At 44.2% G+C, this 288,358-nt stretch overlaps 3 protein-coding genes across 8 annotated transcripts; 2 read left to right on the top strand and 1 right to left on the bottom strand.

The window, feature by feature from the left end:
- Window positions 1–22,905: 22,905 nt before the first annotated feature.
- On the top strand, window positions 22,906–58,675 carry RP2 (RP2 activator of ARL3 GTPase). Its single transcript, XM_073541452.1, has 5 exons — window positions 22,906–23,253; window positions 36,046–36,711; window positions 37,859–37,973; window positions 39,145–39,230; window positions 56,536–58,675. Exons 1-5 carry the CDS (start codon window positions 23,128–23,130, stop codon window positions 56,617–56,619), a joined length of 1,077 nt encoding a protein of 358 aa, XP_073397553.1. The 5' UTR covers window positions 22,906–23,127; the 3' UTR covers window positions 56,620–58,675.
- An 18,023-nt stretch (window positions 58,676–76,698) lies between these two features.
- Window positions 76,699–265,485, top strand: LOC141046821 (regucalcin). 6 transcript variants are annotated; one of them, XM_073541448.1, is made up of 18 exons: window positions 76,848–77,142; window positions 83,708–83,782; window positions 126,021–126,082; window positions 126,719–126,801; window positions 136,864–137,021; window positions 151,473–151,663; window positions 152,158–152,369; window positions 152,794–152,961; window positions 154,210–154,326; window positions 154,822–155,292; window positions 158,467–158,584; window positions 171,605–172,469; window positions 238,333–238,499; window positions 241,186–241,368; window positions 246,163–246,378; window positions 248,315–248,446; window positions 249,945–250,099; window positions 265,322–265,485. In XM_073541448.1, the coding sequence occupies exons 3-18, from the start codon at window positions 126,034–126,036 to the stop codon at window positions 265,370–265,372; spliced, it is 3,336 nt and encodes a 1,111-aa protein (XP_073397549.1). In that variant the 5' UTR covers window positions 76,848–77,142; window positions 83,708–83,782; window positions 126,021–126,033; the 3' UTR covers window positions 265,373–265,485. The 6 variants fall into 6 exon arrangements, with proteins under 6 accessions (XP_073397548.1, XP_073397549.1, XP_073397546.1 ...); XM_073541447.1 differs by lacking the exons at window positions 76,848–77,142; window positions 83,708–83,782 and adding an exon at window positions 76,699–76,810; XM_073541445.1 differs by lacking the exon at window positions 83,708–83,782.
- On the bottom strand, window positions 210,059–213,681 carry LOC141046820 (uncharacterized). Its single transcript, XM_073541444.1, has 2 exons — window positions 213,581–213,681; window positions 210,059–212,338 (listed from the first exon to the last, which is right to left on the bottom strand). Exons 1-2 carry the CDS (start codon window positions 213,647–213,649, stop codon window positions 211,397–211,399), a joined length of 1,011 nt encoding a protein of 336 aa, XP_073397545.1. The 5' UTR covers window positions 213,650–213,681; the 3' UTR covers window positions 210,059–211,396.
- Window positions 265,486–288,358: the final 22,873 nt, after the last annotated feature.

The following is a 288,358-nucleotide window of genomic DNA, read 5'->3' as shown; positions in this document are numbered from 1 at the left end:
TCTACGTGTGCACATAGCCTTAAGGGCCCATCACACTAAGAGATATCGCTAGCAATATCGCTATAACGTCACTGATTTTGTGATGCAGCAACGATATTGCTAGCGATATCGCTATGTGTGATACTTACCTCCTACCGGCTCCCCCGCTGGTTATTGCTGATCACGCGAGAACGTCCTGGGCCGTTTCTCGTCGGTGACTTCCTGCTGGGCTTCCTGCTGTGGCGACGAGCGACGCGTGGACGCGGGCGGGAGGACGTCTTCATCGCCGCGTCTGACAGGTAAGTAACGACCGCCGACCGCTGCAAAGTTGCTGGTGACATCTGCCTGTTTGACAGCTCACTAGCGACCACTTAGCGATGCCCCAGCGATCCTGACCGGGTCATATCGTTGTCGGGATCGCTGGTGCATCGCTAAGTGTGACGGTACCCTTAGTTTACTGGGTGCAGTCGTTCTGACACAACCAGAGCTTTTATGTCTGAATGCAGCACACCTAAAATGTCTATAGACAGAAAGGTGCTCATCACAAGGGGAGGGGCGTTGCAGGACTAGTGTAGACAAGGATCAGAAGATTGTGATAGTAGATAAGGATCAGGATGATAAGGACAAGAATCAGAAGACAGCAATGATAATAGATGTTGCAGTGCCAAGTGACAGCAACATCAGAAAAAAGGAATATGAGAAGCTGGAGAAATACCAGGGCCTCAAAGGAGAACTGGAGAAGATGTGGAAGGTGAAGGAAACAGTGATTCCAGTGGTGATAGGAGCACTTGGAGCAGTGACCCCTAAGTTGGAAAAATCTGAGTTCTCTATCCAGAAAAGTGCAATGCTTGGAACAACTAAGATCCTGCGCCGAACCCTCAAACTTCCAGGCCTCTGGTAGTGGACCCAAGAATGAGAAATGACTACAAAGACCGCCCCAATTGGGGGGGTGAGAAGGTGAGAAGGAAGGTTTTGTTTTGGTTCACATAATAAAGGTTTATGCCCCCTTGGATGAAGCTATTCAACGAAACAGTGCTCACGACCGGGGTAGGAACACACACCGCTCAGAGAACATGCACATGTCACTTTGTAAATATTTATCCTGAATTCTGGTCATAGTGTTTACATATGCCTTCATTGCACAATTGCAAAAAAAACCTTCACGAGTCACTTGGGATTTTTTGTTATATTGTTGAGTATTAATTCAATTGCATAAGTTAATCATTAAAATTTTCCAGACCTCAAACACAAAACAGATTCCCTCTCGAGTGAGCGGAGAGAAATCAATGGCCACCACCTTGACTGGAGATTCAAGCCTAACTGTCCCTATCTTATAAAGAGCCACAATACGTGAGTCAATTGAATTGATGGTAGATCCACAACAAACGCGGTAGTCAAAACGGGACCACCATCAACCTCCAACTTCACCTGGAGAAGGATTTTAGCAAATGAGGAAAATTGTACCTGGGAGTCTGGGCAACCACCTCGATCGTTACCCAGACTTAGGTGTTTCCCGACATCATAGATGAGGAGGGACAAGAATTACAGTCTTTTTTTCCAGTCTCCACAGTAGCAGCACAGCTGGTTATCTCTGCGGCGTCTTCCCTCTCTCCCTTTGACCGAGATGGCTCCCACCTCTATGGGTTCTGAAGAGGTGTCCCCTGAACTGGAGTATAAAGGGGTTTCCTGCTGCATCAACCCTCTGGCACGGAGCCTACGGTCCATACGGGCAGCCTGGGTCATGACGTCCTCCAGGGTATCTGGAGGAGGATGTGGGTCGCCCGCCAGGGCAGTGGGGTACTCGGTGCCAGGCCGGTATCTCAGAGGGAAGTGTCACAGTAGCAGTGACCCGGTCCGTGGCCCTGGGCGCCCATGTAAAAGGGATTAAGTGATGGAATAAAGTTTATGAGTGAATGATTCGTGACGCCACCTGTGGTGTTCGGCAATGAAGATGTTAAGCTGACGCTGCGGACAAATCCTCTGGGACATTTGGTGGGGTGCAGCAATGATGGTGTAGCCCTCCACAGGCAGGGCTGTAATCCCAGGGCAGAGTAGATGAAGAGGGTAGGTGTTGAGGAAGAGGATGTAGTGTTTGGCACAGAGATATAGCAGTGCTGGAGAGTTTGCAGGAAGAAGGCAAGGACACAACAGGGTGCAGTTTCTTTACCTTTACTTTGCTTGGCAAATGCAGTCCAGGGTCCAGATTACAGATGGCACAGGAGCTAGCTAGCCTGGAAGCAACTTAGGAATCTCTCTAGGCAGATGGGTTGTGTAGCCTCCTTCCTAGCGCTTAGTTTTAGGTACTTGCAGTACTGTGTTACACTGAAGTTCCACTTGCTTATTCTCTTTAGAACTCCCTCGTATGGCAGACAGCTGTAGCCTTTCTCTTCTAGCTCACACGTCGCTGTTGTGCCTCCGAGTCTTATGTGGGAATAGAGCATTTACAGCTTCCCATTCCTCCGATTTCTGTTGCAGGAATATCAGTATCCATACAACCTTGGAGATCGGGCTCCAGATCATGCGCTATAGCTGGGAATGAGCCTGAACTCTCTGCTCAATCTCCCAGCTCTTCTCCTCCACGTCCACACACATTGTACTCCTCACACGAACTCCTCCTTTCCCCTTCCTGGCCCCCAGAGAGCAGCTCTTCCCCCAGTTTTAGGTTCAGAGCTCCCTCTGCTGGCCTGGAGTGGGAGCTGTGTTGTGTGCTGTGGTTAACTGCCAGAGACATCCCCTATTGCTTCCAAGCATGACATCACACTCCCTAGGAGGAAGGTAATGCCATTGTGGCGACCATACTCCTGGGGGCGCCACATTCCCCCCTAGTGCAATTCAGTACCCCGGGACTGAAGATAAAACATGTAAACATATAAACAAATGAACAATTATAAATGTAACAGGATTTCAAAAATGAAAAATTACAAAAACCAAAGCTCCAAAAATAGTCCTGATGACGATCAGTCCATGCTTCAATGTCCATGGGCCAATTCGTGAGCAAGTTGGTAACTATTTACAAGTAGAGTTTTGACCGCACATAGTCCTGTGGTCCAACTGTCCATTGAAACAAAAGAAAATATCCAAAAAGTCTTACAGAGTCTCTGTAGGCACAAAACTTGAAACGTTGCATATTTACAGATTAACAATTAAAAAACTTATCTAGATGCGGAACCTTAGGGGTGGAATACCTTGGGTACTACGGACAGACCTACGTAGCACTGGTGTGGGTAAACTAGGTAGTAACCATCTGTGAACTCTTAGACTCACTGTGGGCATGACAGATTCACCACTGGCAGGGCAAAGGTTCTCTGGCTCCACTGCTGGTGTAACATCCGCTGCCTGAACTTCCTAATTTTCAGAGTTCTCTTGAGTCTCTGCTACTTCTGTTGCAGTAGGCTGGGGAAAGATTAGGACAGGAACTACGATGGCCTGATCCATTCTTGTCCAGTTTGCAGGAAATTCTCCAAGTACAGTGCTGATCTTTTCTTCTTCCTCTATGGGTTGAAGGTTGTTTTGTTCTTCCATCCTTTCCTTTAGCTGGTCAGGGCACAGTTTCAGATGATCTCTCGACACTGCTGATGAGGTTTCTCCTCCATCCTTACTGATAAGGCACACTTTGGTGTTGTCAAAGTTTGATGGTAAGACGGTGTAGGGTTCAGCTTCCCATTGGTCATCCAATTTATGCATCCTTCTTTTCCTCTTTAGGACTTGTTCGCCTGGTGACAAGGGAACTGCAGGTGCATGTTGATTGTAGCTCTTTTCTTGGTTTTGTCTTGCTTGAGCTAGACTCTTTTCTACACACTCTTGTACTCTACGGTACTGTTGCTGCCTCTCTTTGTCCCAGTCAGCATCTGGTGACGTTACTTCAGGTGTCAGGACTCCCATATCCAAATCAATAGGCAGCTTGCCAGGCCTCGCTCTCATTAGGTAGGCTGGAGTGCAGTTGGTGGAATTCACAGGAATGTGATTGTAGAGGTCTACCAGATCTGGCAACTTTTCTGGCCACAGATTCCTCTCTTCCAAAGGCAAGGTCTTCAGTAGATCGATCACCACCTGATTCATCTTTTCACACATGCCACTGGTCTGTGGATGGTACGGTGTTGTCCTGATCTTATTGCAACCGTACAAGTTACAGAATTCCTGGAACACTTCCGCCTCAAAGGCTGGACCTTGATCTGTAAGCACTCGCTCGGGATATTCGTGTGGTCGACAAAAGTGCTGTTGGAATGCTCTGGCTGCTGTCCTGGCTGTTTGATCCTTGACAGGCACGACTACCAGGAATCTCAAGTAGTGGTCAACGATGGTAAGAGCATAAATGTAGCCTGAACGACTTGGAACCAGCTTCACATGGTCCAGGGCAACCAACTCAAGGGGTTGTTTGGTTATTATTGGCTGCAAAGGAGCTCGTTGGCTGTTACGGTCCTTCCTGCGCAGGTTGCATTGTCCACACTCCCAGCACCAATTTTCAATGGCCTTCCCCATACCAGCCCAGTAGAATCTCTCCCGGAGCAAGTCTCCAACTTCTTCCATCCGAAGTGTCCAGCTCCATTGTGGTATGCTTCCAAGACCATTGATGCCTCCCTCTTTGGGACTACGACCTGCCAGACCAGCTCATGAGTGCGGGCATTGATACTCCTCCGACACAGCTTTCCCTCATAGATGAACAGCCTGCCTCTTTCCTTCCACAACTGCTGGGTTTCTTCAGGAGCATCTGGACTTGGGCGTGAGTCAGCTTGTGACAGTAGCTCCTTTACCAAGCGTACTGTGGGGTCGCTATCTTGTGTTTCCGCCCAGTCATGATGAGGCAATGGATTTAGAGTGGCCTCTTTCACGACAGACCGTCGGTTTCTCACTCCTTGGGCACGTTGGGCCGCAATTGGCCGGTGGAAGGCAAGTAACTCTATTTCTTCGAGTGCCTCAGGGTCTTCTCCTGCATCTGGCAGATGGGGCATTCTGGACAGCGCATCAGCATTGGCATTCTTGTGCCCCGCTCGGTACTTGATGGTGAATTCATAGTTAGACAGCCGGGCCATCCATCGCTGCTCCAGTGCACCTAGTTTTGCAGCTTCCAGGTGAGTCAACGGGTTGTTGTCCGTGAAGATGGTAAACTTGGCTGAAACTAGGTAATGTTTGAATCGTTCAGTCACAGCCCAGACTATGGCGAGGAACTCCAGTTTGAAGGAACTGTAGTTGCCAGGGTTCCTTTCAGTGGGACGAAGCTTCCTGCTGGCGTAGGAGATCACTCTTTCTTTGCCATTCTGTACCTGTGACAGTACTGCTCCCAGTCCCACGGTGCTGGCATCAGTATACAGAACAAATGGTTGGTCATAATCTGGGTAGGCCAGAACTTCATCTCCTGTGAGAGCCATCTCCATTGAGTGAAGGACCTCTCCAGTTCCTCATTCCATTCAAATGTAGGACTCTTCTTTCTGGCTTTCTTGGGCTGGCCCACCAGAAGATTTTGCATAGGCGTGGCTATCTCAGTGAAGCCTTTGATGAACCTTCGGTAGTAGCCTACTAACCCGAGGAACTGACGTACCTCATGGAGGTTGCTTGGCTTCTGCCAGTCCCGGATGACTGTGACTTTGTCAGGATGTGGTTCCACACCTTCTGCACTCACTACATGACCGAGGTACTGTACCTTGGGCTTCAGGAGGTGGCATTTGGAAGGCTTCACTTTCAGGCCAAAGTTGGACAAGGCTTCAAACATCTCAGCCAGGTGCTTCAGATGGTCTTCATAAGTCTTGGAGAAAACAATGACATCATCAAGGTATAACAGAACTGTCTCGAAGTTCTTGTGTCCAAGACAGCACTCCATTAGCCGTTGAAATGTCCCTGGGGCGGTGCAGAGCACGAACGGCATGTAGTTGAACTCGCAGAGACCCATTGGTGTGGTAAACGCTGTTTTCTCCTTGTCTGCCTCTGCCACGGGAACCTTCCAATACCCACTAGTGAGATCTAAGGTGGAAAAATAGTTAGCAGTTTTAAGTGCGGCTAATGACTCCTCAATTCCTGGTAATGGGTAGGCATCCTTATGTGTAATGCTGTTAATTTTTCTGTAATCAACACACATTCTCATGGTACCATCTTTCTTTTTCATAAAGACTGTTGGAGCTGCCCCAGCCTCCTTCATTTCCCGCAACATACTTTTGGCACATTGATATTGTGTTGGGGGTATAGGCCGGTACCTTTCTTTAATGGGGGGGGATGATCTCCAGTGGGGATATGGTGTTGAACCCCTTTTGCCTTCCCAAAGTCTAGAGGGTGTTGACTGAATACCCGCTCATACTCCTGAGTCACTCGGTAAATCCCATTCTGTTGGTATGAAGGGGTGGAGTCAGTTCCCACCTGTAGCTGCTGACACCACTCCTCCAGCTGCTTTACAGAGCCATTGTCCTCCACCTGGTCAGATGATACCAAGGGCTCTGCTGCCTGTATTGCGTTGTTACTGACAGTAAGCAGCTTAGCAACTGTGGCATACCGAGGTATTGTGGCCTCCTCCTCCCCACAATTCAAGAGGCGTACAGGTACTCTCCCTTTGCGAACATCAACTACCCCTCTGGCTGTCAGGACAGTGGGCCGGCTATCAGAGTACACTGGTTCTACCAATGCTTGGTAATCTTTTCCTCTGAGGCCTATGGCTGCCCGACACCAAATTAACATTTCACATCTGGGGGGTATCGCAATGGGGAAAGGATCACTCACTCTGACGCTGCCTATTTCTCCGCCAGACAGTTCTTCCTGCTGTCTTTGCATCAGGGCCTTGATCTCCTGCAGGACTCGTTGTTCACTGGAACCAGCAGTCTCGGCTACCTGTTGCAACAAAACAATAACCTCGGCAAGACAATTTTCAATCACATTAGTACCAAGGGTCATCATTGGGTTACATTCTCATCGATCAATGTCTACAACTATCAGACCTTGAGATTTTAACTCTACTCGCCCCACTTTAATATTAATCTCTTTACATCCTACTTGCGGCAAAGACTGACCATTGCTGGCAACTACTGTCAGTTCATCACTTGGGCCGCGAGTGAGTTCAGAGTCAACCCAATACCGCTTGTAAAGGATATATGGCATAGTTGTCACCTGAGAGCCAGTGTCCAGCAAAGCGTTCATGGGGATGCTGTCAATCACCACTGGGAGGACCGGTCGCCCTCCAACATACTTGGCTCGCCAGTTCTTTGAGCCTTGTGGTTCTACTCCTGGGGGTTGGCCCTCTGCCCCAGGGGTTGCTCGTTTAAATAACAGAACCTTGCAATGATCCACTCCCGCCTGGACTACTGTAATGCTCTATTAATTGGCCTCCCTCTCACTCGACTCTCCCCTCTCCAGTCTATCCTTAATGCAGCAGCCAGGGTTGTCCATCTGGCTAATCGTTACTCAGACGCGTCCGCTCTTCGCCAGTCGTTACACTGGCTGCCAATTCATTACAGGGTACAATTCAAAGTACTTGTTCTCACCCACAAAGCTCTCCACAGTGCGGCACCCCCTTACATCTCCTCCCTCATTTCTGTCTATCGGCCTAACCGACCGCTGCGCTCTGCAAATGACTTTCAACTAACCTCTGCCCTAATCCGTACCTCCCACTCCCGACTCCAAGACTTCTCCCGTGCTGCGCCAATCCTCTGGAATGCTCTACCCCAAGATATTAGGATCATCCACAATTTGCATAGTTTTAGGCGCTCGCTCAAAACACATTTGTTCAGAGCGGCCTATCACATTCAGTAATCAAAGTCATGTTATGTTTGTGTGTGTGTAGCCCATTCACTATCTCCATCTAACCCCCACCCCCTGAAGATGGCTGGACCGTCATTGTAAATACATCATTGTAAATACAAACCTATGCTTTGTATCTCCCCCACCTCATTGTAGATTGTAAGCTCCACAAGCAGGGTCGTCTTATTTCGCTTTAATTATTGTATTGTTAACGTTGTTACTTATGACTGTTGTGTTTGAAACTGTTCAACTGTAAAGCGCTGCGGAATATGTTGGCGCTATATAAATAAAGATTATTATTATTATTATTAATGTGTCCTGCCTTGTGGCAGTGACGACAGATGGGACGTCCGTCCGGGTCATAGCGATCGTTGTCTCTCCCTCGGCGTGGCGGGATCCTCTTCTTCCGTAGCCATGGGACATCCTCTGGACTGGAGGCCAACTGGATCTTCTCCTTGGATGACACCTGCATGGAATGCACAGTTTTGGCAAGTGCAGCCATATTTTTGGTCAGCTCCTGGACCTGAAGACGCAGTTCGGCAGAAGGGTCTTTGTCCAGAGTCTGTGCATCAGCCTCCACAGGGCTGATAGGGAAAGAAGCTGCTTCTTGATGGTATGTGATCGCTGGGCGCCTAGGGGGCACTGGACGGCTGACATTTGGGTCATGCAGCACTCGAATAGCCCTGTCTTTGAAATCTGCAAAGTCTAGGTCAGGGTTTTGTAGGGCTATGATGCGCAGCTGTGCTCTGTGGGTACTGGATAGGAGTCCCTTAATACATTTCTCCTTTAACAGTCTGTCTCCATCTTTCACACTGTCTGGGTCAATCTGCTTTATGGCTCGCAGCGGCTCCTGCACTAGAACTACTGATGGAGTCATTTTGACTCCTTTCGTTTTTTATTTCTCTTCTGTGACTACATTTTTCAGAATTCCGGCTTGAAACTCGGTGACTTTTCCTCAAATATGATGTGAAAAAAGATTTTGTGAGAATAAATAATTTTGGTGAAAAATTTGTGCGTTTTTTTCAAAATTTACCAAGAACTACTGAAGGGAGTCATTTTGACTCCCTACTATATTTTGAGGTCCTTTTGTCACTAAATGTTGCTATAAAGTTTTGTGCATAATTTTTTCACTCTGTCTTATTTACCCTGATGTTCATATAGATGTAGTTCAATTTACATGTCAACTTTTCACATTTTCCTTGTGTTTTACCTGCTTGTATTACTGTGTAATACTGAACAAAATAGCTTGTTTACTCTAGGCTCTTATCTTATCAGATTTGATGAGAAATCTACTCGATCGGAGAGACTGCAAACGGACAAGTTTGCTCTATTTTCTACTGTGTGGGACAGGTTTATTGAAAATTGTATTGCGTGTTACAAACCTGGCCCATACATAACGGTGGATGAGCAACTTTTCCCAAGCAAAACTAGGTGTCCATTCACGCAGTACATGCCTTCCAAACCAGATAAATATGGCCACAAATATTGGCTAGCTGTTGATAAGGAGAGCAAATATCTGGCAAATGGCTTCCCTTATCTAGGCAAAAGATGACACACGCCGTGCTGAGGACCGTTTAGCTGACCATGTGGTAATGAAGTTATTGGACCCGTTTTTGAAAAAAGGTCGCAATGTTACAACCGATAATTATTTTACTTCAGTAAAATTAGCTAAACAGCTAAAAAGCAAAGGAAAAACCATCGTGGGAACACTGAACAAGATAAGGCGAGAAGTGCCTAAAGAAATAAAATCCATGAAAGAGGAATTGTACAACACTAAAGTGTTTAGAAATGAAGACAATTTTACACTTACAGTATATCAAGGAAAGGCCAACAAAAATGTTGTCATTTTGAGTTCCGTCCATCCAGATGTTGTTGTTGCGTCTGATTCCGCTAAAAAAACTCCAGAAACGGTAAAGTTTTACAATGAAACAAAATATGGAGTAGATGTAGTGGATCAGATGGCACGAAAATATACCACACGAACATGCACAAGGAGATGGCCTGTTCATGCATTTGAAAATGCCTTAGACTTTGCGGGTATAAATGCATGGATAATATTCAAGGAGATTACCCACCAAAAAATGTCACGCAAGGCATTTTTGCAAACGCTTGTGAGAGAGTTGAGTGGTCCTTATGTCACAGATAGGGAAAAGGGTTCCACGTCCCAAGTTTCTACATGCTCAGAAGTGATGGTTCAAACAAAATTTTGCCAGATCAAAGAAAAGTGCAAGAAAAATAGATCTGTCGGCAATTGTAAGACTTGTGGTAAGTCTTTGTGTGGGCAATGTACTGCCATAAATCAAAGGCAATGCCTAAAATGCGAAACACCAAATGTTTAGAAGGTGAATTCTGCGCCATATTTTCATTTTTATGCTCCTCCACCTACATTTTCTCTGCTTTTTGTTCTTCAGTTGTTGTTTATATGTGTGCACTTGAATAAAAAAAATGTTTGAAAAACGTCTATTATAATTATTGTTATTTTCTGTAGAAAAATAAGAAAAGCAAAAAAAAACAATCAAAGCATTACTGTTGGATCTCACAATAATAATACATTACAAAAAATATAATTATTAATAAATAACCACAAATGAAACTCTAAAAATAAACGAAAACAAGCAAGGAGTCAAAATGACTCCTTTCAGTAGTTCTAGGCGGGGTCACGAGTCCAGTAGTCCTAGTGTTAAGAGCATAGTCCCGTATACTGTCCTGCACTCTTTGATTACACCCAAAGAATCTCATTTTTATTTCAGCTGCAGTACTGGTGTCAAAGGTGCTTCTTAGCTTAGCCAGGATCTTTTTAACAGTCTCTTTATCAGTGTCCTGCCAGGCTTTTACTTCCCTTTGTGCTGCACCAGTTAGCTGCCCAATAAGGATGTTCACTTTCTGGCTTTCAGACAGAGGATACACCTCAAACAAACTGAACAGTCTCTCTTTAAATTCACTCAGGGTATGTGACTCCCCTGAGTACTGCTGTAGCCAGGCCTCTCCCGGGATATAGGGCATGGACAGCAGCATTATGGGGACCGCTGCGGTGGGTGCTGATTCTTGCGGCGCTGTGGAGGCAGCGCTGGCTGCTGGAGGCAGCGGCGCTATGGAAGCTGCAGCTGCGCTGGGCCCTGCAGCTTGTGGCACTGTGGGGTTTGCAGTGGCGTCCGCCGCTGCGTCTGTTCTGGCTTCAGACATTCTCTTCCCCCCTAGTTAACTTTGGCCAGGCCCTGGGTTGCGCTGGCTTATTGGATGATCGGGGGACGCCGGGACTGCAGGCCTCAGCTTCTCACTTCTCGCGCGCTGGCCTCTTCCCGCGCAGCACTTCACTTCTTCGCGCTTTTCAGCTGGCTCCGCCCTCGACGGCCTAGCCCTTTTGTTTCCCGCACGCGCCAAGCAGCGGGGTAATGGCGGCAATTTGCACAAATAGTCTATGGCACAAAACACAGTCTCTGGCACACAGGACCCGGGGGTACCGGGCTCCGTAAATCCTGTTCGTGACGCCAAAATGGGTTGCCCACCAGGGCAGTGGGGTACTCGGTACCGGGCCGGTATCTCAGAGGGAAGTGTCAAAGTAGCGGTGACCCGGTCCGTGGCCCTGGGCGCCCATGTAAAAGGGATTAAGTGATGGAATAAAGTTTATGAGTGAATTATTTGTGACGCCACCTGTGGTGTTCGGCAATGAAGATGTTAAGCCGACGCTGCGGACAGATCCTCTGGGACAGATGGTGGGGTGCAGCAATGATGGTGTAGCCCTCCACAGGCAGGGCTGTAATCCTAGGGCAGAGTAGATGAAGAGGGTAGGTGTTGTGGAAGAGGGTGTAGTGTTTGGCACAGAGATGTAGCAGTGCTGGAGAGTTTGCAGGAAGAAGGCAAGGACACAACAGGGTGCAGTTTCATTACCTTTATTTTGATTGGCAAATGCAGTTCAGGGTCCAGATTACAGATGGCACAGGAGCTAGCTAGCCTGGAAGCAACTTAGGAATCTCTCTAGGCAGATGGGTTGTGTAGTCTCCTTCCTATCGCTTAGTTTAAGGTACTTGCAGTATTGTGTTACACTGAAGTTCCACTTGCTTATTCTCTTTAGAACTCCCTCGTATAGCAGACAGCTGTAGCCTTTCTCTTCTGGCTCACACGTCACTGTTGTGCCTCCGAGTCTTATGTGGGAATAGAGCATTTACAGCTTCCTATTCCTCCGATTTCTGTTGCAGGAACATCAGTATCCATACAACCTTGGAGATCGGGCTCCAGATCATGCGCTATAGCTGGGAATGAGCCTGAACTCTCTGCTCAATCTCCCAGCTCTTCTCCTCCACGTCCACACACATTGCCCTCCTCACACGAACTCGTCCTTTCCCCTTCCTGGCCCCCAGAGAGAAGCTCTTCCCCCAGTTTTTGGTTCAGAGCTCCCGCTGCTGGCCTGGAGTGGGAGCTGTGTTGTGTGCTGTGGTTAACTGCCAGAGAGATCCTCTATTGCTTCCAAGCATGACATCACACTCCCTAGGAGGAAGGTAATGCCATTGTGGCGACCATACTCCTGGGGGCGCCACAGATGCAACGCCACTGCGTCCTGCAAACGGTTGGATGGGCCTCTGCGGAACAACCATCTTAAGGCGGCATCATTCCAGGATATCTCAGCTGCCCAGCATCTGAACTCAGGAAAAAACCATTCCGCTGAGTGCTTCCCCTGTGTCAAACTCATCACCATATCCTCAGCCAGACGCACTCTATCAGGCTTATCATAAATATGTCCAAGAGACTCAAAAAACAGATTCACAGACATATGTTCAGGAGCGAAGGGAGAGATAGAAAAAGCCCAAGCCTGTGGAGCCCCCCTTAATAAAGAAAAAATTCCCACCCTCTCGGTTTCATTCCCAGAGGCGCGTGGACGCAGAGAGAAAAACAGTTTACACCCCTCTTTGAACACTCTGAATAATTTTTTGTACCCAGAAAAGGTGTTAGGTAACAGGTGGTTCATGGGAAACTAAGGAAACATCTGTGGCACCTTCATCTCGAGCCCCAGAAGAAAAAGAACCCCGCACTGCATCAGTAACCTCCCACTGACCCTGTTGGTGTGACTGAGCCAGAGTCGCTGCTCCACAGATAGTTTTTGCATCATTTGAGTGAGGCTATTCACTTGCTCAGAGAGAGCATGCAGCGGATCCATGACCAAAGGAAAAAAAAGTGCAAAACCTCGTTTAAATGTTCAGGTTAGTGATAATATCAAGAACCCTGCTGCAGACTTACAGCAGGAGTCTGTGCACAGGATACAGAAGGACAGGGGATGAGAGGGGAGCGCTGCGGTGATCTTACCTGCCGAAGCACAGGACCTGAAACACGTGACCACTGGGGGAGTGGCCGGAGGCAGAGCCAGACACCGAATAGCAGCGATGACCGGAGAAATCGGAGAGTAGTCTGAACGTAGCAGAAGGTCAGGTAGCCGAAGATAGCGGTGCAGTACAAACAGGGCAGACAGGAGATTAGTAAGAGTACCAAGCCGAAGGTCAGAGCCTGAAACAGACAGTAAGCACAGAATCACAAAGCAATGCACGGAACAAGAAAACGGACCGGATCATACACGAGGACACAAATGGACTACACAGTATGCAAGCACACCAGGGGGTCAGAGACACAGCCAGAACAGATGGGGGCAGCGCATGCTCAGATTCAGGTCTCATCGTTGCCGAGATTTGAATCTAAGCGTGCGAAACCCCCAACCCGGCGGCCATCTTCCCGGAGGCCATCGCAACATGGCAGCAATAGATTATTTAGATCACCAGTATATATACAATCAAAAATATTAAAAAATACAGACTCAGGAAATCAGTGATACGGCTCAGTTGTCCTTTAGCACCAGCACAGAATGGATTTATTACACAGCGCTTATTCATACCTGTGGATGGTCGGTTACTGCAGGGGATAACAGCCATCTGGAGGTAAGAGCAAGACATGTAACCACACTGACCACGAGGGTCACGGACAGAGGACCACCCTATATTCCTTAGTATTCTTCAAGTAGCTATCTCAAAATATTTTGTTGCTTTTTGTTTTTTCTTTTTTTTATCTGGAGAACCCTCCATAATTCAGACCCCAAATTCTCTCCCATTGGCAGCAGACTTGTCTGTAATCCTCCCCCCACCCCCATCTCTTAATCAGCAGAATTACCCCCTAAGGCCATGTTTCCACAGTGATTATTCGGCGAGTTTTTGACGCTGTAGATTTTCTGTATTTCATGCTTCTATTAGCTCCATTAGGTACCTGTGGGGTTTTGTTGCACTTTTTTATTGTTTATTTTATGTGTTTGTATGCCATTTTTTTTTCATCTTCACTTTTGTTTCTTTTTGTATATCGTGTTATAAATAAAACTGCTTTGTTTTGTAAGCTTCCTGTCCGCTGAGCGATGATTCAGCTTTATTGAGAATGTCGTGGATTACAGCCGATTTTGCTGCAGAAACGCGATAGAAACATATTTTTTATTTGCTGATTTTCTGCATCTCATTAAAATCTATGGAGAAAACCCGCAAATAAAACACATATTAACGGCAAGAGAAAGTGATGGGTGCGGATTACATAAACTCAATGCATTTCACATTCTTTAGTGTTAAAGGCCGAGGAGTGTGAGACTCCTATACATGTATGAATCCAATGAGAGAAAAGAATAGCATAGCTTTATTTAGCAATCCACATTAAAACTTCATGGCCGGGAGGCTGGAGGGAGGAGTGAGCAATGTCTGACGACGGCCGTTTCGTTTGGGTCGAAGTGCTAGTAAGCACGAAACGGCCGTCGTCAGACATTGTTCACTCCTCCCTCCAGCCTCCCCGCCATGAAGTTATAATGTGGATTGCTAAATAAAGCGGGCTTTTTCACCTGGATCGGTGAGTGCTATGCTATTCTTTTCTCTCATTGGATTCATACATTGTGTTTTCTGCACCAGCACCCGTGATGATGATAATAATAATATATTTTATTTCTATAGCACTGACATATTCCGCAGCACTTTACATTTCAGAAGGGATTTGTACAGACAATAGACATTACAGCATAACAATAATCACATAGAACATAACAGATGCCAAGAGGAATGAGGGCCCTGTTCGCAAGCTTACAGTCTATGAGGAAAGAGGTAGACACAAAAGGTGGGTGGTAACAGTTGCCCTGATTGTATGGACCAGCCATAATGTTAAGTGTGTAACAGTACAGACACAGAGGGCTAATGGATGCATAAAGCATGTGGGAACATGATGCGGGGGACCTGGTTATGATAAAACTTTTGGCTGTGCCACACAGGGATAGATTAGGTTAATGTGTTGAGGCGATAGGCCAGTCTGAATAAATGCGTTTTCAGGGCACGCTTAAAATTGTGGGGATTGGGGATTAATCGTATTGACCTGGGAAGTGCATTCCAAAGAATTGGCGCAGCATGTGTAAAGTCTTGGAGATGGGAGTGGGAGGTTCTGATTATTGAGGATGATAACCGGGTAGGGTGGTAGGCTGAGATGAGGGAGGAGATGTAGGGTGGTGCTGAGCCATGAAGAGCTTTGTGGGTGAGGGTAATAAGTTTGTAGTGGATTCCAGAGTGGATGGGTAGCCAGTGTAATGACTGGCACAAGGCAGAGGCTTCGGTGTAACGATTGGTGAGGAATATGATCCTGGCTGCAGCATTCAAGACAGATTGGAGAGGGGAGAGTTTGGTGATCTCGGGGTTCAGCCTCCATGAGCAGTATGGACATGACAGCCTCACATCGTCAGTAGTATTGGCAGTGCCGACCGGCTTTTTCTTTACACACTTATATACATGTGAGAAGCAACAACATGAAGTAAGACAGTCGTCTGAAACACATTTGCATAATTTTTTTATGGTTTTTAGAGCTGAAGTTGCGATTTACTTTCTCTATTTTTGCATAATAAAGTTTGGCTTTTAATAGAAGATTCTGATACTGATCATTGTTCTTTGCTTCCGCCGACCTCTCGCCCATTACAAGTCTCCGTGTGTGGATTGTCTTATGGGTGAGTTGACTTTTTTTGCCTTTTTGATTATATACATGTCATCCACTTGGCTGGAAATGTAATATGCTGTAATATATATATATATATATATATATATATATATATAGATATATTTTTGCATGAAATTATTCAGCAGAACTGATCCTAAATGAGAGCGTCTCACACTCAGATGCCGCAGATGGAGGTGACGACATGGAGGCAACTATTGCAGAGGTGTCTGTCCTGGGGAGGCTGGTGAAAGGTCAGTGTGGCGGTTATCATAGAGATGACCATATGTCTGTCCTGGGGAGGGTGAGGAGAGGACAGGGAGGAAATTATCATAGAAGTGACCATATGTCTGTCCTGGGGAGGGTGAGAAGAGGACAGAGAAGCGGTTATGATAGAGGTGACCATATGTCTGTCCTGGAGAGGGTGAGTAGAGGACAGGGAGGTGGTTATCATAGAGGTGATCATATGTCTGTCCTGGAGAGGGTGAGGAGAGGACAGAGAGGCGGTTATCATAGAGATGATCATATGTCTATCCAGGGGAGGGTGAGGACAGGGAGGCGATTATCATTGCGGTGACCATATGTCTGTCCTCAGGAGGGTGAGGAGAGGACAGGGAGGCAATTATTATAGAAGTGACCATATGTCTGTCCTGGGGAGGGTGAGGAGGACAGGGAGGCGATTATCATAGAAGTGACCATATGTCTGTCGTGGGGAGGGTGAGGACAGGGAGGCGGTTATCATAGAGGTGATCATTTCTTTCCTGGGGAGAGTGAGGAAAGGGCAGTTTGTTTTTAAAATCACAACCGAGGGACCGGGGGGTTTTAAAACCTCCTTAAAGGGAATCTGTCACCCTTTTTTTCGACTATTTGCTGCCGGCACCGCCATCAGGGGCTTATCTACAGCATTCTGTAATGCTGTAGATAAGCCCCTGATGTAACCTGAAAGATAAGAAAAACACGTTAGATTATACTCACCCGGGGGGGGCGGTCTGGTCCGATGGGTGTCGCGGTCCGGTCCGGCGCTTCCCATCTTCATACGAGGCCGTCCTCTTCTTTTCTTCCTGTCATGGCTCCTGCGCAGGGGCAGAGCAGAATACTGCAGTGCGCAGGTGTCGGGAGAGGTCAGAGAGGTCTGGGGCACAGCACGTGGAGTGGTCAAGCTCAAGGTCCTCAGGCGCATCAGTAAGGCCGGTTTCACATTAGCGCATTTTCAGCGCGCGCACGGCCGGGGGTAGCTCCGCCCCCGAGCCGGCTCTCTGCCCGGCGTGCCCGCCCCTTGCTTGTAGCGCCGCCTACTAGCGGACAGCGGCGCCTGCGATCGGCGCACCCTATCTTTAGCATAGGGTGCGCAGATCGTGCGCAGGCCGTGCGCTAGTTGCGCTTTGACCTGTGCTGCGCACTTTTGACGGTGCGCCGTGCGCGCCAAAATCAAACTTTTCGGATTTTGGCGCGCACGGCGCACCATCAAAAGTGCGCAGCGCAGGTCAAAGCGCAACTAGCGCACGGCCTGCGCACGATCGGCGCACCCTATGCTAAAGATAGGGTGCGCTGATTGCAGGCGCCGCTGTCCGCTAGGAGGCGGCGCTACAAGGAAGGGGCGGGCACGCCGGGCAGAGAGCCGGATCGGGGGCGGAGCTACCCCCGGCCGTGCGCGCGCTGAAAATGCGCTAATGTGAAACCAGCCTAATGGCGCTGATCCTGGCAGCGTGCCCTTCTGTTATGGAATCTCTTCTTTATGACACTTGTTTATGATCCCATAACAGTTGTCATAATTATTACAGGGGCCATTACTGATGCCGGGCCAAGTATTAACCCTTTCATCATTGCTAATTCGCTTTCATTATAAACAAATAACTGCACTTGTTACCAGCAGGCGCCTATCATTATGGCTTCCCTTAGGCACCACAAGGGGTACTTCACACTAAGCAAGATCGCTGATGCGATTTTGTGACACATCGGCGACTTCGCCAGCGATCTCGTTACGTGTGATACTTAGCAGCGACCAGGCCCCTGTTGCGATGTCGCTGATCGTGCTCAAATGTCCTGGGCCATTTTTTGATCGCTGGTGTCCCGCTGGCCAGCATGCATCGCTGTGTTTGAAACCGAAGAGCGACCTTATTAGCGACTCAGAAATCATGGACGCAGGCGGGAGTCATCAGAATCGCTGCTGTGTGACACTAAGCAACGCACCAGCGATCCGCCGAGATCGTTGCTGCGTCGTTGGGTAAATTTGACTGTTTGGCAGCTTACTAGCGACCTCTTAGCGACGCATTAGCGATCCTTACCAGGTCGTATCATTGTAGGGATCGCTGGTGCGTCGCTTAGTGTAACAGTACCCTAAAACATACAGATTACAGATTAAACGTGCGAGTGATTCAGGAGGGTCTGCAATTTTTAGATGCATAGATTGGAGAGATAACTAGCACTTTACAAAGGAAAAAATAAGAGGAAATTACTTGTAAAATATTAGCAATCAGGGGCTTGATGTCACCTGACAATACAAAGGTGCTTTTTTTTTTGCTTGTTTGTTGCACATGTTCCCCCTTTCTCCCGGTTCTGTCAGCATTCCCTAATAAAGGAGATATTTTGCTAACTTTGGATCTATTGATCGTATATTTATGTAGCTTCCACACTCCCGCTTCATGTTTTGTAGCGACTGTTCCTTTAACTGTCCAGGATTAACAGCACTAGTTCTATCCACTGTCACGTACAGGATGCTTTTATACACCACTGCTGTTATATTATGTACTAGCTGAAGAGCCCGGTGCTGCCCGGGCATAGTAACTAACTGTGGTTAGTTATAGCAAATTCTAATTACCCTCCATCCCGTAGTCCCGTGCCCATATACCCATCATACATATGCACGATCCCATAGTTGAGTGCCCATATACCCATCACACATCCTCCATCCCATAGTCGAGTGCCCATATACCCATCACACATCCTCCATCCCATAGTCCCATGCCCATATACCCATCACACATCCTCCATCCCATAGTCCCGTTCCCATACACCCATCACACATCCTCCATCCCATAGTCCCGTGCCCATATACCCATCATATACCCATGCCCATATACCCATCATACATATTCGCCATCCCATAGTCGAGTGCCCATATACCCATCATACATCCTCCATCCCATAGTCCCATGCCCATATACCCATCACACATCCTCCATCCCATAGTCGAGCGCCCATATACCCATCACACATCCTCCATCCCATAGTCCCATGCCCATATACCCATCACACATCCTCCATCCCATAGTCCCGTGCCCATACACCCATCACACATCCTCCATCCCATAGTCCTGTGCCCATATACCCATCATATACCCATGCCCATATACCCATCATACATATTCGCCATCCCATAGTCGAGTGCCCATATACCCATCACACATCCTTCATCTCATAGTCCCATGTCCATATACCCATCACACATATCCTCCATCCCATAGTCCAGTGCCCATATACCCATCACACATCCTCCATCCCATAGTCCCGTGCCCATATACCCATCATACATATCCGCCATCCCATAGTCCAGTGCCCATATATCCATCACACATCCTCCATCCCATAGTGAACCATTATGACATCATAGTGAGCGGCCGCGCTTGCAATCTATGATGACATCAGCATCGCCATTGCAACCATTATGACATCATAATGAGGGGCGGGGCTTGATACACACTTTTTCCCCATTATGTAGATAGGGGCAAAATTGTTTGGTGAATTGGAACACGCGGGGTTAAAATTTCGCCTCACAACATAGCCTAGGACACTCTCGGGGTCCAGACGTTTAACTGTGCCAAATTTTGTGGCTGTAGCTGTGACGGTGCGGATGCCTATCCCGGACATACATACATACATACATACACACTTGAGCTTTATATATTAGATATAGTGTGTGTAAACCATCTACTCTATCCTGTCGGCTCCTGCTGTGATTTTACACTATGCGCCAGATGATTTGCCGGCTTTTCTTATATATATAAATCAAGAAAAAAGGGCAGCACTACCAAAATAATACAGCAGGTGCAAAACCTATTCAACAGTGTCCAAACAGCCAAAATGACAAAAGGAAAAAAAATAGGCAGCACTCAAATGCCCCTGAGGAAGAAGTATTATGGACTTCAAAACACGTTGGGAATTAAAAGGTTAATTCATCTACATGATTTGGATCTGATATTTTGTCTGGCAGCGCACTTTAAGTCCAAGAATTTTATTCCAAAGAGTTTCATGTGGCGGTCCCTGTGTGGATCGTTGGACGTGCAGCAGGCTGACAAACTGATCTTATATGCTTGATTCTCTCCAGGAAAGGGTGAGTATATTTCTTTGTTATCCCTTATAAATCACCCGGATAAGACCCTATTGCCCTCTTGTTTTACCTATAGTTTGGACAAATCTTGGCAGAGAGACTCAGACTGATTTTTCATACGTTTAGTGTGACTTTGGCCTTAATTCCTAAAAGAAGTCCATAGGGATGCTAAGATGTGGACTGAAAAATCCGTTACACTCTACTCTCTGGCTGTGGCCAAATAGCGGGACCTTATTGCTGTTCTCTGAGACTAAAGCTTTGTAAAGGGGGATTTGAATTGGGTTAATCCTTGTTTTGGACCCCATATGCAGTCAGCCTAGAATTCCGGTGGATTTAATCTGACATGTGAACGTAACCAGGTCAGAGAGGTCTGATTCATGGATGTGCGCTAGCAGGATTTTGCCGTGCGCTGCGCACTTTTGAAGGTGCGCCGTGCGCGCCAAAATGCAACATGCTGCGTTCGGCGCACCTTCAAAAGTGCGCAGCGCACGCCAAAATCCTGTTAGCGCACAGCCAGCGCACGATCTGCGCACCCTATGCTAAAGTTAGGGTGCGCAGATCGCAAGCGTCCATGTGCGCTAGTAGGAGGCGATGACCGGATGGGGCGGGCAGGGACCCGGGAGGGGGCGGGGCTTAGCGGCGGCCGTGCGCAGGCCGTCGCTGCACTATAAAGCGCAAATGTGAAACTAGCCTAAGAGGAGCGGGTTTCCTAATGAAACAGGTTCGTCTGAAAACAGCAATGTGGCTCCATGTGCCACACCACAAACCTTCCTCCAGTCTCTCTGACAGGGCCAGACGTAATATCTGTGGCGTATGGCGCGCTGTATCTCGGCATCAATTTGACAAGTCCGGTCGTGCCCCAGCACCACTAATTTTGGAGGAGCTGGCCGATACTCGTGTGAAAATGCTATAAATTGCAAAGCCAAGATTCTGGCATAAGCGCTTTGATGAATCAAGGCCAAAAACTATGGATAATTACATTTCTATTGTGTGATAATGAAGCCTAATTTACTTAGGGACCTTTTGTTTTGCTTTATATCCCTATAAATGCAAAGCAAATATTGTGTTCATTGTTACACACCTTTATGCTCTAAAAAAAATCGACAAAAACGAACCACAATGTTGCTCACCTTGCAGTGAGCAGGAAATGTATAAGATGTCCTTTCTTACGGTATGAGCAGACGGTCAGTAATTGACAGGTCCTGCATCCAAAGCGCTGCCGGCTATTGAGCTCAGGTGAGACGCTCGCGGTTTGTCTGCAGAATTGATGTGGATTCCATTACTTTTTGCTAATAATAATCTTTATTTTTATATAGCGCTAACATATTCCGCAGCGCTTTACAGTTTGCACACATCATCATCACTGTCCCCGATGGGGCTCAGAATCTAGATTCTCTATCAGTATGTCTTTGGAGTGTGGGAGGAAACCCACGCAAACACGGGGAAAACATACAAACTCCTTGCAGATGTTGTCCTTGGTGGGATATGAACCCAGGAACCGCTAACCACTGAGCCACCGTGCTGCCCTGTGCTGTGCGGATTTGGTTCTTGAACTTTCTGGTTATGGAGGGGGGAGAGAGAGATTAGTTTCTTTTCCCATTCATTACCATTATGTGCACAACGCACCAGACTCCTCCCTGATGGTATTACATGATGTATAGCATCTGACTTTATGTCTCCTAATTGAGGACACCACTGATCCAGACCAAATCCCCAGCACCATTTTCTGAAATGCAGCCCCAAACTTACAAGGAGCCTTCACCATGCTCCATTGTTCCCTGCACTCATTATGGTACAAACTGCCAACTTCTACAGCCAGATATTTCCCATTTTGACTCATCAGGACAGAACACCTGCCGCCAATTATCTCCACCCCAGTTCCTATTTTTGTGCATACTTGCATTACTTGACCTTGTTTCCATGTCAAAGATTTGGTTTCTTGGCCTCAATTCTTCCATGAGGACCACTGTAGACCAGATGTCTCCAACCAGTAGATTGCTTTAGCCGGGCCCCACTAGTTCCGATCTGATGTCACTGGCCGATCACTGTGTCTCTGGCCCTCAACACTGTCCACTGCGCACAACACACGTCGTCACACAGCTCCAGGGCCCAAAAATTAAAACCTCTGCAGCTCTTTTCCTATAATTTCTCCATTGTCTGTCAGGCTGCACTCATATGACATCCGAGTGCAGTCCGATGTTTCACACGCACTCACAGATCTATATTGTTGTGCGTGACCCGATTATCGGATGCACCCGCAGCATGGTGCCATCGTTTTCTCATGATAAAGCATCGGCTGTGCTATACGCCAGTGTGAGTGCGCCCTAAAGTTTACACTACAGACTTTGGCTGTGACGCATGGGCAAATCCATTGGGTTTTTCTATCATCCATCTTTCTGCACATTGGAAGTTTGCTGTGCGATGGCATTGTGACCAGCACATCTACAGGGATGAGCGCATGATTGGAAGACATCATGCAAGTGTCCGTTCATTACAATACCTGATGAGGCAGGTGTATTTACTTTGGAAGTCCACACCAGAAGAGCTGATTATTACAGCAGCTTTCCTGCCTGATATTAAAATGAACAGTACAGCACTAAATATTAATATCGGTATTACACAGGCATTCGGACATGGATTTACACCAGCCTCATCAGGTCCAATAGATCTCTTTAGCAATGTCTGCAGTTAGTGTTGAGCACCCGGTGACAGATGAATAGACTATGAATAGACTACACCGGGATATAACGGTGCAGCTCACTGAGCGCCGCATGCAGCAAGGCCGTCTGTAGGACGACTGAGGACGGGGCTTGCTCTCTGTGACTACTTGACACGACCTGAGCAGCTTCTCGTCCTCCTGCTGTTATTGTTAATAAAGCTGATTATAAAAAACAATCACGAATCCCAGTGGTGACAGCAGGAAGTGACGCTCGGCCAATCAGTGCGTGCGGCCGTGTTGCCGGGCAGCGCTCTAGGCGTGGAACGTGCGCGCTCACGCTTACAATCTGGCGGGGTCGCGCTGCTCGTCCGTGGTGTGGGCACAGCACTGAGCACTCGCTGCAAGCGGAGAGTGATCCCCCGAATCTGCCGACCCCCCACAGTCACCGCTTCCCCGGGGCTCGGAGATGGGGTGTTGTTTCTCCAAACAAGCAAAGAGGAAGGAAAGCTCCAAGGAGTCTGCGGGAGGAGAGCAGCTGCAGCAGGTGGATGGTGGGGAGAGCAAGCAGTACAGCTGGGACAAGAGGGAGAAGGTGAGCGCTGTCTCCGGGTGGGGGGCTGTCAGCCTTATCCAGGGGGCTGTGGGGTGTCCCGTGTGTGACGGTGCTGGGCTATTAGCCCTCATGGCCACTAATACCCCAGAGCATTAGAGGGGTGTTTGTCATGGGCCCCGTGTGTGTGATGGTGCTGGGCTATTAGTGGGGTACTCTGTACCGGGCCGGTGTCAGCGGGATGTGTCACAGCAGCGGTGACCTGGTCCGTGGCCCTGGGCGCCCAATTAATAGGGGAAGTTCGGTGGAATGTAGTTAATGGAATAGTTTGTGACGCCACCTGTGGTGTTCGGCAAGTGAGATTTAAGCCGACACTGCATGCAGATCCTCTGGGACTGATGATGTGGTGAAGCTCCCCACAGGTGGAGCTGTAGCCCCAGGGCAGTGTAGATGTAGGAGTAGAGGAGAGGCACAGCCGGTGTAGAAGCTGGTACCCCGATGTAGCGGTACAGGGTGTGTTAGCGCAGGAATAATTGGAGGACACCAGGGCATATAGTTCCAAAGCTTTACTCAGTCTGTAGTACACACAGGTGCCTGCCTCCGTGCTGTGTCCTCTGGGTCAGGGACTCAGTCAACCTCCAGGTCAGATGGAATGCTCCCTTCCAACACTCCGCCAACATGTGCCTTTCTGAACGTCTCCTCTTATAGCGCCTTTCAGTGTGAAGATCTCCTAGTACTGAGTTACACTGGAGTTCCTCCTGACAGATGTTCCCAAGAACCATACTTGTACGGCAGACAGCTGTAGCCTGCTTCGGGGACTCCTTACTCCTGAGTCCTGGCTCACTATCCAAGTTGCTGTTGTGCCCCCAAGTCTTAGATGGGATTAGTGCATTTACAGCTCACTACTCCACCGGTTTCTGCTGTGGGACCATTAGTATCCATACAACCTCGGTGACCGGACCCCGGCCTTGCGCTTAGAACTTCTAGGCAGGGTTCTCTCCTAACCCATGATCTCTGTTCCCTTTTACTCCTTCGTTCTGTACTAGTCTCTCCTTCTTATGGAAGATCAGGTTTCTGTTCAATGTCTTTCTCCTTCTTTCCTTTCCCGTGCCAGCAGACCCAGGTCACTGAGGTCTGCTGCAGCACCTCCATCCCTCTCCCAGGTATCTTCTCTCCTCACTCTCCACTACTGACCTGAAATCCTAAGCCTTCCCGCTCTTTTATGTATTCTAACTCCACCCACCTCCCAGCATGTTTCGTGTTCCAAGCAGAGAGCCACCAAAAGTGCTCTGCTACACTCCAAGCAGGAAGCCGCAATGTGGCTTTGCTGAACTACTGTGTTGTGTGAAATGCAGGTGTTGGAGAATGGTCAGGAGCCTCCAACCTACCTGGATGGTGGGGTACCACACCTCAGGAGGAGGTGCAGTACCTCTGTGGCAACTGAATCCTCAGGGGCACCACATTTCCCCCCCCCCCGTTAAACACAGCACGTCCGCGGAGGAGCATACAAATACAGGAGCATACAAATTTTTATATTGCTAAATAAACATTTCTTATACTAATCTTCTCAATATGAGAGGCACTCATCCTTGAACGTTGCAAACAATTCTTAGTCAACTATCTAAAGTTCTTCATTCAAAAGTGCAAGTTTCATTATCAACCTATTTCCTTTTTCACATTTTCTACCCTTCTGTCATTAGCTTAAAGTGATAACCACTGATACCTGGTTCATCACCTACATTTCACTCTTTATTCGAATCATCTCTTTATTAAAACATTCCTACATCTTTTCACAGACAACGGCAAGCACTAGAGTTTGAGATGGGCCCGAATACCGTGAGTGGAGGCTGCATCTACCCTACATCTCTAAGGTGTCTGGCGCATATGTCCTTAATGTGCGGTATGAGGATACCCCTTTAGTATGATGACTTGAACCATTATGTCTGTTGTCAGCAGCATGACCTGCTGTCACCTGAAATCTACAGGGAAACTGTCAGGCCCAGGTCCCGGTGGATGGTGCAGACACGTACAGGATCAGTGAGCCCAGCTCTATGCAGTCCGCCTAATGGACAGGACTTGTGCTCCTACATATCTTTTTTTTTCTTTCCCACTCAGACCGCAGACTGTGGCAGAAATTCCCTTGCATGCAGCAGCAGATTGTCACACGTTGTCAGTGTGCATTGCACTGTGCCGACAGCACCCTGACCCAAAGATATCTGTGTGAATGTAGCTTTAGGCCCCAATTCATCATTCTTCCTCCAGCTCTGCTATCCCCTTCAGAAGTGGGTGGCTCTTAATGGGGAGGTGGTGTGGCAGAGCAGGGCAGACCAGTTCATCATTTACACCACAAATGGGTAAATTACATTGGAAACATATTGAGTGGAATGTGTATGTTGTGGTAGCGCACAGCAGCTGAAAGATGTGATTCATTAAAGGGTTTATCCAGGACTATTTTTATTACTCTGTGCCTACAAATTAACACACAAAGGGGGAGACACCAAGCGCAATAGGGTCTTATCTAATGGAGAAATTGGTCTAGGTGAGAGGTAAAGGAATCGCTTATCTTCTAGGATTTAACCCACAACTGTGAAATCAAGGTGTGACAGCTGCTGCAGTGCTCTCAGGTTGGGAAATCCCACCGTGTTGACCACATTCTGGTTCTCCTGATGAAGTTGGTTCAACTTTGAAATGCACTGAGAATAAACTGCACGATCTACTGTATTTTTCGGACTATAAGACGCACTTTTTTACCCAAAAATTTTTGGGGAAAAAGGGGGTGCGTCTTATCATGGGAATATACTTACAACTAGTGTTGCGGCAGTAGGAGTGGGGCGATTCTGCAGGGGTCCGACGCTGCAGGGCTATTATCACACTCCCTTCCCAGGCTGGAGCGGCAGGTTCGGCAGTGATCTGTTGTGTGCGGGCTCCGCCGGCATCTTGTGAAAGCCCCGCACATCCATTGCTGCAATGCAGTGGCCTCTGGGAAAATAGCCGCCACATGTTCAGATTGAGATCTTCGCCGGACCTCCAAACACCCCCGGTAAGCTGAATTCGGAGTGTAAGACGGACCCCCCATTTGACACATTAATTTTTTTTTCCCTATTTCCCTTCTGAAAATTTGTGGTGCGTCTTATGGTCCAGTGCATCTTACAGTCCGAACAATACAGTAATCCCTCATCATTTTCTTGAATCTAGCACAGCAGCGCAGACTGCTTCTATCCTCCACCAATTTTTCTGCAAATTAACAGGCAGGTAGTTGCTAACTGCTTTCCTGTTCTGTTGGCACAGATCGGTCAGCAAATGCTCCTGCTGGTAATTCGGCTACTCAATGTCAATAGAGCTGCTCTTCCTGGCTGCTGTAGATGAGGCGTGACTGCGGACAACATGCTGATTGACAGCCTGCTCTCTGCAGTAAGGCAGTGGTGATCCGCCTGTCAATCAGCATGACATTGGCAGTCATGTCCTGTCAACAGAATAGAGTGGAAGAGAAGCTGCTGTATTGCCAGCAGGAGCAGTCTGAGCCCTTTATTGGCGCCTGACACAAAAGGCAAGTAGGCAGAAATTACCTGCCTGTTAGTTTTTTGGCACTTAGTAAAAAAAGTCATGGAGATACCCTTTAAAGGGAACCTGTCCCCCCCCCCCCCCCCCCCAGGCGTATTTAAGTAAAAGAGCCACCTTGTGCAGCACTAATGCTGCATTCTGTCAAGGTGGCTTTTATTTAGCGTCCCTTCCACCGCAGAAATAATCGTTTATAAAATTGGTCAGACATGCCTGATATTTGACAGGGGGGCAGGTCAACCCCCCCCCCCCCCCGGACACAGACGCCTCACATCCATCATTCATTTCTTTCTGGAGTCTTTGCTCCGCCTCCTCTGTGTTCAATTTCAAATCCTGGTGCCTGCGCTGTACTGTATTTTCTTGGGCATGCGCAGTTAGCGCTGCCCGTTCTCACATCACTTCATGGCCTGAAGTGAGAGCCGCAGAGAACTACTTCGCATGCCCAAGATTTTTGCCCAGTGTGAATAAATCCTAAGCGACTGCGGGGCCAGATCTCTGGCAGCACATCCACGCAGGCGCGATAGCCAGGCCATGAAGTGATGTGAAAACGGGCAGCGCTAACTGCACATGCCCAAGAAAATATAGTACCGGGCAGGCGCCAGCATTTGATATTGAACATAGAGGAGGCGGAGCAAAGACTCCAGGAAGAAATAAATGATGGATGCGAGGCGTCGGTGTCAGAGGGGGAAAGACCTGCCCTCCGGTCAAAATTCTGGTGTGTCTGACCAATTTTATAAACGATTATTTCTGCGGTGGAAGGGACGCTAAATAAGAGCCACCTTGACAGAATGCAGCATTAGTGCTGCACAAGGTGGCTCTTTTACTTAAAAACGCATGGGGGGGGGGGGGTGACAGGTTCCCTTTAAGAGTCACCCACACGTTTTACTCCAACATACTCTTCAGGCCTTCATGTTCAATTTCGGCACCCTTACTGGGCACACTAATCATTACACAGTGACCAATAGATTGTCTAATACAGGACAGGTCCTTCAGTGCAAAATACAGTATTTGTGACCACTGTGCCAGGATTAAAGGGCTGTGTGTTTTATAAAACCCATTTGTTGTGTTCCTTGTCAGGGTCATAAAAGGCTGATCACAGCAGGGGAGACTTTGTGATCATTTTCAAGGGTTTCTTCTAACCACTATGGGTGGACTGCCACTTTCCTGTGCTTCCATTTACTTTGAATTCTCTAATGGGGTAGATGAAAATGGGTTTACTAAGCTAGACAACTGTTTACGATTATGGGCACAAGATGTTTTCCTGAGTTTTTGGAGCAGAAACTCCCCCAAGTTTTTGAGGAGCATTTAAATGCCCTGAAACTCTGCTAAAAGACTTCATGTGTATACAGCCTAAGGGGTGAGGAACATAACCTCTGTCAGGCTAAAGGGAGATTTGGAGTCCACTTCCTGGGTTGTACTGCCACAGAGGGGATTTTTGCTCCATGTGTTACATGTTTTGTGTTCGATACAATATGGAAATTGCTAAATCTGTTTGTGTTTAATAAATCACAAAACGTGATTTAGAAAAACAGCATATACCATGAAAGGCTGCTCATTTTGTCAAAGCAAATTTAAGACTACTAAAGGGTTGCACCAAATAATCAGACGTTCAAGTGTTCAATTACCCATAGGGAGGCTTAACTGCCTGAAGAAGACCTCACATGAGCCCACTTTGATAAATTACAAACCTAGGGAAGAGCTCACATTAGCATACAGTACAAGTAATCTGCCATATTCCCACCGTAAATCTTTTAGCATAAGGAGCCCTGGGAAGTACTGACCAGTGACCACTCGTTTACTCAGTCCCATGACTGTTGAGGCCACTAATTGACTGCAGGGTCAGGAGACGAATGGACGGGATGTCTAGTCCGGGTGTGGCCCTCTAGACTGATGGTTTGGTAAGTAACCTGTATCTCTTTCTTTTATAACGATCCTCTCCCTCTGGTCAGTTAGGAAAGTTGTGGAAATCCCCTGTAAACATTATTTTTCTGTAAACTGTGATTTGTTCAGTGACTAAGCTTTGCGTAATTTCTCCTTTGAGAAAAGCAGAAGTTACTCAGAGACTTTGGATCAAGGTGTGTCCACATGACTAAGATGGGTGAAGTGTGGGGGCTTTTCGCTTATCACAGCTTCTGTAATTTTGTTGATGCTGTTAATTCCTACTCCACATTTCTGCCTTTTTTTTTTTTTTTTTTTTTTGTTAATACTCTCACTAAATATATTATAAATTATAATGGGGGTTCTCCCATATGTTATGCATCTATTTCCTGCATAGGCTTCTTCTCAACTCGGGTCGCATTGCATTTCAGGCTGGTTCCTTTGCTTGCACCATTTTTTTAGTAGCTACTGCAGTACCATGTACAGTAGATAAAAAAGACTCAGCGGGTGCTATTGTACATACCAACCTGTCAGGTCCCCCAATGCATTTAACTAGCCTCATTATGTTTTATATCATTATTTTGCCCGTAAAATTTATTTTATACAAATGCACGTATCTGTGTAATATAAAGATATGTAATAACTAGCATTGCTGCGTCTTCTACTTGGTGTGAATGATACACCCCTATCTCTAGGCTGGCGCTAGTCAGGGAGAACTAGATTATTAACCTTGTGTCCATAATGGTTATTCCCTTTGCACCACTCCACAGAATCCGTGCTTTCTCTGGGCAACTTTCCACCAAACTAACAGCTAATCCAGAGGAAAGAGTATTTTCAAGGCACCAGAGTTGTAGTGTCATTCCATTATTATCCAAAATGCATCATGGTAGTTACTTGTGCTACAATGATGCATTTTAGATGATGAACCCTGGTAGATACAGGTGCTGTATACATAAGGGACTGTAAGTGTGCCTGTGACAAGACTCAGTTATTCAGATGCATGTGCAATTGTGAGAAAAACGGTACATTTTATTTTGGGTTCAATGGTTTTTATGTATGGGGTCATAATAATAATAATAATAATAATAATTATTAAAAATAAAACACGTTGCCTTTATAAGGTCTTAAAATTTGGTAAATGCAATCTCAGGTGAACAATGCATGGAAAAATTGCACCATGTCATTATTTATTCACCAGTGTTTAAAAAAATCAAGTACACCCTTACCGCTTCCGAGGGAACAAAGAGGTATGATACTTCTCAGACAGATGCAGAAAATCAAATGCCCCTTGATTAACTGAAAGCAAGTATGATTACCTCTGTAAAAGCAGAAGTTTGGGCATTTTGCTGGTCTGGAGCATTCCGGAATGTGTTTACACGATGCCAAGCAGGAAAGACATCAGCAGTGATATAAGAGAAGCATCTGCTGCTGTCCATCAATATAGGAAGCTTTATAAGGCTATTTCAAAACAATTTGAAGTCCATTGTTCTACACTGAGAGATTATTCACAAAATTCTAGACAATTGACAATCATCCCAGGAGTGGACATCCCAGCAAATGCACACCAAAGTTTGAACGTGCATTGCTAAGAGAAATTGGGGAAAAAATTGAGGGTTTGGGTTTAATTTGAAGACATAGTACTTGGGCATCATATAGTCATTGGGTAGACCATGAACTCCGCTATATACAAAAGTATTGTGAGGACGTTTATCCAAAAGATATCGCTTAGGTGAAATTGTGTAATGCGGTAGGGCAATGATCTCAAGCATAAATCTACATCTGAATAGTTGAAAAAGAAAAGAATAAAGTAGGTGCAGTGGACCAGTCTGGACCACAACCCAACTGAAATGCTGTGCATAAAGCAATGTCCATAGACTTCCGGGAACTTTAGCACGCTTGTAAAGTGTAAATTAATATAGAATTATTTAAGATGTAAAATGATTACAGAAAGTTATTTCTCCTAACGTTGGTCCTACAAACCATTCATGGGGTGTTTGTAATTTTTCAGACTGCTTCTGCTTTTTGGCCTCGTTTTGTTAATGACACTGTAATGTTTCTTGTGTTGATGTTCACCTGAGGTGGCTTTCATTATATATTTTTCCTGATGCATAAAAACCATAGAATTGAAAGAGGGTAGTTATTTTTTTTCTATGACTTTATGCAAAATGGTGTACGTGCAATGTGAACGGAAATAGAATCGTAGAGTTGGAAGGGACCTCCTGGGCCATCTGGTCCAACCCCCAGTTTTTGCTCGACTGATATTTTTGATAATTCTCAGTTACAAAATCTCCAGGAAAGTTCTTCGTCTAGTCATCGAGCTGGTGAATGTTGTCTTTGTCTAAGTGAATCTGGGAGGTTACAGCAACGCGCGGCACAGGATAAGGCTTCTGGGACAACTGAGTATGTATGGAGGATGGCAGCCAAACGAGATCAATCGGAGCATTCTCACAGCAAAACCTCGAGTTAATACTGTTTGTATGTTGTCTTGTTTCTGAATGAGGCTTATTTAGTAAGACTTGTTAAAGCTTGGAAATTTCCTTCCTGATTTACATGCTTACTGGCAAATTGTTCCTTGTACTGTACATCCTTGAGAAAGCATATAAAAAACCCTACAAATCTAAAGTAAGAAACTGCAAACGAGCTATGGTTTTCTTGTTTTCATTAACGTATTTTCCTGCAATGTTTGGTGCAGTATTTAATCAAGTCTTTTGTGCTAAAACCAAACCCACCAAGAAGCAGAAATATAAACCTTGTGTATTTCCAATTCCTTCAATTTGTGTTTCGCCTTAGAAAACTGCATCTAAACCAAATGTGTGACAAAAATGATGCAATGTACTACCTATAACATCCCCAGGGCCCTTTTCTGAATTGAAGACTGCTGCCACGTCATTCGCTAGCCTACTAATCAAACGAGGCTCCAGGGATGTCGCGGGTAGAAGGATGTTTGCAGTGCTCTGGTACAGCAGTAACTGTCTACCAATGTAACTACTGGTCAAAGGTCCTGTGAATCTATTTGCTCAACTCTAGTCATTTTCAATGTGTCCATCTTAACTTTACTTTCCCCACCTCACTGTATTTATTTGAATTGCCTCTGGTATACTACACCCGCCATCACTGATTCACCAGCAGGTCCCCTTCTAGTGATTAAACTGGTCTCTACTCCCTGGTCTCCCCTACATCAGGGTTCCCCAACTCCAGTCCTCAAGGCCCACCAACAGATAATGTTTTCAGGATTTCCTTAGTATTGCTCAGGTGATAATTGCTTCACCTGTGCAATACAAAGGAAATCCTGAAAACATGATCTGTTGGTGGGCCTTGAGGACTGGAGTTGGGGAACCCTGCCCTACATGACACACCATAAATGAACTCTTGACCAGTCGATGGCAGAGACTGAACAGTACTTCCAAAGATTGTCAGACTGGATGTTTTTTATCAATCCCGGTTTGAGCACAAGAGCAGGAACATGGGAATGGATAAATGCAGAAATGGGATCATTAAGGGGAATCCTAGAATCGTAGAGTTGGAAGGGACCTCCTGGGCCATCTGGTCCAACCCCCTGCTCAAGGCAGGATTCGCTAAATCATCCCAGACAGATATCTGTCCAGCCTCTGTTTGAAGACTTCTATTGAAGGAGAACTCACCACCTCTCGTGGCAGCCTGTTCCCACTCACTGGTGATCACTCTCACTGTCAAAAAGTTTTTTCTGATATCTAATCTGTGTCTCCTCCCTTTCAGTTTCATCCCATTGCTTGTAGTCTTTCCTTATGCAAATGAGAATAAAGATGATCCTTCTGCAATGTGACAGCCCTTGAGATATTTGTAGACAGTTATTAAGTCTCCTCTCAGTCTTCTCTTTTGCAGGCTAAACATTCCCAAATCCTGCAACCTTTCATCATAAGACAGGGTTTGCAGACCGGTCACCATTCTGGTCGCTCTTTTCTGAACTTGCTCCAGTTTGTTGATGTCTTTTTTAAAATGTGGCACCCATAACTGGACACAGTATTCCAGATGAGGTCTGACCAAAGAGGAGTAGAGGGCAATAATGACTTCACGTGATCTAAACTGTATGCTTCTGTTAATACATCCTAGAATTGCATTTGCCTTTTTTGCTGCTGCATCACACTGTTGACTCATATTCAGTCTGTGATCTATTAGTATACCCAAGTCTTTTTCACATGTGCTGTTGCTTAGCCCTATTCCTCCCATTCTGTATGTTTTTTTTTTCATTTTTATTGCCCAGATGTAGTACTTTGCATTTTTCCCTGTTAAAAACCATTCTGTTAGTTGCTGCCCACTGCTCCAGTTTATTTATATCTTTTTGAATCTTCTTCTCTCTCTTCTCTAGTATTAGCTATCCCTCCTAGCTTTGTGTCATCAGCAAATTTAATCAGTTTACCCTCAATTCCTTCGTCTAAATCGTTGATAAAGATGTTGAACAATACAGGGCCCAGGACAGAGCCCTGTGGTACCCCACTTGAGACATTCTTCCAACTGGATTTGCAGCAATTTACGACCACTCTTTGGGTCCGATCACTAAGCCAGTTATGAATCCACCTAACAGTTGCCTTTTCCATTCCATACTTAGTCATTTTTTCAATAAGGATTGTGTGAGATACTTTGTCAAATGCTTTGCTGAAGTCAAGATATACTATATCTACAGCATTTCCCTGATCCACCCAGTCAGTGATTCTGTCATAGAAGGAAATTAAGTTAGTCTGACAACTTATCAGTTACAAACCCATGCTGACTCTGTTTAATCACTTCATTCTTATCCAGGTACTGATATTCATGTTTAATAATTTGTTCAAAGATCTTTAGTGGTATAGATGTCACTCACCGGCCTATAGTTGTCTGGGTCCACCTTCTTCCCCTTTTTGAAGATAGGAACAACATTTGCTCTTTTCCAATCTTCTGGGACTTCTTCTGTTCTCCACAAATTTTCAAAGATTATGGAGAGCGGTTCAAAAATTTCTTCTGCTATCTCCTTCAGTACTCTGGGGTGTAATTCATCTGGACCTGGAGACTTGAATTCATTTAGGTTAGCTAAGTGTTTCCTCACTATTTCTGTTTATAGTTATCCTGGATTCTTCTATTCCCTTAATAGGAAGTATACAGTAAATTTTTTTTTATAAGCCCTTTTAGCAATGAACTTCATTGGCTGAAAAGCCCTATTTTTAGTTGAGTACAGTGTCTAAAGAACATTATTTTGACCTAAGCTCTAAATTAAACATTAAGGGTAGTGGTCATTTCAGCATCTCAGGTGACTTCCAGAATAAGCCATCATATGTGTAGGTGAGTTAGGCCGGGGTCACACTTATGAGTGTGATGTGAGAATCTCGCCTTCATTACCCGGCACATGGACCGGAGCATTCAGCTGCATAGAAATACTTGTAGCCGCACACTCCGGTCCCGAGTGCTGGCGGCAGTGCCAGTTATTGATGTGAGAGACTCGTATCACACTGGCAAATGTGACCCCAGCCTTATAATGCCCTTTTGGCCATTATATGATTTACAACCTTCATTTCTCCCGTTTTCTCCTTCAGTTCTCTGAATTAGTGGGAAGAAAGAAGCTGCAACCTTGTCCCCTATACACAGTACAGACATGCTTCATTCCTGGTGCCTTCTCTGTTTAGCTCATGTTCAGAAGTAGCAATAGCAGAATGTTTGGAGATTATACAGCAGTACTGACTTGTGTGACTGTGAATAAGAAGTTGTTCGCTAATGTCAGCATATCTGCTCATAATCTCCCCCCATCCCTCCTGTCATTTCAGTGTGTTGGCAGTCTGTCTTTCACCAACACTGATATCCCACCTACCCTAGCTTATTGTTGTTGGTCAAGGTGGTTATCGCCCCTATACGTTCAGCTGAATTACTGGAAGGAGGAAACACATTTCTAATGAAGACCTTGTGATTTAATGGGCTTCCCCAGGACCACTGTACAGTGTTACTGCATATTACTATTACAGTGTGCACTCTTTACAATATATTGCATATTTATTTTAGTCCTTTTTTAATGTAAAAGATGTGGACATCATTAAAATGGGGATAAAATGAGTGTTCTTATGTTAGTGATGACCTTTTTGCTAATAAGTTTGTCTGCCATCTTCATTCATTTACAGACCTGCTATAGTCTTATCCGTGTTTCAGATGTTTCCTTTGTGGGGTGTGCCTCCCATTAACATAGGCTGGATGTTGGGTCTGTGTCTATCCAAGGTGCTACTGTCTTCATTAATGTATGTGTCAGAACAACTTCTATTCTGAACTTTCTTCCTTTCTTTTTGTACATCCTTTTCTCTGCTATACCTCAGTCTGTACAAGCCCCCCACCATTGTTGTCTACTGCATTCTCTAACCACCAAAGAAGGGTGTAGAAACTCCAACAGATTTGCTTGATAAGACTTATACTTACACACATGTCAAACTCTGGTCCTCGGGCCAAATCTGGCCCCCAGGGTAAGTATATTTGCCCCCCCCCATGCCAGACGGGTCCCACGTCTGGCATCCCACTTTCACCTATCCTAGATGTTGATACAGTTGAAAGTAATGATGGAAGAGGGAGCCCACTGTACCAAAATGTCAAGAGAATCTGAAGACTCCATGAAGGAACCGGAGCAGCAAGGGAACGTGCAGTAGTGAGTGTTTTTTTTTTTTTTTTTTTTTTTTTTTTTTTTAATTTGGGGCTCATTTTACTGTACGAAGCACTAAATGGGGACCATTATACTGTGTGAAGTGCTGTGTGGGGATTTCATTTGGAGAATCATACTGTGATGGGGTCACCATTCTTTGTTGAGAGGAATTGAGGGGGTACAGTAGGGTCATCATACCGTGTGTGTGTGTGGAGGAAATCGTTGTGGGCGTTTTATACTGTTTGGGGGCACTTTTGTTGGCATCATACTTCATTACCTGTATTATTCAAGTTTTTTTATCCTTGGTTATTACATATTTAAATTAGACCATTTGGTCTTATGCTTTTTACTGCTCTTGCATAACATTGTATTCCAATATTTTATTCTAAGATCTATTGGTGGTACAACTCCTTTACGTTTGTTTCAGTATGGAAAAAGTTAATCGTTATATTTGATAAGGAACAACTTCCTCAATTTTAGACACTTTTTTTTTCTTTTTAATAAATATCAAGGTTCTCCCGCGACTTTGTGCAAGCTTTTAATTTTGTCCCGCTGTGTATTTCAGTTTGACATCCCTGTCTTAGACACTCTGCAGAAGGAAAGTGGTAGAAAGTTTTTAATGGAGACTATTGCATGTTGGAAGCAAGTGAACAATAAAAAAAAAAAAATTCTATACAAAGTTATACCTGATTTGAGTGTGCGCATTGTTACCTTTTTGTGTAACAAAAAAAAGAGATCATGATTAACTATATATATCTATTGTGTATTTACAGGTGGACCCAAAGGACTACATGTTTAGTGGCCTGAAAGACCAAACCATAGGAAAGTTGCCAGATAAAGTTGCAGGCCAACAATTTGTCATACAGGAATGTGAGAACTGTAACATCTATATTTTTGACCACTCTGCTACCATCACCATTGATGACTGTACAAACTGTCGCATCTTCTTGGGACCTGTCAAAGGCAGCGTGTTCTTCCGTGACTGTAAGGACTGTAAATGTATTGTGGCATGCCAGCAGTTTCGCACTAGGGACTGCAGGAAAATGGACATATTTCTGTGCTGTTCTACACAACCCATCATAGAATCCTCCACCGGCATGAAATTTGGATGTTTCCAGTTCTATTACCCAGAGCTAGGTGCACAGTTTAAGGATGCTGGCCTGAGTATCTTCAACAACACCTGGAGCAACATCCATGACTTCACTCCAGTGTCCGGAGAGACAAATTGGAGTCTTCTTCCCAGTGACTGTAGAATCCAAGATTTGGTTCCTTTACCTGACAGTGATGAACTAAAAGCTGTGCGCGTTTCTATGGATGTTAACAGGAGCATCATTCCGGTTACTTGGGGGCAGAGACAGAAGAAAAGTGATGAGTCCTGTTTGGTGGTTTTCTTTGCTGGAGATTATACAATAGCAAATGCCAGAAAAATGATCGATGAGGTAAGTGGCTTAATGTGCATCCTACAAGACCTTTTAAAATGACTTCTGCTGCTATTCGTAGTGTTATGATATTCATCTTGGTCTCTCATTTACGGTAAAGAATCACTCCTGTTAAGTGTTTTTTTTGTTTTTTTTTTTTGTTTTTCATTAAATGTGTATACACATTCAATGAATGAAAAACTTACGGGAGTGATTTTTTTTTTTTTTTTTTTTTTTTTGGTCAAGTAAAGCTTAGGCTAAGTGCACACGTACCGGAACTCTCGCGGAAATTACCGCGAGAATTCCGGAATCCCAGTCCGCGGAAAAACTAGCATTTTGCAAGCGTATTTAGCTTGCAAAATGCTAGCGTTTTCCAAGCGATCTGTAGCATCGCTTGGAGAACTGATTGACAGGTTGGTCACACTCGTCAAACATAGTGTTTGACGAGTGTGACCAACTTTTTACTACTGAGGCCGCCTATGCAGCATCAGTAGTAAAAGAAAAAATGCAAAAAAAAATAAAAAATGGTGTTATTCTTACCCTCCGACGTCCCGCGCATCCGTTCCCAGTAATCCTTTGCGAAAATGCCCGTGATGACGTCCGTTCTCGCGGGATCGCGATGTCTCGCGATGACCGCGAGACTTCGCGATCCCGTGAGAACGGACGCCATCGCGGGTATTTTCGCAAAGGATTACTGGGAGCGTGGAGAGAAGCGGGAAGGCTGCGCGGGACGTCGGAGGGTGAGAATAACAATATTTTTTTTATTTTTAAATTCTTTTTTTTTTTTTACAGGGATATGGTACCCAGAGCCCGGAGGACAGTCTCCTCTCCTCCGGACCGTGGGTACCATCCGCAATTGTTCTGCTTACTTTCCGCATGGTGTGCACAGCCACATGCGGAAAGTAAGCGGAACAATGCATTCCTATGGGTGCGGGATCGCCGCGATTCCGCAAATTAATGAGCATGCTGCGGTTTTTACAGCGAAGCGATTCCGCCGCGGTAAAAACCGCAGCATTAGCACAGCATTGCGGAATCCCATAGGAATGCATGGGATGCTTATTTTTCGCGGCAAAACCGCCGCGGAAACGCGAAAAAAACGCCACGTGTGAACTCAGCCTTAAAGTAATTTCTACATATGTGTTTCTAACCATTATGCCATAATTTACAGATGATCGGAAAGGGGTTATCGCTTGTTCAGACTAAAGAGGTTGCAATGAAACCGGAAGATGCAAACAGAGTTTTTAAAGAACGAGCCCCTGAGTTTTTACCCTTTTTGGAGCATGGTATGGCATATATTGTCTTCAATGTTAGAGTGTGTGTATGTATATATCAGTCTGGAGAATGAAACTGCTGCCTTGCTAAAGCACCACTGTGGCCTCTATTAATCTCTGGATTGATGCTGGTACCTGAGGTCAGATCCCCTACTGTTCATGAATTGTTGTCATAGCTATAAGATAAAATAACTCTTCCAATCACAGTACAGGTTAAGGAAAGTCTGTTGGCGCAAAATGTGCATGCCCAGCATACGCACTCGAGACACCGTTGGTGTAGTGAAACCGTTCAGTGCACCTTGGCAAACAATCATTTTGCATCTATCTGCGCCCTTCTTCCTTGACTTGACAACTCTGGATTTATAGGGGTTGGGATAGATGGAAAATAAGTAGGTGGGAGAGTGCACTAAACTGCTCATCTATGCCAAGTGCAGAGACCGCCTGTGCTTTGTTAGAACAGTCATTCCTTGCTGACAGACTTTCGTTAACGGTGGCAGAATTCATTCAGTGTGTGTCACGATGTGACTCAAGCCAACGGGTGGTCGATCAGTGAACGGCGCAACACACACAACAGGATGGTATTGGGGAGAGGAACTGACATTAACCGCCGATGGCCTGAAAGGAAAGAAGTGTTAACTGAAAGAAACCAGAGCTGCCACAAATCCAAAAATGGATTGTGACAGTGTGGCTGTATTGTGTGCCATATACAAATCTGAGGTGGCTTTCCCTGAAACATCCAGTGGTCCGACCAAAAAAATCTCCAGTCTTGGATGCTCTAATTGATGAATTCATAATCTCAGACTTCTCTTTTCCGTCATTGTATTAGTTCTACAGACCTAATTTGTCCGATAAGGTTTTAAAATGATGCTTGACTATAGTCCCCTGAGTGGCCAGAAATCTGATGGAATGTTTTCACGTGTTACATACTTTTTCTCAATGCATACTAATGCTAATAGGTTTTTTATTAAATGCCATTCTCATTCATTGCTGTGTACTTTAGTTGTGGTTTTGTACTCCAAAAATCACCTCTGTTGCGCACAGTTTACGAAGGCCAAAATGCTAATGCAATCTTATAGCTAAATTACCCTTTTTGCAGTAAGATTTTAGGCATGGCGTTATTTAATGTATTGACACATAGCCATCCACCAAAATCAACATATTTCTTTACTTTTTCTTCATCAAGGGTCAGTTGTTGCTTTGGAGTTTAATGGAGAAGGAGCAGTGCAAACCTGCCAGGAGGCTTCTGCTGGCATCTTTAGTGGTACAAAGGTGAGTTCTTCATAACTGAGCCGTGAATAACAGTGTGCAAGCGGCAGCCACAAGAAGTGGGGCTATGGAAACGGCCAAGTGCAACTGAACTACCTGGGAGTTACAGAAACCATGCAGCCCGCTGTGCAATACTTTCCTGAGTACCTGCGACTTCAATGGGACTTACTGGCTAATTCTATTACTCCGGTGTCAGCCATGAACGGCTGATATGGGGTTGACCCTACTAAACTTCTTTTTTTTTTTTTTTTCTCTTTTTAAATGTTGTGCATTATAACTGTCAATCCAGCATTCTTCCACATGACATTAATCATGTCGCACACAACCGTCAGAGCAGCGGACCTGGTGAATGTGATTGTAGGTAATCTTTTCTTTATCGCTTCATTGGGGGACACAGATTACCATGGAGTGTATGCTGCTGCTGCTAGGAGGCTGACACTATGCAAAAAAGGAAACTTAGCTCCTCCCCGGCAGTATATACCCACCGACGGGCACCAAGTACCTCAGTTTGTGCTTAATGTCTGTAGGAGGCGGACCGGGATCTCCCCAGATCCGCATTTAACGATTCCTTTTTTCTCTTCTAGGTTTTGTGTGTGTGTGTGTGTGTGTGTGTGTGTATTAATCTTTTCCCATTTATTTTTCAGATTCAACTCCGGGAAACAGGGGGTAAATGTTCACCCTGCTTTCCCATATCACGCGGCTGAGCGAGCAATGTGATATTATCCACATCGCAACTCTCAGGACCACGGGCAGGACCTTTTCCCTATCGCCCTCGGGTGCTACGGACTGACTACAGGTGGCGGGTCCTAGCCGATTCCCCTCCTCACCCCTCTCCCGGGACCGGGCTGAGAGGAAGTTGGCGGTGACTCTCCCCTGCTGGCAAAGCGTTGGCGCCGTCTTCTGCACTATTCGGACATAGTGCGGGGCAGAGGACCTTCATTACCAGCGGGCCCCTGTGGTCATCCTCTTGAGGGAGCATGTGGGCGCCAGGTAAGCAGCCTGAAGGCTACCATCAGTCCCATGCTCGCCCCACATAGAAGTCAGTGAGGTTGGTGCCGCTGATAGCAGACATTGTCAGTCTCCATTTGAATTTCCCGCCCATTCGTTTGCAAGCGCGCACCTCTCAGCTCCCCCACGCCCGGTGCTCTTCTCTAAAGCAGCAGTCAGCGGGTCACCTTCCTCATACCTCCCTCTCCTCCGCGACGTCACTAGTCCCGTGATGAGTGCACTCCCCCTCCCCCAGAGTGGGCTGTTGCAATGTTGCAGTCGGTCTCTGACCTGACTAAAGTTTCTCAGTCCCTGGTCCAGGTCTTAGAACGACTACCTCAGCTATCTTCTGCCACCTGTGCTCCGACCACCTCTCACGGTGAGTCGTCTGCACTTGACCGTGACCTCCACAGGGACAGGCCTGGTAGGATTTCTAGGAAGCGCGTTCTTTCTAGCTCGTCTTCCAGCTCGCACGGTCCGTCCGTTCCACCCAGGCTGCGTTCCTCGTCTCCCTCATCAGAAGACAACCTTAGGTCAGACAATGATTCTCAATCGGTATCTGACTCAGAGGTAGACAACATGTCTAAAACACAGGACATGGTCGATAGTCTCATATCGGCTATTTTTCAGACGCTCAAAATAAAACAAGATAAGGCTCCCCTTCAGGATGGCTCTGTCCCTTTTTAAACGAGCAAAACCTCCCTCCCGAACCTTTCCTAATCACAAAGAGTTCGAGACTACTTTAACCAAACACTGGGAACACCCTGACAAGCGTTTCTCAGGCCGCAGGTACTTAGACATTCTGTATCCATTTGATGCGGACCTTCTTACAAAATGGACTAAAGCCCCCGAAGTGGACCCACCAGTTTCCCGTCTCTCCTCTAAGATGGTTCTATCCCTTCTGGACGGGGAATCCCTTAAAGATCCAACAGACAGGCAAATAGAATCGCTGGCTAAATCCATTTTTGAAGCATCCGGCGCCTCTCTGCCCTATTTTCGCTTCTGCCTGAGTGGCGAAGGTCATTTCAGCTTCTTCGCAGGGGCATCCTATTGTCTGCCCCTCAGGACGAGCTGGCAGATCTAAAGACCAAATTAATCATGCGGGTAAATACCTTTTGGCCGCCTCCTTTGATGCGGCTGGGTGCGTAGCAAGAGCTAACAGCAACATAGTAGCTATACGCCGTATCCTTTGGTTGAAGTCATGGAGTGCGGACACCACCTCCAAGAAGTCGCTCACCAACCTGGCATTTCACGGCTCTAGACTCAAGCTGGATCAGATAATTTCCGATGCCACTGGTGGTAAAAGTACCTCTCTTCCTCAGTCTCAGCCTAGACGATTTTTCAGCAGAAAGGCTCCTCGACCGTTTAGGTCCTTTCGCCCCTTTTCTTCTGCAGAAGGATCATCCCAGCAGAACCAGCCCACGGCCTCCAGAGATCGCAGAAAACTATCGTATAAACCCGCTCCCCGCTGGAAATCAAGAGGCCAACCCTCCAGGTCCTCAGGCTCCCGCTCCGGTAGATTCTCCTCAAAGTGACGGGTTACCACCTCCTGGAATTTCTTCCAGGGTGGGAGGCAGGCTCTCTTCTTTCATGGACGCTTGGCTGTCCGTGGTCGACGCTTGGGTCAGGGAAACCATCATATCTGGATACAAAATCGAATTTTCTCCCCCCCCCGTCCCAGACCCCAGGGTTCCTTCAGGCAGTCTCCTCCCTTCTTTCCGCCGGAGTTATTGTTCCCGTTCCTTCAAACGAACAGTTTTCAGGGTTTTACTCGAACCTCCTCTTAGTCATGAAAAAAGACGGTTCCCTTTGCCTAATCTTGGACCTCAAGTTGCTCAATCGCCACGTGAGGATCCTCCACTTCAAGATGGAGTCCCTGCGCTCGGTGATAGCCTCGACGGAACCCGGAGAGTTCCTCTGCTCTGTGGACATACAGGATGCCTATCTTCACATCCCTTTTTGTTTGCAACATCAGAGATATCTCCGCTTTGCGATTCAAGAAAATCACTATCAGTTCACGGCCCTCCCCTTCGGCCTAGCCTCCACTCCCCGTGTCTTTACGAAGGTGATGGCAACAGTCATAGCCATTCTTCGCTCTAGGGGGATTCTCATTATCCCTTATCTGGACGATCTGCTGATCAAGGGCTCGTCCCGTCAGAACTGTCTCCAAAGTCTTCAGATACCTCTGGATACTCTCGCCCGTCTCGGATGGATAGTCAACAAAGAGAAGTCCATCTTGCACCCTACTCAGCGACCTTTTTGGGCATGGAATTCGACACAAATCTAGCCCGAGTGTTTCTTCCGATGGAAAAATTTTCAGCCCTTTGCAAGGGGATCCGATCCCTGAAGCTGTCAAGGCCCATTCCCCTTCGGTCTTGCATGAGGGTCCTAGGGAAGAAGATAGCTTCCATGGAAACAGTGCCTTTCGCACAATTTCACACTCGTCCGCTCCAGCTGTCCCTCCTTTCTACTTGGGACAAGACTTCGGTTTCTTTGACCCGTCTCATACTCCTTCCTCTGAGTAAGGCAATCTCTGACTTGGTGGACAATACCGGCGTCAGTTCTACAGGGAAGGTCCTTTCTCCCACCTCAGTGGCAAGTCATCACCACCGACGCCAGTCTTCTAGGATGGGGGGCGGTTTTCCATCGGAAGACAGCCCAAGGGCGCTGGAACGCCCAGGAGACTCTTCTTCCCATCAACCTCCTGGTAATCAGAGCGATATTCCTTGCCCTCCTCTGCTGGCAGCCTCTCCTCGTAAGCAAACCAGTCCGCATTCAATCGGACAACGCCACGGCCGTGGCGTACATAAACCACCAGGGTGGTACTCACAGCAGGCAGGTAATGTCAGAAGTGGCAAAGATACTGCTTTGGGCAGAGCGTTACGTTCCGGCGATCTCCGCCGTTCACATTCCAGGGGTAGAAAATTGAGCAGCCGACTTCCTAAGTCGCTAGGGCCTGGCGTCAGGCGAATGGTCCCTTCACTCCACAGTCTTTAACCAGATATGCCAGTGTTGGGGCACCCCGGACGTTGATCTCATGGCATCTCGGATGAAACACAAAGTTCCTCGCTTCGTAGTCGGGTCCAGGGACCCTCTAGCCGTCGGTTGCGACGCCCTGGTAATTCTGTGGTCCCAGTTCCAATTTCCTTACCTGTTATCTCCCCTTGCCCTGATCCGAAGGGTGGTCAAGAAAATAAAATCAGAAGGTATCCCAGTAATTCTGGTGGCCCCGGACTGGCCAAGACGACCTTGGTACGCGGAGCTGGTGAACATGCTCGCGGACGTCCCCTGGAGACTTCCAGATCTTCTCTCACAAGGTCCCCTTTACCACCAGAACTCTCGGTCTCTCAGTTTAACGGCATAGCCGTTGAGGCCGCGATTCTAAGACAGGTTTTTCCAGCCAGGTCATTCAGACCATGATCAGAGCTAGAAAACCAGCCTCCTCCCGCATTTACCATAGGTACTGGAAGGCTTTTTTCCGTTTGTGCGACGATAACAATGTTTTTCCATTGTCGTTCTCCATTCCATCCATACTTGGCTTCTTCCAGTCCGGCTTAGATGCGGGCCTGTCCCTCAGTACCCTCAAAGGCCAGGTATCGGCTCTGTCGATTCTTTTCCAAAGAGATCTGGCCCCATTACCGCAAGTTAAGACCTTTCTCCAGGGGGTCGCCCATGTGGCTCCTCATCATTCTCTGATAGATCCATGGGACCTCAATCTCGTTCTTGGTGCTCTCCAGAAGGTGGCGTTCGAGTCTATCCAGGACATTCCTCTTTCCCTTCTTTCCACATTAATGAGGATATCGTCCTTCCCTCTTTTTGCCCTGCGCCTGTTCACCTGCTGGAAAAGTCGCTCCACAAACTGGATGTAGTGAGAGCCTTGCGAGTTTATCTTGCCAGGACCGCTTCTCTTCGTCAATCCGATTCCCTGCTTGTCATCTCTGAAGGTCGCCGGAAAGGGCTTCCGGCATCCAAATCCACAATCGCTCGTTGGATTCGTTCTACCATTCTGGAAGCCTACTGACTTCAGGAGAAACGGCCCCCTCCGGGAGTGAGAGCCCACTCCACCCGGGTTGTAGGGGCTTCGTGGGCTGTGCGACACCAGGCTTCGGCCTTACAACTTTGCAGAGCCGCGACCTGGTCGTCTTTGCACACCTTTTGCGAGGTTCTACAGGGTTCATACCCAGGCCTCGTCTGATGCAGCTTTTAGTAGGAAGGTTCTGCAGGCGGCGGTAGCACGTCGACCGACCTAAGCCCTTCCTTCTTTCGTTCCTTTGTTGCTGTTCCCACCCTCGGGACTGCTTTGAAACGTCCCATGGTAATCTGTGTCCCCCAATGAAGCGATAAGAAAGAGGGATTTTTGGGTTCTTACCGTAAAATCTCTTTCTTGGAGCCTTCATTGGGGGACACAGCAACCCTCCCTGTTTAAGTTATACCGTATTGGGTTTTCAAGTCCCTTGTTGGGTTGGTACATATATTGAGAGTTTTTGGTTGCTTCCCCTACTGCTTTCTCACCAACTGAGGTACTTGGTGCCTGTCGGTGGGTGTATACTGCCGGGGAGGAGCTAAGTTTCCTTTTTTGCATAGTGTCAGCCTCCTAGCAGCAGCAGCATACACCCCATGGTAATCTGGGTCCCCCAATGAAGGCTCCAAGAAAGATTTTACGGTAAGAACCCAAAAATCACCAGAAATGCTGAAGTAGGGGCGTGGCCTGGACCTCATGTAGGGAGGACGTGGAGTGAGAGAGCTCCTGCCCGGATCCGACAATAAATCCTGATTACCGGCACTGCTGACGGGTCCCACTGACCTGGAGGGCTGCAGTATCTCCCTGGGCGTCTAGACAGCGGAGGATCCTTGGGCCATGTCGAACCGCAGCAGTAAAAAAGATAAGGAGACGCCGGGGCGTGCCTCTGCTACATCCAGGATGGCGCCAGCAAACAACAAGTCGGCCGGTAGTGGAGCGATGGGAGCTGCTGGCAGGCTGGAACGATATGCAAGGGTGCCTCCTGCTGCTGCTCGATCGCCCAGTGCACAGACTGAGGCAGACGCTGGCTGCAGCATGGAGCTGGAGGATCATCTCTCCAGGGAGGGAACAGTGAGTAAACTGGGCCCCCCTTCAGCCCGACACGTGCAGACACAGGGGCCTGTGCTGGAGGAGGAAGGAGTGGGGGATGGGGAGCAGCCGGAGTCTGTGACTGCTGAGCCCACGCTAGGAGAAATCCTCCCAGCAATTAACTCCTGCAATACCACACTGGCCACTCTAAGTAATCAAATGGAGATTGTCACCAAGGACATGGCCTGTATTAAACAAGAGCTGCGGGGGGTGACTGCCAGGGTGGGGGAACTGGAGGAGCGTGTTGGTGGGACGGAGGATAAATTGCCACCAATAACACGGGAGCTGGGAAAAGCCACGCAAAATATTACAATACTGCTGAACAAGGTGGATGATTTAGAGAACCGCTCCCGTAGAAGTAATCTGCGACTGGTGGGGGTTCCGGAGAGGACGGAGGGGACTGACTCACTGGGCTTTTTTGAAAAATGGCTAATGGACACCTTTTGGTAATGATGTTTTGTCCCCATTCTTTACTATTGAGAGAGCACACAGGGTCCCTACGCGTGCCCCCCCGCCTGGAGCACCCCCGCGTCCCATCTTGCTCAAGCTCCTACACTTTAAAGATAGAGATGCTATCCTGCGCAGATCCAGAGACATTAAGGAACTTGCTATTAATGGGAGGAAAGTCTCCATTTTCCCTGATTTTTCCCTGGAGGTGCAGCGTAAAAGGGCGCAATTTATTGAGATTAAAAAACGCCTACGTGACTTACAGGTGACATATTCCATGATGTACCCTGCTAGACTGCGGATTGATGTGAATGGAGAAACGCACTTTTTTGATACGGCGGGAATGGCGCTGTCCTGGCTGGATATTAATGAGAGGTCCATGAGGAGGAAGAATACTTGAAGTTCTCCCTTTTTTCGCCACCAGGTGTTGTTACTCCTTTTTGTCTAGGACGCTATGCTGGTATAATTACTACTGTTCATTCCATTTCGGATTCAGGGCGGGAGCTGACCGGATTGCTGTGGACACTCGTTACAGTGACAAGCTGTGGACCCTTCTCCCTGCATGGACTCTGGGCGAGTTTTCTAGCCCTGATTCTCTCTATTTGAGAGAAATGTGCAAGTTACACTTGTGTTTGGGGGTAGGGGTGCTGTACACTGGTGTGCAGTGCTCCCTCTCCCTCCTTTGTTTTTTTCGTTTGTTGTTGTATTCCCTAATTGTTCTGTGGGATGTGATGTGCGTCAGCCGTGTCACCCAATTCATTGTACTGAGGGATGGTGGAGATTGCCTCTCTCCCTCGGGAGTGGAGTATGCTCCGATTTCTCATTTTTTAGTCTGCTCTTATGGCGATATCGCTTAATATTGTAGCGTGGAATGTTAGGGGGCTCGGGGATGCAAATAAGAGATGTGCTATATTTACTAATATGCAGAAATTTCTCCCGGCTATCCTGTGTATGTCTGAGACCCACATGGTGAAAGATAATATTCATTGGATAAGAAAGGGATGGGTTTCACATGAATATCATTCCACGTACTCGACCCATGCGCGGGGTGTCAGTGTGCTGGTGCACAGGTCCATCCCCTTCTCATGTACTAAATCAGTGGTTGACCCTGGGGGCAGATTTGTATGTTTGCTTTGCACGTTATACGGTATACAATTTATTTTGGTTGCCATGTACATCCCCCCGCCCTATTCAGTCGAACCAGTAAAAAGAATCTTGTCTATTTTGGGTTCCTTTCCCCCTGCACCGACTCTTCTAATAGGAGATTTTAATACATATTTGCATCCCTATTTGGATAAGTTGCATTCGGGAAACATATCAGAAGATGCAGCCTCAACCTCATTTGCTAGAACGTTAGTGGAGCTGGGTATGGTAGATCTTTGGCGTGTCCGAAACCCCACAGCCAGACAGTTTTCCTGCTACTCTAGCTCCCACCACGCTATGTCACGGATAGACCTGGCCATTGGGAATACACTCATGACCCCATATGTACGAGGGGTGGCCTACCTGCCTAGAAGTGTATCTGATCACTCGCCGCTACATGTCACACTTTCATGGGGACACCCCCTCACCCTATCTAGACCTATCTGGAAGCTTAATCCCTTCTGGATCCAGCTTATAGGGGAATCTTTGCATGATGCCATTCTAGAATATTTTCAACTTAATGAGTACTCTGCATCATCACACATAGTCTGGGATTCCATGAAGGCCTATGTCAGGGGCTTATATATTAGAGAAATATGCACACGGAAAAGCCAAAATAGACGCTACACCCAGAGTCTGATCCAGGAGGTGTCTGTTGCGGAGGCTGCGTTGATACTCAACCCGACAGAGGAAACTAAAAAAGCTTTGGAGAAGGCACAGGGGTCGCTCAGGGAAAGCCTCATGTCGGCGGCAGCAAATAAACGTTATTTCCTCAAACAAAAATATTTTATAGAGGGGGAGGGAGTAGGACATTTATTGGCCACGGTCATTAGAGCACAGGACGGATCTTCATATATCAATAGGCTAAAAACGGACTCGGGTGGTCTTGTGACAGACAGTGCGGACATAGTGAGTGAGATAAGGAGGTATTATATGCGACTATACACATCAGATTGCAGTCTCACGGAGACTGAGATTGAGCAGTACCTGGATGCTCTCTCTCTCCCTGCATTGGCTGATAGCGATAGGGATTCATTGGATCGGGACATCCTGTTGGAGGAGTTGGAGGAGGCGCTTGGTCAGATGCAAAATGAAAAGGCTCCAGGAATGGATGGCCTGCCTGGCGAGTTTTACAAAACCTATGCACCCTTACTGCAACCTAAGCTACTTAAGGTATTTGAAGAGGCTGAAAGGCAGAGGGTCCTCCCGCCATCTATGAGGGAAGCTTTGATAGTTTTAATATTAAAGCCCGGAAAGGATCCAGAGGTTCCGGATTCATATCGCCCGATTTCCCTATTATCAACAGATGTTAAATTATTGGCCAAGGTACTCGCCAATAGGATGTCCCGAGTTATCTCATCTGTTATACAGAAGGATCAGACGGGATTTATCCCAGGCAGAGCCACATCTATGAACCTTAGGAAACTATACTTGGGGATTCAACATAGTTCTGGGGAGTTGGGGGGGGGGGGGGAAGAGCAATTTTGTCCTTAGACGCCGCTAAGGCGTTCGATAGTCTGGAGTGGGGGTTTTTGTGGGCGGTACTTCGGAAAATGGGCTTTGGACACAGATTTATAAATTGGGTGAGGCTGTTATATGGCTCGCCGGTGGCGAAGGTTGGGGCTAATGGCAGGGTCTCTGAGTCTTTTCCTCTTGGGAGAGGTACTAGACAGGGGTGCCCGCTCTCGCCCTTGCTATTTGCTACTGCGGTGGAGCCATTGGCAGTTGCAATTCGGAAGTCCAGAGAAATAATGGGATTCAGATGTGGAACTGTGGAGTTGAGGATATCATTGTACGCGGATGATTTACTTCTATATTTAGATAAGGTACATTCCTCGATTTTTGCCGGCAATGGAGGTCATTCGAGAATTTGGGCTGAGGTCTGGTCTTCGGATTAATTGGTCCAAATCAGCTTTAATGCCGATAGACCCTCTCCCGGCGGATTTCTCAGATTTGCAGATACCGGTCCCTGTAGTTCGGAGGTTTAAGTATCTGGGTATAATTGTTAGTCCTGCCCCGAAGGATTTTCGGGCTCTGAATCTGGAGCCCCTGTTGCAGCGATTTTGAGCAAAAGTACATACTTGGTGTCGCCTGCCGTTGTCGAATATTGGTAGATCTAACTTAAAATGGTAATGATGCCACAATTATTATATTTCATAGAATCATAGAATCGTAGAGTTGGAAGGGACCTCCTGGGCCATCTGGTCCAACCCCCTGCTCAAAGCAGGATTCGCTAAATCATCCCAGTCAGATGTCTGTCCAGCCTCTGTTTGAAGACTTCCATTGAAGGAGAACTCACCACTTCTCGTGGCAGCCTGTTCCACTCATTGATCACTCTAACTGTCAAAAAGTTTTTTCTAATATCTAATCTGTGTCTCCTCCCATTCAGTTTCATCCCATTGCTTCTAGTCTTTCCTTGTGCAAATGAGAATAAAGTTGATCCTTCTACAATGTGACAGCCCTTTAGATATTTGTAGACAGCTATTAAGTCTCCTCTCAGTCTTCTCTTTTGCAAACTAAACATTCCCAAATCCTGCAACCTTTCCTCATAAGACAGGGTTTGCAGACCGGTCACCATTCTGGTCGCTCTTTTCTGAACTTGCTCCAGTTTGTTGATGTCTTTTTTAAAATGTGGTGCCCAAAACTGGACACAATATTCCAGATGAGGTCTGACCAAAGAGGAGTAGAGGGAAATAATGACTTCACGTGATCTAGACTGTATGCTTCTGTTAATACATCCTAGAATTGCATTTGCCTTTTTTGCTGCTGCATCACACTGTTGACTCATATTCAGTCTGTGATCTATTAGTATACCCAAGTCTTTTTCACATGTGCTGTCACTTAGCCCTATTCCTCCCATTCTATATATGCTTTTTCCATTTTTATTGCCCAGATGTAGTACTTTGCATTTCTCCCTGTTAAAAACCATTCTGTTAGTTGCTGCCCACTTCTCCAGTTTATTTAAATCTTTTTGAATCCTCTCTCTCTCTTCTCTAGTATTAGCTATCCCTCCTAGCTTTGTGTCATCAGCAAATTTAATCAGTTTACCCTCAATTCCTTCATCTAAATCGTTGATAAAGATGTTGAACAATACAGGGCCCAGGACAGAGCCCTGTGGTACCCCACTTGAGACATTCTTCCAACTGGATGTGCAGCCATTTACGACCACTCTTTGGGTCCGATCACTAAGCCAGTTATGAATCCACCTAACAGTTGCCTTGTCCATTCCATACTTAATCATTTTTTCAATAAGGATTGTATGAGAGACTTTGTCAAATGCTTTGCTGAAGTCAAGATATACTATATCTACAGCATTTCCTTGATCTACCCAATCAGTGATACCGTCATAGAAGGAAATTAAGTTAGTCTGACATGACTTATTAGTTACAAACCCATGCTGACTCTGTTTAATCACTTCATTCTTATCCAGGTATTGACATACATGTTGTTTAATAATTTGTTCAAAGATCTTTCCTGGTATAGAAGTCAGACTCACCGGCCTATAGTTACCTGGGTCCACCTTCTTCCCCTTTTTGAAGATAGGAACAACATTTGCTCTTCTCCAGTCTTCTGGCACTTCTCCTGTTCTCCAAGAATTTTCAAAGATTATAGAGAGGGGTTCAAAAATTTCTTCTGCTATCTCCTTCAGTACTCTGGGGTGTAATTCATCTGGACCTGGAGACTTGAATTCATTTAGGCTAGCTAAGTGTTTCCTCACTATCTTTCTGTTTATAGATATCCTGGATTCTTCTATTCCCTTAATAGGACAGTGAATAACAGTTGATGTTACATTTCCTTTCTGAGAGAAAACAGATGCAAAATAGGAATTTAAAAGTTCAACCTTCTCAACATCCTGTCTTACCATTTCATCATTTTCATCCTGTAAAAATCCTATAGCATCTTTGACTTTTCTTTTACTTTTGACATATCCCCAAAATCCTTTATTATTGCTTTTGACATCTCTTGCAAGCCTCAATTCATTTTCAGCTTTAGCTAATCTGATTTGTGCCCTGCAGGTTCTGCAGACAGCATTATATTCTTCTTTAGATATGCCTCCCTCTTTCCATTTTATAAACATTTTTTTCTTCCTTTTTAGCATGTGCTTAAGTTCTGTGTTCATCCATCCTGGTTTCCTTAACTGCTTCCTATTCTTCCCTCTTTTCGGAATTGTTAACAACTGTGCTTTGAGAATTTCATTTTTCAAGATTTCCCATCCTTCCTGGACATTTTTGTCTTTAAGGATATCCAGCCATTGGATCCCTCCAATTCTCTTTCTGAATCCCTTAAAATCTGCCTTTCTGAAATCTAACCTTGATGTCTGAGTCTTCACAGGTCTTCCGCCTCTAGTTATCCAAAATTCTAAAATAGCATGGTCGCTACCTCCTAGGGTCCCAGCCACTTTTACCTCCTCAACCATTTCCTCCCTGTTTATAAGGATTAGATCCAAGGTAGCAGTTCCCCTTGTTTTCTCCCTTACCTTTTGGAAGATAAAGTTGTCAGCAAGAGAGGATAAGAATTTCCTTGACCTGTTAGTTTTGCCTGAGAGAGATTCCCAACAAATGTCTGGATAGTTGAAATCTCCCATGACAACTATGTCATATTTTTTGGAGAACTTGGCCATTTGATGCATAAAGAGTTCATCCATAGCTTCAGCTTGCACAGGCGGCCTGTAGTAAATGCCTACAATGGTGTCCTTTCCATTGTTCTGTCCTTGTATTCTTACCCAAACAGTTTCCACAGAACTCCCAGTCTCTGAAGCTTCAATCTCTGTGCAGATATACGCGTTTCTAACATACAATGCGACACCCCCTCCTCGTTTATCAAGTCTGTTTCTTGCAAATAAATTGTATCCTTCTAGTCTTGTATTCCAATCATGTGTATTGTCCCACCAAGTTTCAGTGATTCCAATGACATCATATTTATTTTCCTGTGTTAGTAGTTCCAATTCTCCTTGTTTGTTGCCCATGCTTTGTGCATTAGTATAGAAACATTTTAGTTTGTGATTGGTTTCTCTTTCTCCAATATTTTTATTAATTAGATTCTTTCGTCTTTGTTCTTCCTTTCCACTTCTAATAGCAGAGTTCTCAATAGCATTTGTCAGGTGTATGGCTTTTTCTGGTCTTTTGCTTCCCTTCCCATGTTGTTCTAGTTTAAAGCTCTCCTTACAAGTGTAGCAAGGCGACTTCCAAATACATGCTTACCAGTCTTCGTAAGGTGCACCCCATCTCTAGCAAGTAGTCCATCGTATAAGTAGTTCACTCCGTGATCCAGAAATCCAAATCGTTGCTGACGGCACCATCGACGTAGCCAGTTGTTCACCTGCAGAATCTTATTCCACCTCCTTGTTCCATGGCCATCCACTGGGAGGATGGAAGAGAAGACCACCTGCGCTCCCAGTTCTTTCACTTTCTTGCCTAAGTCTTCAAAGTCTCTGCAGATGGTTTCCAGGTCGTTTCTTGCAGTGTCATTTGTCCCCACATGTAGTAGCAGGAATGGGTAGTCATCTGTAGGTCTGAAGAGTCCTGATATCCTGTCAGACACATCTTTAATTTTTGCACCTGGAAGACAACACATTTCTCTTGAAGTTATATCCGGTCTGCAGATAGCGGCCTCAGTTCCTCTCAACAGGGAATCCCCCATGACCACCACTCTCCGTTTCTTCTTCACAACATTTTTCTTTCTCCATCCAGGAGGACTCTGAAGGCATACAAGGTTGCTGCTTGTTGGCAAAGTCTTATCCTGATGTATTTCTTCATTGTTTTCCTGCGTGAGAGCCTGGTATTGGTTTCTGAGCAGTATGGGTGCTGACTGCCTCCTGATCCTCCTGCTTCTCTGGGTCACATGTCTCCATTCCTCTGTTTCTTCAGGTGCACTTCGAATTTCTTCTCTTTCTGTAACATGAAGAGATAATTCTGTTCTGTCCAAGAACTCTTCACCTTCCTTAATGATCTTCAACGTAGCTAACCTCTCTTCGAGATTTTGCAACTTTTCCTCCAACAGGGACACAAGCTTGCATTTGTGGCATGTAAAGTTTGGCTTTTCCACTGGTAAATCTGTGAACATGTAGCAAGAAATGCAGCTCACCAAATGGCTCCTGGCCTCTTCCATCTTGAGATTTCTTAAAAACGATGAAAGATGAGCCCAAATTCGCGCGCCGATAGGCGCGCGGTTTTTCCGATTTCCTCTTTTCAGCTGCAACGGCCAAAACCCAGTGATCGTTGAGCTCGCGGAGACTCTTCACTTATCCCAGAAGGCACTGGGAATATGCAAATGATCTCCTCAAGACTCTTCCCCTGGTTTTCCGATTTCCTCTTTTCAGCTGCAACGGCCAAAACCCAGTGATCGTTGAGCTCGCGGAGACTCTTCACTTATCCCAGAAGGCACTGGGAATATGCAAATGATCTCCTCAAGACTCTTCCCCTGGTTTTGATACATAATTCTCCGGTGTGGATCTGTAGGGACTTTTTTTGCAAAAATAAATACATTATTCCGGGAATTAATTTGGAAGAAAAAACAGGCTAGGATTCGCTTGGAGATACTGCAGCGAGGGAAGGAGGAGGGAGGATTGGCGGTGCCAAACCCATTCATATACTTTATGGCCTCCCAGATGCAACATCTTAAGGGTTGGGGTAGAGACGGGGCGTGTGACAATGGTGGTGATATTGTGAGGGAAGGATCGGTATGGAAATATCCAGGGTGCCGGTTGGAGGTGGGAAGACGGCAGATAAATGGGGCACGATACCCCACGTTGGCTATGATTTTCAGGGTGTGGGATAGGGGTAAGTCTCTTTTGAAGATAAATGGGCCTACGGAATTGTGGCCATTGTGGCGAAATCCGGATTTGCAAGAGGTCAAAAAGCTGGTGGGGTTCGTAAGATGGGAAGATAAAGGGAGTTATCTGGTGTCACAAATTTTGCAAAATAATACTCTTAAGAGTTTTGAACAATTGAGAACAGAATTTCACCTCCCGCACGTCTTCTTTTATCAGTACTTACAGCTAAGGCATGCATTGGAAAAACAGAGAAGGACAAATCCGGTGATAGTGACACATAATCAAACACTACATATGCTGCTTACATCTGAGTCTTCTAGGGGACTTATCTCTGAATTATATAAAAGATTATTGCCTGCCCATCTGGAGACATATCCACTGACTGCTGCTAAGAATAAGTGGGAACGGGACGTTGGCCCCCTGACGGAGGACCAGTGGTCCGATATTCTAGAACAGGTCCCTAAAATGGCGGTTTCTGAGTGCCAGCGGCTTTTGCAAATGTATCTCATTCACAGGGTATATAAAACACCCAGCTTATTATTTAAAATGGGACTTAGGCCCAATACACAATGTGTTAGGTGTGGGCAGGATGATGCCCACTTGATGCATGTTATGTGGGAGTGCGGGCACATTGGGGATTTCTGGAGGCAGACCCTGGGACTCATAGCCCAAGTATACCATATCACAATACGACCGTCACCTCGTCTATGTTTGTTGAATTTGTGGGAGGAGGGGGTTGACCCGGACTCTGCAGTGGCCCTGGGAATAGCACGCATCCTGTATCAGGCAAGAAAGATACTTGCATATCATTGGTTGGATCCTATGCCACCAACATTGTCAGAGCTTAAAAATAAACTAAATAATGTCATCAGATTGGAAAGGGGGGCTTATTTAAAAAGAAATGCATTAAGAAAGTTTTACAAAATTTGGCAGCCATGGATGGAGTCACCGGGTCTCCCCTCGGGCGCACTGGTACGGGATGCGATGTTGGACCAGTTGCTGTTGTGCTTGCGATGAGGGGATGCTTGGGGGGTGAAAATAAAGTCTAGTGCCCTTTGTGGCGAAGTAGATTTTGAGTGGCGCGGTGGGAGGGGGCTGGGGTGGATTGGACCTGATATGCGGGGGGGGCGAAATATGATGCGGAGTGGCGCGGCTGGCAGGGATGGTTTTCCCGCTGAAATGAGGCACTGATGTATAATTTTGATTTTTGTTTATTTGTGGAGCCATGTTGTTTATAGGCTCAATTTTATGCAAATATCTGTGTTTTGAGATTTCTTCTTTTTATTTATTCTTACACAGGAAGAGTTTTACCCTTTAAATAATATCTGCTCTCAATGTAATTTTTACTAGCTATATAAGATGTCATATTCTTTCTGTATTGATTCCTGAATGTTTAATAAAAAAGATCTGATTTAAAAAAAGAACCCAAAAATCCCTCTTTTCCACTCGGGTTGCAAATTGAGCATAAATTACAGTCCACATATACCTCCACTACGTACTAAACTTTGGGTCACTATGTACCCAGACCCCTACATCGGATTACCAGCTTGCACTATAAAACTCATTACAGGTTGTCCACTTTTTGTTACTTCCCACTTTCACAAATAGACTCTGCCGATGAAAAGCCTTACATTTTGGTCATTGTTTGGGTGAGTTCATGTGTTTTGTATTTGCTGCTGTTCCTGCTAAATTGATAAGATTTCGGCAAATTCCTCTACAGGCTGTGTGGTCAATTTCCGCATGGTAATTGACTTGAGGTGTGGATTTTAAAAATTTCCGCATTTTAAAGCGGACTGTCATCAGTCCAAAATGCTTATTTTTTGTATTTATTAAATTCGCCCCTTTCTCCTGATAATCACCTTATTTTTTTTAAATAAAAACCTAACCTGCATTTACAGAGATATAGCCCCATAAATAAAAAGTTCTCTACCACTGGGGCGGTCCCCACAACTTGCGCCATGGCCATGTCTTTAGGTTGCTCTGTGACACTGAGAATGATTTAGTTCAGAGGCACATGAGCTTTTTCCTGTTGGTTCATTACATTAACTACCTATAGACATTATGATGTATATTTGTAATGTACAGTAAAAAAGTTCAGGAGTTCACCAGGAAACCCTGAACCCATGCTGCTTGGTGTCTCTGCTGGACGTCAGGCTGTATGGTCACATCATGGAACCATGCAGCGTGCCATCTAGCTGTAACAGACTGTGAGGTCACATCCTGCTATCTTTGACTTTTCTGCAGCAAAAACGCTGCAAAAAATGATACCTGCGTTTTTGCAGCGCTTTTTTTTTCACCATCCATTCAAGTCAATGGGTGAAAAATGCTGAAAGAAGTGACGTAGTATGTCCACAAAATACTGATGATAAAAACACCAAGCTGTGTGCATGAGATTTCTGAAATCTCATAGAAATAGCTGGTACTGTCAAATGCAGCTAAAAATTAGCATTAAAAAAAAACCTCCCAGTGTGAACATAGCGTACAGATTTTGTTTTTTTTCATTTCACCTATGAGGGGGATCCCAGCAATACTGTAATTTCTTAATACAGTTGCAAGGAATACTGGTAAACAGAAGCCATTGAGCATTCATAGGGTTTATTGAGCCAGATGATAAAGAGGGATTTACTAAGAAACCTTTAAGTGTATGACTTAAAACGCACACACTGTAGGTGTATACCTTTAAAGCAAAATAGACAGGAGGTTACTAGGTTACTTCATACAAACTTTTAACTCCAGCTTTATTTTAATCTGAGATTTATAACGTTGGTCATAAATCATGGGTTTTTTTGTTGTGGTTGTCAATCTTTGAAACTAACACATGCATATTTTATCTCCTTTTCACCCAATAGATATTTGTTTCAGAGAGCAAGACCACCTCTTCTCATGATGTGGACAACTTCTACAACTTTGCTGATATGCAGATGGGAGTGTAGAGCTTAGCTTTAATTGTTGCTAATGTTCACCAAAATGGATTACTGTGACTCTCCATTATTCATCTAAAACTGAATTATGTGTACACCTTGATTTAAGCAGTGTATAGATGAAGAGATGCTCCGTTTATGGAGGTATAGGGTTCTTTCAACCACACTATGAAGCATAGTTTTCTAAGTGTATCATTAAAAAAATAAATCCAAGAAAAACTAAATTTCACACAACAGCTGTTATCGAAGACATAGAAGTCCTTTAAATCTGGAAACCGAGCATTGGATTTTCTTTTAACATTTGCTAATCATCAAGTAATGAATGTTTTCATTAGGGAAGACCTGACATTATTAGTATAGTGAATTTCCACAAAGCTAAGCTCGTATCATCTCTGATTTCTATTGAACTGGAAATGAATGAATCTTTTTTTATTCAGGACTAATTTCAATCAAAATGATAAATGTGCATTCCAAATACTTGTATCCCGTCAAAGTGGGGACAATGGCAGAATTACTTGTAATGTAAGCGGTTTGTAATTTATTAATTGTACACAAATACAATACATTTTAATACTGTTTGTAAAAGGCACAAATTGATTTTATACTGTGAAAGCAAAAGGTTTTGTAGGCAAAACTGTTTTTTTTTTTTTTTTTTTTTTTTGTTTTGCATGTGAATAACAGTAAATACTACTCAAAATCATGTGCATTTGTATAAAATGGCAGTGAAATTTATAAAAAAAAAAAAAAAAAAAAAGCTGCCTTATATATTTTTTTTAAGATCTGTTTTCCCTACTATTGGGGATGAACAACACTAGAATAATGTGGCTGTCGGACGCAGCACCTCACATGTCTACAGGTCATGTGTGGTATTGCAGTTGTTACCCATTCATATCGGATGAGTGGAGCTAAAACACCAGACTCAACCCCAGAACAACTATGAAAGAAAGTGGTCGCACGTCCCCATTAAATCATATAATCATTTTTGGGGAGGATATTTGCCAGCAATCTATAATTTGTGTATACACAAACATTTGGGATCAGGTCTAATAAGAAAGAATCCATGTCCGTTCAAAGCAAGGTAGAGTGAGCATTTGAAGAAAATCTGAAGCTTATGTACAGCTCTGGCAAAAATTGAGACCACTTCCAAATGTTCAGTTTGTCTGATTTTTCTCTTTACAGGTATATTTTTGAGTAAAATGTAAATTGTTCTTTTAGTCTACAAACTTCTGACAACATATCTCCGAATTTCCAAGCAATAACTTTTTTTTTTTTCTGAAAAGAAATGGTCAAAATTAAAAAAAAAAAAAAAAGTGCTTTCAGACCTCAAATAATGCAAATAAAACAAGTTCATAATCATTTAGAAACAACAATACTAATGTTTTAACTCAGGAAGAGTTCAGAAATCAATATTTTGTGGAATAACCATTTTTATAAACCACTTTCATGCGTATTGGCATGCTTGCCACCAGTCTTTCACACTGCTTCTGGCACAAAAATGTAAGCAGTTCTTCTTTGATGGCTTTTGACTATCCATCATCCTCTTGATAACATTCCAGAGGTTTTCAATGGGGTTTAGGTCTGGAGAATGGGCTGCTCATGACAGGGTTTTGATGTGGTCGTCTCTTAATTTTTGCCAGAGCTGTATACAGTAATTCTTTGAGCCACCCACTCCCAGGAATATCCACAGCCAGCACATCTGTGGGCACATAAGCCGTTTATGATCTATGTAAAAGCGCTATGGAATATGATAGCACTATATAGGCAAAGCATAATAATAATCTTCAATGCTGCACTGCATTCCAAAGACTCCATTAAGCCTCACTGACACTGTGGTGGAGCTCTGCTGCATCCACAACACAAATGGTAAGAGGCTTCTAAAGTGATTGCAAGTACTGCCTCGCTGTATACATTTTTATAGGCATTGTTATTAGAACCTGTAAATGTCAGTGCTTGATAACTGTTTATTTTAATGCTGTTTGTATTTTTTGTAATAGTTTAAAACTGGATAAGTCATGCTTTTATATCAAAATCAGATATGCATTCATTTAAAATAAACATTGAATTCTCACTGTAGTGTAGTTGCTCTTTCTGCTCAGAAATGTACACAGGTGCTGCCTTTTCCTCATTATAACCATTCATGTATAAACTTGTGCACCATATTTACTTTTTTTGCCTTTGTTCTGATGTGGTGAATGTATTTTCAGGTCCCCGGCGGCTTCTCCCTACCTGCCCCCTCTCCCTGCATCCATGTACAGCTCTGGCAAAAATTAAGAGACCATTTTCAAATGTTTAGTTTGCCTGATTGGATGAGTGAGAGGCGCAAAAACAACGCATTGCACTCGGACCAATGTTTCTTTATGGGGCAATTCCCATCAGCCGTATATTTCTCGGCCGTATTTTACGGGCTGAGAAAATCGCAGCATGCTGCGATTGTCAGCGTATTCCTCCAAAAATATGCCAATGCAAATCTATGGGGGCAAGAAAAATACGGATTAAACCCGGACCAGACGTGTGACTTGCGAGAAATACGCACCAGTGTCCTTTAACAAAAGCCGGCAATTCATTTTGCGATACAGTAAAATCAGACTGACATGTTTAATAAAGAATAGATATATACACATAGAATACATACATAGAGTACATATTATATATATATATATATATATATCTCATTGAGGCACACATACCGTATATATTTATATTTCATAGAGTCCTACATAGCAGAATAGCCGCTAAATCAATTGCCAGCTTCTGTAAAATCATTACAAAACCCGTCATGAAATGACAGATGGTTTACATACAGTAAATCATTTCATTTATTTTTTTTATGTCTTTGACTAATAGATTAGGGTATGTGTGTAAAATTTGGGACATGTAGGTGTTAAAATAAGGGGTTAATTTGTTGAAAAAAATTGCGTGGGCTTCCGTGGTAATTTCTCTGCCAGAGAGGGAAAGCCAGTAGGTGAGGGCAGATATTAATAGACTAGAGAGGGAGAATTGTTTTTGGGGCCCCCCAGCTAAAAAAAAATCTACCCCCAGCCACCCCAGAAAAGGCGCATCTATAAGATGCGCCTTTTCTGGCACTTAGCCTCTCTCATCCCACTGCCGTGTAAGGCCGGGGTCACACTGGCGAGGAATACGGGAGAGTGAGAGGCGCAAAAAGCACTCATTAGACACGGACAAATGATTCGCTATGAGGCAGCTCCCATCAGCCGTATATTTCTCCTCAGTATCCTACTCTCCGTGCCACTCGCAGCATGCTGCGATTGTCAGCGTACTACGCCCGTAGTACGCCAATGCAAGTCTATGGGTGCGCAAAAAATACGGATTACACACGGACCACACATGTGACTTGCGAGAAATACGCACCAGGTGTCTTTTAGAAACCCTGTCATAGGGCTCCATTATGTGTCCATTTTGCAAGCCTGCGAGAAAATCTCGCCATACGGATTGCATACGGATGCTGACATGCGCAAAATACGCGACCACACCTTGATTACGGATGACATACGGAGCACTATTTAGGGGTCTGTCATCCGTATTACGCATGTAAAATACTGACCGTATTTTGCGCAGGTTAGTGTGACTCCAGCCAAACAGTGGCATATGGGTTAATGTCACCTTGCTATTGGAAGGTGACATTAAGCTGAGTTAATAATGGAGAGGTGTCAATAAGACACCTATCCATTATTAATCCTATAGTAGTAAAGGGTTAAAAAAGACAAACACATTAAAGTCTTTTAATGAAATAATCACACCAAGTTTTTGACATTAATCTGCTAATCCAAAAAAAAGTCATGGTTATGTAAAAAAAAAATAAAGTATCAATATACATACCTCTCCGCTGTTCAGTCAGGTCCCCCGCTGCAATCTATCAGAAGGGGTTAACTGGTTTAAAACTGGGACCGGTGCTAATGCGACCGGCCCCGCTGTAAACCACTGCAGAATGAACGAGTTCATCTCTGTGCAGCCTTCCCGGCTGACCGGAGAAGAACTAATAAGCGTGGGAAAGTTTCTGAATTTTTCCCACGCTCATTAGTTCACCTCAGGTCAGCCAGGGACTCCATGTAGCCTCACTGACTACCGCTGACGAATAAAGCGATGCAAAATCCATCTTTTTTTTTTTTTATATAAAACTGTTTATTGTATAAAAGCGCCAAAACACAAAAAAATATAAATGAGGTAGCGCTGTAATTGTAATGACACGAAGAATAAAACTACTTCATCAATTTTACCACAAGCGGAACACCAAGCCCCCCCCCCCCCAAAGAAATTCATGAAATGCTGGTTTTTGTTCATTCTGCATCCCAAAAATCGGAATAAAAAGCGATCAAAAAACGTCACGTGCCCGAAAATAGTACCAATAAAAAAGTCAACTCGTCCCGCAGAAAATAAGACCTCACATGACTCTGTGGGTCAAAATACGGAAAAATTATAGCTCCCAAAATGTGGTGATGCAAAAACTATTTTTACAATAAAAAGCGTCTTTTAGCGTATGACAGCTGCCAAACATAAAAACCCGCCATAAAAAGTAGATCAAACCCCCCTTTATCACCCCCTTAGTTAGGGAAAAATAACAAAATTACAAAAATGTATTTATTTCCATTTTCCCATTAGGGATAGGGCTGAGGTTAGGGGTGGAGTTAGAATTGGGGGGTTTCCACTGTTTAGGCACGCAACATGGCGTCTGATCTCAATTCCAGCCAATTTTGCGTTGAAAAAGTCAAACGGTGCTCCTTCCCTTTCAAGCTCTGCCATGCGCCCAAACAGTGGTTTACCCCCACATATGGGGTATCAGCCTACTCAGGACAAATTGCACAACAACTTTTGACATCCAATTTCTCCTGTTACCCTTGGGGAAAATAAAAAAAAAATTGAGGACTAAAAGATCATGTTTGTGGAAAAATGATTTTTTTTATTTTCATGCCCGAGCGTTATAAACTTCTGTGAAGCACTTGGGGGTTCAAAGTGCTCACCACACATCTAGATAAGTTCTTTGTGGGGGTCGAGTTTTCAAAATGGGGTCATTTGTGGGGGTTTCCACTGTTTAGGCACATCAGGGTTTCTCCAAACATGACATGGCATCCGATCTCAATACCAGCCAATTTTGCGTTGAAAAAGTCAAACGGCGCTCCTTCCCCTTCGAGCTCTGGGGGGTTTCTACTGTTTAGGCACATCAGGGGCTCTGCAAACGCAACATGACGACCGCAGAACATTCCATCAAAGTCTGCATTCCAAAATGGCGCTCCTTCCCTTCTGAGCTTTCCCATGCGCCGAAACAGTGGTTCCCCCCACATATCAGGTATCAGCGTACTCAGGACAAATTGCACAATAACTTTTGCAGTTCAATTTCTCCTGTTACCCTTGGTAAAGCAGAAAAAATTGGACTTGAAGTAATTTTTTTGCGTGGAAAAAGTTAAATGTTCATTTTTTTTTTTTTTAAACATTCAAAAAAATTCCTGTGAAGCACCTGAAGGGTCAATGAACTTCTTGAATGTGGTTTTGAGCACCTTGATGGGTGCAGTTTTTAGAATGGTGTCACTTTTGGGTATTTTCTATCATATAGACCCCTCAAAGTGACTTCAAATGTGATGTGGTCCCTAAAAAAAAAAAAAATGGTGTTGTAAAAATGAGAAATCGCTGGCCAAATTTTAACCCTTAGAAAGTTATAACAAAAAAAAAAATTTGGTTTCAAGATTGTGCTGATGTAAAGTAAACATGTGGGAAATGTTACTTATTTAGTATTTTGTGTGACATATCTCTGTGATTTAAAGGCATGAAGATTCAAAGTTGGAAAATTGCAAAATTTCCAAAATTTTCGACAAACTTCCATTTTTTTCACGAATAAACGCAAGTCATATCAAAGAAATTTTACCACTAACGTGAAGTAAAATGTCACGAGAAAACATTGTCAGAATGACCGGGATCCATGGAAGCGTTCCAGAGTTATTACCTCATAAAGAAACAGTGGTCAGAATTGTAGAAATAGGTGCGGTCATTAACATGCAAACCACCCTTGGGCGTAAAGGGGTTAAACCAGGTATTGGTACTTTTGGCAGTGTGAACAGGTGCCATGTCCTTCTGGAGAATTAAATTTCCATCTCCCAAAAGCTTGTCGGCAGAGGGAAGCATGAAGTGCTCTAACATTTCCTGGTAGAAGGCTGTGCTGACTTTGATCTTGATAAAACACAGTGGATCTACACCAGCAGATGACATGGAAATCAAGGTCTCAGAGTCTGAAGGAAGAGTGGAGAGGCACACAATTTAAGCTGCTTGAGGTCTAGTGTGAAGCCTGCCTGAATGTCTATGTGAATTTGTATTTACTTTCTCTGGTATGCTGTGCTTACACATCATTTTGTATCCATAATGTATTTCATTCCTCTTGTCTTTTCCATGCATATCTCTGAGTGGTCAGTCTAAGGCTATGTGCCTATGTTGCGTTTTTTTATGAGTTTCCGCCGTGTTTTTGCTGCAGTGGAAATGCATAAAAAAACGCTAATAAAACACCCCCATGCCTTCCTATGGGATTCTTCAGTTGCTGCAGAATCGCATAGCGGTAAAATCCACAGTATGTTCATTATTTCTGCGGAATCGCGGTGATTCCACCGCCATAGGATTGCATTGAAATGCTCACTTTACACATGTGGCTATGCCCACCATGCGTAAAGTGAGCACTTTATGTGCAGATGGTGCCCAGTGTCTGGAGGAGAGGAGACTCTCCTCCATGCCCTGGGTACCATATACTTGTAAAAAATAGAATTAAAATAAAAAATAGTTATTTACTCACCCTCTGATGGCCCCCGGAATCCTCCCGCCTCTCAGCCACGCTGCCAACATCTTCCGTTCCCAGTGATCCTTTGCATTGCGCGAATCACTGAGATGACGTCGCGGTCTCGCGAGCATGACATCACAAAGGTCCTTCGCACAAAGCATCCCTGGGAATGGAACGTACCGGGAGCGCCGCTAAGGACATCGGGGGCCGTCAGAAGGTGAGGATAACCATTTTTTTTTTTACATTCTATCTTTTACTATCGATGCCGCATAGGCAGCATCAATAGTAAAAAGTTGGTCACACTTGTCAAGCACTATGCTTGACAAATGTGACCAACCTGTCAATCACCTTTCCAAGCGCTGCTAAAAACGCTGGTGTTTTGTGTGAAAACGCATGCGAATTCCGCATGCGTTTTACCCACAGAAGGGAGTGGCGGAAATGCTGTGAACATTTCCGCAGCATTTCTGCAATGTGGGCATTTGGACTAACCCCTCCCCCCTTTTTATGACCTTGCTTAACTCTGATCATGTGGTCTGGCCACACAAACCCACATCTCACACAGCTGAATGCTCTTAGTTGCAAAATGCTTAGCTACTTACCGATAGCGGTGTTTTTCAGGAGCACACGAGAGAGGGGATCCGCCCTTCGGGGACAGGAAACCTACAGATACAAAAAGGGCGGCCCTCTCCCTCGCTTCAGTTGGATTACAAAGCATGAGAGGACCTCCCTGGTTAGTAGCAACTTAAATATATATACATCCAATTAAATACTCTTCACACCCGTGACTAAGGTCTAACTCCCGAGAAAAAAGGTGCTGATCTATACATGAGAAAACGAAGAAAGGGAGGGAATGGAAAGGTGCTGTCGTGTGCTCCTGAAAAACACCGCTACCGGTAAGTAGCTAAGCATTTATTCAGTCGCCACGACAGCACCACGAGAGAATTACAGAGATGTAAAGAGCCTAGGGAGGGACAGCTGTCTTAAGCACCTTTCTCCCAAATGTGAGATCGGAGGAGTCACCCAAGTCTAACCTATAGTGTTTAAAGAACATAGATGGAGAGGACCACGTAGCTGCCTTACAAATGTCCTCGATGGATACCTCCAAGCATTCTGCCCATGATGTTGCCACAGCTTGGGTGGAGTGTGCTCTTACGCCTTCTGGAGCTTCTGCGCCACCTGCTGTATAAGCCAGAGAAATTGCCTCCCTAATCCACCTGGCTAAAGTGTTTTTGGACACCCTAAGCCCTTTCCTAACTCCCTGAAAGGAAGCGAATAGGGATTTGTCCCTCTTCCAAGGGTCTGTGGCCCTAATGTAAGTAAGGAAACATCTTCTTATGTCTAGTGAGTGAAGTTTTTCCTCTGACTGGCTAACAGGGTTCGGGCAGAAGGAGGGAAGGACTATCTCTTATAATCTATGAAACTTTGAAGCAACCTTGGGCAGATACAAGGGGTGGCCTGCCCGGTACTATGATGCATGTTGGGGACACACCCCTTGGACCGCGCCCCCGCAAGGCGACACCCATCCGTGGGCATCCGGTACCCCCCCTCCCGCCCACGCCTACCTGGCCAAGCGCGGCATCCCGGAAGAGGCCCACGCTGCCGCTCCCACCGCGCATGCCCGGTCGCGTCATCGGACTGTGCCGCCTGCCGCATCATCAGGGACCGCCCTCTTCCGACGCATCACAGCGACCGTGCCCCGACGGTGGCAGGCACACGCCGAGACTGCACCACCAGACGGAGGAGCACCTGCCCCGGACGCCACCAGCAGACCCCGGCCCAAAGGAGGGAGGCCCCCGCGTGTGTACTTACATGGCAATGGGCCCAGTCAGCCCTCCCCCTGGAGGGTGCTTTGCACTGCTGCTGCCTCACCAACAGTTCCCCTGCTGTGAGCTCTTCCAGGATACCGGGCAAACCACGGCAGGGGCCCTCCCGCTGCCAGAACCGACCAGCCGGCCCTAGGAATCTTCTGACGCAGGTATGCCTGAAAAGGTTCGCCTGTCAGGGACAGGAAACCAAACTGAAGCGAGGGAGAGGGCCGCCCTTTTTGTGTCTGTAGATTTCCTGTCCCCAAAGGGCGGATCCCCTCTCTCGTGGTGCTGTCGTGGCGACTGAATAATATATTCATAGCCATGCGTCTGATCCAGACATAGTCTGATTCAGGCATTTTTCAAATTCCATATTTTAAATTACTGATTTCTAATTACACTACTCTGAATTAGATTAGAATTGGCCTGGAATTAACGGAATAGAACACCACTACAATGTTTCGGTTTCTTTTCACTTTCACCCCCATACTTCTCTATTTTTTGCAATCTCCTGTAATCCCCACACCTATTAAGGAATTAGTCATTTCCCTCTCCATCCTCCCCAGCCATCTCACCTCCTCCACACAACTGTTCCTCCACATACAATCCTTTTTCGCCAGACACACACAGCCGCATCATGTCCTATCCTGCTCCCACCTTCTAACGCTCTGTCTGCTACTCATTGCTGGCGACGTATCCCCAAATCTTGGCCCTCCTCAACACATCCCCACACTCATTTCTAACACCCTGCCATGATCCTCTATACATTTTCGCAATGATGATAACCTCATACCCATTCATCCAGTCCCCACTCCCCATACCTGGAGCACTATGGAACGCTCTCTGTCTGCAATAAACTGTCGTTTATCCATGACCTCTTTAACACCAACAAACTCTCCTTCCTCTGCATCACTGAAACCTGACTCGGCCTCTCCAGCTGCACTTTCTTATGGCGGATTCAATCTCTCTCACACCTCTCGCCCCAGCAACAAACGTGGTGTAGGAGTTGGCTTGCTCCTCTCCGATACCTGCTCGTTTACCCCAATTCCACTACCACCCTCCGCTACGCTTCCCTTGTTTGAGGTGCACTCTGTCCGCATCTATTCCCCCTCCAACCTCCATCTGGCTGTCATCTACCGCCCCCAGAACTAGTCATCTCCACCTTTCTCGACCACTTCACAACCTGGCTACTTCATTTCCTCTCTGCTGACATCCCCATTATCATCATGGGTGACTTCAACATCCCCATTGATGCTTCCAACACAGCTGCCTCTAAAGTTTTATCGCTCACTGCCTCCTTTGGCCTCACTCAATGGTCATACGCGGCCACTCACAAAGATGGTTACATGATGGACCTTATTTTCACCCGCCTCTGTTCCCTTACTAATCTCACTAACTCACCCCTCCCCCTATCTGACCACAACCTACTGACATTCTCTCTCCTCTCCTAGTGCTCAGCCCCCACTCCACAAACTCACTGACCCTTGCAGAAATCTCAAAAACCTCAATTTACAATCACTCTCTGAGCACCTTCTCCCTCTTACAGACATAGCTTCCTTACATGATACAGATGCTGTTACCACTTTTTGTAACACAGCAATAACAGCAACACTTGATTCGGCCGCCCCCTTACGCATAGCAAAACTCATACAATCAAAGGCAGCCCTGGCTGACCAGCCTGACCAAACAGCTGAGACGGGCTTCCAGGGTCGCTGAGCAGAGATAGAAGAGATCCCGCTCTACCGGGCATTTCATCGCATACAAGCAGTCCTTCGCCAGCTTCAAGTATACGCTCACTGCCGCAAACCAAACTTACTTCTCATCTCTCATATCCTCCCTGTCTCACAACCCTAAACAGCTTTTCAACACTTTCAATTCTCGACTACGTCCTCCAGCACCTCCTCCCTCTACTCTCATTACTGCTGAAGACTTTGCCTCCTTCTTAAAGCAGATCAATACGATCAGAGAAAGCATTGGACCGCAGCCCCCAATGCCCCTCTTAGCTGCTCAGCCCTGTTCCTCTAAAACCAATTTCTCCACCATGACATAAGATCAGCTCTCCACCCTCCCGTCAAGATCACATCTCACCACTTACACGCTTGACCTGCTCCTGTCCCACCTCATCCCTGACCTCGTCACAGTCTTCATGCCAACCCTAATACACCTCTTCAACCTCTCACTTAGGAATGGTGTCTTCCACTCATCTTTCAAACATGCCTCGCTCACACCCATCCTCAAAAAATCCTCCTCGACCCATCCTTTGTGTCTAGCTATGGCCCTTTATCTCTTCTCCCTTATGCCTCAAAACTGCTGGAACAACATGGCCATCCTGAACTGTCCTCCCACCTCTCCTCCTGCTCCCTCTTTGACCAGTTACAATCTGGCTTCCAAATGCATCACTCAACTGAAACTGCCCTAACTAAAGTCACTAATGACCTACTAATCGCCTGGAGCAAGCAACACTACTCTGTCATCCTTCTCCTGGACTTGTCTTCTGCCTTCGACACTGTGGACCATTCCCTCCTGCTATAGATTCTCTCATCTCTTGGCATCACAGACTTGGCCCTATCCTGGATCTCATATCTAACAGACCGAACATTCAGTGTCTCCCTCTCCCACACCACCTCCTCACCTTACCCCTGTCTGTCGGTGTTCCCCAAGGCTCAGTTCTAGGACCCCTACTCTTCTCTATCTACACCTTCGGCCTGGGACAGCTCATAGAATCCCACGGTTTGCAGTATCATCTCTACCTCAATGTCACTCAAATCTAACTATCTGGACCTGACCTCACCTCCTTACTGACCAAAATCCCACAATGTCTGTCTGCTATTTCAGCTTTCTTTTCTGCTCGCTTTCTAAAACTGAACATGGACCAAACAGAATTCATCATCTTTCCCCCATCTCACTCTACACCTCCACCAGACCTATCCATCAATGTCAAAGGCTGATCACTTTCCCCAGTGCCGCATGCTCTGTGCCTCGGGGTGATCCTCGACTCTGCCTTCTCTTTCAAGCCACATATCCAAGCCCTTGCCTTCTCCTGCCGTCTCAAACTCAAAAATATTTCCTGGATCCGTACATTCCTTGACCATGAATCCACAAAAACACTAGTGCATGCCCTTATCATCTCCTGCCTCGAATACTGCAACCTCGTACTCTCTAGTTTCCCCTCTAACATCACTCCAATCCATCCTACACTCTGCTGCCTGACTAATCCACCTGTCTCCCCGTTATTCCCCAGCCTCTCCCCTATGCCAAGCCCTTCACTGGCTTCCTATCATCCAGAAGCTCCAGTTCAAAACCCTATGACATACAAAGCCATCCACAACCTGTCTGCTCCATACATCTGTGACATGGTCTCCTGGTACTTACCTACACTCAATCTTCGGTCCCCTCAAGATCGCCTTCTCTACTCCCCTCTTATCTCCTCTTGCGGATACAAGACTTCTCCGTGCTTCCCCCATGCTTTGGAATTGTCTACTCCAACACATCAGACTCTCGCCTGCCACGGAAACCTTCAAAAAGAACCTGAAGACCCACCTCTTTCGACAAGCCTACAACCTGCAGTGATCCTCAGTCTACTGAACCGCCGCACAACCAGCTCTACCCTCTCCTAGTGTATCCTCACCCATCCCTTGTAGACTGTGAGTTCTCGTGGGCAGGGTCCTCTCTCTTTCTGTACTTGTGTGTGCTTTGTTGTGCTCATGTTTACTGTACTAGTCTATATTTGCCCCTTTTCACATGTAAAGCGCCATGGAATAAATGGTGCTATAAAAATGTATAATAATAATAAAGCTTCCACAATCAGTGATGGTACCTGGTATAAAAACAATTGTATCACTGTGCTTGATTGGCCAGCAAACTCGCCTGACCTTAACCCCTTAGAGAATCTATGGGGTATTGTCAAGAGGAAGATGACACCAGACCCAACAATGTAGACAAGCTGAAGGCTACTATCAAAGCAACATGGGCTTCCATAACACCTCAGCAGTGCCACAGGCTGATCGCCTCCATGCCATGCGTCATTGATGCAGTAAGGAGCCCCGACCAAGTATTGAGTGCATTTATTGAACATACATTTTAGTAGGCCAGCATTTTGGAGTTTAAAATCATTTTCAAGCTGAATACTCATTTAAGTATGTGTAGATATAATATAGATATAATTTAGCAGAATTACCTGGCTTCACCCAGGTCTATTTGGTTTATCCATAGGTTTCTTGTGTGTATTTGGGTAAAAACTTTGCTACTAAATTGAAGCCAACGTATCTGAATATTGCTATACGCAGAAATTGTACATCTCTTTTGTGATGAGATCTAAATTAATATTTACTTTGGTATTAAGTTTTTTTTAAAATATGTAGTGAACAGTAGATAAATCAGGCACTTCGGAAAGGGTTTCAGCTCTCTAGGAACTTTGTCAAATTTGGAACATCAATTTGCAGTCAACAGGAAAAAGGTTCTAAATGAATAAATGCACCAATGATCAACATGTACTGTATGATGGGTGTAAAAATATATCCGACAAAAAAAGATGCATATAGCTAAGTACTGTTCTAATCACGCAGTTAAATTTACATGTGTTCCTTGAACCAAGTGGATTTACCACATCTAGGTGAATAACTATGGGTGAAACTATGTAGTGGAGACTAGCGTCTCTGCTGCAGATAATTGACATGCTGCGACTCGTATACCCACACCACAGGTGAGTTTACACATCAGTAAATAGAAGCACAGTGGGCATAAGATTTATAGAAACGCAGCATTTTGGACGCAGCGCAAGTGAACTCTGTCCAAAACGCTGCTCTTGCAGATCATGGGCTTGTATCCTTGATGACTTTAGTATTTGCTCCTTATTTTCTATAAGTTCTCTGTCATTTATTAACCCCTTAGCGACAGAGCCAGTTTGCATCTTAATGACCAGGCCAATTTTTACAATTCTGACCACTGTCCCTTTATGAGGTTATAACTCTGGAACGCTTTAATGGATCCCGCTGATTCTGAGACTGTTTTTTCGTGACATATTGTACTTCATGTTAATGGTAAAATTTCGTCGATAAGTCTTGTGTTTATTTATGAAAAAAACAGAAATATGGCGAAAATTTTGCAATTTTAAATCTTTAAATTTTTATGCCCTTAAATCAGAGAGATGTGTCACACAAATTTCTTAATAAATAACATTTCCCACAATTCTTCTTTACAACAGCACAATTTTGGAAGCAAAATTTTTTATTTTTAGGAAGTTATAAGGGTTAAAAGTTGACCAGCGATTTCTCATTTTTACAACAAAATTTACAAACCAATTTTTTAGGGACCACATCATATTTAAAGTCATTTTGAGGGGTGTACATGACAGAAAATACCCAAAAGTGGCACCATTCTAAAAGCTAGACCCCTCAAGGTGCTCAAAACCACATTCAAGAAGTTTATTAACACTTTAAGTGCTTCACAGGAACTGAAGCAATGTGTAAGAAAAAAATTAACACTTAACTTTTTTTTTGCAAAAAATTTACTTCAGAACCAATTTTTTTTTATTTTCACAAGTGTTAAAAGAGAAAATCAACCACAAAATTAGTTGTACAATTTCTCCTGAATACGCCAATACCCCATATGTGGGGGAAAACCACTTTTTCAGCACATGGCAGAGCTCGCAAGGGATGGAGCGCCGTTTGACTTTTTCAACTCAGAATTGGCTGGAATTTAGATCGGATGCCATGTTGCGTTCGGAGAGCCCTTAATGTGCCTAAACAGTGGAAAACTCCAACAAGTGACCCCATTTTGGAAACTAGACCCATTAAGGAACTTATCTAGATGTGTATGATCCCAATATATAACAAATTTTATTGCACCATGATTAAAAAGTATATATCATACAACACCATAATTTAATAGTATAATACAGAGTATAGAAGGGGAGAAAAATACCTCACCCTAATATCAGCAAACTTGTGGTTAATGGATAAGAGACAAACTGTATAACGGTACCCAGCACCTAAATAGGGCGCAGCATTGGTCTATTATATATTGTTGTGCTGAATATGCAGCCTAAAGATGACCAGCAAGATACAGCGAATTTCTATAGCAAAAAGGCACACACAAGAATCGCCATGTGAAAAAATACCAGTGTACCTGCTGTCATGCTGCCACCCAGGTGGAGGGGACCTATAACACACCCCGACGCGTGTTTCACCGCCTCTGCAGTTTCATCAGGAGGTAAGTAAGCAACATATCTGGTTCCTAAATATAGCCCCTGCATGGATCTCTGACCGCCCACAGCTGTGGGCGGCGCATCACCGCCATGTTGTGAGGCGGCAAGGGAGGCGGCGCTCAACACGCGCGTCACAGTCACATGGTCCGGTCATGTGACCGGGCATGTTGCCATGCGACGCGACTCCCCTAAGAGCACCAGCCGCCCCGCCACATCACAGCGCATGCGCGGTGCGCGCTCAAGCCTGTGGGAACATAGGATATCTATGTTTCTTCTACATGGACATTGCAATGAAAATAGGCTATACCTGAAATGCACCCCCATATAGAGCCGACATTACATAGATAAATGGGAGAGACAAATAGAATTACATACCATGCCCATATAGTCAAAAAAATTCTCAAAATCCATTTACTATGGTTATTATAAACGAGGTGAATTGAACCTCAAGACGCCCCCATATAATAAATAAAGAAAGGGGGAAAAATAGGGGGAAAATAACAATGTAGGTGGCCACATCACTACATCGATCATAGAGCCAGTAGTAGATCCAAACATTAAGGAACAAACTCCCTTGTGTGATACGAAAATCAGAACTTCAGTGTGTTGATATGTACTAAAAGAAATTATTAAAACAACATAAAATTAACACTGAACACACTCAAAGGACAAAAGACAATAAAATTTGCGCCTACTATAAAAAGGACTTCACCTTAAGCCATTTGGGGTCACTTTTATGACATGCATGAAAGTGTCTAGGTATAGTTTTCAAGATTGTTGGACAATTAGGGCCGGATACAGGAGAGCTCAATTTACTCCCAGAAATCAGCTATTAGTACATAAACGTAAGGTGAAGACAGCAGAACAACCAGTACGTCTTAGAACTACCTTTAATTCAAAGTGGACGGATGTTATGGACATACTCCGGAAACATTGGCCTATTCTAAGAGCCGATGAAGACTTATGTAAAGTTTTACCTACCCATCCAAGTGTAACTTGGAGACGATCAAAAAATCTGAAGGACCTCCTTACAAGGAGCCACTACGTGGCTCCACAAAAATCATTTTTTTCAGAACGAACTGGCCCTAGGTGGGGAAGTTTTCAATGCGGCAACTGCTCAGCCTGCAAATATGTTGAGAGGGCATTTACTTTTAACAACAGTGAGGCCACGAGGACATATAACATCACATATCACGTTACATGTACTACAGATATGGTTGTATACTATGCATCTTGCCCTTGTGGGCTTATATATATTGGGATGACAACTCGACAATTGAGAATTAGGATTCTCGAACATGTGAGAGATATTAAAAATGCAGTGGCGGTGCAAGATCCAACAATCTTGAAAACTATACCTAGACACTTTCATGCATGTCATAAAAGTGACCCCAAATGGCTTAAGGTGAAGGGAATAGATAGGGTACAATTGGGTACTCGGGGGGGTGATTATAAGAGGGAATTGCTTAAAAAAAGAAACTAAATGGATGGTTGTGCTCGATACATGTGCCCCGAAGGGCCTCAATGAAACATTGAGCTTCAAGTCCTTTTTATAGTAGGCGCGAATTTTATTGTCTTTTGTCCTTTGAGTGTGTTCAGTGTTAATTTTATGTTGATTTAATAATTTCTTTTAGTACATATCAACACACTGAAGTTCTGATTTTCGTATCACACAAGGGAGTTTGTTCCTTAATGTTTGGATCTACTACTGGCTCTATGGACCTAGATGGAGTGATATGGTTCTGGATCAAAAGAAAACAATATCAAGCAAATTTTTAAACTGCATATTTTTTCTCCATATTGGTTATGATAATCTGATGATTCTATGCTAATTATATATATATTTTGTACAATTGTATTTGTATTCAGTCAAAGATTGTATGATATTCTGTATGTATTGGCATATGGAGATTCATGTAGCCAAAATTATGTTTGATTCTGATCCTACTACAGGTTATCGATGTAGTGATGTGGCCACCTACATTGTTATTTTCCCCCTATTTTTCCCCCTTTCTTTATATATTATATGGGGGCGTCTTCAAGTCACCTCGTTTATAATAACCATAGTAAATGGATTTTGAGAATTTTTTTGACTATATGGGCATGGTATGTAATTCTCTTTGTCTCTCCCATTTATCTATGTAATGTCGGCTCTATATGGGGGTGCATTTCAGGTATAGCCTATTTTCATTGCAATGTCCATGTAGAAGAAACATAGATATCCTCCGTTCCCACAGGCTTGAGCGCGCACCGCGCATGCGCTGTGATGCGGCGGGGCGGCTGGTGCTTAGGGGCGTCGCATGGCAACATGCCCGGTCACATGACCGGACCATGTGACTGTGTGACGCGCATGTTGAGCGCCGCCTCCCAACATGGCGGTGACGCGCCGCACACAGCTGTGGGCGGTCAGAGATCCATGCAGGGGCTATATTTAGGAACCAGATATGTTGCTTACTTACCTCCTGATGAAACTGCAGAGGCGGTGAAACACGCGTCGGGGTGTGTTATAGGTCCCCTCCACCTGGGTGGCAGCATAACAACAGGTACACTGGTATTTTTTCACATGGCGATTCTTGTGTGTGCCTTTTTGCTATAGAAATTCGCTGTATCTTGCTGGTCATCTTTAGGCTGCATATTCAGCACAACAATATATAATAGACCAATGCTGCGCCCTATTTAGGTGCTGGGTACCGTTATACAGTTTGTCTCTTATCCATTAACCACAAGTTTGCTGATATTAGGGTGAGGTATTTTTCTCCCCTTCTATACTCTGTATTATACTATTAAATTATGGTGTTGTATGATATATACTTTTTAATCATGGTGCAATAAAATTTGTTATATATTGGGATCATGTTCCTTCGTTTTTCTCTTTTTGGTATAGTGTTCTATAAGTGAAGGGATTACTATTGAATAGAATTTGAGGTTTGCACTTGTTTGGAATCTTATCTAGATGTGTGTTGAGCACTTTGAACCTTCAAGTGCTTCACAGAAGTTTATAACGTAGAGCCGTGAAAATAAGAAATCCATTTTTTTTCCACAAAAATGATCTTTTCGCCCCCAAATTTTTATTTTTACAAGGTTAACAGAAGAAATCATGCCCCCACAGTTATTGTGCGATTTGTCCTGAGTACGCTGATACCCTATATGTGGGGGGGAACCACTGTTTGGGCGCATGGGAGAGCTTGGAAGGGAAGAAGTGCCATTTTGGAATGCAGACTTTGATGGAATGGTCTGCGGGCATCATGTTGCGTTTGCAGAGCCCCTAATGGGCCTAAACAGTGGAAGCCCCCAACAAGTGACCCCATTTTGGAAACTAGACCCATTAGGGAACTTATCTAGATCTGTGGTGAGCACTTTGAACCTTCAAGTGCTTCACAGAAGTTTATAACGTAGAGCCGTGAAAATAAAAAATTCATTTTTTTCCACAAAAATTATCTTTTCGCCCCCAAATTTTTACAAGGGTAACAGGAGAAATCATACCCCCACAGTTGTTGTACGATTTGTCCTGAGTACGCCGATACCCCATATGTGAGGGGAACCACTGTTTGGGCGCATGGGAGAGCTCGGAAGGGAAGGAGTGCCATTTTGGAATGCAGACTTTGATGGAATGGTCGGCGGGCATCATGTTGCGTTTGCAGAGCCCCTGATGGGCCTAAACAGTGGAAACCCCCCACAAGTGACCCCATTTTAGAAATTAGACCCCCTAAGGAACTTATCTAGATGTGTGGTGAGCACTTTGAACCCCCAAGCACTTCACAGAAGCTTATAAATACAGAGCCGTGAAAATAAAGTCTTTTTTATTTCCACAAAAATTATTTTTTTAGACCCCAATTTTTAGACCCCCAAAGTTGGTAAATAGTGGAAACCCCTCAATTCTTGCTCCAACCCTAACCCCAACACACCCCTAACCCTAACCCTAGTTCACCCTAACCCTAGCCCAACCCTAACCCAACCCTAGCCCTAACCCTAATGGAAAACTGAAAAAAAAAAATATTTTCTTTTTTCGTTATAGGGTTTATAACGGCGATCGCAAAAGCGGGGTCGGTAAAAACCGACCGATTCATGGTCTCTGGGGTCTCAGCTACCCCTGGCAGCCGAGACCCCGGAGAAAATCCGACACTGGGGGGCGCTTTGTACTTTCTCCACAGCGCCGTGAATTAACGGCGCTGTGGTTTTAGTACAAATACCGCCGTTAAAAACTTAAAAGGCGTATCGGCGGTCATTAAGGGGTTAAGTCTGTTCTGATTTTTCCTCACCAACTTTGCCTATCCAGAAGTTTTGGACTAATTCATGAAGTGCGACTTTTAGAGTCCCTGCAGACAAGTGTGAGTTTCATCCAGAAAACTCGTCCGATTTTCACCTGATTTATACACTCGTCTGTACAAGTCCAATGTCAGTTTTTAGGGGCATATCTCTTTATAGTCACTGCCTGGAGTAAGGTTTCTGGCACCTGAAGACCTACCTCTTCCGACAAGCCTACAGCCTGCAGTAACCACCGGTCCACCAAGCCGCTGCACGACCAGCTCTACCCTCACCTACTGTATCCTCACCCATCCCGTTGTAGATGGTGAGCCCTCGCGGGCAGGGTCCTCTCTCATCCTGTACCAGTCGTGACTTGTATTGTTTAAGATTACTGTACTTGTATTACGTATACCCCTCCTCACATGTAAAGCGCCATGGAATAAATGGCGCTATAATAATAATTTTTTTCTCTATATATTTTTCATCTGTGCCTAATTCTTTAATTTGTGTTTTTTTAGTTTATTTTATACCTGTTCGTGTTATTGTTTTTTTATATTTACGATTGTTGGCAGAGTTTATGATTTCCAGATGGTTTTAGCCGATTCATCAGTTGCAACTTTTCAAAGAGTCACAAAAGTTGTTATAAAAGTATTCTTGGGTCCCCCCCGGGACAATTTTATGTACGCCTTCATGCCATTTTGCAACTCTTTGCACTAAAACATCACACAAAAAGGTTAAAGACAGAAGTAAAGATCAATTTTGGAGTTTGTGTAAAATGAATGAACCCGTGCACTACTTTGAAGAACTTGGGGCAAAAAAACAGCAACAAATGCCCCAAAATTAAAAAGAGTAACTTAAAAACAAAAAATGATTCGGAGCCAAATACATCGGGTTTTTAATGCCAAACTCATGAACCATGTTGATGAAATTAGCACAAAAAGGTCAGTGAATACCACAGGGCAATAAAAGAAGAGTGAATTAGTCTCGACAGGACAATAAAAGAAGAGTGAATTAGTCTCGAGACCATTAAATCAATGCAGATTTCAACTCTGAAGAGGGCAGAATTGCAAATGCAGCTCTGGACAATAATAGAGGCTGTAAAATTGAGGCTTAGCACAATCCTCCGAGAGCAGAGCTGGAAGCCTTACTAGAAAGTGTGAGCAGCCTTTCGTAGCAGTGAGTGTCATAGAAAGCGTCGCACCTGCCGCCATACACAAGGGCACTGACACAGGGCAGACACCGAGAGCACAGCAGCAATCCCGGCTCATCCCTGTGTGCAGGGAGGGGAGGAAGGGATGGACAGCAGGGAGGAAGTGGAAGAGGAGGAGCGGAGGAAGCCAGCGAGCAGTGTCAATACAATAGGCTTCTTGTGTGTGGATGTGTGCGCCTGCTGGGAGAAGAGGCTAGCGGTGACCGGCCTGTCTGTGCTCTGGCGTCTGGATGGGCAGCGCTCAGGACTGACGGGGACGTGACAGAATAAGGGCGAGGGCGGACGAGCGCCGGAGAAGGTGAGAGCCTGCTGTGTGCCCGTCCTGCAGGCCGTGCCTGCCCTCCACACATGCGGTGCGCTGCCTGTTTGCCCGTGTGCCGGCAGCTGGCCGCGGTGCAGTGCCGCTGTGGTGTGGCTCTGGTGAGGAGGTGCCGTCCGCACACTGCCCGTCTGTCACCTCAGGCGGCGCCTCCTTCTCCGCGCGCACTCTGCAGCTGAAATTTGGCGCCAAGGCTACCTCAGGACAAGCGCTGTCAGGGACCCCGTCCTGTGACGTCAGCTCTGCTCCTGCACGGTGCCTGGCTCCTGTCAGTCATAGTCTGGGCCTTCTCCCATCCTAAGCTCTACATCCAGCAGGCAGTGTAGACATGTCCTTTGTGGGTGTTAAAAAAAAAATAGCATAAGCACCATGAATGTGTGTTACTTCATTGATAATGTTTCATCACACTGCGTATAACGATGCAGGAGAGTAGCTGTGAGAAGTCCAAATTAGGGCTCAACCTACAAACAGGCCAGTCATGTCTGCAATATAGACTGGCACCATGACTAGGCAGGTTTCACATTTCCGTCTTTGTGCGCAACATTTCATCCGCATAGATCCGCATGCGTCATGTGTACCTATCTCATGGTGTACGCAGGGGCATGCGTTTGCATCAGTTCACCTGCGTCAGTGTACGCATGCGTTGTTTTTTGGTGTGTGGTGGGGTCCGGAGAACGCAACATGTTGCATTTTTGGAAGCGGCAAAAATCTGTCAAATATGCGCAGTCATGCGGATGAGTGCGTCAAAAAACGCATGACTGACTGGGAACGCATGCGTACGCAGGGAAATGTGTATGCATGCGTTCTTCAAAATGTAGATAGAAATCCCATGAGACATGCCCATTTTTGTCTGATGTCATATCAAACATGCACATAAACGCAAACGCAGCGTTTTTTTGGTGTCATGTAGATAAAAAAACGCTGCGTAAACATGCGTTTGCGGATAAGCTGCGGACTCAAACGCTAATGTGAACCTAGCCTAAGGTGTGATCCATCGGGCAATGGTCGGCACACAGACCTGAACGAGCCCTATAGCCGAGTTCAGTCAGACAGGTGTATTTCACAGTCCATATCCGGACCACAATGCCCAAAATTCAAGTTTCAAACCTGTCTGTGGTGGTGTGGTCTGTTTCTGAAGCACTGCGGTTAATTCATGTGTTGCAGTCTGGATCCATGACCGTCTAAGGCCTCTTTCACACATCATTTTTTCGCCGTCAGGCGCGATCCAGCTTTTTTTTGTAAAACCGGATCCGGCAAAATGCAATGCCGGATCCGGTTTTTCCCCATTGACTTGCATTAGCGCCGGATCACGCCGGATGGCATTGCGCTTCATCCGTTTTTTGCCGGATCCGGCTACTTGTCTCATTCCGGCGTCTGGAAAAAACGGCTACTGTAACGTTTTTTGTCTCCGGCGAAAAAGCCGGAAGCGCCGGATCCGACGCTTCCGGCTTTTTGCCACAATGAAAGTCTATGGGCGCCGGATCCAGAAAAAGACGGATCCAGCCACTGGATCCGTTTTTTTAAGTCTGCGCATGCTCAGATCCAATTGGCCAGCCCCCAGGAAACAGATATAACCTGCTAGACGGATCCGGCAGAAAAACGGATCCGTTTCTACAGTTCTCCAAAATTTATGCCGGATCCGTTTTTTCTAAAAATAGCCGGATCCTGCCTGACTGCAAAAAACTGATGTGTGAAAGTAGCCTAACATGGCATAAATCTGAAGCAGGTTACAGAGCAAGGAGGAATTTTTTGCTAAAATATTTTCAGAATTTTTTTAAAACAGGTGTACACAGCAGATCATCACTGAGGCCAGATACAGAGTCCAGCAGACAAGGCATCGTCCACACGCCCGATACTGTAAGGATATGTGCATACGTTGCGGATTTTTCTGCTCAGATTTGGCTAAATCCGCAAGTAAATCTGCAGGTAAAATGACCTGCGTTTTACCTGTGGATTTAGTGCGGTATAGTCTGCGGATTTCCCCTGCGTTTTGACACCTGTGGATTTCTATAATGGAGCAGGTGTCAAAACGCTGTGGATTCCGCACAAAGAATTGACATGCTGTGGATTTCAATCCGCGCGGAAAAATCTGCAGCATGTGCACTGCGTTTTTCATTTTCCATAGACTTTAAAGGTACTGTATAATGCAGCAGAGTCTGCTGCGAATCCGCAGGGCCAAATCCGCTGCACACACCCTAAGCCATTGTGGATTTTCTGTGTACAGTCTGCAGCATTTGTCTGAAGTGGGCAGACCCTGAGGCCCAGATTGTATGTTGCATGACAATCCGTTTCTCCTAGACTGACAGGTGTTTCCCTATGTATGTGTAAAGTGAGAACATATAATAATTTGTGTCCACTAGACAGGAGCCTTGCAAGATACTTTCTATCTGCGAGCATACACAGCACTTTTGATTAGCTGGCCTGATCTGACCTGTTAAATAGCCAATCCTTCTTGTGCGTACTGGATCAGTTTCAATTGGAACAAAATGGATGGCTATTTGATGAATTTTCCTTAGACTTCAAAGTAAAAAATATGGATCCAAATGAAATTAAAAAATTTTTTTACTGGACAAAAAAGTTGTCTGCACAACTTTTTTGTTAGCGTACGTTCCCACGGTCAGTAAACGCTGCGGGATGGATGCTGCGTACATCCACAGCGTCCAGATGTTACGGCATAGTGGATGGGATTTCAAGAAATCCCATGCCTACTATGCGTGCATCGACGCCTGCAGATGACCCACGGAGACAGACATGCGGTGCGTCTTTCCAGACCGCAGCATGTCTATTTATCTTGCAGAGACTACACCCGTACAATGTATTGGACGCGGTGATTTTGCACGGTTCAATGAAGACATGCAGAATCACCTGCGTTCAAAAGCCGGCAGCGCTTTGGTCACATTGGACATGTGCTGCATCCAAAGCGCTGCCAATTACTGACCGTGTGCACCCAGCCTTAATGAATTATTGCTGGATCCATTCTAACCAATGATTATTGGACATATGAACCTAGCCTAACTTGAGATCCATTTTTCACACGGACAGACCAGAAGCACAATACGACTGCCGATCTGTAAACTTACCTATCGGCGGTCGTTTGAGTGCCTTTTTACACTCACAGAACAAAGTAACTATGAATAGGCTGCCGTAATTCTCAGCAGTGTGAGTCAACTCTACACAGATCGATGCAATGCCAAGAATTATGATTTTTGTGTTGCCTAAAAGATCATTTCACCCGTGAAAGAGGTGACCAGTTGATTCTGCTGGCAACTTGTGAGTGGAAGCTGCCTCTGTATTATATGTAGCATGTATAAAAAAAAATAAAAAAAAAGCCACAAAGCACTCTTGTCAGCGTTTTCTTGAAGCTTCCTACAGTGAAAGCTATGCAGGTATGCCGATAATACATATTGAGTATTTGCAACAGATCTTTCTACACCAAAAATCAAAGTTTTGACAGGAAAAACTGTGCATAAAATATGTTCATTTTTTATGGTTTTTTTGTTCAATATGTTTGCATTTTTTCACCATTGATTTAAATGGGTGAAAAAAAATGCTGAAAGAATTGACATGCTGCAAGATTTGAAAAGCACTTTGATTCAGATCCACAAGGAAAAAATATTCAGCATGTGACTTTCAGAAATCTTTCACTTTGCTGCTACTGTAAAGTGAAACATAGAAAAACAGAAAACTGAGCCGGAGTATAACTTGATTAACATGCATCATGTAAGAGCATGTTCACACTGGCCATGGAAACAAAACCAAAGAAAAGACAATGTAAAGTGAAACAAAATAATCAGCACTCGGATGCATCCATGTGTCATCCAAATATTGTCCACTTTTCACTAGTAGTTGATAGAACAGTTGACTTTTTTTTTTTCCGTACAAGAAGAATGGATGCTACATGGATTGTAAAAATTGATACACTTGTAAAAATGTTAATTTTTGATGTCTTTAACAGGAGAAATTGAACCATATTTTTTTTTTTGTGCAATTTCTCCTGAGTAAGCCAATGCCACATATGTGGAAGAAATCTACTGTTAGGGTGAACCGTTTGACTTTTGGAGCACAAAATTGGGTGGATAGATAGTGGATGCCATGTTATGTTTACAGAGCCCCTGATGTGCTTAAACAGTGGAAACCCCCCACAATTGACCCCAGTTTGGAAGCTAAACCCCTAAAGGAATTTATCTAGATGTGTCGTGAGCACTTTGAACCCGCAGGTTCTTCACACAATTTTTAAGTTGAGGCGTGAAAATAAAAAAATCAGTTTTCCCCACAAAATGTTTCTTTAGCCCTAAATTGTTCATTTTCACAAGGGTAACAAGAAAATGGAACATTCAATTTGTTGTGCAATTTGTTCTGAGTTTGCCAATATCCTGTACAGTGGGGAAAAAAAGTATTTAGTCAGCCACCAATTGTGCAAGTTCTCCCACTGAAAAAGATGAGCGAGGCCTATAATTGACATCATAGGTAGACCACAACTATGAGAGTCAAAATGAGAAAACAAATCCAGAAAATCACCTTGAAAAATTTAATCTTGTCTGATGGTAATTTTTGATTCTGTGGGCGTTTTCCAGAAACATGCAGTGGAAGTGACAGAGTGAAAATTGCCAATATGCCATCGCAGTGCCCAGCTTGTGCATCTGAAGCCAGGCATCTGTAAATTAAGTGGACTCTCCTCACTACATTAATGTCAAACAATTGGACACTAGCTGCGATTTAGGCACATTGTGGACTCAGAACTGGGAGGGGGGTTTGGGGCGCAGATTTCACTGGATTTCTTTTGGTGGGAGGGATGTTGTTTTTCCATAGCCTTTGTGCTTCCAGTAACTTGGACATGCTCTATTTTTCTGTTAACAGATGACAGTCCCAAGTGGGGACTTGCTTTTTATTGGTGACACTTAGGGGTTCATAACATTTTGTGTCCATTCATATTTATGCTGTGTTCCACGCTGAGCACTTACATCTGGGTTCCATCTAAATATCTGAAAGACGTGATTCAGATGAAACCCCCGACGGATCCATTCACTATGATTAGACAGCAGAGTTACTCCACACTCGGTTTGGCCTCTGTTCAGCAGTGTTCGGCTTTTCAGAGGTGCACAAAACTGTCTTGACCGCTCTTTTGGGCACGCTCAAAAAGATTCTTAAAAAGATGGATACTGCCGGATCATAGGCCAGGCAGTCTACAGTGTCTCCATCTGCCTCATTATAGGGAATCTTCTATCCAGGGGTTCTTCTGAATCACGTATTTCAGATCTTTACATAGAAAACGCAGTGTAAGCGCTCAGCATAAAGTGCAAATGTGTATCAAGCTTTACTGCAATGTATGGGAGGCAGAATAAACAAAACAACAACAGATGAAGAATTGGTATTTATTTTTTTACACTGATCCTCTTTTTTTAGAAAAGTTTTTGCATTACCATATTTTGAGAGCTATAATGTTTCTATATTTCTGCCAACAGTCAATGTGAGGGCTTGTTTTTTACAGGATGCGTTTACGTTTCTATTGATGCCTTTTACGGGCACATGTGTTTTGATCGCTTTCTATATTTAGCAGACAAAATGAACAAAAACCATCAATTCAGGATTTTATTGTTCTAAATACCATTCACCGTGTTGTAAAATTGATAGGACAGCTTTATTCTTCAGGTCAGTATGATTACAGCAATACCACAATCAAATACCGTACTGTATATCTTGTTTTGCCGCTTTGACAAAATAAAAACAATTGTATAGAAAAATTGTTTTTGTATTGCTTTATTCTGAGAGCTATAACTTTTTTATTTTTATGCTAATGGAGCTATATGGCGGGCTGTTTTTTGCTGGACAAGATGACATTTTCAGAGATACCATTTTTATTTACATTTCTCTTTTATTGCGTTTTCCACTTTTTTGTTCTTTTTTAAAAAGCATAGTGGTTTTTTTTTTGTTTTTTTAATGGTGTTCACTGAAGGTGTTAACTAGTGTGACAATTTTATAGATTACCAAATGTGTGTACTATTCTTGTTTTTACATATCTTATATAATAATTGCCAGTTGGGACTTCGGCCGCTGTCCCCGAATCTCATAAGGCACCGCGGCAATGTCACTTGTGCAGTTCGTGGCCGCAAGAACTGCGCCTGCACAAGTGACACATGTCTCCGCTATTCCCACGCAGGCACAGTAACAGCCACAACTGCGCGCTGTACCCGTGCATGCGTGGTAACGATGCGGCTGTTACTGCGCCTGCATGGGGAACAGCGCCGCACTCCCGATGCGATAGCATTGGGTCTATTTCTAGTATAAAATATTTATTGGTAATTTTTTTTTCTTTTTGTGCTTTTAAAAATAAATATTTTTCTAAACATGTTTTATTTTACTTTTTTTATTTAGGGACTTTAACTTGTATTACTCTGCTGTCTGGTATGCATTATACTTAGGGTTTATTCTCATCTGCGTTTTGAGATTGACGAGTGCAATCCGATAAAAAAAAAAAAAAACTTGCACCCTGACTAGTGTTAGCCAATGATTCTGTGTTCATGGGCAATTTTTTTCTTTCTCTCAGCTCGGATTGGACTGAGAAAAAAACTGCAGCATGCTACGAGTGGCCACATACATCGAACAAGACTCGGCAATGCAAGTCAGTAGGTGCAAGGAAAAAAAAAATCACACAACACACAGACCATGCATGTGCCATATGGTTGTTTTTTTTTGTTTGTTTTTTTTTTACGCACCCATGTCATGGGAAACCCGACATTTTAACAGTCAAATACAGTAAATTCACAACCCGAACTGTCAGAATTGATCAGATATAAATATATATAGAATAAAAGAGAAAAAATGTCTTGGGGTCACCCATATTTTTCTTAACCCGCTGAGAGAAAGCCAACAAATTGGGAGCTGATGTTTATTTTCTGGGATGGTGGTAATAAACATTTAGCTTCCCAGGCTATTAATATTGGCTCACAGCTGTCTACCTAGCATTTACTGGTTTTTAACCTGGGTGTCCCTTCAAAAATGACGTGGGGCCCCCTTTTATTAATAACCAGCAAAGGCTAGGCAGACAGCTGCAGGCTGATATTAATAGCCTAGGAAGGGGCCATAAATATTGTCCCCTCCCAGACTAAGAATCTCTGTTGGATGCGCCAATTCTGGCACTTGACCTCTGCTCTTCCCTCTTGCCCTGTTGGTGTGGCAAATGAGGTAATAGTATTAGGGTTGATGTCAGCTTTGTAATGTCAACTGGCTTCAAGCCCAGGGGTTAGTAGTTGAGAGGTGTCTATAAGACGTCCCCAATACTAACCCCATAGCCAAATGTAATAAAGACAAACGAAGTAAATAAAGTCCTTTATTTGAATTAAAAACTCCCTGACCCTCTTTTACCCATTTATTAATAGCAAAATAAAAACAAAGTAGTCCTCACCTGTCCACAGATAATCTCTATGTGTTTCTGTCCCATGAAGAACTCCAGCTCTATCCAGATGGTTTATTGAGCGGTGGCACGATGCGATCGTTCAGTAAGCCAGCCAGAACAAAGTTAGGCTGTGTGCACACGATGCAGATTTGCAGCGGTTCCGCAGCGGATTTTACAGCGCAGAAACGCTGCATATCTGCATTGTGATGTACAGTAGCCTTAAAATCAATGGAAAAAAAAAACCCGCTGTGCAGACGCTGCAGATTTTTCCGTGGTACAAAATCCGCAGCATGTTACTTCTTTTGTGCGGTTTTCCATCTCCCCTGTCACCAAATCCGCAGGGGGAAAACCGCAGTGGAAAACCGCATGAAAAATGGAAGAAATCCGCAGGAAAAATCAGGGAGGATTTGATTTAAATCTAACTGATTTAAATCACGATTTAAATCACTAGTCAGTAAGGCTTGATTTAAATCAGCGATTTAAATCAAAGTTTCTACCTAAACTAGTTCTTGCTACTTTAACATGCAAGTAGATGAAGATTTTTAGAATCACTTTTTATATTACTTTTTTCTCCCCCGTTTAATGGGTTAATCATTCATATTTGGAAACCATTGTTCTGTTGTACTTAGGAAGGAGAAAAATAATCCTGACCTTAATAACAATTTAAATAGATTTATTCAACTGAAACAATAACAACATTACAGCATAAGTTATTTGCTTAAACAAACATCCATAATTTGGCTAAACAAAATATATATATATTTTAAGAAACTTAGACTGTCAGCCCAGCTGACACATGAAAAACTTAAATACTACTGTCCCTGCTGTAGCTCACTTGTCGTCATCTTCATCATCATCATCTTCTTCTTTGTTCCTATTCATAATCTGGAAAAGAAAAACAAGCTTTCCTGCTTTATTGGGTCCCAACCGATTTCTCAATTTAGAATGAATGAGTCCAAAGGAAGAGAATATTCTTTCAACGCCTGCAGAAGAAGCTACTGCTGTTAAAAGTGAAATCATTACTTGAACAGTCTCTAAATCCAAGCGCTTAAGTGACTTCCACCAGTTTACTGGTGTGACCTTTCTTAAAATATCTTCAGCAAACATATATTTCTTGAATGGTTCCCCCTTAGCTCTGAAGTTTATTATAGTTGGCATTAAAGATGGATGATTGCTGGATACCCATGTCATAGCTAACTCCTCTTCCTCAGCACTTAGGTTTTAACCCTGATATTGGATATTGACAATATTTGCCAAAAAATGAGCTGGAGTCAGTGCTTGTCCCATTCGTTTGTTTACTGCTTGTAATTTAATTCTGTCCATGTGTAGTTCTGTTTTTAAGTGTTCACTCAGTTCCTTCCAAATTTCAACAGCATCTGCAATAAAACAGCTATTTTTCTGTATTTTGTTTAAAGCTTGAGAGATGGATTTCAGGAAGCTCAGCATATGTTCAACATTTCTCTTAGCCCAATGTTGAGGATTTTGGCCGTGACAGTGCCATCTATTTTATCTCGATTTTCTTCACAAAGTGTCATCAGAATAGGCCAGTTTTTTATATACTGCTCAAAACAGTCCACCACAGAGTTCCATCTAACATCTTGTGGGAGCGTTAGCTTGGTTCCACCCATCCTTTTCAGAGCTGCTGCAGCAAAATGATTATTACGGAAGTATTTAGCAATTTCAACAACATTAGCCTTTATTTCTGGAACACTTAAGTCTTTGGCTAAGAGGTGCAGCAAATGAGCACTGCAACCATTTGTTAGCAGCTTTGTATTCCCTCTCTGCTCTTCTAAATCTCTTCTCATCTTGGATACGTTTGCAGCATTGTCAGTGACCAAACTGCGTACTAGACATTTGAATTTTTGTTCACATGTCGTTATAGCTTTTACTGCCACTTCTTGTAAGTATTCTGCTGTGTGTGCATTTCCTGACGTATCAGTTGTTTGTGCAAGGAAGACTTTACCTTCTTCTGTTGTTATACAAGCACATACAATAGGATCATTGTGGACATTACTCCACCCATCAATACTTAGGTTAACAATTTTACCCTCCAGAGCTGTTGCACATTGCTCCATTTCTCTGTCATACACTTGATCCAGCAGTTTCCCTGCAACATCAGCTCTGCTGGGTGGACTGTATCCTTGTCTCAGTGACTGAACCATATTAATGAAATGTGGGTTCTCAGTCAGACGGAAAGAAGAGTTTGTTGCATAAATAAACTGGGCAATTTTTTCATCAATCAACTCTTTTTCTAATCTGCTAGTTCTTATCACAAACCTATCTATGGTGGTTCCAGGAGGTAAAGGTTTTTTCTTCCTTTTGGGTGATGGTGATATGTGGCTGTGGGTGTCTGATGATGATGCTGCTGCTGCTAATGAAGCACTATCCTGGATGGATAACTCTGAAACTGTAGAACAGGATGATGGTGATCTTGGAGGTGGATAGTTTCCAGAATCCATGAATTCCCCTAAACAAAAAAAGTCAATGCTGTTATTTTATTGTTTATACAATTTCTGCTTATTGTACACAACACATCACTGCCCCTGCCCCAAAAGGAATATTTGTTTTTCTTCATAACTGTACCAAATGACAGTAACATGCAGTAATAATAAGAAATATAATTTTTCTCACACATGACACTTCAGTCTTTAGAAATAGGATTCAATAAAAATGTTTACCAACCTGAAGATCCTGCCTGTGCAGAAGTGTTTCTTTGGTCATCTTCATCACCGCACTTCTCATGATGTTGCCTCATTCGCGCCACCAGGCCTTGCATCTCTTTGTTGCATCGTTTGCATTTTGCACAAATGCCTATCCTTACCGATAGGCGAAGGAGCTTCATTAAAATATTCCCAAACTGGGTCTCTTTTACGGCCTGCTGCCATTATAAGGAAAGAATGTAATAAACCTCAGATCGTACACACAAACAGATCCAGACTTGTCTGTCTGTGGCTATGCTGCAGTATTGTGCTCAAAGTTTCACTTTCATTTTCTTGTCTGCTTGCCCTTCCTCCTCCTCACACTTAGATTCACATTCTTCTTGTGTTGTGCAGATCTATTCCACTCCAAACAATCAGAAACATATTGTCTAACTTCTTGGACTTGGCACTGAAGGGGTTGATTCTGTATTCATAGGTTTGTAGAACAATAGGATTAAGGTCTTTTTCTCAACTCTGTTCATGTTGTAACATTTTTGCCGTGAAGAAGAGGCTGGGACCTCTGCAGAGTCAAATTCAGTTTTGAGAACTGCGTAAGTAAAGCGAGCGTCTGTGATAATATAGGAGAGAAACTGCCCACTAATCCTACAGAAACCTCTGGAAGAGCATGGCATTGTGAATGTTACACATATACAGCCTTTATTCTACTGAGTTAAACAACTCTCCTTTATCTCATGATGGAAGAACCTTTGGATGGTAAAATATTTTCCTCAAAAAGCAGTTTATTGAAAAAAATCCGATTTAAATAAAAAGAAATCCGATTTTTTTTAAATTTTTTTTTAAAAAAAAACATTGATTTTTATCCACCCTGGGAAAAATGCAGGTAATTTGACTTGCGGATTTCTTCCATTCTGCGCGGAAATATCCGCAGGGCCAAAAAGTACGTCTGCACTCAGCCTAAGACAGCAGTGTGAAAACGCTCCTGCAGTGTCTAGTTCTGATGTAAGTAAGGTCACTGGAGTTCATAGTGTATGAACTCTGGTCACCTTACTGACGTCACCGCTTGCATCGTGAAAACCTGACAGCTGATATATGCTGCATGAACCACAGGCATTATGTATAAGGCACTAGATGTATGATGTCACATATGTTTTGACTCTGGAATGCTGCAGTGTTTCATAGAAAAATATAATGTAGTTTAATATCTACCGAGGACAGAGCCACGTGGAGACTAGTCAGACAGGTGGAAGGAAGTGAATGAATTGGAAGGGCATTTTGACAACCTCCTGCTCCATTGAACATATCTACCCTAAGGGTATGTGCACACGTTGCAGATTTTTCCGCATCCGCAGGTAAAATGACCTGCATTTTACCTGCGGATTAAGTGCGGATTTTGCCTGCGTTTTTACACCTGCGGATTCCTATAATGGAAGAGGTGTAAAGACGCTGCGGATTCCACACAAAGAATTGACATGTGCGGAAAATAAACCGCAGAATTTTCTGCAGCATGTGCACAGCGGAATTGGTTTTCCATAGGTTTACATGGTACTGTACACCGCATGGAAAACTGCTGCGGATCCGCAATGTGTGCAGTTAACTGTGCATATACCCTAATATTACAAGCGATGATGCCCTAGCTTTTCTCAATGGTCGTGTTCCGCACATTCAAATGTTACCTGTTAAGCCAGTGGCTGTAGAGTTAAGAGGGCTGATGGACAGACCTCAGTATTTCCAGTACTGGCAGGGACCGCTGTAGGAAGGAAAACAGTAATTACTAGTGGTGAGCGAGTATACTCGTTGCTCGGGTGTCCTCCAAGTATTTTGGCGTGCTCGGAGATTTAGTTTTCGTCGTCTCAGCTGCATGATTTTCGACTGCTAGACAGCTTGAATACATGTGTGGAATGCCTGTTTTTAGGGAATTCCCACATGTATTCAGCCTGTCTACAAGTCGCAAATCATGCAGCTGAGACAACTTAAACTAACTCTCCGAGCAGGCCATGCGTGGAACTGTGTAAACGCACAGCCCCCCCCCCCCCCGAAAAAAGAAAAAAAGGTAATTCATGAATTGCTGGTTTAGTTCATTCTGCCTCCCAAAAATGTCATGTGCCCACAAATGGTACCAATAAAAACGTCAGCTCATCCCGCAAAAAAAAAGACCTCACATGACTCTGTGGGCCAAAATATGAAAATATTATAGCTCTCAAAATGTGATGCATAAACATAACAACCCGCTATAAATAGTAAATCAAACCCCCCTTTATCACCCCCTTAGTTGGGGAAAAATAATAAAATAAAAATGTATTTATTTCCATTTTCCCGTTAGGGTTGGGCAGGGCTGTGGAGTCGGTAAGCCACAGTTGCGACTCCGACTCCTGGATTTTATCAGGCTCCGGCTCCGACTCCAACTCCTTCATAAATGGCCAATTCATAACAACAAATTTACTGTTGTAAAATATTAAACATCGTGCTTATTCAGTTTCTCACCATCATATAAGTAATCAGACCACTTAGAGCAAAAACTACATTTATTAGAATACAATTAGAATATAGCAAATAACTTTTATAAACTTTTCTAAACTGTAAGTAAATATGCAATAAACACTTTTATGCAGTTAATAAGAAGAAATCTATAAATTTGTCCTCAGAAAAAGTATTGCCTCTGTCAGATCCTCCTTCATGGATGCCCTCAAATCTGATCTGATTATTTTGAGAGCAGAGTCTCTACACTAACTTGTGTTGGTGGCAAAGCAGTAACCACTCGGGCAACATCTCTGACAATGTCAGGATACAGAGGAATCGCTTGTTGCACTGTTATTTTTGATGAACGGTCAAATTTCTCAATTTCTTTTAGTGCACATGAAAAATTATGCTGAAATGTACTGGCTGTGTTGCTTGATGGGGATGACTCTTCTATGCGGGAACGCTTTGCATGGTCCTTGTGATCCAAATATTTTTCGAAATTAAATTCTTCATCAGTTGATGATGAGGGTGAAGATGTGGCAGGACGACCAAATTCTTCTTGTTCCTCCTGACTGTTCTGCAACCCTTTCATCCTTACTGCTATTTCAAACAGAGCTTCTTTTCCTTTACTTAGCTGTTGATCATCTAGAAGAATCCGATGCATTGGGTCTACATAAACAGCTGCCAAAAGAATGTTATTTTGTAATAGTAGCTCCTCTCTCCGTTTCATTGATGTAGCAATGCCACTTGCAATTAACCCTCCTCTTTGGGACAGGCGAAACATCAGGTTCTTCCACTCCTTTAAGAAAATACCTGGAGTTAAGTCCTCTGCTTGTAATTTTTTAGTCACTGTAAATGGGTGCTCTAGCAATTTTTCCAGCTCAGTCACCTGATTCCACTGACTTTCATTTAGCGTCAGTTGAGGGTTAGCCATGTCTACAAGAAAGGTTTTCAGTTCAACCAAGCGCTGAATCATTAAGTAAGTACTGCCCCATCGTGTGGCTTGATCAATAATTGCCCCTTTTCCAGCACGTCTCTTCAAAATTGAGTCAACTTTAGGGGTTCTGGCAACAGTAGCCAATTTTCTCACCTTGCCAATCAGTGCAGCAGCATGTCCTTCTTGCAGACTGTCTCTTATAATGCTGTAGCGTATGCACAACACAGCGCATGTGATGAATGAAAGAACATATTGACACAGTTTCAACAAGATCATCTAAACTATCATGTTGCTGTTCATCTGAAGCAATTTCAGTTTGCTCCTCAGTTACAATACTGTGTTCCTCTATTTCAAACATTTCTGTGTCTGTGGACCCAGAATGTTCTTCTAGCTGTTGGTCACCATCATTACTCTCATTCATTAGCTTAATAGTACTTATCATATTTGAAGCATTGTCAGTTACGACAGAAAGAACTTGCTCTTTTTTAAGTTCATAGTCTTGCAGAACCTTTTCCACCAAGACCTGGAGAAACTCACTGGTGTGATGAGCTTTGGTGTCTTTTACTGACAATGTCTTGGTAATTATTTCATTTTTTCCTCTTCGCCATGACAGCACCCACTGAGAGAGGGGATCCGCCCCCGGAACAGGAAACCTACAGAGAGATAAATGGGGTGGTCCCCCTCGCTCCCTCAGTTTTTGGTTTCCTGTTCCTGGAAAGGAACCCACAGAAGAGGATTCCTGGTCTGGTAGCCGCCTGCGTGCAGAATATGAGCAGCAGGGGCCCCAGGACTGGAGGCAGCATCGGGCGGAGAGGTGTGTCCCCCCCCCCCCCAGAGCTGGTAATGCAGGTGAGGCCGGAGGTGGCAGCGGTGCCAAGGCTCACTAGGGAAGAGGGACATGGCTATACCCCCCCCCCCCGAGGGGGCAGGCGCATTACAAGTACCATATGGGGCATACTGGGCCGCGCGCCCCCCCCCCCCCCGAGGCAGAAGAGCTCGGGCGCCGTGCTGAACAGTGCCACCGGGATTCATACCTGCGGCAGGGGTTAATGGAGAAGGACCCTGTGGATGGCGAAGCGCAGATGCACGGTGAGCATCGCCGGCCGCATCACTATTCACGGTGACCGAGCGTTCCCCCAGGTGAGGCAACCCGGAAGTGGTTGAAGACTTCCGGGGTCAGGACAGGAGGCAAAGACCGCGGGACAGCGCCCGCGCATGCGCAGTAAGAAAAAAAAAAAAAAAGATGGTGGACGAAAAAAAAAAAAAGGGAGAAGAGGAGCAGCTATAGCAAGGCTTTAAAAGGAAGCCGCAGACACAACGCTACTGCGCAGTCATGTCGTCCTTAGATGGCCCAGCTTCGCTCCCGTTAGGTCAGCCAGTGGAATCCCCACATGGCAGTAGACAGAGCAGTGCTACAAGGAGAAGCAGTAGCACCAGGAAAAATGGCAGCTCCAGGAAGGAATCTAGTGGACCTTCCAGGCAAGATGAGCCCTTAGAGAAAAAACGCAAGGAGAAGAAGTCGTCCCATGCCTCGCCTCAGCCTGGGTCGCGGACACCGCAGCCGGTAGTTTACTGACAAAACTCACGGGTGAGTGTTTTTTGGTCAGAATAAATGATTGATGGCCCTCTCTTTCTGGTCCATACCCCTTTAGGCTAAAAGAACGGAGAAGGCGAAACATAGAGAGTGTGCCTTATGTTCTCAGCCCCTCCCAGACGGCCACCCTAAGAGATTATGCCAATCCTGTATTGAAGAGGCCTTACAGGAGGAATCCTCACGGAAAAAGGAGGATATCTGGGCAATGATAAGAGAGGAGCTACGGGCCTTAGGCGGCTCCAGTAGTTTGGGGGGTCACTCCTCAGTGAGAGAAATATGTTCGCCAAGAGGAGGAGTTTCGCTGGCGTCAAAGTCGCCGTCAGAAACTGGGGATCTAGATTACGATAAGTCCCAGGAATACCTGTCCTCAGAGGACGAGGACCAGACGTGTTTCCCCACGGACAGTGTCAGTAATTTAGTGAAGTCTGTCCGAAATACTATGGGGTTGCCAGAGAGTAAGGACCCCAAGACCCCTCAAGACATAATGTTTGCGGGCATCTCCCGTAGAAAAGTCCGGGCATTCCCAGTGGTCCCAGCTGTAAAAGAGCTAGTGAAAAGGGAGTGGGAGAAACAAGGTCAGAGAACGTTTCTCCCCTTAACGTCAAAGCGTAAGTATCCCTTTGACGATGAGGATTTAACAGCCTGGTCAAGAGCCCCCAAGGTGGATGCGGCAGTGGCCTCTACCTCTCGTAGATCCTCCTTGCCGGTAGAGGATTCGGGAACTTTGGCTGATTCTTTGGATCGTAAAACCGATACATTCCTTAAAAGATCGTGGGAGGCATGTACGGCAGCCTTTAAGCCCGCAATAGCAGCCACGTGCACGGCAAGATCAATGTTGGTGTGGCTGAATGACTTGGAGGACAATATTAAAAATGGAGTAGCTAGGAATAGACTCCTTTCCTCTATGCCCCTCATTAAGGGAGCAGCGGCCTTCCTCTCCGACTCCTCCGCGGACTCCCTCCGGTTATCGGCTAGAGCGGCAGGACTGACCAATGCAGGCAGGCGGGCCTTATGGTTGAAGGGGTGGAAAGGAGACACACAAACAAAGACTAGACTGTGTGCTATACCCTGCCAGGGTAAGTACCTGTTTGGCACGGAACTGGATGAGATTTTGACAAAAGCGGGGGAGAGGAAGAAGGGTTTCCCTAACCCGTATGTTCCGTTCAACAGGAGGGCCTACAGGAAGCCGCCGTTTGGTAAAAAGAAGGACTTTAGGCCCCAGGACCGCTGGGGAAATAAGGACCCCAAACAAAGGGGCAACCTATTCGGGAAACGTCCCTTCAGGGGAGACAGGTCCCGATAAAATCATTACACCAGTAGGTGGTAGGCTATTAAAATTCAGCCGCCAATGGGAGAAGGTGACATCAAACCTATGGGCCATAAATATTGTGTCATCAGGCCTAAGATTAGAATTTGTTCGGCATCCACCGAACTCCTTCCTATTGGCTTATATGAAGTCCGGGACACAGCAGGAAGCACTGGAGATGGAGATTGCAGTACTGCTAACTAAACAGGTCCTGATAGAGGTCCCAGGGGACGAAGTAGGAATGGGCTTTTATTCTCCTCTATTTTTAGTCCCAAAACCAGATGCCTCCTTTAGGACCATAATAAATTTAAAAAAGCTTAATACCTTCTTAAAACTGAGGTCGTTTAAGATGGAGTCGATAAAGTCTGCAATAAAGCTTTTGTTCCCCAGGTGTTATATGGCAGTCTTGGACCTAAAGGACGCCTATTACCATCTCCCCATATATCGTGGGCACCAGAGGTTCCTGCGGGTAGCAGTCTGGTTCAGAGGTCGGATTCAGCATTTCCAGTTTGCGGCAATGCCATTCGGACTATCCATGGCTCCTCGGGTATTTACAAAATTGATGCTGGAGGTTATGTCGTATGTAAGGCTGAATGACACTAGTGGTCCCTTACTTGGACGACCTACTCATAGTAGGAAAGTCTGTTTCACAGTGCGAAGCCAGAATAACTAAGATTATCTCATCCCTGAGAACACTAGGCTGGCTAATTAACTGGGAGAAGTCCAGGCTAGAACCAGTAACCTGTCAGAGGTTTCTAGGCCTGCAAGTGGACTCCGTAACGGAGGAATGCTTTCTGCCCCACGCCAAAGTGATAGCCATAATCAATAAGATAAGGAATACTATAGAAAGACCTGTAATATCATTGATACAGGGTATGTCCTTGCTGGGATCCTTGATATCGTGTATTCCAGCGGTGCAATGGGCCCAGTTCCACTCTAGAGAACTACAGTGGGCTATTCTGCAGGAAACAGACTGCAGGGGCGGTTGGAGGGGAAGATGTCCCTATCGCCCGAGGTGGTTGAATCCCTAAGATAGTGGTTAAATCCTTCCAATTTATCGAAGGGAGTGCAATGGTGGGTGACTCCCTCCAAAATACTCACCACGGATGCCAGCCCCTTGGGTTGGGGGGCCCATCTAGAGGAGCACATGGTACAAGGCTGGTGGCGTAATGATGAAATAGAGAACTCCTCTAATGTAAAGGAGCTAACAGCAATTTTCTATGCGATATCTCATTTTCTCCCGCAGTTAAGGGGCGCCCACGTAAGAATCCAGACAGACAATACCACCGCAGTGGCCTATATAAACCGGCAAGGAGGCACGCGGTCAGTGCCACTGATGTCTATTGCGGGAAAGATCCTGGAGATGGCCGAGGTACATCTTCTCTCCTTGTCAGCACTCCATATAAGAGGAGTAGACAACTCCCGAGCAGACTATCTCAGTCGCCAAGCCCTATATCAGGGCGAGTGGGTCCTCAGCAGGCACGTCTTCGAAATGATAGCGTCAGAATGTGGCACACCAGAGATAGACCTATTCGCGACCAGAGCCAACAGGCGCGTAAGAAGGTTTGCTTCACTCTACAGGTCAGACAACCCAGACATTCTAGATGCCCTCCAAGCACCCTGGACATTCCAGCTAGCCTATGCCTTCCCTCCAATGGTTCTACTACCAACAGTAGTCAGGAAGATAAGACAGGAGAGGGCGAGGGTCATCTTGATAGCCCCGTTTTGGCCAAAAAGACCGTGGTTTTCATGGCTGAGAGCCATGTCAGTAACCGACCCGTGGATCCTGCCGCTGCACCAGAATCTTCTCTCGCAGGGACCCTGCTACCATCCACAGGCCAAAGCCCTGCACCTAGCGGCCTGGAATTTGAAAGGGAGCTACTGAGGCAGAGAGGTTTCTCAAAGAACCTAATCAATACCCTGCTGCAAAGTAGGAAGGAATCCACAACAAAAATATATGCTAAAGTGTGGAAAAAGTTCCTGGCCTTTCACCCAGCAAAACTAGCCGGGGAAGTACCTATTACGGCCATTCTAGAGTTTCTGCAAAAAGGCCGAGAATTAAGGCTCTCGGTAAGCACTCTAAAGGTCCACGTGTCAGCCCTAGGAGCCCTATTTAACTATAACGTGGCGGCAAATAGATGGGTGACCCGTTTCATCTCAGCTTGTCAACGCTCGGAACCGGTGCATATTGCTCAGCTACCAGCATGGAACCTTACTCTAGTTTTGGATGCTTTCACTCAGGCACCATTTGAGCCCATAAGCTCGGCATCAGTGAAGTGCCTCTCGTTAAAAACTGCTACGCTAGTAGCCTTAGTATCGGCTAGAAGAGTGAGTGATCTTCACGCTCTATCAGTGGACCCTCCGTTCCTGTCAATAACACGAGATAGTCTGATTTTAAAGACAGACCCGTCCTACCTTCCAAAACGGGCAACTAAATTTCATAGATCTCAGGAGATATACCTACCTTCCTTCCATGAGAACCCGTCAACACAAGACGAGGTGAAATATCACACTTTAGATGTGAAAAGAGCAGTGCTAGCCTACCTAGATAGGACAAGTCCCTGGAGGCAGAGTAGGTCTCTTTTTGTCTCCTTCCAGGGTAGCAGGAAGGGGTCTGCAGTTACATCAGGCACGATATCCAGATGGATTAGAGATGCGATCACAATGGCATATTTGGCAAAAGGAGAAGACCCTCCACTGGGGATTAAGGCGCACTCTACTAGAGCCATATCATCCTCCTGGGCCGAGAGGGCGAACGTCCCAATCGAACAAATATGTAAGGCTGCAACCTGGTCTTCTCCGTCTACCTTTTATAGTCACTATAGACTAGATTTGTCCTCTACCGAGGATCTAACCTTTGGTAGATCAGTCCTTAACACGGTGTGCCCTCCCAAGTGATTATCTCTGGAAATCTCTCAGTGGGTGCTGTCGTGGCGAAGAGGAAAAACCGGATTACTTACCGGTAATACTCTTTTGTAGAGTCCACGACAGCACCCGCTCACTTCCCTCCCGTATTAATTTTGCACACATGGGTCTCCTTGGTGGTGGAGATTATGAGTTAAGTTAGATATGTGATTAAACTTAGTAAGCATAAGAAGCTACATAGGGGTAAGATAGATGAATCGCTCAAACAATTTGACTAAAACATGTATGGCGGTTCCTCCGTTGTTCTCGGTAACACAAACTGAGGGAGCGAGGGGGACCGCCCCATTTATCTCTCTGTAGGTGTCCTGTTCCGGGGGCGGATCCCCTCTCTCAGTGGGTGCTGTCGTGGACTCTACAAAAGAGTATTACCGGTAAGTAATCCGGTTTTGTCACAAACAAATCGGACATTGATGGCAAAATAGTTCACTCTGTGATGTGTGCAGGCATCCATTTTAAGAAACAGAAAGCGTCCCTTGAGAGTTTTTTTTAAGTTCTTTCTTTTGTTTAAAAGCTTCTTCGATTACTAATTTTATAATACTCTCTCTCTCCAGAGAAACACCAAGCTTGCGGGCCATTTCCCCATTCAGACACATAAAAGCTGGTCGTGAAAATAATGAAATAGGCACACTATCCTTTACAACAGGCTCTATGATCTGTTTTTTAAATGTATCTACTGTCATTGTCACAGTAACTTTTGTCACGGACAAAATATCTTGCAACTGATGGCTGCAAAGTTCTCTGCTCCTTTGTTTGGCTGGAAGAGCTGGGCACTGGTTCATTGGTTTGGATGCAGTCTTTCTCATCCACTGCTTTCAGTACTTCTGGATGAAAGCACTGTAAATGTCTCTTTAGATTAGAAGCTCTGGTAGGAGCATTTTTATCTTTGCCTGAATATGCACTCATCTTGGCTTCACAGCATTTGTTTTCGTCTGGATCATTTGTCATACACTGACAGACATAATGTTTTCTATCTTGAGTGATGGTGAAATGTTCAAATACAGCTGATTTAATGTGATGCTTCTTTGACATTCTCAGGTTTTTAATTCTGCATTCACAATCCAAATGACAATTGTTTTTCCTAAAAACAATTGTACAAAATTATTGCCAGGTCGTACAACTGATATAGTGGTCAGTAATACTGTTATTATTCCTCATGTACTCACAGTTAACTGATGCAAAGTTTGTTGAAAGGATAATACTTCTTACAGTCTTCCTCTTCTGAGTAGCAGGCAGCTGTGAGATGCTTGGAAGATGCACACCTAGTATGATCTAGTCTAGAGGAGGAGCTTTACTACTAAGAATTTGCAACACGTTTTCACTTTCAGTTTCATACATTGTAAGTAGGGTGGTTGGGGCAGCATGAGGTTAACCAAGTATAAGATTAGATAAGGGCAGTGGAGAACAGTGACACACACACGAAGTAAGAAATGTCTATCTCCAGCAGAACTGCTTATCACTGTTGTTCATAGTTTGATAGAACATATATATTTGAGTAACATTTATAAAATTCATATGAAAGTTCAATTATGAAATATTAATACATTTTTTTTAAAGCTGGAGTTGGTACATTTCTACCGACTCCAACCAAAATTAACTACGACTCCGACTCCACAGCCCTGGGGTTGGGGCTAACAAATTGGATCTGAAGTAAATTTTTTTTTAAAAAAGTTTAATTTTTTTTAAACATTCCAAAAATTCTTGTGAAGCACTTGAAGGTTTAATAAACTTCTTGAATGTGGTTTTGAGCACCTTGAGGGGTGCAGTTTTTAGAATGTGGGAAATGTTATTAACTATTTTGTGTGACATACTGTATTTCTCTGTTTTCAGGGCATGAAATTTCAAAGTTGGAAAATTGTGACATTTTTGCCAAATTTCTGTTTGTTTTTTTCCAGAAATGCAGGTAATATCAGGGCTGTGGAGTCGGTAAGCCAAACCTGCGACTCCGACTCCTCAATTTCCCTTACACCGACTCCAACTCCGACTCCACGACTCCGACTCCCACACATATTGCTTATATTTAAGTGAAAAATTTATTGTAGTACAATGTGAACCTCAGACATTTAATCATTTTTATGATCCAATAATCAAGATATTTAGATAGAACAGAATATATATTGGTGTACTACCCGGTTTTCATTCTTTTTGGTACAGATACGATATGGATAGACAGATATGGATAGATAGAGCAGATTTCTAATCTGCTTTTGCTATTGAAAACATTATCTATGAGCTCAAAAACCTTTCAGGTGATGCAGTTTTTTAAAAAGATGATCTGCTTTTGCAGCTGAAAAACGTATCCTCAAAAAACACAGGAAAAACGCTGTGTGTGAATGTAGCCTTAGATCAGGAATAGAACAGCCATTTATAGGACATTTCATAACTTTCCCAATCTCCTATGAAAAAATATTCAGCACATTCTGCATTGAACTACTGTACCCAATTTATTATATATTTTAGGAGTCGGAGTCGGTCCATTTTATACCGACTCCAACTCCGACTCCACCAAAATGAGCACCGACTCCACGACTCCGACTCCGACTCCACAGCCCTGGGTAATATGAAAGAAATTTTACCACTATCATGAAGTAAAATATGTCAGAATCACCGGGATCCATGGAAGCGTACCAGAGTTATCTCATAAAGGGACATTGGTCAGAATTGTAAAAATTGGCCCGGTCATAACATGCAAACCACCCTTGGGGGTAAAGGGGTTAACTTGTAACCTTCTAACTTCCTAAAAAAATTGTGCTGATGTAAAGCAGACATGTGGGAAATATTATTTATTAGTTATTTTGTGTGACTTGACTTTCTTGTTTAACCCCTTTGCCCCGAAGCCTGTTTTCAACTTCATGACCAGGCCAATTTTTACAATTTACAATTCTGACCATGAGATAATAACTCTGGAACGCTTCCATGGATCCCGGTGATTCTGAGATTGTTTTCTTGTGACACATTGTACTTTATGATAGTGGTAAAATTTATTTGATATGACGTGTTTATTTGTTGAAAAATGCGGAAAATTGGCGAAAATTTGGCAATTTTCAAACTTTTAATAAGTAACATTTCCTACATGTCTACTTTATATCAGCACAATTATGGAAACATATTTTTGTCTCGTTAGGAAGTTATAAGGGTTAAAAGTTGACCAGCAGTTTCTCATTTTTACAACAAAATTTGCAAAACCACTTTTTTTTTTTTTTTTAGGGACCACCTCACACTTCAAGTAACCTTGAGGGGCCTATGACAGAAAAAACCCAAAAATTACACCATTCTAAACATTTCGCAAGGGTAACAGGAGAAAATGGACCATACATTTTGTTGTGCAATTTCTCCTGAGCATGCCGATACCCCATATGTGGGGGAAATCTACCGTTTGTGCACATGGTAGAGCTCGGAAGGGAAGGAGCACCATTTGACTTTTTGAATATACAATATGCTGGAATAATTAGCGTTAGAGTTTGAAGAACCCCTGATGTGCCCAAACAGTGGAAACCCCACACAATGACACCATTTTGGAAACCATACGCCTTAGGCCTCTTTCACACATCAGTTTTTTGCCTTCAGGCGCGATTCGGCTTTTTTTTGGAAAAAACGGATCCGGCAAAATGCAATGCCGGATCCGTTTTTTCCCCATTGACTTGCATTAGCGCCGGATCGTGCCGGATGGCATTGCGTTTCATCCGTTTTTTGCCGGATCCGGCAACTTGTCTCATTCCGGCGTCTTGAAAAAACGTCTACTGTAACGTTTTTTGTCTCCGGCGAAAAAGCCGGAAGCGCCGGATCCGGCGCTTCCAGCTTTTTGCTACAATGAAAGTCTATGGGCGCCGGAATGCGCCGGATCCAGAAAAAGACGGATCCAGCCACCGGATCCGGTTTTTTTAAGTCTGCGCATGCTCAGATCCAATTGGCCAGCCTCCAGGAACAGAGACGGATCCAGCAAAAAAACGGATCCGTTTCTACAGTTCTCCAAAATTTATGCCGGATCCGTTTTTTCTAAAAAAAAGCCAGATCATGCCTGACGGCAAAAAACTGATGTGTGAAAGTAGCCTTAGGGAACTTATGTAGATGTATATTGAGCACCTTGAAACCACAGGTGCTTCACAGAAGTTTATAGCGTAGAGCCGTGGAAATAAAAAAAAATCACCTTTTTCCCAAATCTTTTTTAGGCCGGTTTCACATTAGCGCTTTTTAAGCGCACGCACGGCCGGGGGTAGCTCCGCCCCCGAGCCGGCTCTCTGCCCGGCGTGCCCGCCCCTTGCTTGTATCGCCGCCTACTAGCGGACAGCGGCGCCTGCGATCGGCGCACCCTATCTTTAGCATAGGGTGCGCAGATCGTGCGCAGGCCGTGCGCTAGTTGCGCTTTGACCTGCGCTGCGCACTTTTGACGGTGCGCCGTGCGCGCCAAAATCAAACTTTTCGGATTTTGGCGCGCACGGCGCACCGTCAAAAGTGCGCAGCGCAGGTCAAAGCGCAACTAGCGCACGGCCTGCGCACGATCTGCGCACCCTATGCTAAAGATAGGGTGCGCCGATCGCAGGCGCCGCTGTCCGCTAGTAGGCGGCGATACAAGCAAGGGGCGGGCACGCCGGGCAGAGAGCCGGCTCGGGGGCGGAGCTACCCCCGGCCGTGCGTGCGCTTAAAAAGCGCTAATGTGAAACCGGCCTTAGCTGCAAATTTTGTGTTTTCACAAGGGCAAAAGGAGAAAATGGACCCCAAGGTTTGTTGTGCAATTTTGTGCCGGAGGTCTCTATGGAGACCATCAGAACAGCGCAATCTTATTGTGTTGAACTAATGGAAGGTCGCAAGGAGGGCTCACTAATGACTGTTGTCATCTGAGGGGTTAAATGCCCACGATCAGTGCTAGCATTGCTGCGAGGTGTCAGCTCTCACATACAGCTGACTCCTGCACGTGATTGCAGCGGCGTTCTCCGTGAGGTTGCGCGACCACGGTGCCGTACTAATACTGTGGCTGGCACGATAGTACCTCTAGTAAAGCAGTACTATCACGGCCCATGTCGCAAAGGGGTAAGGACATAAAAAGGAAAAGTTTGAAAATTGCAAAATGTTTGCCAAATTTTCGATAATTTCCCCAAATAAATGTAAGTCGTATCAAACAAACGTGACCACTGTCATGAAGTACAATATGTCACGGAAAAACTGAATCGCTGGGATCCGTTGAAGCTTTTCAGAGTTATTACTACATATAGCGACACTGGTCAGAATTGAAAAGATGAGGCTTAAAAAACGTATTCTGAAACTGCATGCACCGCACTAAAGTTTCACTCTGAATTTGTGTGATTTTTTTTTTTTTTTTTCTCTTCTTTGAATTTTCACCATGGATTTTTGTTTGCAATACTTGGATGAAATCCTTTAAAATCTACTTCAAGATCTGTAATGTTATGTCCACCACAGGTGGTGGCAGTAAGGGCTTTTATAATTGTTTTTAGCTTGTCCTATACCATTGTATACATAGCACATTTTCTGTATATCAGGACTGGAGAATTCCCAAGATCCTCGTAAGCTAATTTGTCTAACAGGCGTGTAACTGATTTGTTTTTTATCTGACCTGTGAATGGTTTCCTGGGTGTTTTCAGCTATCCTGAAATCATCTTATCCCATACGTTGACTGAGTAACGCTATAATGACGCCCATTACAACAGTGCTATCCTTGTACACAACACACCTGTTAACAGATTTGCTTCCACATTCATATTTTCACTTTCATTCTGCCATGCTGTGGCCAGATCAGTCTATTTTAAGGGACAGCGGTTTTGTCAGCTGTCTATTCAGTTTAGATTTGATGCTTATTACAGCAAACAGTCTGAATTCACAAAAGAGTACACCAGCTATGTCCATTATACAATACAAAATCGATTGTATATTTATACACAACACTATATTTAACCCCTTTCATACATTAGACGTACTATTCCGTCCATGTGACCTGGGGCCTAAGTCCCAAGGACGGAATAGTACGTCTAATGCGATCAGCTGTGCTCACGGGGGGAGCGCAGCTGATCGCGGCCGGGTGTCAGCTGATTATCACAGCTGACACCCGGCACAGGTCATGGACCGCCCCGACACGTTAACCCCTGGCACACCGTGATCAAACATGCTTCCCTGCGACCCCCACAGCGGCGCAATGTGCAGCGCCCTGCGGGGGTCGCCTTCCCTGCAGGTCCCCGGATCCAATATGGCGACGGGGAGCTTCGGGGGCCTGCAAGGAGCTGGCTTCCTCACTGCCCGCAGAGCAAAGGCATGAGGAAGCCTGCCGCAGTGCCTGTGACAGATCGCTGATCTGTCACAGCGATCTGTCACAGGACAGTGATGTCCACCATGGGACATTATAATAAAGTAAAAAAAAAAATAAAGGTGTAAAAATAATTAAAAAAAAAAAATAGCTAAATAAAAAAAATTCCCTAATAAATTCATTTTTTGAAAATAAACAAAAAAAAAAGTACACATTTGGTATCGCCGCGTCCGTAATGACCCACCCTATAAAACTGTCCCATTAGTTAACCCCTTTAGCGAACTCCTTAAAAAATAAAAAGCGAAGCAAAAAATGATTTATCATACCGCCGAACAAAAAGTGCAATAACGCGCGATCAAAAAGACACATGTAAATATCCATGGTACCGCTAAAAACGTCATTTTGTCCCACAAAAAACGAGCCGCCACACAGCGTTATCACCGAAAAAATAAGTTATAGCTCGCAGAATAAAGCGGTGCAAAAATAATTATTTTATATATAAAATTGATTTCATTGCATAAAACCGCCAAAACATAAAAAAAAGACATAAATGAGGTATCGCTGTAACCGTACTGACCCGAAGAATAAAACCGCTTTATCAATTTTACCGCACGCGGAACGGTGTAAACGCACCCCTCAAAAGAAATTCATGAAACGCTGGTTTTTATTCATTCTGTGTCCCAAAAATCGTAATAAAAAGCGATAAAAAAAATGTCACGTGCCCAAAAATGGCACCAATAAAAACGTCAACTCGTCCCGCAAAAAATAAGACCTCACATGACTCGGTGGGTCAAAATATGGAAAAATTATACCTCTCAAAATGTGGTAATGCATAAACTATTTTTACAATAAAAAGCGTCTTTTAGCGTATGACAGCTGCCAAATATAAAAACCGCCATAAATAGTAAATTAAACCCCCTTTTATCACCCCCTTAGTTAGGGAAAAAATAAATATTCTTTATTTCCATTTTCCCATTAGGGTTAGGGCTAGGGTTGGAGTTAGAATTGGGGGGGGTTTCCACTGTTTTGGCGCATCAGGGGCTTTCCAAACGCGACATAGCGTCCTACCTCAATTCCAGCCAAAAAAGTCAAATGGTGCTGCTTCCCTTCCGAGCTCTGCCATGTGCCCAAATAGTGGTTTGCCCCCATATATGGGGTATCGGCGTACTCAGGTCAAATTGGACAACTTTTGGGGTCCAATTTCTCCTGCTACCTTTGGGAGAATAAAAAATTGGGGACTAAACGATCATGTTTGTGGAAAAAATGATTTTTTATTTTCTCGCCCGGGTGTTATAAACTCCTGTGAAGCCCTAGGGGGTTCAAGGTGCTCACCACACATCTAGATAAGTTCCTAAGGGGGTCTAGTTTCCACAATGGGGTCATTTGTGGGGGGTTTCCACTGTTTGGGCACATTGGGGGTTCGTCAAACGCAACATGGCGTCCAATCTCAATTCCAGCCAATTTTAGGTTGAAAAAGTTAAACAGTGCTGCTTCCCTTCCAAGCCCTGCCCTGCGCCCAAACAGTGGTCCCCCCCCCCCGCATATAGGGTATCAGCGTACTCAGGACTAATTGGACAACAACTTTTGGGGTCCAATTTCTCCTGTTACCCTTGGGAAAAGTAAAAAATTGTTGCTACCAGATCATTTTTGTGACTAAAAAGTTAAATGTTAGTTTTTTCCTTCCATGTTGCTTCTGCTCCTGTGAAGCGCCTGAATGGTTAATAATCTTCTTGAATATAGTTTTGAGTAGCTTGAGGGGTGCAGTTTTTATAATGGTGTCACTTTTGGGTATTTTCTGCCATATAGACCCCTCAAAGTGACTTCAAATGTGAGGTGGTCCCTAAAAAAAAAAAAAAAAATGGCTTTGTAAATTTTGCTGTGAAAATGAGAAATCGCTGGTCAACTTTTAACCCTTATAACTTCCTAACAAAAAAAAAATTTTGTTTCCAAAATTGTGCTTATGTAAAGTAGGCATGTGGGAAATATTATTTATTAACTATTTTGTGTCACGTAACTCTCTGGTTTAAGAGCATAAAAATTCAAAGTTTGAAAATCGTAAAATTTTCGCCATATTTCCGTTTTTTTCACAAATAAACGCAAGTTATAGCAAAGAAATTTTATCACTAAATTGAAGTACAATATGTCACGAGAAAACAGTGTCAGAATGCCTAGATCCGTTGAAGCGTTCCAGAGTTATTACCTCATAAAGGGACAGTGGTCAGAATTGTAAAAATTGGCCCGGGAGTTAACGTGCAAACCACCCTTGGTAGTAAAGGGGTTAAAAAAAAATCTTCACTAAATTATTTTTTCTAGTTTGTAAGTGTGATTTGGTACTTGGACTGTAAAATATGTATTCAAATGATAGCAGTCAGGTGGATGTGATCATTAGGATGTCTCCCACTATACACCCTATGGCCAAAACTGTGGTCCTTCCACAAAATAAAAGCAATTTAACCAAACAGAATAAAAACTAAATAGGTGTGCTGCATTCTCACATTTTACACAGATTATGCTTAGTCTGTACTTTCCTAATTTGAAGTAGTTAAGCATATTTTTTACTCTGGTTTCAAATTCCTCATGATAGTGTTATAACATCTAAGCATGCACCACATTGAAGCCTAAACACGGGGAATAGGAGTCATTGGCAACGTCTGGGAATTGTTTCAAAACAGACTGTCATTCTTCTCCATAGCAACATTTCGCTCTCGCACATAAAGACAATTGCACAGTTATCTAACATACACAATTACTAGAATATACCCGCAATTAACCTCAGGGTGTGTTAAAAAATGTGCATCTTTTTTTTTTTTTTTTCCTTTTGTCTTTCATAGTTTGATATTAGACTGGCATGTACTGCACACTCACTTCATAGGCTTTACCAGACAAAATACATAGGAGGAGCACCGTGTATGCTTGTGGTCACATGCCTGCTTTCAAAGATGCCGTTGTGGACCAGTCCCACAAAGAAATTCAGGACGATACGGTTTCGTAAATATAGTTGGACTTCATTGTGATTTTTTTTTTTTTTTTTTCTCTGTAGACCTAGATATAACACTGGAGTGTTTGCCCCCTTCTTGGTTTCCTATTCTGTTGCATGTTTGTCACATTTAAATGTTTCAGATCACCAAACAAATGTACCGTCTGTAAAAACAAAATGCAGTTTTTAAATTGAAAGTCTTTATTAACCCCTTCATGAGAGTCCTTTTTAGTTTTTGCCTTTGTTTTTCGCTCCCCTTCTTCCCAGAGCCATAACTTTAATTTTTCGTCAAGATGGCCATGTGAGGGCTTGTTTTTTGCGGGACAAGTTGTATTTTTGAATGACATCGTTGGTTTTACCATATCAAGCACTCAAAAACGGGAAAAAAAATTCCAAGTGCGGTGAAATTGCAAAAAAGTGCAATTACACAGCGGGTTTTTTTTTTTGGTGGGGGGAATTTTTTTTCTTACCATGTTCACCAAATGCTAAAACTGACCTGCCATTATAATTCTCCAGGTCATTACGAGTTCATAAGCACCAAACATGTCTATGTTCTTTTTTTATTTACCGTATATACTCGTGTATAAGCAGACTAGTGTATAAGCTGACCCCCCTAATTTTGTCACAAAAAATGGGAAAACGTCTTGACTCGCGTATAAGCCGAGGGTGCACAGTGAGTGGCCCCAGAAAATGCTGCACAGTGAGTGGCCCCAGAAAATGCTGCACAGTGAGTGGCCCCAGAAAATGCTGCACAGTGTGTGGCCCCATCATATTGCTGCTGCCGCTGCCTCCGATACAAATAAAAACTGTATACTCACCTCCATCGCTGCCCCCTGCTCATCAGCGTTGCGGCTCTGCAGTGACTGTGCAGGTAGAGGGCACAATCGTGTCCTCTGACCTGAATGTCACTGCAGAGGACGCAAGACAGCAGAGCGCAGGGACAGGTGAATATGCCCCCCCCCATTCATACTCACCTGGTCCTGGCGCTTGTCTCTGCAGCTCCCCTGCTTGCTCCATGTTGACGGCACTGCTCTCTTCCTGTTTCAGCAGTCACGTGGTACCACTCGTTAAATGTGCATATTTAATGAGCGGGTACCATTTGACAGCTGAAGCAGCAAGAGAGCAGCGCCGACAACATGGAACAAGCAGGGGAGCTGCAGAGAAGGGTGAGTATGATCTGACACCCCCTCTCCCCCGCCGATCCCCCCGGTATATGACTCGTGTATAAGCCGAGAGGGGGACTTTCAGCCCCAAAAAATGGGCTGAAAATCTCGGCTTATACACGAGTATATACGGTAAGTGGTGGGAAAAAAAATACAAAGTTTGTTAAAACAAAGGGGAAAAAAATGGAGGCATATTCCGAGACCCGTAGCGTCTCCATTTTTCATCATCTCGGGTGAAGGCTTATTTTTTGCCTACCGAGCTGACTTTTTTAATGATACCATTTTGGTGTAGATATGGTCTTTTGATCGTCCGTTATTAATAACTAGATGGTGGCCTGATTCTGAAAAATGAGGATGGATGAATGAACTCATGGAGATCAACATCCATCCCGTGGTTGTTCCTTCCTGGTGAAAGACCTGGCTAGTCATTGCTTGCGTTGAGAAACATGTGATGGTGTCTCCGTGGCTCTTGATTTACATGTTTTTGCATATTTCCCATAAGGGATGGGGGCATTGCTCTAGCATCACTGCGTTGAGAAACATGTGATGGTGTCTCCGCAGTGTTGGTTGTTGATCTCCATGAGTTCATTCATCCTCATTTTTCGCAGTCTTTTACTAGGCATTGCTCCTACTAGCCAGTTTCCTACTCCACACTGATGAGGGGCAAAACCCCGAAACAGCTGTCTGTGGATGGATACCATGTTTTGGCATAGGTGGTTTCCTTCATTGGAGACTGCCCTTCCCGTGGTTGTTCCTTCCCGGTGAAAGACCTGGCTAGTCATTGCTTGCGTTGAGAAACATGTGATGGTGTCTCCGCGGCTCTTGATTTACAAGAACTTGTTCAGTAAACATGACTAATCTATGTGGCACTGTGGCCTGTCGCTGACTGGTCGCGCCCAGCCAGCCGTTCAGTGGCGCGGGATTTCCGTTACAGACAGAATTAGATGATTATATTGTAGATAATAATAATAATTTTATTTCTATAGCGCCAACATATTCCGCAGAACTTTACATTATAGAGGGGACTTCTACAGACAATAGACATTACAGCATACCAATAAACACATAGATCAAAACAGATACCAAGAGGAATGAGGGCCCTGCTCACAAGCTTACAATCTATAAGGGAAAAGGGGAGACACGAAAGGTGGATGGTAACAATTGCTTTTATTGTTTGGACCAGCCATAGTGTAAGAATCGGGTGTTCCTGTGATGCTGCATGAACTAGGTAACAGTCTAAATATGTAACAGTACAGACACAGAGGGCTATTAAATGCATAAAGCATGTGAGAACATGATGCGAGGAACCTGGTTATGATAAAAATTTTTGACTGAGCCACACATGGATATTTAGGTTAATGCGGTGAGACGATAGGCCAGTCTGAACAAATATGTGTTTTTAGGGCACGCTAAAAACTGTGGGGATAAATCTTATTAACCTGGGTAGTGCATTCCAAAGAATTGGCGCTGCATGTAAAAAGTCTTGGAGATGGGAGTGGCACGTTCTGATTATTGAGGATGTTAACCTCAGTTCATTAGCAGAAAGGAGGGCACGGGTAGAGTGGTAGGCGGAGACGAGGGAGGAGATGTAGGGTGGTGCTGAGCCATGGCGTGCTTTGTGGGTGAGGGTAATAAGTTTATTCTGAATTCTGGAGGTGGATGGGTAACCAGTGTAAGGACTGGCACAAGGTAGAGGCATCGGTATAGTGATTGGTAAGGAATATGAGGTTATTGCATTGTGATGCAATGTTGCGGCAACCAAAAAAAAACATAATTCTGGCGTCGAGTTTTTCTTGTTGCGCCATTTAGCGATCAGATTAATTCTCTTTTTATATTAATTGGGCGATTCTGAATGCGGTGATAACAAATGTGTGTATGTTTTGGTTTATTATTTTTTTTTTTATTTTGAATGGGGCGAAGGGGGTGATTTAAACTTTCTTTTAATATATATATATATTTTTTTTACTTTTGGCATGCTTCAATATTCCCTATGGGTAATTAGAAGCTGCCTTAACCCTATCGGCTCTGCTACTTACAGGCCATCACCTGTATGTAGCAGAATACCTCACTTGCTATGAGCGGTGACCACTGGGCGGCCTCATAGCAATCTGGCAGTGACGACCATAGAGGTCTCCTAAAGACCTCTTGTTTTCATGCCAACCCATCGGTGACCCGCAATCATGTCACGGGGTCACCGATGGGCGGATTTCCGTCGCGATTGCCGAAATCGCATGTTAAATGCCGCTGTTGGAATTAAAAAACAGCTGACATGTGCCTGATAAGATGCGGGCTGACCGCTGGAGCCCACATCAAAGGGGGAGACCTGACATTAGCTGTACCAGTACGGTGAATGTCGTGAAGGGGTTAAAGGAAAAGGAAATCCAAGCCTACAGAGCTCTGTGTGAGAGAAGTGATTCTCCAGCGCCCCCCCCTAAACCTAATAACTGGTTGGGACACCCTTAGCAGCAACAACTGCAAACAAGAGTTTGCAGTAGCTCGCAATGAGTCTTTTACAACATTCTGGAGGAATTTTGGCTTACTTATATCTGCAAAATTGTTGTAACTCATTTCTTGATTGAAACAGATGTATCAGTATTTAGGCCTGTGTGTGGCTAGGGAATTTGAACTCTGCATCATAAAGATGGGATAAGCCACAGTTAGTTTGTTTTAATATCCAGATTCTAATCATGGAAGAATGGGAGTTCCCAGAAAGGAAGTTGAGTATCCCAGGCGAGATGAAAAATCGGTTTCCCCTGAATGAAGAAGCCGCGAAGTGTTGGACTGAGGTCCCTAAAGTAGATATCCAAGTAGCTAGGGTAGCCAAAAAAACTATACTACACTTTGAAGATTCCTCTCAACTCAAGGACCCACTTAACCGCAAAATGGATAGTTTACTGAGGAAGTCCTGGGAAGCTTTAGCGGCCTCCTTAAAAACAAATGTTGCATTCGCCTGCGTAAAGCGAACCCTGTTCCTCTGGCTTCAGCAGATAGAGGACCATATCAGAAGTGGGACTCAGAGGGAAGATCTTATATCCTCTTTACCGCTTCTTCAAAAGGCTGCAAGCTTTTTAGCGGACTCCGCAGCAGAGTCGGTCTGCATTTCGGCAAGAACATCAATACTTTCCAACACCACCCGAAGGGCTCTATGGCTGAAAATGTGGAGTGGGAATATTCAAAATCCAAACTATGCTCTATTCCCTTCAAAGGTGAATACGTATTTGGCCCGGCACTGGACGAATTACTAGAGAAGGTAACCAACAAGAAGAAAAATCTTCCCGAACCAAAGCCGCTCAGGAAGGAGCACTGTCGCCCACCCCAGGATCAGACCCCTCAATACAGGGGGAAAGGGAAAACAGGGTGATGTTGTTACCCAAAAGGTGGGAAAGGCAGAAATATTTTTCACAAGTCTCGTTCAGACAGATACAGAAAATGACAGCAAGCAGGTAGGGGGTGGGATTGCAGACTACTTCCAAAACTGGCAGGGGATAACATCGGATCGCAGAATCCTAGACTCAGTCAGAAGGGGATTAAAAAAAAAAAATGTGGAAGTAACACGTCTCCCTTCAGCAAAGCTTCAAAAAATCTGCATTCGGATCTCCCAACAGATGCTAGCGTAGGCAGTAATTTCACCAGTTCCAGAGGCGGAACAGGGTCAGGGCCACTACTCCCGGCTGTTCCTAGTAAAATGGCCAAGTGGAAAGTATCGGGTCATCATCAACCTAAAGAAGCTGAACCAGAATATCTGGTACCTGTGCTTCAAGATGGACTCAATAAAGACCACGATACCATTGGATGGGGAAGGATTTTGCCATGGCCACCATAGATCTCTAAGAGGCCTATTACCACGTACCTATCAATCCGTCCGATCAGCGGTATCTGAGGTTTGCAGTTACTCTAGACGAAGAAGTGCACCAGTTCAAGGTTCTGCCCTTTGGCATATCATCGGCACCCCGAACATTTACAAAAATAATGGCAGAAGTGGTATTCTTCAGGAAAAAGGACATATGTGTCATTCCTTACTTGGACGACCTTCTGGTCATGGCTCCCTCCAGCACCTCTCAAAGGCTAGTTTCACATTTGCGTTTGCATTTTTTATGTGCATGTGTTCTCTAGCTGTCACATTTCACAGGATGAAAATCCTTGAAAAATCTTTGAATCAGACTCCACCAATGGGACATCAAACAATATTTCTTTGTGTAGGGGGTGGTTTAAACCAGTGTCTAGACATGTTTATGCAAAAAACGCATGCGCACGCAAACGCATGTCCATGCGCACACCTGCGTTCCCATAGACTGTAATGCGTTATTTTGTCGCATTTCGTGTGCAAGCGTGCACATGCGTGTTTTTTTACGCCTTTGGGCGGACCCAAAAATGCAACAGGTTGCGTCCAGCGCGTCTAGACGCACACCTGAAAAAAACCCATGCGCACAGATGAATGCATGCAAACGCAAGACCATGCGTACGCCATGTTAAACATGACGCATGTGCATGGATGTGCACAAAAACGCTAATGTGAAACCAGCCTTAGAGAGCATCTTCAGTCAGTACTGCATACCCTGGCATCCTTAGGCTGGATTGTAAACTGGGAAAAATCGGACCTGAATCCTTCAACCAGGAAGGTCTTTCTAGGAATCCTCTTATATTCCCAGAGCCAATTATCGTTTCTTCTGCCCACCAAGCAGGTATGCGTAAGATAAAAAGTTTTGATGCTAAAAAATCAGAAAAGGGTTACCATAAGACTTGCCATGTCAATGTTGGGGTCAATGACTTCTTACATCCAGGTGGTCCCCTGGGCCCAGGCCCACTCAAGAATACTTCAAAAGTTTATTCTATCCTGCTGGAACAGAGACCCAGAGACACTCAATATGAGAATCTCTCTACCTCAACACGTAAAGTTATTCCTCAACTGGTGGCTCAATCAGGGAAACCTAGCAAAAAGGATATTGTATTCAGGGTATCCAATCACATTAATTACAACAGATGCCAGCAAGCGTGGTTGGGGAGCAATATCTTCTCAAGGAATCTTTGAGGGAGTCTGGCCCAAAAAGATGGAAAATAAATCTTCCATTTACAGAGAATTGAGAGCAGTAGAAGAAGCCCTAAAGGCAGCAGAGCCGTTAATCAGGGGAAACCGTGTCCAAGTTTACTCCAACAACATGACCACCGTAGCCCATCTACGTCATCAGGGAAGCACAAAATACGGGAATCTGCAACACATCTCAGCAAAAATATTTGGTTGGGCAGAATGCCATCTCTAGTTCTTATCAGCTGTCCACCTGAAAGGATCCGACAACGTTGAAGCAGACTTCTTGAGCAGGACAGACCCAGGAGAATGGAGCCTCAATATGAGGATATTCCAAACCATAACCAAAAAATGGGGTCTCCCGGAGGTAGACCTATGCAAGACCATATCCAAGCCCTTTCCACTTCCTGCCGACTTCAACTCAAAAATATTTCACGGATCCGTGCATTCCTCAGCCAAAAACCTTGACTACTGCAACCTCCTGCTCTGTGGGCTCCCCTCTAACACTCTCGCACCCCTCCAATCTATTCTAAACTCTGCTGCCCGACTAATCCACCTGTCCCTCCGGTATTCCCTGGCCTTTCCCCTCTGTCAATCTCTGCACTGGCTTCCCATTACCCAAAGACTCCAGTTCAAAACCCTAACCATGACATACAAAGCCATCCACAACCTGAGTCCTCCATACATCTGTGTCCTTGTCTCCCGGTACTTACCTGCACGAAACCTCAGATCCTCACAAGATCTCCTTCTGTACTCCCCTCTTATCTCCTCTTCCCACAATCGCATACAAGATTCTCCCTACTCTGGAACTCTACCACAACATATCAGACTCTCTCCTACCATGGAAACCTTCAAAAAGAACCTGAAGACCTACCACTTTCGACAAGCCTACAACCTGCAGTAACCACCAATCCACCAAACCGCTGCACGACCAGCTCTACCCACGCCTACTGTATCCTCACCCATCCCTTGTAGATTGTGAGCCCTCGCGGGCAGGGTTCTCTCTCATCCTGTACCAGTCGTGACTTGTATTGTTTAACATTTACTGTACTTGTATTTATTATGTATTCCCCTCCTCACATGTAAAGCGCCATGGCATAAATGGCGCTATTATAAAAAATAAATAATGCCAAAGCAAAACAATGCTTCTCCATAGGTCCAAACGAAAAACATTCAAGGGTGGATGCCTTTGCTCACCCGTGGAACTTCGGTCTAGCATAAGCTTTTCCACCAATTCCTTTAATACCAAGGACTCTGCAAAAAGTCAGGACAAACGGAGTCAGAACTATCCTGATCGCCCCTCTCTGGCCAAAAAGGAGCTGGTTCGGAGCCGTAAGGCTAATGAACTCAGAGGGTCCTCTGATCCTGCCTCTGGACTACGACCTACTACATCAAGGTCACATCTTTCACCCGGCTCCCCACAGCTTAAGCTTGGCAGCCTGGCTTCTGAAACCACAATCCTGAAAGTCAGAGGCCTCTTAGATACGGGGATATCTACCTTACAAAGGAGTAGGAAGCCTATCACAAATACTATATATTCCAAAATATGGAAGACCTTCTCGGCATGGTATGGATCCACACCCATTGATCCCTTCCACCCACATTTGGCAAAGATCCTAGACTTCCTACAGGATGGCTTATCCAAAGGACTAAGACCAAGTACCTTGAATGTCCAGTATCAGCCCTGAGTTCCTACTTCGACCAGAATCTAGCAGACCATCGATAGATAAGGAGATTCATGTCGGCAGCCTCCAGAATCCGTCCAAACAAATCCAATAGGGTTCCAGCTTGGGACTTGAATGTAGTACTAAAAGGTCTAACGATCCCTCCATTTGAGCCTATGGACCAGATCCTGATAGACTATCCTGGAAAACAGCACTTCTTGTAGCCATTACAACGGCAAGAAGGGTGGGCGAGATTCAGGCGCTATCTATCAGAGAGTCTTATCTAAGAATCCTGGACGATAGATTAATATTACGTCAAGACCCGTCCTTTGTACCAAAAGTGTCCTCTGATTTCCACAGGTCCCAGGAAATAATACTGCCCTCCTTCTGTTACAGTCTGGAAGATGAGAGGGAAGCAGGCTTCCATTCTCTGGATGTCTGACGAGCTGTCCTTTTCTACTTGGAAGAAACAGCTTTGGAGGAAAGATCAAAATCTTTTTGTTCAGTATGGTGGACCAAATAAAGGAAAGAAAGCATCCAAAAGCTCTTTGGCTAACTGGATCAAGAAAGCAATCATTGATGCTTACAAAAATCAGGAACTACATCCTCCTAAATCCTTGAAGGCCCACTCCACTAGAGCTGTCTGTCTCCTGGGCAGAAAAGGCAAATGCGTCCATCGAGCAGATTTGCAAAGCTGCTACCTGGTCCTCAGTCCTTACCTTCACTAAGCATAAGGCTGAGTGCAGACGGAGTTTTGAGCCCTGCGGATTTTTCCGTGCAGAATGGAAGAAAACCACAGGTCAAATGACCTGCATTTTTCCTGCGGATTTCTTCCATTTTTCACGCAGTTTTCATGCGGTTTTTGTGCGGTTTTCCATTGCGGTCTTCCCCCTGCGGATTTGGTAACAGGGGAGATAGAAAACCGCACAAAAGAAGTAACATGCTGCAGATTTTGTACCGCAGGAAAACCGGGCGGAAAAATCCGCAGCGTCTGCACAGCGTTTTTTTTTTTCATTCATTTTAAAGGTACTGTACATCACAATGCAGATATGCAACGTTTCTGCGTGGTAAAATCCGCTGCGGAAACGCTGCAAATCTGCATCGTGTGCACATGGCCTTATAGATTAGATGTAATGTTAGTCAGTATTATTTATTTTTATGAAGTTTAAGGAAATGCCAATCGGACTGACCGGGAGAATCGTGCAGCCATATAATTTTTACCATACAATGATTGTTGTAAATACACAGCCCAAGAAATAGTGGCGACTTGCTTTTTTTTTTTTTTTTCTTTTACCATTTTATCCCACTTAGATTTGTTTTTTTTTCTTCGTATATTAAATGTTAAAATAGTGGGTTGCTGTTTTAGATAGCAATTTTTTTTTTTCAAACTTACCCTGCAAAAAAGAAGCCTTGATATGGCCGTGTAGATGCTAAAAGAAAGTCGTGCCCCTTAGATGAAGGAGAGTGTTGTAGCAGTTTTCGTTCTGACCCAAAGTCAGATATGCCGGATCACCTGTGAGGCCGAATTAAGAGATTACGTCCTCAAATAAACAAGTGCTCGGAGAAAAGTCACTTTTCTAGTTTATTCACACAAGAGGCAGTATTTTATACCATTTACAGCACCACCACGTTACCCAAGTCATGATGACCTTTATTTACCATGTACCCAAAACATGATCTTGCAGACTCTTGAAAACATTGCATATGAGATAAGAAGTATAAAATCCTTGAATCAGAAGACTATAAGGCTACAACAATATAAGAACAAATTGGAGCAAAAGAAGGAAAAACATTAACCCTTCTATATCAAAACGTCCTCTGGTCCTTAAGGTATTGAAAAAAAAATCCTAAGTGTGTCAATCTATAATGATAAAGCTTATAAAAATAATTCTAATTATACAGGATCCCATATAGTCAATGCGGATACGAAGAGTGAATTAATGTCTAGTACAGAAATAACAGTGAATAAATGATACATTTAATAATGATGTAATTATGATTAGGTGTGCAAACAAGTGTTTAAATGGTGAGCCACAAAATATGGAGCTATTAGAACTTGTCGAAGTGGTGTCCTGATCGAAGCCGGGTCAGACCTGAAAAATGCAATTAGTAAGTTACGGTACTAGGGACCCTTTCTTTACTTTCCAGGAGGTATAGACTGTGCCGCTTGTTGTTGTGTTTTTTTTTTTTTGTTTTTTTTGTTTTTTTTTTAAATATTCCAATTAGATATTTTCTAAGTGGACCTCTAGTTCAATGTGAAAAATCAATGGATGCCTTTATTCAAATTCGTACTAAAACTGTGTGGGGTTGTGACTATTCAGAAAAATTTAGTGGCCGGGCGCAGTTTGCTATAAGAAATAAAAAAAAAAAACAAAACAAACCCACATTCTTTGCTGGCTCTGAGTGCACCGTTTAGTGTCTAATAATAATCATTTTCTATAGCACTAACATATTCCGCTGCACTTTACATTACAGTGTCTAAACTGCTTCCATGATCTGATATTGGTTGCAGCACTGACGTCATGTTGACATCACAGCAGCCACTTGGTGAACTCCATGGCTGTGGGTGGGGCTGTTTTGTAACGGATTCAAAGGATTGTAATGAATAAGAAAATGCTCACACAAGAATTGAATAAACTAAATTCATTTACTTAATGAATGATAAGATTAAATAAGTATAAACAATAAAATGTGAATCAAAACATACATTACATTCTCAAGGTAGAAGTCCACCACTGATTGTCCAGGAAGCCAGAGAGAGAGAACATGTCTCCTACTTCTTTATGTCCAACTAAAAGAGCTGTATCCAGCCCCACCGTGTGGGGAATGATGTCTCAAGTCTATTGTTCACTGTCTAAAGCCTCCTTCACACATAGCGAGATCGCTAGCGATATCGCTAAAGCGTCACCGATTTTGTGACGCAACAGCGATATTGCTAGCGATCTCGCTACATGTGACACTTACCTCCGACCTGGCTCCCCGCTGGATATCGCTGATCGCGAGAGATCGTCCTGGTCCATTTCTCGTCGTCGGCTTCCTGCTGGCGCCGACGAGCGACTCAATGGACGCGGGAGGAAGTCGTCATCAGAGCTGCCGTCTGACAGGTAAGTAACGACCGCCGACTGCTGCTACGTCGCTGGTGAAATCTGCCTGTTTGGCAGCTCACTAGCGACCATTCAGCGCTGCACCAGCGATCCTGACCGGGTCGTATCGTTGTCGGGATCGCTGGTGCATCGCTAAATGTAACGGGACCTTAAAAGTACATCCCCTCAATCCTGAATGAAGCCTGTTTTACCAGCGCATGGCAGAATACAGGAAGCCTGGAGGAGGGGGCCTCATGTGGAACCCATGGCAAGCTGGAGGAGGGGCTTCTGAGCACATGTGGGGAATTATATAATATAGATATATATAATTAGTAAGATAATTAATTGAAGTGTTGAAACCATTAAAAATAACTGTTACTATATATTGGCTTTCCGACTACATCGGTAGGGCCGCTGAGGTGAGTGTCTGAAGTGCTGTTAATGTTATGACCGCGCTGCAGGCAATATCAGACATTGAGTTAAACATGTTATTTTTATAACAAACTGCGCTTGAAGCTTGTGGCTTTCAGAAAGATGGCAGTTCCAATTACTGTTTATAAAAAGAAAAAAGTGCAACTATCTTTTTAAATGTTTTCATTACTCAATAGTACGCATGAAGATAAGAAACTTTGCAATATATTATGTAAGAGAAATTCCCTTTCATCTCATGGATTGAACTTGAACTCTATAAACCCCATCATTGATATAGGAATTGAAATGGTGTTCATAAATGTTTATGGGAGCTATGTTCAGCTGTAATTTTAACTGAAATGGCACTTAAGTATTACTGTTAGGCCTCTTTCACACTTGTTTTTTACAATCAGTCACAATCCGCCAGGTTTTGAAAAAAACGGATCCTGAATTTTCTTTTGAGGATCCGTTTTTTTTCCCCATTGACTTCCATTATTGGCGGATCGTGACGGATTGCCGTCCGTTGCATCCGTTTTTTTTTGCGGATCCGCCAAAAGTTGCTGTCCGTCACCATCCTCAAAGATTTCAAAACGGAGCTTGCAACTTTTTTTTCTCTGGCGGATCCTCCAGACACTCATTTAACCCGAAATTCTTTCTGGGTGCCGGACAAAAAAAAAAATCTCTCCCTCTCTCCCGGCTGCGATTCCTTTAAAATTCTTCATTTGTCGGATCCGTCAAAAAAAAACGGACGGGTGCCATCCGTTGTCATCAGTACTAAAACGGATCCGCCATCCGTCCTTTTGGCAGATTTTGACTGATGCAAAAAACTGAAGTGTGAAAGAGGCCTTAAAGGGAACCTTTCACCAGGTTAGGCCGATACGAGTTACGGCCATCACCTTTTCAGGGCTTATATATAACTAGATGTGTGTCCGATGCTATCACTTTGGGGGCAGCTGGGGGTGGCGGCCCAACCACTTTGTGCAGTCACAACCGTCAGGAAAAATGGTGTTTTGGGGCCTGTGCTGGAGATGGTGTGCGGCTCCACCAGAAAGTGGCCGCACCCAATCTCCAGCACAGGCCTCAAGCCACGGTTTTTCCTGCCGACTGTGACTGCACGGAGGTGGGTGGCCAGGCAGCAGCGGGATCCGTCGCGTGTAGTCACGTGGTGGGTCCTGGTTGCGGTCCAACGGCGGCATCCCTCTCATTACTCCCCCCTCATTACACCTGCTCCTTACACCATCTCATTATACCCCCTTCATTACACCCTTCTCATTATATCCCTTCATTACACCCCTTTCACAGCCTCGTGATTGCAGCAGCGGCCTGGATCTGAGCGGCGGCTGGAATCCAAGCAGCGGTTGGGTTCGCAGCGGCAGCCCGGATCCGAGCGGCAGCTGGGATCCCAGCGGCGGCCTGGATCCCAGCGGCGGTTGGGATTTCAGCAGTGGCCTGGATCCCAGCGGCGGTTGGGATTTCAGCAGTTGCCTGGATCCCAGCAGCAGTTGGGATTGCAGCAGCAACCTGGATCTGAGCGGCTGTCGGGATCGCAGCTGCGTCCGGGATCCGAGAGGCATCAATAGGGTGTTCCAAAATGGCGGTCGGCGTACTTCAGGTGCGGCGCAGTGGATTGTGGGATTTGGGGACATGCAGATGGAAGTGGATGACAGACAATTTAAGGCAAAAAAAAAAAAATATATATATATATATATATATATATATATATATATATTTATATATATGCATGCGCTGTATATCGTCCCCAACCCGTTCTGGAAGAGAAGAAAAATATCTTTCCAGTTGTATGTGCTGAAACCAGACATCACACCGATCTCAACACTTTATCTTCAGATGTCGCTGTAAGTGGTTACAACCACAAATGAGGCATTAGACAAAGGTAGAACGCTCCCTATGTCAGATCATCGGTATCCCCACAGCGCAATTGCAGGGTGGCAACAGGAGGTCTAACAATGGCCGCTGTTTTTGCCATTTCATATAGCTAATCCGATCTCGGCAGGAGGAGGGACTGATGGGCTAATTGTCAGTCTAACTGACAGGTTAGATAATGTACAGTGCAACATATAGGTTGCACAGTGTATTATCGATGTGATCAAAACATCGCATGTTCACGTCCCCCTTGTGGAACCAGTAAACATTGCAAAGAGAAGAGAAGCTGGTTTTTAGTGTTAGTGAATACTTATATTTTATATCATATTTATAGTTTATATCATTGCATTCTTAACAACGCTAACTCAAAATCATTTTTCATGCCATTTAGTGAATGTCGTAAAAATGTTTTCTATATATGGTATACATATACAGTTGAAACCAGAAGTTTATTCTGGCATATAAAGACACATATGCATGTTTTTCTCAATATCTGATATGAAATCAGAATAAACCTTTCCCGTTTCAGGTCAATTATAATTACCATAATTGTTAATATTTGCCAAATGCCAGAACAATGAGAGAATATTTTAAGGCATTTTTATTACTTACTGCATAGTCAAAACTTTACATACATTTCATTAGTATTTGGTACCATTGCCCTTAAACTGAATGTTCTTGGGTCAAACGTTTAGGATATCCTTCCACAAGTTTCTCACAATAGTTGATCTGAATTTGGGCCCATTCCTCCTGACAAAACTGGTGTAGCTGATCCAGGTTTGTAGGTCGCCTTGCTCGCACCGGCCTTTTCAGCTTTGCCCATACATTTTCAATAGGATTGAGATCAGGGCTTTGTTACCAAATACTAATGAAATGTATGTAAACTTTTGACATTGCAGTAAGTAATAAAAATGCCTTAATACATTCTCTCTCTCCTTCTGGCATTTGGCACATATTAACAATTATGGCAATCCTAATTGACCTAAAACAGGAAAGATTTATTCTGATTTCATGAAAGATATTGAGATGATTACTGTTTTTGGTAGAAACATGGCCAAAAGAAATTAAATCTGGAATTGTTTATACATTTTTATTTTTATGGAGTGCAGTATAACTGACATGTTAACTTAAGTTATGTGTACCCCATATTCCCCCCAAAAAACAGTAATTGTGATGATATAAAAATATAGACTGCCATAAAGGGCAAAACTGGTTTTAAAGCCACATATGTTCACTAGAACTAAACATACCAAAACCTCCCGGATTCAAATATTTTAGTCATGGTCAACAAATGTCTTGATAAGGTGTGGGGAATTAATAAGTATTCAAGTGTTCTTCTCTTTAGTAGAAAAAAACACCTGATTTAGACTAAGTTCACACAGGCATATGAAATATCATCCATTTTTCACATCCACAATTAAAAAATAAAATGTCTAATATACAGCAGTTTCTTATTTAATCTTTGAATTGTCTCTTATGGCTATGTTCACACAGAAGTCATTCACTAGGACTCGCACTGGACAATTGACCCTTTCCTAGTGAGACACATTTTTCGATGATAGCGATACACACAGGATGCTGCCATTAAGAAATGTGTTAACATTCATTTTGTACCAATCAAAGAAAAAGCAGTGTGCATGAAGGTCACGATAACGAACAATCAGAGCAATTAATGCCAAATATAAATTTTATTAAAAAAACACACTTATTGGACAGACAACAGATAAAAACTATTAAAAAAGCCTAAAAAAGGCCCACATGAAACCACAAGAGGTCCATATAAGGACCCTTGTGAACACAATTACACCAAGCTAACAATAATGGAAAATCAACAAATATGCAGGTATCAAAACCCGGTTAACATTCATAGGAAATGTCACAATACACGTACAAAGGGCACATGAAAAATATATTGACAGAATTAACAACTTTCAAGTCCAAAAAAGACCAATAGCATAAGCAAATATAAAAGCTATCCTAAATTCATGTGTAGCATGTTGAATAGCCACCTAAAACACAGTCCAAAATCAGAGGAATATGTGCACCTAAAAAATAGTGTGCTGAATATACTAGTAGATGGACCTGAGAAGTGTATAGTGGCAGTAAGTCACCCTATGTAGCGACATTTGTGAGCCAAAGAAATAATAGAATGGTGCAATGACCTAAATGAGAAAAGGGGGAAAAAAAGGAGAAAGAAACCCCTTATTGGCCCAAAACAGATAAAATGAAAACCGGCTGGATCAATCAAACATGAAGTAATGATACCTCATGGCTTAGATATATAACGGGTTAAACCTGCAGTCAGCATATCGGTGTAATGTGGGAGCTACCCCACGCGTATCGCCACCAGGGAGCATGGCTTCCTCAGGGGAGAAGTGGACTGATGTGTCCAAATAGCATGCTATAATTATAGAAAATATTTAGAATTTAATTGCTTACATCTTTAGCCTAGCGTCTGATGAGGCGGTGTCCGGAAGTGGCAGCCGCGCATGCGCGGCAACCTAACAACAAGATGCCGCGGGCACCTCCATGGAGATGCCAGAAAACAGGCAAATGACTGCGCGTGCACAGTAAACAGGCATAAGGAACCATGTACGCCCGACATGAGGCAGAGAAAAGAAGATGACACATGCGCAATGGATAAAAACTGGGAAACATGTCATTTAGCAAAATGCACAGCAGATGAGAACACGCGTGCGTCGGAGGATATGTTCTTGTCAGGTATATCATGGATGAAGAAAACATGAAACACAGATAAGGGGAAAAAGCGCTCTGGATGAATAAATGGGATGAGGCTTGATAAAGCACTGACAATTAGAGAAAAATGGAGACAGTGCATACCTAAGGAAATTCCAGAAGGGACAAAAAAGCAAAAGTACATCCATGTCAAAAATTTCTCCAATGAAAAACAAGAAAGCACAAAAGGTGCTAAAAAAATAGATAATTAATTTATAATAATAAATGATTAATACAAATGTTCAACTAAAAAATAAGCTGAATAAAAACGAAAATAAAAATGAATATAAAATAAAAAATAATGAAAAGTAAAGAAAATAATAAGAAAAGAAAATAAAAAAATACAAAGAAACAAATAATAAGTACAAAAAATTGGAGAAATAGATAACATTTAAGTTTTGTAGAAGCCAGTGAATAACATCTCATTAAGCCCCTTAGGAGCTAAACGATCAAGTTTGAAGATCCACCTTGATTCCCTTCTTAATAACTCGCCAGTGCAGTGTCCACCTCTGATTGTGGTATCAACCTTTTCAACGACCATAACCCGCAAATGGCCAGGGGCACCATTGTGTAGTGTAAGGAAATGATTGGCCAATGAGGTAATCAGTTTACCCAACGCCTTATCCTTTCTTGCACATGTTATGCTTGAAACATGGTGCTGTATGCGTCGGCGTAACTCTTGGCCCCTTTGTCCTACATAAACCTTCGGGCAACTGCAAGGAAGGATGTAAACAAAATTTTTTTTGTACGACAGTTTGCATAACAATAGGTTTTGACCTGATTAGGGATACCTGAGAAAGCAATGGTGTCACTTGCAACAGTATATGGGCACACGGTGCAGCCCCCACAGGGTATGTACCAGTAAGTTTGAAGCCCCCTCCCAAACGTTGGGTTGGGCGCTTAAAATGACTTGAACACTGAATGTCCTTAAAATTTCTGGCATGTTTGGCAATAAGCTTGGGCCGTTCGCCAACAAAAGGTAGTACCTTAGGCCTCTTTCACACTTCAGTTTTTTACAATCAGTCACAATCCGCCAGGTTTTGAAAAAAACGGATCCTCAATTTTCTTCCGTTTTTTTTTCCCATTGACTTCCATTAATGGCGGATTGTGACTGATTGCTGTCCGTTGCATCCGTTTTTTTTGAGGATCCGCCAAAAGTTGCTGTCCGTCACCATCCTCAAAGATTTAAAAACGGAGCTTGCAATGTTTTTTTCTCTGGCGGATCCTCCACACACTCATTTAACCCGAAATTCTTTCTTGGTGCCGGACCAAAAAAAAAAAAAATCTCTCTTTCTCTCTCTCTCTTTCTCTCTCTCTCTCTCTCTTTCTCTCTCTTTCTCTTTCTCTCTTTTTCTCTCTCTCTCTTTCTTTCTCTCTCTTTCTCTCTTTCTCTCTCTCTTTCTCTCTCTCTCTTTCTCTCTCTTTCTCTCTCTTTCTCTCTCTCTCTTTCTCTCTCTCTCTTTCTTTCTTTCTTTCTTTCTTTCTTTCTCTCTCTCTCTCTCTCTCTCTCTCTTTCTCTTTTTCCTCTTCCCGTCCAGCGATTCCTTTAAATTTCCTCATTTTCAGGATCCGTCTGGAAACGGATCCTGTGCCTTCCGTTCACATCAGTTGAAAACGGATCCGCTTCTCTGACTTTTTGGCGGATTTCAACTGATGCAAAAAAACTGAAGTGTGAAAGAGGCCTTAGGCTCACTCAGAATGTTCCAGTTTCTGGACAAGATACTGTAAAATTCTGTCCAGTGGTTGTTATAGGGGGTGATGATATTCGTAGTAAAGAATTCCCTCTTAGGTTTTGACTGTAATAGTTCACTACGGTCCTTCTTTTCCAAAGCCTGAAAGGCATGCGAGATGATGTGCTTAGGATAGCCCCTCTCTCTGAAACATGATGTGAGAGATCTTGCCTCCACATGAAAAGACTCTCTGGTTCGCTGCAGTTACTGTACGTTTGACACGATAATATTGCCCCCGTGGTATCCCATTATGAACATGTGGCGGATGAAAATTCCTAGTGGTGTAAGCTGTTGGAGGCGGTTGTCTTTCAAAAGAGCGATGTGTAGATCTTCCCTCCCTTCTTGATGATCCGTAGGTCCAAAAAGTAAACAGTCTCCACTGATATACTAGAGGTGAGAGAAATATTCCATGTGTCATCATTTAGGTTTTCAATAAATTTCTCACATTCATTCTGTACAAATTACTGTATTAGGCTTGAATCTCCACCAGTAGTGAAGACGATGATGAAAAGCTGCCTTGTTACTGTTCAGGATTTCCAGAACTAGAACACTGTTTGTTTTTCCTGGTTAATGTGTCTGCAGCTGCCATTTTTTCCAGTAGCTTTTGACATTGGTTTCTATTGCAGTCTATATTTTTCCACCTTTCTATCAGGAAGTTCCTTCACAGTTACCTATTGGAATGAATGTAGAAGACATCACAGGAAACATCAGTTTCCTGCCAAGCTTTCTTGGTTATAATTGAATTAACTGATACAGTAGAAGACTTGACGGCCAAGTTTTATGTTACACTACTGCTCGTCAGGCACCAGTCAGGGAAGCATTTGGAATAAGCGAGAGATATCCAGTTCATCTGTAAAATATATACTTGTCTATCAGTTGTAGTGACTTGTTTTCCATATTGTATGTTGCTGCCTAGATCTCTTCCATTAGCACACAGTAATGATATGGTATGGGTATGTGCACACGTGTTTTGCTGTAGAAGAATCTACTGCAAATACTCGAATGTTGGTAGAATAAAAAAACTTTAAAATGCATTCATGTGATGTGATTTTGCTTGTGTTTTTGATGCCTTTTTTTTTTAAACTTTGTTCCCCGTTGATTTGAATGGGTGAAAAATGCTGCAAAAATGTTGAAAGAATTGACATGCCGCTGATTTGAAAAAACGCTTTGCTGTTTTCGGAAATCTTATTTACTTTTGCTTGTTATTTTAAAACTGTGTGTGTGAGGGTTCAGCTGCAAAAATGCAGCATGTGAACAGGCCATAAGTGTCCTGCACGTTGATTTCCCCCCCCCACTTCCCTTCCCAGTACAACTCAGACTAATTATTTCCAGCCTATTATCCTCTGGGTTTATGTAGACAAAAATCTCATGAGGCAAATTCTAATTGTCCTATATTAGGGCAAAAATTCTTTCTCGATTTTGGATATAGAAAACAGATTAGTTCCCAGAATAAATGTCCAATGACATATTACATTTATCAAGAGAGACCCTCTTTGAATTTGGCCAGTGAATCGACCATCACAACATCCCGTGGCAGAGAGTTCCATTGCTCGTACTATAAAAATGACAGTACAAAACTATGAAGTACATGAACTGCACACATAAATGTATGTCACGTATGGAAATGTATACCATCCACACACTCCTACACCCTTGTTTCCATTACAGCAAAGTTATAAAGTGATAACTGCTACACTTAGGGCCCCGTCACACATAGCGATCTCGCTAGCGAGATCGCTGTGTATATCAGCGACCGGCCCCCCTGCCGGTATCGCTGATCGCTGTAGGAAAGCCCTGGACTTTTCTATGGTCGCTGGTCTCCCGCTGGCCAGCACGCATCGCTGCGTGTGACAGGTGGGAGACCAGTGATCAGCTGGTAACTAACGTACACATCAGGTATCCAAGGGACGTGCGTCCCTTAGAAACCCAATGTGTACGTTAGTTACCAGTGCGCTGATGCAGGGAGCTGGTAACTATCGTACACATCGGGTATCTAAGGGACGCACGTCCCTTGGATACCCGATGTGTACCTTAGTTACCAGCTCCCTGCATCAGCGCGCTGGTAACTAACGAACACAGCGACGCCGCGCGCTAGTGAAGCTGTCTGTTTGATAGCTCACCAGCGATCATGTAGCGACACACCAGCGATCCTGACACGTTGATATCGTTGTTGGGATCGCTGGTGAGTCGTTATGTGTGACGGGGCCTTTACACTGGGGCAAATGATTCTCAATAAGTTGTGTTTGAGTTCTTTAATGTTTAGAGAGTACAGAAGGTACCGTGTAAAAATGTGCAGCATCAACAATGCAATTGTGAAGGTCCATTTTATGCTAAAAAAAGATTCACAAAGGGTATAAATCATTAAGAACAGATTTGTCAATTTTTACTGACGTTTCCATTTGAAAGGCTTTTGTCCACCTTAGGCTTTACACAGCATTAAAATATTACGCTAAAGCCCCGATTCATCGAGACTGACATTTTTACGTCAATCTTGATGAACAGTGCACTAGAGTAATCTGCGGGACTGTCGATAAATAGACAAAAGTTTCAAAAATTAGCGGCGTTTTTTGGAAGGGCTGTTTGAGTTGAAGCCTTTGTGGTGGCGGTTTAGTTTTCCCCCTTTTACTGCTTTTTTTTAATTTTTTTTTTTTTTAATTTTTGTAGAGGATGCGTCAGGATGAAGCGACATAGGCACCTCAGCAGCAGCGACAGCTCAGACAATGAAAGTGAGTACTTAATAATTAGTGTACTATATTACTCTAATCTTCGCACAAGTGTAAGATGGCTTCTAGTGTGTGTGTGTGTGTATGTATGTATGTGTGTGTGTATGTATGTGTATATATATATATAATATAGAGCTTGTCATCACAAGACATAGCTGTACACCTTACTCCATTTTTCACATAAGAGAACGAAAGAATTTGAATATTCATAAACCCCAGATTATTCTTCATTTGCAAATAGATGTAAAATGAATAAAAATAAATGCAATATTCTAGTTCGGAGGTTGTCTGCTAATTCTTGCCAGGCATATGCAACATTTAGCAGCGCATGATGTACAAGTATTGTACTGATAAAACGTTAATGCATATGAACATGGCTTAACCATGCTTCTGTCATATCGTAGTTGTGTCTTACAGGAGACCTAAACCTCAACATTTAACTTTTTTGTTGTTAGGCCTTTTAAGAATTTGTTTGGCCACATTTTACTAAGTCACAAAAAGCTGTTAAATATCACACACGCAGTTTGGCTATACCATCTATAGAATGTATCGTTACTAGATGGAGTATTTTCATGTTCACTTTGTACATTAAAAGGTGCTTTAGTGCATCACCAGTAATGTAGATTTGTTTTATTACAGGTCCGTCCACTTCCTTTTCTTCCTGTTTTCAGTACAGGAGTAAGGCTAAAATCATCACAGAGGATGAAAAGAAGTCTGCAGAGGTATTTGGAGACACTTGGGAATCAATAGTGTTGTCATTGGTTGCATGATTTTAGAAAAGAGTGGGTGGTGAAAATTGCAAGTAATTTATCACTTTTCACAATTATTTTGTGCAGAAGTGCTGGACCTCTTCAGCTCACTTTTTGTTGGGTCGATTTAAGATTTGCCATAAGTTTCATTGTTTAAAAGGCACAATAAGTGTTGTGCATGTCTGACATATTTTAATTAAAGGGAACCTGTCACCCCCCCGAGGGCGTTTTTAAGTTAAAGAGCCACCTTCAGCAGCACTAAGGCTGCATTCTGTGAAGGTGGCTTTTTTTTATTCTGATCCCTAGTAACGCTGAAATATCGACTTTTATAAATAGCTCCTCATACCTGTAATGTGTTCCATAGCAATGGTGTGTCCCCCTGTATCCGCCTCCTACCATCCGTCCATTATGCCTCTGTCCTGCGTCTGGACGCCGCCCACCATCCGTCCATCATGATGCCCCTGTTCGTCGCCGCCTCCTCCTGTTTTGAATGCTGGCGCCTCTGCTGTGACAAGAGTTCTCGGGCATGCGCAGTGCGCACTGCCCGAGAACCAACATCAGGCTATTGCGCCTGCGTGTTGTGGAGGCCCCAGCCCCGCAGTGTAAATACATCACAACACACTGCGGGGCGGGATCTATAGATAAAATCTTTTTATTTTGATTTTTTTAAAATTTTTTACAATTTAAAAAAGTTTTTTTTTTATTTTAATTTAAAAAAACAAACAACATTTTTTTAGTTTGTCCCACTATGGAACTTTCATTTTTTTTCAGGCTGATCGCTTGTACAGCATGGGGTTGCGGTAGCATCCCCATGCTGTAAAAACTGTTAGCTCTGCACTTCAGAGAAACTTGCTGATCATGCGCTGCTCATGATCAGCAAGTTTCCTAGCTCTGGTGACCCGGATGTCGTCAGGATGACATTGGGTCACCATGGCAACGATCGGGACGTCGGGGCATGAAAGAGTCTGTTGGCCCTCTGTCGGTTCTCAGAATGCCGCAATCTCGTTCGATCACAGTATTTAGGGGGTTAAAGTGCCGGGAGCGGTGCATGAGCGCTCCTGGCACTAAGTGGCGTGTGTCAGCTGTGAGAATCAGCTGAGAACCGGCGGTGATCGCCCGCGTACCACCAGTGTGCACAAGAGATCGAAATGACGTAATAATCCGTCCTTGGTCAGATAGGCCCAGGACACAGGGAGGTATAATTTTGACAAATGTCAGAAAGGGGTTAATTTTTCTCTCTGCACAGGGTAAAAAATATACAGAAAAGTATGTGGGACGGGACCAACAAACTAGATTTCACATTTGCTGACTATATAGTTAATGTTAATTAAAACTGTGTGCTAATGTCTCTTGTACCAAAGCCACTTGGCAGAAGCACACCGCTAAACTCCTCCGTGGGTGACAAAAATGTAAAAATAGAAGTTAGGAAACATGCAGTTAAAACGTAGATCTTTATATACGCAAACCATGAGCTTTCATGAATTTTAGTGCCTCAAATTATTTATTTATATAGCACCATTAATTCCATGGTGCTGTACATGAGACGGGGTTACATCAAATTACAAATATCACTTACAGTAAACAAACTAACAATGACAGACTGGTACAGAGGGAAGTGAACTCTGCCCTTGCGCGCTTACATTCTACAGGATTATGGGGAAGGAGGCAGTAGGTCAGGGGATTGCAGTAGCTCCAATGGTGTTGAGGTGGCCGTTTGGTCATTACAGGTTGTAAGCTTTTTTTAAAGAGATGGGTTTTCAGGTTCCGTGTGAAGGATCCAAATGTGGTGGATAACCAGACATGTTTGGGCACAGAATTCCAGAGGATGGAGGATATTCGGGAGAAATCTTGGAGGCGACTGGGTTAGGAGCGAATAAGCGTGGAGGAGAAAAGGAGGATTTGGGAGGACAGGAGATTACGTGAGGGAAGATATTGAGAGATTAGTTTGGAAATATACGGGAGAGGTTTTGATGGCTTTGTAGGTCAGTGTTAGTAGTTTAAACTGGATACGCTGGGAAATTGGGAGCCAGTGAAGGGATTTGCAAAGAGGGGAAGCAGGAGTGTAGCAAGGCGAGAGATTAGTCGGGCAGTAGAGTTAAGAATGGACTGGAGGGGTGCGAGAGTGTTAGAAGGTAGGCCACAGAGGAGGATGTTGCAGTAGTCGAGGCGGGAGATGATTGGGGCATGCACCAGCATTTTGGTAGAGTGAGGGTTGAGGAAAAGACGGATTCTGGAAATCTTTTTGAGCTGGAGGCGACAGGAGGTGGCAAGAGCTTTGGATGTGCAGTTTGTAGGAGGGGGCAGAGTCAAGGGTTACTCCGAGGCAGCGGATTACTGGGACAGGAGAAAGTGTAAGTTCATTTATTGTGATAGATAGATAGATCAGGTAGGGAAGGTATGCAAGATGGAGGAAAGATAATTAGTTCAGGTTTGTCTACATTGAGTATGATGAAGTGAGAGGAGAAGGAGGGTATGGCTGAGGCCTCTTTCACACATCAGTTTTTTGCCGTCAGGCGCGATCCGGCTTTTTTTTGTAAAACCGGATCCAGCAAAATGCAATGCCGGATCCAGTTTTTCCCCATTGACTTGCATTAGCGTCGGATCGCGCCGGATGGCATTGCGTTTCATCCGTTTTTTGTCGGATCCGGCTACTTGTCTCATTCCGGCGTCTGGAAAAAACGGCCACTGTAACGTTTTTTGTCTCCGGCGAAAAAGCCGGAAGCGCCGGATCCGACGCTTCCGGCTTTTTGCTACAATGAAAGTCTATGGGCGCCGGATCCAGAAAAAGACGGATCCAGCCACCGGATCCGTTTTTTTAAGTCTGCGCATGCTCAGATCCAATTGGCCAGCCCCCAGGAAACAGATATAACCTGCTAGACGGATCCAGCAGAAAAACGGATCCGTTTCTACAGTTCTCCAAAATTTATGCCGGATCCGTTTTTTCTAAAAATAGCCGGATCCTGCCTGACGGCAAAAAACTGATGTGTGAAAGTAGCCTAATAGACACTCTGGGATTCTGGAGAGCAGAGAGGTGACATCTGGGCCAGTGAGGTAGATCTGAGTGTCATCAGCATATAGATGGTACTGGAAGCCATAGGACTTTGTGAGTTGTCCCAGGTCAAGGGTATAGATTGAGAAGAGAAGGCGTCCTAGGACAGAGCCTTGAGAGACACCAGAGTGAGTTAGATGAAAAGTGAGAGGAAAGTTCAGCGTGGACGTGCTGCTCAATGAGTTTGGAAGCAAAGATATGGGGGCGATAGTTGGACATAGTGCTCGGGTCAAGGGATGGCTTTTTGAGGATAAGTGTGATTCTGGCATGTTTAAAAGCAGAGGGGAAGGTACCAGAAGTTAGTTATAGGTTGAAGAGATGGGTTAGGGATGGGATAACTGTGGTGGTGACGTTGGGGAGGAGATGGGATAGGGTCAAGCACACAAATGGTGAAGTGTTATTTGAGGAGAAGATGAGCAAGCTCTCCTTCAGTGATTTTGGAGAGGGAAGTTATGGGTTTAGGGCATTGGTCTGGTATACAAAGGGGTTGTGGTGGTTGGACAACAAAGACTTGCCTTGTTTTGTTTATCTTATTTTTGAAGTGCATGGCAAAGTCCTCAGCAGAGATTAGGGAAGTTGGAGGGGGCAGTGGTGAGCGGAGGAGGGAGTTAAAAGTATTGAACAACTGTTTGGGGTTGTGGGATAAGGAAGATACAAGGGATGTAAAGTAGGCCTGTTTAGCAGAGGTGAGAGCTGGTTTTAATGCGAGTGTTGCTTGTTTGAGTGCAGTGAAATCATCTTGCAAATGCGTTTTCTTCCAACGCCGCTCTGCAATTCTGGATACTTGCCGAAGCTTTTTAGTGGTGTTATTGTGCCAGGGTTGTCTGTTGATTTGTTGCACTCTGCTATGTATGACAGGGGCGACCGAATCGATGACTTATGCTAGAGCGGCATTGTAGAAACTAGTGGCAGTGTCTGTGTTGTGGAGTGAAGCTATGGAGGACAGTGGCAGAATAGAATCAGAGAGTGTGTGAGTGTCTAGATGTGCGAGGTTTCTGCGGGGGGCGCGTAAGTTGGTGGACATGGGTGACAGGTGAAGAGAAAGTGAGTAAATGGTGGTCAGAGGGATAGGGGATGTTGTGAAGTTTAGATAGGGAGCAGCGACGGATGAAGATCAGGTCTAATGTGTGTCTGTGTGGGTGGCTGAGGAGGACCACTGAGTAAGTCCAAAAGATGAAGTAAGGGACAGGAGTTTGGAGGCTGCCGACTGATGGGTGTCAATGGGGATTTTGAAGTCACCCATGATGATGATGGGAATGTCAGTAGAGAGAAAATGAAGCCAGCTGGAGAATTGGTCAATAAAGGCAGTGGTCGGGCCTGGAGGTCGGTATATGATGGCAATTTGGAAGTTGGAGGGGGGAGTAGATGCGGACAGAGTGGACTTAAAAAGAGGGAAGGATAAGGGAGGGTAGAAGTGGGATTTGGTTAAAGGTGCATTTAGAAGAAAGGAGAAGGCCCACTCCTCCACCATGTCTGTTACCAGGGTGAGGAGTGTGGGTGAAGTGACATAGCACAGCAGGGGAAGCTGTGTCGGAGAGTGTCAGCCGTGTTTCGGTGAGGCCCAGGAAGGAAAGATTACGAGAGGTAAAGAGGTTGTGAATCACGTGGAGTTTATTGCAGACGGAGCGGGCATTCCCGAGTGATCCAGAGAGAGGGGGCAGGGTGTTGGGCGTCAAGGGCACGGATTTGAAGTAGGCAAGATTTTAGGTGTTTATATTGGGTTGGGAGCAATAGAACAGGGTAATAACCGGAGGTATGAGATGTGGGGGTCCAGGATTGGGAGATATGTCGCCAGCAGCGAGGAGAAGCAGAGAGAGACAAAGCAGGTGGGAGGAGAGTGTGCGGCTTGTTTCGTGTTTTAATAGGAGAGATCTGAGGTTGAGGAGCAGGTCAGGTGGGGAGAAAGGAGGGAAGGAGAGATTATTACTTGGTTACAGGGTGCTGGGATTTGCGGATAAAAACATCAAGTGATACAGGATGTCATCTTTTATATAATTGTTAATGATATCAGCTAAATATGTATATGTAACAATAGTAATTTTTTTTAATGAGAATGTAATGTGCGTAAATAAAATTCTTGTATATTGTTACAAAATGCAAACAGAAACCATGTGTCACGCCTACACAGAATGGAAGCATATGGTATGAGTGAAAATGGTGCAGCATTGGCTTAGCTAATATTTTCTAAGCTTTGTCCTTCATTTTGATGTCATTAAATTTTAGTTTTCTGGCAGTACAGCATTAGGGGATGTCATTATATTCAAATTGCTGGGGAGCCATCTCTAAAGCACCCTCAAAGATCAGCTTTGTGAAGTTGCAATGGTGCTTGTGCAGGCCCTGTAGGATCTTTATATATCTGCACGCAATCTACTTAGTTGTCTTGTCCTATTAACGTAAATGGCAGATGAGCTTAAAAGGGTATTTCTAGGCTTGAAAATTATCCCCCTATACATTTGATAGGTGATAACTTCCTGATCATTGAGAGATCAACCATTGGAAACGCTTAGCAGCTCCAAAAACAGCTCTCTGCAAATCCCCATATTAATGGGAGTACTAGGGTGCATGCTTGACCTACGCATTCATTTGTTCATTCACTATATATGGGACTGTCAGAGAAAGCGGAGTATATTTTTTTTTACTTGATGCTTTGGTTTGCTGTATTTGTTTGTATCTAATTGTATTGCTTTTTATACGAGCTTTAAACAACACTAAGAAAGCTATTTTATAAATTTACATCTATAGTTTGGATGTGTGATAGTATGTCCAAACCCCAGGACTAGCAGCTGATTCAATGGGTATTTATAAATGATTGCCGAGGTCCCATTAAGACTGTAAAAGAGTATTTCTATCCTTAAAAGCAGTACTGGGCAAAGTGCGGCCCGCGGGCCACATCCGTCTCTCTGGCTGTCTCAGTCCGGCCCGTGGACTGAGACAGCCGTGGGTCTGGAAACCAGAGGTCCACGGGCCGCACCATGCCCGCCCGCCCGCTGTCTCCCATCTATTCTCGCTGACTGCATTGATGGAGGAGGGGCCTCCTGCCGCTTCCTCCACCAATCAGCGTATGAAACAGCTGACGCGATAACGTCATTTAATCACGTCAGCTGTGTACGGCAGAGAGTCAAGTATCTGGTGTTTTTTTTTTTTCATATGTATGGGATGTTTGGGTGGGCATGTGGAGTCTATGGGGGTGTCATGCTGCGCATGGGGATGCTATGGAGGTGACATGCAACAAACACGTGGGGAATCTAGGGGGTGTCATGCTGCGCATGGGGATACTATGGAGTTGACATGCAGTATATGGGGAGGCTGTTGTGGAGTCATCCTGCACATGGGGAGGTTATGGGGCCTCATGCAGTATATGGAGAGGCTATTTGGGGCCTCATGCAGTATATGAGGCACCTGCAGTATATATAGGGAGGCTGTGTGGGGCACATGCTGTATATGAGGAGGCTGTGGGGGCCTCATGCAGTATATAGGGAGGCTGTGTGGCGCTCATGTTGTACAGTGCCTTGCGAAAGCATTTGGCCCCCTGGAACTTTTCAACCTTTTCCCACAAAACATGAAAGTCTTGAATTTCCACAAAAATTTAAAATAACCAATAAATTTTCATTCAACTTCACAATTGTTGTTGATTCTTCACCAAAAATTTACATTTGGTATCTTTTTTTTTTTTTTGAAGCATGATATGTGGGAAAAGGTTGAAAAGTTCCAGGGGGCCGAATACTTTCGTAAGGCACTGTATATGGGGAGGCTGTGGGGCTCATGCTGTATATGGGGAGACTATGTACAGAAGGGACTGTACCCGAGTTCAAACTATATATAGGGGTGTCAGCATAATTCTGCTCAATATTAAGTGATACAATTAATATAATTATCAATAATATATCAATATTAATATTGAGTAGAATTAATTTCAGCCTATTCGTTCGGTCCTCCACAACAGTCATGGTCTCTCATGTGGCCCGTCAGGGAAATTAATTGCCCACCCCTGCTTTAAAGTGATGTCTTGGCAATATGCTTTGTCTACACTTCTTGATTGTTGTGGGGCTGACCATTGGGCTCCCTGCTTGAATATTTATTAATAAAAGTTTGGTTCTCTTCGTGTTGTCTGCGGTCTAATCACAGCTAGACTTCTTGTTGTTTTGTATTATTTTGAAGTGCCACTTCATTACCCTAATATTAGACTAATTATCTTGTAATTAGCCAAATTGTGGTTACCGAAGATGTCTTACCCTCACCATTCATAAAGTGATCGCATGTCTTGGTGATATACCATTTACTTTAGAAAATGGGAATTTTAAGTGAATGGGTTTGAGATCAAGATGAGCAACAGTACCAGGCATTGGCACGCCTACATTTCTTCATCTGACTCACTACAGCTTATTTGATTGGTATTTTCATGAGTTTCATGACCCCTCTATTTTGCTGCTCAGAATGTTGTTTGATGATTTTTTTTTACCCCCCCCCTAAAAAAAAAAAAAAAAAATCTAACTGATATGAAATTCTAGAAAGTCTCTTTTCAGATTATTCCTTGTAAGAAGGAGTTAACCAGGGTTTAGCAGTTTTTTGTTTTTTTATTTGTGCAGAACCTTTGCAAACTGGGGAAAAAACTAAACCTATTGCTGTGCTTGTCTTCTGGATTTCTTCTGTCCTCTACCGCTAATCTCCCTCAAGGCCTGAAGACTGTCCGCCAGTGAGCACCTGTCACGCAGTGGCTGTGAGGCCACAGGGATTACGTCATTTTCAGGCACTGCTTTATCACGCAAGTTTGAGGGAAAGTTCTGAATAGATGGAGAATTCAGACTAAAGGCCCCTTTACATTTAGCGATGCACCAGCGATCCCGACCACGATATGACCCGGTCAGGATCGCTGGTGCATCGCTAAATGGTTGCTAGTGAGCTGCTACACAGGCAGATCTCACAGCGACGCAGCAGCGGTCGTTACTTACCTTTCGGACGCGGCGATCCTGACGTCCTCCCACCCGCGTCGCTCATCGGCGCCAGCAGGAAGCACCCAATGAGAAATGAAGCTGCACGATCTCACGCGATCAGCGACAGACAGCAGGGGAGCCGGACGGAGGTAAGGCTACTTTCACACTTGTGTTTTTTTGCACTGCGTGCGCAGTGCAAACGCGCATAAAAATTAATCATGCGTTTTCTTGTTTTTTGCGCATGGTTTTTGCAAAAAAATGGGTTTTGGGTGAATTGCGTGCGCATGCGTTTTTTTGAGACAGGTCGGACGCACAAAAAATGCAACAGGATGCATTTTGTGCGCCCGGGCGCACACTACAAAAAAAGTCATGCGTGTACAAACGCATGACAATGTGCACCCATGTATGCGCTTGTGTGCGCAAAAACTCAGCACAAAAAAACGCAAGTGTGAAACCAGCCTAAGTTTCACACACAGCGATATCGCTAGCAATATCGCTGCTGCGTCACAAAATCGGTGATGCTTTAGCGATATTGCTATCGATATCGCTATGTGTAAAACCCCCTTAAGACCTATTTTATTATATAAATCCAGTATTACTGAGGATTGCCTCATGAATGGAATTCCCTTGGTACTCCAATCTGAACAAAAATAACATTTTAGTTTAAAAAAATCTCAAGGTTATGTTACAAATTATAAGGAAAACTGCACCATGGTGTGTTGTGCCATAATGTCTCTCTCAAGTGCTTTCCGATGAGTTTTAGGCGGCATACTCGTGGATGGGTGATTTTCTGCCTGAGTGAAATCTTATGGAGATATGTTGCAGAATACTGAACTACTAAACCTTGTACACTGTTGCTACTGCAGCACCGTTCATCATTCCAAGTTTTCGACAAGGCAAGATGTAAATGCCTTGCCAGGTCTGGGACATTTGCCAGGAGCAGCTGTTATGTCGCAGTAGATCTCTAGAAACTTTGTTTCCGGTTTCAGAATTCAGACAAGATAGCTTTTCATTATTTGCTAAGGCCTGTTTCACACATCCGTCTGTTACCATCAGTCAAAATCCTCCGTTTTGCAAAAAAAAACGGATCCGCCATTTTGCTTGGCGGATCCGTTTTTTTTCCCATTGAGTTGCATTACCGGCGGATCTTGACGGATGGCCATCCGTTGGATCCGTTTTTTTGCGGGTCCGCCGACATGCCTGGATGGACAATGCACTGTTTTTTTCGGGCGTCCGGATCCGCATTTTACATTGCGCATGCCCGGAGGACTTGCATCGGCCACAAATTTAACCCTAAACTCTGTTCGGGCGGCTAAAAAATTCTCTTTATTTCTTTCTCTTTCTTTCTTTCTCTCTTTCTCTCTCTGTCCGCTGGATCCGTCAAAAAAACGGTCCAGTGGCACACGATGTCCGTACACAGGCGGATCCGTTTTCCGCCATTTTGGCGGATTACAACTGACAGAAAAAACTGATGTGTGAAACAGGCCTAAGCTAAACTTGCATTGTGTTTCTACCTGATCATTGCAACTAATAAGTTCTCTGTCTAAAATACTTAAAATATTAGCATTGTGCATGAGCTTTTGCAATCACCCTGAACCCCACACATCACAAAAACTGTAGCTCTGAATCCCCTTTCTAATGGACTAGTAGTGGATATCGTTCACTGACACTACATTCCGAGTCTATGGCACTGTATTCTGAGATGTCTGTCAGTCTCATAGACTATGAATGGAACATCAGGGCCCAGTCTTGACCGCCAGTCCATTCAAACAATGGCGGAAAGATCCCCATTTTAATAACAGGTTTGGGCCCCTGTGGTGTGTCCCTAAACAATCTGATACTCATAAACTATCCTGTGGATAAGAGATTGTGATAGGAGGATGACTATTGTGGGAAAACGTTCTGTAATGACTTTAAGAAATAAGCTTCTAATCTTCTCTAAAACTAGAGTGAATTGGTTTTGGTCACATGTTTTATTTTGCAGATCTGCCAACTTTCTACATTTCGTCTGATCTTTCATTTTATATACTTACTCTCATATCTTTGCACATTCAGGTATTCCGGAAAGACCTAATCAGTGCCATGAAGATTCCAGATTCCCAACATGTCAATATGGATGAATACTATCACTTTGCAGACACGTGGAAGCAAGAGTGGGAAAAGGGTGTCCAAGTACCTGCTAATCCGGAGACCATCCCGCAGGCTTCTCTCAGGTAGAAATGGAAGCATTAGCAATAACTTAATCGGTTTCGTAAAATGTCTCTTCGGGACCAACACCCCACATACATTCCTTTCTCATGCCTTAGATAGAGGCTTTTTTTTTTTATTTAACAACGTGTGCTGCTGCATTATACTATTTTACTGTCATGGCCACTTGTACAATGTGAGGCTAGGTTTTTTGTTTTTTTTGTTTCTTCTAAAAAATGTAACAGTCAGCATCCTATTTTAATAAAGGTTTTTTTCATAGTTACATTGTACTGTCTAACTAGGTACCTGTCTCAAATCTTGAAGAAAGACAAATTTAACAGCATGCAGTAATGTGGTGTGGATGGGGTCAATATAAAAGAAAATGAAGTATGAAATTCTATTTATCTGTGGGATTTTCTTTTCCCTTGATTTGGTTTAAAACAAAAATATAAACGGCTATAGAATTTGTAAGGTAACTTTTTTTTTTTCATGGAATGTGTGAAGGTCTACCTTTGTTACCACAGCCTTTTTTGGTTATAGCTATGATCATACCCTTCTGTCCTCTCGGGCTTAAAGGGAAGGTGCAGCTTTTTTTTTTTTTTCATTTTCATTTATTGGTTTAACCTAAGCTTTATTAAATTGTATTTGTTTGTTTTTTTTTAATAAATATTTAATGCAGGCAGTAGGCAGCTGACATTTTACTTTGCAGGAATGTAAGGGTCACTGGACGACACTTAGGCGTGTTTCACACATCAGTTTTTTGGCGTCAGTCAAAATCCGCCAATTTCTGGAAAAAAAAAATCAGCCAAAAAAGGGGCGGATCCGTTTTTTCCCCCATAGACATACATTAGTGGCGGATCTTGACTGACGGGCGTCCGTCACACCCGTTTTTTGACTGATCCGCCAATATTTTAGCGTCTCCCGGGCGGATGAGACGGACTCTGCAACGTTTTTTTTGTTGACGGACCAATATTTTCAACTGCGCAGGCCCGGCAGCTTTTCTCTGGGAACATTTTAAACCCTGAATGCCGTTCCGGGATATTCTCTCTCTCTCTCGCTCTCGCGCGCTCTCTCTCGCGCTCTCTCGCGCGCTCCGTTTAGATGGCATATTCCATGTGTCTCCCTCTCATACTCCATGTCTACTCCACCCCACTCATATTTTGCCTCTGCACAAAAGCACCATTCCTGACCCTGATACTCACACCCCTGCAGCCCTGATACCAGTGGAAGAAGTCACCGCTGCTCCTCTGGTCACCGCTCTATTTGGTTTGCTGCCCCTCTAACCAAACTGTGTCTCCGGTTTCGTAGTACGTGTAAACCACCGGATCATAAATCAGACAGCATCCATAGTGCCTTCATCTGCCTCATTATAGTGAATCTTTCACTGGGGGTTCCGTCTGAATTACATATTTCATAGATTTACACGGAAACCCCTGGTGTAAGCGCTCAACTCAGAGTGCAGGATAAATGTGCGCCAAGTCTTACTGCGATCATTGGGAGACAGAATGAACAAATCAACAGCAGGTGAACAATTGGATTTATTTTTTACGCTGTTCCTCATGACAACTTTATTCTTAAGGTTGGTGTGATTTCAGCGATGCCAGATTTATCAGTTTTTTATGTTGGGCTGTTGTCGCACACTAAAAAACACTGTTTTTTGCAAAAACTAGTTTTTGCATCACCATATTTGGGAGCTACAAGTTTTCCATATTTCGACCAACAGTCATGTGAGGGCTTGTGTTTGGTATTTTTTGGGTACGAATTAACATTTTTATTAGTACCATTTTTGGGTCTGACGTTTTTTGATCACTTTCTATTGTGAATTTTGGGAGGCCGCATTAACATGAACCGCAATTTTGGAGTTTTTTTTTTTGGGTTTGTTTTTTAATACCTCTCCACGTGTGGTAAGTTTGAGGCAGCTCTGTCCTTTGGGTTCAGTACGATTACAGTGATGCCAAATTTTTTTTTTTTTAATGTTTCAGCACTTTTACACAAAAACTACTTTATAGTAAAAATCATTGTTTTTGCATTGCTTCATTCTGAGAGCTACAACTTTATCTCTCCACTGATGTAGCTGTATGGATATATTACATACACACGCGAAAGTATTTGGCGCCCTGGAGCTTTTCAACCTTTTCCCACATATCATGCTTCAAACATAAAGATACCAAATGTAAATTTTTGGTGAAGAATCAACAAGTGGGACACAATTGTGAAGTTGAACGAAATTTATTGGTTATTTCAAATTTTTGTGGAAATTCAAAAACTGAAAAGTGGGGCGTGCAATATTATTCGGCCCCTTTAACTTAATACTTTGTTGCGCCACCTTTTGCTGCGATTACAGCTGCAAATCGCTTGGGGTATGTCTCTATCAGTTTTGCACATCGAGAGACTGAAATTCTTGCCCATTCTTCCTTTGCAAACAGCTCGAGCTCAGTGAGGTTTGGTGGAGATCGTTTGTGAACAGCAGTTTTCAGCTCTTTCCACAGATTCTCGATTGGATTCAGGTCTGGACTTTGACTTGGCCATTCTAACACCTGGATACGTTTATTTGTGAACCATTCCATTGTAGATTTTGCTTTGTTTGGGATCATTGTCTTGTTGGAAGACAAATCTCCGTCCCAGTCTTTAGGTCTTTTGCAGACTCCAACAGGTTTTCTTCAAGAATGGTCCTGTATTTGGCTCCATCCATCTTCCCATCAATTTTAACCATCTTCCCTGTCCCTGCTGAAGAAAAGCAGGCCCAAACCATGATGCTGCCACCACCATGTTTGACAGTGGGGATGGTGTGTTCGGGGTGATGAGCTGTGTTGCCTTTACGCCAAACATAACGTTTGTCATTTTTGCCAAAAAGTTGGATTTTGGTTTCATCTGATCAGAGCACCTTGTTCCACATGTTTGGTGTGTCTCCCTGGTGGCTTGTTGCAAACTTTAAACCACATTTTTATGGATATCTTTGAGAAATGGCTTTCTTCTTGCCACTCTTCCATAAAGGCCAGATTTGTGCAGTATACGACTGATTGTTGTCCTATGGACAGACTGTCCCACCTCAGCTGTAGATCTCTGCAGTTCACCCAGAGTGATCCTGGGCCTCTTGGTTGCATCTCTGATCAGTCTTCTCCTTGTTTGAGATGGAATTTTAGAGGGACGGCCAGGTCTTGGTAGATTTGCAGTGGTATGATACCCCTTCCATTTCAATATGATCGCTTGCACAGTGCTCCTTGGGATGTTTAGTGTTTTGGAAATCATTTTGTATCCAAATCTGGCTTTAAACTTCTCCACAACAGTATTACGGATCTGCCTGTTGTGTTCCTTGGTCTTCATGATGCTCTCTGTGCTTCAAACAGAACCCTGAGACAATCACAGAGCAGGTGCATTTATACGGAGACTTGATTACACACAGGTGGATTATATTATCATCATTAGTCATTTAGGACATTATTGGATCATTCAGAGATCCACAATGAACTTCTGGAGTGAGTTTGGTGCACTGAAAGTAAAGGGGCCGAATAATATTGCACGCCCCACTTTTCAGTTTTTGAATTTCCACAAAAATTTGAAATAACCAATAAATTTCGTTCAACTTCACAATTGTGTCCCACTTGTTGTTGATTCTTCACCAAAAATTTACATTTGGTATCTTTATGTTTGAAGCATGATATGTGGGAAAAGGTTGAAAAACTCTGCGGGGCCGAATACTTTTGCAAGGCACTGTATGTATGTGTGTGTATGTGTGATGCAGATTTCTATAATGGAGCAGGTGGAGAGCTGCGGCGCAGAAAAATCTGCAGCATGTGCACAGCCTTTTTTGTTTTACATAGCCTTAAATGGTACTGTGCATCACGTGCAGTTCTGTTGCTTTTCTGCTGCGGTTCTGCAGGGCCAAATCTGCTGCGGAACTGCACGGAGTCTGCACTGTGTGCACAGGGCCTTAAATCTTATGGTCAGGTTATCGGACATTCCTAATGTACTTTTCTCCAACATGTTGAATCCTTTCTTTGTAACCTTCATGCATGTTGTATACTGATCAATATGTGGATAGTTTATATGTTTGATCTGCTTTTTTAGCTCATGTTTTTAAGTCTCTCACATATGTTTATAATTACCCTGATGGGAGTGGGATGTATATAAGGTTCCATGTTTGGGAAGCAGATTAGATTCTGGACCGTGAAGAAGGCGGGTTCTACCGCTGAAACGCGTAGTCCTATCTGCACGACTTTCCTGCGTTATTGCTGTTTTGAACTGCTTGGACCATTGCATTTTAATGGATTTATGAATAAAAAGAAAAAAACAGCATCCTGGATTGCTCACGTTATTGCTGGACTTTGCTTTGTCGTTGTTCATATATATATAGATAGATAGATAGAGATATACATACACATCAGTACAGACCGAAAGTTTGGACACACCTCATTCAAAGAGTTTTCTTTATTTTCATGACTATGAAAGTTGTAGATTCACTCTGAAGGCATCAAAACTATGAATTAGCACATGTGGAATTGTATAATTAACAAAAAAGTGTGAAGCGACTGAAAATATGTCTTATATTCTAGGTTCTTCAAAGTAGCCACCTTTTGCTTTGATTACTGCTTTGCACACTCTTGGCATTCTCTTGATGAACTTCAAGAGGTAGTCACCGGAAATGGTTTTCACTTCACAGGTGTGCCCTGTCAGGTTTAATAAGTGGGATTTCTTGCCTTATAAATGGGGTTGGGACCATCAGTTGTGTTGTGCAGAAGTCTGGTGGATACACAGCTGATAGTCCTACTGAATAGATAGTTAGAATTTGTATTATGGCAAGAAAAAAGCAGCTAAGTAAAGAAAAGCGAGTGGCCATCATTACTTTAAGAAATGAAGGTCAGTCAGTCCGAAAAACTAGGAAAACTTTGAAAGTGTCCCCAAGTGCAGTGGCAAAAACCATCATGCGCTACAAAGAAACTGGCTCACATGAGGACAGCCCCAGGAAAGGAAGACCAAGAGTCACCTCTGCTGCGGAGGATAAGTTCATCCGAGTCACCAGCCTCAGAAATCGCAGGTTAACAGCAGCTCAGATTAGAGACCAGGTCAATGTCACCCAGAGTTCTAGCAGTAGACCCATCTCTACAACAACTGTTAAGAGGAGACTTTGTGCAGCAGGCCTTCATGGTAAAATAGCTGCCAGGAAACCACTGCTAAGGACAGGCAACAAGCAGAAGAGACTTGTTTGGGCTAAAGAACACAAGGAATGGACATTAGACCAGTGGAAATCTGTGCTTTGATCTGATGAGTCCAAATTTGAGATCTTTGGTTCCAACCACCGTGTCTTTGTGCGACGCAGAATAAGTGAACGGATGGACTCTACATGCGTGGTTCCAACCGTGAACCATGGAGGAGGCGGTGTGATGGTGTGGGGGTGCTTTGCTGGTGACACTGTTGGGGATTTATTCAAAATTGAAGGCATACTGAACCAGCATGGCTACCACAGCATCTTGCAGCGGCATGCTATTCCATCCGGTTTGTGTTTAGTTGGACCATCATTTATTTTTCAACAGGACAATGACCCCAAATACACCTCCAGGCTGTGTTAGGGCTATTTGACCAAGAAGGAGAGTGATGGGGTGCTATGCCAGATGACCTGGCCTCCACAGTCACCAGCAGGGCTGTGGAGTCGGTAAGCCACAGTTGCGACTCCGACTCCTGGATTTTATCAGGCTCAGACTCCGACTCCTTCATAAATGGCCAATTCATAACAACAAATTTACTGTTGTAAAATATTAAACATCGTGCTTATTCAGTTTCTCACCATCATATAAGTAATCAGACCACTTAGAGCAAAAACTACATTTATTAGAATACAATTAGAATATAGCAAATAACTTTTCTAAACTTTTCTAAACTGTAAGTAAATATGCAATAAACACTTTTATGCAGTTAATAAGAAGAAATCTATAAATTTGTCCTCAGAAAAAGTATTGCCTCTGTCAGATCCTCCTTCATGGATGCCCTCAAATCTGATCTAATTATTTTGAGAGCAGAGAACAACCTCTCTACACTAACTTGTGTTGGTGGCAAAGCAGTAACCACTCGGGCAACATCTCTGACAATGTCAGGATACAGAGGAATCGCTTGTTGCACTGTTATTTTTGCTGAACGGTCAAATTTCTCAATTTCTTTTAGTGCACATGAAAAATTCTGCTGAAATGTACTGGCTGTGTTCCTTGATGGGGATGACTCTTCTTCTATGCGGGAACGCTTTGCACGGTCCTTGTGATCCAAATATTTTTCGAAATTAAATTCTTCATCAGTTGATGATGAGGGTGAAGATGTGGCAGGACGACCAAATTCTTCTTGTTCCTCCTGACTGTTCTGCAACCCTTTCATCCTTACTGCTATTTCAAACAGAGCTTCTTTTCCTTTACTTAGCTGTTGATCATCTAGAAGAATCCGATGCATTGGGTCTACATAAACAGCTGCCAAAAGAATGTAATTTTGTAATAGTAGCTCCTCTCTCCGTTTCATTGATGTAGCAATGCCACTTGCAATTAACCCTCCTCTTTGGGACAGGCGAAACATCAGGTTCTTCCACTCCTTTAAGAAAATACCTGGAGTTAAGTCCTCTGCTTGTAATTTTTTAGTCACTGTAAATGGATGCTCTAGCAATTTTTCCAGCTCAGTCACCTGATTCCACTGACTTTCATTTAGCGTCAGTTGAGGGTTAGCCATGTCTACAAGAAAGGTTTTCAGTTCAACCAAGCGCTGAATCATTAAGTACTTCCCCATCGTGTGGCTTGATCAATAATTGCCCCTTTTCCAGCACGTCTCTTCAAAATTGAGTCAACTTTAGGGGTTCTGGCAACAGTAGCCAATTTTCTTACCTTGCCAATCAGTGCAGCAGCATGTCCTTCTTGCAGACTGTCTCTTATAGCCAGCTGTAGCGTATGCACAACACAGCGCATGTGATGAATGAAAGAAAATATTGACACAGTTTCAACAAGATCATCTAAACTATCATGTTGCTGTTCATCTGAAGCAACTTCAGTTTGCTCCTCAGTTACAATACTGTGTTCCTCTATTTCAAACATTTCTGTGTCTGTGGACCCAGAATGTTCTTCTAGCTGCTGGTCACCATCATTACTCTCATTCATTAGGCTTAATAGTACTTATCGTATTTGAAGCATTGTCAGTTACGACAGAAAGAACTTGCTCTTTTTTAAGTTCATAGTCTTGCAGAACCTTTTCCACCAAGACCTGGAGAAACTCACTGGTGTGATGAGCTTTGGTGTCTTTTACTGCCAATGTCTTGGTAACTATTTCATTTTTGTCACAAACAAATCGAACATTGATGGCAAAATAGTTCACTCTGTGACGTGTGCAGGCATCCATTTTAAGAAACAGAAAGCGTCCCTTGAGAGTTTTTTTAAGTTCTTCCTTTTGTTTAAAAGCTTCTTCGATTACTAATTTTCTAATACTCTCTCTCTCCAGAGAAACACCAAGCTTGCGGGCCATTTCCCCATTCAGACACATAAAAGCTGGTCGTGAAAATAATGAAATAGGCACACTATCCTTTACAACAAGCTCTATGATCTGTTTTTTAAATGTATCTACTGTCATTGTCACAGTAACTTTGTCACTGACAAAATATCTTGCAACTGATGATTTATTTATTTTTAGATATTTGTTCAACTTTTTTACTCAATACCACAATAGGACTTTCATGTTTTTGCAGTCTGGTCGCCGTTTTAAAGCATAGCAATGCAGAAGCATTGCTAGCTACTATATAATTGTCTAATTCTGTCTGTAATGGAAATCCTGCCTTGCTGATTGGTCGCGGCAGTTAGGCCGCAACCAATCAGCGACAGTTGCTTAGTCGTCGCGGCAACACGGCTGCATTGCTTATTGTACAGGCACATTACAGTCGTTAAAGGCATCACTGCTGTGTCGCTCAATACACAGGCACAGTCCTGTACATATTCTGGAGTACAATACATTAGGTAACAGCAGAAAAGTGACTGCAGCTCTGGGAGTAACTAGAGTACAATACATGCACTGCACATGATCTAACTAACTTGCTAGAGTATGGCAAACCGGATGTTGTCATAACTACATTGGGTCACCACGGCAACAATAAGGCCCCCGCAATGAGGTCACGGGCAGGGTTGTGGAGTCTGACTTAAATGGAACAACACCTAAAATATATAATAAATTGGGGTCAGTAGTTCAGTGTAGGATATGCTGTAAATGTTTTCAGAATTTGGAAAAGTTATGAAATGTTCTATAAATGTCTGTTCTGTTCCGGATGTAAGGATCTCGACTTTTAGTGAGATGAATCTGCGCTGCACTTTAAGTACATGCTCAGTAGTGACCAGTGCTGTGGGTCGGAGGTGAGATGAATCTATGCTGCACTTTATGTACATGCTCAGTAGTGACCAGTGCTGTGGGGAGTCGGAGGTGAGATGAATCTATGCTGCACAATAGGTACATGCTCAGTAGTGTCCAGTGCTGTGGGGTCGGAGGTGAGATGAATCTATGCTGCACTTTATGTACATGCTCAGTAGTGACCAGTGCTGTGGGTCGGAGGTGAGATGAATCTGTGCTGCACTTTATGTACATGCTCAGTAGTGACCAGTGCTGTGGGGAGTCGGAGGTGAGATGAATCTATGCTGCACTTTATGTACATGCTCAGTAGTGACCAGTGCTGTGGGGAGTCGGAGGTGAGATGAATCTGTGCTGCACTTTATGTACATGCTCAGTAGTGACCAGTGCTGTGGGGTCGGAGGTGAGATGAATCTGTGCTGCATATTAGGTACATGCTCAGTAGTGACCAGTGCTGTGGGGTCGGAGGTGAGATGAATCTGTGCTGCATATTAGGTACATGCTCAGTAGTGACCAGTGCTGTGGGGAGTCGGAGGTGAGATGAATCTGTGCTGCATATTAGGTACATGCTCTGTAGTGACCAGTGCTGTGGGGAGTCGGAGGTGAGATGAATCTGTGCTGCACTTTATGTACATGCTCAGTAGTGACCAGTGCTGTGGGGTCGGAGGTGAGATGAATCTGTGCTGCATATTAGGTACATGCTCAGTAGTGTCCAGTGCTGTGTGGTCGGAGGTGAGATGAATCTATGCTGCACTTTATGTACATGCTCAGTAGTGACCAGTGCTGTGGGGAGTCAGAGGTGAGATGAATCTATGCTGCACTTTATGTACATGCTCAGTAGTGACCAGTGCTGTGGGGAGTCGGAGGTGAGATGAATCTGTGCTGCACTTTATGTACATGCTCTGTAGTGACCAGTGCTGTGGGGTCGGAGGTGAGATGAATCTGTGCTGCATATTAGGTACATGCTCAGTAGTGACCAGTGCTGTGGGGTCGGAGGTGAGATGAATATGTGCTGCACTTTATGTACATGCTCAGTAGTGACCAGTGCTGTGGGGTCGGAGGTGAGATGAATCTGTGCTGCACAATAGGTACATGCTCAGTAGTGTCCAGTGCTGTGGGGTCGGAGGTGAGATGAATCTATGCTGCACTTTATGTACATGCTCAGTAGTGACCAGGGCTGTGGCGTCGGAGGTGAGATGAATCTGTGCTGCACTTTGTGTACATGCTCAGTAGTGACCAGTGCTGTGGAGTCGGAGTGAGATGAATCTGTGCTGCACTTTATGTACATGCTCAGTAGTGACCAGTGCTGTGGAGTCGGAGGTGAGATGAATCTTTGCTGCACTTTATGTACATGCTCAGTAGTGACCAGTGCTGTGGAGTCGGAGTGAGATGAATCTGTGCTGCACTTTATGTACATGCTCAGTAGTGACCAGGGCTGTGGAGTCGGAGGTGAGATGAATCTGTGCTGCACTTTATGTACATGCTCAGTAGTGAGGCAGCGCTGGGGAGTCAGTCAGGGAAACTGAGAAGTCTGAGGTTCGGCTTACCGACTCCACAGCCCTGGTCGCAGGGACACTCTGTTTGCGAAGGTGCCTGCTTTCTAAATGCGATCGATATTTAGCATTTAGGGGGTTGAAGGGCCGTGAACGGTGTTGGCACCGCTCCTGCACGGAGTGCCGGGTGTCTGCTGTCAGAATCGCTGAACACCCGGAGGCGATCGCTCACTCACAGATTCTATGAACGCAAAATCACCTGGACGTATCCATACGTCCAGGTGAGGATGTACTTGCCAACCTGGACATAGGGATAAGTCCAAGGTCGTTAAGAGGTTACTAAAAGATCGGTATGGCTAGAATTTTATATATAGCACGGAAAACCAGTGCCTTGCACTAGAAGCAATCTGCACCCCCGACGGTGGAGGAGTTTATTAATAGAGTCAATAGTTCTATAAGGCTGGAAAAAGGAGTGTATATTAAAAGAAAAGCTATCGGAAAATTTGATAAAATCTGGAGCCCCCTGGCTTAACACCCCGGGTTTGCCATCCCAAATATTGCTGCTGGGGAATCTGTTCACTATGCTTCGTTAATTATGGCACCCCTTATTCCCTCTTGGTTCCATATGATCTCTTGCTTTATGAATAGGTTTCATGAATATGTCTATTGCTCATCTTGTACTATGTGCCAGACTGTTCATAGTTCTATGCTGTATCTTGTTTCATATAGTCTCCCTTAAGAATTGTTTTCTTTTTGTTTGTTTTTTCTACTATACATTTATAGGTCACATTCTAAGGGACCCACGGTTGCATTAGTTATAATTTGATAATGGTGGGGGGGCGGAGTTGGGTTGTGTATAAGAGGTATGTCTCAAATCTGTATGTTAAAACTGTGTGTGCCTTGTCTCAATTTTGTAAGTTAAAACTGTTTAATAAAAATAATCTGATTTAAAAAAAGTTACTAAAAATGTGGCTTTCTCGCTTTGCAGATATCAATGCATCATTTTAATCAGCTTCCTATGATCTACATAGCCATATAGACGGGTTAGGAGGGTTGATCCTATTAAAAGATTCCCTTCAAAAGGGAATCTTTCAGCAGGATTTCAAACCCCAAACTATGTGTATGACCGTGCAGCACTTTCAAAGACAAGTCCAGCATTACCTTTAGCTTGACAGTGCCTTCCTCTGTTACTGAGAAATCAGCTTTTTGTTATATGAATGTGGTTGTAGACCTGAAGCCTCTGTCACTTCAGCTCTATTCTCCACCCAGCACAGCTTCCTTCTGCTTGACTGGTGGCTCCTTTGCCTGAAGTTACACAGCATAGAGGTAATCCGTCAATTAGGAGGATGGGGTGCTAGGGTGGGAATAAAAGCCAAGTGACAGATGATTCAGGGCTTCTGCCTCATATGCATATCAAAGAACTGATTTCTCTGTAACAGAGAAACGAACTGGCCATATAAAGGTATCCTTAGATTTGTTTTTGTTAGAACTACATGCACATATATATAATACAGTGTGTCCGTAAAGTCATGGTGCACTTTTGACCAATCATTGGAAAGCAACAAAAGACTATACAGTTGTGGCCAAAAGTATTGACATCCCTGCAATTTTGTCAGATAATACTCAGTTTCTTCCTGAAAATGATTGCAAACACAAATTCTTTGGTATTATTATCTTCATTTAATTTGTCTTAAATGAAAAAACACAAAAGAGAATGAAGCAAAAAGCAAAACATTGATCATTTCACACAAAACTCCAAAAATGGGCCAGACAAAAGTATTGGCACTCTCAAGCTTAATACTTGGTTGCACAACCTTTAGCCAAAATAACTGCGACCAACCGCTTCTGATAACCATCAATGAGTTTCTTACAATGCTCTGCTGGAATTTTAGACCATTCTTCTTTGGCAATCTGCTCCAGGTCCCTGATATTAGAAGGGTGCCTTCTCCAAGCTGCCATTTTTAGATCTCTCCACAGGTGTTCTATGGGATTCAGGTCTGGACTCATTGCTGGCCACCTTAGAAGTCTCCAGTGCTTTCTCTCAAACCATTTTCTAGTGCTTTTTGAAGTGTATTTTGGGTCATTGTCTTGCTGAAAGACCCATGACCTCTGAGGGAGACCCAGCTTTCTCACACTGGGCCCTACATTATGCTGCAAAATTTGTTGGTAGTCTTCTGACTTCATAATGCCATGCATACGCTCAAGCAGTCCAGTGCCAGAGGCAGCAAAACAACCCCAAAACATCAGGGAACCTCTGCCATGTTTGACTGTAGGGACCGTGTTTTTTTTTCTTTGAAAGGTTTTTTTTTTCTCCTGTAAACTCTGTTGAGCCCAAAAAGCTCTACTTTTGTCTCATCTGACCAGAGAACATTCTTCTAAAACGTTTCAGGCTTTTTCAGGTAAGTTTTGGCAAACTCTAGCCTGGCTTTTTTATGTCTCGGGGTAAGAAGTGGGGTCTTCCTGGGTCTCCTACCATACAGTCCCTTTTCATTCAGACGCCGACGGATAGTACGGGTTGACACTGTTGTACCCTCGGACTGCAGGGCAGCTTGAACTTGTTTGGATGTTAGTTGAGGTTCTTTATCCAACATCCGCACAATCTTGCGTTGAAATCTCTTGTCAATTTTTCTTTTCCGTCCACATCAAGGGAGGTTAGAAACAGTGCCATGGGCTTTAAACTTCTTGATGACACTGCGTACGGTAGACATCGGAACATTCAGGTCTTTGGAGATGGACTTGTAGCCTTGAGATTGCTCATGCTTCCTCACAATTTGGTTTCTCAAGTCCTCAGACAGTTCTTTGGTCTTCTTTCTTTTCTCCATGCTCAATGTGGTACACACAAGGACACAGGACAGAGGTTGAATCAACTTTAATCCATGTCAACTGGCTGCAAGTGTGATTTTAGTTATTGCCAACACCTGTTAGGTGCCACAGGTAAGTTACAGGTGCTGTTAATTACAAAAATTAGAGAAGCATCACATGATTTTTCGAACAGTGCCAATACTTTTGTCCACCCTCTTTTTTTATGTTTGGTGTGGAATTATATCCAATTTGGCTTTAGGACAATTCTTTTTGTGTTTTTTCATTTAAGACAAATTAAATGAAGATAATAATAACAAAGAATTTGTGTTTGCAATAATTTTCAGGAAGAAACTGAGTATTATCTGACAAAATTGCAGGGGTGTGAATACTTTTGGCCACAACTGTAGAAATGTGAAATCTGCTCCAAATAAAAGAGAAACTCTCCCAGTTTCATACCTATTCAGTGCAGTTCGATATGAACTCCATTTTTTGCCCTACACACATCCAAACGATAGTGAAGTTCTTGCCACACACGGGTAAGGACATCTGGTGTAACAGAGTGAATAACGTCTGTGATTCTCTGTTTTAAGTGATTAATGTCGCTGATACATTCAATGTACATATGTTGCTTCACATAACCCCAAAAGAAAAAGTCTAAGGGCGTCAGATCCGAGGATCGTGGTGGCCATGGCTTGACAGAACCCCTGCCTATCCACCGCTGGGGGAATGTTCTATCCAGAAACTCACGAACAATGGTGGCGTAGTGTGAAGGAGCGCCTTCCTGTTGAAAGATGACAGCCCATATTCGGACGTTGTGGCGATGAACATGTCCACAGATATGGAAGGTCGCCTCATCGCTAAACACAATCTTCTTCAAAAATCTTGCATCATTGTCAATCTCAGGAAGCATATCTGTAGGAAACGCGCATCGTTTTGATCCATTCGTTGGTTTGATAGCGTGCAACAGCAGCAATTTGTACCCCGTAAAACAGAGATGTTTCTTTAACACCTTATGAACTGTAGTCTCGCTTAGGTGTAATTGTCGAGCACACGCACAGATATTTTAGGGCTCCTTAGGTAGTTATCCCGTATAGCCTCTACAAACTGGACACTGACGGCCTACCAGAACAGGGTTTCTCCACCAAACTGCCGATTTCCTTCAACTGCTTATCCCACCGAGTAACGTTATTCCTATGTGGTGGCGCTTTGTTATAAACGTGCCGATATTCACGTAGCACTTTGGTCACGGATTCTGAAAACTGGGAGGGTTTTACTTTTATTTGGAGCAGATTTCACATTTCTATCATCTTTTGTTGCTTTCCTGTGACTGGTCAAAAGTGCACCATGACTTTACGCGTACACTGTAGTCAGGGTGAAATCCTGCAGACAGATGCCCTTTAAGGCTGCGACGTTGGAAAAAAGTCTGCCAAAGGCACCAATTTTAGTTGAACAATGTATATGGAAACCTTCTGATCCTCCTTAACAGATGATTTCAGGGAAGAGAAGGGTGAGTCAAATGGAATTTACAAACATAACCCCCTTTTTTTTTTTTTCCTCCTCTCATCGCCCAGAAGATAAATCTCTACCAAACTCCACTCCACTTTACCCACACAAAATGAATGCACACTTGGCAAATCAAGTGTGGATGTTTATTGGGGGAAATGTAGAAGGTCTGGTAAAGGCTGTCTGCCAGATGAGCGTTAAGTGCCATAGCATTTTTATGTTCTTTTACGATCAATACAGTCAAAGCAAGTATGGCTCTCAATGGATGTATGGTGTAAATTGGTCATTGCTCTAGTTTGTAAGACTTTTATTTATTTATTTTTTTAGGGTAATTGCAGAGAAAGTGAAGGAGGTGCTCTATTCTCGTCCTCGAAAGTACATCCATTGTTCAGGCCAAGAACCTACAGAGCCTGGTTATATCAACATTCTGGAATTGGCGGAGACCATGTGTCGTTATGATCTTGATGATGTCGATCTTTTTTGGCTTCAAGAATGTAACCTTGAGTTAGCAGATATGGGTAATAATACACTACACGTTTATTACTGGGCCTTCATTTTTAGAAGTGGATATTTTAATGGAGTTATCTGGGACTTAGTTTATTTTTTCATATGGGGCTGAGCTGATACTGGCAGGTAGTTGCTAACTACCTGCCTGTTCTGCCCGGTGATTAGTTCTCAGGTGGAGATTTTCTTGCATTCTTTGACCTTACATCAATAGAGCAGCTCTTCATCGTATGGTCTGCTCAGTAAATGAGTTGTCACTTCCAATTTTATGCTGATCGACAATTGACTCTCTGCAGTTTGGCAGCTGATTGTCAATCAGGATGACATTTGCAGTGACCCAGTCAACAGGAGAACAGGAGGTAGTTGACCTCATGAAAAAATAAGCAAAGTGGATCAAATAGGACTCATTAATGTTACAGCACACAATATCTGTTATAATTTCTTTCCCTCTTGATAGATAAATAATTTTTTTTTTGGTGTCAATTTAACAGTGTTCTTCCTTTTGTAGGTTGTGCTCCTTTAGATGAAAGCACAATGGAAAAGACATTAGAAGTGCTGGAACGACAATGCCATGAAAACATGAGTCATGCCATAGAGACAGAAGAAGGCCTAGGTATCGAGTATGATGAGGATGTCATTTGTGATGTGTGTCGCTCACCTGACAGTGAGGAAGGCAATGACATGGTGTTCTGTGACCGATGCAACATTTGTGTACACCAGGTGGGTTTCATGTTTTAAAAGTGTTTTATTGAATAATTTGTGCTAATAACCAACTGTTGGTAAATGGCTCTAGATGCACATGCCAGATCTGGCAGATACAAAGCAATGTCCTTCTCTTTCCCATTGAAATATATATGTTCATTATTTTAGCCGTTTCGATAATCTATAAGACAATGGATTATAGAGAGTGTGGTGTTAGTTATTTAGGCGTCTTGGCTAAATACTAATGGGTATAACTACTGTTCAAAATGAATTGTTGTAAGTTTTGTTATAAAACCTTTTTTTCTTAATTCTAAACTGTTTACTGGGGAAAAAAAAGTGTAGTTTGAATGCAAAGATTGGTGCTGTGATTCTGATGAGAAATTATCTGCACTGAAGCTTGTACAAAAAGACATGTTTATTTTTATTTTTTACATATTGGAAGGCATGTTATGGCATCCTAAAGGTTCCAGAAGGCAGTTGGCTGTGTCGCACCTGCGTGTTAGGTGTTCATCCACAGTGTATTTTGTGCCCAAAGAGAGGAGGAGCCATGAAGCCCACAAGGACAGGAACCAAATGGGCTCATGTCAGCTGTGCACTATGGATACCAGAGGTACCTTTTGATTTTTGTGATGTTAAAGTGGCTTGTGACTTACACGTGTTTGGGGGGCCACTGGGTTCTTTGCAGCCTTTCCATATTACCCTTTTGTTTGTTTGTTTTTTTTGTTTTTCCTTCAGTCCGAATCCATTAGTTGTGCTGAAATTGTACCTTGTTGCCTTACTTTTATGTTTGATCATAATTGAGTCTTTGATAGAAATTAAGTAAAAACACATAAAAGATACCTTTATGCAGTGGCCTTGATCGAAGCAGCATATTATAGGTACAGTTCAAATTACCAGTCATTTCTGTAAAGTGTTAATGAAAGCGACTGTGCTGGGTTCTGAGTCCACTTTTTTCAAGAGCTGCTTTTTTTGCCCTGATGCCAGCTGCTGTATTAGGCTAAGTTCAGATTAACTTATACAAAATCATCCTGTTTTCATCCAGAATTAAAAACAGATGATTTTCTTATTGAATTGTCAACTGAATGGCATCTGTAGCCACAAATTACAATCAATTCCTCATGTTGTGTTAATTGATAACCTCATAATTAGAATATGAAACCTATAGAGAAAAAGGAGGAAGCATCCACTATGATATAAAATATAAATATTTGTTACACATTGAAAAAATTGGTTACAAATGGGTCTATATGAGAAGAGCGAGGAAGCACTAGATCAGGAGAAATCCTTGAACTGGTGCGGAGGCAGTGAGAATAGGAGAGTAAAAACCCCACATACAGTATCTCATCATATGATATAATGGTGTCTGCGCTAAGGTAATAAGGTACAAAACTATGAATACACCGAATAACATACATCTATGCATGTAGCATGACACTGAGAGTAATGTTATTACGTAACATAATGAAAAGCATTGTAATGACCTTTAATCATTATAATGTAGGATATATGGTTAAGAAGCACCTCGACGCGTTTTTCACTGCTACCTGTGGCTTTGTCAGGTGATCACAGTGTGAATTGTCTTGTAGTCCCAGCACAGCCACACTCCCATATACAATTCTTTTCCTACACATACAATGAACTGGCTGCAGCACTATACCAGTTATATTTTAAGGGCTTATGCTAAGAAAAAACATCAATTAAATTATCCAGACATATTATAGTAACATGTCCACTTTATTTAGAAGGAATTCTAGAATTTTTTACTTAATGAGAAGCAGCAATAACATTTACCTGTTACTTTTCCAGTGTAGCATAGTTTCTGTTCGTAATAACACAATGCTGTCCATTGCACATACAGGTGAGCATTGCTTGCCCTGAACGGATGGAGCCCATCACCAAGCTTTCTCATATACCTCCGAGCCGGTGGGCATTGGTCTGCAGTCTCTGCAAACTGAAGACCGGAGCCTGCATACAGGTACAGTACACATCTATTTTTTTTTTACTTTAAATCAAAGAATTGTCTTTTAGTGGTTTAACTTGCTTTACATGAGTATGGTCCTTTTGTTATTTATTACAATCTGCCATGTTTAAAGGAGTCCAAGATCAATTCATACATGGTTTCCATTGTGTTTATAAAGTTGGAATGGGGCTTCAGCTTTCACAACATAGATGAGATTCCCGACTACAGGACTCTTCACAATGGTGAGATGTCATAGGTCTCCAGAAATAAAAACCTTTAACCATGGAGGATTGTAGGAACTATATACATGACTTCTTGAACTCCAGGTGAATAATTCTGTAGCAGACTATACTGTAAGATGCCGTGTTACTGTAGACCTCTACCTGTGATTTCATGCCACTATTTCTACCTCTTTCTGATAGCTCTACGCTTTCCAGCCTAGTTTACTCATTGTGTAAGTACTGTATATTGCTGGTGTTCTGTGTCACTGATTATACTTTCCTTGTGTAGTGTTCAGTTAAGAGCTGTATCACAGCCTTTCACGTCACTTGCGCATTTGAGCACAGTCTGGACATGAAGACTATACTAGATGAAGGGGATGAAGTAAAATTTAAGTCCTATTGTCTAAAGCACAGTAAGAACAAGCACTGCTCAGCAGAACAGGACGAGCCTGACAAGACTCCCATGGACAGCAGACAGAGTGAGAGTGAAAAGACCAGCCTCCGAGCCCAGAAACTAAAGGAGCTGGAGGAAGACTTTTACACAATGGTGAATGTGGATGACGTGGCAGCTGAATTGGGATTGCCCAAGCTACCAGTGGACTTGATATATTCTTTCTGGATGCTGAAGCGAAAAAGTAATTTTAACAGGCCGCTTGTACCACCTAAAGAGGAAGAACAAAATGGCTTGGTACAACCCAAAGAGGACAGTATTCATACCAGAATGAGAATGTTCATGCACCTGAGGCAGGATCTTGAAAGAGTAAGCTGAGTGTTGCATTTAATCAGTTTTGTTTTATTTGTTTGTTTTTAATCTAAACTAAATTTGTAGAAATCACATCTTGGTAACTGTCATTTTACATAGTTATTTAGGAAAATTTAGTTTCCAAATGAAGGGTGCCAGCTACTACCTTATGGGTTCAAGGGGCTTATCTTGACTTTCAGAAAATGGTGGGAGGGGGTATAGGAGAGGGGTGGGGTCCCAGTAGTACAATGATGGTAACCATTTGGACATGATGGCTATATTCCTCTCACATTGTTTTCTTTAACTGTAAAGGGATTATGCCATTAGAAAATGTTTCCTTATCAGAGGTTCAAATTGCCTCTTCAGAGGACTTGAACTCTAGTGCAACCTATTGCAAGGCTTCTAAGCCTCCTCACATTGGCAGGCTAGGCATGTCACTATTCACTAGGAGAAAAGTTACCCCTTAGCTCCCCATCCGAGGTAGGATGGCAGAGATTGGTAACAAACGAACGCCTCTATACTCAGATGATGACAAAGCATCCACCAATCACAGTAAAGGCCCCGTTACACATAATAATGTCCTGGCGATCCCACCAACGATCCGACATGGATGGCGTCGCTGGGACATCGTTAGGCTGATCACTGGTGAGCTGTCACATAGACAGCTCCTCCAGCGATCAGGACCAGCGAGCAAGCTGGTTTCCAAGGTAAACAGCGGGTAACTAAGAGCCGCGCTGCTCTTAGATACCCGCTGTTTACATTGGAAACCAGCGTCGCTGATCGCTGGTCTCTCACTGCCACACGCAGCGATGCGTGGGGGCCAGCGGGAGACCAACGATCAAAAAATGGCCCAGGACGATGGAGCGCGATCAGCTATACCCGGCAGGGGGGCCGGTCGCTGATCCCCATCACACACTGCAATCGCTGTGGCGTCACAAAATCGGCTATCTCGCTGGTGAGATCGCTGTGTGTGACGGGGCCTTAAGTGATGTCACATCTGACCATGCGCCGCCTTCACAATGACTTTAGTACACGCTCAATAGATGCCTCACTACAAAATATAAGGTTAGTCTGTTCATTGTGGCTAATGTGCGTGTAGATTTCCTGAATTGGGAAGTATGAGTCTAAAAAATCTCCAGTGGCCGGTATGAAAGTCACAAGATTCCTTATTTTTAGGTTTAAAAAAGATTGTAATATGAAGAAAAAAAAATTATCAAAACCTCAACTTTATTGTTTTTAAACCAAAAAACCTGATTAAGGCTGATTAACGCTTACTAAAAATCGGACTCCTTCCCAGAAATCGCGCGGTTTTTTCCACGCGATTTCACCGCGATTATGATCGCGATTTTGCCGCGATTTTCGCGTGCGATATTCAAGCACTTTCCAAGCGATTTGAAGCATCGCTTGGAAAGTGATTGACAGGTTGGTCACACTCGTCAAACATAGTGTTTGACAAGTGTGACCAGGTTTTTACTATTGAGGCCGCCTATGCGGCATCAATAGTAAAAGATAGGATGTTAAAATGCTAAAAAAAAATAAAAAAATCGGTGTATATTTACCTTCCGGCGTCCCGCGCTGCATTCCCGGGCCTCAGCGTTCCCAGTAATGCCTTGCGAGACCTGTGATGAGGTAGTCTCGCGTTGCTATAGCGATCTCGCGAGACCATGTCATCACAGGACCTTGCCGCAAGGCATTACTGGGAACGCTTAGGCCGGGAATGCATCGCGGGACGCCGGAAGGTAAATATACACCGATTTTTTATTTTTTATTCTTTTTTTACAGGGGTATGGTACCCAGTGCCTGGAGGACAGTCTCCTCTCCTCCACACCGTGGGTACCAACCGCACATGAGACGCTTAACTTCCCGCATGGTGGGCATAGCCACATGCGGGAAGTAAGCGATTCTCATGCATTCCTATGGGTGCGGAATCGCGGCAATTCTTTGCGATTCCGCACAAAGAATGAGCATGCTGCGATTTTTTCCGCGATGCGATTCCGCCGCGGAAAAAAGCGCAGCATTAGCACAGCATGTGCGGAATGCCATAGGAATGCATGGGGGGCGTTCTGTACACGATTTTTAAGCGTTTTTGCGCCGAAAATCGCGGCAAAAACGCTTAAAAATTGCTACGTGTGCACACAGCCTTAGGCTATGTGCCCACGCTAGCGTTTTTAAATGCTCAGGAAACATCCCCTTTCCCAGAAAACGCGCATTTCGTGCAAAAAAAAAAAAAAAAAAGCCGCACGTTTTTGACGCGTTTTTTGACACGCGTTTTCTGGGAACATTGGGGGAAGGCTAAAAACGCTCAGCTATGCGGAAATTAATGAGCATGCTGCGTTGTTAGCTGCTAAGCGATTCCTGAGCGGTTAAAAACACATGCATTGGCACAAAAAGCCAAAAACGCATGCTAATTAATTAGAAGCATCGTGTAAGCGTTTCTGCAGCGTCTGAGCCGGCACAAACGCTGCGGAAACGCTTACAAAAACACTATGTGGGCACACAGCCTTAAGCATTAAGTTAATTACCGATGACCTATTCTTTTCATGGAGGATATACACATTTGAACATCTTTTTACATACAGAATTGATCGACATAACATGTTTAGGAACATTCTAAAACATTTTGTTACTTGTCTTGTGCTGGTTCTGTTGTCCAGAGCTGTATTCATAATTCTACAGACCACAAATCTCAGCACTCTGTTGATTAAGTCTCTACATTTAAAGAGTTTTTCATTTTAATCAGTAGATCTTGGAATAATAATAATTTCCACAATTGGATATGTTTAAATTACTGTATTTTGAGGATTATAAGACGCACTGGTTTATAAGATACACTCCAAATATTGAGGTGGAAAATAGAAAAAAAGTTTTAATAAAATGTTGCACATTATAATCTGCTTTTGCTGTAGCTTACCTGGGGGGGGCGACAGTGGTGGAGCGGGGTCCTAGGTGGCAAGCTTAGTCACTACTGGCGAGGTGGGACTAGCTGTGGGCTCCAGGCTTGTAGGACGGGGTGTTCGGCGGCAGCAGGAGTCGGGCAATGGCTGTGGCCACAAGGCTTGTACATTGAAGTGTTGAGTGGTGCGGGGGCTCCACCAAAACTTTGTGACAGCCCGGCACCTTGCACCTTTCATACTTTCTTGCCAATAGGGATTAAACTTTGGGATAACAGAGCTCTATATTTTCGTTAAACAGGTAAGAAACTTGTGCTACATGGTCAACAGAAGAGAGAAGCTCAAACTGTCCCATAGTAAACTTCATGAGCAAATCTTCAATCTACAAGTCCAGCTTGTCAATCAAGAGATGGCAGCAGGTAACCTATATTTCCTTGGAGTCCGTGAGAGACATGAGAATCCAGAACTGCATGGATTTTAGAATAGATTGTGACTATATCTGTTATGTTATACATAAATCACATTCACTTACATTCTGTTTGGTTTATAATTTAAAAAAAAACATACAAATGGGGGAATCTACTGCATGCATTCTTTACATAAGGACATGCATTTAAGCCTGAGTATCTGCTCTATTTTATTTATTTATTGATTTTTTTTTTTTTTTTAATTTATTTTTATGGACAAGTCTGTTGCTGTGCATTATATGAGACTTGTTGCAAATTTCAGAGATATATTTGCTACTGAATTTTGGGAAGGAAATTGTAAAACTGTTCTCAGAAACGGAACATGGGAGAAAACTTTATGCAGAGAACCTCCTTTTCTATGGGCTTTTTGTTCTACTATTTGTGAGACGTATATGATACTAGCCAGGGCCAGATGCTCCAGTGGGTATGCACAACACTTGGCACTTACATAGTGAATATCCTGTGACCGCACAAGACTTGGCTGCCGTATGAGCTATGTGAAGCTATTTAATATTCTTAACACACTGTGAGCTACGGGACAGTCCTTCTGTCTTGGCAAATAGAGACATTCCTAAACATTACCCCCCTATATGTACATAAAATTACTGAAAAAGTTGTCTATTAGTGTATTAATGTCTGAAAAATGAAACGTAGTAGTTTTTGTTTTCTCTTCTGTATTTAGTGAACTCTTTTGGGACTGTCCTCAGGATGTGGCATGCATGGGCAGCCAGGTGCTCAGGGTTTTTCCTAGATGGCCTCATGTGAATGAAAGCATCCTTTGTAATGTGGCACAGAATCATTTTCTCTAGTAAAGTCAGTCTGTTATTTAGATAATGGCTAATAACAATCAGTCCCCAAAATTCATGCATATTCTGGTTAAAGGGATCTTCCAAGTTTTCAGAAATTAAATGACTTGCTTTTACTGACAAATAAGTTTGACAATTTTACAATATCCTGTCTCCTTACATTTCTCATAGTATCCTAGATCTCTGCTTTCAGGTTTGCAGAACGCTAGTCCTCAGTAACTTACTGTGCAGTGGATTTAGTATCCTCCACTCCACCCCCAGCCACATGTAGCAAAATAAAAAAAAATTAAGCAAAAACCTTTCAAATCTATAGCATGGTTTTAATAGATGCGGATTTCCTCACTTTGATGTGTTGGGGTGACATTCTCATTGAGAACAATGTATTGTGTTTTTTGGGGATACCCTGCATATCCACAGCAGGATTTACTTACCAAGTGTGGGCAAACAGGAGGAAGAGTTGTACATTTATGTTTCCATAATCAGAAGGATGCTAGTAAGTGACTGAAAATAGAGCTCTTGAAAAACTTGAACTTACCTGATAAAACTGGAATACCCTTTTAATACTGAGGTGAAATAAAAATTCTGTTGCCAATCAAGGCCTGTAAGGATCACTGATTTTATACTACACAACCACTCTATTACAATGAGAATATTGAACAAGGTTATTTTTACTTCCATACATAAAACTCCCCATTAGCCCCCCTTTACATGTCCTGATAATTACAGTACTGGAAACAAACAGTACCCGTGTTATCCGTGTGTGTGCCTTCCATGTGCACCATTCAAGTGACATGCACTGTAATACTGTAAAATGCAGAAGAGAAATGACATATGTTTAGGTGTTAGATGTGCAAATATATATATTGATAGTCATCTGTGAGATATACAGTATTATCAGTGATTTGCATGTGTAGTTTACTGTACATGTATTTAGCTAATGTAAAAATGAGTCCCCCTATTTACTCTGTCGCCTCATTGGGGGACACATAACCATGGGTGTTATGCTGCTGTCCACTAGGAGGCGACACTATGCATAATCTGAAAAAGATTAACTATGGCTCCTCCTCTGCAGTATACACCCCTGGATGGCGTCAGCCTTCTCCAGTTTTTGCTTAGTGTCGCATAGGAAGCGCACCTAAATAATTTTTCCCTTTTTTATTTTTTTCCGTTTTTTTCCTGACGGACTACAGATGAAGAAAAGTGGGTCTCCTGCGAGACCCCCGGCATGGCTCCTTCCTCGGCCCCTATTATATGGAGCCCGCTTGAAGTTGAGGTGGCTATTCCCCATGTCGCTCCTTCCCCAGTCCCTTGGGTACTGGTTCGAAGTCGAGACCCCCCTCCTTCCCCAATTCCCTTTGGTTCTGGGTTGAGGTCGAGGCAAGGATGAAGCCCCCTGATGGTGACAGCAGCACCCTCCCTAATCCCCCTCTGGGGGCATTAGGTTGAGACCCCTCAGGTAGGGCCTGTACATGGCAGCATTCTGCGGCTCCAAAGCCAGGGACGTCCAGCCCAGCTGCGGGCTCCTGTAGGGGCCGGGGGAGAGTGCACGCAGGCATAGCACACACAGACACAGGGCTCCTGTGCCCCTGTCTCTGCGGCAGCGCCAGCTCCATAGCGCTTCAGGGGGACCCCTCACAGGGCCCCGCTCCTTTTAAAAGCCCCACCGCTATCCTGCCTTTAGATCTAGGGGGGGGTCTGGTTCAGATCCAACCCCCTCCCGGACATCCGCGCCGGCCTGGAGCCCTTCTGGGCATCAGACTTCAAATTTAGACCGCTGCTTCGGCCTAGCTGAAGCTGCCGCCTCCTCCCCGCCCCCCGGATGACAAATATGACACCTTACAGTGTCATAGAAGGGGCGGATCGAGACAGAAAGGGCGCGTTTTTACATAGCTCTGCGCGCCCTTTTCAGCTCTTCGTCCCCCTTCCTCTTCCTCCTCGTCCTCTCAGCGGCCATTTCTGGGTCAGAATTACTGCAGGAGAAGGCATTGTGACATCAGCAGCACGTCAGCCAGTCTCCGGGGGACACATGACTGTGAATCTACGGCGCTGGACCTAGGGGCACACTGGTGGGGTAAGATCACAGCTGGGTTTTCTTACTCGGCTGTGAATCCATATTCCCTATAAGGCTTCCCTATATTTTTCCTCTACATAGCCACCCCTGTAGGGCCCTCTGCATAGCCAACCCTTCTGCACTCGGTGCACTATGCCGGGCTCAAGGTACAAGAGAACCAGGCAGTACTGCTTTTATGCGTTCTGCACAGCCTCTAAAACTCTCCCCAGTGGCAGCACGTACCCGCACTGCCGGGATTGTATCCAAAATACTGGGTCAGAACCCCAAGAGGCTCCTACCAATGCTTCAGCGTCTGCTACCACGCCGGAATGGGCTACTCAAATGTCGCAGTCTATGACGCAGTCCATAGATAACCTGACCTCCACATTACTCCAGGCTCTGCAGGTCATGTCTCGGCTATGAGCGTTACCCAGCAAAGGGACAGCTCCACTCAGGGACAGGCAGTTTCTGGCTCTCCCAGACGTAAGCGGACCCACAGGTCGCGTTCATCTGCATCATCCCATAGCACACGGTTATCCTCCTCTAGGGAGAGACACCGTAATTCCAGGTCACCTAGACCCTCCCCTACTAGGGACAGACAACGCAGATCTCCACAGCGATCCCCGACCACAGGAGACCTCCGCCCCAGTTCGCCCACCAGGAAACGCCTCAGCGATACGCAGGATTCGGAAGGCATCTGTGACTCCGACTCAGACAACGAAACGGAGAGGTCTCTGGTTCCCGGCACCCCTAGCAATGCAGCGCTAGTTGAGGACATTATCTCTTCCATCGGGTGCTGGACATTTCTGATCCACCCCCGGAAGCCCCAGAACACAAGATTTGCTTTGAAGGTGTTCTGAAACCACCTAAGGTCTTCTCTAATCACCCGGAATTTCAGGCGATACTTACTAAGCAGTTTTCGCAGCCCGAGAAGAAATTCACCAATCGCAAATATTTGGAGGCAAGGTACCCTTTCCCACAGTACACCAAGGAGTGTACAGATCCGCCCGAAGTGGACCCTCCAGTCTCTAGGCTAGCAGCACAGACCCTCCTGTCACTGCCAGATAGCTCAACCCTTAGAGACGCAGCAGACCGGCATGGCTCGTTCAATTTTCGAAGCGGCAAGGGCCTCCCTGGCTCCCGCGTTCGCTTCAGTCTGGGCGGCCAAAGCCATTCTGGCTTGGGCCAAAAATTTGCAGAATGGCCTCCAAGCTTCCAATCCTGAGCTATCGGACCAAGCGGTTCAAATAGCAGTGGTAGCAGATTATATACTTCATGCAGCTCTGGATTCCGCAAGAGGTGAAGCGGGAATAGCATAAAACGCAATCACAATCCGGCGTATCCTTTGGCTACGGGAATGGAAAGCGGACGCGGCCTCGAAAAAGTCCCTCACACACCTCCCGTACCTCAGTGGGCGACTTTTCGGTGAAAAGTTGGACACAATGATATCCAATGCCACTGGGGGGAAGAGTACCTCAATCCCTCAACTAAAACCTAAACGCACGTTCAAAAGGCGTAACCAAACACAATTCCGATCCTTTCGGAATTCTTAAGGCTGGTCTTTCTCACGTCCAGCACAAAATCGTAACCGCTCTCCACGCAGGGACAACCCTCGGGCGGCGCAGAGGCCGGAAAGGACCTGGCAGCCGAAAGCAGGCCAGACAAAGCCCAAAGGAGGAAAACCTCAGACTTTCTCCTCATCATGACTCACGAACTCCGGAAGACACCCCACCCGTAGGCGGACGACTTTTACTCCTTCAGCAAGTCTGGCTGCCTATTACAGAAGACAGGTGGGTCAGGGAAATAGTGTCTTCCGGATACAAGATAGTTAACTTCCAGCCCACCGAACCAGTTCTTCCTCTCTATTCCCCCAAAGCCGCCAGACAAGGCTCGTGGCTTCTGCCACGCGGTTTCCTCCCTCCTTCAAGCAGGAGACATAGTTCCCACAACCGAGCGCTTCCGAGGGTTCTACTCCAAACTATTAGTAGTCGCCAAAAAAGGAGGCAGCGTACGGCCCATACTGGACCTGAAACAACTCAACAAATATGTATGGGTTCGTCATTTCCGCATTTAGTCCTTTCGGTCCATTATTGCGTCCATGGAGCAGGGAGAATTTCTCGCCTCCATAGACGTACAGGACGCATACCTGCACATACTGATTGCTCACGCCCATCAGAGATTTCTCAGGTTCGCTATCGACCAGGATCACTACCAGTTCATGGCTCTCCCGTTCGGACTCGCCACGGCTCCCAGGACGTTTACAAAAATCATGGCAGCCACCATGGATGTTCAACATTCTAGAGGCATAGTAGTCTTTCCATACCTGGACGACCTTCTTATCCAGGCTCCCACCTTCAAGGACTGCGAGGTCAGCGTTTCAATCACAACCAACACTCTGAGTCGCCTGGGCTGGTTAGTCAACTTGCAAAATTCATCGACTGCCCCGAGTCAGTCTCTGACATTCCTGTGGATGCTATTCGACACCTCCAAGGGTCTGGTGCTCCTTCCTTCAGGACTGGACCCAGTTCCAGCTTCTGTACATTTTTCCACCCCTCCCTCTGATCTCCAGAGTCGTGAGGAAGATCAAACAAGAGGGAGTTCCAACCATCCTGATCGCACCAGACGTACATGGTACGCCAACATTGTACAACTTACAGCCGACGCCCCCTGGCGTCTCCCCGACCGTCCCAATCTTCTGTCACAAGGCCCGTTCTACCACCAGAACTCGGGCTCTCAATTTGACGGCATGGCCCTTGAGACCTGGGTTCTAACCCAGGCAGGGCTCTCACCAGACATCATTAAGGCCATGATCAGGGCACGGAAGCCAGCCTCCACCAAGATTTATTACCGTACCTAGAGAGCTTTCTTTACCTGGTGTAAATCTCACGGCCAGATTCCACTCCCTTATTCCCTCACAAAGGTACTTTGTTTTCTTCAATCGGGCCTGGACTCCAGGCTTATCCCTAGGCTCGCTTAAGAGCCAGGTGTCAGCGCTCTCAGTGCTTTTCCAGAGGCGCATTGCTAACAAGCCGCAAATAAGGCCTTTTCTCCAAGGAGTTTCCCGATTTAGTTCCCCCCTACAAAAGTTCACTGGAAACGTGGGACCTCAACATGGTCCTGACAGCATTGCAGGCACCACCTTTCGAACCCCTTAAGGAAGTCCCACTCTGCATTCTACGGAAGGTGTTTTTTTCTGGTGGCAATCACCTCGCTATGCAGGGTGTCTGAATTGTCAGCACTCTCCTGCAGACGGCCCTTCCTAGCCTTTCACCAGGACAAGTTGGTTCTCCGTACAGTCCCATCCTTCCTTCCGAAGGTTGTGTCCAACTTCCACCTCAATGAGGAAATTTCACTGCCATCCCTTTGCCCGGTTCCGGTTCATAGAGTGGAGAAGGCTCTGCATACGCTTGACCTCGTCAGGGCATTGCGTATATACGTGTCTAGGACTGCGCCCTTCCGGAAGTCTGATTCCCTTTTCCTTCTTCCGGAAGGCGTTCGCAAGGGTCTGCCGGCTTCCCAAGCTACCCTTGCCAGGTGGATCAAGTCCACCATACAAGAGGCTTATCGCCTTAACAATTCTCCTCTTCCGGCCGGTATCACGGCACACTCTACGCGGGCGGTAGGGGACTTCTGGGCCATTCGACACCAGGCTTCGGCACAGGTGTGTAAGGCGGCCACTTGGACTAGTCTACACACGTTTACGAAACACTACAGAGTTCATACCCAGTCCTCAGCAGACGCGAGCATGGGTAGACGGGTTCTGCAGGCGGCGGTGCCCCAAGTTTAGGGACCTGTCAGCACAATATTCGTCCATTGCTTCCCACCCAGGGACTGCTTTGGGACGTCCCATGGTTGTGTCCCCCAATGAGGCAACAGAGTAAAGGAGATTTTTGTGTACTCACCGTAAATTTTCTCTTCGCCTCTAATTGGGGGACACAGCTCCCACCCTGTTGCCCTTACGGGCCGTTGTTATGGTTGAGTTCTCATATTGTTCTTTGAGCTCGTACATAGTGGCCTTCTAACAGGCATGGTTATGTTGTTTATGTTCCTCCTAATGCTTTTGCACAAAACTGGAGAAGGGTGACGCCGTCCAGGTGTGTGTACTGCAGAGGAGGAGCCATAGTTATTCTTTTTCAGATTATGCATAGTGTCGCCTCCTAGTGGACAGCAGCATAACACCCATGGTTCTGTTGTCCCCCAATTAGAGGCTAAGAGAAAGATTTTACGGTGAGTACACAAAAATCTCCTTTTTGATAACCAGCAAAGGTGAAGCAGAAAGCTGTGAGCTGATATGATCAGACTAGGAAGGTCCACAGATATAGGGCCCTTCCCAGCCTAAGTATACAAGCCTACAGCCATCTCAGACTTACAGACATCCATTACATGCGCCAATTCTGCCGCTTTGCCCGGCTCTTCCTGATTACTCTGTTGCGGTGGCAATTGGGGTAATAGTAGTTGGGATTGATGTCAGGTGTGATTTTACAAAAATCACAGCTGGCATCAAGCCCTGGGGGTTAGTAGAGGAGAGGTGTCTATCTATCACACCCCCATTACTAACCCAGTAATGAAAAATAAAAACATACACACAAAAAACTATCCATGGTTCACCAATTTAATGGAGGGGGGTAACCCACGCAACACCACACAACACCACACGACAGTAGTTCTGGGAATCCAATGTAGTCCAGAAATGGATACCTGAAAAACATGAAATGAGAGAAATAAGCATGAGACAGTCCCTTGTTCACCAATTTAATTGTAAAAATGTTCCCACGAAGCTCTGATGTAGTTCATGTTCCCAGAATCTGGCTCCGATGTATGTTAATAGTAGTAAAGTTACAGCTATTAACAGGCACTGCCGGGTAATGATGACAATGATTCTCATTGTCGCTGGGTCTCACTGAGCGCAATGAGATCCGTCGGCTCTGAGTGTTGTAGTCAGTACCATGAGACTCTGAATAGCGGTAACTTTACTACTATTCACAGATACGAGGAACTTGGACTACGTCGGAACTTCATGGGAATATTTTTGGTAATTTGTGAACTAGGGACTGTGTCTTGTTTTTATTTCTGCCTTTTTATGTTTTTCAGGTATCCATTTCTGGACTACATTAGATTCGGTGAATTATGGCTGACCTGCATGGGAATTTTTTCAATAAATTGATGAACGAGGGGGAGTATTTATTCAAATAGTTATTTTTTCTGTGTGAGATTTTATTTTTAATTACAGGATTAGTAACACCTCTCCATTACTAACCCCAAGGCTTGATGGTCACTGTGATTTTTGACAAATCACAGCTGTCATCAACCCCAACTATCATTACCGCAATTGCCACCGCACCAGCACAGTCTGGAAGAGCTTTGTAAAGTACCAGAAATGGCGCATCTAATGTAATGTGCCACTTCTGGGGTGGCCGCAGACTGGTGTTTTTAGGCTGGGAAGGGTCCAATAATTATGGACCTTCCCAGCCTGATATTATCAGCCCGCAGCTGTCTGCTTTACATTGGCTGGTTATCAAAATTAGGAGAGACGCCACGTCGTGTTTTTTTTTTTTTATTCATTTATTAGCTAAATACAAGTACAGTTAACTACACACTCACGGCACAAACTATGTATCTCAAGGATATCTCTTTATCTATCAATTTATATCTTTGCACATCTAACACCTAAACATGTCATTTTATATTCTCTTCCGTCATCCGTGTGCACGTGTTTTTTTGTTTGTTTGTTTTTATTGACACAAAAAAATTAACATGTTTACGAGTTTGTCCCATGGTCCATATGAAATAATGAACATGTGTGCCTATCTACTTGTCTCCAGTACCTGTGAAAAATGTACATGGGAAGGGGGATTAGACAGATTAACAGATTTGCTATTTGTTGCTTTTTCTGTTCATAGGAATGTCCCATATGCTTCTTCTTTCATATGAAAGACTGCAGAAATTTTGCAATGTATTGAAATAATTGGAACCATGTGTCCATCATTTTCCAATATCCTTTAAAATATTATATTGGTGCAAGGTCCCAATCACACCCTGTACTCAAAGCTTTTTCACTTATTTATTTTTTATTTGGACACAATTAACTCAAACAACTAGTGATGAGGGAACGTGCTCGGATAAGGTGTGATTAGAGCATGCTTGGGTGCTAACTGAGCTGTTCGACAGCCGCAGCATATTTAGGGATTGCCTAACACGACATGCAGCCACAGGGACTCAAACATATTATTCGAGCATGCTGAAGACACACTTGGTTAGCACCAGAGTTTGCTTGCTTAACACCTTTTCAGAGCACTTCGCTCATCACTGGCAACTATGGTTTTACGCATCCAGCATTCACAGTCCAAGTAGGGACCTTGATACACAGATCTGCCACAGGGCTCCGAACCAGAACTCAACAGCCTAGTAAGCTCATATAAGTTGAAGTTTGGTTCAGAAAACCCACTACCTGCACCAGGCTCGGACTGGCCCACCAGAGAACCGGAGGATTCTCCTGTGCGCCCAGGCACTGGCACCTGCTGGCATACTGGCCCCCACTGCTCCAAGGGGCCCCCAAGTCAGTGGGTATGGGGCCCCTGAATCAAGGGGGGCCGCCCTGTGCCAGCTAGCAGCAGCGGGAGACAAGTTCCTGTCCCCACTGCTAAAGCGAAATGAATATTCACGATTCTCCACGCCCCTATGGGCGTGGAGAGGCGTGAATACCATTCCTCTTTAATAGCGGGCAGCCCATCCCCAGCATCGCACCACACACACAGCACCGCATCACTCTCTCACACACACAAACACCGCACCACATACACACAGCACAACTCCCCTCCCCGCAGTCACAGCACATCCCGGCTTTCTGGACGTTTCCTGTCTGTGACAGCCCAGCTGGATGACGTCATCATCCAGCGTGCTGTATCAGAGAGAAAGCTGCAGGAGAGAAAGGCTTCCGGGATGTGCTGCAGCTGCAGGTAGGTGAGTTGTGCTGTGTGTGTGTGTGAGAGTGATGCGGTGCTGTGTGTGTAAGTGTGAGAGACATGATGCGGTGCTGTGTGAGTGTGTGATGAGTTGCTATGTGAGTGAGTGATGTGGACCGGTGCTGTGTGTGTGTGAGAGGGGTGGTGGGGAAGGACAATGTTATTGGTGGTGGGAGGCAATGATGGAGGTGTTGGGCAATGATATTGGTGGGGGAGGCAATGATGGAGGTGATGGGCAATGGTGGTGGGGGAAGCAATAATGGAGGTGATGGGCAATGATGGCGGTGGGGAGGCAATGATAGAGGTGATGAGTAATGATGGAGGTGATGGACAATGATGGAGGTAATGGGCAATGATGGCAGTGGGGGAGACAATGATGGAGGTGATGGGCAATGATATTGGTGGGGGAGGCAATAATGGAGGTGATGGGCAATGATGGTGGTGGGGGAGGCAATAATGGAGGTGATGGGCAATCATGGTGGTGGGGAAGACCATGATGGAGGTGATGGGCAATGATATTGGTGGGGGAAGCAATGATGGAGGTGATGGGCAATGATATTGGTGGTGGGAGGCAATGATGGACTCGATGGGCAATGATAATGGTGGGGGAGGCAATGATGGCAGTGGGGGAGACAATGCTGGAGGTAATGGGCAATGATATTGGTGGGGGGAGGCAATGATGGCAGTGGGGGAGACAATGCTGGAGGTGATGGGCAATAATATTGGTGGGGGGAGGCAATGATGGCAGTGGGGGAGACAATGCTGGAGGTGATGAGCAATGATATTGGTGGGGGGAGGCAATAATGGAGGTGATGGGCAATGATGATGGTGGTGGGGGAGGCAATGATGGAGGTGATGGACAATGATGGAGGTAATGGGCAATGATGGCGGTGGGGGAGGCAATGATGGTGGTGATGGGCAATGATGGTGGGGGGAGGCAATGATGGAGGTGATGGGCAATGATTGGTGGGGAGACAATGATGGAGGTGATGGACAATGATGGAGGTGGGGGGAGGCAATGATGGAGGTGGGGAGGCAATGATGGAGGTGATGGGCAATGATAGTGGTGGGGAGAGGCAATAATGAAGGTGATGGGCAATGATGGCAGTGGGGGAGGCAATGATGATGGTGGTGGGGGAGGCATTGATGGAGGTGATGAAATGGACAATGATGATGGGGAGGAGGCAGTGATGGAGGTGGTGATGAGGACAATGATGGGGGTGGAGAGGGACTGCATTATACTTTGAGGGGGCTACATTATATTCTGATGGGGACTGCATTATTCTCAGGGGACTACATTATATTCTGGGGGGCTACATCATACTATATGAGGGGGCTACAGTATACTCTGGGGGGCTGCATTATATTCTGTGGTGGGGCTGCATTTTTCTCTCAGGGGACTACATTATATTCTGGGGGGGCTACATCATACTATGTGAGGGGGCAGCATTATGCCCTATTAGGGGGCTACAGTATACTCTATGGGGAGGCTGCATTATATCTGTGTTCATAGAATCGTAGAGTTGTAAGGGACCTCCTGAGCCATCTGGTCCAACCCCCTGCTCAAAGCAGGATTTGCTAAATCATCCCAGACAGATGTCTGTCCAGCCACTGTTTGAAGACTTCTATTGAAGGAGAACTCACCACCTCTCGTGGGAGCCTCTTCCACTCATTGATCACTCTAACTGTCAAAAAGTTTTTTCTGATATCTAATGTGTCTCCCCCATTCAGTTTCATCCCATTGCTTCTAGTCTTTCCTTGTGCAAATGAGAATAAAGATGATCCTTCTGCCGTGTGACAGCCCTTGAATATTTGTAGACAGTTATTAAGTCTCCTCTCAGTCTTCTCTTTTGCAGGCTAAACATTCCCAAATCCTGCAACCTTTCCTCATAAGACAGGGTTTGCAGACCGGTCACCATTCTGGTCGCTCTTTTCTGAACGTGCTCCAGTTTGTTGATGTCTTTTTTAAAATGTGGGGCTCAAAACTGGACACAGTATTCCAGATGAGGTCTGACCAAAGAGGAGTAGAGGGCAATAATGACCTCACGTGATCTAGACTGAATGCTTCTGTTAATACATCCTAGAATTGCATTTGCCTTTTTTGCTGCTGCATCACATTGTTGACTCATATTCAGTCTGTGATCTATTAGTATACCCAAGTCTTTTTCACATGTGCTGTTGCTTAGGCCTATTCCTCCCATTCTGTATGTGCTTTTTTCATTATTATTGCCCAGATGTAGTCCTTTACATTTTTCCCTGTTAAAAACTATTCTGTTAGTTGCTGCCCACTGCACCACTTTATTTATATATTTTTGAATGTTCTCTCTCTTCTCTAGTATTAGCTATCCCTCCTAGCTTTGTGTCATCAGCAAATTTAATCAGTTTACCCTCAATTCCTTCATCTAAATCGTTGTTAAAGATGTTGAACAGTAAGGGGCCCAGGACAGAGCCCTGTGGTACCCCACTTGAGACATTCTTCCAACTGGATGTGCAGCCATTTATGACCACTCTTTGGGTCCTATCACTAAGCCAGTTATGAATCCACCTAACAGTTGCCTTGTCCATTCCATACCTAGTCATTTTTTTTTAATAAGGATTGTGTGAGATACTTTGTCAAATGCTTTGCTGAAGTCAAGATATACTATGGTGCTGCATTATACTATATGAGGGGGGCTACATTATATTCTATGATGGGGACTCTTATACCTTATGAGGGGGTTGCATTATACTTGGTGGGGTGCTGCATTTATACCCTATGAGGTGGGCTGCATTATATTTTATGAGGGAGGCTACATTATAATCTATGAGACGGGCTACATTACATTCTATGAGGGGGCTACCCCTCTATGATTCTACCCCAACCCCTGCTACATAATTAAGACGTGTACTACCTTATATTATACCCTGATATTAGCGTGTTTTAACACACAATTGGTTGTCTTGTATTTATTTCTATGTACCTACATAGTGGGCCCCAAGAATGATTTTCTCTGGTGGGCCCAAGGTGCTCCAGTCCGATGCTGACCTGCACTTACTCTGACTGTGTATATTGCAAATATATAGCTAGCATCCATTTTTTTATGACCTAGCGTTCCTTTCTTCCATGTCTGCCAGATTATCTTTTTAATATATTTTGTTGGTTTTGTGTCTCTAGGACAACCGTTATCAAGTGCACTGGAGAATACCTTATTTTATCCTCCTCCAAGAATAACTTTGAAGTTAAAAATGCCAAAATCCACAGTTGCAGACTGTAAAAACAGTTCAGTGAAAACTGGGAAACGCTTGGGCCTTCTTGATAAGAACAATAGTTCACATCATGGCCGGGAACTGCAGAAATCTTCGGAAGTCCTCACTAAACACTACTCGCACTTTGCCTCTGAACAAAGAAGGAATGGATTACTAGAGAGTAGTAATCCCCGGATTGAAATTCAGGAACCAGTGTCGCAGCAAACATCACGATATAGGCGCTCAGGTAAACCAATGTCTCTACAAGCTGTAATCCATGGACACTCTTCAAATGGAAGTGGGAAAGTTCAGCATGAACATCTCAAGTCAAGCAAGTCTAATGGGATTTTACGTTCTAGTGCCGACCGAATCCAAAGGGAAAGCTTAAGCCAAACATCTCATGAGCAGGAATCTTTAATCACAACAAATCTGCCCAATCTGGGCAATTTTAGGAAGTCCAAGATGGAGCATTTTAGCCGATCAATCAAAGAAACCACAAATAGCTTGGTAAGGACCACAGATGATCAGCGAAGCTGTGAAAAAACACAAAAAAAGCAGCCTGCAAAAGAGCGAATGTGGAGCAAACAGACTGTTGAATGTCAGTCTTCTGGGACTCCGTATCAGGACAATGATGGCTATTGTCCGGACTTAGAACTAAGTGACTCTGAAGCTGAAAGTGATGAAAATAAGGACCACATGCGCCTGAGGAGAGGCAGTTCAAGTCTGGAAAGCCCTAATAGAAGCAGTCGTAACAGAAGCAAAAAGAGTGTGATTGCACACAGTTCAGGGCAGAGGTGATGGTTCATGACTCCTCTCAATCCCGTTTATTTTATGCTTGTGCATATTGAAATGCCAAAAAAGTCTACATTTCCAAAAATCCAGTAATAAAGGGGAATTATTTTCTTCAAAGCTGGGTTTTTAGCAGCAATGCCATTCTTAGGATGGGAAGTAGAGATGAGCGAATCTTTTGAAATTCGAACTCTCAAGCTTCGTCAAATTTTGGCAGAAAATTTGATTTCCCGTCTATCTGAAAACACGTGTTAACACACTGAGATCTGTATCAAACACTTTTTCACGCTGTTCAAAGCATATAATACAGCCTTAGCAATGTCCAAGTGACTTCAGCATGTATGGTTATGGCTAACGGATGGTAGTAGTTTCAGTGATCTCCTGTCACACACTATCTGTTATGATTGTTCAGTGTTTTAACGCTTTCTCACCTTATAACTAGTGCTAAGCTGTGAGCTCTCACTATCCATATCTGCAGCATTCCTTGTCTCTGTTTTTATACAGGATATCCTATTCCCTCCTGTGGAATACAGCTGGCACAAATCTGAGTCCAAATTTTTCAAATTCACGGTGTAAAGCAAATTTTCTGATTATACTTAACTTGAATTCGATTTGCATCTAATCAGTTCGCTCATCTCTAATCTGCAGTCCAGAATACTCTAGGAGAATGCACAAGCCGCAGCATTGCTTTTTGTCAAGTACAGCCGGAAGTAATATGCACAATGACATTTTTATATTGTTTGTAACACCAAAATTTTCTTAATATAAAATCCAGACAAATTTGATTAATTTATGTGGAGGCAAAGCTCTGTAACATAGTTTAAATATGCTTTTAAATATCTTTCCTAACAAGTGAAAGTTTTACATTGTGTAAATACTTTGTTTTAAAGTGCATTTTAAAGGCAGTATACAGGAATTGCTGGTTGTGCAATGCATTTAATGTAAATATTTTACCTGTATAACTGCTTGATGCCAATGCTTGAATATTGTTTACAAAGAGAAATGGTAGATTTACATGATTTATCATCCTTCTGTTTCAGTCACACTGAAAAAATAAGCTGGGCATGGGGCATATGCATGAAGAATCGCCTAGATGATCCATGGCAGCTTAGGAAAATAGCACTGAGAATTTACAACAAAACGCACTACTTTCAGTCTACCCAAACAGGCCTTTCCAAGCTGGTGCAATACGTACAATGTGTGAACTCAAAGTCAATAGATATATATTTTTATTTGTTTTTTTGTTTGTTTGTTTGTTTTTTAAATTATGGAGCCTAAACTTTCCATTTATGGGGAACACTATTTTAAAATTCGCAACATTAGTATGATTAGATCATTACTGTATTGATTGAGATGAGCAAATATATTTTAGTGGAATTGAATTCTACTTGAATATTACAAAAATACGCAATTCACCAAAGTGAATTTACAGATTCAGCAAATTGGTGCCAGCTATCTGCAATTTAGGTGAACCATAAAGGGTCATCAAGAGGTTTTACAAAAAAAAAAAAAAAAATAGATGTACACTCGCATTAGCGCTCACCTTTTTGGCCCGTCCTTTCCTCACTGTCACCCATCCATTTCCGATTTCATCCTATTACCACCACCGAGCACTGAATCCTCTGGCCTCTTTGGGACGGACCTGCGCATGCATCTGCCAAGTGATGGTGCATGCCATGACCTTATATGTGCTTGCACAGAACAGTCCCAGGTCTCATCAGCATGGAGAAGCCTCGAGATTCAGAACTTGCAGTGGGGATTAAAAGATGTGACCAGGACTGGACAGGTGACGGGGAGTGGAGGAGCTGGAGAGGTGATGAGTGAGGAGAGTATAAAAATGTATTTTCAACATTTATTATGCACATGAGTATGGAGAAACCTCATAGCATAATAAAGGACATTCAATAGGCTGATCTGCTCATCTTTAGTATTGATTATTAAAGGGAACCTGTCACCTCCTTTTGCCGCTATAAGATGCGACCACTGCCTTTCAGGGCTTATCTACATCATTCTGTAATGCTGTAGATAAGCCCCCGATCCGACCTGCAAGATAAGAAAAATAAGTTTTATTATACTCACCCCGGGGGGGGGGGGGGGGGGGCAGTGTGGTGCGATGGGTTTTGCAGGTCCAGGTCCGGCGCCTCCCATCTTCTTGCGATGCCACCCTCCTGCTTGCTTCATACCTCCCTGGCATCGCGCTCCTGTGCAGGCGCACTTCTGTGCAGGGCAGAGCAAATTCCTGCAGTGCGCAGGCGCTGGGTCTTTCTGACCTTTCCCGGTGCCTGCGCACTGCACTACTTTGCAGATAAGTATGCCAGCGCAGCGCGTATACCGGGGAGGCATGAAGCAAGCAGGAGGGCGGCGTCGCAAGAATATGGGAGGACCCGGACCTGCGACACGGGAGGACCCGGACCTGCGACACCCATCGGACCGGACCGACCCCCAGGTGAGCATAAATTTTTTCTTATCTTGCGGTTTGGATCGGGGGCTTATTTACAGCATTATAGAATGCTGTAGATAAGCCCTTAAAAGCGGTGGTCGCATCTTATAGAGGCCTAAACAACTGACAGTTTTAGGCCTAATTCTTTGTGAATTATGGGCCGTACCTGGATCTCAACTCTAACTCAACTTATTTATGCCAACGAGGAAGTTAGCTCAGATTAGAGAGACCCACTGATAGCGCTTGGTATTGTGGTCCGTGTTTGATGGCCATAAAATTTTTTAGATACAGTACTGTGCAAAGTATTTAGGCAGGTGTGGTAAAAATGCTACAATGTAAGAATGCTTTAAAAAACTAAATCAACAAAAGAAAATATAAACCTTATCAGTATTTGGTGTGACCTCCCTTTTGCCTTCAAAACAGCATCAATTTTTCTAGGTACAGTTACACATCCTTTTTTTTTTTATGGAACTATGTAAAGGAAATGTTCCAAACATCTTGGGAGAATTAACCACAAATCTTCTGTGGAGGTAGACTTGTGCAGTTCTCATCTCTCTTCGTGTAATCACACAGATTCGATGATATCAGGGCCCTGTTGGGGACGTATCATCGATTCCAGATTTCCTTGTGCTTTATGCTGAAGATAGTTCTTAATGATACTGGCTGTATATTTAAAGTCATTGTCCTGCTGCAAAATACATTTGCAGCCAATCAGTTGTCTCCCTGATGGTGTTGCTTGATGGAACTCTGCTAAGGCCCATCATGCCAAACTTTTGCACAGTACTGTATTTTATAAGCAGAGTTTACTATCGCTGGTGTTGCCTGCTGGAGGAAGATACAACAAATGTGTTGGGAAGGGAACACCTCTTAATAAATTTGCCACATCTTGGGCTGAGCATGCTTGCGCCAGAGAATCCTTTCTACACCGATGTCTTTTTCATTTTAAATACACATTTCCTAATAAGTAGAAGCTGGCCATAGTACATAAGTTTTTCTCCTGCATCTGTTAGGCTAGAGCTCAAAGTAAATTATCACATGTGATGCATGGTATGTGATCGGTCACCTATGTGCTTTTACATGATTCTATGCTGTCCTGCAGTATTATATGACATTTTTTAAGGACCGGATTAAAATTGGGTTTAATACACTCTTTGTGGATAAGAGAGATCACATTCAGTTATCACAAAAAAAAAAAAATCCAACAGCGTTGTAATTTTATGAGGCTGTGACATTGCCAGAAAAATATATATTTTATTTATGGTACATGCATGCATTTGATTTTATTTAACTCCTACAAATTCATTTTGTGAGCATACAATTTATAACCATAGAGGCCTGGCCGAAGACGTTTTTGGATCCATAGTCGCAATATTGCTACAAAAGAGTTCTTGTTACTTGTGACACCAGCTTAGCTCTTTATCTACCATTTTAGGGGGAAAACAAGTCATAATGTAGACTTGTTTCACTGCTGCCAATTTTTGCAACCAACCAATGTGTTATACAAATATCAGTATTAGTACATGTTCTCCAATGTTTGTGCAGATTCAACACTAGGCATATCAGCTTTCATGTTTCAAAACGATTGCTCGGGGGAAAAAGTGCCCTCTTCAATAGTTGGTGTTTAGTTGTGACAAGACCACTGTTTCTCTGAGACCTTTTTGATGCATGATTTCAATTCTTTTGTAAAACGTTTATAGATTTTTAGTGCTATTGACCAATAATAACGTGTCATGTATATGTATGGATTGATAAAACCATGGGGGAGCCTTCAAGACAACAGAGAAATTGACATTCTAATGTTAAAGAATGATTTCACTTTGACATTTGTGGACCAGAGACCTCTTAGGTTTTTAGTTTGTAAGTTCAACATTGTATGGCCCAGCAAATGCTATAACAGAACAACATACAAATATTTACTTGATGAGGTAAATGTCCCAATTTAACATTTATCCACTGAATACAATCTATGCATTTTACTACCAGTAATTACTGTAACTTATTTATTTAAGATTGTTTTATGTTTCTTCCTACACTTAAACAGAGCAGTGCGGAATGCGAGTTAACTTTTTTTTTTTTTTCTGGAAAGAGCAAATTTATATCAGTCTTGACTTAATTGATTGCTCCAACTAGATAGAAACTTTCCTTAATCTACTATATAATCATCTAATTCTGTCTGTAACTGAAATCCCGCGTCGCTCATAGGTTGCGGCCAGCTGGGCGTGACCAATCAGCGACAGGTGCAGTCCGGCCGCAAATTGGCGCAGCATTCAAACGACGCACGCCACCGCTACGGTCGGGAGATCTGCGTCGCTAGCCGCTGATCTCCCGACGGTTGCCGCAGGTCAACTCCTGCTGCGCGGAGGTCAGCGGCGACGCAGCCGGGAGATGACCGACGCAGCGCTCAATGTGCGGATGGTACCCTGGGTCCGGAGGAGAGGAGACTCTCCTCCAGGCCCTGGGTACCATAAACCTGTAAAAAATAGAAATAAAATAAAAAATAGTGATATACTCACCTTCCGACGGCCCCCGGACTCTTTCCCTCCTCTCGCCACGTGCCCGGCATCTCCCTTTTTTGCGTGAAAGACCGCTGATGACGTCGCGCTCTCGCGAGAGTGACGTCCTTTCCAGTCCTTTGCGCTAAGCATTACTGGGACCGGAAGATGCCGGGAGCGTGGAGAGGAGATTGAGGGCCGTCGGAAGGTGAGTATATCTCTGTTTGTAACGGAAATCCCGCGTGCAGAGCACTGTGCCCTCCTTATGGGATAGCATCGGGCCTCCATCTAGTAAACATATATTTGGCTTTCAGTTGATGCCAGGATATAAGCACTGGGTGCAGAGTTCAGTGGGAGTGATGGTTCTTGTTAAGTCGGGGAGAAGATGCAGTTTTATTTTATTCCTGGGCTGGGGATAAGGGAGCTCATTACTTTCGTCTTAGGGTAATGAAATTGGACAAAAAAAGTTAACAAAACATTATCCTACTCATTGTGACAGTCATCTGGAACAAAGTCAGACACCATTTAAGAAAAATTCCAATTTTCAAATTAAAAATCTCTTGATCGGAAGCCTCTTTTGTTCATTTAATCAGATTGATCATTCTTTGTCTTCATTGAAAATGTATGGCCAGTTAAAACAATCTTAGGTGCCAATATAAACTAAAATGTCTATGGCGCCCTGGGTGAAATGACACTTCAGCAGACAGTCTGGTGATTGTTGTTTAACTATCAGCCTACTTATGTCTAAGGAGTAGGGCCACCTTAAGGGTTCGCCCACACTGGTGTATGACACAACCGAGTACTATGCGATGTTTTCAGATAGCACTAGGCCGAATGTTATACTATGGGGCAGTGCAGATTTGTGATTATTTTCTCATGCTGCGTGTGGCTCTGATACTCGGATCACCCCCAGCCATACAAGTCTGTGAGTGCATGTGAAACATTGGACTGCACTTGGATGGCATCTGAGTGCAGTCTGATGTACGTGCACAGAGACGATGGAGAAATTAAGTTCTCAATCTTCTCCGCAACTGTGCTGCGAAATCTCTCATGCGAGAAAATCAGAACACTCAGATAATCCTCTGATCCGAGTTTGAGTTTAGTGTCATTAGCGTAACCTGCTCAGTTCTCTCACAAGCGAGAATTGACGCCAGTGTGAGTGTACCCTAAGAGTGAGAAGATGCGCAGTTGCACCTCCAGTCAGCGCTCATTAGTCTACTTGTCAACTCTGTTAGTGTTTGTTTACCAATAGAGGTGGGAGAATTGACTTGACTGTACACGGGTCCATTGGCCAAGTCAGTAACCTGTGACAGGACGCGAAGCCTGCGGTATTTCCAACTCCTCTCTTGATTACCCGGGCTAGCACGGCATAATCATTGCTGCGTGATAGACACACAGCGTTGCATCAGCCCAGTTAATAGAGAGTCGGGAGGTGAGGAGATTTGCAGGCTTCCCATACATCAGTCACAGATTACTAACCTGGCCGATGCATCGGAGTCCTGCAAATCCATTCTCCAATCTATTGAGAAACTTAATTTTGCTGATTTTGTTAAAATATCACTTGATGCAAGATTGCTTCAGCTCGGCAGTGTAACATGCACAGAGTTCTTTTCAAATTACGGTATGCAGTTTTGAAACAATTTTCTTTGTTAAAATATTTTTTATTTAATTTTAATAGCATAAGAAAACAATAAAACAAATCGATCTCAACCGCCGATCCCAGCCCCCTCTTCCGTTAGTGATGCATATCGGGTTTCTCCACTTCTGAGAAAACAGTCTCATAACAATAAAATAACTACTCGTGTAAGGGGTATGGGAGATCACGTCTGTCATGTTTACATCACTTCATTGGCCAGAGATGGGCATTCTTTCACAATATTAAAAAGGGGATATTAATAATATAAGATCTCTAACTAGATGCAAAGGAGCAAGCCCCGACTCATTGAAACCATAAGGCATCATATTTCCCAATTATATGTCCTATGATGAATACCTTTCTTCATTGAAATAAGCCATATAACATTGGTTTTATTTGTGTATGGTAGAAGTTTAAAAATTGACCTGAATCCTTTTTCAGTGAGTGTTAAAATGGAATGTAAAGTTTAAAAATTGACCTGAATCCTTTTTCAGTGAGTGTTAAAATGGAATGTAAATCAGAAAATGAACATTTGTTAAATAGGGTTTTATGTTAAATGTATTTATATCTGTTTTTACATAGTGAAACACAAAAAACTAGCAATTTTCACACTGATCGTTAATACCAATACTAGACTCGTCCTTCCTATTCATTCAGTAGCCACATGGACAAAAGCAGCAATAGACTGGCTCTGATGCTTTGACTGATACACTACTGTGTATAGAGGTGTTGTGTCATTGTAATCCTGCCTGTAATGATGGGGACAGCAGGAACAAGATGTGAGAGTCTGGTATTAGGGCCCTGTTACACACTTCAATGTCCCAGCAATCCCACCAAAGATCCGACGTGGATGGGATCTCTGGGACATAGCTGATCGCTGGTGAGCTGTCACATAGGCAGACTCACCAGCGATCAGGACCAGCGAGCACGCTGGTAAACAGCAGGTAACTGAGCGCCGCGCGGATCTTAGTTACCTGCTGTTTACCCTGGATACCAGCTCCCAGCGTCTGCTATATGGCGCTGGGAGCTCGCTGATCGTTGGTCTCTCGCTGTCACACGCAGCGATGTGTGCTGCCCAGAGGGAGACCAACGATACATTTATGGCCCAGACCATTAGGCAACGATTAACGATCAGCCAACTGATCGTTGCTACGTGTCACACGCAACAATGTCGTTTCGACATCGCTGCAATGTCACCAAACTGGTGACATTGCAACGATATTGTTCACAATATCATTGCGTGTAACAGGCCTTTAGACTTGGAAAAGAAAAACGGATCCGAGTAGCTGTGTGAATAAAAGTACAAATCTTTATTCCATGCAGTTTATAAAGGAGAGCTGTCAAGACAATTAAAAGGCCATGTTCATTCTGAAGAGTTTCTGGCCAAAGCACTTAGTCATAGGGCTTTCTATGACTAAGGACTTCGGCCAGATTTTCGCCTAATTGAACATGGCCTTTTAATTGTCTTGACAGCTCTCCTTTTTAAACTGCATGGAATAAAGATTTGTACTTTTATTCACACAGCTACTTGGATCCACGTTTCTGATTTTTTTTTTTCGGTGATCAGCAGATTCGGATCCTTGCTGTATCCTCGAAGAGCAATCTATTGTTTCATACGATGAGGTGTATTTCCATTTTTCTTTTTCCTTTAGTACTAGAAATGGTGGCCTGAAAATTGTAAAATTTCAGAGTGTGTGGATAATATATAGTTCAAATTTTTATTATTTTATATATATATGAAATAAAAACTTTAAATCAATTTAACATAAAACCCTTACTTAAACAAGGCATTTTTTATTACAAATCCCCTTTTAAAACACTGACTTAATTTTAATTGAAATGGCTGTCCCAGACATTTTTTTTATACTGTTTCAGACTTGACATGATTATAATTGGTGATTCAGCTGGCGGTCTATGAAGATGAATCTCTAGAATAGTCGTCAACTATGGAAATTAATGGGAATTTTAGTATCTGAGTGCCCCAACTTGCTGTAATTCCTGTGTTTTATTCAGTGAATTGACTGTTCACTGAATCAATAAGTGTATTGACAGCTAGACCACCACCGAACAGAACTGTGTGTATTGCAGCATTGGGGCTCATTCAGACCTTCCTGCATATCTGTCCGAGATCGGACCGCAATGCATGGACTGGGCATGACTCTCCTGACCCGAGCATGATGGCTTCATAGTAGTACATGAAGCTTTCACCAATCAGTCTATTACCTGTTCGATCTCGGACTGATGTTCACGGACATCTGAATGAGCCCTTATTTGGGACCACCTTGATGCAGAATGATAGTGCTTTTATAAATGGAAAATAAATGTTATATTATTCAGTAGAACCCAATACAGAAGTCCCAAAATAATGTTTTATTTATAGATGATGGTTTAATCCAAACTTTAGATCTTCCAACAGTATTACATTGGTGCTAAGCTATTGTTGTCTCTTGAAAACTGAGAATACAAACTGGTCAATAACTAGTATAGCCAACATATGAAGGAGCATAATAAAATGGTTTACTCATCTGCAGATCTGTTTTTCCCTGATATATTTGTAAATCCTCATTTCTTTTTTTTTCTTTAAATCTATATAAATATGTATATATTCAATTTTCAAAAACGGACTGAGCCTTTTCTGATGTCCCTGATGTTTTACAAGTACTTTTTCATTAAATTATGTATTTGGCAACCTGATATTGTCTGATTTTCTTGAAGCGTAATTATTTACTCATGTTTTTCTCTCTCACCCATGACAGCACCACGGAGAGAGGGGATCCGCCCTTCAGGGACAGGAACCTACAGATAAAAAGGGCGGTACCTCTCCTCCGCCTTCAGTTGGGTTCCTGTCCCTGACGGAGGGACCCACAGGACGGTACCTTTCGTGTGTCCAGAATCCGGGGCTGGCCTGACCGGTAATGACAGCGGGGAGGCCCCTGCCTCGGGAGGGTGCGGTGCCCGAAGCCACCACTGCTGGGGCCGATCCGGGCTGCCGGGTGAGCGGGCGGGAGTGATGCCGGAGCCGCCGCTCCGGAGAGGAGGTCGGGGCTCGCGGGGACCCGGTAAACATGCGGGCGGCGCCGGGGTACAGAGGTGTACCAAGATGGCGGCCGCCCCGGAAGTAGAAGCCGGCTTCCGGGTCCCCAGAACCGGCGCATGCGCAGGAGCGCTCTCCCGGGGACCGCGGTGCAGGATGGGAGCGGTGACGCCAGCCGGGAAATTTTAAAATGGTGGCTGCACAAGCGCTCCAGGCTGGAGGCGATCCTGAAGGGGATAGTGACCAGCAACAGGAGCAGCAAGCCAGGCAGCAGCTTAGCAGCAGCAGCACCACCACAATCATCGTCAAAAGAACGCAGTACAGATGGTCGTTCCAGTAGTCACTCCACGCAGCATAGCGCGTCAGCTGCAAGGAGCAAATCGCCACCAGGAGAGCAGCCTATTCAGGACCTGACTCCATCTCCCGAATCGATACCTGCAGCCGCATACCTTTGCGTGAGTGATCTTCGTGAATGTTCACCATTGTATTTAAAGTTCCATTTCCCTTACTAGGGAAAGAAGGGGAAAAGAAAAGGGAGTGCCCCACTTGTGCTAGTCCCCTACCTATTTCTTGGAAAAAACAAAAAAAAAAAAACGGAGCCATGTACAAAAGAAATCCCCTGTTAGGAAACTCCGGATTTGGCCTCTGACCTAAAAGCTGCAATTAAATTGGAGGTCAGAGTGCCCTTACATCCCTTAAGCATAGGGACAAATCAAAAAAGAAAGACACAATGGTGACTTCCCAGTCGGATTCCTCGACATCGGAAGAAATCACGTCAAAACCCTCAGATTCCAGTTCCTCATCCTCAGACGAGGAAACAGAGGGGCGTCACTGCTTCCCCCTAGACGAGGTAGACAGACTAGTGAAAGCGGTAACGTCTACCATGGGGGTGCTGGACCCTAGGCCTGATAAAACAGTCCAGGACATAATGTTCGGGGGACTGGGCCAGAAAAGGCGCGGAGAGTGTTCCCGCTAAATGAAAATGTGCGGGGTCTAATCAAAAAGAATGGGATAAACCGGACAGGAAAAACACCACGGTCCCTTCCCTTAAAAGGAAATATCCCTGTGAGGAAGAGGGCCTGAAGCTCGATGTAGCTGTCGCAAAGGCCTCAAAAAAAAAAAAAAAAAAGTTCGCCCTCCCCTTTGAGGACATGGGCACCCTCAGGGGTCCCCTAGATAAAAAGGCAGATACCTTTCTTAAAGGTGCATGGGAGTCAGCTGGAGGTAACCTCAGGCCAGCCATAGCGGCAACATGTACTTCGAGAACCCTAATTGGTGGACCAACTAGGAAAGGCCACCGGCCATTCTAGGCCGAGCGTGACTGCATTCGTCAGGTGGCGGCCACTAAGCAGCTTGAGCCTTGGCCGGAACCCGAATGGGAGACCAGCCCCAAAACTAAGAGAAGGGACGCCAAGGGATAAAATCCTAGACTCTATTCCAGTAATAAGGGGAGCGGCTGCCTTCCTAGCGGACTCATCGGCAGACTCAGTCTGGTTATCGTCCAAAGCAGCAGCACTCTCAAATGCAGCTAAGAGGCCCTTTCGGGATAGAAAGTTTCTTTAGCGGAGACCACCGAGAGAGCAAAAGTGTTCTGACAAGAGAAGAGATAGAGGGTTCCTCCTCGGCAACTTGTCCTGAGACAAAAAGCCCTCTAGGTGACAGTTTTCTCAGGGTGGGGGGAAGGTTAACCCCTTTTCTCCCAGCATGGAAAAGAAATCTCAAACAACCCATGGATAGTAAACCCCTAATCCAGGAGGGCCTAAGGATAAACTTTCTCTCCCTCCCGCCTCAAAAGTATGTAATGACTCCGCTAAGATCCAGTATGCAAGAGCAGGAAGCCCTAGGAAACGAAGTCCTAAGCCTGGTAGAAAAAGGAGCCCTCCAGGAGGTTCCCCTGCAGGGAAGGGGCAAGGGGTTTTACTCCCCTCTTTTTCCTGGTGACCAAGCCAGGCGGCAGGTTTCGGACAATTATAAATTAAAAAAAAAAATTATAAAACTTCAAAATGGAGTCAATCATGTCCACCACCAAAATCCTGTTCCCAAACTGCTTCATCTCGGTGTTAGATCTCAGCGACGCCTATTATCACGTCCCCATTCACAAAAACTCCAGGAAATATCCCAGGTTAGCTGTCTCGATAAAGGGAGAGATAAGAGAACTCCAGTATAGAGCCTTGCCATTCGGAATATCTGTGGCTCCACGGGTATTTACCAAAATAGTGTCAGAGATGATGGCCCATATAAGGGAGCAAGACATAATAATCCCGTATCTGGGCTATTTTTTAATAGCAACCAGCTCGGCTCAAAAACGCTGGGAACAGAGGGACAGAGTGATGGACACTCTGCAAGGCCTGGGCTGGCTCCTGAATCTAAAAAAATCAAGATCGGAGCCCAGCAGAGTACAGGAATTCTTGGGTCTAACACTGGACTCAAACATTCAAGAGTGCCGCCTCCCAGACCGCAAGAAGGAGAAAATCGCTCAAATTGTAACAAGAGCCATCCAAAATCCCTCCATGACATTAAGAAAAGCGATGTCACGACTAGGTTCTCTCTCCGCCTGCCTGCCAGCAGTCCAATGGGCTCAGTTACACACGAGAGATCTACAGTGGGATGTACTAGCCAACTAGTCTGCAGTAGGGGGACACCTAGAGGGTCGTATTACCCCAAATTCAAAAACTACTCATTCCCTAACCTGGTGGAAAAGCCAAGACAACCCTTCCAAAGGGATCCCCTGGGTAACAAAAATAACACATAGTTACCACAGATGCCAGTCCCACGGGGTGGGGAGCACACATGGGCAACGAAGTGGCCCAGGGTACGTGGGGAGTTCAAGAATTAGAAGCCTCCTCGAACCAGTAAGAGCTCTTAACAGTGGGCTACGCATTAACACACTTCTTACCCCTGCTCCGGGGTCATCATGTCCGCATATTTTCGGACAATCGAAGAAACTCCCTATCTTGTTGGGCAGAGTAAATTTGACATCATGGGTCCAATGGGCAATTCTGGTAGGCGACATACTTACAACTGATGCGAGCAACTCAGGTTAGGGGGCACACCTGAGAAATCACACAATTCAGGGCACCGTCGCCGTAGCAGCTATCGGTTTGTATAGAGTTCCGATAGCTGCTGTTGAGCAGATGCCGGCAGCACCATCTTACTGGAGAAGAAAAAAAATGCCCTCCAAGATGGCACCGCGCATGCCTGTGCAGTAGCAGCTCTCAGAGATCGCCGACAGCTGCTATTGCGCATGCGGCATCATCTTAGTGGAGGACATTTTTTTTCTTCTCCAGCAAGATGGCGGTGCCTGTGCAGTAGCAGCTCTCAGATCACCTTTATATACACAGACAGCTGCTACTGCTCAGGCACAGCGGGTGCCATTTTCAAAATGACTTTTTTCCAGGACGTCCCTCCTGACAGCACCACCAGGAGGTTGTCCTTCTTATCCTTGATAGGGACAGGAACACAGAAGAGGTTAAATAGCCCCTCCCCACCAACCCCTTCAGTGTTTTTCCTGTCCCCATCAGGGACAGACGCAGAAGAGCGCAGCGGTGCGTGTACCTGTGAGGCCGGCGTGTCACATCGGGGCCCGGTGGCAGGAGCTGCCGGGAGCGGTGCCCTCCCTGGGGGTTCCGGGCGGCGATCCCGCTGCAGCAGCGCTGAGACCGCTGGAGGTCCCTCAGCGCTGGGGTCGAGATGGTTGCTCCCCGTTGTGCGCATCCCCTTGGAGGGGCCTACGCCGCAGCAGCTGCTGGTCGTGGCTGCAGAACGCCGGCGCCTCGGATCCCGGATTCCAGCACGCCGCGTCATCGGGGGTGCGCCGGTGATGACTTCCGGGGACGGAGCCAAAAAAAAAAACCATGGCAGCGCCCAGCACGAGACGGCCCGGGCAGCAAGGTGTCCCACAGGGCCAGCGTCACGGAGATCCTGGCGCCCTGTACATGGGGAGGCATCGGTAAAGGGCGGGGGATATCTGCACAGACCCTCGCACAGGAGATTGCGCAGCAGGCATCATCAGCAGCAACTGGGCTCGGAAGGAGGACGAATCAGATGTCCGGAAGCCAGGTAAGGCGACTACTTAAAGACACTCTGACGGACAGCACACTGACCCAGTAGAGATGGAAGGTGGTAGCTGTCCAGACGTCCAGTCCCTAGAGCCAGACCATGTGAGTAGAAGGGTACTAGGGTCCCTTACGAGTTGCCATACACAGACATACAGGATCCGCTTCCCTATAAATTTTTCAGGCCAAGGAGGCACCTAAGCAGTCCACCTCAACCACCAGGAAAAAACCTAGCTAATGCCCCCTATACTCGGCCAAGCTCCCGTCGGGACATACAAAGAGCTTATGTCAGGACTGTATATCAGGTCTCCTAAGACAAGAACAGTCCTCTCTCTTGGACAATATGAGATCCGTAATACGAGAGGAGGTGAAGTCCACGGTCGCAACGCTGGTACCGACACAATCCCCGCGCCCGAAGAGGCCCAGATGGGAGCTAGAACAGAGTTCGGAGGAAGAAGAGGTGTCAGACTACTCTGATCCTGACTCCAGCGAAGGTTCCTCGGCAACTCGCCCAGAAGAAAGAGATACCTTTTTTCTGCGGAAGATACGGACACACTCCTACAAGCAGTCCGAGATACAATGAAAGTAGAAGATTCTACGGAACTACGGACAACCCAATATGAGATGTTCAGAGGGCTGAGAGCCCTTAGAAATACTGTATTTCCGGTTAATAAACATATAACGGCGATGATATTAGAAGAGCGGGAAGAAGCTAGTATGTTATGATTGAGTCACCGTAGGAGGCAAAAACAGAAATGCTAGCTAAGTCCAGAAAACCAGAGAAGTTGGCAGCTATCGGATAGCAGACCCCTAAACCTATCAACACAACTAGCAGTAGCCGTGGGGGGTTCCTACGATGCCCTAGACCCCTCGATCACAGCCGGATAATTAAATAGGCCTAAAGAAAGAAAGGGGAAATCTAAACTGCCCCAGAGCAGACCCCAAAGCAATAGGCAGCCCCCAACATATAATGACGGTGAAGCAAGATGAAAATACTAACACAGACAGAAAGATAGACTGAGCAAAGACGGGGCCCAAGCTAACTAGATAGGAAAGGACAGGAAGGCTGCTGTCTGCAATCCGTGAAAAACCCTATGAAAATAAGAGCCAACAGACTGACAGAGAAAAAGGCCCTGAAGACGCTAGGCTTCAAAAAAGCTATGTCAGTACTCAGGAATATTCTGAAGACAGAGCTACAGGCAAAAGGAGATTCAGCTCACCCCAGCAAGGAATGGCAGAATACAGAAAAGCAGGGAAAACAAAAAACAAAACAAAAAAGCTAACAGCCAAAACAGAAAACTTAGCTTTAGGGGAGCAGGAATCAGACTGGTGTCCTAGAAGTCCACAGAGAAATCACCCGCAGAGCAGAAGGGCGTCGGCAGCCTTATATCCAGTCCGTGACTCCACTCAGCCAGTCATCCTCATTAGGCTCAGGTGCCTGATAATCAGGCTCATTACCTTCCTTTACCAGAATAGGGAGTTCACCAGACCTCAGTGACGAAGGGCAAAATGAACTCACAACAGTACCTCCCCCTTGAGGAGGGGTCACCGAACCCTCAACCACGCCACCAGGGCGATCAGGGTGAGCCCGATGAAATGCACGCACCAATCTTTTGGCATGAATATCAGAGGCAGAGACCCAGGAATTATCCTCCTGACCATAACACTTCCACTTAACCAAATACTGGAGTCTCCGTCTAGCCAGACGGGAATCCAGTATTTTCTCTACCTCATATTCCATGTTACCTTCAACCAATACAGGGTCTGGAGGTGCCACCCCAGGAACAACTGGTTCAACAAACCTCTTCAACAAGGACTTATGGAACACATTATGGATTTTAAATGTGACAGGAAGAGCCAATCGAAAAGAGACCGGATTAATAATCTCCAAAATCTTGTAAGGTCCAATAAATCTAGGCTTAAACTTAGGAGAAGCCACCTTCATAGCAATATTTTTTGATGATAACCACACCATATCACCAATCTTAAACTGGGGACCAATGGTCCTATGTCGATTGGAAAACCGCTGGGCCTTTTCCTGGGAGAGAGATAACTTATCCACCACTTGGTCCCAGATCTGGTGCATTCTCTCCACCACAGTGTCAACACCTGGGCAGGCAGAAGGCTCCACTTGCCCTGAAGAAAATCGAGGATGAAACCCAAAGTTACAAAAAAAAGGTGACATCAAAGTGGCAGAACTAGCTCTATTATTTAAAGCAAATTCGGCCAAGGGCAAAAATGAAACCCAATCATCCTGATCAGCGGAAATAAAACATCTGAAATACGACTCCAAGGTCTGGTTTGTTCTCTCTGTCTGCCCATTGGTCTGAGGGCGAAAAGCAGAGGAGAAGGACAACTGAATTCCCAGCTTGGAACAGAAAGTCCTCCAAAATCTAGACACAAACTGAACTCCTCTGTCAGATACAATGTTCTCAGGAATCCCGTGTAAGCGAACCACCTGTTGCAAAAACAGGGGCACCAACTCAGAGGAAGATTGCAACTTAGGGAGTGGTACAAGATGAACCATCTTAGAGAACCTATCACAAATCACCCAAATAACAGTCATTCTTTGAGAGACCGGCATATCAGAGATGAAATCCATTGAAATATGGGTCCATGGCCTCCTGGGGACCGGCAAAGGCATCAACAACCCACTAGAGCGAGAACAAGATTTAGACCGGGAGCAAGTCCCACAGGACTGCACAAAATTCCTGACATCATGAGACAAGGTGGGCCACCAAAAAGAGCGACTCACCAGATCTCTAGTGCCAAAAATACCTGGATGACCAGCCAATGCAGAGCAATGAACTTCAGACATCACTCTCTTCTTCCACTGGTCAGGAACATACAACTTTCCACTGGGACAACGCTCAGGTTTGTCCTCCTGGAACTCTTGCAGAGCAAGTCTCAAATCGGGCGAGATGGCAGAAAGAACTACCCCTTCGCCTAAGATGGTAGCAGGCTTGGTCACCACAGGAGAATCAGCAAAGAAACTCCTAGAGAGGGCGTCTGCCTTGACATTCTTAGTTCCAGGAAGAAAAGAGACCACAAAATCAAAACGTGTAAAAAACAAGGCCCACCTAGCCTGTCTAGGGTTCAAGCGTTTAGCCGACTCTAGGTAAATCAAATTCTTGTGGTCAGTGAGGACCACAACTTGATGTTTAGCTCCCTCCAACCAATGTCTCCACTCCTCAAATGCCCATTTCATGGCCAACAGTTCCCGATTCCCCACATCATAGTTACATTCAGATGGAGAGAACTTTCGGGAAAAGAAAGCACAGGGATTCATTTTAGATGTTACAGGATCCTTTTGGGACAAAACAGCTCCTGCACCAATCTCAGAAGCATCCACCTCTACCTGGAACGGGAGTGAGACATCAGGTTGCCGCAAAACCGGGGCGGAGGTAAATCTTCGCTTCAGCTCCTGAAAGGAAGCAACAGCCTCAGGAGACCAATTCAACACATCAGCACCCTTCTTAGTTAGATCAGTCAATGGCTTGGCAATACTAGAAAATTTTGCTATAAATTTCTGATAAAAATTAGCAAAACCCAAAAACTTCTGGAGGGCCTTCAAAGAAGTGGGCTGAACCCAATCATAAATGGCCTGTACCTTGGCCGGGTCCATTTCAATAGTTGACGGAGACAAAATAAATCCCAAAAATGAAATCCTCTGTACTCCAAAAAGGCATTTTGATCCTTTGACATACAGGGAATTCTCCCTCAAGATCCGAAACACAGTCCGAATATGTCCCACATGAGAATCCCAATCCTTGGAGAAGATCAAAATATCATCCAGATAGATAATCAAAAATTTATCGACAAAGTCTCGGAAAATATCGTTCAGGAAGCACTGGAAGACAGAAGGGGCATTAGTGAGCCCAAAAGGCATCACCAGGTACTCAAAATGTCCCTCCGGAGTATTAAACGCCGTCTTCCATTCATCCCCATGCTTAATGCGGATAAGATTATACGCCCCCCTGAGGTCAAGCTTGGTAAACCAGCAAGCACCTCTAACTCTAGAGAATAGATCCGAAATCAGGGATAACGGATATTGATATTTAATAGTAATTTTATTGAGGGCACGATAATCAATACAAGGCCTTAAAGAACCATCCTTTTTGGCCACAAAAAAAAAACCGGCACCTAAGGGTGAAGAGGATGGTCTAATATGACCCTTCTCCAACGCCTCCTTAATATAGGACCGCATAGCCTCGTGCTCGGGTACAGATAAATTGAAGAGCCGACCCTTGGGAAATTTACACCCCGGGATTAGTTCAATTGCACAGTCATAACTCCTATGAGGAGGCAAGGATGCAGACTCATTCTCACTAAATACATCATAAAAGTCCGCCAAATAGTCAGGAACACCATGCGACTGAGGAGAGGTGGAAAAAAACGGAGCCTCACTAAAGGCACACCGACAACCCCAACTCACCACAGACACAGATTTCCAATCCAAAACTGGATTATGAATTTGCAACCAGGGAAACCCCAGAACAACGGCATCATGCAGACCATGCAATACCAAAAATCTGCAATTTTCTTGATGGTCTGGGGCGACCCGCATGACCACCTGGGTCCAAAACTGAGGTTTATTTTTAGCCAAAGGAGTAGCATCAATCCCCCTCAAAGGGATAGGCGTCTGCAGAGGTGTCATCGTAAATCCACAACGTTTAGCAAAATCCAAGTCCATTAGGTTTAGCGCTGCTCCCGAATCCACAAAAGCCTTGGTGGAAAATGTGGACAGGGAGCAGATCAGAGTAATTGCCAGAAGAAACTTAGGTTGAACACCACCAACAGAAAACGTGTGTGCAAAGCGTTTCTCTCGTTTAGGACAAACAGAAATAATATGCGAGGCATCTCCACAGAAAAAACACAGCTTATTACGCCTTCTGAACTCCTGACGTTGCGCCTTAGACAAAACTCTATCACATTGCATAGGTTCAGACGTCTGTTCAACCGGTGGCAACACCTCTCGTGCAATCCTGCGTTCACGTAAACGCTGATCAACCTGAATGGCTAATGACATAGAATCGTCCAGACCAGAGGGAACAGGAAATCCCACCATAGTATCTTTTATGGCTTCTGACAAACCCTTCCGAAAAAGAGAGCAGCCAAGGCATTATCATTCCAGGTAGTAAGGACCGCCCACTTTCGGAACTTTTGACAGTACAACTCTGCAGAATCTCGACCCTGGTTCAATGCCAACAGGGTCTTTTCAGCCTGATCAATAGCATTAGGTTCATCATACAACAACCCCAAAGCTTGAAAGAATGCGTTCACATTAGTCAGAATAGGATCATCTGGTTTCAAAGAAAACGCCCAATCCTGGGGATCGCCACGCAGCAAAGAGATGACAATTTTAATCTGCTGCGCGGAGCTCCCTGACGAGTTAGGCTTCAAGGCAAAAAATAATTTACAATTATTTTTGAAACTCAAAAATTTAGATCGATCCCCAAAAAATATATCAGGTGTAGGGATCTTTGGTTCAACAGCATGAGAACGAGCAAGGTAGGCGGAAATTCTCCACACGATCAGACAAATTGCTTTATCTCCATTGAAAGAAAAAAAATTCCCCCTACGGCCTCAGAGATATAGAGGAAAGAATATACACACACCATTTTTTTTTTTTTTTTTTTTTAAACACAATTCTTTCCTGCTATTGAGTACCCTAGGATCTGCCGTATGGCGGGTGATTCTGTTATGACTGAGTCACCGTAGGAGGCAAAAACAGAAATGCTAGCTAAGTCCAGAAAACCAGAGAAGTTGGCAGCTATCGGATTGCAGACCCCTGAACCTATCAACACAACTAGCAGTAGCCGTGGGGGGTTCCTACGATGCCCTAGACCCCTCGATCACAGCTGGAGAATTAAATAGGCCTAAAGAAAGAAAGGGGAAATCTAAACTGCCCCAGAGCAGACCCCAAAGCAATAGGCAGCCCCCAACATATAATGATGGTGAAGCAAGATGAAAATACTAACACAGACAGAAAGATAGACTGAGCAAAGAGGGGCCCAAGCTAACTAGATAGAAAAGGACAGGAAGGCTGCTGTCTGCAATCCGTGAAAAACCCTATGAAAATAAGAGCCAACAGACTGACAGTGAAAAAGGCCCTGAAGACGCTAGGCTTCAAAAAAGCTATGTCAGTACTCAGGAATATACTGAAGACAGAGCTACAGGCAAAAGGAGATTCAGCTCACCCCAGCAGGGAATGGCAGAATACTGAAAAGCAAGGAAAACAAAAAAACAAAACAAAAAAGCTAACAGCCAAAACAGAAAACTTTGCTTTAGGGGAGCAGGAATCAGACTGGTGTCCTAGAAGTCCACAGAGAAATCACCCGCAGGGCAGAAGGGCGTCGGCAGCCTTATATCCAGTCCGTGACTCCACTCAGCCAGTCATCCTCATTAGACTCAGGTGCCTGATAATCAGGCTCATTACCTTACTTTACCAGAATAGGGAGTTCACCAGACCCCAGTGACGAAGGGGAAAATGAACTCACAACACTAATAGTCCCAAAAGACTTTAGGTACCTTCTTCAATTTGATCCAGAAGAAACAAAAGTGTGGGAGACAGATCCGAAGATCGACATACCTGTAGCCAGAGTATCAAAGAAAACGGCTATTCCCTTTGAGGATTCATCCGGCCTAAAAGATCCAATGGACAAGAGATCAGAGGACCTCCTCAAGAAAGCCTGGGAAGCATCAGCAGCCATTATGAAGGCTAACATAGCAGCCTCCTCGGTAGCCCGATCAATGAGCTTATGGGTGGGGGAATTAGAGGATCAGATTAGAGACAGAACCCCCAGAGAGGAGATCCTAAAATTACTACCTCTCCTGAGAATGGCTACTGACTTCATGGCGGACGCGTCGGCGGAATCAGTCCGGTTTTCCGCAAGAAATAATGCCTTATTTAATTCAGCAAAGGCGGGCACTGTGGCTAAGATCCTGGACAGGAGACACTGTCAAAGAACAAACTGTGTTCTATACCCTTCTCTGGGCTCCACGTTTTCGGGCCCGTATTAGATGAGCTGCTCGAGAAAGCTTCCGACAAAAAGAAGGGCTTTCTGGAGGAAAAACCTAAACGAATGCTTTTTTTCGGAGGACCCGCTCCCATCCCAGATAGGACTGTAGGGGAAAAGGGAAGCCCGGCAGGTAGAGCTACCCGAAAGAAGGAAGAGGGAGAAGCTCGCCTCAAGAACAGAAGGCAAGACCTACCAGGGAATGATGCCAGGAAGATAGGAGGGAGACTCCATTACTTCCAAAACATCTGGAAGGATATTACCCAAAACCAGTGGGTTCGGAATACGGCCGCAGATGGTTACAAAATAGAGTTCACCGAGCGACCACCCAGAAGATGGTGTGTAACCCAGACCCAGTCTCAGGTGACCCACCAAAGACTGTTAAAGGACATATAGGACCTGATAGAGATAGGGGCCATAACCCGAGTTCCCCATACACAGAGATTTCAGGGTCACTACTCAACTCTATTCTCCATAAAAAAACCAGGAGGAGAATACCGGACCATAATAAATCTAAAGCCGTTAAAATCGGTGGGTGACCTACAAAAGATTCAAGATGGAATCTCTGAAAGCAGTTATACCATTAATAAAAAAGGACTCGGTCATGTGCACCCTAGATTTAAAAAGTGCCTATTATCATGTGCCCATCCACATATCTCACCAGAAATTCCTCAGGTTCGCCATAAAAGATTGCGGGAAAATAAAACATTACCAGTTCCGTTGCTTGCCATTCGGACTCGCCTCAGCGCCCCGGATCTTTACAAAGCTCATAGCAGAAATCATGGCCCATCTAAGGGAAAGAAATACCCTTATCATACCATACTTGGACGACCTGCTACTATTGGCAGACTCTCCACAACAGATGGAGCAAAACCATACATCCACCATATCAGTACTACAGAGCCTAGGGTGGGTAATAAATTGGAAGAACTCCAGCCTAAGACCAGAAAGCGAAAATATGCTTTTTGGAGTCATACTGAACTCAGGGAAAGAATGTTCCTTCCTTCCTCTGCACAAACAGCAGGCAATCACACAGGAGGTTCAGTGGGTCCAGAGATGCAATTACATGTCCATAAGGAAAGCCATGAGAGTCCTGGGTCTCATGACTTCATGCATCTCCAGTGTACAATGGAGCCAGTTCCACTCAAGAATACTGCAAAGAGAGGTCTTAGCGACCTGGGACGGCAGGGAAACCTCGCTAGACAAGAACATGAAACTTTCCGAGGAAGGAAAGCAGTCCCTTTCCTGTGGACAAACACACAAAATCCCGGAAAAGGGAGACCCTGGAGACTGTTGCCATGTACAAACCTCACTACCGACTCCAGTCTCAGAGGATGGGGGCTCACATGAAAGGTCAATACCTACAGGGGACATGGGGCCCATCAGTACACAACCGGTCCTCGAATTACAGAGAGCTCAGGGCAGTCTGGGAGTCACTAAAAACATGTCAAGAAGAACTGAAGGGTCAGAATGTCAGGATCTTCTCGGACAACTCGACTACAGTTGCCTTCCTTCAACATCAGGGAGGCCCCAGATACCGTCACCTTCAAGACCTAGCGCACAAGATCTTTTGCTGGGCAGAACAGACAATAGCCTCAGTTACGGCAGTCCACCTGAAGGGATCCAGAAATCAGGTTGCCAACTTCCTGAGCAGAGTAGATCCAGTCGTCAGAGTGGTCACTAAGCGAGGAGGTCTTCACACAGCTATCCCAACATTGGGGGACACCAGAGGTCAACTTATTCGCCACAAGAAAAAACTCAAAAACAAAGAGATTCTTTTCTCCCAACCCGGCAGACAACCCAACAGGAGTAATCGCGTTAACCCAAGAATGGAACATGGAGCTCGCTTACGCCTTCCCACCACTCCCTCTTATACCAAGGGTCCTAAGAAAGATCCAGGAAAGCAGAGCATCAGTAATATTGATCGTTCCTTACTGGCCCAGGAGAAGCTGGTTCTCCTTACTAAAATGGATGGCACAGGAAGACCCGATACTATTACCAACAAGACGCGACCTGTTAACTCAGGGTCCCTTAGTTCATCAGAAACCCGAGATGCTACAGCTATCAGCCTGGATCCTGAGGCGGAGATCCTAAAATCAAAAGGACTCTCTAACTTAGTCATAGCTACTATGCAGAATAGTAGAAAGCCGGTAACCTCTGCTATATACCGAAAAATCTGGAAGAAATTCTGTTCTCAATGTGAGGGGCCAGTATCAGTCATCCGGGGTCCAGATATCCCGCAGATCCTAGACTTTCTCCAGGCGGGCTGTGTGATAAAGGACCAAGGCCTAGTACGCTCAAAGTACAGGTGGCGGCCTTAAGCTCATACTTCGACTTCCCCCTAGCCAAGCATCAATGGGTAGTGAGGTTCATAAAAGCCACTCAGCGGATGAGACCCACAATCCGTAGCTCGATACCACCTTGAGATCTTAGCTTAGTCCTAAATAAGCTGCGCAAAGACCCATATGAACCGCTAGAACAGGCCCCTTAATATCAATGACAATTAAAGCCCTATTTCTAGTGGCAATAACTACGGCTAGATGTATAGGGGAGATTCAGGCCCTGTCTATAGAGCATCCATATTTGAAGATCCAGGAAGACTGCATCATCTTAAAATTAAATCCAGCCTTTCTTCCCAAAGTGGTTACAGACTTCCACCGGAGCCAGGAAATTGTACTACCATCCTTCTGCCAGAATTACAACAACGAGAAGGAACCCTCTCTCCACCTCTTGGACGTTAAATGAGTCGTCCTCAAATACTCAGAGGTTGCAAAAGGCTGGAGAGTAGACTCTAACCTCTTCATCCAGATGGCAGGCAAAAACAAAGGGAAGAAGGCATCAAAAGCTACCCTGGCTAGATGGTTGAAGTCAACTATCAGTTCAGCATATGTGTCGGCAGGAGAGACTCCGCCAGAAAACCTTAGAGCCCATTCTCTAAGAGCAGTTTCTGCCTCATGGGCAGAGAGCGTGGGAGCATCTATGGACCAGATATGCAGGGTCACAACCTGGTCTAAATTTAATACCTTTTGCAGACATTATAAGTTGAATGTTATGGCAAATCCTCAGACAGCTTTTGGGAGGAAAATCCTCCAAGCTGTATTCCCGCCCTAGTGGTAGTCCTCCAAACTGTAATCCCGCCCTAGTGGTAGTAATTTGGTAATTCTCCTGGTGGTGTTGTCAGGAGGGACGTCCTGGAAAGTAGGAATTAGTCCTACCGGTAATGGTATTTCCAGGCGTCCATCATGACAGCACCCCTTATATACCCTCCCTTGGATTTCCTATCTGATATGTGAGGTAACATGTATGGTAGGAAGTTCAATAAAATTGCATTGCATCAATCCTGGTCTGGTACTTAGAAAATCACTGAAGGGGTTGGTGGGGAGGAGCTATTTAACCTCTTCTGTGTTCCTGTAGCAAGGATAAGAAGGACAGCCTCCTGGTGGTGCTGTCATAATGGAAGCCTGGAAATACCATTACCGGTAGGACTAATTCCTACTTTTTCATTCCTCTCTCAAGTAAATCTGCAAAAGGGGTTGAGTACACAGTAACCAGGCGATTATGCTGCAGTCCAGGTGACACGGCCGACACCTGCCTACAGAAGCATTTTTTTTTTATTATTCAGTAAGTGATGGTATTCATTATGGAAGCTAGGGGGCAGGTCAGTGAGGGATCAGTGACCGTTCAGCAGTCTGCATTATGTATCGCTAATCAGAGCACCACATACATGAACCCCGCCTTAGGGCACGAGCATATCATTAACACAAAACTGAAAATAAAGATTAGGAAACAGCCACAAGACGGACTTCATCAACCAAGGTATTATTTTAGTCAGTATAACAGCGTCGACACTGTGTGTAGGTTACTATGCATAATCCTGCTGACAGGTTCCCTTTAAGCTACGTTCCCACAATGAGCTTTTGGTGTGTTTTTGATGCAGAATTTCTGCACCTATTATTTAAATGAGGTTATTTATGTATTTTCATTGCGTTTGTGTGTGTTTTTTTTAACATGCATTTTTATCGAGCTTTTGACGCTGCGTTTTTTGTCTCTGGTGTGTCATGCTGTAAATAAAGCTGCTTGGTTTTTGATATTTCCTGTTTTTTTTTTTGTTTTTTTTTTTGCTTTGGCAAAACTTTATTGAAATACTTATGTGGGGGTTACATGTGTTTTTGATGTGTGTAAAAGCACTAAAAATACGTGCGTCTTTTACCTGTGAAATTTCTGCACCTAATGCAAGTCTATGGGGAAATTCCGCACAGAAAACTCACCGTACCCTCAAGAGAAATTGACATGCTGCGGATTTGAAAAACGCACCACAGGTGAGTTTAACGCAGCGTTGAAAAGAAGCACAGTGGGCAGGAGATTTCTATAAATCCCATCCACTTTGCTAAAACTGTAAGACAATGCATTTTTAATGCAGCAAAAACATGCAAACGCACCAAAAGCTCATCTCGTGAACATAACCTTATATTCACCTTCTGTAAGTCAAGCTCTGCCTTTACATTATTGCTGTGATCTTTGTTGACAGGCTGCAGTGTAGACTTCAAATAAAAAAAGGGGAGAAGCCAGCGCTGCTTGGGGTCAGAACACAATACATAAAATGCATATGCACATATTGATTTCTAACAATATTTCAAAATGAGACATTTAGTAAAAAATTGATCAATATTTTGAGCCACCCTGCCACGCCAAGGCATTCTCATATGGGGCAGTCCTACTCTACGTTTTTTATATTTGCTGTGCCATTACGGTCTCCTAAATGTATTAAAAGCATGACCATATTAAATGCAAACTGTACCTGATGCGTTTCTGAATCATTCCTATGGAGCCAGAAAAGGCAAATGCAGATAAAGGTTGACCAGGTCCGGACATAGACATTTCAGGTTTAACCTCCACATTGCCTGACCAGCAACACAGATGAAGGGTGACACAGGCCAGACACAGGTGCACAATCAAACAGAGCCTGGGGCAGGGCTGCAGTGTGTGTGCACAGCAGCCTATATCAATCACAATGAACACAGAAAGAATGGCGAACATACGCCAGCGTGCACGGCAACAGTGGTGGTCAGCCACAAACCAATATCACAGGTGCGTTTACGCAGCGTTAAAAAGAAGCACAGTGGGCAGGAGATTTCTATAAATCCCATCCACCTTGCTAAAACTGTAAGACATTGCATTTTTAATGCAGCAAAAACATGCAAACGCACCAAAAGCTCATCTTGTGAACATAACCTTATATTCGCCTTCTGTGGAAAAGTTAAAAAATAACTGAAAAAAATTGTAAAATTCTTCTAACTTCATCCAAACATAGTCAATTTCAATTTTCCTTTCCTTTGTTCCTCCCCTTCTTCCAAGAGACATAATTTTATTTTTTTTCGTCCACGTATATATATGAGGTTTTGTTTTTTTTATGGGATGAGTTGTACTTTTGTAAGACATCATATATTTTACTACACAGCCAATGAAAAATGAGAAAACGATTCTAAGTGAAATTGCTAAAAAAAAAAAAAAAATGAAATTCTGGAAGAAGAAAAAAAAAAGCAATATATTAATGGTTTGCATACCTTTGTATCATGAAATATATTTTATTAGAAACCACAGATCAATACTCCATAAAAAAATGTAAAAAAAAAAAAATTCCAACACTGACCCCACAATTCAATGTGCATACATAATATGGTCAAATGTAAATATGAACTGATAGATGCAACTACGGTTGACAGCAATGGACCAGCATTCTGCCAGATCACTAACAGATTCGGAGAACAGCTGAATCCAAGGACAGGGACCATCACATGTGGCGAGATGGTAATCTTGCTGAATAACAGAAGTAGCTCGACAGGCCCCTGGTATTAACAGAGCACAGGGCAAAATCGCATCCTGCTTCCCCACCCTCTTGGTTACGTCTCAGGGTAAAAATTAACTTCTATTGGGTATAGAGTTGAAACCAGAAGTTTCCATACACTATATAAAAAGACACATATGCATGTTTATCTCAATATCTGACATGAAATCGGAATAAACCTTTCCCGTTTTAGGTCAATTAGAATTACCATAATTATTAATATTTGCCAAATGCCAGAATAATGAGAGAATGTTTTAAGGCATTTTTAATACTTGCTGCAAAGTCAAAAGTTTACATACATTTCATTAGTATTTGGTACCATTTCCCTTAACCTGAATGACTTGGGTCAACTGTTTTGGATATCCTTCCACAAGCTTCTCACAATAGTTGGTCAGAATTTGGGCCCATTTTTCCTGAACTGGTGTAGCAGACCAAGGTTTGTAGGTCGCCTTGCTCGCATCTGCCTTTTCAGCTTTGCCCATAAATTTTCAATAGGATTGAGATCAGGGATTTGTGATGGCCAACTCCAAAACATTGACTTTGTTATCCTTAAGCCACTTTGGTACCATTTCGGCAGTATGCTTCGGGTAAATGTCCATTTGGAAGACCCATTTCCACTCAAGCTTTAACTTCCCGGCTGATGTCTTGAGATGTTGCTTCAGTATTGCCTCATACCATAATCTTCTTTTCTCATGCCATTTATTTTGGAAAGTGCACCAGTCCCTCCTGCAGCAAAGCAGACCCACTACCTGATGCTGCCATCCCCGTGTTTCACAGTTGGGATGGTGTTCTTAGGCTTCCAAGCTTCTCCCTTTTTCCTCCAAACATAATGATGGTCATTGTGCCCAAAAAGTTCAATTTTAGTTCCATCAGACCACAAGACATGTCTTCAAAAATTAAGGTCTTTGTTCCTGTGTGCATTTGCAAACATTAATCTGGCTTGTTTCTTTTGGAGTAATGGCTTTTTCATGGCAGAGTGGCCTTTTAGCCCATACAGTACTCATTTCACTGTGGGTATTGACACAATCTTACTAGCTTCCGCCATCATCTTCACAAGGTCTTTTGCCTTTGTCCTTGGGTTGATATGCACATGCCAGACCAAAGCACGTTCATCTCTGGGACACAGAACCCGTCTCCTTCCTGAGCGGTATGATGTCTGGACATTCCCATCTTGTTTGTACTTGCATATAATTGTTTGTACAGATGAATGAGGCACCTTCAGGTATCTTGAAATTGTACCCAAGGATGAGCTAGACTTGTGAAAGTCCTCAATTCTCTTCCTGATATCTTGGCTGATTTCTTGAGACTTTCCCATGATGCTAGACAAAGAAGAAGTGTGTTTCAGGTGTGCATTAAATACATCCACAGGTGTGTCTCTAACTAAAATTGTTGTGAACTCCCTTGCTCGGATTTCTGAGCCAAAGCTCCCTCTGGTGGTTACTGAGAGTAGTGGAGCTGGCTAGGTGGATGGAGGTTCTCCACCTGACGATGATAATTGGGAATCTGGGATTGCTGGCTGGGAGCATATAATGGAGCTGACTGCTCCTGAAGGTTGCTGGTGATTTTTTCCTCTGTGTGCATTTGGAGCTCTATTGTCCTCTGCCTGATCTGCATGTTCAGCTTAGTGATTCTTTTGCTAATCCTTTGCATCTAATCTGGTTGTGTCTTTTTTTTGTTTTCTGTTTTTCTGGGGGCAGCGCTGGGCCCTGCTTCATATGTTGCACCTTGTTCAGTCCCCTGTTATGTTAGTATCTTTTTGCTTGCTGCCAGTTTATACCAGAGTGCTTATCTAGCGGGGGTAAGATCGTGTGTTCTCAGGTTTTTTTTGTATATCAGAAGCATTGGACTTTTTCAGGGTTTTGTGCTTCATTGCAGACAGTATCTTTTTCTGTCCTGTCCTGTCTAGACAGCTTTGGCCCCACTGTTTGCTCAGTCTGTTCTCTGCCTGTGTTTGTGTCTCACCGACAATATATGTTTGGGGGCTGTCTATTCCTTTGGGGATCTGCTCCGGGGCAGTTTAGATTTCATCTTTCTGTCTTTAGGCTTAGTTAGTCCTCCGGCTGTGACGAAGCATCTAGGGCATCGTAGGAATGCTCCATGGCTACTGCTAGTTGTGCGGATAGGCTCAGGGGTCTGCAATCCGCTTAGTTACCAACCTCTCTGTTCTTCTGGTGGCTTAGCCTGTTCCTGCCATCCTCCTCGGTGACCAATTCTTAACAGAAAAAAAGACACAACCAGATTAGATGCAAAGGATTAGCAAAAGAATCACTTAGCTGAACATGCAGATCAGGCAGGGGACAAAAGAGCTCCAAATGCACACAGAGGAAAAAATCACAAGCAACCTTCATGAGCAGCCAGCTCCATTATATGCTCCCAGCCAGCAATCCCAGATTCCCAATTATCGTCAGGTGGAGAACCTCTATCCAGCTGGCCAGCTCCACTACTCTCAGTAACCACCAGAGGGAGCAGAGGGAGCATCGGCTCAGAAATCCGAGCAAGAGAGTTCACAACATCAAATGTTGCTTGAAAACCTATCTGCAGCTTCCAAACACAAGACATTATCATACTGGCAGTCCAGAATTGTTTAAACGCATAGTAATCTTAGTGTATGTAAACTTTTGACTTTGCAGTAAGTAATAAAAATGCCTTAAAACATTTGCTCTCTCTCATTATTCTGGAATTTGGCAAATATTAATAATTGTGGTAATCTAATTGACCCAAAATGGGAAAGGTTTATTCTCATTTAATGTCAGATATTGAGAAAAACATACAAACACATGGGACATGCACACAGTGAACAAGTCTGTAGGACAGTGTTCACACCACCAAAAGACTGAAACACAGAAAAACACAATAAAATGTGTAAAAATACTCTGTAGTAAAAAAGTAACAATAAACAGCAAGTGCTAGTAAAAAGATAATAAAAAACAAGGTATTTGGTTGATAAGTTTTTTGCAAAAACGTGTCAGAGCAGTCCCTAACATGTATTTAAAAACCTGATCATGTGTATAGTACCTATATGAGCAGGATTCAGACAGATGATGTCCGATGTGGACACCCTGTTTTTATCATCTTTTTACTAGCACTTGCTGTTTATTGTTACTTTTTTACAACAGAGTATTTTTACACGTTTTATTGTGTTTTTCTGTGATTGAGAAAAACATGCATATGTGTCTTTTCATATAGTGTATTTAAATTTCTGGTTTCAACTATAGATGTAACGCGGCTCAGGGTGGTACGAGGCATGGACGAGGCATTTGTCTTCAGTGCCCCAGTGCTTTACATGAAAGTGTGGGTCCTCGCTGTGAGGGCCTTACGCCAGTGAAGTTCACATACAGGGGCCTTCTCTGGAAGGCTACTCTGTTTGATCAGGTACTTTTTTTAGGCTCTCACTAGCCTGTGTCCTCAGTTTCCTATCATTCCAGATCACCTGGAACATAATTTTACCTCTATATAAGTCACTAGTGCGACCACACTTAGAATACTGTGTACAGTTCTGGTCTCCGGTGTATAAGAAAGACATAGCTGAACTGGAGCGGGTGCAGAGAAGAGCGACCAAGGTTATTAGGGAACTAGGGGGTCTGCAATACCAAGACAGGTTATTACACTTGGGGTTATTTAGTTTGGAGAATCGAAGGCTTAGGGGTGATCTTATTACAATGTATAAATATATGTGGGGACAATACAAAGACCTTTCTAATGATCTTTTTACTCTTAGACCTGTGACGGGGACAAGGGGGCATCCTCTACGTCTGGAGGAAAGAAGGTTTAAGCATACTCACAGACGCGGATTCTTTACTGTAAGAGCAGTGAGACTATGGAACTCTCTGCCATATGATGTTGTAATGAGTGATTCACTACTAAAATTTAAGAAGGGACTGGATGCCTTTCTTGAAAAGTATAATATTACAGGGTATATACACTAGTCTCCTTAATATTGCGTTGATCCAGGGAGCTAGTCTGATTGCCGTATGTGGAGTCGGGAAGGAATTTTTTTCCCCAATGTGAAGCTTACTGTTGCCACATGGGGTTTTTTTGCCTTCCTCTGGATCAACATGTTAGGGCAAGTTAGGATAGGATATGGGTTGAACTAGATGGACTTAAAGTCTCCCTTCAACCTTAATAACTATGTTACTATGTAATAACTATGTTACTATGTTACCTCTGAGGCAGCTTTGATCACTTAGCACTTTCAACTCTTTCTAATAGGAATTAGACACTTGCCCTAACACTACTATAAAAATTAACTATATCTTACCCTATTTTCTCTACCTATGCTACAGTCAGCTATCTACATCCCTCTACGACCTATCCTATATTCTACACTATGCATTACATTACTATACATTATAATACCGTACATTTTCACATACTACAATATATATTACTAACATTACATATAACACTCTGCATAGCCATATCCCAATATATTACAATTCACACTAAACAATATATACAAAAGGCGCACAACAGAAATCACACTCAATGCAATTGGTGTCTTCAGGGGCAGGAACGCGATAGCACTGTCCACCACCCTTAGGCTGGGTTCACATTAGCGTATGTATGCACAGCGTATGCCTGCGTACAGATCCGCAACTATCCGCATGCGTCTTGCGTACCTATGTTTAACATTGTGTATGCAGGGACATGCTTTTGCATCAGTTTTGGTGTTGATGCGTCCGCATGCGTCATTTCGCCGTACCCGCCAAACGCAACATGTTGCATTTTTTGATCCATCAAATATGCGCAGGCATGTGCATGCATACTTCAAACTGAGGAGGTCCAGTAACTGATCAAAGCACCTCCCAAATCCCCGGTGTATAAAAGGGGTCTGGACACAGGAAGCCAAGAACTCTCAAGACTGTGCATGGGATATCAAGACTCTGTATGTAAGTATAGAAGCTTTGAAAATGTCTGTCTGCCTGTCTGTCTCTCACTGCAGTCTGCACTCTGTACTTATGTTTTTCTTTCTTTTCCTTGTAGACTGTGCCGTGTTCCTGTTGTGGATCCTGTCCCGGAATCCTCCTGTTCCAAGATAGTGTCCGGTGGTGTGGTCCAGGCCCTTTCAGATTCAATCTATTGTAAGTATGAGTGTGTTTGTTGCTCTGCCCAGTCTCTCACTCTGCCCATATATATAGAGAAATGTTAGCACAGCCAGTGTAGGAGGTGCCATACAGTAGGTTCCCAAACCTTTAGAATATGTAATAAATACTGGGCACACTTGTGAGATTCTGATGTGGGAAAATAATTTTAATACATACAGTAGACACCAGTAACAAACGTTTTGGTCGTGATAGACCTTCATCAGTGTACTAGGGTTAAATATAGAAGATCATGTGAAAATCTCACATGCAATATGACAGAAATCCTTAGCGCGTAAATTGATGGGAATATTGGTGGTCAGTGACCGCTATAGTAGCCATGCAATGTAGGTACGCAGCCGGGTGTCCTGTGACGTGGTGTCCGCCGCCTGTCTCTGCCCAGTCTTATGTTTTGCTTTCTGTTTTTTTTGTAGACTGTGCGGTCGTTGCTGTTGTTGTGGATCCTGTCCCAGAATCCTCCTCTTCCAAGACAGTGTTCTGTGGTGTGGTCCAGGCCCTCTCAGCTTCTATTTAATGTAAGTATGATTGTTTGTACTTTTACTGTGCCTAGTCTCAGTCTTCATCACTTAAGTTTTTTTTTTCTGTTCCTTGTAGACATTGTCGTGCTGGTGACCTGGATTGAGGCCTGTTCCAGATTTCCCCAGTTCTGCTGTCCCGGTGTTGTGCTGCCATCTCAGGGTTGTGCTGCTGTCCCGGGGTGGGCTGCTGTCCCTGTGTTGTACTGCTGTCCTGGTGCTGTGCTGCTGTCCCAGTGCTGTCCTGGTGCTGTGCTGCTGTCCCAGTTCTGTGCTGCCTGACTGCTGTGCTGTTGGACTACTGCCTAATGTACATGTCCATTTTTTTTTATGTGTCCATTGTGTTTTTTTTATTTATTTTTTTTTCTTTGTCTTCATTGTTTTTGACTCAAGTTAAATTTTTCTTATCTGTTCTTTTCTAGTGTTTCATTTGACTGTTGCCTGCTATTCCAACATGTCCTCCAGTGAAGGCCAGAATGCTTCCCAGAGTGGACATGACAGTGATTATGTAATCACATTTGATATACTGATTGGTATGTATTGACTGACAATAGACATGTGGTAAATCATGTATTTTCTTTACAGGAACCTTCCAGTGCGGAAGAGCAGGAGCAGTCAGTGTAAATGAAGCTTCCCAGGGTCGTCGGGCTCAAGTTCCTGAGGAGGAAAGACTGTGTGTAAGAAATCTTTTCATTATCAGAGCTGTAATTGAATTTGGTTTCAGTTTTGTATCTTTAAAACTATATGACTTGTAATTTTATTTCTTTTTATTTGATCTATAGGTTCCACAATGTGAGGAAGGTGAACCCCAGATTGACAATGACAAGCTCATTCCTCTTGTGCAAGAGTGAGCAGCGTTGTGGGACACCCGTGATCATAACGATTCCGACTCAGGATGGATTCGAGGACTCTGTGAAGAAGAGGCCAGATCGCTGTTGGATAATTGGGACCATGCCACCCCACAAGATAGGATTTTCATAAGTACTGCAATGTGGTCTGTTTATCTGGAAATGTATGGGCCTTTTTTACAATTTATTTATTTTTTCACAGTGAAGAGAGTCAAAGTCCGTTGGCGTTCGATGAAGGATCGCTTCAACAAGGATATGAGCGAGAAGAATCGTGTTCGAAGTGGTGCTGCTCCAAAGGTCTCAAAATATAAATACCATCGTATGCTGTTGTCTTACCGAATTTTCACTTTGAGAGGGGCAAGCCCCTTACTTACATCGCTCACTAATATACTAATTAGGCAAAAAGACTACTAGGTCTTTATTTCGGTAAAACAATTTATATTTTATTAATAATAAGATAACAGAATGACTTAGGTAACACTTTGATATGTGTGTGTTATAGGCACATGAATTATAGCAGCACTAGTCTAACATTACATTGATCATTATCATCATCTATAAAATAGAGAAAAGTAAGCATCAATACGTTTACCGGATATTGTAGCATCACTTCTCCCTCGGGGGACTCGACGGGTAAGGCTACTTTCACACATCAGGTTTTCGGCGTCAGGCGCGATCCGGCGTCGTGCCGGAATGCCGGATCCGGCAAATGTTTTGTAAAACCTGAAGTGCCGGATCCGGTTTTCTGCCGGATCCGTCTTGTTCTTGACAGATAAAACCGGATCCGTCTCATCCGGTTCATCCGTTTTTCTATCCGTTTTTCTATCCGTTTTTCGACGGATTACGCCGGATCCGGTTTTTAAAATTGACCCTTGTGGCCTTCCGAACGGGATTGGCTACTGGAAAACTAGATATAGCATGTTCCTACAGCCCTTCTTTGACAGGTTGTAGAGAAGAAAGTGCAGGTTGGAGAGAAGAGCAAGTTACTGGCGAAGATGGATGTTGTCATTGGAAATATTACCACTAGAAGTTCTGTGACGGTTTCAGGGACAATTTTCCACTATACTTTGTCACCTCAAGGCAGAGTACACTGGGATGACAGAGTGTGAGAGATTTTTGCCCTAAACTTGTGTACCTTCTGGACCAACAGTATATACCTTTGCCAACCAAAGTTGGCTATCTTGTCATGGTCTTACTATTTTTACCTTTAGGCCACAGGTGTGTACCTGGTTGTGTTTTATGCAAAGTATTTCACCTTTTAACAAAAGTTGTGTACATTGGTAGGAAATCACCAACAATAAACACAACTTTTTAGGTGAAATACTTTGCTTCAAACACAACCAGGAACACAACTGTGGCAAAAAGCTAAAATTTACCCACAGTTATATACCTGGTTTTGAATACCTTTTTACCTTTGAAATACCCTGTATTTAACCTTTTTTTAAAACATAGTTCGCCGCAGAAAGAAATGACAGACAACCATTGTGAAACGATAATTTAACTTTTATTTAAATTTTTTTTTTTTGTAAAATGTTTTTAAAGTGCAAAAACTTTTTTAATAAAGGTTTTAAACCCAATGGGCATTTTTATTACAAAAAACACACATTACAATTCTGTGTACTGTGGGGTGGAAATACTGCTGGAGGGGCTGCGGGACACTTCGACACTGGGTGTGTGGAGAGAGGACTGGGATCGTGGTGGGGAAGGAACAGTTAGAGGTGAAGGTGTGGAAAAAGCTACAGAATGGGTGGACATGTGGGAGGCAGAAGAGGTGGTGGGCGGTGGAGTGGAGGGTTGGGCAGGGACTGTAGGAGCAGATGATGTTGATGGAAAGTTGTATGGGGAAGGAGTTTGGTACGGGGAAGGAGTTTGGTACGGGGAAGGAGTTTGGTACGGGGCAGGTTGCTGGAAGTGGGGAGATGACTGGTACTGGGGAGGTTGCTGGTACTGGGCAGGTTGCTGGTATGTAGTAGGAGGGGGAGGATGGAAAGTGGCTGGAGGGGGTGCAGATGTAATAGGAGGGGGAGGATGGAAAGTGGCTGGAGGGGGTGCAGGTGGAGGAACTACAGTGGTGGGAGGTGGAGGTTGGGAGGTAACCTGCTGTAGAGCACCGTGGCACGAATGCATTACATGCATCTGCTGGGTAGGAGATAGTGTTGCCATGCGCACCACAACAGACCTGAAAAAGGTGTGGTTTGGCGAAGATCTTGCTTCTGAATGCATGGTTTGCAGAAGTGTCTTCACCTCCAGAATGCTGGAGTTGATCTGCTGAAAGCCTGCAGAGATTTGCTCTGACAAGACTTTGAGACAGTTCTGGAAAGATGCATTCAGATGCAATAACTCTTGCGCATAACTCTTTTCCTGACCCCTCTGCCGCTGCCGCCCAGTACCCGCAGGTGTACTAGAGGCGGCAGGGGCAGAAGGGTGGGGTAAAGGGAAAGCGATCTCCTCACCAGCAGCTTCATGTAATGTAGGCGGCCACGATGCTCCTGTGCTGGTGGATGGGACAGATGGGTCGAATGTGTGGGAAGGCTGGGAAGGTGCAGATGTACCGGGGCGGTCGAAGTGTCCCTCGGTGCCAGTCTCCTCAGGGATCGCCTCAGAAGGGTCCAATCGTGCAGGCTCCCGAGTGCTGCTCACCGTGCTGTGGAATAAAGAGAAAAAAAACAATTAAAATACTGACATGGTATGGCCCTGGCTGAAAAAAAAAAGTTACATCTAACATTTTTTTTCACATGTGGTGTGTAATATTTACCTTCTGGTGAGCATTGTTTCCCGGAGGAACGACAGGGCTTGTGCGTACTTGTACTTGCTCCTGCGTCCTCCAGATCCACTCGGGGCCCGCATCTCTTTATTGAACTCCTTCTTGAAACGATCCCTCACAGACCGCCACCGATTCACAATTCTGTTCCCTGAAACGAGAAAGGAGTGGTTAGTATACAACATCAGTGTTTCACAAACTCCAGTACTCATGGTCCCCAGGGGTCATGTTTTCAGGATTTCCATAGTAAATAGAAATCCTGAACACATGATCCGTGGGGACCACGAGGACTGGAGTTCGGGAAACACTGGTTTACATCAAGCAACCGTTACTGTATATACTTACGCTCTTTAATCTGGGCCCGAGCTTCGAGGTCCTCCCAGCGGCCCACAAGGAGAGAACAGATTTCCTCCCAGAGTCGTCGGGTAACGATAAGGTCAGCGTGGCGGCGGTCAGCCATATTCCAGAGCGGCTCCCTTTCTCTGACGAGATCGATGAGGCGGTCCACATCAATCCCTCCATCCTCACCGTCAGAGTCGGGAGCACGCTGTGAAGGCTGTTAAAGAAAAAGACAAAAATAACATAATTAGCCTCCACAAAAGAAATGAAATAAAAAGTGCAAAAAAACAAAGCAAAAATATTTATACTTACACGCTGGTGACCGCCGCGTTGCTGTCGCCGACGACCCTGGGAGGCACTGCGAGGACCTCTTGGCCGAGCACCAGATTGGGAAGACTAGAGAAGAAAACAAAAAATGTTATGTCTTTGGATGTAGGCATTTGTTTGCTGTGTGTGGTCTGCAGAACATTGTTTTCTATGTGTTGTGTGTAGTGTGATGTTGTGTTTCTGCGTTTGATGCAGAAAACTTACCAATTGTGAGCCCACTCCAGGTGTCTGTCCACCCCTTCCTTCTTCTTCTGGGAGCTCCTCTTCATCTTGTGATTCCTGTTTTAAAATAAAAGGCAATGAATAGACATATATTACAGAGATGATGGATTTTGGAAATAAAAACTTACCGTCAAACGCTGACGATGCGAGGGAGGGCTCCCAGAAGAAGATGTGCTGTCCTGTTGATGGCCAGACTCCATGGCTGTGGGTATTGCTGCTGCCAGTGATGCCATTTCTGCTGCTGCTGCATCTCTTTGGCGGCTGTTGAATAAAGAGAAACAAAGGGCCAATGAATATCTTGATATTCCATGGCCCTAGTTTGGAGGAATGGGGGATTTGATAATTACCGTCTCTCATCTGCTTCTGGACTCCCCTCCCGTTCAGCATGCTGCTCCATTTGGGGTGGTGCTGATGGTGCTGCTGCTGCAGATGTCTGCTGCCTTCTCCTGCTCCTGGTTCTTGGCTTGGGTGGCATGTTGGGTGTGGCTGAGGGTCCCATTGTCTTGCTTTTATATATCTCCTGTGGGCAGAGCTACTGAGCATGCTCAGACCAAAAAAACCGGATCCGGCGCATTGCGGCGCTCATAGGTTTTCATTGTGTGAAAAAGCCGGACGCGCCGGATCCGGCGGGTACGGCTTTTTCGCCGGAGACAAAAATTTTTACAGTAGACGTTTTTTCCAGACGCCGGATCGCGACACATTGCGACACACTGCCGGATCCGGCGAAAACCGGATGAAACGCATGGCCATCCGGCGCGATCCGGCGCAAATGCAAGTCAATGGGGGGGAAACCGGATCCGGCATTGCATTTCGCCGGATCCGGTTTCTGTCAAAAGCGCAGGATCGCGCCTGACGGCGAAAACCTGATGTGTGAAAGAGGCCTAAGAAGGAAACATCCAGTTAACACAACATCACAGAAGTTATGCGTCCATAAAGCCTTCTGGAAACGTCCTTGCCTACCAGTGAAAGTCCCCTTTGTTTTATGTTGTTTATAATCAGATATCAGTTCAACCATGCGCAGTACACTTTCTGCAAGCAATGCTTATATAACATGTTCACTCTTGGAGCCTGCGTGGTTAATCCTTGAGCTCGTGGCCAGCTCGTGTTACGCAGGCGCATTGCGGTTGTTTATCACTCAACCTACAGTGTTCTCATCATATCTCTTAACAGGTCATGTATCGGTCAAGTTCAGTTCTTCTAAACTTGTGCTGAATTACTGCAAAAAGGGACAATAAGACCCATGATCACCTGTGCACCTATCTTCTTCATACATACACCATACATATCACATATGTATCACAATCGGTCCTTGATCACGGGAATTATTTTCCTCTTCTATAGGTTACCATCAGCACTTTTGGTCGCCTACAGAAGATTTTGTATGCCATGTAGCAATTCCATATAGATAGAAGTATTACTACAAGGACAAGCACCAACACTGGGTGAATGATCCAATTTAACATCCTTTGAGCCGAAGGAGAATGACCCATGAAAATATCATACCAATGATGAGAAGTGGCATCAGCAATTGCCAAACCCATTTTAACAATTTTCCCTGCCACTATGGTGGTACTAACAACATGATATTGTATTGTTTTATTTAACATTTGAATTATTCTATTCCCTTCTTCAGATGTCTCCATAATATTCCTGAGCCGGGTCATATTCAATGCCCAGTTGTTTACCTGCAACTTGGTCGGTTGCCACCGCATTGTTTTCTGCACCTCCCGGTCATGAGTGAGAAGGAAGGTTTGGCCCTCCCACTGTAAAGCGGAAACATTCTGTAAACACCCCACATAAGGAACTTTCATCCCAGGAATAATAGGGACATCAGTTATTACACAAATTTCTTGTGAACCTATCTCCACCAGCATCTTGTAGGATACTGGTAGAATGGTGAACTCACAAATATTCACAGTCTCTTGTAGCAAACATGGTTCATATACAGTAGAATGCAACCTACAAATTTTACCTTCTAATGTGTCTTCACATAAGCTTAAATCATGCGTGCAATTATTGTCATCAATATATAAGCCATTCATTTTAGGCATCTACAACCATTGATCCCCTAGGGGTCCCAATAATAGTGGTAAAACTACATATCTACACATTACTTGCTGGTTGGTTACATTATATATATTCAATATCCCTTGACATACTGTGTCATTGCAAACCATTTTGGGAGCTTCAATTTTAAGCCATGAAACTCCAGGGATTGTGTTATTAAACATAGTCCTCCATACCCATTCATTTCCTGTCATAAGACGAGTCTGCATTGTTGCCTTCTGCTGCATTTGCTAAATAGCCTGCATTGTACACATAGTCCAATTAAGCATCGCACTAATATTTGATCCTTCCTTGAATACAAAAGAATTTGAAATATTCTGCATATCTAGCAAAAATTTATCTGCTTGCCAAGCTTGTGTCAGTGGGTGCCATATTGTAGGCATCCATTTACCTTGTAAAGTTAAAACATCTTGGATTCCTGCACCTGCTTTACTCATGCGATTTGCTAGAGTTTCAATATCAAAAGAATTCAAAGTCCCAGTAACAGTTCCCACTCCCCCCAGCAACGTATCATACCATGCCCTTTTTTGTCTTATAGGGCAGAGAACGTTAGACGGAAATATCACTATAGCTGTTACTACAGTCTTTTGTGATTGAGTTCCAGTCTTTACACAGGACGAGGGGATCCTCTTCATATGTCCCGGATCCGTTTTTGACGAATTCATATTAACAAACGTTATACTTTGTGCCCAAGTACTTCTATTTGTTATACTAGTAGCATTATGACAAAGTAAAGTCTGTAGGACATTAATATTGAATACTAATTCTGTTCCACTTCCAATGGTGGGGGTGCAATTCTTATAGATCCGTATTTGTTGAGTTGGAGACAAAGACTCAAAACCCTCACCGGCGTTACAACATGTTAAATTCACCTTAGCGGTAATGTTCGCAGTTCCGTGCATATTGTGTAACATATATGCTACTTGAAATGAGGTGGCCCCACGGGGGCCTATCCATACATATCCTTCCACTGTTACATTAGCTATGTTACAGCTCTGTCCTTCTGGGCAAATAAAATCATCTTGTTTTCGTTCTTTTGTGCTTTCCTTCCACAACCACCTTATCCGACTGGTGTTTTGACTTTGGATTTGAGTACCCGGTGTCCATCCTTCAACTTTCACCAAACACTCGCTTCCAAGGATTCCAATAATTCCACATATTCCCAGAAATATCTGTTGAGGGAGGAAAAAAAAACCAAAGCATGATTTTATTCACGCAAATAACATTTTTCCTGGGGAACATATTCCCATTTTTCCACTCCTGGTCTCATGATTAGCAGAGTACAATCCTTGCCCACAGCAATGACTTCAGCCGCCGATGGCGGTCCTTGAGGACTCTGTACCCAAATTCTAGCTCCTACATTGGTCACATCTGATGACCCAAATGCTTTATCCCCCCGTAAGGAGAGTTCTAGTGGAGCTTGTCCTTCGATGGCTTGATCTAAACTAATAGGTATTACCAACATTTGAGCCATCTTCTGTCCTTTAGAGATAACTAGGGGCTCTTGTCCTAAATTGGACATAATAACTTTGATTTCTCCTTGATAATCAGCATCAATTACTCCTCCCACCACTATGGCCCCTCTTAAAGCAAAACTAGACCAAGTTGCCAACTGACCATAATGTCCTTTAGGCATTTGACATCCCAATCCTGTTAGTATAGGAACAGTCTTACCTGGAGGTACAATAGTCACTTCTATTGCACTGAGATCCAATCCCGCAGATAGGGGAGTTGCTTTTTCAGGAATTTTAGCCTCTTGATTCAACTTCCACCAAGTAATTGTATGTACAATATGAGTTTTGGGTATGGTAAGGTTGGGTGTCAGCATTCTCATCAATGGTGTCATGGAATCAGTAATTGGCCTATTGTTGATAATTTGTAAAGCCTCACTTAGATTATCTCTCCACTGGCCATATCCTCCTTCCGTATTGTGTATCTTTTTCAGAGTAGACTTCAAGAGTCCATTCATCCTTTCCACTAACCCTGCAGCTTGGGGATAGTAAGGCATATGATATACCCATTGGACATTATGCTCATTAGCATAATCCTTTATCTGTTGACCAGTGAAGTGTGACCCATTGTCAGTCTGTATCTGCAGTGGAACACCATAGTATTGTGTGATAATCTCTAATGTACGTAATGTGCTCCATTGTGTGGCTGCTTTGCAAGGGAATCCTATCATAAGTCCTGAGTAGGTATCTACTGCTGTGCAGACATATTTACATCCCCTACTCTCAGTGAGTGGACCAATGAAATCCATCTGCCAGATTTGAGCTGGTAATTGTCCTCGAGCTATGTGTCCCATTACTGTGTGTGGAACTTCCCTTTTTTGTGAATGCTGGCATACTGGACACTGTGCAATGACTTGTTTTATAATGTCCATGGTTAGTGGAACACCTCTTTCTTGGGCCCACCTGTAAGTGGCTTTTTCTCCAAGGTGTCCACTCTTGTTGTGCGCCCAAACAGCTGTACCTTGCAGCCATTTTTCTTTTTCTTGATCAACCTCAGAAGTCTGTCTAATGGCGGCGGCTTTATCTGCTTCAGAATTAAACAGACGATCAAGTGAGTCAGCAGACATATGTGCATCAACATGAAAACAGTAGTAAGTGTGATTTGAACCATTTCTTCTATAAATTCCCACACCTCTTTTCCCCACACTTCCTTACCATGTATTAACCAACCATATTTCTTCCATCCCATCATCCAAGTTGCAAGACCATTAGCCACAGACCACGAGTCTGTGAAAAGGTGACACTCCTTCCCTTGTTCAAAACTCAATGCCAGAAAGATAGCATATAATTCTGCATATTGGCTACTTTTACCATGACCTTCCATAACCAAATGTTTTTCTAGTTTCGGGTTATAAGCCACACTCTTCCAGTGTCGCTTTCCATTGACATATCGAGCTGACCCATCAGTGAACCAAGCATGTTGCTGTTGTTGTTCTGTTAAATCTTCATAAGATTTTCCCCATTTTACAGGGGACTCTTCCAGGACAGTTGGTTTCACAGGGGATTTGATTTCTTCCCCTATTTCAGCTATTTTCTAATGGAGGGAGGCGATCCCGCCTTCTCCTTTCTTTGCTCTTTCAGAAATGTACCATTTCCATTTTATGATACTTTGTTCCTATGCATATCCTACCCTATTAGTTTTAGGGTTAGACAATACCCATTGCATTATAGGTATTGCTGGTCTTAATAAGATTTCATGTCCTAAAGTTAGCTGTTCTGTTTCTACCAATGCCCAATAACAAGCTAGCAATTGTTTTTCGAATGGAGTATACTTTTCTCCAGCATCAGGGAGTTTTCGATTCCAAAATCCTAAGGGGACTCTTTTTCCCCCTTGTTTTTGCCATAATGACCAATTTGCATACATAATTTGTACTGATACATGCAATTCTACACTCCCCGCTGTCATTGGCCATAATTCTACAGCTTGCTGTATGGCCTCTTTTACCATTTCAAAGGCGGTTTGTTGTTCTTCCCCCCAATGAAATTCATATTTCTTCCTCGTAACTTTATACAAAGGGGACAGCATCTGTCCTAAATGAGGTATATGCTGTCTCCAAAATCCAAATAGCCCAATATAAGATTGAGTCTCTTGCTTAGACTTGGGAGTAGGGAAATTAATAATCTTCTGTTTTGCTTTTGGTAAAATTTCCCTATGTCCTTTATTCCATTGTATTCCAAGAAATTTTACAACTTGAGCCGGTCCTTGGACCTTTGCTTCATTTATTTCCCATCCTTTGCTCCTCATATGCACCAAAAGTTTTTCCAATTGTGATTTTACTGCCTGCTCCTCATTTCCTTGTATCATTATATCATCAATATAATGTGAAATTTGCATATCTGAGGGCAAGGAGAACTGATCTAGATGTTCTGCCACCGTCCGGTGACAAATAGTAGGGCTATGAAGCCATCCTTGAGGCAATCTGGTCATTGTATACTGTCGACCTAACCAGGTAAAAGCAAATTGATCCTGCGCCTTTTCCTCTATTGGAATTGTAAAGAAGGCATTAGCCAAATCAATCACTGCATACCAAGTTCCATTATGACTCTGTATATTTTCTATTATAGTGATAGTATCTGGCACTGCAGCTGTTAATGGAGGGGTACATTTGTTCAGTTCCCTGTAATCCACTGTCATAAGCCAGGAGCCATCACTCTTTTTAACTGGCCAGACTGGATTATTCCATGCAGTAGTAGTGGTACGCATGACTCCTGCGTCCACCAGATCTTTAATTGTTTCAGTAATCTCTTTGTGTCCCCCTGGTATTCGATACTGTTTCATTGCCACCATTTTGGTAGCAGGAGGGATATGTACAGGGGGTATTTTTACTTTTCCTACCGTTACAGGTCTCATTTGTATTTCCGCCCTTTTTACTCCAAAGGAGAATTTGCCAGCCGATAAATTTAAAGTCATTCCTTTTAAAACATCAATTCCCAATATATATTCCGGAATGGGTACTACTAAAACACGGTAATTTCTTATCGGTAGGTTTCCTATTTTCAAAGCAACTTGTGTTTGTACCCCGGTGATTACCTGTCCTCCTAGTCCGGCAATTTTAATTTTTGGACCTTTGAATTTCGTGGGATTTCCATATATTAGGGTAGCCTCCGCCCCAGTATCAATCAAAGCAGGGACCCTCTGCACATTGCCCCCTTTCCAATGGATGCTTAAATTTACGTATGGGTGCTGATCAGCTTTAATCCATACGGGGGCTTGGCTGGCTACCTATGGGATTTCTTCGTCTGAGTCCACATTCTTCCCGGTAGCTGCCTCATAGGCATTCCTACCCCATCCATCACTTACTCGAGTGGCTACTGCTGCAGCTAATTCTTCCCACGGATAAACATTTTTAAAGTCCTCTCAAGACACTTTCTCAGGTGCTGTGGGGGGCTTACCCTGATCTTCAGCTTTACCTATTGTAGTAGTGCCTTTTTCAGCATCAACTTTCTTTGCCGACAGCACCTTTTGTTTATACAACCTCCATAATTCACCTGTCTGTTTTCCATCTATAGATTCTCTGCTCATTCCAGCCTTTAAGAGTGCCTGAAACATCTCTCTCCTGGACACTCTATCTGTTTGATTTGTAGTATTTCCATCTTTTTTCCACTCAGGGTTATATGGTTTACTGTTACCTGGATGTTTTTGAGAGGAACTCTGAGAGGAGGCTAAATGATCTGTTTCCTTCCAATCACCCATATCCTGCAATTCCCTCATACGTGTGATTACTTGACTCACTGGATTCCCTGTCATAGCCACAGTTAAAGTCAATATAATGGCTTTATAAGCAGGAGGAGCGGTTTTCACTAACCTACTCCTCATACTAGCTGTCATTGGAAATTCCAAGTAATCATCATCCACATTAAGTACAGCCACTACACCTCGCATCGCTTCCTCCTTTAGTCTGTCAATTCCATCTCGTAAAGTATACCATGGTTTATCATTAGCTGGGATATCAGCTTCAGTAGGATATTTATCCATAATTGCTAGAGCCAAAATGATCAACAAATTCTGCATGTTATCCTGTGCATTTTCTCTAAAGTAATTTTTGAAATATCTTTGGATCACTGGATCCCGAGACAATGTAACAAATTTAGAAATATCCTGTGGGTCTACATTTATTCCTACTCCTCCATAATCAAGCATCCTGACCAGCCAGGAGAGTTCAGATTCTCCCGACCGCTGTTTAAATTGCGTCAAAATGCTATCTATTTCATTTTGGGTATAATCTTCCACAGAAACTCTAGTACGAGTATGGGGAACTGTTCACTCCACCATAATAGGCTGTCCGTGCTCGTCTATTTGGAGCCGGCCACCTGCATCACGGACCTGCTCTCGAATAATTTCATTTTCTGTCCGTTCCATCCGTCTCTGAATTGGATTGGCTTTTACCTTAGATCCTTTTGGGGGATCAATAACGGGATCAGGTGGATCCTCCCAATCATCTGATGAGGAAGTATCCCATACATCTCTGTCCCACTTATCTGGGTCCCAATTTACAGATGCAGTGGCTATACTTTTATATACTTTTTCTTTATTAATTTTTCCTCTTTTCTTGCGATATTTATTTTGAGCAACTTTGATAGCAGCTTTCTCTGCTACACTCTGGTAATGTTCCAACTTATCTTTGAGCAGACGGGTATTGCAATCCAGCACCACTTTCTGCCCTCCTAGCTCTGCAACTTTTTGTTCCAATTGAGAGCACTTCCTCTGCATTTGTTGATTCCGCTCATGCATCGCGCGATATGCACTGAGCAGAATCCAAGTTCGTCGCCCAAGCGACACAACATCACCCGCCTTGGCGGGGACCCCCCTGAGTACATTAACAACATCAGCGGGTTAACTACCTTTAAGCTTACTAGACCACTGTTCCGCCAGTCCAGAACTGCTCAATTCATGTGCCAATATATTATACGGTGCCTCAGTCCAACCGGGCACATCCACAACATCCTCCTGCTTTTCCTTTCGTTCCTTAAACTTATTGAGAAAAAAAAAAAAAGAAAAATCCTGCTGACTACGTCAATTTATGTCTTACCGAATTTTCACTTTGAGAGGGGCAAGCCCCTTACTTACATCGCTCACTAATATACTAATTAGGCAAAAAGACTACTAGGTCTTTATTTCGGTAAAACAATTTATATTTTATTAATAATAAGATAACAGAATGACTTGGGTAACACTTTGATATGTGTGTGTTATAGGCACATGAATTATAGCAGCACTAGTCTAACATTACATTGATCATTATCATCATCTATAAAATAGAGAAAAGTAAGCATCAATACGTTTACCGGATATTGTAGCATCACTTCTCCCTCGGGGGACTCGACGGGTAAGAAGGAAACATCCAGTTAACACAACATCACAGAAGTTATGCGTCCATAAAGCCTTCTGGAAACGTCCCTGCCTACCAGTGAAAGTCCCCTTTGTTTTATGTTGTTTATAATCAGATATCAGTTCAACCATGCACAGTACACTTTCTGCAAGCAATGCTTATATAACATGTTCACGCTTGGCGCCTGCGTGGTTAATCCTTGAGCTCGTGGCCAGCTCGTGTTACGCAGGCGCATTGCGGTTGTTTATCACTCAACTTACCGTGTTCTCATCATATCTCTTAACTGGTCATGTATCGGTCAAGTTCAGTTCTTCTAAACTTGTGCTGAATTACTGCAAAAAGGGACAATAAGACCCATGATCACCTGTGCACCTATCTTCTTCATACATACACCATACATATCACATATGTATCACAGCTGTCTTTTCTGAGACCTGCGGTTGCTCAGCGAACGTGAGTATCTTTTGTGTTGTGTTACTATTATCTAAACTACTTTTTTTTTTTTTTTTTTTCAGTAATGTGTGTAATTTATTTTCTACACAGAATCTGGAGCAGTGTAGGAGGAGTCCCCGCTGTGTAGCTGGGCCGGAACCAAGGGGCTGTCACCAAGGTTCCTAGGGGTACTGTTTCCGGGGGACATAATTAGAGGACGGGCCAGAAAGAGTTTTAGAAGGGATGGGGGTGTAGCAAGTATAAAAGGGGCTGAGGACGCTAGCAGGGGGCACTCGACCAAGCAGGAAAGAAGGAGCCGGAAGGCTAGAGGGTGCCAGAGAGCCAGAGCGAGAGCCAGAGCTAAAAGAAGAGAGCAGCGACTGGAGGGACTGGAGAGAGACAGCACCGAGCTGTCCAGCAGAGAGACACTGACTGCCCAACCGCAGCTCCACTCCTGCCCACAGCTGCGGCCTGCCCGCTGCCGCCCGCAGCTGCCGCTCCTCTCCAGCCCGCGGCTGCGGCCTGCCTGCTGCCGCTTGCAGCCGCCACAGCCCGACTACGGCCCACTGCCACCCGCGGCTCGGCTCCGGCCCGCGGCTGCAACTTGTCTGCCGCCACCCACGGCCACTGCTGCCCATCCCCAGCTTGTGGCTGCGGCCTACACCCCCCGGTCCCCGGGCAATGCCATCCCGCATCCGCCGGGAGGCGCAACGCAGAGGAACTCTTCAGGGGCCTGCTGTGCCCCCGCTTCGCCTGGGGGTAGGAATGCCCAAAGTCTCTGCCAGATCCTCGTTGGCTGGGCCCAGCGGCTGAAACGCCGAAGCAGTACCGACCACCACTCTGCCGGACGTCACAGAGGATAAGTGACACATTGTAGCTAATACCCTGGACCCGTAGTCCGCCATACCGCGGCCCTATAGTGACTGGTCTTGACCGGGTAGTTGTGTTTGTGTTACCAGTGTATTCTTGTTTTGATCAATGTGAGGATAACTGTTGTTAGTGTGGCGCCCCCAGGAGTATGGCCGCCACAGTGGCTTTGCCTTCCTCCAGGGGAGGGTAATGCCAGGCTTGGAGGTAATCATGGGTCTTTCTCGCAGTCAATCTACGCATGCAGCACAGTTCCACTCCAGGCCAGCAGGGGGAACTCTGAACCGGGATTAAGGGGAGGAGTGCTCTCTGAGGGCCAAGAGGAAGGGGTGAGTTACTTAGTCTGCGGAGGGTGAAGTGTGCAGACGTGTGGAAGGAGCGCTGAGATAGAGCTGAGAGGAAGAGCTCATCTCTGGAGAGAACGCATGAACTGGAGCCTGGTCTCCACGGTTGTACGGATACTAACAGTCCTGCAACAGACACCAGAGGAGTAAAAGGCTGTAAATGCCCTACTCCCATCTAAGACTTGAGGGCACAACAGCAGCTTGGATAGTGAGTCGGGACTCAGGAGAGAGGAGTCCCCAAGATAGGCTACAGCTGTCTGCCGTGCAAGTGAGGTTCTTGAGAACATCTGACAGGAGGAACTTCAGTGTAACTTGGTACTGGAGATCCCGCAAACAAGCGCTAGTAAGGAGACTGCACAACCCATCTGCTGAGAGAGAATCCCTGAATTGCTTCCAGGCTAGCCTGCTCCAATACCATCTGTAATCAGGACCTGGACTGCAGTTATCAAGTAAAGGTACAGAAATTGCACCTCGCTGTGTCTTGTCAGCTTCCTACCTTTCCAACACCGCTAAATCCCCGTGCCAACCACATCTACACTGCCCTGGGACTACAGCTTCACCTGTGGGGAGCTTTTACATCTTTGCTGCGCCATACCACCAGTCCGAGCGGATCTGCATGCAGCGTCGGCTTAACAACTCCCTTGCCGAGCACCACAGGTGGCTGTTATGAATCAGTCACCGAGGAGGAAAAACAAAAACAAACTAAGCCCCAGAAAACCAGAGAGGTTGGTAACTAAGCGGATTGTCTCACACAAGATGAAAAGACAAACACAGATAGAAAAATAGGCTGAGCAAACAATGGGGCCCACACTATCTAGAAAAGAAAGGAAAGATGCTGTCTGCAATCACGCACAAAACCCTGCCAAAAAATGTCCAACACTTTCTGATAACAAAAACCCTGAAGTTGCTAGACTTCAATTCCCTATATCGGCACTTTGGTATATTCTGAAGACAGAGCAAAAAGAGACCAATCTGATCAGGGACAAAAAGCAAACTGGCATAAACAGAGACATAAGAATGGAAATTCAGCACAGCCCCAGCAGGGGCTGGCTGACCACAAAAACTGAGTAAACAGACCAAATCTCATGTGAAAAATAGCAGCGCACACTTAGCTTGAGAAGGCAGGAACAGAACTGAAAACCAGAACCTCAGAGCATAAGAAAATCACCAGCACAAAATTAGGGAGTCGGCTGTCTTAAATCCAGTCAGAGACTCCTGATGTCCACTCACAGTCCTCTTCCTCAGGTGGCAGGCCTCTGCAATTTAGATCAGCTTCATTACCTGCTGTCACCACCAGAGGGAGCCCGGATGGAGAACTCACGACTCCTCTGTCAACACAGCCATCTCCACCACCCTCACTAGAAGCCAGAGGTAAACCAGAAAATGAGTTCACAACAGGTGGCGTCACAAACTATTCATCTAACTACATTCCACCATTCACATCTTCCTATTACTTGGGCGCCCAGGGCCACGGTCCGGGTCACCGCTGCTGTGACACATCCCACTGATACCGGCCCGGTACCGAGTACCCCACAGCCCTGGGAGGGCGACTCAACTTGGCGTCACGAACAGGATTACGGAGCCCGGTACCCCCGGGTCCTGTGTGCTATAGACTGTGTTTGTGTAAAAGACTGTGTGTGAAATTGGCGCCAATTCATACATACCGGGAGCGGCCATAGACTGTGTTTGTGTAAAAGACTGAGTGTGAAATTGGCGCCAATTCATACATACCGGGAGCGGCCTGGCTACCGCAGTACTCGGGTGAATCACATACCCTGAGCGAATTTAAAGAGAGACTGTGCAGTTTGTTTAAAGTCTACCCTCTGTCTGAGAGCCAGAAAGTGAATATCCTGATTGGACAGCTAACGGGTGCAGCGCAGAGAGAAGTGAAAGCCTGGCAGGACACTGATAAAGAGACTGTTGCAAAGATCCTGGCCAAGCTGAAAAGCACCTTTGACATCCGCACCACAGCTGAAATCAAGATGAGGTTCTTTGGCTGTAAACAGAAGGCGCAGGACAGTATAAGGTACTATGCTCTCAACCTGCAGGAGGCGCTGCGAGCAGTTAAGCAAGTTGATCCTGACAGTGTGAAGGAGGAGGATAAGCTGTTAAAGGAGCAGTTCATTGAAGGACTCCTATCCAGTACCCACAGAGAACAGTTGCGTATCATTACCCTGCAAAACCCTGATCTGAACTTTGTTGATTTTAAGGACAGGGCTATTCGGGTACTGCAGGAATCAACTGACAGCCGCCCATCGCCCCCTAAGCGCCCAGCGATCAACTACCATCAGGAAGCAATGTCTTTCTCTTCCATCCCTGTGGAGGCTGATGCACAGACTCTGGATAAAGATCCAACTGAGGAGCTGCGTCTTCAGATCCAGGAGTTGACCAAAGGGATGGCTGCACCTACCAAAACTGTGCATTCCCTGCAGGCGTCCTCCAAGGAAAAGATCCAGCTTGTTTCCAGTCCAGAGGATGTCCCGTGGCTCCGGAGGAGGAGAGCCCCGCTACTTCGAGGGAGGAACAACGATCGCTATGACCAGGACGGACATCCCATCTGTCGTCGCTGCTACAAGGCCGGTCATCTTGCAAGATTTTGTCCTTTAAACGAGCAACCCCTGGGGCAGAGGGCCAACCCCCAGGAATAGGACCACAAGGCCCAAGGAACTGGAGAGCCAAGTATGTGTGAGGGAGACTGATCCTTCCTGTGGTGATTGACGGCATCCCCATGAACGCTTTGCTGGACACTGGCTCCCAGGTGACCACTATGCCGTACATTCTTTACAAGAAGTATTGGGCTGATTCAGAACTTACCCGTGGCCCAACTGATGAACTGACAGTAGTTGCCAGTAATGGTCAGTCTTTGCCGCAGATAGGATGTAAATAAATTACTGTTAAAGTGGGTCGGGTAGAGCTAAAGTCTCAATGTCTGATAGTTGTTGATATTGATCGACGTGAATGTAATCCCATGATGACTCTTGGTACAAATGTAATTGAAAACTGTCTGTCCGAGGTTATTGTCTTGTTGCAACAGGTGGCTGAGACTGCTGGTTCCAGTGAACGAGTCCTACAGAAGGAGATCAGAGCCCTGATGCAAAGACAACAGGTGGAACTCTCTGGCGGAGAAATTGGCAGTGTAAGAGTGAGTGATCCCTTCCCCATTGCAATACCCCCAGATGTGAAATGTTGGTTTGGTGTCGGGCAGCTATAGGTCTTAGAGGGAAAGATTACCAGGCATTGGTAGAACCAGTATGCTCCGATAGCAGGCCCACTGTCCTGACAGCCAGAGGGGTGGTTGATGTACGAAAGGGGAGAGTACCTGTACGCCTTGTGAATTGTGGGGAAGAGGAGGCCACGATACCTCGGTACGCCACAGTTGCTAAGCTGCTCACTGTCAATAACAACTCTTTGCAGGCAGCAGAGCCCTTGGTCTCATCCGATCAGGCGGAGGACAATGGCTCTGTGAAGCAGAAGGAGGAGTGGTGCCAGCAACTGCAGGTGGGAACTGACTCTATGCCCTCCTACCAGAAAAATGGGGTATACAGAGTGACGCAAGAGTATGAGCGGGTATTCAGCAAACACCCACTAGATTTTGGGCAGGCAAAAGGGGTTAAACATCATATCCCCACTGGAGACCATCCACCCATAAAGGAGAGATACCGACCTATACCACCAACACAATACCAATGTGCTAAGAGTATGTTGAGGGAGATGAAGGAAGCAGGGGTTATCAGAGACAGTTGTAGCCCATGGGCAGCTCCCATAGTTTTTGTAAAGAAAAAGGATGGTACTATGAGAATGTGTGTTGATTACAGGAAAATTAACAGCTTTACACATAAAGACGCCTACCCACTACCTAGAATTGAGGAATCATTAGCTGCACTTAAAACTGCTAACTACTTTTCCACCTTAGATCTCACAAGTGGGTATTCGCAGGTTCCTGTGGCAGAGGCAGACAAGGAGAAAACAGCATTTACCACTCCAATGGGTCTCTGTGAGTTCAATTATATGCCATTCAGGCTCTGCACAGCCCCAGGAACATTTCAACTGCTGATGGAGTGCTGCCTGGGACACATGAACTTTGAGACGGTCCTGTTGTACCTGGATGATGTCATTGTTTTCTCCAAAACCTATGAAGATCATCTGGAACACCTGGCTGAAATGTTTGAAGCTTTGTCCAATTTTGGCCTGAAGGTGAAGCCCTCCAAGTGCCACCTCCTGAAGCCCAAGGTGCAGTACCTCGGTCATGTGGTCAGTGCAGAAGATGTGGCACCAGATCCTGATAAGGTCACAGTCATCCGGGACTGGCCGAAGCCTAGCAACCTTCATGAAGTAGGCCAATTCCTTGGACTGGTAGGCTACTACCGAAGATTCATCAAAGGCTTTACTGAAATAGCCACCCCTATGCAAAATCTTCTAGTGGGGCAGTCCAAGAAGACCAAACAGAAAAATTCCACCTTTGAATGGACTGAAGAGTTGGAAAGGTCCTTCACCAGATTGAAGATGGCTCTCACAGGAGATGAAGTTCTGGCCTACCCAGATTATGACAAACCCTTTGTGCTGTACACTGATGCCAGCAACGTGGGACTAGGAGCAGTACTGTCGCAGGTACAGAATGGGAAAGAAAGCGTGATCTCCTACGCCAGCAGGAAGCTGCGCCCCACTGAAAGGAACCCTGACAACTACAGTTCTTTCAAGCTGGAGTTCCTTGCCATAGTCTGGGCTGTCACCGAAAGGTTCAAACATTACCTAGCCTCCGCCAAGTTCACTATCTTCACGGACAACAACCCGTTGACGCACTTGGACACTGCAAAACTAGGTGCACTGGAACAGCGATGGATGGCTCGGCTATCTAACTATGAGCTTACCATCAAGTACCGGGCAGGGCACAAGAATGCCAATGCTGATGCGCTGTCCAGAATGCCTAACCTACCAGATGCAGGAGAAGACCCTGAGGCTCTTGAAGAAATAGAGTTACCTCCCTTCCACCGGCCACTTGCGGCCCAGCGTGCTCAAGGAGTGAGAAACAGACGGTCTGGCTTGAGGGAGGTCACCCTGAATCCATTGCCCATCATGACTGGGCAGAAACGCAAGATAGTGACCCTGCAGTCTGCCTGGTGAAGGAGCTACTGTCACAAGCTGACTCACGCCCAGAGTCGGATGCTCCTGAAGAAACCCAGCAGTTGTGGAAGGAGAGAGGCCGGCTGCTCATCTATGAAGGAAAACTGTGTCGGAGGAGTATCAATGCCCGTACTCATGAGCTGGTTTGGCAAGCGATAGTCCCAAAGAGAGAGGCATCAATGGTCCTGGAAGCATACCACAATGGAGAAGGACACTTCGGATGGAAGAAGTTGGAAGCGTTGCTCCGGAAGAGGTTCTACTGGGCTGGTATGAGGAAAGCCATTGAGAGGTGGTGCCGGGAGTGTGGACAATGTAACCTGCACAGAAAGGATCGAAACAGAGAGCTCCTCTACAGCCAATCATCACCAAACAGCCCCTGAGTTGGTGGCCCTGGACCATGTGAAGCTGGTTCCAAGCCGGTCAGGCTACATCTGTGCTCTTACCATTGTGGACCACTACTCAAGATTCCTGGTAGTTGTGCCTGTCAAAGATCAGACAGCCAGGACAGCAGCCAGAGCATTCCAACAGCACTTCTGTAGACCACATGGATATCCTGAAAGAGTGCTTACAGATCAAGGTCCAGCTTTCGAGGCAGAAGTGTTCCAGGAATTCTGTAACTTGTATGGTTGTAAGAAGATCCAGACAACACCATATCACCCACAGACCAATGGAATGTGTGAGAAGATGAACCAGGTAGTGATTGACCTACTGAAGACTTTTCCCTAGGAGGAGAGGAATCTGTGGCCAGAGAAGTTGCCAGATCTGGTGGACCTCTACAACCATATTCCAGTGAATTCCACCAACTGTACCCCAGCCTAGTTAATGAGAGCAAGACCTGGTAAACTGCCTATTGATTTGGATATGGGAGTCCTTACGCCCGAAGTAACGTCACCAGATGCTGACTGGGATACAGAAAGACAACAACAGTACAGAAGAGTTCAAGAATGTGTGGAAAAGAGTCTAGCCCAGGCAAGACAAAAGCAGGAAAAGCTTTACAATCAAAATGCACCTGCCGTTCCTTTGTCGCCAGGAGAACAAGTCCTAAAAAGGAAGAGAAGATTGCACAAATTGGATGATCAATGGGAAGCTGAACCTTATACCATTCTGCCCTCAAACTTTGATAATACCAAGGTATGCCTTATTAGCAAAGATGGAGGAGAAACCTCAGCAGCAATATCAAGAGATCACCTGAAACTATGTCCTGACCTGCTGAAGGAAAGAGTGGAAGAACCAGATAACATCCAACCCATAGAGGAAGAAGAGAAGGTCAGCACAATACTTTGGGAATTCCCTGCGAATTGGACTAAAGTAAATGATGCTATAGTGGTGCCGGTGTTGACATTTCCCCAATTGGTAGCACAGGAAGACGTGACTCAAGGAAATCCTGAGGATCAGGAAAATCAGGCAGCAGATGCCACACCAGCAGTGGAGCCAGATAACCCTCGCCCTGCCAGTGGTGAACCTGTTATGCCCCTTGTGAGTCTAAGAGTTCACAGACAATCTAGGATCCCTGTGCCATGCAGAACCCCCAGTAGTGTATCCAGTACATTACCGCATTACACAAGGGATACCACCCATCAGATATCGTATATTGATAAATGTAAATGTTGAAATTGTGTGTGTAACTGTTTTTCAAGTTTTGTGCCTACAGGTAACCTGTAAGAGTTTCCTTTAGATTTGCCAGTTTTGTTTTATGGACATTGTACCACAGGACTTGTGTGGTCAAAAACTTTCCTGTATATAGTTCACCATTTGCCAGGAATGGACCATGGACATTGATGCTTGGACTTATCATCATAGGACCATTTTTGAAGCTCTTGGTTTTTGTAACTTTTTCATTTTTAACTCTTGCACAATTATTATTGTCTAATTGTTTATATGTTTCATGTTTTTGTTCAGCCCAGGAGTGCTGACTTGCACTAGGGGGGAATGTGGTGCCCCCAGGAGTATGGCCGCCACAGTGGCTTTGCCTTCCTCCAGGGGAGGGTAATGCCAGGCTTGGAGGCAATCATGGGTCTCTCTCGCAGTCAATCTACGCATTCAACACAGTTCCACTCCAGGTCAGCAGGGGGAACTCTGAACTGGGATTAAGGGGAGGAGTCCTCTCTGAGGGCCAAGAGGAAGGGGTGAGTTAGTTTGTGGAGGGTGAAGTGTGCAGACGTGTGGAAGGAGCGCTAAGATAGAGCTGAGAGGAAGAGCTCATCTCTGGAGAGAGCGCATGAACTGGAGCCTGGTCTCCAGAGGAGTAGGAGGCTGTAAATGCCCTACTCCGATATAAGACTTGAGGGCACAACAGCAGCTTGGATAGAGAGCCGGGACTCAGGAGAGAGGAGTCCCCGAGATAGGCTACAGCTGTCTGCCGTGCAAGTGAGGTTCTTGAGAACATCTGACAGGAGGAACTTCAGTGTAACTCAGTACTAGAGATCCCGCAAACAAGCGCTAGTAAGGAAACTGCACAACCCATCTGCTGAGAGAGCATCCCTGAATTGCTTCCAGGCTAGCCTGCTCCAGTACCATCTGTAATCAGGACCTGGACTGCAGTTATCAAGTAAAGGTACAGAAATTGCACCCCGCTGTGTCTTGTCTGCTTCCTACCTTTCCGGCACCGCTATATCCCCGTGCGAACCACATCTACACTGCCCTGGGACTACAGCTTCATCTGTGGGGAGCTTTTATATCTTTGCTGCGCCATACCACCAGTCTCAGCGGATCTGCATGCAGCGTCGGCTTAACAACTCCCTTGCCGAGCACCACAGGTGGCGTCACGAACTATTCATGTAACTACATTCCACCATTCACATCTTCCTATTACTTGGGCGCCCAGGGCCACGGTCCGGGTCACCGCTGCTGTGACACATCCCACTGATTCCGGCCCGGTACCGAGTACCCCACAGCCCTGGGAGGGTGACCCATTAGCTTGTTGGTTACTCAGGATAGCCCCTGTAAGTATACATATATATAAAAAGTTACATCTTAAGTTCATCCCGTCTCCCGTCTCATCACTGCATTCCGCGTACCTGCAATTACTACAGCAGCACCACACAACCTGGATATTCCTCAGTTGGAGCGGTCACTACTCAAACAGCCACTGAACAGTCCCAATCATCCACCAGTGATGGCTCAACCAGGCAGGCTTCACAGGCTGGGGAACAGGCAGCCGGTCCATCAGGTTTTCCCCTCTCCCAGCCCTCTGACACTGGTTTTGTTGGGTCTGCTCACAAGCGGCAGAGGGCCTGGGAGAAGTCAATCATACCCGAGTTTATTCATTTAAGCTCGATGTTCCAGGATGGGATGAAGGTGTTTGGAGATAGACTGGACAGTTGGTTCAATCATGTGAACACACTTTTCCAGGATGTCCACAGATGCCATGACCGCCCGGAAGCTGACCTTCAGAGACCGGTGAGACATTTTTTTTCTGCAATAGAGAGGGGCGTGTCGGAAAACCTGCCTCCTGACCTCCAGCTGTATGTAATGAGGGCCTGTCAGGCTGCTTACAGCGATGCCATACAGCAGTCCCAACTGCAGTCAAGATGTCTCTAGCAGCCACACAGTTCTTTTCCTACAGGGCAACAAGGGCCAGCACAACACCAGTGGCAAGTGAACTATCCTCCTACAGTTCCCAACTATACCACGCAGCCGAGTACAGCACTCCTCCAGCTTGCAGCACCCACAAAGCAGCCGAGTGCAGCACCCCTCCAGCTTGCAGCAACCACCATGCAGTCAAGTGCATCAACCCTCCAGCTTGCAGCACCCACCACGCAGCCGAGTGCAGCACCCCTCCAGCTTGTAGCACCCATCACGCCGCCGAGTGCAGCACCTACTGTATGGAAAGCAAGAAATGCCGAGGGAACATCAAAAAAGGGGACCACTCAGCACCCAAAGAAAAAACCCACGGAAAAGGAATTTGTCCCAAAAAAATCACCCTCCACCTACGTCCTCCCCTCCCAATGTCTTTGTTATCCAATCTGTCTACACCTTCCCTTGTGTCTGTCCCTTCCAATGTGTCTGTCCCTTCTGTGTCTATACATTCCAATTTGTATTCCACTCCTAATGTGTCTTCTTCCCCAATGACCCAATCCTCCATTTTAGAAGAAATAGAAAAAGATACTGACCAAAGAAAGCAGGGATCACCAGTAAATATTCTAAATTTTATTAGACAACCATAAACATCACCATATAAAAACATTTAAAAGTCATAAGACATGACAAGATTGTCTTGTCATGTCTTATGACTTTTAAATGTTTTTATATGGTGATGTTTATGGTTGTCTAATAAAATTTATAATATTTACTGGTGATCCCTGCTTTCTTTGGTCAGTAGCTTTTTCTATTTCTTCTAGTGTATGTTTTTACTGACTGCAGGAGGATCCCTAACTTCTATTTGGTTGTGCCCTCCTTGTTTTCATTATTACAGCCAATCCTCCATTTTGTTGCCATTTCCCCTGTAACCACTCCCTCACCCATTCCTAACCAATCATCCCAGCCCAACACCCCTCTGGTCTACAATGTCACACCTTCCAACCAACGCTGATCCTAAACACCAATTTTTAATTATTGTTTGCTAAATTATGTTTGTTAAATTAAAATTTTTTGTTAATAAAAAGTTTTGTTTTCTCAATCACTGTGTTTATCTCTTTATTTGACAACGCACACGTGTGTATTGTATAACGGGTGAGATGTTATTATTGTTAAAGTTAGCAAACAATACAGGTACATTTACAAGCATATTAAACAATTTTGTCTTGCCATGACACACGTCCAATAACAGAAACAAAGTAAGCAGCAAAGTGATCCCTCATTTGGATAACTTCCAATGTACTCCTCAGAGGGTGATCTTGTTAATCATGCAATGTGCTAACTTCAGGTTCGTCAAGTTCTAATTGTTGCCGCTCTTTCTCTATGATGTAAATGTGCAGAACAAAAATATATAAAGTGCTCTCAGTGAGAGAAACAAAATAGGAATCTTGTGGGTATGATACCTTTTAATGGCTAACAAATAATAGTGAATGTTGTTACAAAGCAAGCTTTCGGGACTGCTTATGTCCCTTCATCAGGCTGAAGGGACATAAGCAGTCCCGAAAGCTTGCTTTGTAACAACATTCACTATTATTTGGTAGCCATTAAAAGGTATCATACCCACAAGATTCCTATTTTGTTTCTCTCACTGAGAGCACTTTATATATTTTTTTCTACTGGCTAACACGGTACTAAACCACTTTGTGCAGAACAACACACGCTTTCACTACCTCATCAACTTTCTGTTTTTAGATTGATGGCTGTTCCCAAAATGCGCCATTTAGATGCCAGAAATCCAAAGGCACACTCCACAGTTCTTCGTGCCCTTGTCAATCGGTAGTTGTAAATACTTTTTGTGTGATTCAAGTCCCGACTCAAGTATGGTTTTATGAGGTTGGCACACATTTGAACCGCCTCATCCTCAACCACAACAAACGGCATTGGCGGTCCTTCAGTGTTCGGAAGAGTTTGTGGTGTTGGAAAATTGAAATTATTGCCATACAAACGTTGGCCCATGTCAGAGTCTTTGTAAGTCTGAGAGTCATTTGCTCATCCAAATGAGCCAACGTACACGGCGGCAAATCAACAGTCAGCATCTGCAATCGCCATGAGAACTATCGAAAAGTATTTTTTGTAATTGAAATACTCAGATCCACTTCCAGCAGGTTTCACAATCTGAATGTGTTTGCCGTTCACAGCCCCCAAACAGTTTGGAAAATTCCAGGACAAATGTCTTGGAATTTTGCAGCATTTTCCAGCCAGAGTTCAGTTGTGGGTTGGGGGAGGAATTCACGCAGAACATCACATAAAGCACAGCAGGTGTCTGCGACTATCCCAGAAAGGGTGGCCACTCCAATCCGGAATTGAAAATGTAGAGATCTTAAGGTCTTTCCGGTAGCCAGGAATCTGCAGAACCGAAAATGTAAATAAAAAAAATCAGTAGATGGCTTTTATAACAATAATAATGACATGTGTTTCTTTTTAAAAATTACATACCTCGGGTCACCAACAGACGTTTCTCAGCAGGAATTGCTCGACGTAGTTGTGTGTCCTGCATGGTGATAGATTCTCGGACACGTTGCAGCAAGCCATTGAAGTTCTATTCTGACATCCTCGTGTAGTTGTAATACTTCTCTGGGTTTTCATGCAGTTCGGTGTACAACGAGTAGTAGGCTCCACGGCTCTCACTAACTTCAAATATGGGGTGTTGCCAGTAGTGCCAACGACGTCTTCTCCATCTTTGACTTCTTCTTTCTTCTTCACAAGCCACAGCAAAGGCAAAAGCCAATTTCAATTGCAAGTCCAGATTACGATAGAAGCTCTCGATGCCAAGATCCATCTTGCAGCTGGATACAGCAGCAATAGATGAGGATTTCATCTGAGCGAGGGTCTATATGCAGAATTCCCATGATACATGCCCATTGGACGTGGCTTGTTTCAAGGGAATTCTCCTGGAAATTTCGAACGCATGAGCTAAAACAACGCAAACGCATGCCAAAACCCATACAAACACATGTACACACAGTGTTTTTTTGGGCGTCATGCGTAAGCTGATGTGGATAAAAAATGCAGCGTAAGCATGCATTTAAATGCGTTTTGGCATGAGTTTGCGCATGCAGACGATACGCTACGAACAGAAACGCTAATGTGTACCTAGAACACACATGCATCATATGCAGTATTTTAGTTTTGTGACTTATTAATATACTAACATTCAGGGGCGTAACTACCGAGGTCGCAGCTGCGACGGCGCCGTGGAGTGCTTGGGGCTTGCCCAGTCCAGCAAAGAAGCAACCGGCTTCATGTGGGACCTGGGCTTCGATCACGTCCTGCGCCCCCTCCTCCAGCATGGACTTGGTTATGTCTCAGGTGATGGAGGATAAGACCTGCTGCAATAACTCTGTGACCAGTCACATGGAGCTCCGTGACTACAGAGTGCAGGGGGAAGGCGCGCATTCAGGAGCACACAATGGCTACTCTGTGAGCACAGGACCTGTGATGAGGTCACAGGAGGGGAGGAGTCAGGGGTCACATGATCAGAAGCCTCTGTGTATGCAGGACTCTGCTGTGCTGGTTGTCATGGTGCTGGGTGAGGGTAAGTTTATGTATGGGGTCAGGAGGGGTTTACAGGGTGTAAGGAGCTGAGCTGCGCGTGTACGAGGTGTACGGAGCTGAGCCGCGCGTGTACGAGGTGTAAGGAGATGAGCCCCTTGTGTACGAGGTGTACGGAGCTGAGCCACACGTGTATTTTGGCAAGGGGGGCCCATTTGAAAGTTCGCATTGGGGCCCATAACTTTGTAGTTACGCCACTAACATTTTTTTCTAAAGTTAGAATATGATGAAAAAGTTCACACCTGCTGGGACAGTCTGGTTTATGCTACTTCTGCCTCTTTTTATTATGCTCGAAATCTTAAGGAATTATATCAGATTTACACCATTTTAAATTATTTACAAGTTCTCAACCTTAGGTTCACATGGTGATTACACTTTTTTTTATCATTTTTGGAAACTTAAACAATTATTTTTTTATAAATTAGCTTGCTTTCTCTCTACCAGCAGTTATTGCTTAATCAGCCCACCCATTACCCAGTTGGCACACATTGTAGGTTCAGGATTTCCAGCATTGACTTTGATTGAGGGGACATTTAAAATGTACCAATGACAAACTATACAAAGCTGAATTTGCTAACATTTTATGGATTGACTTTGTAGAGGTGGTAAGGATCTGTTAAGGCTCTGGTTATAGATTTGTGCTGGGCTAGTAAGAATGGACTTCTTTGCGGAATACCAGTGCATGAAGAAAGTGCTGAAGAAGCCTAAAATTTCTGCCTGAAAAGACAGGAATATTTTGCTAATACTCAGCTACAGTCTTTTAGATGTATCAAAGGTGCTTCAACTCCTGGAGTTAAATATTAATAGGCTTTAAACATATAAAACAGGAATTATCCCAACCTGTTGCATCAGGTCACTGCAGGGACTCTGGGCCCCGATATCTCTAGGTAATATCTTATTTCATACCTTTATGATGTCTGTATTATAGAAAAGGTAAAGGACAGCCTGTATTCTGTACTGAAATACTTTTACAATTGGAAACTGGATATATGTAACACAATGCAGTATTGCAAATCCTTGGAAAATCAGTCTCTTGGGTTACAGAAAATGCATTGCACTGTTTCCAGAACTTCCATTCATTGGTACATGAGTTATTATAGAAACTGTGCCGCTCACTTGCAATCAGCTCATTCCGTAGTTACACCTCAGGTGACAGCGCTTGGATAGCTGAGATTGGAATAACCTTTCAAGCAGTTATTTCTTGTCATCTATGATTTTTTTTCTGTTTTCATATTCTAATAGGAGCTGGAATGTACAACAGCTGCAGGCATGTGTTGAGAAGGGACTGACTGTGATGAAAAATGAGCAGATGACGGGGTTTGCATTGTTAGAGTTTTATAATGTGAATCTGTTAACAGGTTTTTGCCAATTAATCTGACGGCATCATAATGTAGAGACAAAGATCCTGATTCCTGTGATGTGTCACTTGCTCTGCTGCTTGCTGTTGTTTTCATAAATTCACTGTTTTATCAGCAGCAGGTTATCAATGGAGGAATAGTTAACTTACTGACATGTAGTCCTCCATATTCAAGAGCTTTGTATAATTCCTCCCCCACCATTGATTTCCAGCTTTCTGCCTCCACAATGTGTACATAGAGAAAGCTGTCAATCAGTGTTGTTGAAGGGGTTATACAGAGCTCATCATTCAAGAACTTTTAGATCTGCAGAACAATAAAAATTGATTTTATCAAAACTGCAGCAAGCAGCTCAATAAGAGATATATTGCTGGAATCAGGGTCTCTGCCCCTGCACCATGCTACTCTCAGATGTGTGAACAAAAACCTAGTCACAGATTACCTTTAGTGGGGTTTTCGGGGCTATGCATAGATTTTTTTTCTTCAACTCTATGTGACTGCAGATTACCAAATCCTGCCAGTCTGCAACACACACACTGTCAGGATTCCCTTCTTTTGCCAGTTTGTGCGGGCATCAGTTGACGGTAAGTATGTAATTTGAATACTTTTAGTCATGTGCAGAATGGCAACTTTTCTAGCATCTCTCAATGTTCTGTCGAGAGAATCAGATGAGAAGCTAGTTGGCGCAGGACCGCAACTGCACAAATTGCATATCCTTGCAGTCACGTGAAGATTTCTCTAGCTGGCGGAGAAGAACCATGACAGTATGCTGTCAAAATGTGGCAATTTGCAGTAACTTAGGCACACTGCAGAAATGTATGCTTAACCCAGAAAACCCTTTTAATACTGTACAGTGGTACTTAGGCCGGCTCTGGGTTTTTGTGGGCCCCTTTAACATATACCACGATTCATGATGCACAGATACAGCAGAGAAATAGGTATACCGTAGTTCAATGCCAAAGATTTCCCTTCTCACATTACATGAGTGATATTTATTGTAAATTCTTCAACACCATACATAAATATAATGCATCCCATAGTCCTCCATATAGTGTAATGCACAGCCCATATTCCTCCACATACAGTAGTACAATGCACAGCCCATAATTCTCAATATAATATAATGTACTCCTATAGTCCTCCATATTGCATAATGCACCTCTATATATAATGCATAGCCAATAGTCCTCAATATTATTATCTTACACAGCCCATATCCTTCATATAATATAATGCACAGCTCATAGTCCTTCATATAGTAGAATGCAAGCCCATATTCCTCCATATAGTATAATGCACCTCCTTTTATAATGTACAGCCCATAGTCATACATATAGTATAATGCACAGCCCTTGGTCATCAATGTAGTATAATACACAGCCCATAGTCATCTATGTAGAAGTATGGCCACTGATATGAATAAAAAAAATCTAACCTTTCTTCCGCTCCCCCACTGAGCGGCGTCCTCTTCTAAAGCTGGCAGCTAACTTCAGAGTACAAGCAACAGGAGCACATGACGTCACTGCCATGTGCCACTGGTGACGTGCACACCTACGTCAGCTGCTGGCCTCTAATTGGCCGGCAGCATGTATTCTCAGGAACGGACCCAATGGGTCTGTGCATTGCAACACACTTCAGCTGAATGTGTGTCCGAGGACGCATATCCACCTGAAGTATTTGCTGGCATTGTTGGGCCCCTCACCTATCGGGCCGAGGTGGTTGGAGCGGTGACTGCTGCGATTGCAGTAGTTACGCCCCTACCAACGGTGAGTCTGTCCAGGTCCTTGGCACTTGCCCAGGTGTCGGGTGGTGACACCTGCCCTAGTGGTACTAGATGTCTTGTCTGAATCCAGTTTCTCTTGTAATCCTCTTTGTTGTGATGATGAAGATGTTGGCTGTATGTCACATGTAAAACTCTTAAAAAAAAAAAAAAAAAAAAAAAAAAAAAAGGGAGAAAAAGACTAGGCTAATGATGCTATGCACATCCCAATAGACAATAAAAAAACCTTTTTTTCATATTGGATACAATAAGCTAAAAACATTTAAAATACAAACAAAGAACCAATAACCCAGACACCCCCAAAAAAGGCAATATGAACCTAAGATAAGGCCCATATTGGACTATTCACAGCCACCCATAAACAGGCACAATTCTATATAACAAGACAGCCATGTACATTGCAGGCAAAGATAAGGCAGAAAAACGGACTTGATATCAAGCATATAATAAATCAATGTAAGAAAAAATGTAAATCCTAACTGCCCTAAAGCATGTGAAACTAACGACAGAGTGAAATTGCCTAGTGCAAAAGACGCCCAAGAATGGTTATACCATGGCTGAAATTGCAAAGTTGCAGTGGATGCATAACGAGCAAATTAGAACCACCAGATACAGGTCAGAGCTGCAAGAGTTCCAAAGGGGTTAAAGAAAGGGGGTGTAGGCAGGCCCCACGCGTATCGCGGCTGCGACTGGCGGCTTCGTCCCGGGGCCATCACAACACATTAGGAGACCGCAATCAGAGGACAATAAAACATCCAGACTCCTTATCTATGAACTGGTCCAATATTTATGTTTCTCCCTCTCCCATATTTTTCTATCTACAGGCTAACACGGTACAAAGATATATATCTTTCCTATATGCTTTTCAATAATTCTTATAATAATTAGTAAAATCTGCCTTAAAGTTTTTGACCTGAAAAAAAAGAAAAGGAAAAAAAAATATCAAACCTTCCCCTTTACTAGGATGTGTAAAAATTCCATTGAATTTCATGTCCCTTCTCTACGCCTGTCAGTGGCATGCTGCGCTGCTCCAATAGGTGGCCTACTTGGATAACTGCTGGATCCTTTTTTTTTGTTGATCCTTTGACCGCTCAGCAGGCGAGAGAGTTGCAGGAAATGAACTTACAGAGGAGAGCGTCCTATTTGTGAGATCAGGCCTTTCACTGCTCCTTCAAGTTTTCAAAAAGAATCTTTCTGATTGCTGAGAAAAAAAATCCAAATCTTGTAAATGCAGCAGTTCTCGGGCAAGCAGTTTTTGTGTTGGTTCGTTATGGTGATTTAGAAAAACCGTGCAGAATCCTGGTATGTTTTAATCTCTTCTAGTCTTATGTGGTGTATATGTCTTTGGCCTGTTTCTGGAATATTCTGAATGCCTCCAGGAACATTTGTAATCTTTATGTTTATGACATTCTGAATTAAATTATTTGTTACATATCTTACTTGAATTTGGCAAAGACAATCCTATATTTTTCATACTATCCAACAAACCTTACAAAATCTAGCATTACTCAAAAAGTCCAAGTGTGACTTGATGGTAATTTTACAAACATTACAACCAAGCGGTCTTGACAGAGTATCTAGGAAAGGGGGCTGCCGGGGCATGTGCCCTGGGCGCAGCTGGCGGGGGACACAGTCGGGCCACCTAATGCTGCTGCGGTCCAAAGTGTTTCCCCCCCGACTGCATTCTGTAGCCCCCTGGAGACTGGGAGTCGGCAGTTCTCTAAGCGGGCTGTCAAGGTGACAGCTGGTTCAGAGAAGCCGTAGCGCGCCGGCTCCCAGTTTCTTTCAGACACGGATACAATTGAATCTCTGACCACCGGGTCAGAGTGACATCAGCAGCGTGATCAGGTCATGTGATCACGCTGTTGACGTTACTCGCCGGCGTGGAGAGCATGGTGGTAAGTGCTCCATGTTAGTGGAGCTGAAGACACTGAATATGGTGGGTAGATTTAGTGTAACGGGACTGGGGGAATATTTACTGTGTATGGTGGGGTATTTACTGCTTGGAGGGGATTTACTGGATGTGGGGGGTGTATTTACTGTGTGTGTGTTTGGGAAGGTGTATTTTTCTATGTGTGTGGGGGGTGTTTACTGTGTTTGTGTGTATGTTGAGTATTTACTTTGTGTGGGGAGGTATTTACTATGTGTGTGGGGGTGTATTTGAATTTGAAGACACAATATGAGGAAGAGGTGAGATGGGGGAATGGGTGCAGACACAGTATGGTGAGTGGCGGTATGGGTATGGACATAGTGGGAGGAACAAGGGGAAAATGTATGCAGACACAGTATGGGGAGCGAGGGTGTTGGGTAGACTGGAGAACATGAAAGTCTGCAGAGACAAGCTGTGAGTGAGAAAACTCATCTTAGCATCTGGACAAGATGAAGAAGAAAAGTAATAGAATGACTCCAGAGACCACGTCATCTATCAGGTATCTAGAGGTAATTTTTTTTTGTGACACTGACTAATTCTCATATTTTTATTTATGTTACGAGCATTAAAGAAGTTGTCTAAGTTTGTGATGAGTCTGCAGTCAATTCTATGTGACTGTGCAGATTTCTGAATTCTCACAGTGTGTGTTGCACACTATCAGGATTCTCTCGTGCCAGCGATTTTCACACGTGGTCACGTGCTGACTAATCATGCGTGGCCTGACTCATTGAAAGTGAATTGAGCGAGGCTGGACATGTCTAGTCAGGAGGTGGCCAGAAATATGCAAATCTTTCTGTGAGAATTCAGAAGCCTGCAGCCACCTATAGTGACTGCAGACTTTCATTTCAAACCTGGCTGCACCCTTTAATTATAAAATGAAGCTCTGTAGTCAATCCTAAAAGCGTGTAATATCCTTACTGTCAGGATTCAACTCTGCTTGCAGGTTACAACAGCCATCACATGGCCACTTCACTCATATGCGCTTTTCATACTCATGGTCCTGTGACAATGAGCTTCTCTTCCTGCTTCTCTCAGTTTTTCAATGAACATTGAATTAGGGTGAGCAAGTCGTTGGCACTTGACTAAGTGTGCAAATCGCATATGTTCTTGGGAAGGGGCGGGGGGGTGTCACCAAACTGAATTCTTGCCCCGGTGCCACAAAACATAGTTTATGACCCAGAGGTGTATCTAACCACACCAAGGCAAATGATCAGGTGAGCATGTGATCCGACCCAGTTTCAACCTAACTAACATAAGACAGCTGTCATTGCAGCCATGCTCTTGAATGCTATATGTACTGTATGATCAGTATGTCTGATTTACAATTCTATGTATTCATAATTTGTTTTAATGTCTCCATCAATTCAGAGCCATGTCTTCTATCAAGATTGAATGTGTAATCACTGAGAGGTATCGAATAGGGGAGTCACCAGTCTGGGATGAAAGGGAAAGTCTTTTAGTATACGTTGATATTACAGGACAGAAGGTCTGTCGCTGGGACCCCACTACTAACAAAATCCAAAGTGTATCTTTAGGTAAATGTCCCACTTACAAAATTAGTTGTTTTCAGGGGTCTGAAACCATTATGATTGGGATCTATTACATATTCAGATGCAAGCAATTACTGGACTAATTATATACACTCACTGGCCACTTTATTAGGTACACCATGCTAGTAAGGGGTTGGACCCCCTTTTGCCTTCAGAACTGCCTCAATTCTTCGTGGCAGAGATTCAACAAGGTGCTGGAAGCATTCCTCAGAGATTTTGGACCATATTGACATGATGGCATCACACAGTTGGCGCAGATTTGTCGGCTGCACATCCCTGATGCGAATCTCCCGTTCCACCACATCCCAAAGATGCTCTATTGGATTGAGATCTGGTGACTGAGGAGGCCATTTGAGTACAGTAAACTCATTGTCATGTTCAAGAAACCAATCTGAGATGATTCGAGCTTTATGACATGGCGCATTATCCTGCTGAAAGTAGCCATCAGATGTTGGGTACATTGTGGTCATAAAGGGATGGACATGGTCAGCAACAATACTCAGGTAGGCTGTGGCATTGCAACGATGCTCAATTGGTACCAAGGGGCCCAAAGAGTGCCCAGAAAAAATTCCCCACACCATGACACCACCACCACCAGCCTGAACCGTTGATACAAGGCAGGATGGATCCATGCTTTCATGTTGTTTACGCCAAATTCTGACCCTACCATCCGAATGTCGCAGCAGAAATCGAGACTCATCAGACCAGGCAACGTTTTTCCAATCTTCTACTGTCCAATTTCGATGAGCTTGTGCAAATTGTAGCCTCAGTTTCCTGTTCTTAGCTGAGAGGAGTGGTACCCAGTGTGGTCTTCTGCTGCTGTAGCCCATCTGCCTCAAAGTTCGACGCACTGTGCGTTCAGAGATGCTCTTCTGCCTACCTTGGTTGTAACGGGTGGCAATTTGAGTCACTGTTGCCTTTCTATCAGCTCGAACCAGTCTGCCCATTCTCCTCTGACCTCTGGCATCAACATGGCATTTCCGGCCACAGAACTGCCGCTCACTGGATTTTTTTTCTTTTTCGGACCATTCTCTGTAAACCCTAGAGATGGTTGTGCGTGAAAATCCCAGTAGATCAGCAGTTTCTGAAATTCTCAGACCAGCCCTTCTGGCACCAACAATCATGCCACGTTCAAAGGCACTCAAATCACCTTTCTTCCCCATACTGATGCTCGGTTTGAACTGCAGGAGATTGTCTTGACCATGTCTACATGCCTAAATGCACTGAGTTGCCGCCATGTGATTGACTGATTAGAAATTAAGTCTTAACACACAGTTGGACAGGTGTACCTAATAAAGTGGCCAGTGAGTGTATTATATATTGGTCCGTCATCAGTGTATACGTAACAATTCTTTTTTAATTTACCTTTTTACATTGTTATATTGAATGCTATAGTTGATTCCAGTACTCTCATAAAGATACCTAAGTATGTGTGGTTGAAGAACAAATTGGCTATGCTTAATTGAGCTTACATTAAATCTAAGCTACATACAGTGCCTTGAAAAACTATTCATACCCTATGAATTTTTTCACATTTTTTCACATTACACCTACAAACTTAGATGTTTTTTATTTGGATTTTATGTGATATATTGGATGGAGGCCCGATGCTATTGCATCGGGAGGGCGGTAATGTTCACATTCACGTCACTTGGCAAGTAAAAAGGTTTTAAATACTAGAGTAGGGACTGTCCCACAAGGGTTGCCGTGATGTGGCGGGATGGCTTGTACATTATTTTGATCAAAATTATGTTTACTAAATACTCTTATTATTATTACCTTTATGCATTATTTGCAGTTTATTTTTTACTTTTTAGTTCAGGATATTTGTGTTTTTTGCTTTCTGTTTTCTCTGAGAATAAATTACACACAGGTGGACTCAATTTACTAATTAAATGACTTTAGTAGGCAAATGGTCCCTCAGCATTTTATTTTTTATTCAATTTTCAGATTTATATTGTTTTAAATAATTAGAAAACCATGTATTATTTCCTTTACACTTCACAAATGCTTGTTACTTTTTGTTGGTTTATCACATAAAATCCCACTAAAATACATTTACGTGTATGTATGAGACGTGAAAAAAATGTGGAAAAGTTCATGGAGTATGAATTCTTTTTTAATGCACCCTATAGGTTAAAGGGAACTTGCCTTGTGCTCAAATGCTAGTAACCTGCAGATGTAGGGCTAATCTGCAGGTTAAAAGTGTTACAAAGTTCCCTGACTGCCTTATTGAAAGCACTGCTACTGGGAGAAACTGAACTTTAATACTCCTGGGAGCTGCCAACTTTCAATCATAGTGACTACAGTACACAATGAGCGGCGGCTGTAAGCTCGACCCGGCACTTTGACAGTTCATTCTGCACTGATGCGCTGCAGAGCAAGTTGTTAATGAAAGTGCCAGGGGGTGCTTACAGCCACTGCTCACTGTATCCAGAGTGGTGACTGAATCCATTCCTGGCCTCTGGTGGCTCCCGGGAGGAGAAAAGTTAATTTCTTCCCATTAGCCATGATTTCAGTAATGTGGCCAGGCAACTTTTGAATGCTATTATCTTGCAGATTAACCCTACTTATTAGTATAACGGGACATGACCGTTTCCTTTTAAATTGTATATAATTCTAATTTTCAGTTTATTAATGAAGATGTCAACTTATTTTGTCGTCTCTGTAGAGGAACCAGTCGGCTCAGTTGCCCTTCGAAAGTCTGGTGGCTATGTAGTTGCCACAGGCACTACATTTGCTGCACTGAATTGGGAAGACCAATCCGTAACCCCCCTTGCTCAAGTTGATGAAGATAAACCAAACAATCGTTTCAATGATGGAAAAGTGGATCCAAAAGGAAGATTCTTTGCAGGTGCAATAGAATATATTTTTCATTACTAGTTAAAATGGTTCTTACCAAAATGTCTCCTTCTAACAAAAAAAATCGAAACTAAAAAAGCATTAAAAAAGCCAATCTGGTGATCATATGTCATATATCAACTATGTGGGTTCTGGAAATTATCTGATATTGCTGGGGAAGTGTCCAATCATGTAATCTATGGATTGGTAGAGTCCTCCAATATAAGACCATGATTAGCTATAATGGTATGTTTCCACGTTGCGTAGTAGCAGCGCTTTGGACGCAGTGGAAAGCCCGCTCCGCCCAAAGCGCTGCCCCCTTTTTACGTGTGGTGATAATGCATGTGTTCATTGAACACATGCGGAATCACTGCATCTTATCCATAGACTGGGACGCTCCATCTCCGCAAGATAAATAGACATGCTGTGGTCTATAAAGACGCACCGCATGACCGGTTTCGTGGGTGTGTCACCTGCATCTTTGTACACATAGTGGAGATGGGATTTCATAAAATCCCCTCCACTATGCTGTTATATCTGGACGCTGAGGACTGAACGCTGCAGCTGTACGCAGCGTTCAATCCGCAGCAAATCCTGATGTATTACGCCACGTGGAAACATACCCCTAGAGGGAAATAACAGTATTTGTAGTGGTCCACCAAGTTACAACATTAATACCAGGTTAATTCCAGGACAACTATTGTAAACTGAAACCATTGTAACTTTAGACAATAACTTGATAGAAAACCTAATAATTTTCCCCAAAACACCAAATTACAACCCAAAATGGAAAAAAAAATATAAAAAACAAATAAGTCCTTTAAAGTACCTATCACCAATCTGGGGCTGTACTTTTTATTTAAAGAAGCTCTCCCGTGAAGTTTTATTTTTGCAAAATCTAGCTGCTCACTTCTTCTTGAAAACGTATATGTCTGAAGGCAAATCCAAATGCCCCACCTTCCTTCTGAACCCCACAGTGTACCTAAACCACATATTGCATCCACGTTTGGCATTTCTGAAGTGATGAGAGCCTGCCTAAATTAATGCGTGCATGCCTCCAGAAGCACGGGTTGGGCATAACGCACTGGTGACTGCAATGTACTGGTCACTACAATGGCAGTTTGCGATTTTCACTCGGCAACATACATTGCTGCTTGTTTCTGGAAAATACCAATGGAGTCAAAATTGTCACTGCACCTTTAGATAAGCTCCCCAAGGGGTACAGTTTCCAAAATTGGGTCACTTGAGGGGGGATTCTGCTCTTCTAGCAAATTAGGGGTTCTGTGTGTGGTGTCCGCAAACTGTTCTAGGAAACATCTGCGCTTCAAGAGGTAAATAGCACTCCGTTCCTCCCGAGTCTCTCTGTATGGCTAAGTAGTACTGTACAGTCACATATGGTGTATTGACATGTTCAGTAGAAATTGAGGGACACATTCTGGTGCCATTTTTACCCACTTCCTGTGTGAAAATGTAAAATATAGGGCTAAAACAAAATTTTGTTCGTAAAAATTAGTTATTTTTTCTTCACTGCCCAATGGTATAAAATTCTGTGACAAACCCGTAGTGTCAATATGATTACTCCACCCCTAGATGAATTGAGAGGTTTAGTTTGTAAAATGGGGTCACTTATGGGGGAGTTCTGCTGTTTTGGCACCTCATGGGTTCTTCCGGTGGGTCATGGCACCTGCAAACCATAGCAGTAAAATCTGGCGCTCCTTGCCTTCTGAGCTTTGCACTGTGGCTGAAAAATATTTTCCAATCACATGTAGGAAAAATGGACCTCAGTTTGTTGTAAAAAAAATGTCCTATTAGCCCTTAGAAAATTAAAAACTTGGGGCTAAAATAACATTTTAGTGGTAAAAATGTAATTTATTCTTTCTTCACCTCTCAGTATAAAATTATGTGAAGCACATGTGGTGTCAATATAATCATTGCCCCACTAAATGAATTCATTGGGGAGAGAGAATGTAAAATGAGTTCACATATAAGGGGTTTCTGTTGTTCTGGCACCTTAGGGGCTCTGCCAATGTGACATAGCACCCTCAAACCATTCCAGCAAAATCTGAACTCCAATATGGTGCCTCTTTCCTTTTGAGCTTTGCACTGTGTCAAAAGTAGTATTCCCCCACATATGGGATATCAGCGTACGCAGGAGAAATTGCACAAACAAATTTTTCCAGTTACCTTTATGAAAATGCAAAATTTGGGGCCAAAATTACATTTTTGTGGGGAAAATGTGACTTTTTTTATTTTCACAGCTCAACATTATAAACTACTGTGAAGCACCTGGTAGTTCAAGATGCTCACCATGCATAGAAATACATTCCTTGAGGGGTATAGTTTCCAAAATGGGGTCACTTGTGGGGGTTTTCCACTGTAAGCACATCAGGTACTCTCCAAACGAGACATGATGTCCGCTAATGATTCCAGGAAATTTTACATTCAAAAAGTCAAATGGCACTCCTTCACTTCCGAGCCCTGACATGCACCTAAACAGTAGTTTTCTCCCTCATATTGGGTATCGGCGTACCCAGGAGAAATTGCTCAACAAATTGTATGGTGTAATTTATCTTGTTACCCTTATGAAAATGCAATATTTTGTGCTGAAAACATTTGTGGGGAAAATTTGATTTTTTTTTATTCTTACGGCTCAACGTTATAAACTTCTGTGAAGCACCTGCGGGTTCAATGTGCTCACCACACATCTAGTTCAGTTCCCTGAGGGGTCTAGTTTCCAAAAATGGTGTCACTTGTGGGGGATTTTCCCTGTTTAGGCACATCAGAGGCTCTCCAAACGTGACATGGAAAATTTTGCATTCAAAAAGTCAAATGACGCTCCTTCCCTTCCTGCCGTATGCCCAAACAGTGATTTTCTCCCTCATATGAGGTATCTGCATGCTCACGAGAAATTTCACAACAAATTTGGGGGTCCATTTTTTCATATTATCTTTGTCAAAATAAAGCAATTTGGAACTGAAATAATTTTTTGTGAAAAAAAGTTAAATGTGCATTTTCTTCCACATTCCAAAAATTTTTGTGAAGCACCTGAAGGGTTAATAAACTTCTTGAATGTGGTTCTGAGCACCTTGAGGGGTGCAGTTTTTAGAATGGTGTCACTTTTCGGTATTTTTTGCCATATAGAACCCTCAAAGTGACTTCAAATGTGAGGTGGTTAATAAAAAAATGGTTTTGTAAATTTTGTTGTAAAAATGAGAAATCGCTGGTCAACTTTTAACCCTTATAACTTCCTAACAAAAAAAAGTTCCAAAATTGTGATGATGTAAAGTAGACATGTGGGAAATGTCACTTAACTATTTTGTGTGACATATATTTGTGATTTAAGGGCATAAAAATTCAAACTTGGAAAATTGCAAAATTTTCGCCAAATTTCAAATCTTTTTCACAAATAAACGCAAGTCATATCAAAGAAATTTTTCCACTATCATGAAGTACCAATATGGCATGAAAAAACAGTCTCTGAATCACCGTGATCCGTTGTGGTCAGAATTGTAAAGATTGGCCTGGTCATTAACGTGCAAACCACCTCAGGGGGTAAAGGGGTTAATCTGTTACTGAATGGTAATAGTATTGATCATTATAGCAGTAACAGTTTGATAATAAAAGCTTGAAGGGGGTGGTGAAAAATACAAATTTTACTTATTTTCTAATATGCTTTTATTAAAAATTCCCTATCCTTCCCTAATTACACTAACCACTTTTCTTTTTTTTTTTTTACTTACTTTTTGATGATGCTTTGTTTGAAAATCACAGTGCATGTTGGCATACTTAAATGAAACGTCATCAGGAAGTAGAGGCTGTGCCTCCTCCTTCAAACTAAACATCATCATTGACCTTCGTTTTAGGGGCTGGGTAAGTCCCTGTGCAATGTTCACAATGATGGTGCGCTCTCTTGACGACTTAGATCAGTAGTAACGAGCCAGTAACAGAGCGCATGTTGCTAGAATACCTGGTGTGCAGAGACTTGAGTTGACCCCACAAGTGATTGAAGTGTCTGTCCCTTATGATGCTTAGTTAGATAGGGAATTTTTAATTAAAATATATTAGAAAACCGTTTACATTATGGCATTAAATAGATAGGGATTTAGGATGACAATGAATTTGTATTTAGGACTACCCCATAATAAAGTTTGGGTTGGGTTAGTGGAAAGAGTGACATTGCACTCTTCCCCTACAAGAGTGGCAGTAGAAAGTTGTGGGATCCTGCTCAACATGTTGAGATTCAACAGCCCACACGATTAGTCTCAATTTTCACCTCCATAGTGGTAAGTATCTTCTGTTATAGAAACATAAAGGGGTGCATTATGATGAGTTATTAGTCTGCAAGGAGTCCTTGTTCTTGCACAGGGGCCTCTTCTGTGTGTGTCCACACCTGCAGAAACTCAAATGGCAGTTTATGAAGGGCATATGGCCAGACCTACAGTCACATGGGTAACCTGACATGCTCCTCCATCACCAGCAATTTTGAGAACAGAAGGGCTGTGCAGTTTGTGAAGAAGTCTTCAGAAGAATCTGTAATACTTATATATTAGTAAGTGCCACAAATATTATTATGAAGGTAAGGTGGACAAACCCTGTAAATAATAGGTGTGTTTCCTATTAAATCAATATTTTAGAACAAGTCACGATATGGACAATTGTGTAGTTATTAGTTTCTGTATTTGTACTTTTTAAAAGCCAGGAAGAAATGACAAACTATGATTGTGGGCTTTAATTAATATCACTGCAATATTCTTTTCTTAAGTGACCCCAAGCATTTGTGATGCTAATTTGCATTATCTCCTCATAGGCACCATGTCCCAGGAGATCCGCCCAGCAGTTGTGGAGAGGAACCAGGGTTCACTTTTTACTTTATATGCAGATCACTCTGTGGTGAAACACTTTGACATGGTGGATATCTCCAATGGTTTAGACTGGTCTTTGGATCACAAAACCATGTACTACATTGACAGCCTTTCATATACAGTTGATGCATTAGATTATGACGTGAAAACAGGAAAAACATGTAAGTTATATTTATAGACTGAAGAGTAAAATAAAAAATATAGCCCTGATTCATCAATGCGCTATCATCACAATACCAGGGTAAAACTCCTTGAAATGTCATAAAAATTTAGCTTACCTAGAAGTTGCGCAAAAATTTTGCAGCTTTTGGAATTTTTACTCAAGTCCTGGCCAAGTCGTTCCCCTTGGGAGTGGGAATAGCTGGGTCAGGATGGGGTGTGGTGAAGCCCACCCGGCAATTTCATCATATTTTATGCTAAAAAGGGGCAGAAATTACTGCAGAAATATACGCCAGCCCCTGGTTGAAGTAACTTTTCTGGCGGAGGTGCACGGCAAATGTAAGAGACACCAAATTCATTAACAGACGTGCTCCTCTTAATGTGTTTTGTACATTTTACTCCAATGAAGGGGGTCATAGGGGGTCATTTGCACTGACCTACAAAACACTAGTCTGAATGAATCAGGGCCTAAAAGTATGAGGTCACGTTGTCTTTGGAAATCTACTTAGACACTGAGACGTAGTAGACTGCATCTGAGTTTCCGCCTCCTGTAGGCGTACACTCCCCAAAAAAGTGAATGACAGAGCGCACATTCGCTCTGCCGTCACCATTGCAGTCTATTGCCCCATCGGCGCATATGTCCAGACCCCAATTTGCAGGGGATTTTGGACATATGCCCCGATGGGGACACGCAACACAATGTGAAAGCACCCTCAGGCCATGTTTCTATGTAACATAAATACTTGTTTTTTCCGCTGTGTGTTATTGTGCAGGAAATATGCTGTGTTTAACTGTCCAAGCAAAGTTAATGAAAACTCATGCCCACGTTGTTTTTAACGACATTGATTTGTGCAGTTTTTGGTGAGCTTTTTGCTATGGAGATCCTGAAAAAGAAAACATGTAAAAAATGCAGTTTTTGTTTTTAATTGCAGGATCAAAGCTTTAGGCCACGTGCACACGTTCAGTTTTTATACATCAGTATTTGTAAGCCAAAATCAGAAGAGAAACAATCAGAGGAAAAGTATAATAGAAACACGTCACCACTTCTGGATTTATCACCCACTCCTGGTTTTGGCTTACAAATACTGAGGTAAAAAAAACTCCCCAAATACTCAATGTGTGCACATAGCCTTATTGTACTTAAAAAAACACATTCAAAAACACTGTTTGAAATCTGATCCCAAAACACATGAAATAAATGCAGAAATAAATGCAAAAACGCAAGCAAAAACACAGCAAACACACAGTAATTGGGTACGATTGTTATTGGATATTTTGCTGCAGACATTTGAAAAAACACTATATGCTCTCTTTAAACAGCAGCGGTCACATGCCAGGGTGGTTTTGGGTCCTGCTGCGGTGGGATGTAGCTGAGGCACATTATAAATTGATTGATAAGTGCTTTACTGAAAACCAGCTGTTACGCCAAAATACCACACATCGGTTTTCTTGCAAAATCCAATAGCAACTTTACAATACACTTTTAAATGAAAATGATGTAAAAGGTCTAATATATTCTCCCCATAGAATGTGTAATTTTACAAAAATACAAGCCTCTAAATATGACATGCAAAGTGATGTATTCTGTAAAATAAGATGCCATGCGAAAATACAACAACACCCTTTAGAAAACATTTCATCCTAACATGCCTCTGGGAGTAACCACTTGTTAATGCCCATAGACTTACAGACACTGGATACAGCAAGCATGGTTAAATGCCGGCCAAGTCATGGGCAGCCGGCTGGGAATCTGCCAGCTCCCTACAGAATGGGTTTTATCATCTACTGTGGGTCCAAGACTTTTGATTACCATACTTTGGTTGTAAGGTCCATTGAACAATGTCTATATTTTGAGTCATGATAAGTGAAAGATGCAGTTGTACCTATCCTGCATTGGTACTAGCCAGTGTCAATGACCATAACTGCTACTCTCCACAGCCAACCGCCGCCATGTCTACAAGTTACAGCAGGATGAAGGGATCCCTGACGGCATGTGCATAGATGCAGAAGGAAAGCTTTGGGTTGCTTGCTATAATGGAGGGAGAGTAATCCGTATTGATCCTCAGGCTGGTAGGACATATAAACACATTATTCGTGTTTTTTTATTTGTAGTAGGGTTATTTTTTCTTTAGAACATTGTTATTGCTTGATTCACCACCCTGATTGCAACAGCGTCAACCGCAAAAATCCTAGTAATGTAATATGACAGGTGCACGGCAGTAAGTTAGGTGCTCAATGGTAAATATCAACCTTAGAATTTACAAGGAACTCCAGTAATGCAAAAAGATTTATTGAGATAATAACTTAATCAGTATATTAATGTAAGTGAAGATGGGCTAACGATTTGGTCTTATTCAGACCTTGATCATTGCCACATCAGTCCTCTCTTACCTACAGACTTCATACGGCCATGGTCAAGGTCTGAATAATGCCGAAACGTTGGCCCATCTTCATATTAATTCATATGCTGATGAACACATTGTCTCAATAAATCACTTTGCGCTTGAACTGGAGTGCCTTGGTTGAATATCCTAGTGTCTGAATCTATCAGACTTCCCTTCCTGCATATACAATAGAACATCTCCGTACCTATCTTCTTCACTTATGTTCTTAGTCGCAGGTATGACTAAGAGCATAACTGTATTGTTCAAAAGGTGTCAGTGGTTATATTCTGTTTGCGTGTTATGGATTTTTAATACATGTTAAAAAATAAAAGCTGAAGATTTTTTATTTTTGCGATGCTGGAGCCCTTTTTTTGGATTCTAATCTTATGTACCAGGACTGCTCCATGCACATCGGTGGAGGTGAGCTCACAAATATCCTATGTTATTTCCTTCCTTTACTATAGCAGCTACAAGTCGGTTAGCCTACCGATCTCAAAAAATGACTTTTTTTTGCTTATTGACTGGATGTATGTGAAGTTTCATCCCTACTAGTTACGGTACACTTGTTTTACATGGCAGAAGAGGCTGAGAGGAGGAGAGAGGGGGAAGTGATATAACTCCATACTGGCATTGCTTTGAAACTTCTTCCTCAAGATACAACCGCAGACTGTGGTTGCATCCTGAGGAAGAAGTTGGATAACTTCGAAACGCGTAAATACTAAAAACTGCAGTTATTCATCCTGTGTTTCCTGGGTCCTTTCTGTGGAATCTCACCAGCAGCACAGAAAATTCTCAATTCCCACCACAAATATATGTGATCCATCATACATTTGTAACGCTCAAAATAAGTTGACACAAATACCTGTAACTACGCAAGGAGTATGATGTTCAATCAAACGTCCAGAGTGTGAAGATAGTTGTAGCACCAACTTTAGGTTATTCAGTAGGTTATTATTTTCACCAGTGTTGGGTAGTCTTGTAGTGACCTACTGCTCTTGTGATTTTATGCCGAGACTTCCATGTTTATCAGACAAGATGTAACTAGTCACAAAGTTGTGCCTGCTGGTGGTCAGCCTCTAACTCCTTCTTCATTAGCACAAATGTATTAGTGTATACCTGAGTATCCTGAAGTAGTGAGATCACTTGATGTTGCACTGGGAATAAAATTACTTTTTATGTTAAAGGCAAAGTGATCCAGACTGTGAAACTGCCAGTGGATAAGACAACGTCTTGTGGCTTTGGAGGAAAGGATTATTCAGAAATGTACGTCACTTCGGCCTGTGATGGCATGGATGAGGACTGGAGTGCCCGGCAGCCCCAGTCTGGGGGAATCTACAGGGTAAGTCATTGTTTTTCCTAATTTGGTTCGGTTCAGTCTTAATACAAATATACATGGCTGCAATGATGAACAGACAGATGGTCATCAAGTCAATTTGATACATTCCACACCAAGAATGGAAAAATATTGTCTTGTCTTTTTGTTCTCGGCTTTTGTAATAATCCATTGTGCAAGACACTTACCGTATATGGGTTTCAAAGAATGAAGGAAATGTAATAAGCTGTCATATAACGAAAAATGGAAAAACAATTCCACTAGAGGCAAAGACATAACCCGGTATCACACAGAACAAGTAACCAGAGGCTGGTAACATGGTGAGTACTGTGTATTGATATCCATCCACGAGGTTGATAACAGATTCCCCTACCACAGACTTTACCTCACATGAGCTGCTACTCTTTGAAGACATTGAATGCCACCGAGACATGCTTCATACAAATGCTCATAGATTCTGTTCAAATTACTATATTTGTCAGATTATAAAGCACACTTTTTCCCCCGACATTTGAGGGGAAAATGGGGGTACATTTTATAATCCGAACGTAGCTTACTAGTTGCAGAGGCGTGGGTCCCCGGATCGTTGCAGCAGGAAGCATCTGGCGGCGGAAGGAGTGGGACAATGCTGCGGGTCCTAGACTGGTAGGAAGGGGCTTTCGGCAGCTCGTGGTCTCCGCCAACATTTTGTGAAAGCCCAGAGTCCCCACACTTTCCATGCTTTTCAACGCGGTGGACTTTGGGAAAATGGCCACCAGAGGCAGCTTATGCGCAGATTGAGATCTTGGCACCAAGATCTCGTCTCCCGACATCTCAATTGCGCATGTGCTGCTCCGGCAGCCATTTTCCCAGGGTCCACCACATTGAAATGTGCAGGGCCTCTGGGCTTTCATAAAATGTCGGCAGAGCCCCTGCACAGCCACTTCCTATCAGCCTGGGGCTTGCAGCATTGCAGCACTACTACTTTCGCTGAACACCACCTTCTACCAACCTGTGACCTGCAGCATCTCCTGCCTCCACTGCCGCCAGCTTCCTGCAGTAGCGACCCTGCCACCTGGGACCCCACTCCACCTTTGCCACACCCCAGGTAAGCCACTGTAAAAGTGGATTATAAGATGCACCACCATTTTATTAAAAAAAAATCCTATTTACTTCCCCAAAATTTGAGGTGTGTCTTGTAATCCGGAGCATTTTATAATCCGCAAAGTCCAATAATATTTTCAGATCAGCATTCTAGTGATATATTTGCTAAACAGTATGGATTCCCCGACAGAAAATCGACAGACCTCATTGTAATTCAATTAGAGATTACTGGATTAATTGGGATCTATTTGAAAATAGGTACTTTAACCCCTTCACGATCGGAGCTTTTTTTCGATTTTTCGTTTTTGCTTTTTGCTCCCCTTCTTTCCAGAGCCATAACTTTTTTATTTTTATGTCAATATGGCCATGTGAGGGCTTATTTTTTGCTGGACGAGTTGTACTTTTGAACAACATCATTGGTTTTAGCATGTCGTGTACTCAGAAACGGGAAAAAAAATCTAAGTGCGGTGAAATTGCAAAAAAGTGCAATCCCACTCTGGTTTTTTGCTTGGCTTTTTTGCTAGGTTCACTAAATGCTAAAACTAACCTGCCGTTATGATTCCCCAGGTCATTACGAGTTCATAGACACCAAATATGTCTAGGTTCTCTTTTATATAAGTGGTGAAAAAAAATTCCAAACTTTGCTAAAAAAAAAAGACCTGTAGCGTCTTCATTTTTCGTGATCTGGGGTTAGGTGAGGGCTTATTTTTTGCGGGCTGAGGTGACGTTTTTAATGATACCACTTTTGTGCAGATGCTTTCTTTTGATCGCCCGTTATTGCATTTTAATGCAATGTCGCGGCGACCAAAAAAAACGTAATTCTGGCGTTTTTAGCGATCGGGTTAATGCTTTTTTTTTATTGATAGATCGGGTGATTCTGAATGTGGCGATACCTAATATGTGTATGTGTGTTTTTTTTCTAATTGTTTTATTTTGATTGGGGCGAAAGGGAGGTGATTTGAACTTTTAGGGTTTTTTAATTTTTTTTTATTTCTAAACATTTTTGTTACTTTTGGCATGCTTCAATAGCCTCCATAGGAGGCTAGAAGCATGCACAACTCAATCGGCTCTGCTACATATGGGCGATGAACAGATCGCCCATATGTAGCAGATTTACTGCATTGCTTTGAGCTCCATCCACCGGGCGGCGCTCAAAGCAATGTGCCTACAACAACCATAGAGGTCTCTGAGACCTCTGGTTGTCAAGGCAACGTGTCGCCGACCCCCAATCACGTGACGGGGGTCGGCGATGAGCTCACTTCCGGCCCGGCAGCCGGAAGCAGTAGTTAAATGCCTGTTGTCAGCGCTTGACAGCGGGATTTAACTAGTTAATAGGCGTGGACGGATGGCGATTCCGCTCGTGCCTATTGCGGCACATGTCAGCTGTTCATAACATCTGACATTTTGCGGCTTTGAGGTGGGCTCACTGCCGGAGCCCACCTCAAAACAGGGGAGTCTGACTGCTGACGTACTGTTCCGTCAGTAGTCAGAAAGGGGTTAAACCATTCATGGCTCCATTAGGAATAATGGTGGCACATTAGTGTGACCAGAGACATAGACTGATTTCATTTTTAGAGAGAAAGTAGACAGTATCTGAGAATTTTAGGATATTTTCTAGTGGTATACAATAATTTAGGGATTGTCTAAGATTTATATATTGATAGGTGAGGGGACACGGGGGGAGGGGGGGTCGGTGGTCGCCCCGGACTGCTTGTCAAAACTGCATGGAACCAGGGATCGTCCCACTAAATGCCCGCTCTCCCTTTAACATGGGCATATCGCTACTTAGACAACACAGGGTGAGGGTAAAACAGTGTGGCAATGCTTTATTGAACCACAAAACAGGCAGATAACATGTAGATCAGTCCCAGCAAAACGCCACAAGATGGTGCACATTAGAGTCTCACCTTTCCGCTGACTTGCCGTGATAGTGGCAGCTGTTACTTCAGAGCTTCCAGGGTCGAATACCCTACCTATGACATGCACACAGAGAGGAGATAACAAGCGTAGGATGATAGTCCATTCAGATACAAGGCCAATTGACCGGAGGGTCACAACCTGGCTTCATCTTCCAGGGTCGATTACCCCACCTGTGGCACACACACAGAGAGGAGATAACGACAAGCTTAGGAAGATGACAGTCTGTTGAGGTGCAAGGCCAGTTGACCCGACCTGAGGGTCAGAATCTGGCTTCTCCAAACATATCCATGGTTCAGCGATGATCAATGGAGCAGATCTGTATTCTTCAGCCGGGGCCGAGGTCCCCTAGGTTGTTTCCTGTAGAATGATAGATCCGTGTCCCTTGTGATGGAGCCATGATGTATTGGCAACTGTCCTGTCTCTGAGCCTTTGGATGTATGGATGTCTTGGCAGAATTTTATAATTAACAAGTGTCTTTCATTCAGTATTTACATAAATGGTTAGAATGGAGATGAGATCAAGTAGCATTACTTGATTATTTAATCTATTTGCATAGTTTTCCTCCTCTGTTTTCAAAGTCAACAAACTATCTGGCCTACACAATGCATAATTAGCATATCCATAAACATCACTAGTCATCGAGGATAAGAGCACAATATGTTATATCAAATGTCAGCTTACAAGTCAATATTACAGGCTTACACAAACAAAAGTCTGTTTTCTTGACCAACCAGAAATCAACATTTAAATTCAAAAGTCAACATATAGATAACAGTCTATTCTTCCTGGATTGCTAAAAATAGTTGTCTGGTTAATTAAGATACAATGCTGTGTCTTCACATTGCTCCCCCATCTTAACTAGCCAGACTTGATAGGATTCCGATCATCCTTCTCCACTTATGGGGAACAGTCCACAGTATGTCTTTAAGCACAGTCACGAATGTAAGAGTTCTCACATTTATGACAACAGAACTTTCTATCATCCAGTTTCAACAGAGCATATTCCAAGTCCTTCTTGCGAAAATAAACTCCACATATTATTGAGGAGAAACGACTCGTATCCATTGTGTCCAGACATGGCGTCCTCCGCATTCCATAGTTCCTGGATTAAGTCCGATTCAATCCATCAAAGCTCGCACAACTCCTGTAGTTTCTGTTTGAGGTCATATATCCCCTCTGGTCTTCTTCCCAAGGCCAAGTTGGTGAAGTCGGACATAGTGGCTTCGGAAACCTACTGTGCATGCCTCATCAATGGTCTGCTGGGATTGTCTGTATGCCTCCCTGGTTGTGGAGCCCTGGATGGTGTGGGAGAGCACCAGTCCCCTGCAGCTCCCCCAGTTCTGCCAGACTAAGTAGTATCCCACCGCTGCCACCATAATGTGGAGACACAGGGGGTCAGCGGGCACCCCTTCCGCTAGTCAAAACTGCATGGACCAGTGGTCATCCCACCGAACTTTCGCTCTCCCTTTAACATGCGCATAATGCTACTCAGACAACATAGGGTGAGGGTTATACAGTGTGGCAATGCTTTATTGAACCAAAAAACAGGCAGAGAACAAATAGATCAGTCCCAGCACCCCAAGATGGTGCACAGTACAGAGTCTCACCCTTCCGCTGACTCGCCGGGATAATAGCAGCTGTTACTTCAGAGCTTCCAGGGTCGATTACCCCACCTGTGGCACGCACACAGAGAGGAGATAATGACAAGCTTAGGAAGATGGCAGTCCATTGAGGTACAAGGCCACTTGACCCGACCCGAGGGTCAGAATCTGGCTTCTCCAAACATATCCATGGTTCAGCGATGGTCAATGGAGCAGATCTGTATTCTTCCATCCGGGGCTGAGGTCCCCTAGGTTGCTTCCTCTAGAATGAGAGATCCGTGTCCCTCGTGATGGAGCCATGATGTATTGGCTGCTGTCCTTTCTCTCTCACCCATGACAGCACCACGGAGAGAGGGGATCCGCCCTTCAGGGACAGGAACCTACAGATAAAAAGGGCGGTATCTCTCCTCCGCCTTCAGTTGGGTTCTTGTCCCTGATTGGGGACCCACAGGACGCTACCTGTTTCCTTGTAGCCGAAGATCCGGGGCTGGCCTGACCGGTGCATGGCAGCGGGGAGGCCCCTGCCACGGGAAGGTGCAGTGCCCGAAGCTGCCACTGCTGGGGCCGATGCAGGCTGCCAGATGAGCGGGTGGGAGAGACGCCGAAGACGCCGCACCGGAGAGGAGGTCGGGGCTCGCAGGGACCCGGTAAACATGCGGGCGGCGCCATGGTACAGAGGTGTACCAAGATGGCGGCTGCCCCGGAAATAGAAACCGGCTTCCGGGAACCGGCGCATGCGCAGGAGCGCTCTCCCCGATGAACGCGGTGCAGGATGGGAGAGTGACGTCACAGCCGGGAAATTTAAAATGGTGGGGCTAGCAGCACTCCTGGCTGGAAGCAATCCTGAGCAATGGGGGATAGCGACCAGCAGCAGGAGCAGCAAGCCAGGCAACAGCTTAAGAAGCAGCAGCAGCACCACCACCACCACCACCATCATCGGGAACGAGACAGGAAAGGCCGTTCCAGCAGTCACTCCACGCAGCGCAGCACATCAGCTGCAAGGAGCAAATTGCCACAAGGAGGTCAGCCCGTACAGGACCTGACTCCATCTCCCGAATCGGTACCTGCAGCCGCATGCTTCTGGGTGAGTGATCTACGTGAATATTCACCATTGTAATAAAATCCCTTTCTCTTAATAGGGTAAGAAGAAGGGGAAAAAGAAGAACAGGGAATGCCTCACTTGTACTAGACCCCTACCCATATCGTGGGAGAAAAAACTTTGCGAGTCTTGTACAAAAGAAGTTCTCTGTCAGGAAACTCCGGATTTCGCCTCTGACTTAAGAGCCGCAATCAAATCGGAGGTTCGGAGTGCCCTTACATCCCTTAAACACAGGGACAAATCGAAAAAGACACAGTAGTGACCTCCCAGTCGGACTCTTTGACGTCGAGAGAAATCGCGTCTAAAACTTCAGAATCCGGTTCCTCATCCTCAGACAAGGAAACAGAGGGGCGTCTCTGCTTTCCCCTAGAAGAGGTAGACAGTCTAGTAAAAGCAGTAAGGTCTACAATGGGGATGTTGGACCCTAGGCCTGATAAAACTGTCCAGGACATAGTGTTCGGGGGACTAGGCCAGAAAAAGCGGAGAGTATTCCCGCTAAATGAAAATGTTCAGGGGCTAATCAAAAAAGAATGGGACAAACCGGACAGGAAAAACACCACGGTCCCTTCCCTTAAAAGGAAATATCCCTTTGATGGAGAGGCGTCCACGTCTTGGGATAAGGCCCCGAAGCTCGACGTAGCCGTCGCAAAGGCCTCAAAAAAATTCGCTCTCCCCTTCGAGGACATGGGCACCCTCAGGGATCCCCTAGATAAAAAGGCAGATACTTTCCTTAAAGGGGCATGGGAGTCAGCAGGAGGTAATCTCAGACCAGCCATAGCGGCGACATGTACCTCAAGAGCCCTAATGGTATGGGTGGACCAACTTGATAAGCAACTAAGGGAAGGGACGCCAAGGGATAAGATCCTAGACTCTATCCCACTAATAAGAGGAGCAGCTGCCTTCTTAGCGGACTCATCGGCCGATTCAGTCCGACTAGCGTCCAAAGCAGCAGCACTCTCAAATGCAGCCCGAAGAACACTATGACTCAAAAGTTGGCCAGGGGACCTACAGACAAAAATGAAATTGTGTTCAATCCCCTGTGAAGTGAAATTTCTTTTTGGGGAGACATCAGATGACATCCTACAGAAAGCAGGGGACAAAAAGAAAGGGTTCCCGAATTTGGGGCCTGCAGCATTTAAGAGGCCCTTTCGGAATAGAAAGTTTTTTCAGAGGAGACCACCGAGAGAACAAAAATGGGAAGACAGAAGGAAAGATAGAGGGTTCCTCTTTGGTAACTCATCCCGAGACAAAAAGCCCTCTAAGTGACAGTTCGCCCAGGGTGGGGGGAAGGCTAACCTGTTTCCTTCCAGCCTGGAAGAAAATTTCAAACAACCCATGGATAATAAACCTAATCCAGGACGGCCTAAAAATAAACCTTCTCTCTCTCCCACCTCAAAGGTACTTCATAACTCCGCTAAGATCCAGTACGCAGGAGCAGGAAGCCCTTGAAAACGAGGTCCTAAACCTGGAAAAAAAAGGAGTCCTCCAGGAGGTTCCCCTGCAGGAAATGGGCAGAGGGTTCTACTCGCCTCTTTTCCTGGTGACCAAACCAGACAGCACCTTTCGGACGATCATAAATTTGAAAAAATTAAACAGATACGTCAGGAATTAAAGCTTCAAAATGGAGTCGATCAGGTACACCACCAAAATCCTGTTCCCGAACTGCTTCATGACGGTACTAGACCTCAGCGATGCCTATTATAATGTCCCCATCCACAAAAACTCCAGAAAATATCTCAGGTTAGCCATCTCATTAAAGGGCGAGGTAAAAGAATTCCAGTACAGAGCCTTGCCGTTCGGAATATCGGTAGCCCCACGGGTGTTTACCAAAATAGTAGCGGAAATGATGGCCCATATAAGGGAGCAAGACATAATAATAGTTCCGTATCTGGACGATTTTTTAATAGCAAGCAGCTTGGCCCGAAAATGCAGGGAACAGAGGGACAGGGTGATGGACATTCTACAAGGCCTAGGCCGGCTCCTAAATCTGAAAAAATCAAGATTGGAGCCCAGCAGAGTACAGGAATTCTTGGGTCTAACACTGGACTCAAACATTCAAGAGTGTCACCTCCCAGACCGAAAGAGAAAATCGCTCAAATGATAACAAGAGCAACCCAAAATCCCTCCATGACATTAAGGAAAGCTATGTCACTACTGGGTTCCCTATCCGCCTGCCTGCCTGCCAGCAGTCCAATGGGCTCAGTTACACACAAGAGAACTCCAGTGGGACGTATTAACCAACCAATCAGCTGTAGGGGGACACCTAGAGGGTCTTATTACCCTACATTCAAAAACTATTCATTCCCTAGCCTGGTGGCAGGACAATCTTTCCAAAGGGATCCCCTGGGTAACAAAAATAACACACATAGTTACCACGGATGCCAGTCCCACGGGATAGGGAGCACAAATGAACAACGAGGTGCCTCAGGGGGCGTGGGGAGACCAAGAACTAGAAGCCTCCTCAAACCAGAAAGAACTGTTAGCAGTGGGCTACGCGCTAACACGCTTCCTACCCCTGCTCCAGAATCACCATGTCCGCATATTTTCAGACAATCAAGTCACGGTGGTCTATATAAATCATCAGGGGGGAACCAGGTCCCGGGACCTAATGGGCACATCCTCCAGAGTCGTCAAACTACCCTGTAGACACCGTCTTATATTAATTTTTACTCCAAAAGTTGCACCATGTCTTATTTTCAGGGGGGTGTCTTATTTTCTCAAGACAAAGAATTGACAATTTTTTTTGAACAAAAAACTTAACATTTATTAACATACCAACGTATGCTGAACAGTAGTCATCTCAAAACAGTAGAATCAAATAAACTGTGAATTGTATCAAGAATTTCTTGTTACTACCGTATAATTATGGTATTTCCATGTACAGTACAACAGGTAAAACAACGAACAATGGTTCATTTACTGATCTCAATATTTAATAACACAAAACAAGATTTATTCAATGACAACCATGTCATCATCTTCTGGAACATCATCATAACAATCCAAACTCTGAAGTTCCTGTGGAATTTCTTGTGACTCCATTTCTTTCAGAATCATTGGCCCATATCTCTCATGTCTAGCAATAGCACTGTCCTTAAATGAGCACTTCTTGTCAAGGTAGCCTGCTCGTAGTGCATTTGCAATGCAAGTGTCAGTGATTTTCTCCCATGAATTCTTCACCCAAGTCACAATCTCTGGCAGCTTAGGTTTCACAAAGTTTCCACGTTGAGTTCTCTCCATTCTATTTTCAATGTAGTCATTGATTTCCACACGCAAATTGTCCTTGAATGGCTTGTTAATGGCGATCTCAAGAGACTGGAGATAAGCCGTCATTTCTGCAGGAATCATTATTTGATCTATTTTTCTCTCATGAAGGAAGTTCTTCATGTCTTTGGCGCGGTGTGTGCTGGCTGCATCCCAGATCAGCATTCCTCTTTGGCTCCCTCCCATAACAAGCGGCAGCATTAAATCGACCCACTTCCTTTATACAGTGGCATGTAAAAGTTTGGGCACCCTTGGTCAAAATTACTGTTATTGTGACCAGTTAAGCAAGTTGAAGATGGAATGATCTCTAAAAGGGCTAAAGTTAAAGATGACACATTTTCTCTGTATTTTAGGCCCAAAAAAAAATATATTGTCATTTTAAAAATTACAATAAGGAAAATAGGCCAATGCAAAAGTTTGGGCACCCTGCATAGTTAGTACCTAGTAGCACTCCCTTTTAAAAATATCACAGCTTGTAAACGCTTTTAGTAGCCAGCCAAGAGTCTTTCAATTCTTGTTTGATGGATTTTCATCCATTCTTCCTTGGAAAAGTCTTCCATGTCTGTGAGATTCCTGGGTCGTCTTGCATGCACTGCTATTTTGAGGGCTAGCCACAGATTTTCAATGATGATCGAATCGGGGGACTGTGAGGGCCATTGAAAAACCTTTAGCTATCGCCTTTTGAGGTAGTCTATTGTGGATTTTGATGTGTGTGATCATTATCCATTTGTAGAAGCCATCCTGTTTTCAAATTCAGCTTTTTTACACATGGTGTTATGTTTGCATCAAGAATTTGTTGAAATTTCATTGAATCCATTCTTCACTCTACCTGTGAAATGTTCCCTGTGCCATTGTCTGCAACACAACTCCAAAGCATGATTGATCCATCCCCATGCTTAATGGTTGGAGAGATGTTCTTTTCCTGAAATTCTATGCAATTTTTTCTCTGCACATACCTTTGATCATTGCGACCAAAGAGTTTTATTTTAACTTCAACGATTCACAGGACTTGTTTCTAAAATGCATTGGGCTTGTTTCGATGTTCTTTTGCATACCTCTGATGCTGAATTTTATGGTGAGGGTGCAGGAGAGGTTTTCTTCTGATGACTCTTCCATGAAGGCCATATTTGATAAGGTGTCTCTGAACAGTAGAACAATTACCACAACTCCAGAATCTGCTAAATCTTTCTGAAGGTCTTTTGCAGTCAAGTGGGGGTTCTGATATGCCTTTCTAGCAATCCTACAAGCAGCTCTCTCTGAAATTTTGCTTGGCCTTCCAGACCTTATCTTGACCTCTACTGTTCCTGTAAACTGCTATTTCTGAATTACATATTGAACTGAGGAAAGGACAACTTGAAAACGCTTTGAAATCTTCTTATAGCCTTCTCCTGCTTTGTGGGCCTCCACCATTTTCATTTTCAGAGTGCTAGGCAGCTGCTTAAAAGAACCCATGGTGGCTGTTTTTCGCACAAGGTTAGAGGAGGCTATGTGTTTCTAAACCTGTGGAATCTGCATCAGCTGGCCTTTCCTAACATTGAGGGTGAACAAGTCATAACCCTTACAGGCTAATTAAGGTCTGAAACCTTGGTCAAAGTTATCTGAGCACACAAATCTCCAAAGGTGCCCAAACTTTAGCATCGGACCATTTTTCATTTTGTAATTTTTAAAATGTGAAAAAATTACAATGTGTATTACTTTTTAGCCTAAAATACAAAACAAATGTCTCATCTTTAACTTTAGGCCTTTTAGAGATCATTTTATCTTCAACTTGCTTAACTGTTCACACTAACAGTAATTTTGACCAGGGGTGCTTAAACTATTGCATGCCACTGTAACTGCTTGTGTGGCCCAGGCTTTTTCAGTTTCAAGAATATAAATGCCTGAAACACGTTCAATCTTGTCTTTCTTGCCCTTTGAAATGATTAAAGGTGGGATTTTAGTGCCATCCAGACGCATCACCAAAATACAGGTAACACGTGCACTTTCATAAGCAGTGGAGGGAACATACACTGAGGAGGCACCTCATTGTTCAATTGTTGTTTGAGATGCTTGGCCCATAAACACTGCAGTTTCATCTATGGCAATCATGTTGGAAAGATTGTATTTAGAGAAGTCAGCGTCATCAACAAAGGTCTTGAATGCAAATGCGCGTTTAATAATTTCAGCATCTTCCAGCCTAAAGAGTGTTGTGGATCTTCTCAAAGACAGTTCACTTCGTTGAAGGAAGTTATCCAGCCAGTGTTGTGATGCCTTGAATTCTTCAGGGGCAATTTCAAACTGTGGTGCCATAGCTAGGGCAAATTCTTGAATCTGAGCCCTAGTCACAACCAATGTCTTTGCTCTCCTGTCACCAACCCACTCACAGATCAGGTCTTCCAGCTCGGAATATAATGGTTGCCGACCAGATCCAACCTTGCGCTTTTTAGCATTTCCGCTGTCCACTTGTTGACTGATGTTACCGTAATCTGCTCGCCATTTTTGGACCAATCGGACACTCAACATTTTCTCTTTGCAGAATTCAGTAAGATTTTTGCCCCAAGATTCTTCCCCGATTCCTTTTTTGTACTCAACGGAATAGCTCTTTCTTTTAGCGCTCATGTCTAGGGGTAAAAATATCACCATTGTTTACGGTATTTCTTTTACAGTACGGTACTTTACGGTAGACCGTTCAGCAGACAACAAATCAAAGTAACACACTATGGTACAGTACTGTAATTGCCTGACTCCCACACAGGGCCACAAAACATAAGGGCTCTAAAATGGCTCCCACACACTTTCTGGACACTGTACCGCTACCGTAACAATCACCCATAGCAGTTCCTTTACCGTAGCAGCCCCATCATCATTTTGCAGCCCCAAATATTCCCATCATCCCATTGCAGCCCTCATCATCCCTTTACAGTCCCCAATACAGCACCCCATCATTCCACTACAGCCCAATCATTCTACAGTACAGTATTGCAGCCTCCTATCATCCCACTGCAGCCTCCCATTATCCCAGTATCCCACTGCAGCCTCCCATGTGTGTACCGTACACACACACCCTTACACACACACACCCATACACAGACACAGACACACACAAACACCCATACACACACACACACACACACACTTTCTTACTGGTTTCCTCTGCGGTGCTGCTTTCAGTGCTTTGGTGGTGCAGGAGCCCTGGGCCAATCAGTTCGCCGGAGCCCTGGGTCAATCAGAGAGCAGGAGCCCTGGGCCAATCACAGCCCAGGAACAATCAGAGGCTATGGATGACGTCAGCTGGCCGATGGTTCCTGCGCTGTGATTGGCGCAGGGCTCATGGGTGGAGATCGGCACACAGCTCCGAGGCTGTGATTAACTCCTGCAAACAGCACGGCTGCAGTGGCGGGCACCGGACAGTGGGGACAGCGGGAGCGAGACACAACTGCATGCCCCATGCACAGAACAAGGTATGCCTTATTTTCGGGGGGGTGCCTTATATTTGCAGGCACAGTGCTCCCCCTAGCATGCCTTACTTTCGGGGAGCGCCCTATTTACGGGGAAACACGGTAGCAGAGTCAAACCTGCTATCCCTGTCAGCACTACACATCCGAGGCACGGAGAATCAAAGAGCAGACTTCCTGAGCCGCACCCAATTACGGCAGGGGGAATGGGTATTAAAACGGTCCGTTTTTCGGCAGATTGTAAAAAGGTGGGGGGCCCCGGACATAGATCTGTTTGCCGACTTCGGAAACAAAAAGGTGGAAACATTCTGCTCCCTAGACCCCAGGGGGAATCCTCTAGCTCTGGACGCATTTATGCTCCCATGGATGCAGAGTCTGACATACGCTTTTCCCCCGATCATGCTTATCCCGGCAATGCTAAGGAAAGTCAGGGAGGATGGGGCAAGAATGATACTAATAGCCCCTTTCTGGCCCAAAAGAACCTGGTTCTCCTGGCTAAGAATGCTCTCGGTAACCGACCCATGGATCCTACCGGATCTCCCGTACCTGCTATCGGAGGGCCCAGTGTTACACCCTCAGGCAGCGAACCTCCATTTAACAGCATGGAATTTGAGAGGGCGCTGATGAGGGACAGGGGATTTTCAGAGAACCTGATAACTACATTACAAAAAAGTAGAAAACCGGTTACGATGAGAGCATACGGAAGAACATGGAAAAAATACTTATCTACTTCTGAGGTAAAGGTTCAGGATGAGGTTCAGATAGATAAGGTCCTAGAATTTCTACAAAGGGGCCTAGAACAGGGTCTGGCGGTCAACACATTAAAGGTCCAAGTAGCTGCTTTAGGCGCTCTTTATAACCACGATGTGGCGGGTAACCCCTGGGTGGCACGGTTTATTAAGGCCGCAACCAGATCCAGGCCAATAGCTAGTCAAAGGATTCCGACATGGGACCTGAATCTTGTATTGTCCACACTGACAGGCCATCCGTTCGAACCCATTCACTCAGCATCCCTTAGAACCCTGTCATTTAAAATGGTACTTCTGGTAGCACTAGCATCAGCTTGCAGGGTGAGCGATATTCAGGCTTTGTCAGCAGGGCCACCTTTCACAAAAATTCTAGAAGATAGGCCGGGTCAGGTTTTAAAATGACTATCTACCAAAAGTGTCATCCCATTTTCATAGGTCCCAAGAGGTAGTCCTTCCTTCCTTCTGCCCAAATCCTAAAAGTAAGGGGGAAGAAAAATTTCACACCTTAGACGTGAGGAGGTGCTTAGTACAATATCTCGAGGCCACCAAAATATATAGGAAGGAAGGCTCTCTTTGTATGTTTCCAGGGACCTCGGAAGGGACTCAAAGCATCCAAGAGTACCCTGGCAAGGTGGATTAGGGATGCGATTGCCCTGGCATATTCATCCAGTGGAAATACCATCCCGGAAGGGTTAAAAGCCTATTCCACAAGAGCGATGGCGACCTCATGGGCTGAAAGATCTGAGGTATCAATAGAACAAATCTGTAAGGCGGCCACCTGGTCATCACCTTCGACCTTTTTTAGGCACTATAGATTAGATCTAGCCTCTACGTCTGATCTGACCTTTGGGAGAAGGGTCCTTCAGGCGGTGGTCCCTCCCTAAGCTACCAATCTCTGTAATTCTCTCCGTGGTGCTGTCATGGGTGAGAGAGAATAGCTTAGTTACTCACCGATAACGGTGTTTCTCGGAACCCATGACAGCACCCGCTTATTCCCCTCCCCTTCACGAGTGTGGTGAGCACGTTTTACTGTTTGTAGAGTGTTTCCGTTTAGGCATGGCATTCCTGATAAATAAGCAATACTAAAATGCTGTGTATATATTTCTGTTGTCGTACTAACCTGGAGACCCTCTGATGCTCTGTAACCAACTGAAGGCGGAGGAGAGGTGCCGCCCTTTTTATCTGTAGGTTCCTGTCCCTGAAGGGCGGATCCCCTCTCTCCATGGTGCTGTCATGGGTTCCGAGAAACACCGATATCGGTGAGTAACTAAGCTAATCTCTGGTACTTTGGATGTATGGATGTCTTGCCAGAATCTCTGGCTGTCTCTCTGTAGAGTCATGTAACCTCTTTTTATAATCAACAAGTGTCCTTCATTTAGTATTTACATAAAAGTGTAAGAATGGAGATGTGATCAAGCAGCATTACTTGATTATTTAATCTATTTTCATAGTTTGTGGATTTCAAAAACAGGAGGAAAAACTATCTGGCTTACACAATGCATAAGGATAAGAGCACAATATGTTTTATCAAATGTCAGCTTACAAGTCAATATTACAGGCTTACACAATCAAGTCTGTTTTCTTGACCAACCAGAAATCAACACTTAAATTCAATAGTCAACATATAGATAACAGTTTATTCATCCTGGACTGCTAAAAAATAGTCATCTGGTTAATTAAGATACAATGCTGTATCTTCACAATAGGTCATCAATATCCGATCAGTCAGGGTTCGACATCCATTACCCCCAACTGATCAACTGTTTGCAGCCTCCATGCTGGTTATATGGTTGTATGTACAGAATGTACACATACATAACAGCACAGCTCTGTACACTGTGTATTGGCTGTTCCTGAGTCTTTCTATTTAAGTAAATGGGAGCTCAGCTGCAGTACCTAAGAATAGCCACTATGTAGAGTACAGATCTGAGTTGTTATAGCTCTGCTCACTGTCTACATTCAGCTATTGAATAGGCAATGAGAGAACTGAGTGTCGGATCGCCACAATTTAATATTGATAAACTATCCCAAGTCTCATGGACAACCCCTTTAAATGTATTTTTTTAATTGTTTTACAGATAACTGGACTTGGTGTAAAAGGGATACCACCAAATTCATTTGCTGGGTAATAAAAGAATCACTACTCGCCATGTAAAACTAACCAAGAACATCTTCTACAGTTTGCACTCAGAAAGTCACTGCATTCCGTGAATAATAAACTTTTATAGACCAAGATCAATAACTTGTGTGTGCAGTTTATTTTCTAATGAAGGTGATCACATATAATATGGTTACCTGAGTTTTCTGTGACTGTGAAATCACATAGTTAATTCTTTCTACAATACTAATTATTATGAATATTTTTAACAAAAGAAATTCACAAAATTAATGTTTGGATGCATCATTCTGTGTTAATTGGACTGGACACTGAATATTGAAGTGTTATCTAATTTTTGTTCCGTAAATGAAAGCAAGTTAACAGTGATTATTGATGACTGTATTGTGATAAGATTCTCTTGACTATTTTTTTAATTTAATTGCACAATTTAACCTAACCTATATTTACTGTATATTATAAGGGCTCTTTCCCTCTTGCGATGAAATTGGACAAATGCAATCCGATTAAAAATTGGATTGCATTCAGACCAATGTTATTCTATCATTGTGTGTTCATCTGCGATTTTTTTTCCAGCTTGATTCGGGTCACGATCGGACTGGAAAAAATTGCAGCACGCTGCGATTGTAATCGGAAATCAGATCGCATTCGGCAATAGAAGTCAATGGGTGCGAGAAAAAAAATGCGCATCGCAGACCATGCGATTGCTGTTCGATTTTTTACACACCGATGTCCTTTGAAAAGCTGTGAATTCATCTGCCGTGAACAGTAAAATCACAGCAGGACCTGAAAGGATACAATAGATGGATTAGATAGATATAAAGGTGTTGGTCACATATATAATTAGTACAGTGTGTGTTCAGCTTACTGTAAATGTATTTTATTGCTAAAATTATTTTCTGAAAAAAATGGCATGGGCTCCAGAATAATTTTCATAATCAGCAGATTGAAAGTGGACAGCTGTGGGCAGATGTTTATAGCCTGAGAAGGGAGTAATAACCATGGAGCTTCCAAGGCTATTAATATCCGCTCACAGCTGTATATTTAGCCTTGCCATAGATCCCTTCCGTGCACATCCATCTGTCATTCTGCGAACCTCAAGATGGGGCCCATGAGTGCAGTTAGCCCATGGAGCAGCAGGGAAAGATGGACTCAAACTCTCAGAGGCGGGAGGTGATGCAATCCGGGTGCACTGCTTGTGGTGGAGAAGATTTCCTAGTGCTAGAGGAGTTAGCAAGAGGGATGATCTACCCATACCGAGAATTAAAGCTGACGTTATGTCCAGTACCTGCGGGAAAGACTGTAACCTTTTGGGCCCTATCCTATATGCCTGATTGTAATGACCGTAAGTTGGCAAGTAAACATTTGACTGTTTTTACGAATTCAGTGTCCTCTGGATTGCTTGCTGAGGTTCTGGAATAAGGAAGCCTGGAGCCAGTAAAGGCCTATGGGTCACAAGTCAGTGTGATGCACCTCACACAGCAGCTCACCGGGACACATTTTGTCTGTAGGGTGCCAGAGTGAGCTGGAGCAGCAGCTCACCCACGACTACTTTGCACAGGCACCTTTACATTGTCATATTCCAGAACTGCAACTTCCCTGTAGTGTCCAGAAGTACAAGGTGTTCAGTGCTCACAGACATGGCCAAGGTGTGGAAGGCTGAAACCTGACCAACACTGAACAAGACACAGAAGTTTAAATGAAAAGACTGGGTCAAGAAATATCTGAAGACAGATTTTTTTAAAGGTTTTATGTACTGATGAGATGAGAAAGAATCTTGACAGACAAGAAGGATGTATCCACAGGGTTGGATGTAGGGTACTGGTCTGACCTGATATTATTAAAGATGAGCTAGTTGGATCTTTTTTGAGTTGAAGATGAACTCAAAATCAACTCTCAAACCTACTGCAAGTTTTTAGAAAACACTTTCTTCAAGCAGTGGTACAGGAAAAAGTGTGCATCTTTAAAGAAAACCATGATTTTTATGAAGGGCATTGCTCCATCAAATGCATCAAAGTCTTCCACTGCTTGGCAAGCCAGTAAAGGCCTTAAAGACGAAAGAATAATGACATGGTCTCCTTCCTCACCTGAACAAAAAGTTAACTGTCAACAGATTAAGACACTGACAGAATCCAAGAATGGAAGGCTTATGACTGTGAATTAAGAGAAGGATGGCTACAGAGGCGTAGCTAGGGTTTTGGTTCAGGGGGGCCAAACTTCTCAGTGGGCCCCTAACCAGGTAACGTTGATTACAGCTGGGTGGTACTATGTGCCGTCTAAATTCTAAAGCAATCCTCTAGAATATAGTAATGCTGGGTGCAAGTGCCCTAGAAAACAGTGCCCACATTTTGTCCCCTATAAAGTAATAATGCCCTGTGTGCCCCTTTGACTTTACATGAAATAATGTCTCGAGTCTCCCTCTGTTCAGCTCCCTTATCACAGTATGATGCACATGAGTCGCCCCGTCCCAGGGCTGTGGGGTACTTGCTCGGTACCGGGCCGGTGTCAGTGGGGATGTGTCACAGCGACGGTAACCCGGTCCGTGGCCCTGGGCGCCCAAATGGTGGTTAGTGATATACAGTGGGGCAAAAAAGTATTTAGTCAGTCAGCAATAGTGCAAGTTCCACCACTTAAAAAGATGAGAGGCGTCTGTAATTTACATCATAGGTAGACCTCAACTATGGGAGACAAACTGAGAAAAAAAAATCCAGAAAATCACATTGTCTGGTTTTTTTTTCATTTTATTTGCATATTATGGTGGAAAATAAGTATTTGGTCAGAAACAAAATTTCATCTCAATACTTTGTGATATATCCTTTGTTGGCAATGACAGAGGTCAAACGTTTTCTGTAAGTCTTCACAAGGTTGCCACACACTGTTGTTGGTATGTTGGCCCATTCCTCCATGCAGATCTCCTCTAGAGCAGTGATGTTTTTGGCTTTTCGCTTGGCAACACGGACTTTCAACTCCCTCCAAAGGTTTTCTATAGGGTTGAGATCTGGAGACTGGCTAGGCCACTCCAGGACCTTGAAATGCTTCTTACGAAGCCACTCCTTCGTTGCCCTGGCGGTGTGCTTTGGATCATTGTCATGTTGAAAGACCCAGCCACGTTTCATCATCAATGCCCTTGCTGATGGAAGGAGGTTTGCACTCAAAATCTCACGATACATGGCCTCATTCATTCTTTCATGTACCCGGATCAGTCGTCCTGGCCCCTTTGCAGAGAAACAGCCCCAAAGCATGATGTTTCCACCACCATGCTTTACAGTAGGTATGGTGTTTGATGGATGCAACTCAGTATTCTTTTTCCTCCAAACACGACAAGTTGTGTTTCTACCAAACAGTTCCAGTTTGGTTTCATCAGACCATAGGACATTCTCCCAAAACTCCTCTGGATCATCCAAATGCTCTCTAGCAAACTTCTGACGGGCCCGGACATGTACAGGCTTAAGCAGTGGGACACGTCTGGCACTGCAGGATCTGAGTCCAGTGTGGCGTAGTGTGTTACTTATGGTAGGCCTTGTTACATTGGTCCCAGCTCTCTGCAGTTCATTCACTAGGTCCCCCCGCATGGTTCTGGGATTTTTGCTCACCGTTCTTGTGATCATTCTGACCCCACGGGGTGGGATTTTGCGTGGAGCACCAGATCGAGGGAGATTATCAGTGGTCTTGTATGTCTTCCATTTTCTAATTATTGCTCCCACAGTTGATTTCTTCACTCCAAGCTGGTTGGCTATTGCAGATTCAGTCTTCCCAGCCTGGTGCAGGGCTACAATTTTGTTTCTGGTGTCCTTTGACAGCTCTTTGGTCTTCACCATAGTGGAGTTTGGAGTCAGACTCTTTGAGGGTGTGCACAGGTGTCTTTTTATACTGAGAACAAGTTTAAACAGGTGCCATTACTACAGGTAATGAGTGGAGGAAAGAGGAGACTCTTAAAGAAGAAGTTACAGGTCTGTGAGAGCCAGAAATCTTGATTGCTTGTTTCTGACCAAATACTTATTTTCCACCATAATATGCAAATAAAATGAAAAAAAAACAGACAATGTGATTTTCTGGATTTTTTTTTCTCAGTTTGTCTCCCATAGTTGAGGTCTAACTATGATGTAAATTACAGACGCCTCTCATCTTTTTAAGTGGTGGAACTTGCACTATTGCTGACTGACTAAATACTTTTTTGCCCCACTGTAGTTTATGTGGTAGTTTGTGACGCCACCTGTGGTGTTTGGCAAGCAAGATGTTAAGCCAACGCTGCATGCAGATCCTCTGGGGCTGATGGTGTGTTGCAGCATAGATGGTGTAGCTCCCCACAGGTGAAGCTGTAACCCCTGGGCAGTGTAAAAGCGCAGGCGGTGTGAGGAATGTTGGTACCCAGATGTAGCAGTGCTGACGGTGTTGGCGCACAAATGAATGGAAGACACCAGGGCCTGCAGTTCCAAAGCTTTACTCACAGTTCGTGGTACACACTGGTGCCTGCCTCCGTGCCCTGTCCTCCGGGGCAGAGACTCAATCAACCTCCCGGGCAAGTCAGTTTTCTCCTCTCCAACACTCCGCCAACATGTACCTCTCCTGAACAACTCCTCTATTGCGCCTTTTAGTGTGAAGAGCTCCAGTACCGTGGTACTCTGAAGTTCCTCCTGTCAGATGTTCCTAACAACTCTACTTGTATGACAGACAGCTGTAGCCTCTCTCGGGGACTCCCTTCTCCTGAGTCCTGGCTCTCTATTCAGTTGCTGTTGTGCCCCAAGTCTTGGATGGGAGTAGTGCATTTACAGCCAACTACTCCACCGGCGTCTGCTGCAGAACCATAAGCGTCCATACAACCTCGGGGACCAGGCCGCGGCCTTGCGCTGAGAACCTATAGGCAGGGTTCCTCTTCCAACCCACAACTCCTCTCTGTTCTTCTACTCCTTCGTTCCGCGCTGTTCCTTCTCTCTCTTATGGAAGCTTAGGTTGCAGTTCTACGTCTTTCTCCTTCTGTTCCTTTCCCGTGCCAGCTGGCTCAGGTCACTGAGGCAGCTGCAGCACTCCTTTCTCCATCCCTTCCTCCAGGGATCCTCACTCCTGTCTGAGTGACTTCCTACCCGACTGACCTTCTGTCAGACTGACCTGTCATTCTAAACCTTCCCAACCTTTTATATATCTCAACTCCACCCACCTCCCAGCACATCTCGGGTTACGAAGCAAGGAACCACGAAAGGTGCTCTGCTACCCTCTAAGCATGGAGCCGCAATGTAGTCAGTGCTGAACTATTCTGTGTGTGGGATGCAGGTGTTGGAGTATGGAAATTAGTTCCCAACTTACCTAGTTGGTGGGGCACTACACCTTAGGAGAAGGTGCAGTACCTCTGTGGCGACTGAGCTTCAGGGGCGCCACACACTCTTACACAGTCAAATGCCCCCTCCCTGTATATATACTGACCCCTTAGTATCCCCCAAACTGTTTGATAGCTCCAACACTAATCTCCACATTGTATGATGCAACCCTAGATAGCCTCCATATTGTGTAATGCACCAGACAATACTCCATATAGTCCTCAATATAGTATAATGCACTGCCCATAGGTCTCCATATAGTGTAATGAACTCCCATGGGCCTCCATATAGTATAATGCACTCCCCATAGGCAGACATTATATAGTATAATGAACTCCCCATAGATAGACTCTATATTGTATAATGCATCCCCATAGGCAGACTCTATAGCATAATGCAACCCCCCATAGGCAGCCTCTATAGCATAATGCAGTCCCTAATATAATGCACCCCACATAGGCAGCCTCTATAGCATAATGCAGTCCCTAATATAATGCACCCCCATAGGCAGCCTCTATAGTATAATGCCACTCTTAATATAATGCACCCCCATAGGCTGCCTCTATAGTATAATGCAGTCATTGATATAATGCACCCCCCATATGCAGACTCTATAATATAATGCAGTCCTCCATAGGCAGACTCTATAGTATACTGCACCCCCATATACAGCCTCTATAGTATAATGCCCCCCATAGGCAGCCTCTATAGTATAATGCAGCCCCATAGGCAGCCTCTTGTAGAACAATAGAAATCCCTTTTAATACCCACATATGTGGCTCAGATCATTATCCACAGGTCAGGGGGAGGTGGGATGAATTTCTCTCTCAATGTTTGAGTATTTTATCAATCTGCATAGTTCATCCTTCTCTGTTTTGTAGGTCAACAAACTAACTAGCCTGGAAAATGTGTAATCAACATACTAACAAAGATCTATTTTTCAATCACCCTGCGTACTTGTCATCCAAGATAACAACAAAATATGCTACAAAAAAACTCTCAAGTCAACATTAACCCCTTTACTCCCAAGGGTGGTTTGCATGTTAATTCCCGGGCCAATTTTTACAATTCTGACCACTGTCCCTTTATGAGGTAATAACTCTGAAACGCTTCCATGGATCCCGGTGATTCTGACATTGTTTTCTCGTCACATATTGTACTTCATGTTAGTGGTAAAATTTAATTCATATAACTTGCGTTTATTTGTGAAAAAAACGGAAATTTGGCGAAAATTATTAAAATTTCGCAATTTTCCAACTATGATATGGCACACACAAAAACTTAATAAGTAACATTTCCCACATGTTTACTTTACATCAGCACAGTTTGGGAACCAAAATTTTTTTTGTTAGGAAGTTATAAGGGTTAAAAGTTGAGCAGCGATTTCTCATTTTTACAACACCATTTTATTTTTAGGGACCACATCACATTTGAAGTCACTTTGAGGGGTCTATATGATAGAAAATACCCAAAAGTGACACCAGTCTAAAAACTGCATCCCTCAAGGTGCTCAAAAAGTTTATTAACCCTTCAGGTACTTCACAGGAATTTTTTTAATGTTTAAAACAAAATGAGCATTTAACTTTTTTCACAAAAAAATTACTTCAGGTTCAATTTTTTTATTTAACCAAGGGTAAAAGGAGAAATTGGACTGGAAAAGTTATTGTGCAATTTGTCCTGAGTATGCTGATACCTGATATGTGGGGGGAACCACTGTTTGGGCGCATGGCAGAGCTCGGAAGGGAAGGAGCGCCGTTTGACTTTTTCACTGCAAAATTGGCTGGAATTCAGATCGGATGCCATGTCAAGTTTGGAGAGCTCCTGATGTGCCTAAACAGTGAAAACCCCCCACAAGTGACCCCATTTTGGAAACTAGACCCCCCAAGGAACTTATCTAGATATGTGGTGAGCACTTTGAACCCCCAAGGGCTTCACAGAAGTTTATAACGTACAGCCGTACAATTAAAAAATCATATTTTTTCCTCAAAAATGATCTTTTCACCCCCAATTTTTATTTCCAAGGACCCCAAAAGTTATTGTGCAATTTGTCCTGAGTACGCAGGTACCCCATATATGGGGGTAAACCACTATTTGGGCGCATGGCAGAGCTCGGAACGGAAGCAGCACCCTTTGACTTTTTTGGCTGGAATTGAGATCGGATGCTATGTCGCATTTGGAAAGCTCCTGATGTGCCAAAACAGTGGAAAACCCCCAATTCTAACTCCAGCCCTAACCCTAATGGGAAAGCGGAAATAAATAATTTTTTTTATTTTATTATTTTTCCCTAACTAAGGGGGTGATAATGGGGGGTTTGATTTACTATTTATGGTGGGTTTTTATTTTTGGCAGCTGTCATACGCTAAAAGACGCTTTTTATTGTAAAAATAGTCTTTGCATCACCACATTTTGAGAGCTATAATTTTTACATATTTTGACCCACCAAGTCATATGAGGTCTTATTTTTTGTGGGACGAGTTGACGTTTTTATTGGTACCATTTTCGGGCACGTGTCATTTTTTGATCGCTTTTTATTCCGATTTTTGGGACGCAGAATGAACAAAAACCAGCGTTTCATGAATTTCTTTCGGGGGGTGCGTTTACACCGTTCCGCGTGCGGTAAAATTGATAAAGCAGTTTTATTCTTTGGGCCAGTACGGTTACAGTGATACCTCATTTATGTCTTTTTTTATGTTTTGGCGCTTTTATGCAATGAAAACAATTTTATATAAAACATAATTATATTTGCATCGCTTTATTCTGCGAGCTATAACGTTTTTATTTTTTCACTGATGATGCTGTGTGGTGGTTTGTTTTTTGCGGGACAAGATGACGTTTTCAGCGGTACCATGGTTATTTATATCCATCTTTTTGATTGCACGTTATTGCACTTTTTGTTCGGCGGTATGATAATAAAGCATTATTTTTTTGCTTCGTTTTTTATTTTTTACGGGGTTCGCTAAAGGGGTTAACTAGTAGGACAGATTTATAGGGTGGGTCGTTACAGACGCGGCGATACCAAATATGTGTACTTTTATTTCTTTTTTTTTATTTAAAAAAAATTAATTTATTAGGGAATTTTTTTTATTTATTTAGCGATTTTTTTAAAATTATTTTTACACTTTTTTTTTTTCTTTTAACTTTATTACTTTGTCCCAGGGGGGACATCACTGTCATGTGACAGATCGCTGATCTGTGACAGATCAGCGATCTGTCACAGGCACTGCTGCAGGCTTCCTCATGCCTGCGCTCTGCGGGCAGTGAGGAAGCCAGCTCTCTGCAGGCCCCTGTAAGTCCCCGCCGCCATTTTGGATCCGGGGACCTGCAGGTAAGGAGATCCTAGCAGCAGCGCTGCACATAGCGCTGCTGTGGGGGTCGCAGGGAAGCCCGGAGGGAGCCCCCTCCCTGCCGATGCTTCCCTTAACCCCGGTACACTGCGATCGTGTTTGATTGCAGTGTGCCAGGGGTTAACGTGTCGGGGGCGGCCCGTGACCACCCCTGACACATAGTGCTGGGTGTCAGCTGTGATAATCAGCTGACACCCGGCCGCGATCAGCTGCGCTCCCCCCGTAAGCGCAGATGATCGCACTAGACGTACTATTCCGTCCTTGGGACTTAGGTCCCAGGTCACATGGACGGAATAGTACTTCCAATGTAGGAAAGGGGTTAAAGGCTCATACGAACAATACTCTGTTTCTTGACCAACCAAAGAAAGACACATAAATTCAAAAGTCAACATAAAGATAATAATGTATGTCTCGGGGCCTTCAGAATTTATGGATAATTTAAGATTAAGTGCTGTGTTGTCACAGGATGTGCAAGATTATTTACAGCTAACTAAGGCTGAATTTGGTCCACGTATGAACCGTGATATCCAAAACGGCTGCAGATCTTCTGATCTGAACACAACAGGCTTTTAGGTTTATATAAAATTGTCTTGGTGAGAAGACTTTTAAATGTTCTGGACATAATGGTCCATTCTGAAACTATGTTTTACAGATGTCAGAAATTGGCCTGTGGTGGCAATAAAGTCTCTTGAGACCTCTGCTTGGGATGACAAGTCTCTCTTAAATCAATGGTGAATACAGTGGCATGCAAAAGTTTAGGCACAACCTGGTCAAAATTTTGGCGGATCCGCAAAAAAACGGATCCAACGGATGGCGATCCGTCAAGATCCGCCGGTAATGCAACTCAATGGGAAAAAAAACGGATCCGTTTTTTTTGCAAAACGGCGGATCTTCACTGATGGACAAAAACTGAAGTGTGAAACAGGCCTAAGGGTTATGGCTTGTTCACCCTCAATGTTAGGAAAGGCCAGCTGATGCAGATTCCACAGGTTTAGAAACACATAGCCTCCTCTAACCTTGTGCGAAAAAACAGCCACCATGGGTTCTTTTAAGCAGCTGCCTAGCACTCTGAAAATGGTTGAGGCCCACAAAGCAGGAGAAAGCTATAAGAAGATAGCAAAGCGTTTTCAAGTTGTCCTTTCCTCAGTTCAATATGTAATTCAGAAATAGCAGTTTACAGGAACAGTGGAGGTCAAGATAAGGTCTGGAAGGCCAAGCAAAATTTCAGAGAGAGCTGCTTGTAGGATTGCTAGAAAGGCATATCAGAACCCCCACTTGACTGCGAAAGATTTAGCAGATTCTGGAGTTGTGGTAATTGTTCTACTGTTCAGAGACACCTTATCAAATATGGCCTTCATGGAAGAGTCATCAGAAGAAAATCATCTTCATTCACACTATGTTTGACGAGTGTGACCAACCTGTCAATCAGTTCTCCAAGCGATGCTCCAGATCACTTGGAAAACGCTAGCAATTCTGCAAGCTAATTACGCTTGCAAAATGCTAGTTTTTTCGCGGGAAAATCGCAGGAATTTAAAATGCGATTTTCCCGCAGAATGGAATTCCGGAATTATCGCGGTAATTTCCGCGAGAGTTCCGCTACGTGTGAACCCAGCCTAAAAGTTTTTATTTTAGCAACTCACAACAAAAAGGCAAATATTGTCCTCCGCATCGCAGCCAGCAGCAGTGGCGACTAGACCACTGTATCTCTCGTGGATGTGTCAGTGGCTTTATTTTCTCTGGCTCTGACCTTTATTCAGTCTCACACATACCTCTGGTGCAGTGAGCTCCTGTTCTCCAGCATGCAAACCAAAGCACTGACACACCCAAAGCTAAACTGAAAGTTTAACCCCTTCAACGAAAGCCTGTTTTCACCTTCCTGACCAGGCCAAATTTTACAATTCTGGCGAGTGTCAATTTATGTGGTAATAACTCTGGAGGGCTTCAATGGATCCCACCGATTTTGAGATTGTTTTCTCGTGATATATTGTACTTCATGATAGTGGTAAAATTTCTTTGATATGCCTTGCATTTGTGAAAATATCGGAAATTTGGAGAAAATGTTGCAATTTTCAAACTTTTAATTTTTATGCCCTTAAATCAGTCATGTCACACAAAATAGTTATTAAATAACATTTCCCACATGTCTTCTTTACATCAGCACAATTTTTGAAGCATAATTTTTTTGTTAGGAAGTTAGAAGCATTAACAGTTGACCGGCAATTTTTACATTTTAACAAAATGTACAAAATCATTTTTTTAGGGTCCACATCACATTTGAAGTGACTTTGAGGGGCCTATATGACAGAAAATTCCCAAAGATAATCAAACAAATAAGGCAGCACAATGTAGCTCTATAACATGCAAACATGAAATATGAAAATTGAATTGCATTACTGCACTAGAAATATGAAAAATTGAGAATGCTTAGCGCATAAATTGGCCGATTCATGTGTACCTGGCAGCAATTCAATTTGCATATTTCATGTTTGCATGCTATAGCGCTACAGAGTGCTGCCTTATTTGTTGAATTGTATTTGAGTTGGCTACTCTAGGTAAGAACCTGTTCAGACCTGATTTATATTTGGATGTGATTGTCAGTTTTTTTGATATTTGTATTAGCCTTCTGACTGAGCACTCCACCACTTAGCCTCAGTCGTTTTTTATTGCAACAGCGTCATACCTTGAGATATAGACTTCAGTCTAGGAAAGGATTCAAATTGGGTTCCCAGAAGAAATGTAGACTAAGAGAGGATTGGCATTAGATCCTGGCAAACAAAAATTGCCTTAATGTAGCTGACAGGTACACATGAATTGGCCAATTTATGCGCTAAGCATTCTCAATTTTTCATATTACTAGTGCAGTTATGCAATTCAATTTTCATATTTAGGCTATGTGCACAGGTTACAGAATTCCATTCCGTGGGAAAACCGCATTTTAAATTCCCGCGATTTTCCCACGGAAAAACTAGCGATTTGCAAACGTAATTAGCTTGCAGAATGCTAGCCTTTTCCAAGCGATCTGGAGCATCGCTTGGCAAACTGACTGACAGGTTGGTCACACTCGTCAAACATAGTGTTTGACGAGTTTGACCAACCTTTTATTATTGAGGCTGCCTATGCAGCATCAGTAGTAAAAAGATCTAATGTTAAAAATAATAAAAAAAAATAAAAATGGTCTTTTTCTCACCTTCCGGCGTCCCGCGCAGCGTTCCCGGTCATCGCGATGCTCCTGTTCCCAGTAATGCCTTGCGAGACCTATGATGACGTAGCAGTCTTACGATACTGTAGCGGTCTCGCGAGACCGCTATGTCATCACAGGTCCTTGCCGCAAGGCATTACTGGGAACGGGAGTTGGCGGAAGCATCGGTAAGGTTGCGTGGGACGCCGGAAGGTGAATATAACCCGATTTTGTTTTTTTATTCTATTTTTCACAGGGATATGGTACCCACAGCCTGGAGGAGAGTCTCCTCTCCTCCAGAACGTGGGTACCATCCGCAAATGTTCTGCTTACTTTTTGCATGGTGGGCAAAGCCACATGCGGGAAGTAAGCGGAACAATGCATTCCTATGTGGGCGGAATCGCCGTGATTCCGCAAAATTAATGAACATGCTGCGTATTTTTCCGCGATGCGATTCCGCTGCGGAAAAATCCACAGCATTAGCACAGCATTGCGAAATCCCATAGGATTGCATGGGATGCTTTTTTTGCGTTTTCGTGGAAAAATCGCACGTTTAAAAACGCCGCGAAAATGCAAAAACAACGCTACATGTGAACATAGCCTTAATGTTTGCATGCTATAGTGCTACAGAGTGCTGCCTTATTTGTTTATATTTGAGTTGGCTACTCTAGGTAAGCACCTGTTCAGATCTGATTTATGATTGGAGGTGACATTTAGAAAATACCCCAAAGCGACACCATTCTAAAAACTGCACCTCTCAGGTTGTTCAAAATAAATCAAGAAGTTTATTAACCCTTTAGATGCTTCACAGGAAATAATGGAATGTGGAAGGAAAAAAAAAAAACATTTAACAATTAACTTTTTCTCACAAAATTTTACCTTAGACCCAAATGTTTGTATTTTCGCAAGGAGGATAGGAAAAAATGGACACCAAAATTTGTTGTGCAGTTTCTCCTGTGGGGGAAACCACTGTTTGAGCACACGGCTGGGCTCGGAAGGGAAAGCCCACCATTTCATTTTTTTTAATGTAAAATTTGCTAAAATAATTAGCGGATGCCATGTCACATTTGGAGCACCCTTGATGTGCCTAAACAGTGGAAATTGCTCACAAGTGACACCATTTTGGTAACTAGACTTCTCAAAGAACTTATCTAGATGGGTGGTGAACACCTTCAACACTAAAATGCTTCACAGAAGTTTATAACGTTGAGCCATAAAAATAAAAAAAAAAAACACATTTTTCCCACAAAAAAAATGTTCTTGTAGCCCCAGTTTTTTTTTGTTTTCACAAAGGTACAGGAGAAAATGGACCTAAAATTTGTTTTGCAATTTCTCTTGAGTACGCCTATACTGTTTGGGAGCATGGCAGGGCTCAGAAAGCATGAAGTGACGTTTTGGAATGCGGATTTTGGAGGAATGTTGTGCCGTCGTCATGTTGCATTTGGAGAGCCCCTGATGTGCCTAAATAGTGGAAACCTCTCACAAGTGACCCCATTTTGGAAACTAGACCCATCAAGGAATTTATATAGATGTGTGGTGAGCACCTTGAACCCCCCAGGTGCTTCACAGAAGTTGATAACGTTGAGCTATGAAAATGGAGACCAAACTTTGTTGTGCAATTTCTCCTGAGTACACCAATATGTGGTTGAAACCTACTTTTGAGGCACAGTGCAAAGCTCAAAGGGAATAAGTGCCATATTGGAGTTCACATATTGTTGGACCGGTTTGAGTGCGCCATGTCGCTTTGGTAGTCCGACTGAGGTGCCAGAATAGCATAATCCATCACATTTTACAAACTACACCTCTCAATTAACTCATCTAGGGGTACCGTGATCATATTGACATCACAATATGTGGGTCACAGAATTTTATACTATTGGGCAGTGAAGAAAAAATAATTACGTTTTTACTGCTCAAATTTTGTTTTAAGCCCAAATTTTTACATTTTCACACTGAGAAATGGATAAAAATACCACCAAAATTTGTCTCACAATTTACGCTGAATGTAGAAATACCCAATATGTGGCTGTACAATACTGCTTAGCCACATGGTGAGACTATGGAGGGACAGAGTGCCATTTGCCTCCTGGAACACAGATTTTGCTAGAATAGTTTTTTAACTTTCATATACAGAGCCCCTAAGTGCTAAAAGAGCATAATTCCCCCTCAAGTTACCCCATTTTGGAAATTATTCCCTTTAAGGAGTTTATCTACAGGTGTAGTGACTATTTTGACTCCATAGGTATTTTCCGAAAACAAGCAGTAGTGGATGTTGCTGAGTGAAAATTGAAAACTGATATTGCAGTTCCCCGTAACTTGTAGTAACCAGTATGTTGTAGTGCCCAGTATGTTGTGGGGCCCAGCTCATGCTTCTGGAGACATGCACCTGTAATTTAGGCGGGCTGTCTTCGTTACAGAAATGTCCAACATGTGGATTCTAAATGTGGTTTAGACACACTGAGGGCCATGAGGGCATTTGGATTTGGGAGCTCAGAATTTGCTGAACTTCTTGTGGGGTGCGAAGAGCCATTGCGCTTTTACAGAGCCATTTTACTACCAGTAACGTGGAAGCCCTCTATATTTCCATTGACAGATGACTGACCTGAGTGGGGATTTGCTTTTTTTGTGGATTGAGTTGAAGCTTTTTTTTTTGGGAACATTTTACATAACATTTGGGATCACATTTATACTGCGCTCTACACTGTGCATTTCCATTGAGGTTTACATGTAAATCTCGGAGTGATGTGATTGAGATGAAATCCCAGAGAAAACCATTCACTATAATAAGACAGCAGAGTTAATATATACAGCGGTGTCCTTCTTTTCAAATGTGTGCAAAACTGTAGCAGACCATGCTTTGATGCACATCTAAAAAGATGGGCACTGCCGGATCATAGGACAGACGGCATTCACTGTGCCTCCATCTGCCTTATTATAGGGAATCTTCCATCACAGTTCCATCTGAATCACATATTTCAGAGATTTACACGGAAACCCTAGTGTAAGAGCTCAGCGTAGAGCGCAGGATAAATGTGAGCCATGCAATCTTTGGGAGGCAGAATTAAAAAAAACAGCAGGTGAAGAATTGGTTCTATTTATTTTTTACACCATTCCTCTTGTGGTATAATTGATTAAACAACTTTATTCTTCAGGTCGGAGGGATTACAACGATACCAATTATATATTGTGTTTTTATGTTTTGCTGCTGCCACACACTAAGAAACAATTTTTAATGCAAAAATGAATCCCCATATTTAGATATTTAGATAGCTATCATTTTTCCATATTTCGACTGACATGTGAGGGTTTGATTTCTTGCATGTCGAGTTAACATTTTAATTTTTTGATTGCTTGCTTTCTATTCTGATTTTTGGGAGGCAGAATAAACAAAAAACAGCAATTCGTGATTTTTTGTTTTATTTTTTTTTTATGCCATTCCGCGTGTAGTAAAATTGATAAGGCAGCTTTATTTTTCGGGTCAGTACAATTACAGCGATACCATATTTACATAATTTTTTATTGTTTTGGTGCTTTACACAATAAAAACTATTTTATAGAAAACTAATTTGTAGACACTCCTGATATGACGGAATATGAGCTAAAGATCTTACTGGTATTATGCCGTGTCCTGTATTCAAGGGGGGATACAGGATCTTATCCTCCCTCCTCCATGTCCAATCTTTACAGCGGAACCTACGGAGCAGTGCACCCACACGTGCATCTACACTTCCTGGTTACCTGCTGTTGCTCCTTGGATACAGGACCTGCACCACGGCATAATACCAGTAAGATCTTTACCTCCATAGTTTTGTCTGTCATTTTCATTCACATTTTCATATTGCATTTGAATTATTGTGGTAACACATGCTAATCTGTCCTTATTGGCTCTAACGCGGAGTCCTTTTTCTTTTTCATCTATATATAAAATTGAATGTATGTGTGTACCACCAACCAATCACGAAGCATCTTTCATTTCACCAGAGCTGCTTAAAACAAGCTGAGCTGTGATTGGTTGCTATGAGCAGCAGTTTTCCCACTCCACGACAACACCTCTGCAGACACTGAGAGGTGGGAGAAATCTAGTATCCCCAGGAACATAAGCTCCCAGCCATTGTCTGCCCCCCAGAAAGGAGCAGAGAGCACATGACAGAAATGAATCACCCCCTCCCGTGCCCATATACCCATCATACATCCTCCATCCCATAGACACATCTTCCCTCTTAAAGGGATCTCTGGTATGGAAGTTAGGGCAAATCCCTCAGCGCTCTGATTCTGACCCCCAGGCTTCTATTAAAGGGATTATTGGTATGGAAGTCAGGGCAAATCCACTTTTTGACCCCAGGTCTCGCTTAAAGGGATCCCAGGTAAGGAAGTTAGGACCGTTCCACTCAGCGCAGTGGTTCTAACCCCAGGGTCTCTTAAAGGGATCATTGGTATGGAAGTTAAGGGAATTCCACTAAGCGCTCTGGTTCTGACCCCAGGATCCCCGGTACAGACATGAGGGCTAATCCATTCTGCGCTTTGGTACTGACCCCAGGCCTATCTTAAAGGGATCTCCGGTATGGAAGTTAGGGCAAACCCCTCAGTGCTCTGATTCTGACCCAGGCTTCTATTAAAGGGATCATATGTATGGAAGTCAGGGCAAATCCATCCAGTGCTTTGGTTCTGACCCCAGGCCTCTCTTACAGGGATCCCAGGTATGGAAGTAAGGGCAAATCCAAACTGCGCTTTGGTACTGACCCCAGGCCTCTCTTAAAGGGATCTCTGGTATGGAAGTTGGGGTAAATCCCTCAGCGCTCTGATTCTCACCCCAGGCTTCTATTAAATGGATCATTGGTATGGATGTCAGGGCAAATCTACTCTTCTGCACTCTGGTTCTGACGCCAGGCCTCTCTTAAAGGGATCCCCGGTATGGAAGTTAGGACTGTTCCACTCCGCTGTGGTTCTGACCCCAGGCAGACGGGATGATGTGGGATATTAGGGGTAGTAGTCCGGTGGCTCTGGCTGATGGGATGATGTGGGATATTAGTGGTAGTTGTCCGGTGGTTCTGGCTGATGGGATGATGTGGGATATTAGGGGTAGTTGTCCGGTGGCTTTGACGGGATTATGTGGGATATTAGGGTTAGTAGTCCGGTGGCTCTTGGGATATTAGTGGTAGTAGTCCGGTGGCTCTGGCTGACGGGATGATGTGGGATATTAGGGGTAGTAGTCTGGTGGCTCTGGCTGACGGGACGATGTGGGATATTAGGGGTAGTAGTACAGTGGCTCTGGCTGATGGGATGATGTGGGATATTAGTGGTAGTAGTCCGGTACCTCTGGCTGATGGGATGATATGGGATATTATAGTGAATGTGGCTATGCGGAGTGGGCTGGGCTCCACACTCAGCTTTATAGATAGATAGATAGATAGAATTGTTATAATTTGTTAAAACTAACCCTAGTTAGCTACTATGCCCGGGCAACGCCGGGCTCTTCAGCTAAGTATCTACATATAGTCGGTTGGCTCATCGCATTTTTTTTTCTAGTTTGTTTTGAACTGAAATTACTCTACTGTTTGATCTGATTTAAAGAAGAAAAATACCCCAACAGTGTATCAATCATCTGAACAGATTCTGCTATGTGTGTGGTTCTTTTACACCAAAAGGCCAAGTACGTTCAATCATTCATGATATTAAAAAGATGTACCAGATGTACTTTAAGTGTCTACTTGGTGATCAAGACAAAGGCTGGGCCCCTCATGTGATATGCTCAAGTTGTTCAAATGGTCTTCGTGACTGGTTGAATATGAGCAAAGTGGCTATGCCATTTGCTGTTCCCATGATTTGGAGAGAACCCAAAAATAATAGTGATGACTGCTACTTTTGCCAAATTGAAGGGCTTTTCTACAAAGAACAAACATAAGATTAATTACCCTGAACTTGAATCTGTGATTAGGCCAGTTCCAATTGATGGAACCTTGCCAGTCCCTGTACCACCGTTGTCTGGATTGGATGAAAATGAAGTAGAATATGAAGACTACGGAGCTGAAGCTACTGGCGAAGACATGGAGACCTCAAGTCAAGATGAGTATGTACCTGATTGAGCAGCCGAGCAGCCAGATCGCTTTACTCAACATGAATCAAAAGATCTCATCAGAGACCTTTTGTTGTCAAAAGATAAAGATGAACTTCTTGCATCTAGGTTGAAACAGAAGAATCTTTTTCATGATAATGTCAAAGTGTGTTATTACCAAAACAAAAGTAACACTTTAACACAATGTTTCACAGTTGATGGACCAATGATGTACTGTAACAATGTGAATGGCCTCTTTGAAGAACTGAATCAAGAATATTTTGTTGTAGATTTGAGATTGTTTATTGACTCATCCCAGAGAAGTTTGAAAGCAGTGGTGCTTCACAATGGAAATATGAAACCATCAATCCCTATTGCTCACTCATGTCATCTAAATTAAAGTTATGGGGGGCGTGGCATGGCAGCAGTGAAGTGAGGAAGCAGGCAGAGGAGCTCCCTCCATAAAACCGACTAAAAATCATATCAGCGCACGATTCCGGACCCCAACAGCACCACCATGGGTGCCAGGAAGAAGAAGGGAAACGGGGGAGCCCCCTTGGTGGTGGCAGAGCCCGCCACTCAACAGATAACAAAATTCCTGGTTGGCCCAGACAGAGGAGAAGGCCTGAGAAACATGGCGGCGGGGGATGAGAAGGAGGCAGCAGACACTGCAACAGACGCTGACACAGCAGAAGCAGGGGCGGGAAGCAGGGCCGACAGATCAGTGACACAGGAGGTGAGACACAGCGGAGATGCTGCTTTTGGCACTGGGGAGTGTGAGGGAGGACATCAATCACTACCAGCAGCACGTCAAGATGGAGCTGGGGGAGGAGAGCTGGGGTCAGCGCTGGCAGTGACAGAGGAGATACAGGAAGACGGGGAAGAGCATAGGACAGAAGAGGAAGATTGTGAAATGGATTACAATGAAGGCTCATCTCAGAGCCCCATGTCCTCCCACCCCAGAAGCTTCTCTGAATCATCACAGCCCCTGTTATAGTAACTGTGGGGGGGCGGCCAACCATTTCAGGAGGGTTGCCTCACACTAACCCAGGCCCCACAGGCGATGCCCTCTCACTGCTATCCTGCATATGATTCACAGGGCTATGGATATAACACACAATTGACCCCAGGACTCGATCTGAGTCTGTTGAATGCTAGACTACGTGATATGCCCACCAGACAGGACATGGAACAATATGTGACCCGCCTAGAGACGTCTTATAAGGCAGAATTATCAACCTTGAGGGATGAGATACAACAGTGCAATGAAAAGGTTAATGTACATGACCAAGCTATCGCGGCACTGACAGCCAGATTGGATGCTCAGGATGAGACGCTTGCAGATCAATCCTATCACATTCAAATGCTGGCAGATATGCTTGATGATGCCGAAAATAGGGGAAGGCGGAACAATATTAGGGTTCGGGGGTTACCAGAAACAGTGGCACCCAAAGACATAAGCAGCGCACTACAGCAAGTATTTAACTCTGTTCTGCAGCGACCACAAGAGTCACCTCTTGAACTAGACCGGGCTCATAGGGCGTTAGGCCCAAGACCTCATAACCAGGCTCCTCCACGTGATGTGATATGCCGGGTGCATAGATACCAAATAAAGGACGAAGTGATGTCCAAGGCAAGAATAGAGAGCACTATAAAATACAAGGATACCAGGATCCAGCTTTTGCCTGATCTATCTCGGTGGACTCTGCAGAGGAGGAGAGCTCTCCGCCCATTACTGGACGTCCTACGCCAGAATGATCTATCATACACTTGGGGGTTTCCGTTCCGTCTACGTGTCCAAAAAGAGGGCAGGGTTCACCTGCTGAGTCACCCGAATGGCATCCCTGCTTTTTCGGCGGCGTTTAACATCCCAGGGGTGGAAATCACAGATTGGCCTTCTCTGCCGTTGCAGTATAGAGGAGCAGACCCTCCCAGGCAACCTCTCCCTCAAAAGGCAGAGGAGAGCAGGCAGAAGACTGGACAGGGAAGGGCGTGATCCCAGAGGCAATGAAGAAGGGAGAGAACCATGAAGACTGGACAGAGAAGGGCGTGATCCCAGAGGCAACGAAGATGGGAGAGAACCATGAAGTCAGGACCATGACAGAACGGGTTCCATGACTGCCTGTTTGGGTGGGGGAAGGGGATTGCAAGATATATCTGGTTTCACTCTTATGGGGGACAGGAGCGCAGATGGGTGTCTAAACTCCAGTTTACTAACATATGAATAGTATCGTGAAACGGAATATTTATCAAAGCAACAACCGTTATTGACTCCGCAAGGTCTTCAAGATAGACGGAACATAGGAAAAAGAAAAAAGGCACTTTCCACAGGAAATCAACGGGAATAAAGAAAACGATGCTCCCTTCCCCTCCCTCCCTTTTTCCCTCCCTCTTCCCATTCCCCCTCTCCTTTCTCCCCCTATTCTCGTCTCCCTTTCCCCCCTCCTTTCTCCCCCACTTCCCCTTCTTCCTTCTCCTCCCCTCTCTAAAAATCCCCCCCCTTTTTTTTTTCTCTTTCTCCTCTACTAGGGGTACTAAATATCGCGCCATCGTTCTGCCTCACTGTGGTAGTCCAAACCGAAGACAAGTTCATGACTGTATTGGAAGATAGTTGATTTCTGCAACATATTATTACAGTATGTAGATGGTATTTTGTAACAAATCATTGACTCGTCTGTGACATCCGGCACTCCTGTGTTATTGTTTAAGCCTGGTGTAGCTTTCATTTGGGGCCTGATGGGGAATTTAGAGATGTGAGTGGCACTAGAACAAGGTTCGCAAATCATATTCTGGCTCTACCTCGTTATATGAAGGGTTTCGGTTAATTCACAGTTAAAGTTTACATTTGTCCCCCTTAGTTGAGGGGAGACAACTGATGGTTGTGTCGGAGGGGGGAGTCTCAGTCCATATCGCGCATAGCTTACGGAGGAGCCATAACCCGTTGAACGGTATTGGCAGTTAACATATTCCTCCATCGTATACCTTAGGATATAAGAAGGTTTCCTACATAGAACACACCACTTCGGGCTTCAAAGACGTGCTACGTATTGACAGATATTGACCCTGATATCGCAATTAACTGAATACGTGTCTAATTATCTACCTTTTCTATCCACTATCTATATCTCTTTGATAACTTAGATCTACTTTAGCATCCGCGGCCCTCTCAGACAGGAGGGAAGAGGTACGACTCAGGCAACAATGCATCCAAAGATCACTATGGGATCCCTGAACGCTAGGGGACTTAACACGCCCCAGAAAAGGACACAAATCCTATATGGAATGCACAAGCTTAAGGTACGAAAACTTATACTTCAGGAGACTCATTTTTAAAAAAATCATATCCCTACTATCAGGGACCGATACTTTACGACGTGGTTCCATAGCGCCTGCCCCGGAAGCCGATCGAGGGGGGTATCTGTGGCGATCCACAAGTCCCTCCAGCACACGGTCGAGGACACATATGCGGATCCAGAGGGCAGGTACTTACTATTAAAACTTAGGATTCATGCAACCCTTTACACTATTGTGGGGTGGTATGCCCCAAACGAAAATCAGGCCAGTGCTGGTCGGGGCTTTCTGAAGAGGGTAGCGGAATTTGCTGAGGGGGTGATGGTAATAGGGGGGGACTTCAATCTCACTCTTGACCCACGAATAGATACCACAACACCAAATGTGAGAGGAATCACTAGACAATTGTCCCTTCTGAAACAATCTATCCATGGGATGCAGCTGCTGGACATTTGGAGAGCGCAAAATCCTGAAGGTAGAGACTATACATTCTACTCCAGTTCTCATGATTCCTATAGCCGAATTGACTTTCTTCTTTTCAGCCATCATGCCCTGTCTTGGCACCCCCGACCGTCTATTGGTAGCTTCTTGTGGACGGATCACGCCCCGGTGTTCCTAGATGTCTCCCCACCGGACATCGTAGACCGTCCCTGGACTTGGAGATTGAATGACAATTTGCTGAAAGACTTGAATTGCACGACAGAGATAAAAAAGACAATAGATCAGTTTTGGTCAGATCACACAAATGACGACACCCCGACCCCGGTGAAATGGGAGACCCTTAAGTGCGTGCTTCGTGGTATCCTGGTAAAACATGGATCCTGTCTTAAAAAACAGATTGGAAAAAGTAAAAGAATTGCTGGATACTATATATGTATTGGAGCAAAAACATAAAAATACTATGTCACCGGTAATACTAGGGGAATTAATAAACATAGGGAGACCCTTAGAAATGTATTAAACGAACAATCATTGAAATTCAGAAATAATTTCAAAAGTCTCCTTTACCATAAGGCCAATAAATGCGACCGCCCCCTAGCAAGATTATTACACCCTAAGACTCAGACGACTTATATTCCAAAACTCCAGAAACGTACAGGAACGGAGACTCACGACCCAGGGGAGATTCTGGAAACAATACGAGAATACTATCAGAGGCTATATAGCTTGGAAGGGGCGCAGTCAACTAATCACGCAGGGGACATACAGACTAAAATAGATAAATATGTAGCAGACACGCCACTTCCTAGACTTTCCACAGAGATAACAGACGAGCTAGAAGCAGATATATCGACACAGGAGGTGGATGAGGCCATAAGGAATACACCGAACGGGAAGAGCCCTGGCCCAGATGAGTTTTCCCCCCACTTTTATAAACTATTCAGAGAACAGTTAACACCACATATGACAAGGACTTATAACTCCATTTCTGAATCATCAGGGTTTACGCATCAATCTCTGGCGGCCTATATCACAGTATTGCCAAAACTGGGAAAAGATCCAACAGTGGTCTCTAACTATAGACCGATCTCTTTAATAAATATAGATGTAAAGCTATTCGCGAAGATACTGGCCAAAAGACTTGCACCCCTATTACCATATATCATACATTCAGACCAGGTGGGTTTCGTTCAGGGAAGAGAGGCTGGTGATGGAGTGTTGAAGACTATATCTTTGATCGCTCATGCCAGGACCCACCGGAAGCACCTGGAACTGATATCGGTGGACGCCGAAAAGGCGTTTGACCGAGTGAGGTGGAGCTTCCTTCAATCAGCCCTCCGACAGATAGGGCTGGGGGACAGGTTTTTATACAAAATTGCGG

The sequence above is a fragment of the Dendrobates tinctorius genome, unplaced genomic scaffold, assembly GCF_039654945.1.
Source record: "Dendrobates tinctorius isolate UK_male_01 unplaced genomic scaffold, ASM3965494v1 ptg000121l, whole genome shotgun sequence".
Taxonomy (NCBI): Eukaryota; Metazoa; Chordata; class Amphibia; order Anura; family Dendrobatidae; genus Dendrobates; species Dendrobates tinctorius.
Note: the sequence above shows the minus strand (reverse complement) of the source record. Positions and strands in the feature narration are given on the sequence as shown.

What these genes read in the sequence shown, in the direction of transcription:
- RP2 (XM_073541452.1), top strand. Translation starts at nt 23,128, where the DNA reads ATGGGGTGTTGTTTCTCCAAACAAGCAAAGAGGAAGGAAAGCTCCAAG. An exon ending in GCTGGGACAAGAGGGAGAAG is followed by an intron (nt 23,254 to 36,045) that starts GTGAGCGCTGTC and finishes GTGTATTTACAG; the next exon opens with GTGGACCCAAAGGACTACAT. An exon ending in TTTACCCTTTTTGGAGCATG is followed by an intron (nt 37,974 to 39,144) that starts GTATGGCATATA and finishes TTCTTCATCAAG; the next exon opens with GGTCAGTTGTTGCTTTGGAG.
- LOC141046821 (XM_073541447.1), top strand. Translation starts at nt 126,034, where the DNA reads ATGAAGCGACATAGGCACCTCAGCAGCAGCGACAGCTCAGACAATGAA. An exon ending in ATCCCGCAGGCTTCTCTCAG is followed by an intron (nt 137,022 to 151,472) that starts GTAGAAATGGAA and finishes TTATTTTTTTAG; the next exon opens with GGTAATTGCAGAGAAAGTGA. An exon ending in TGAGGCAGGATCTTGAAAGA is followed by an intron (nt 155,293 to 158,466) that starts GTAAGCTGAGTG and finishes TTCGTTAAACAG; the next exon opens with GTAAGAAACTTGTGCTACAT.
- LOC141046820 (XM_073541444.1), bottom strand. Translation starts at nt 213,649, where the DNA reads ATGGCTGCAAGGTACAGCTGTTTGGGCGCACAACAAGAGTGGACACCT. An exon ending in GGAGAAAAAGCCACTTACAG is followed by an intron (nt 212,339 to 213,580) that starts GTGGGCCCAAGA and finishes CTCCCTCAACAG; the next exon opens with ATATTTCTGGGAATATGTGG.